This window comes from Aquarana catesbeiana, linkage group LG06 (genome assembly GCF_042186555.1).
Source record: "Aquarana catesbeiana isolate 2022-GZ linkage group LG06, ASM4218655v1, whole genome shotgun sequence".
In the NCBI taxonomy this organism is placed as follows: Eukaryota; Metazoa; Chordata; class Amphibia; order Anura; family Ranidae; genus Aquarana; species Aquarana catesbeiana.
The window spans coordinates 258,389,220-258,658,850 of record NC_133329.1 but is presented as its reverse complement, the minus strand read 5'-3'; the positions used below and the strand labels follow the sequence as shown (position 1 = coordinate 258,658,850).

General features: G+C 43.6%; 1 protein-coding gene across 3 annotated transcripts; it reads left to right on the top strand.

Moving 5' to 3' along the window:
- Positions 1-27,740: 27,740 nt before the first annotated feature.
- Positions 27,741-173,242, top strand: CFAP410 (cilia and flagella associated protein 410). 3 transcript variants are annotated; one of them, XM_073633221.1, is made up of 8 exons: positions 27,741-27,765; positions 56,321-56,423; positions 58,594-58,612; positions 94,866-94,912; positions 102,666-102,895; positions 134,225-134,402; positions 159,476-159,572; positions 172,630-173,242. In XM_073633221.1, exons 2-8 carry the CDS (start codon positions 56,347-56,349, stop codon positions 172,756-172,758), a joined length of 777 nt encoding a protein of 258 aa, XP_073489322.1. In that variant the 5' UTR covers positions 27,741-27,765; positions 56,321-56,346; the 3' UTR covers positions 172,759-173,242. The 3 variants fall into 3 exon arrangements, with proteins under 3 accessions (XP_073489322.1, XP_073489323.1, XP_073489324.1); XM_073633222.1 differs by lacking the exon at positions 27,741-27,765 and adding an exon at positions 38,042-38,200; XM_073633223.1 differs by lacking the exons at positions 27,741-27,765; positions 56,321-56,423 and adding an exon at positions 38,059-38,200.
- Positions 173,243-269,631: the final 96,389 nt, after the last annotated feature.

Sequence of the window (269,631 nt, the reverse complement as noted above, 5' to 3'; positions counted from 1 at the left end):
TTAGTCTGCACGGCTGTAGTCAGCCAATGCTATTTTGTAGTCTATGGTTTGTTCAGCTTCCCCTAAGTTCAACCTGGCTGTCATTTCTCTATCCAGTTGTGCATTATGGGAAAGGGCATAAATATTCAGGGCTGGCTGATGCAAGCTCTTCCTCCCTGTCTGTGGCCGGAGGGGGTTGGGGCTACATGTAATAGGGCTGCGGTTTTAGGCCTACCTAGCCTGAAGGGGGCCTAAGAAGTAATGAGCCCTGGAGTGGAGGCCTGGAGCTGCTGATTTTTCTTTGGATGCAGGATCGAGTCCCATGGAGGCTGGTTGAGTCTCCTGAGAAACAAAAAATAGGGGGTATTCCCACGCTGCCTAGATATATATAAGGACAAGAACACTAGTTGCAGCAAACACCAGATAGGTCAACCTTAACCCAAAGTGAAATGGTATAAAAAAAACAATGAGTGGTGTTGCACTCTAGGTAGTAATAAAATAGTGATAGTATGTACACAGCTAAATGCATATGGAATCAATCCTAAATGCTAATAACTCAGTACTCAGAAAAATATATATAACCACTAAAAACGGATTATGATATATAAAGTGCAAGTGATAAAGGTGACAATAGTGAAATTAGATCTTCAAATATAGTAATATTAAAGTGCTAGTGCTAAGAAACACATAAATCCTAATGCAAATAAATCTTAAAGTGCTAATAGCAAAAATATCCATATAGAGGTGAGCTGGAGCTGTGAAGTGCTGCTCCAAATGACGCTTTGTGCAGCTCAAGTAGTATATAAAATGACTTTAGTGATTCGTTTCTTCAGTGTAATTACACCTCTGTGTAAGATGGTCCCTTACCTTACCGCTGTAAGGTAACAGCGTAAAATAATATAGAGACGGCCAGAAAGATCCGGGCTTCTACAGTAGGTAAATATAGATCTCTCTTCTTGTGTAATTCAGCGATGAAAATAGAGAAGGAGCTCCAGTTCAAATGCAGTATATAAAGGAGAGGGAAGAAAGGAGGTCCCCAATCGTGACGTATGTAAGGGCTAAAAATCATTTATTATAAAAACAGCCAATAATGTACTCACATTAGGAGTGTGTCAGGGCTGGACTCAGCCCTTCCTTCTCAGAGCTGGCCGCTCACCTGTCGGCTAATTGCCAGCTCCTATCTGTCCACAATTACTCAGCCGTTGATGATATCCTGCTCGTCAGCCCTGCCTACTTAAGCCGTCCAGCCCAAAGGATCTCTGCCTTCGCCTTAGTCAACATCACAGAGACACTCTCCTGCATTCCTGTTAAAAGATTTGCTTGGCTGACATCCCTTTTGGCTCCAGATCCTGCTTGCTGTTTTACTACGCTCATCTCCAGCTCCCTGACGTTTGGCTTGTCTGACTATCCGTTCCGGTTCTTGAACTCTGGCTATGTTTTGACTACGTTTGTTCTATTTACTTTTATTATTAAACAAGTGTGATTTAACTCTACTTCTGTCTCGGTCTGATTTCATGGTTTCTGACAGTAGGCGAATGCCATGAATTCAGAAGATACAGTCAATCCACTTGATAATATTTTTTCCAGATTGGATGAGCAAGATCACCGCATGGATCAATTTGCCATGGCTTTACAAACGTTGCACGGCTCACCTGGAATCTCCCACTGTGGCTGCTCTGGTACAATCTGTGTTGCAGGCCGCCCCTGCTGCTGTGCCAGTCTCTGTGCAGGCACCCGTCTCGAGTATTACCTCTATAAGAGGTATGTCTGGTTTCGCTCCGCTTCCCCAGCGATTTGGGGGCGATCCAGTCCAATGCAGAGGGTTTGATATACAGGCTGAGATATACTTTGAGATGCTGCCCCAGGCGTTTCCCACGGACAGAAGCAAAGTAGGTTTCGTGATATCTTTGCTTTCTGAGAGAGCTTTGGCCTGGGCAAACCCTCTATGGGAGACGCAAAAACCTGTTGTCTTGAGTTACCCTGAGATTGTGGTCTCCTTTAAAAGGGTATTTGATGTTCCCGCATGCTCCACTTCTGCTGCCAAGTGCCTCATGTCCATCAAACAGTGTACGAGAATTGAATTCCGTACTCTGGCAGAGGTTGCTTGGAACAATAAGGCCCTCGTGGCTGCTTTTTCTCATGGTCTCTCGGATTCTATCAAGGATGAGATAGCAGCCCGAGATATACCCACTGAGCCGGAGAAGTTGATCACGTTTGCCATCCTCATTGACTTCAGACTCATAGAAAGACTTTTTTAAGGAGCGCTTGCGGAAGTCTCCTGTACTTTTGCCTCCGAGCTTTGCAGTGCCACCTGTGCCTCCCATGCCTCCTGGTACGGAGTCGGTCAGTGAAGATGAACCCATGCACTTGGGCTTCACGCATCTCTCTGCGGATGAGAGAACCTTTAGGAGGAGGGAGAGATTGTGCCTTTATTGTGGCCAGGCAGGTCACTTTTTTAAGTCTTGTCCTACCCGTCCAGGGAATGCCCGAACCTTGAGGTCCTGTCACGGACAGACCTTAGGTGACTTGGTTCATCCCCAGTTATCCAGAAGGATAAGCCCCTTTTTCGGTCACCCTTTCTTAGGCTGAGCTATCCGTCGAGATGCAGGCTCTAATCGACTCCGGGGCTGCAGGCCTGTTCATTGATGCTGCCTTTGTATCCAAGCACTCGATTCCGCTGCAGTTGCGTGATACTCCACTTGCCATTGAGGCCCATGATGAAAGACCCCTACAGCCTGCCCCTGTGACTCATGAGACGGTTCCATTGTCCATGGCCGTAGGGGCTCTTCACCATGAGATAATCAAATTCCAAGGTATTTCCTCACCTAAGTTTCCGCTGGTTATTGGTTATCCTTGGTTTCAGAGGTACAATCCCTCTTTTGATTGGCTCCGTGCTGAGGTTCTCTCCTGGTCGCCACAATGCAGTAAGACATGCTTCCAGAAGGTAGCCAGGGTCCTGTGCACCTCTTCACTCTCCTCCCTGCCGGAGGAGTGCCGCGATTTTAGCAATGTCTTTGACAAAGGTCAAGCCTGTAGTTTGCCTCCACACCGGCCATATGATTGCGCAATTGACCTTCAACCTGGTGCCATACCCCCTCGTGGCCGTGTTTACCCTTTGTGGGTCTTGGAGTATAAGGCCATGGCCATGTTGCAGATGCACTTTCATCCACAAATCCTCATCCCCTGCTGGTGCTGGTTTCTTTTTCGTGAAGAAGAACAGTGGTGAACTAAGACCTTGTATTGATTATAGGGGTCTCAATGGTTTCATGACGAAGAATGCCTATCTGATTCCGTTGTTTACAGAGTTATTTTACCGCCTCAAGGGAGCAACGGTTTTCGTGAGGCTGGATTTGAAAGGGGCATACAATCTTGTGAGGATTAAGGAGGGCGATGAGTGGAAAACTGCATTTAATACCAGAACAGGCCATTATGAGTACCTCCTAATGCCTTTTGGCCTTTGTAACGCCCCGGCAGTTTTCCAGGAATTCATTAACAATGTCCTCCAAGATTTGTTGCAGTTATGTGTGGTGGTTTATCTCGATGATATCCTCATATTTTCCAAGTCCCTGGAGAGCCACCACACAGATGTCTGTCATGTGCTTCAGAAACTAACAGAGAAAAATCTCTATTGTAAATTGGAGAAGTATGAGTACCATTGTGAACAGGTTAAATTCCTGGGTTATGTCATTCCCACTGCTGGTTTTTCGATGGACCCAGAGAAACTTTCAGCAGTCCTACAGTGGCCCCGACCTGTGGGTTTACGTCCTATGCAGTGTTTCTTGGGCTTTGCCAACTATTAGCGGAAGTTTATTCGTAACTCCTCATCTCTGGTAAAGCCCCTGACTGATATGACCAGAAAGGACGGTAACCCACAGAGTGGGTCTCCGGAGTCCATTACCTACGGATCCTACATTACCTTTTATCCTTGAGGTTGATGCTTCTGAGACTGGTGTTGGTGCCCTTCTGCCTCAACGTCCTCAAGCATCCTTGTGACTACTTTTCCAAGAAATTGTCACCTGTGGAGTGCAATTACAAGATTGGTGACAGAGAGTTGTTGGCAATCATTTTAGCCCTGAAAGAATGGAGACATCTCCTTGAAGGTACCACTGTGGTGGTTCTCATTCTTACTGATCATAAGAATCTCACATTCTTGTCGGAGGCGCAATGGGCTCTTTTCTTGCCAAGTTTCAATTACATTGTCTCATTCTTACCCGGTACTAAGAATGTAAGGGCTGATGCCTTGTCATGACAATTTTCCTCTACTTCCAAGTTGGAGTCGGTTACGGTTCCTGTGATTCCTCCTGATCGTATTCTGCTTATGGTTCGCACCAGTCTCACTTCTCCCTCCTCCTTTGGGTGACAAAATTCTTGTTGCTCAGGTCCATGCTCCTCCTGACAAACCACTGCTTTGTGCCAGAGAGTCTCTGTACTGCCGTGCTCCAGACTTACCATTCTCCCAAGGCTGCTGGCCACCCTGGGAAGAATCAATTATTTTGGGCCATTTCCCAACAATTCTGGTGGCCTAGTCTACGTGCTGATATAACCTCCTTCGTAGCTGCCTGTTCCGTGTGTGCTCAGAGTAAGACTCCACGGCACCTTCCATTGGGCCTCCTACAACCCATACCCAATGGAGAGAGACCCTGGACCCACCTGTCTATGGATTTCATTGTGGAGTTACCCAACTCCCAGGGCAACATAGTTATCCTTATGGTGGTTGACCGGTTCTCAAAGATGTGTCATTGTATTTTACTAAAGAAGTTGCCCACGTCTAAGGAACTGGCTTCTATTTTTGCTCGGGAGATCTTTCGCTTACATGAGCTACCCAAGGTGATTGTCTCGGACAGGGGTAGTCAGTTAGTGTCCCGGTTCTGGCGAGCCTTTTGTGCACAGTTGGGAGTTCAACTTGCTTTCTCCTCTGCGTATCACCCGCAGTCTAATGGGGCTGCAGAACGAGCCAATCAGTCCTTGGAGCAATTCTTACGTTGCTATGTTTCTGACCATCATAACCACTGGTCAGACCTGTTACCATGGGCTGAGTTTGCTCACAACAGTGCCTTGAATTCTGCTTCCCTATTGTCCCCGTTTATGGCGAATTATGGTTTCCAACCTTCCATGTTGCCTGACTCGTTTGTTCCGCAGAGTATTCCTGCATTAGAGGAGCATCTCCGTGGTCTTCGTTCCACTTGGGTACAAGTCCTGGAGGCTTTGCGACATGCTAATGATAGGTAAAGACTCCATGCTGACCACAGTCGCCTGCCTGCGCCTTCCTACCAGGTTGGGGACAGGGTCTGGCTGTCATCTCACAACCTCCGACTTCGTGTTCCCTCACTGAAGTTCGCACCTCGGTTTTTGGGGCCTTTCCATATTCTTTGCAGGATTAACCCAGTGGCTTACGCATTAGACCTTCCTTCTAATATGCATATTTTGAATGTATTTCATGTATCCTTATTAAAACCTTTGGTCTGCGACCGCTTTACCACCTTGGTGCCAAGTCCTCACCCTATACAGGTTGAGAACCATGAGTAGTATGAAGTACAGTCCATTGTTGACTCCCGTAGGTTCCATGGGCGCATGCAGTACCTGGTGCATTGGAAGGGATCTCATCCTCGGACGTACATGCCCCTGTCCTCCTCCGTGATTTCCATAGACGTTTTCCCCTCAAGCCTGGTGGTCCTCCAAGGGGGAGGGCTTGTTGAGGAGGGGGTACTGTCAGGGCTGGGCTCAGCCCTTCCTTCTCAGAGCTGGCCGCTCACCTGTCGGCTAATTGCCAGTTCCTATCTCTCCACAGTTACTCAGCTGTTGATGATATCCTGCTCGTCAGTCCTGCCTACTTAATCCATCCAGCCCAAAGGATCTCTGCCTTCACCTTAGTCAATATCACAGAGACACTCTCCTGCATTCCTGTTAAAAGATTTGCTTGGCTGACATCCCTTCTGGCTCCAGATCCTGCTTGCTGTTTTACTATGCTCATCTCCGGCTCCCTAGCGCTTGGTTTGTCTGACTATCCGTACCGGTTCTTGAACTCTGGCTATGTTTTGACTACTTTTGTTCTATTTACTTTTATTATTAAACAGGTGTTTAACTGTACTTCTGTCTCGGTCTGATTTCATGTTTTCTGACAGAGTGTAAAACACAAACACAGCACCACGAACAGCGAGCTTGCAACCTGACGTCACTTCCGGTGCCTATCTGGTTGACTCCCCTACTCCTGCTGAGGATAGAAGCTGCTTCTGCTGGTTCTGATTGCTGGAAAATTCTTTCACAGGAATGTTGTTTCCAACTTAAAAGCTGTTTTTTCTGTGATGTGATACATGGGGTACTGAAGTCTGCAAACCCTAGCCATCTCTACCATTTGACTATGAGTAGTAATTAGTCACATTCAACCACACTGTAATGTTAATTGAAAACAATTTCTTAGCCCAGTTTGATTTGAGTGCTTAAGAAAATAAATCAAAATTGACCATAAAAAATTGTTAATAGTAGTACTAAAGCTAATGCCACGTACACACTAGCGGACTTTTCGACCGGACTGGTCAGACGATTTCGACCGTGTGTGGGCTTCATCGGACCTGCAGCGGACTTTTTCATTCATAAATCTGACAGACTTTAGATTTGGAACATGCTTCAAATCTTTCTGACGGTCGAAAAATCCGCTCCTCTGTATGCTAGTCCGACGGACAAAAACCGACACTAGGGCAGCTATTGGCTACTGGCTATCAACTTCCTTATTTTAGTCCGGTCGTATGTCATCACGTCCGACGGACTTTGGTGTGATCGTGTGTAGGCAAGTCCGGTCGTTAGAAAGTCCGTCGAAAGTCCATCGTAACTCCGTCGAAAGTCCGTCGGAAAGAGCGTCGGACCTTTGTTGTCGAAAAGTCCGACTGTGTGTACGCGGCATAAAACTTTTTGCCACAAAATGGAAGGAAAGGCTCCTTAGAAAAGGCTGTCTGATCGCTCTTCTGCACATGAAATTGTACCCTGTTTTAGTTCTGTTTTGGTACACACTTTTTTAAATGCATTGTAGTATGGATTACCAATTTTTAGATTTTTTCCTAAATACATTTTGTCTTCTATATTTCTCATTATTAACTCTTTGGGACCTAAAACTGCACAGTAGCACAAGCAAAACTTCAAATTTCTTTACAAAAATTCACTGTGCTAAAGCACTACCTAAGTTGTCTTCATTTCATTTTCAAGAGTGCTTTGGTTTTCCTGTGCTGCAAGCATCTGCTAACTTGCAGGATATCACACCAACCCTATCAACGAAGGGAGAAGGGTGCAGAAGTTGAAATGCACAGATAATATTACTAAAATTAATATGAACCTAAGTATAACGATACCTATTTTCAAAAATGTGTTCATTGAGATTCAAAACAAAAACTTAAAAAGTCTAACTTTCCATTTTCAAAGCAATATGTCATCATATGTGTCATATCATGTGAATAGCTGTATCTATTTTTAATAAGAACAATATGTCTTAATAGTGTTTGCACTCTATTACTCTAATAGACCAAATGTTTGAATTTTAAAGATTGCCAGACGCTGCCCTTTGCATATCCAGTAAAACATTTTCCAAGAATGATAATGACCTCTAATACAACTATTTTAGGCACTAAAAATCATTTGAAAATAGTGTGATAAAGCATTATACTTTGCACCAAGCCATCACTGTATGTCCACAAAGTGTTCATTGTGGTTTCTGACAAATTAGGCAGTATAATTATCATTTTTCCCTTAATAATACATGAGAGAACTGAAATTGTACCATGCAATTAGGAACCATATTCAGAAATCTTTTAAATTTAATAATTTACTATACCGAGTACAAGTACTTATTACCTATACCAAATCAAAAAGTAAAGTTTTTTGGGGGGGGGTATAAAGGCAAATACATTATACAAAAAAATATTTTTTTTTCTTGTTAAGACTTCTGTATGTATGATGACATATCCATGTATTGTGTTAGGATGCAGAAATGTGTGTTTGATAATGCAGAACTTCGAATGTTTGAGTTTAGCAATAGGGGTATATCTACACAGGCTAAAATCAAATTGTTCAAGACGTTCAATCCTCTAGCAGCAGACCATGTAGTGTTTGCAGTTTAGTAATACTGATTTGTTACTTTGTAATCTTTGTGAAAGTAGTCTGTTTACCCTTTTTTAACCAATACCCTCTTAAAGTGGTACTAAACCCACAACAGTAAAATCTGTCTGTATATGAACCATAGCATGCTTGTTATACTCACTGTGGAACTTAAGGGGTTAATCCTCTGCATTGTGTAAAAAGGCTGTTTTATCCTGTATGCACAGATCCTCCCCCTCCTGCACGTCTATCTGGGGAAGGCCAGCTAACGCAGGCAGAGTAGCCAACCTGCACATGCTCAGTTGTGTCTTTTATGCTGGAGAGAATAATTACTTGTTCTCAGAGGTCACATGATATTGACATCACACATGTGGGTGAGTATACAGAATGTAGTGGAAATCTCCTCCTTCCTGAACTCTTAGCAATGGAGAAACTGTGCAGTTTATCACTGACCGTGTTATATAGATCAGCCAAAAAGGTATATATTGGCAATATTTTACGTTCAATAAGTTTTTATTGTGTTAGTACATTTTAAACATGAAGGAACAAGAACTGGACCAGACACCAAACAGAAGGTGTACAGGTTCAATATGATTGAAATCTGTGAACATCAATATAATGAATTCCATTACATATATATAAATGACTAGAAAAGGTATAAGTGATATGATGATTTTTACATATATTGCTGAAATTCGGGTAACCGTCTACTCCATCGGCCTGGGACGCCCCTTTGGGAGCCTGCTGCGTCCAGAAGCCAAGGAGGCAGATGTGTCTAAAGTTGCCATTATTATATGTCAGAACCCAGGTTCAGCGTGCTTATAAATGTCCTGACTATCTGTGGTAATCACAGAGGGCCAAGAGCATATGAGGTCATATGGAATGTCTATCTTCAACTAGAGGTATAAGAGATAAGAAAGAAAAGAAGTATTGGAAGAATAGGAAGATCAGAAGGGAAAAGAGAGTATTGAAGATTGAAAGAAGAGAAGGGGGGGAGGGGGGAGGCTAGACAGCGGGCCTCACTCCTTTACGGGTAAATCGGTTATAGATATACCAGTGTAAATTAGGGAAATTTCTGTAGCTCAAGGAGTATTTATTGATGAAAGTCTGTTCTTCAATTTATTCGAAGTAGAGTAATGCCTCCAAATACTCCAGATGAAAGAAAACTTTGCTTCTTTTTCTATAGATTTAGCCTGCATCTCCTCCATAAGCATGATGTCATTTATCTCGGCCACCCACTCGATGAGGGATTGGGGGGGAAGTAGTTTTCCAGTGTCTGGGAATTTAAAGTCTCCCCACACTGAGGAAAAATTTGAGGAGGCTATGTTTTTGGGATTTAATAGTACCGGACATTATAGAAAGAAGTGCTACAACAGGGGAAGGCGTGAGTGGTTTATCATATATTTCAGTATATATTTGGAAAATTTGTGTCCAAAATGGACGGATCACATTGCATTCCCACCAGATGTGCTTATACGTACCCTTCGCAGCATTACATCTCCAACAGATATCCGTAGCCGATGGGAACATGATCCTGAGATTGGTTGGGACTCGATACCACCTTGATACCAGCTTATAATTTTTTTCCTGAATATAACTTGAGATGGATGATTTTTGGGCAAAGATAAAAGCCTTACTCCATTCTGCCTCTGTTATCTCCCTCCCGAGCTCCTCTGACCATACAGCAGTGTATTTAGGAAGGGTGTCAGTAGTGCGATCTAGGATCATCTTGTAAATCAGTGATAGGGTATGACCTGGGGTTTCTGTGAGAGTGCATAGTTGTTCAAATCCAGTCAAGGGTCTGTGAATTTGTTTAGATTTGTGAAGTTTCTTGCAATACGAGGTCAAATGTAAACGAGTAAGCCATGTAACCTTAGAGGTCACTGTGCTGAGGTAAGTCACAAAAGTACCACTGTCAGTATCAACAAATTGTTGAGCTATGGGCCAGGAATCTCTATTGTAGCTGTCTAAAGCAAGTGTTGATCTACCTTCCGGTCATCCGAGGTCATCCGAGGAAAGGTCCTGTTCCACCAAGGTTGAGACTTTGATCAGAGGGCGGGGGAACCACTCCCCTTTAGAGCTGGGGGAGCATAAAAGTTTATGTTTCAGTCTGGGGTGGCTCCCCCTCCATACAAACTGAATTGCCATGGAGCAAAGGGCATGGAAGAATGCAGATGGGAGAGCTATCGGGAGTGCTTGGAATAAATACAATAATTTGGGAAGTATGTCCATTTTTAATGTGCTCATGCGACCAAACCATGACAACAGTAGTTCTTTCCGGTCCTCGGAGAGGCGTCTCAGTTTCGTTAGGAGTGGGCTATAATTCAGGGCATAGATCTCCGATGCACATTTTGGGATGGCTGTACCTAGATAAGAGATGGAGTTCGTCTGCCATTGAAATGAGAAGTTGGTTTTGAGGGAGGCCAGGGTATGTTGTGCCAATGAAAGGTTCAGTGCCTCAGTTTTAGAAATGTTTAGCTTGTAGTTACTGAAGTGGCCAAACCTGTCAATCTCAGCGAGAATTGATGGGATGCTAATATGGGGTTGGGTCACGTAAAGAAGTAGATCGTCCGCGTATAGGGAAAGTTTATATTGGGAGGAGGTGGTCTGAATGCCATGTATATTTGTGTTTGACCTGATAGCTTGGGCTAAATGTTCAATCACTAGGGCAAACAAAAGTGGGGATAGTGGACAGCCTTGTCTGGTGCCATTTGAAATCGTAAATTTATCTGATTGTGTACCATTTACCAATATGGTGGCTGTTGGTTTAGAGTAGAGGGACATAATGCGTGATAGCATTCTAGGGCCTAATCCTATCTGTGAGAGGGTGGAGTGTAGGAAGGACCAACTAACCCTATCAAAAGCCTTCTCTGCGTCACAGGAGAGAAGACAGGTTGGGGTATTGGTACGTTGGGCATATGCTATTAGGTGTATGGTTTTGGTGGTGTTGTCCCTGGCTTCATGTCCAGGGACAAACCCCACCTGATCTCTATATATGATCTTGGGTAGGAAGGGTGAGAGGCGATTTGCGAGAATCTTGGCAAACAGTTTGAGATCTATATTTAATAGGGATATCGGTCTATAGTTGGGGCATAATGAAGGGTCTTTACCTGGTTTTGGAATAACTACAATTTGGGCTTGGAGTAGGGTTGAAGCAGGTGATATCGTCTCATCTATAGCAGTAAAAGCTTTCCCTCGAAGAGGTGACAATACCCTGTTTCCCCGAAAATAAGACCTAGCGTGATTGTCGGTGATGGCTGCAATATAAGCCCTACCCCCCAAATAAGCCCTAGTTAAAGTCCTTGTAGGTCTTATTTTCAGGGTAGGGCTTATTTTCGGGGAAACAGGGTAGGGCTTATTTGGGGGGTAGGGCTTATATTGCAGCCATCACCAACAATCACGCTAGGTCTTATTTTCGGGGAAACAGGGTAGTAGTGGAAATGTTTTATAAAAGCGTGGGGAAAACCCATCTGGGCCTGGGCTCTTGCCATTTTTAAGGTGCTTTATGGCCTGTATAAAGTCAGTATCAGACAGGGCGGACTCCATATCCTCCAAGTCGGAAGGTGGGATGGTGGGGAGAGCAGTTTCCTCAATGTACGAAGAAAGGTCTTGCGGGGAGATACCTGAGTGGGGTTTGGGTGGTGATGTCTGTGGGGATAAGTTGTATAGGGTCGCATAATATTGGCGGAATTCTTGAGTTATGGCCGAATTATTCAATATTTTCCCTTTAGTAGAGGAATTAATAAAGGGGATAGGACTCCTAAGTTGACGAGGGTGTAACGTATTTGCTAAGTGTCTGCCACATTTATTAGCTTGGGCGTAGTGGACGAATCTCCCTTTGTTTCTTGCCACTAAAGAGCGCCCCGCAAAAATTTGCAAGAGATCTTTCCTGGCATTAATCAGTTCTAGTTGTATGGACGTGTCAGGATTTTGTTTGTGTGAATCTTCCAAAGCAGCTGTGGTGGCGAGGAGGCGTGTAATATCCACCGTGCGTTCCCGTTTTAGTCTAGAGCCATGTTGGATGAATTTACCTCTAAGAACGCATTTAAGCGCTTCCCATTTCGTTAGTGGGTTTGTATCGTCATGTGCATGGTCGGTGACAAAATGTTTGATGGTCTGTATGATGTCCTGGTTACAAACTGAGTCAAATAACAAATTGTCGTTCAGTCTCCATGAGGTTCTAGTTTTGCACGTCGGGATCCTCCCTAAGCTCAAGTGGATAGGAGCATGATCTGACCAAAGAGTGAGGCCTATGGTGGTGTCTGGTTTGTAGTCTAGTAACGATTGGTAAATGAAAATGTAATCCAGTCTGCTATAGGACGAATGTGCGGTGGAGTAGTATGTGTAGTCCTTAGTAGTGAGGTGTAGGACTCTCCATACGTCTACCAAGGACAGTTCAGAGAGGAGTGTTCGCATTTTGGTCAGAGAGGCTGGGAAGAGTGAGGACTTACCTTGTCTCGACACCTCAACTGGTATCAAGGCGGCATTAAGGTCTCCTCCCAGGATCATGTTGGTCGTGCTGAAGCATTTCAGACGCGACATCACCGTGGAGAGAAATTGTTGCTGGTCCTGGTTTGGAGAATATATATTAATAACAGTATAAATCATACTCATATATGACAATTTAAGGAAAACATATCTCCCTTGTGGGTCTACGTAGGAATCTAACACATCTGGTGTAAATGTAGCGTGGAATGCAATGGAAACCCCCTTGGATTTGGCAGATGGGTTAGTGCTGTGGAACTAGGTAGGGTATTGCCTATGGAGGAATTGCGGGATGGTGTCGGACCTAAAGTGGGTTTCCTGTAGAAGGAGAATTTGCGTGCGAAGTTTATGGAAATGATACAATATTTGCCTTCTTTTCTCAGGGGTATTAAAGCCCCTACAGTTTAAAGAGGAGACCTTCAAGGAGGGTTGCGTTGCCATAAGAGGGATAGAGTGAGAGGGATATTATAATGGATATGGGTGAGGCCCGCTGTCTCAAGAGAGGGGAGGGAGGAGGGGGGTATTAGAAGGCTGAATCGCCATCTAGTGGTGAACATCAATAAGATAAATACTGGGAATGAGAAGGTGAGAGGAAAGAAAGAAAAGAAAAAAGAACCAAGGCCTTAAGGGCCATACTAGAGTGTTGTAATCAACAAGTCAGCTAATACCAATATGGAAGCTGAAAATCCTAAGGGGGGGTACGTGATCAGCGCACAGAGGAGCCCGCACACACCGGGCAATAACAATAAACTTTTTATAGTAACATTATAGCTCAAGGCCCTTCACAACAGAGTAGACTTTATATAACTATATTTTCGTAGGCTACCAGAGGGTAAAACCCCAGGAATACCTACATCTTAACAGCAAGAAGGGTCTTTTATCTGGCTTCAAGATAAGACTGAGTACAATCAAATATTATAAAGGGTGGGATGGGAGGGAGGAGGAGGGGGGATTCAGGGAGGGGTGAGGCAAGTGAGCACCAACAGGTATAAATTTCAGATATAAAAATAACACATATCTAAGGGAAATATCAAAACCTGCAAGTAAAACTATAAAGTGTAAAAGTGATATAGCAGCTCAGAATTCCAACATAACTAAGCACTGGGGTGGCTTCACGGGTCGAAGTCCTATGAAGAAAAAAAAAGGGTAGCTGGCCAAAAAATGGGCCCAGCAGAGTCATCCAGCCGTCGACTTGGAGGCTTCTGATTTGGAACGTTTGTTCTTCTTGGATTGTTTTCTCCAGCCAGTAGAGGTCTGGAATCCAGGAGTTGCTGCATGAAGTGGCCAGTCCGGCAAAGGAATCTGTGGAAGCTCAAAAGTTCCTAGGAACTTTGGGAGATCACCCAATGTGCGGAAGGACGCTGACTTCCCTTCATGGGATGCAGATAGATTGAATGGAAATCCCCAGCTATATTGATGTGTTTTGCTTGTAGGGCTCCTGTAAGGGGTTTCAGGGCACGATGTATGTCGAGGATCAGCTTAGAGGTATCCGGGAGCAGGGATATTTGAGTGCCGTTAACGTAGATGGCTTCTTGCCATGCAGCTTGCATTATGGCATCTTTGATCGCGTAGAAGTGTACTCTGCATACAACGTCCCTAGGATGTTCCAGATTTGGGTTTTTGGGGTCCAGAGCTCTGTGCACCCGATCCAACTCCAGAGGGGCGTCTTTGTCTTTCTGTATCAGATCGTTGAAAATGGCAATGACTGCAGGAGCCAGATCCTTGGTCTCAACTGACTCTGGGAGGCCGTGGATGCGTATATTATTACGTCTGGCCCTGTTTTCTTGGTCATCTTGGTGGTATATTAATTGTTGTATCTGCAGAGTATGCTCATGTAGGATGGCTTCATGAGTTTGCAAAGTGGTGACAGTCTCTTCTACATTATGCTCCACTTCCTCCAATCGGTTAGTAACATCTTTGAGCAGCTCTGCCATCTCCTGTTTATATGAACGCTCCAGCCTCTGCACACAGGCCTCAAAGTCATGTTTATTTGGGAGGGCCTTGATGTAAGCCTCCATGTCCCAGCTAGTAAATGACCTGTGTGATTCTGGGGAATGGCAAGCTGACCGGACTGACTCATTTTCAGAGTCTGCTGGGGATCTGGTGCGTTGCCTGGTTCTCACATTCGGTGTGGAGCGCTGTGAGGCGGCCCCCTGTGAGGCGCCATCTTGGATGAGGGGGGGCCGCGGTGATTTGGCCCTAAACGGATGAAGAATCTGTCGTTTTCCCCCTCTTTTTGTGAATCTGGAGTGTGCTGGGAGTCTCTGCCACCCCTCCTCCCCATTACAGACCTCTAATCTGGCTCTGTGAAGCGCTGCAAGCCGCAGAATGTCCGGCGTGTGCGGGAGCTCCAGGGAGACACGTCCGCTCACAACGTGCGCTAAGCCACGCCCCATTGGCAATATTTTAATGTAAAAAGATTTATAAGCTGTGGGCACTGTGGGGGGCAGATGAACTATTTTCATATTACTGGGTTCAGTGACACTTTAACCTTAAAGCTGAACCTAATCCTCCTATCCTCCTAGCACAATCACTTTTATAAGCAATCATAGTATACAGTCAGGTCCATAAATATTGGGACATCGACACAATTCTAATCTTTTTGGCTCTATACACCACCACAATGAATTTGAAATGAAACAAACAAGATGTGCTTTAACTGCAGACTTTCAGCTTTAATTTGAGGGTATTTACATCCAAATCAGGTGAACGGTGTAGGAATTAAAACAGTTTGTATATGTGCCTCCCACTTTTTAAAGGGACCCAAAGTAATGGGACAGATTACCAATCATCCATCAAACTTTCACTTTTTAATACTTGGTTGCAAATCCTTTGCAGTCAGTTACAGCCTGAAGTCTGAAATGCATAGACATCACCAGACGCTGGGTTTCATCCCTGGTGATGCTCTGCCAGGCCTCTACTGCAACTGTCTTCAGTTCCTGCTTGTTCTTGGGACATTTTCCCTTCAGTTTTGTCTTCAGCAAGTGAAATGCATGCTCAATCGGATTCAGGTCAGGTGATTGACTTGGCCATTGCATAACATTCCACTTCTTTCCCTTAAAAGTCTCTTTGGTTGCTTTTGCTGTATGCTTCGGGTCATTGTCCATCTGTACTGTGAAGCGCCGTCCAATGAGTTCTGAAGCATTTTATTGAATATGAGCAGGTAATATTGCCCGAAACACTTCATAATTCATTCTGCTGCTTTTGTCAGCAGTCACATCATCAATAAATACAAGAGAACCAGTTCCATTGGCAACCATACATGCCTATGCCATGACACTACCACCACCATGCTTCACTGATGAGGTGGTATGCTTTGGATCATGAGCAGTTCCTTTCCTTCTCCATATTCTTCTCTTCCCATCACTCTGTTACAAGTTGATCTTGGTCTCATCTGTCCATAGGATGTTGTTCCAGAACTGTGAAGGCTTATTTAGATGTTGTTTGGCAAACTCTAATCTGGCCTTCCTGTTTTTGAGGCTGACCAATGGTTTACATCTTGTGGTGAACCCTCAAGTCTTCTCTTGATTGTTGACTTTGACACACATACACCTACCTCCTGGAGAGTGTTTTTGATCTGGCCAACTGTTGTGAAGGGTGTTTTCTTCACCAGGGAAAGAATTCTTCGGTCATCCACCACAGTTGTTTTCCGTGGTCTTTCGGGTCTTTTGGTGTTGCTGAGCTCACCGGTGCGTTCTTTCTTTTTAAGGATGTTCCAAACAGTTGTTTTTTCAGCCTAATGATGGCTTGCTTTCAGCCTAATGATGGCTTGCTGATAGTGACAGCAACAGATTCCAAATGCAAATAGCACACTTCAAATAAACTCTGGACCTTTTATCTGCTCCTTGTAAATGGGATACTGAGGGAATAACACACACATGGCCATGGGCTGAGCAGCCAAGTGTCCCATTACTATTGGTCCCTTAAAAAGTGGGAGGCACATATACAAACTGTTTTAATTCCTACACCGTTCACCTGATTTGGACTTAAATACCCTCAAATTAAAGCTGAAAGTCTGCAGTATTGTGTTAGTTTCATTTAAAATCCACTGTGGTAGTGTATAGAGCCAAAAAGATTAGAATTGTGTTGATGTCCCAATATTTATGGACCTGACTGTATATATATATATATATATATATATATATATATATATATATATATATATATATATATATATATATATATATATATATATATATATATATATATATAAAGAAAATTCCTGATCTATAATATGATAACACTGTATTGCTCTGGTCACAGTAGGTAAAAAAAAACAAATTGTAAAAAATAAAAAATGTAATAGAAAAAATACTTTTTTTACATCCCTGATCACCCCCACACCAGTTATATGATGATGCTGTACTGCACTGGTGACAGTATATAAAAATGTAGAAAAAAAAATGTGAACATTTTTTTTTTTTTTAATTTGTTAATTTTCCAAAAAAGTGACAAAAAATTACAACTTCAAGAAACGAATGCCTCTTACTAAATACTTTGGGCTGTCTACTTTCCAAAACGGGTCATTTGGGAGATATTTGTACTTCCCTGGCATTTTTGGGTCTGAAGAAATGAAATAGGCCATCAATACATGAGGATTGATAGATTTTCAGATATATACACCATAGTTTGTGAACGCTATAACTTTCCTACAGACTAAAGAATATACACTGATTTAATCAAAGAAATTTAGCAGTATATACTATCTTGGCCTAAATTTATAAAGAAAGATTATTTACTGTATTTGCAAAACGTTATAATAGAAAAAAAGAAAAACTATTTTTTTCACAATTTTCTGTCTTTTTTCGTTTATTTAGCAAAAAAACAAAAAAACCCAGCAGGGATAAAAGTGGTTGTACAGGCAGAAGGTTTTTAATCTTAATGCATGGGATGCATTATTATAAAAAACCTTCAGTGTGCAGCAGCTCCCTTCAGCCCCCTAATACTTACCTGAACCCATCTCGATCCAGCGATGTTGCATGAGAGACTCGGCTGTTCGAGACCCAGTGAGCCAATGAGGAGAGAGGGGGTGGGGCTGAGCAACTGCTCCGTGTCTGAATGGACATACAAAGCTGCGGCTTGGCTTGTGTGTAGGGCACTCGGCAGCAGGGAGGGGGCAGGAGCGCTGAGGAGGGACCCGAGAAGGGGAGGATCGGGGGTTGCTCTGTGCAAAACCATTGCACAAAGCAGGTAAGTATAACATGTTTTTTTATTTTTAAACAAAAGAAACTGATACTTTAGTATCACTTTAAATACCACTAAAAGAAAGGTCTATTTGTATGAAAAAAATGATTAGAAAAATTGCATATGGGTACAGTGTTGCATGACCACACAATTGTCATTCAAAGTGTGAAAATTAGTCACTCTGGAATTGTGGCTGACTATTCAAGATGGCTGCCATGCTTTTTCTGAGGTAATGGTGGCTGTGAGTGAAAACTAACAGTTTCTCTGAGATGTTGCTGACTGTTAAAGATGGCTTCCCCTTCTCCTGGTCAATCACAGAGCGCTTTGTGTTATGTGAACCCATTCACCAAATACAAAGGCTCCTGTGAATGGGCAGAAGAGGGTGGGGGGTGGGTAGAGATGCTGTTTGTGAGAAGGTAGCATCTCACCTGTCAGCTTTGTAAGTGAATTCCTGGAGTTCAACTTTAGGATGAAATGGGCTGCCTCCAAGCATACCTGCCTTTATTGTATCCATTGATATATATTGTATGTGCCAACACAGAGGCTTTTATAGACTAGTAAGCCTAAAAAAATCACTATACACAAGAGCCTTGATAAGGCAGTGTAGCTTCCACGTGTATATGTAAATGTTGTGTAACTAAAGCCTCTGTTTTTAGAGCAAATTGTTTGTATAGTTTATTATTCTTCCTTTAGCTCATAAATATGCTGGGAAATACATGTATTTGTGTGCAGTTGACATCAGTCTGTTCTGATGTGATTTCTCAATAGCCCTCAAGTCATCGTGATTGACAATAACAATGTTTTGCTTCTATACTGAAACCAGAGTGCTGGAATGAGTATGGCAGCTTCCATGTTTTTCCAGGAAAAGTTTCCTTTAATTTTTTTTAATAAAAAAATCTCATATATACTCAAGGTGCTCTAAGGCACTTAGCACACTTGTGAGCCTGTTAGCAACAGGATTGAGATGCAAGACAGGGCAGAGAAATACCCATTTCTACTAGTCACTTCCATGCCGAACTTGAAGTACAGCTTTCTCACTGGAGCATGACATTCTGCAGTCAGAAAGGAAGCAATACCTTTCTCGTCCAGCCATGACAGAGCAATCTATGAAATAAGGTGAATATTTTTGCTGCATGTTTTAGCAATCTGGTCACTGGTTAGTTACATAGTAGGTGAGCTTGAAAAAAGACACAAGTTCATCAAGTCCAACCTATGTGTGTGATTATATGTCAGTATTACATTGTATATCCCTGTATTTTTGTGGTCATTCAGGTGCTTATCTAATAGTTTTTTTGAAACTATCGATGCTCCCCGCTGAGACCACCGCCTGTGAAAGGGAATTCCACATCCTTGCCGCTCTTACAGTAAAGAACCCTCTAGGTAGTTTAGTCTTGTTAAACTCCCTTTTGCAAAATTTTTTTATCCCTATTGTAGGGTCACCAGTAGGGATGGGCTTTATGTTCGGGTCGAACATGAGTTTGACTCCAACATTGGCTGTTCGCCCGTTCGCCGAACAGCAAACAATTTGGGGTGTTCGCAAATTTGAAAGCCGCGGAACACCCTTTAAAAGTCTATGGGAGAAATCAAAAGTGCTAATTTTAAAGGCTTATATGCATGGTATTGTCATAAAAAGTGTTTGGGGACCTGGGTCCTGCCCCAGGGGACATGTATCAATGCAAAAAAAAGTTTTAAAAACGTCAGTTTTTTTCGGGAGCAGTGATTTTATTAATGCTCAAAGTGAAACAATAAAAGTGTAATATTCCTTTAAATTTCGTACCTGGGGGGTGTCTATAGTATGCCTGTAGACGGGCGCATGTTTCCCGTGTTTAGAACAGTCTGGCAGCAAAATGACATTTCTAAAAGAAAAAAAGTCATGTGAAACTAGCACCGGCTATACGGCTATAATGAATTGTCGTTCCAGTAATACACATAAAAGTTCATTGATAAAAATGGCATGGAATTTCCCCACAGGGGAACCCCACGCCACAATTAAAAAAAAAAAATTAAAAAAAAATGGTATGGGGGTCCCCCTCAAAATCCATACCAGACCCTTCAGGTCTGGTATGGATTTTAAGGGGAACTCCACGCCAAAATTTAAAAAAATGGCATTGGGTCCCCCCAAAAATCCATACCAGACCCTTATCCAAGCACGCAACCTGTCAGGCCGCAGGAAAAGTGGGGGGACAAGAGAGCGCTCCCCTCCTGAACCGTACCAGGCCACATGCCCTCAACATTGGGCGGGTGTTTTGGAGTAGCCCCCCGTTTACGTAACCGGGTGACCCCGCCCCCCTCTGACAACATGGGGAAAGCCACAGGGAAGTCCCCGTGAAGTCCCCTGTGCGTCAGAGGAGGGCGGGGTCACCGGGTGGCCCCGCCCTTCGTTATATAAGAAGTTTACCTGTCAGAAGATCTGGAACACAGACATCCCTCCAGGTCATCCGGGTTTTTCGTGTTGAATGGCGACATGAGGATAACCTAAGGGAGCCTGGAGATTTACCCCCCATAGGAACACCGGGAGCGTCAGCAAGCTAAAAGGCCTTGGCTAGGCTAAAGCCACTTGCCCTTTTATGCTTGCCATCTGGTAAGCAGGCTCTACTACTAGGGTGGATTGTCACTACTGCTTAGAAGTGCACGGTGGTGGTGTTTTCACTTTGAAATAAGGACTTGGAGAAATCCCCTTGATGTCATTTATATGAACTTTTAATAATTTTAGCGCAGCTTTTTACAGGACTCTAGATTTTGGTGTGATCGCACTATATGCTGCTGCTTATATGTTTTTGTGTTAGCGCGGTTCTTCCTATTTTACATGTTATATAAGAAGTGTCAGAAGAACGGAAGTGTCACACGGTAGAAGACTCCCACTGAGGCAGATCGTGTGGACGGAGCGGAGAAGAAGCCAGAGCAAGATGCGTGACAAGAAGAGCAAAGGAAGAAGAAGATGGAGAAGAAAAAGATGAAGGAAAAAGAACACCGAAGGAAGAACTGAAGAAAGAAGATGAAAGAAGAAGAAATTAATAAAGGACTTGTCAAAAAACGTCTCTTGTGGTTTTTAACCTTTTTGACACTTTTTTTGTGAAATGGTAGGGGTACATGTGTACCCCATTATCAATTCACACGGGGGGGCCGGGATCTGGGGGTACCCTTGTTAAAGGGGGCTTCCAGATTCCGATAAGTCCCCCCCGCCCGCAGACCCCCACAACCACCGGCCAAGGGTTGTGGGGATGAGGCCCTTCTCCCCATCAACATGGGGACAAGGTGCTTTGGGGGGGCTACCCCAAAGCACCCTTCCAATGTTGAGGGCATGTGGCCTGGTACGGTTCAGGAGGGGGCACTCTCTCACCCCTCCTCTTTTCTTGCGGCCTGCCAGGTTGCGTGCTAGGATAAGGGTCTGGTATGGATTTTTGGGGGGACCCCACGCCATTTTTTTTTAAATTTTGGCGCGGGGTTCCCCTTAAAATCCATATCAGACCTGAGAGGTCTGGTATGGATTTTGAGGGGGACCCCTACGCCATTTTTTAAAAAAATTTGGCACGGGGTTCCCCTTAATATAATAATAATAATAATAAATGGAATTTAGGGGGACCTCCACGCATTTTTTTTTTAAAGTTTCGGTTCGGGGCTCCCCTGTGGGGAAATTCCATGCCGTTTTTATCAATTAAATTTTATGTGTATTGCAGGACCGACAATTCATTATAGCCGGCGCTAGCGATAGTAGTTTTACATGACCTTTTTTTCCTTTAGAAATATCATTTTGCTGTCAGACTGTTCTAAACACGGGAAACATACGCCCATTTACAGGCATACTATAGACACCCCCCAGGTATGAAATTTAAAGGAATATTACACTTTTATTGTTTCACTTTAAGCACTATTAAAATCACTGCTCCCGAAAAAACGTCCGTTTTTAAAACTTCTTTTTTGCATTGATACATGTCCCCTGGGGCAGGACCCAGGTCCCCACTTTTTATGACAATAACTTGCATATAAGCCTTTAAAATGAGCACTTTTGATTATGCATGTTCGAGTCCCATAGACTTTAACGGTGTTCGCGTGTTCAAACAAATTTTTTGCCTGTTCGCATGTTCTGGATGCGAACTGAACCGGGGGGGGTGTTCTGCTCATCCCTAGTCACCAGTACGGTATTTATAAATTTAAATCATATCCCCTCTCATGCATCTCTTCTCCAGAGAGAATAAGTTCAGTGCTCGCAACCTTTCCTCATAACTAATATCCTCCAGACCCTTTATTAGCTTAGTTGTCCTTCTTTGTACTCGCTCCATTTCCAGTACATCCTTCCTAAGGACTGGTGCCCAGAACTGGACAGCATACTCTAGGTGCGGCCGGACCGGAGAATTATTGTTTTATCTCTGTAGTTGATCCCCTTTTTAACGCATGCCAATATTATGTTTGCTTTGTTAGCAGCAGCTTGGCATTGCATGCCATTGCTGAGCCTATCATCTACTAGCAACCCCAGGTCCTTTTCCATCCTAGATTCCCCCAGAGGTTCTCCCCCCAGTGTGTAGATTGCATTTATATTTTTGCCACCCAAATGCATTATTTCACATTTTTCTACATTAAACCTCATTTGCCATGTAGTTGCCCACCCCATTAATTTGTTCAGATCTTTTTGCAAGGTTTCCACATCCTGCGGAGAAGTTATTGCTCTGCTTAGTTTAGTATCGTCCACACATACAGAGATTGAACTCTTTACCCCATCCTTCAGGTCGTTTATGAACAAAATAAATAGGATTGGTCCCAGCACAGAACCCCGGGGGACCCCACTACCTACCACTGACCATTACGAGTACTCCCTATATATCACCACCCTCTGAACTCGCCCTTGTAGCCAGTTTTCAATCCACGTACTCACCCTATGGTCCATACCAACGGACCTTATTTTGTACAGTAAATGTTTATGTTGAACTGCGTCAAATGTTTTTGCAAAATCCAGATACACCATGTCTACGGGCATTCCTTTATCTAGATGGCAACTCACCTCCTCATAGAAGGTTAATGGATTGGTTTGGCAAGAACGATTTTTCATGAATCCATGCTGATTACTGCTAATGATACCATTCTCGTTACGAAAATCTTATATATAGTCCCTTATTATCCCCTCCAAGAGCTTGCATACTATTGATGTTAGGCTAACTGGTCTGTAATTCCCAGGGATGTATTTTGGGCCCTTTTTAAATATTAGTGCTACATTGGCTTTACTCCAATCACCTGGTACCATTCCAGTCAGTAGACTGTCACCAGCAACAGGATTGCAAGTCTGAAATGGGCCTAAAAGTGATGTAATGGGTCTAAAAGATCCTTCGTTTTTTGTATTGGTTAAAATGTCATAAAAACATACTTTAAATGAAACCAAAAAGTATAAGTTTTACCAAATCAAGCTGTATTTTTTAGGAAAAAAAATACCATGTCGTGTGTAAAAAAAAATGCTGCACTGCGCAAATCCATGTCACTTACTCTACATTCACACCTATGCGTTTTTTAGTGCATTTTGCAGTTTGCAGAAACGCACTACTTTCCATTTAACATGGTTTCCTTTGGTACTAGTTCACATCTATGCGTTTTGTGGCCGGGGCGTTTATGGAAAGGGTCAGTGGTTTTTTTTCCCGCAATTTGCGGCCAATAGATTTCAATGGAGCTGCACCAGAAACGCAAGTGGTGCATTTGTGAGGCGATTTTTTATGTGTTTTGCATTCTTATTTTACCACTGTATATAGCTGATTGCTAAGCAGGGGGCTGGGAAGATGGCCGCTCCTTAGCAACCAAGGAGTCATCAGCTGTCAGCAGGGTTCCCCGCTGAAAGTAAACAGAAAATTTGCTGGCAAAATTTGCCGGCGTAGCCCCCAGGTACATACCAGGCCCTTCGGGTCTAGTATGGATTTGAAGGGAACCCCCACGCCCCAAAAAAACAAAAAAACAGCAAAGGTTCCCCTGCAAAATCCATAACTCCCTTTCCTGACCTGCCAGGCTGCATGCTCGGATAAGGGTCTAGATTTTGGTAAAAGACCCTACGCCGTTTTTTTTGGCGTTGCGGTTCTCTCCAAATTGATACTAGACCCAAAGGGCCTGGTATGGACATGGGGGGGAACCCCACGCCGTTTTTTAGCAAATTTTTTTGCCAGCAATTTTTTTTTAAATTCAGCTTTCAGCTGATGACTCAGTGGTTGTGAGTGACGCAGCAGCCGGCTTCCCGGCAACCAGCTTTATACAGTGTGTTTTACAGTGCATTTAAAGAGAAAAAAACGTAAAATGCAAAATGCATGAAAACTGCATGAAAAAACGCTGGTTTAAAAACGCAAAATGCACTGAAAAACGTGCCTGAAAAACACATTAAACACAGCCACAGGTGTTAACCTAGACTTACAGCCTATGTAAGGATGATATAATTTCTGGCTAACAGGTGCATTATGATTGGTTAAAATCAATAAAGCCTGTAGACATTTAATTTTTGTTTAAACAGACAGGCTTTACCAATACAAAAAAGGAAAATCACCAGGAAACAAATCACATTTATGTATTAAGTTTCTCAGCTCCCTGTATAACTGAAAACTATACAGCACATACTGTAAAAACAATATTTCAATATTTTTAAACATTTTTTAAATACGATTCTTTACATTTAGCTGATCTAAATGTGTTCATGTGTATCTAAATCTTTAAAAAGTCTTATTTAAAGCCCTATTAAAAGCACTACTGTGGCTGTTGGGGCTTGTTCACACAGGTGACAGCCAATTCTCTGATCTGTTTTTAGAAACCAGCAAACAGGTGGCTGAATGCCTGTTTTTTTGGCAGCCAAATGGGGGTTTATATCTAAATACAGTACTTGGTCACAACTGTGAGCTATTATTTGACTGGCAGTTGTGGTACGGACCCTTACAATTTTTTTCTGCAGTACAAACCACTGGGGCCAAAACTTGCATACAACCCAGTCCAGCCAATCATTGCAACCACTGCAATGCTTCAGGCTCCTTCAGAAAAAAATTTAAAGTCAGCAGCTACAAATACTGTAGCTGCTGACTTTTAATATAAGGACACTTATCTGTCCAGGGATCTCATGATGTTCTCACCCTACTGATTCTTCAATCGGCTTCAGATGCATGTACTGGCATCTCTAGTAAGTGAAACAGGAAGTGAAGCCTTGTGGCTTCACTTCCTGTTTACTATTGTGCATGCCCGAGTCGCACTGCACCTTGTGAATGGTCCCCTAGTCTTCTGGGACCTGTGCAGAAGAAGGAGGGGAGGGACGAACTTCTGGCTCAGTTCGCCGCAGCGATCCAAGCCAGAAGTGGGAGTGGGTACCTATCAAAACCAGGTACCCACCCCCCCCCCAACAAAAAAGTGCCTAATGTGGCAAAGCTTCCCCTTTTGGGTGAAGCTCTGTTTTAAGGGGTGCAGTCATGGGACAGAAAAATCATGGCTCACCTATTTATAATGCCCTCTTGCTGCCCATGTGAAGGAGTCCTTGCTATTGTTTTGAAATACCTGGATCTGACTCTTGAAATTATTATTGTACCTTGCCAATTCTATGATAAAGAGGTCTGCAACTCATAAAACAAAACTTGTTTTATAGCAAAGATTTATGCCGCGTACACACGATCGGAAATTCGGCCAGCAAAAGACCGATTAGAGCTTTTAGTCGGAAAATGTGACCATGTGTATGCTCCATCGAACTTTTGCTGGCGGAATTCCCGCCAGCAAAAGATTGAGAGCAGGTTCTCAATTTTTCGGTCGGAAAAAGTTCATATCCGAAAATGCGATCGTCTGTATAAATTCCGACGCCCAAAATTCCTACGTATGCTCGGAAACAATTCGACGCATGCTCGGAAGCATTGAACTTCATTTTCTCAGCTCGTCGTAATGTTGTACGTCACCGTGTTCTTGACGGTCGAAAGTTCAGAGAACTTTTGTGCGACCGTGTGTATGCAAGGCAAGCTTGAGCAGAATTCCGTCGGAAAAACCATCCAAGCTTTTTCCGATGGAAAATCCGCTCGTGTGTACGCGGCATTATAAACTTGTTCTCCATAAAGTCAGTCACTTGCTTGCTCATATAGAAATAATCTTAGAACATATTTTTAAAACTTCTCACAGTTTATTCAGTTTTTATATTAAGCATCAGGGTAAAAAAATAAATAATAAATATTCCGCAGTAGCGCACCAAAACAATATGAATGTAAAAATGTGAATGAAAAAACAAATCCATATAGGTATAAGTCCAAAGAATTTGATAAAGATGGTGTATCACTATAATAAATACACCGTATGTCCTCCACCAGTGTTAGTGTAGGTTCCACTCACCAAATGGTATTGCCATTCACTCTTGTGACTGGCACATAGCGCTTATGTCGATATAAAGCCGCCGAGAAACTCCAATCATTATCCAGATCCAGATGAAATTATCCACTGTGATTTGGTAACTTTGGTTTTCTCTTCTGTAACCTCCCTGATATGCCAGTATGATTGTTTCTTTCTTTTGTTTTGTATTGTACTGTTTTTTTCTCCAGCAAATACCCCTACAGGTCAAATGGGACTTTGTTTTTCCATTCACATTTTTTTTTTTCATTCACATTGTTTTGATGTACAGTAATTTGATTTGAATTGGTGTGCTACTGTGGAATGTTTAATTTTTCGTTTTGTTCACCTTGATGCTTGATTTTGTTTGTACTAAGTAGCAGCACATTGAGATTGAGGATATTTATGGAATATAGTACCTAGTACCAGCTAGAATAGCTAAATTTGTCCCCACATATTCACCTAATTGCTTTAGAGGATGTGACACATCTGGTACACATTTTCACATTTGGTGGGAATGTCCAGTTGTCCAAGCATTCTGGAAGAACATATTTTTTATGGCCTCTAAAGCTCTGGAAATTGCAATTCCTCCAGACCCTGCTATGGCACTTCTCAACCTTAAACCTACTACACTCACCCACAACCAATTTCAATTGTTTATTCAACTTAGTACTGCAGCTAAACAAATGATTGCCAAGGCATGGAAGTCTCCATCTCTAATTATACCCGAAACTAAACACAGAATGAATAAAGCTCTCATATACACACAGATGACAGCTATTGAAGACAATAAGATCAATAAATTTCGCAAGATCTGGCAACCATGGGTTAAACACTACTTCCCCACTGACTTCGACCAATCTTTGTTCCTACCACACTAGGTTATACAGTATATTCGCCTATTATATATCCATATCTACCATGAGCCAGGACACCACCCTGGGCAATTACTTCCTTCTATCTTTTCGTTCTTCCTCCTCTGTTACTTACTTTTGTATATTCATTATATAAATAGGGATACTTATTCTTTACCCTTCTTACTTACATCGCTTACCTTCTAACTAGACAATTCTATTCAGTCTGAATATTTGTTTCTCATTTTTATCCTTATGCCTTTTATTTATAACGTTCATAAAGTAAACTAGTTATAAGATGGTTTTATATATATACCACTTTATTGTAAAGTATTTTGAATGTATAATATGTGTCCCTACATTATATTCTTTTATTTTTCTTTATGAAAACTCAATAAATACATTTAACAAGGATATTTATGGAATATTTTAGGAGCGCAGTGCATGTATTCATATACAGTTTTTATATTGGTTCTAAATTTCTTGTACACATTTCAGTTATTCATATGCACACTAGAGGGTGCAATTGAACTTTCGTACTTCTACTGTAGAGCCTCATTAGAAACTAAAACATACATTTATAGTCACACAGAAACTCATATATTTTGGCCAATATCAAAATATCATTTTTATTTTTTTGTATTTTGCAATTTGCATTGAGAAATAAAACAATTAAAATAGCTATAGACATACAATTTGGCAGCGCTGCAGCCAGAATCCAGGGGATTCCCGTGACTGGATGTACAGATGGATTTTGAAGACAGTTGCGGCTGCTGAGCCCATACAAAGCAACAACCGGCTGACTGCAGATTCGGATGTAATCGCACAGCCAGCAAATACCTATGGCTAATGACAGATGCCCACTTCAGGACATACAGTAAGCTGTTTGCACCAAATCCTCCCTTTTCAAAATGCATTGCAGTGATTACAATTGACTCTTGTTTTGTGTTTTGGCTTTTGGCTATATGTCTCATAAACAAGAGAGCTGAGAAGGGTAGCTGTGGACAGAAGACTTGTGTGATGCTGAGGCAGAGGACAGATCATCTGGCACAGGTGATTGGCTGAGATGCTGATGTGCATTGCGACTGATAGGTTAGGGACAACCTGTGGCTATCACCCAATACTAGATCCCACTAGCATGATACACACTCTCACCTGTTCTGTAAATGCATTTCCCTCATTACAATTGCCTCTTATTGTCTATTGTAGGGTTTTGGCAACCTTTCTTATAATGAAGAGAGCTGACAAGGGTGGCTATGGATGGAGGACTTGAGTGGTGATGGAGAAGAATGCAGGTGGTGATTCAAAATAATAGGTTAGCGACAATCTGTGAATATCATCCAATACCGTCTTCTCCTAGCAAACCCCCACACACAGATAAATGGCCTTCCTAACACACCAAAACAGAAAACAGAATTGTGATGGTTGTGACATTGTGGGCTGCTACTGGGATCTTCAGGGCCCGGTGAGGACCCCACCGATGGATGACCAATGGTAAGTGTCAACACTGTTAGGGCTCATTTACACTTACTTCAAAATGTGGCATTGGAAACGCTTTTTAAAGTGCTCTAGATGCCAATCAAAGTCCCTGTCACAAACAAAATAAAATGTAAGCTTACAGTTGTTTTGTTTGCATCGCTTCAAAAACTATACCCTATGTCGCTTTCTTGATGTTTCAAAACATCTCCAAAACCCCCATAGAAGTCTATGACAAAGATCGCTCGCAGCACCTGCAGCTTTTGAGAGGCTTTTATTCAGCGTTAACTTTGCTTTGTTTTGGCGGTATTGCAGGTATGAGATATCCCAGGAAGCACTGGGAAACCAACAAGTGAATGGGAAAGATGTCATCAGCAGTCACTTCCGGTTCATGTGTATATATTCTGGAAGTGTCTGGTGCTGATGTCACATCTGGTGTGCAGCGAAGAGCAGCAGGAATGTGAGCGGGGTCTGGACCGGAGCGGAACAACTGGCAGACAGCACATATGGTGTGCAACATGGGAATGCTATAGTGGAAGGTGAGCATGGATCAGAGAGGTAGGAATGAGGAGCAGAGGTACAGCAGAGCTGGGGGACCAGAGTGGGGTTAATTAGCGATATCACAAGTGGTGTGCAATATAGTGGGAAGTAAGCATGGACCAAAGAGAGAGGAGGATCAGCAAACCAGAGGATCGGCAGAGCTGGGGGTTACTACTGAGTGGGAGATCCACAGAGATGGGGATTACTACTGAGCAGGGGATCAGCCGAGCCCAGGGAAATTACTGAGTGGGAGATCCACAGAGATGGGGGTTACTACTGAGCGGGGGATGAGCAGAGCTGGGGATACTACTGTGTGGGGCATCAGCAGAGCTGGGAGTACTACTGAGCAGGGAATCAGCTGAACGTGGGTACTAATAAGCTGGGGATCTGCTGAATGAGGATCTGCTGAACAGGGGTACTAATGAGCTGAGAATCTGCTGAGTGGGGGTACTACTGGGTCCTTTTAAAACAAATCAAAAATCAACATACACAGGGCATTTACCAGGCTTAATTAAAGTTTCAAAAAAGCATCACCAAAGCATTATAAAAGCGTGTTGAAGCAGTGGGTGCTTTAATGTGTGTTAAAGTCAAAGCAAGTGTAAATAAGCACTTAGGGTACCCAAACAACCAACCTGCTCTAGTGTATATTTAACAGAAGACCAGGAACACATTGTGTTATTTGATTGGGAATTCAGGCAGGAAAAGAGGGCTTAGGGCTTGTTTACACTTGCTTCAAAATGTGGCTTTGGGCACACTTTTTTAAAGAGCTCTGAATGCCAATCAAAGATCCTGTCACTAAATAAAATGGTTAGCGTACAGTCCTGTTTACACGTTGCTTTTGGCTTTGCTTCAAAAATCATACCCCAAGTCGCTTTCTTGGTGCTTCAAAGTGTCTCCGAAGCTTCCATAAAAGTCTATGACAAAGCTCACTTGAAGCATCTGCAGCTTTTGAGAGGCTTTTATTCAGCTTAAGCTTCGCTTTGTTTTGGAGGTATTGCAAGTATGAGATATCCCAGGAAGCACCGGGAAACCAAAAAGCAAACCTTTCTATCCAGATTTAAAGCTAATAGAGCCATTGATGGACTTTTAATTTCAAAATATGTGTAGTCCTGAGGAAAATAATAATATACAGGGTATGTGAGTGGGGTCTAGCCCAGAACAGAGTAGATGGCACACATGATGTGCAACATGGGAATGATAGAGCAGAAGGTGCGCGGGGACTGGAGAGAGAGGACTGAGCGGCAGAGGATCAGAAGAGCTGGGGAAATGTAGTAGAAGAAACTAGCAATGTCACACATGCTGCACAGTGTGGGAGCAATATAGCAGGAGATGAGCGGGGAACAGAGAAATTAGAGGAACAGAAAACCAGAGAATCAGCAGAGCTGGGGGTTACTACTGAGTGGGGGATCAGTAGAGCTGGAGGTTACTACTGAACATGGGATCAGCAGAGCTGGGGGTTACCACCGAGCGGGGGATCAGCAGAGCTAGGGGTTACTACTGAGTGGGGCATCAGCAGAGCTGGGAATATTATTGAGCAGGTGAACTACTGAACAAGGGTAATAATAAGCCCCTAAACCCCTGTTTTTAACGCAAACTATTTGAAAAGGATAATTCGGTTTGTAGCAGATTGGCTGGCCAGTTGAGCTGGGAATTTTCTTTGGTTTTGTTTTGCATGCGTTGCCCTTCCATGTGTGGTCCTTGATGTGAAGGCCAGTTATAGATAAGGGCAGTGGTCAGTTGTTTGTTACTGATGTAATACTGCTGAAGGGACACACTGGACACCTTTGCTGTTATTGTGCTGTGTGTTGGGTGTGTCCAGTGTGCCCTCTGCCTTTAAGGAGGACTGGGCTACCTCCAGGCTCATCTGCCTTCTATCTATCTATTAGAATGCATGTGCTTCCACTGTAGAGACTCTCATAAATTTACAAGAGTTAGGACGGCAGAAATGTTGGGGTGCCTTGGAGCGGCTCTGCAGCTTATGTATGTATTTGCAAATATGTGCTAACTAAACCCGTTTTTAATGCAAACTGTTGGGATAATCTGGTTGGTAGCATTGGCTGGCGAGTTGAGCTGGGAATTTTCTTTGGTTTTGATTTACTAATAAGCTGTGGATCTGCTGAATGAGGACACTAATGAGCCGGGGATCTGCTGACTGGGGGTACTTCTAAGCTGGGGTTCTACTGTCTGGGCCCCTTTAAAACAAATAGAAAATCAACACACACACAGGGCATTTGCCAAGCTTCATTAAAGCATGTTGAAGCGGTAGGCGCTTTAACCCCTTCCTGCCCGGCCTATAGTAGAATGACCGCCGGGCGGGGCTCCATTGTCCTGACTGGATGACATATGATGTCTTTCAGAACATGCTGCTGTGCGCACCCCCCGGGGCACGCAGTGTGGCAATTTGTGGTCTCTTATCACGGTAAAAAAGCCTATAATGTGGGCTTTACCACAGTATCAGCTGTGTCCAATCACAGTGTAAATAGGAGGTGCCGGTTACCGGCATTCCTCTACTCGCTCTGACAGGGTGTGAGTAGAGGAGAGCTGATCAGTAGCTGTCCTGACAGGTGGGTCTGCGCTGATAATCAGTGCATTGATTATCAGTGCAACCCCATCAGCGATGCCTGACAGTGCCCCCCCCCCCCGTGAATGCCCACCTGTGTCCACCAGTGGTGCCAATCAGTGCCCATCATTGATGCCAATGAGTGTCCATCAGTGCTGCCTGTCAGTGCCTCCTCATTAGTGCCGCTTATCAGTTCTCATTAGTGCTGCATATCAGTGCCACCTATCAGTGCCCATTGGTGCTGCATATTAGTGCCTTCTCATCAGTGCCCATCAGTGCAGCCTATCAGTGTCCGTCAGTGCAGCCTCATCTGTGAAGGAGGAAAATTTCTTATTTACAAAATTTTGTAACAGAAATGAATTTTTTTTTTTATTTAGGTCTTTTTTCATTTGTTTAGCAAAATACAAAAATACTCAGTGGTGATTAAATACCACACAAAAAAAAGCTCCATCTGTCTCCAAAAAAATGATAAAAATTTTGTTTGCGTACAGCATGGCATGACTGCGCAATTGTCATTCAAAGTGCAACAGTGGTAAAAGCTGAAAATTGGCCTGGGCAGGAAGGGGGTAAAGGTGCCCGGTATTGAATTGGTTAATGTGTGTTGAAGTCGACGTGTAAATGAGCCTTAAGGGTATTTCTTAATAGGAAAAAATGATTCAGGAAGAAGGCAGGCAATGTAAAGTTTATTCAGCTTTAAAGTGCACCGCTCATTTAGTTCAAAGCTACAGGTTCATTAGAATTGCAAACCACCACAGACATTCTACTTGTCTTCCCCACATGGAGTGAAAGGACAGCCCTGGGTGAGCTCCAAGTCACTGGAGTCATAACTCACACATGGAATCCACACTGCGGTCAAGCCAGTCGTGGTATGAAAATACACGGTCTAGCCAGCCGCCAAGAAAAAAGTGTGTGTGCCTATTACGATGAGTACGGTAATGACAGAACACACATCACACACTGAGAGCCTGCCCGCCCCGAGGTAGTGGCTTTGCAGGGGGCTGGTGCGAGGCCAGTCGGCACAACAATCCCCTTCTCTGGTCGCGGCTCTGATCAGTCTCAGCAGCGGCTGTCACAGCCGAGCAGAGTGAAGCCGCCTCCTCCTCCTCCTTTATGTCTACACAGTGCTGTGCATGCAGGAGGGGGAGGAGGCTTCACTCTGCTCGGCTGTGACAGCCGCTACCAGAGCTGTGACCACAGAGAGAAGGGGATCGGTGTGCCGTCTGGCTCGGGTGTGAAGCCACAACCTAAGGCTCTGTGTGTGTTCTGAAAGGGGGGTCTCTGTATTGTAGGGGGGCTGTATTGTGTTAGGGGGGTCTGTACTGTAGCGGGGGTCTGTACTGTAGTGGGGGGTCTGTACTACAGGGGGGGTCTGCACTGTAGCAGGGATCTGTACTGTAGAAGGGGGTCTGTAGTGGGGGGTCTGTACTGTAGTGGGGGTTCTGCACTGTAGCGGGGGGTCTGTACTGCAGAAGGGGGTCTGTACTGTAGTGGGGGTTCTGCACTGTAGTGGGGGTTCTGCACTGTAGTGGGGGGTCTGCACTGTAGCGGGGGTCTGCACTGTAGTGGGGGGGTCTGTACTGTAGTGGGGGCCTGCACTGTAGCGGGGGTCTGTACTGTAGTGGGGGGTCTGCACTGTAGCGGGGGTCAGTACTGTAGCGGGGGTCTGTACTGTAGTGGGGGGTCTGCACTGCAGCGGGGGTCAGTACTGTAGCGGGAGTCTGTACTGTAGTGGGGGGTCTGCACTGTAGCGGGGGTCTGTACTGTAGTGGGGGGTCTGTTCTGTAGTGGGGGGGTCTGCACTGTATCGGGGGTCTGTACTGTAGTGGGGGTCTGCACTGTAGTGGGGGGTCTGTACTGTAGTGGGGGGTCTGCACTGTTGTGGGGGGTCTGCACTGTAGTGGGGGGGGTCTGCGCACTGTAGGGGGGTCTGCACTTTAGGGGGTCTGTACTGTAGGGAGAGGGTCTGCCCTGTAGGGGGTCTGTGTAACATGCAGGGGGTCCAGAACTGTTAGGGGGGTGTCTGTGTAACATACAGGCATCCAGAGCTGTGGGGGCTGTGTAATGTAAAGGGGTCCAGAGGTGCAGGGTGCCGCATAATGTAAACGGGTCCAGAGGTACAAGGGCTGTGTAATGTAAAGGGATCCATAGGTGCAGGGTTCTGTGTAATGTGAAGGGGTCCAGAGGTGCAGTTGTGGAGAGGGGATACATAGTAGTGACAAAAAGATATTTAAGGATGCAGGGGGCACAATGTGATGTTTTTACATTTCAAGGTGGGGGGGGGTGCCAGATATAGGATCTGCCCCGGGTGCCAAATGCTCTAGGTACGCCCCTGCGGTAATTTCAGTAACAGCAGAGAGAGAACGCGCTTTCAGAGCGCTCAAGTTGCCCATATCTATCTATCTATCTATCTTTATTTCTCTCTCGCTCTCTCTTGAATACTTAATTATTCTTATTATTTCTCTCGCGCTCTCATTCTTTATTTTTTTCTTCTCTCTTTCTTTCTCTCACTCTCTCTTTCTCTCTCACTCTCTTATTCTTTATTTATCTCTTTCTTTCTCTCACTCTATCTTTCTTTTTCTCTCTCTCTTTCATTCTTTATTTATCTCTTTCTCTCTCGCTCTCTCTTACTTTTTCTTTCTCTTTTTCATTCTTTATTAATGTAATTATTTATCTCTTTCTTCTCTCTCATTCTTTCTCTCACTCTTTGTTTTTTTCTCTTTCTCTCTCGCTCTCTTTCTTTCGGTCTTCCTTTCTCTCTCACGCTCTCTCTCTCTCTTTCAATCTTTATTTATATATCTCTCTTTCATTGTTTTATGAAAACGTTTACAGCACAAGCGTTTATTTATTTATTATCTTTTTCTCTCTCTTTCATTGTTTGTTTCTTTCATCGTTTTATGAAAAGCTTTACAGCACAAGCATTTATTTGTTTATCTCTTTCTTTATCACTCTCTCTTTCATTATTTATTTATCTCTCTTTCTCTTTTCTAGGTCACATCTCAATACATTGTTTTATGTAAATGTTTACAGCACAAGCTGACAAAATAAAGTGTCTCTTTCTAAATACATTTACTAAATATTTTTTGTTCTCTTGCATTCAGTGTTCCATACATTATACACACCCCATGTGATATAGGACATTTTTTACTTCAGAGGCCCTTAAAGACCTCATTTAAATTATGTAGAAAAAAGAATGGTTAGTTACAGGATGTCCCATACACTAAGCACACCTAATTTGAAAGGATTTTAGAGGCCTATAACAACCTCATTTCTAATAAGTAGAAATAAATAACGGTCAGTTCTAGTACAGGACATCCCATACCCTATGAAGACCTCATTTGAAACCATTTCACTGTAGCGTTTTGAAGATATGTCACATTATTCGACTTTAGAGGTGTATAAATAACTCATTTCCCATAAGTAGAAAAAAAAATGGTCAGTTATAATACAGGACGTCCCATACACTAAGCACACCTCATTTGAAACCATTTTACTGTAACATTTTGGAGATATGTCACGTTATTAGACTTTGGAGGCCTATAACAACCTCATTTCTAATAAGTAGAAAAAAAGAATGGTCAGTTCTAGTACAGGACTCCCATACCCTATGCACACTTAATTTGAAACCATTTTACTGTAGCATTTTTGAAATATGTCACGTTATTCGACTTTGGAGATGTATAAATAACTCATTTCCAATAAGTAGAAAAAAAGTATGGTCAGTTCTAGTACAGGACGTCCCATACCCTATGCACACCTCACTTGAAACCATTTTACTGTATAGTTTTGGAGATATGTCACGTTATTCGAATTTGGAGGCCTATAACAATCTCATTTCTAATAGGTAGAAAAAAAGAATGGTCAGTTCTAGTACAGGACGTCACATACCCTATGCACACTTAATTTGAAACCATTTTACTGTAGCTTTTTAGAAATATGTCACGTTATTCGACTTTGGAGGTGTATAAATAACTCATTTCCAATAAGTAGAAAAAAAGAATGGTCAGTTCTAGTACAGGACGTCCCACACCCTATGCACATCTCATTTGAAACCAGAGGTGCAGAGTGCCATATAATGTAAAGGGGTCCAGAGGTGCAGTTGTGGAGAGGGGGTACACAGTAGTGACAAAAAGATATTTAAGGATGCAGGGGGCACAATGTGATTTTTTTACATTTCAAGGTGGGGGGGGTGCCAGATATAGGATCCGCCCCGGGTGCCAAATGCTCTAGCTACGCCCCTGCGGTAATTTCAGTAACAGCAGAGAGAGAACGCACTGGTAGGTGACACCGATAGCACTGTTGTGCAATGGCAGGTGGCACAGAAGAGCATTGACTTGCTGATCACGGAGCGCGTTGCGCACGCCCTGCATTTCTAATAAGTAGAAATAAATAACGGTCAGTTCTAGTACAGGACATCCCATACCCTATGAAGACCTCATTTGAAACCATTTCACTGTAGCGTTTTGAAGATATGTCACATTATTCGACTTTAGAGGTGTATAAATAACTAATTTCCCATAAGTAGAAAAAGACAATGGTCAGTTATAATAAAGGACGTCCCATACACTAAGCACACCTCATTTGAAACAATTTTACTGTAACATTTTGGAGATATGTCACGTTATTCGACTTTGGAGGCCTATAACAACCTCATTTCTAATAAGTAGAAAAAAAGAATGGTCAGTTCTAGTACAGGACGACACATACCCTATGCACACTTAATTTGAAACCATTTTACTGTAGCTTTTTAAAAATATGTCACGTTATTCGACTTTGGAGGCCTATAATGACCTAATTTCTAATAAGTAGAAAAAAAGAATGGTCAGTTCTAGTACAGGACATCACATATCTCCAAAACGCTACAGTAAAATGGTTTCAAATTAGGTGTGCATAGGGTATGGGACGTCCTGTACTAGAACTGACCATTCTTTTTTTCTACTTATTAGAAATGAGGTTGTTGTAGGCCTCCAAAATCGAATAACATGACATATCTCCAAAATGCTACAGTAAAATGGTTTCAAATTAAGTGTGCATAGGGTATAGAACATCCTGTACTAGAACTGACCATTCTTTTTTTCTACTTATTAGAAATGAGGTTGTTATAGGCCTCCAAAGTGGAATAACATGACAATATCTCCATAACGCTACTGTAAAATGGTTTAAAATGAGCTGTGCATAGTGTATGGGACGTCCTGAATCAGAACTGACCATTCTTTTTTTCTACTTATTTCAAATGAGATCTTTAAGGGCTTCTGGAGTTGAAAATGTCCTATATCACATGGGGTGTGTATAATGTATGGGACACTGAATGCAAGAGAACAAAAAACATATTTAGTAAATGTATTTAGAAAGAGACACTTTATTTTGTCAACTTGTGCTGTAAACATTTACATAAAACAATGTATTGAGATGTGACCTATAAAGATAAAACATTAGTCAAAGACAATTGGAGTTTTAAAAAAGGATAAAGATAGAAAAGAGAAAGAGAGATAAATAAATAATGAAAGAGAGAGAGTGATAGAAAGATAAATAAATAAATGCATGTGCTGTAAAGCTTAGAAAGAGAGAAAGAAAGAAAGAAAGAAAGAAAGAAAGAAAGAAAGAAAGAAAGAAAGAAAGAAAGAAAGAAAGAAAGAAAGAAAGAAAGAAAGAAAGAAAGAAAGAAAGAAAGAAAGAAAGGCTTGTGCTGTAAACCTTTTAATAAAACAATGAAAGAGAGATAAATAAATAAAATTGAAGAGTGAGACAGAAAGAGAGAGAGAGAGAGACAGACAGAAAAAGAGAGAGAGAGAGAGGAAGGGAAAGAAAGAAAGAAAGAGATAAATAAATAAATGCTTGTGCTGTAAACCTTTTCATAAAACGATGTATTGAGATGTGAACTATAGAGGAAAAAAAAAAGTTAGTCACAGACAATGTGAGTTTAAAAAAGGATAAAGATAAAAAGAGAGATAATTAAATAAAGAATGAAAGGTAGAGAGAGAGAGAAAAAGATAGAAAGAGAGAGAAAGAAAAAGAACGAGAGTGACAGAAAGAAAGATAAATAAAGAATGAAAGAGAGAGAGTGAGAGAATGAGAAAGAGAGAGAAAGAAACAAAAAGAGTGAGGGAAAGAAAGTGAGAAATAAATAAAGAATAAGAGAGAGAGAAAAAATAAAGAATGAAAGCACAAGAGAAATAATAAGAATAGTTAAGAATTCAAGAGAGAGCGAGAGAGAAATAAAGACAGACAGATAGATAGACAGACAGATATGGGCAACTCAAGGTGTTCTCTCTTTGCTGTTACTAAAATTACCGTAGTCATTGTAATAGGCGCACAGATTTGTCTTTTTGGTGGCTGGCTAGACCGTGTATTTTCAAACCAAGGCTGGCTTGATCGCAGTGACTCCACTACTAAAACAAAGGACAAGGGCTGTCCCCAAATTAGCTTAGCTGTGCTTTTCACTTCACAGTGAGGGAAGACCCGTTCCACAATGCTTATCCTCTACCTCAGAGATATAGAACACAGAGTGCTTTATTGCAGGAAAGCTCGTGTGTACCCCGTACTAACACATCCTGTGAATGGAAGTGCCGGAACTTTTCTTTCAGTGACGTAGTACACTGGGGACCGCTTTGGAGAGTGCACACAGCCTCACCAATCCACAAGCAGGAGATGCTGGAACTTGTTACCTGGCAACTAGAAGAAATAGTGCGCGATCGTTGTGTTATATCAGGGAGCTCTGAATATTCTTCCCCCTAGACAGGTGAGTCAGAGAAGATGATGACTGGAGGCTGACTTCCCATCTATGGGCACCAGTGCCAGGTTCAGCCATGTGTGTTTACAGTGGGTAGTCCATCCACCTCTCTCACTCAGGAATAGGCACTGAGGAATTTTCTTTTCTCTGTTTTTGCTTATTGAAGTGGTGGGCTCCCATGAAAAGTTTTTAGTACTAAACTAGTATCTCTGTGTACATGTCTTTTTTCTTTTATTTGGTTTGTGTATAATCTGTGCAGTGGTTTCCTTAATGTGGTACTAAACCCAAAAACAAAAGATGAATATATTGCAGTTTACCAATTCTTCAAGCTTAAAGTGATTGTAAAGTCTCATTTTTTTCTATTAAAATAACAAACATGTCATACTTATCTGCTCTGGGTTGTGGTTTTGCACAGAGCAGCCCAGATCCTTCTCTTCTCGGGTCCCTTGCTGGAGCTCCTGGCCCCTCCCCCCTGTTGAGTCCCCCTACAGCAAGCAGCTTGCTATGGGGGCACCCGAGCCAAACTGCAGCTCCATGTATCAATTCATGGAGCTATGGTTCTGCCCCACCCCCTCTCTCTCTCCTGATTGGTTAACTGATTGTGATTGACAGCAGCAGGAGCCAATGGCACAGCTGCTGTGTCTCAGCCAATCAGGAGGGGGGGTCCCGGATGGCCAAGGCACTCGTGGACATCGCTGGATAGAGATGGGGCTCAGGTAAGTATTAGGCGGGCTGAGGGGGGCTGCTGCACAAAGAGTTTTTATCTCAAGGCATAGAATACATTAACCACTTAAGGACCAGCCTCGTTTTGGATTTTAGGTGTTTAATGTTAAAAAAAGTTTTTTTTGCTAGAAAATTACTTAGAACCCCCAAACATTATATATGTTTTTATTTCTAACACCCTAGAGAATAAAATGACGGTCGTTGCAATACTTTTTTTCGCACCGTATTTGCGCAGCGGTCTTATAAGCGCACTTTTTTTGGAAAAAACTTTTTGAATAAAAAATTAAAACAACAGTAAAATTAGCCCAATTTTTTTATATTGTGAAATATAATGTTACGCCAAGTAAATTGATACCCTACATGTCACGCTTCAAAATTGCGCCCGCTCGTGGAATGGCGTCAAACTTTTACCCTCAAAAATCTCCATAGGCGAGGTTTAAAAAATTCTACAGGTTGCATGTTTTGCGTTACAGAGGAGGTCTAGGGCTAGAATGATTGCTCTCGCTCTACAGGTCATGGCGATACCTCACATGTGTGATTTGACCACTTTTTTCACTCGCGTATGGGTTCGCTTCTGCGCGTGAGCTCGTCGGGACGGGGGGTTTTTAAAACATTTTTTTTATTTTTATTATTTATTTTACATTATTTTATTTATTTTTACACTGTTTAAAAAAAAAAAAAAATGTGTGTCACTTTTATTCCTATTACAAGGAATGTAAACATCCCTTGTAATAGAAAAAAGCATGACAGGTCCTCTTAAATATGAGATCTGGGGTCAAAAAGACCTCAGATCTCATATTTACACTAAAATGCAATAAAAAAAAAAAAGAAAAAAAAAAAAAGTCATTTAAAAAAATGACATTGAAAAAAATATGCCTTTTAAGAGGCGTGGACGGAAGTGACGCTTTGACGTCGCTTCCGCCCAGCAGTGTCATGGAGATGAGTGGGCGCCATCTTAGCCTCACTCGTCTCCAGGCACAGGAGAGAGATGGACGCGATTGCCTCCACCGCTACCGACGGCTCCGGTAAGCGGCGGAGGGCACCGGATCGCGGCGGGAGGGGGGCCCCTCTCCCGCCACCGATAAAAGTGATCTCGCGGCGAATCTGCTGCAGGGACCACTTTTATCAGAAAGCGGACCACCACACGAAAATGGGGATACCGGGGTTATGGCAGCTAGCTGCTGCCATAGCAACGATATCCCCCTTCAAAGTTTGGACGTACATCGGTGTGCGGCGGTCCGGGAGTGGTTAAGATAAAAAACCTTCTGCCATTACAACCACTTTTAAGCGATATTAAAGCCTTTTTTAACCACTTCACGCCCGGCCTATAGCAGAATGACGGCTGAGTGGTGGTTCAGTTATCTTGACTGGGCGTCATATGATGCCCTGCAGGATAAAAGCCGCTGTACGCCCGTGGAGGCGTGCATCGTGGCGTTCAGTGGCGCGGTGTGTCAGCCTGACACACCAATCTCGTGTCCAATCACGGCCGATCACGATGTTGACAGGAAGAGCCGTTGATTGGCTTTTCCTCACTCGCGTCTGACAGACGCGAGTAGAGGAGAGACGATCGGCGGCTCTCCTGACAGGGGGGGGGGTCAGCGCAGCCCCCCCTCAAATGCCCACACTAGACCACCAGGGAAGCCCCCAGGACCACCAGGGAAGCCCCCAGCATGTGGATGACCAGGTACATCCCCCATGGCCATCCACATGTAAAAAATATGCCAATCAGTGCCCACAAATGGGCACTGACTGGCACGTCTGTGGCAATTTACAAAACAGGGATGTCCATCAGTGCCACCTATCAGTGCCCATCCGTGCCACCTATCAGTGCCGCCAATGAGTGCCCATCAGTGCCACCTATCAGTACCCGTCAGTGCCACCTCATTGGTGCCCGTCAGTGCAGCCATATCAGTGGCCATCATTGAAAACGTACTTATTTACAAAAAAAAGTAACAGAAACAAAGAAAAACTTGTTTTTTTTTTTTCAAAATTTTCGGTCTTTTTTTATTTGTTGCGCAAAAAATAAAAATTGCATAGGTGATCAAATACCACCAAAAGAAAGCTCTATTTGTGGGAACAAAATGATAAAAAACTTGTTTGGGTACAGTGTAGCATGACCGCGCAATTGTCATTCAAATTGCGACAGCGCTGAAAATTGGCCTGGGCAGGAAGGTGTCTAAGTGCCTGGTATTGAAGTGGTTAAAAATCACAAACATGTTATGCTTCCCTGTTCTGTGTAGGGGTTTTGCACAGAGCCCAGATCCCCCTCTTCTGGGGTCCCACGTTGGTGCTCCTGGCTCCTGCCGGGTGCCCCCACAGCAAGCAGCTTGCTCTGGTGGCACCCAAACAGGTGCGCTTCCAAGCCACGGCTCTGTGTGTCCATTCACACAGGAAGCTGCAGCTCGGGCCCCGCCCCCTCAATCTCCTGATTGGCTCACTGGCTTTGACTGCCAAAAGCCAATCAGGAGTACGAGTCCCCATAGAGGCAAGGCTCTTATGGACATCACTGGACGGAGAGGGGGCTCAGGTAAGTACCAGGGGGTGATGGGGGGCTGCTGCACACAGAAAGTTTTTTTTTTTTTTTACCTTCATGCATAGAATCATAGAAATCATGAAGGTAAAACCTTGTGCCTTTACAACCACTTTAAAACAGAAATAAAGTCTTGCTGCAACTCAGTGTAAGCAGGCTGGCATTTATTGCAGAAAAGACATGAAATGTGTCTTTTACAATAAACTATACCTAACCTGATCACAGCGATCCCTGGAATGTAAGCTGAGCTGTGCAAGCCTACAGCGGCCAGCCTGATCCTGTGTGCCAGGATGACTAACTCCAGCGCATGCGCAGTAGTGATGTAATCCCATGCTCGCCAATGAAGAAGCCTGAAAAAAGCCTGGCACACAGGAGACGATACCAGCACCAGAGGGACCGTTGGAAATGTGAGAATCTCTTCCTTTAGTTCTGCTTTAATTTATATTTTTTTCTAAATCAGCTCAAGGGACAGTACATATACTGAATGAGACATGTCCTGTATACTGCTCTCTTTGGTTAGATCCTCAAGTGATTGTAAATGCAGTTTTCTGTGCAATGATATTGCTCCTGGCTCCCCCCCCCCCGGCCGAGTACCCCCATAGCAAGCCGCTTGCTAGGGAGGCGCTCATGCATGCTCACTTCCGAGCCCCATTCCGTGTGTCCATTGGTGGGGAGCTGCTTGCAGAATGTTGCAGGTTGCTGCTTGCAGAAGGTTTTTTACCCTAATGCAGAAAATGCATTTAGGTATAAACCTTTCTGCCTTTAGAACCACTTTAAGTCCTCCGCCCCCCCACCTCATACCCCCCACCTCATACCCCCCCACACCGGTAATCTCCTGGTGCTGTGGTAGTTATATGAGCCGCTGATCTTATCATAGACACTCATGCAAAGTTTGAGCTCTCAGGGATGCTGGTTGCTAAGGAGTCGGCACCCATTGGCAACCTAACATCCAGTGACTCATCCCTGCCTTCTGATCCTGCTGTCAGCTAGGGATAAAAGAAAAGGAGCAGGGATGTTAAACTGCCACCCCCAACATAATAAGTCATGGGGGTTTCCCCACAACTCATACAAGGCCATTTGGGTCTGGTATGAATTTTAATGGAGACCTAGGCTGCATGATCGAAAGAGGTTCTGGTATGAGCTTTAGGGGCAACTCACGCCTTTTTTTTTTTTAATTTGTTTTTGTGGTATTTGGTTCTCCTTAAAACTCATGCAAGACCCGAAGGGCCTGGTATAGATTGTGAAGGAACTCCCACAAGGTTCTTTTTTAGTTTTTAAACATCCCTGCTCCTTTGTTTACATTTGCATGTTCACCAGGAATCTACAATTGACAGCTGGGAAATCAGGGCAGGAATGAGTCACTGGTTGTTAAAAGGCCGGCGGGTGCCGGCGCCTTAACAACCTGTACAAAACTCTGCTAAAAACTTATGTACATGCATTTTTGGTGGTTTCTATTGAAGCCTGTGGGTTCAAAATCGTGACAGCACCAAAGTAGTACTAGTACCTTTTGCAAAACCACGCTGCAATTGTGCCACATTCATGTGAATGGGCACCATTAAAAATAATGTTATTTTGATTGTAGTGCAATGCTGTACGATAGCAGTTGCATCTGAAATCTCACTTTAGTAACCTATTGGTTTTCGATAAGAGACTAGCATGCAAATAAAAAAGGAAAATCGTTCGTCCGATATTCTTGATTCTCGCGACGTAATTTTTTTTTTTAGGAGAGAGAGAGATTGATAGAGAAAGATTGATAGATTGAGAGAGCGATTGATTGATTGAGAGAGAGAGAGAGAATAAAAAGCATTTGCTGATTCTTAAAAAAAACAAAAGCAGTATAGCTTGTGCTGGTGGGCTGTCCCCGAGACCTCTGGGAAGAAGATACATACTTACCGACCAATCACATTCTTTGCTGACGTCAGACGTTTCACGCTGGCTCCGACGGCTTCCCCTCCGCACCGAAACAGGCAACATCCCAGGGACACCATCAATTGCTGTGCGGCGCGCGCTTTTAAACTGACACTTTGCTGAATGGTCAGAAATGTTCAAATCCGGAGTTGCAATCGTGGCGGGCGGAGAATCGTGATAACGATTCTCCGCGATTAATCGTGCATTTCTCAATCAAACTGTCAAACCTTCCAATGGCTGGTGTCATAACTGATCACATGTGCAGCATCATGGCAGTTGAAGATTAAACAGAGACCTAAATGGCAGCTTTCTTGGCTGAAAACGATAGGAAAGTTTACTTCCACTTTAAGCCCCGGTTCACACTGGGACGACTTGTCAGGCGACCTAGTCGCCTGACAAGTCGCGTCCCGTTCTGTGCAATGGAACCGTTCTAATGGGAGCGACGCAAGTCGCTCCGACTTAGAAAAAGGTTCCTGTACGACTTTTAGGGCGACTTGCATTGACTTCTATACAGAAGTCGTCTTGCAAGTCGCCGCTGAGTCGTGTCCTGTGTCGCCTGAGGCAGTCGCGCCTCAGCGTGAACCGACAGTAAGGCTTGGAACAACTTTTGATTTGTTCATTTGAAATGTAGTTATCCCATTTGAATTGAAAGTTCAGTTGAGCCTTAAAGCAGAACTAAATCCTTCTATTCTTTACATCCTTTATCATTCAAGGCACGCGTTGAACATAAGGGCCAGTTTACACCATAGAAAAGCAGTCCGGATGCATTCCAGGTGCTTTTCTGCATGCACGTTTTTGATGCTTTTTTGGTGCGTTTTTAATGCAGTCCAGTGCTCCCCCCCTTTTTTTTCTTAACCTTAGATAAGGACAAGTGTGTTGCAGTTCGTTTTTGGTGCATTTAGGTGCGTTCCAGTGTGTTTTTGATGCATTTTACAGCGTTCCAGTACAGACCAGTGCAGAAAAAACGCAGCATGTTCTACTTTTTTTTTCTGCAACTGGAATGCACTGGAACTGCAAGCACTGGTGTAAACTATGCCATTGAAAACCATATAACCTACTTTCCATGTGTTTTTGATGCAGAAAAAAACGCACTGGACTGCATGTGGTGTGAACTGTTTTCGTAAATAGTTAAATCAAATGGTTTTAGTTCTACTTTGCAGAACTGAAGGTAAGCTGTAACAGACAGATAGCAGACAGACTTTTATTGCAGAAGAGACATGCAATGTCTTGTCTGCAAGAAAGCGGCACCTACCTGGCTGCTCACTGTCTTCTATGGCGCTGCAAACTGAGATGTGCAGCTCAGCTTACAGCGCCGGGCCAGTCTCTGAGTGAAGCCTCCTGTGCATGTGCAGCAGCGACCTCATCCCATGCCTGCCAATAAAGAAGACCAACAGTCAAAAGACGATGCCAGCGCTGGCGAGGGACAATTGGACAGGTGAGTGTTAACACTTCAGTTCCGCTTCAATGTGTGTGTTGTTAGAGTTAGATTGTACTTTATACCAGCTCCAGCCCCTCCCCCCATGTAAGTTTGTGCAGTGCACTCTTCATTCAATCCTATGGAGAGTTTGTACTCCATACTCCAGCACAGGATTGCATAAAGAGTGGAATGTACATGAGTGGGCTCTGCTTATAAGGTTTTGACAAGCAGCTCAGGTGCTATCTCGCTGGATCAGGGACAGGTAAGACTTGAATGCAGTGCTAGATTCAGGATACAGTACAATATAAGTGTAACCAGTAGGGCTGGGAGATTTTCTTAAAAAAAAAAAAAAAAATCTTGGATTCTCTTAAAAAAAAACTCTATTCACGATCGAATCGAGTTTTTTTTTTTCTTTGGAAACCGCGCCGATCCTGAGGCGCTGCGGGCATGAGCTTTTAGGCGAGGCCGCGGCTTCGGCCTAGTCCGCGGCGTCCGGCCGAAGCTGCGGGCTAGCCCGAAGCTGTGGCCTCGCCTAAAAACTCATGCCCGCAGCGCCTCAGGACCGGCGCGGTGAAAAAAAAAAAATCTAAAAAAATCGATTTGTTTAAATTTTGAATCGATTTGACCTCTCAGCTCGATTCAAGATTTAAATCGATTTTTTCCCCAGCCCTAGTAACCAGCACCAAAGTAGATGTGAACACTAACTGAATGACAGTTAGTTTGCTAAAGCACTATGGGGGTTGATTTACTAAAACTGGAGAGTGCAACATCTGGTACAGCTCTGCATAGAAACCAATCAGTTTTCAGGTTTTTTTTTTTTTTTTAGTCAAAGCTTAAAGTGATTGTAAAGGTTCGTTATGTTTGTTATTTTGAGAAAAAAAAAAAAGTTATACTTACCTGCTCTGTGCAAGGGTTTTGCACAGAGAGGCCCCGATCCTCCTCCTCATCGAGTGCCAACCTGAAGAGACTCTTTCCATGGGGGCACTCGTGCAGGCGCCCTCCCAAGTCCTGCTGCATACAGACAGCAGGACTCGGGTCTGCCCCCCACTCCCGTGTCACTGGATTTGATTGACAGCAACGGAAGCCAATGGCTTCTGCTGCTATCAGTCTATCCAATGAGGACCCGAGACAGCGGCTGGAGCTGCTGGGCTTTTCTTCGTCGCTGGAATGATTGGGTTTAGGTAAGAAAAAGGGGGGCTCTGGGGAGCTGCTGCAGCACAGAAGTTTTTTCACCTTAATGAATAGAATGCATTAAGGTGAAGAACCTTGATACATATTTTGAAATATTAAAAAGTTACATTTGAAACGACATTAACATTTTAACCACTTAAGGACCGGAAAGATTTGCCCCCTTAATAACTAGGCCATTTTTTGCGATACGGCACTGCGTCGCTTTGACTGAAAATTGCGCGGTCATGCGACGTTGTATCCAAACAAAATTGACATCCTTTTTCCCCACAAAAAGAGCTTTCTTTTGGTGGTATTTGATTACATCTGCGATTTTTATTTTTTGCGCTATAAAAAAACAAAGAGCGACAATTTTGAACAAAAAAATATATTATTTACTTTTTGCTATAATAAATATCCCCCCCAAAAATATAAAAAAACAAATGTATTCATAAGTTTAGGCCGATATATATTCTTCTACATATTTTTGGTAAAAATAATTGCAATATTGATTAGTTTGTGCAAAAGTTATCGCGTCTACAAACTACGGAATAGATTTAGGGACTTTTTTATTGTTTCTACTGGTTATGGCGGCGATCTGCGACATTGCGGTGGACAAATCTGACCCCAAATGACACTTTTTGGGGACCAGTGACATTATTACATTGATCAGTAAAAATGCACTGATCAATGTAACAATGACACTGGCAGGGAAGAGGTTAACACTAGGGGGCGATCAAGGAGTTAACTGTGTTCCCTAGGTGTGTTCTAACTGTAGGGGGGATGGGCTGCCTGGGACATGACAGAGATCACCGTTCCCAAACACTGGGAACAGTAGATCTCTGTCAAGTTTCCTGTCAGAATGGGGATCTGCCTTGTTTTATAAAGGCAGATCCCCATTTTGCCTCTGTACTAGGTGATCGCAGGTCGACGGCAGACACCAAGTCCGTCTGACTCACGGGCACGCCCCCGCGGCTTGTAGCGGGCGCGAGAGCGTGCCGCCAGCCTGCGAACCCGCTCGCAACTGCGCCTACACGTACAATGACGGCAATTCGCGCAGGAGAGCCAACTTGCCGCAGTACAACTGCGTCGGACGGTCGTTAACTGGTTAAAGTACATATGAGATTTTGATGACTGGGTTTATATATACTGTATGCTGTAACAGTGCAAAGCCCTACCACTGTGAAAATGGATAAAAGGAGTGACACAGGGGGGTTGATTTACTAAAACTGGTGCATTCAGAATCTGGTGCAGCTGTTCATGGTAGCCAATCAGCTTCTAACTTCAGATTGTTCAATTAAGCTTTGGCAATAAAACCTGGAAGCTGATTGGTTTCTCTGCAGAAGTGAGCCTAATTTTGCACTCTCCAGCTTTAGTAAATAAACCCCAGGGCTCGCAGTAATACAGAGTGTGGGGCTCTGAGGTGTTTATTGCTTTCTCCTGGTTTTGTAATCCTGGATTGGGGCCTGCAGCTTGAAGGCTTAAATATGTTGTGGATGGGACAGTCTTGCTTGCTTGACCTGCAGACAATGTGAGTGCATAGTGCATATGTGTACAAGTCAGACGAGACTCCATGTTGAAAAGATTCCCTACCCGTAGGATTGGGAGAGTTGGGACAGCCAAGCGAGGCCGTAGGACTGAGGCAACTAGTGAGTCCAGGGAACTGGAGGGATTCTTGAAAAATTGAGAGAGCCTGGGGTGTGAGGAGAACCTGGTAACTTATTGAGAATTACAAGCCGTCAGCCACAATGGCCATTCAGAGAACTCTGAATGAATGATGCAGCTGGGTGGGTGGAACCATTCACAGCTGCTTTTTTTTTTTTTTTTTTTTTTCTTTAAAATGTGACATCGGGCACACCGCTGTCACAACAGGGACTCATGGTGGGTGGGCTGCTCAGTTAGTACCATTTTACATCCTAAATATAGGTGTAACATGTTACTAAAGGTGAACTTATCCTTTAACCACTTGCCGACCAGCCACCGTCATTATACTGTGGCAGGTCGACACGATCCCGCGAAACGCCGGCCCCTTTAAGCGGGATAGCAGGCGCGCTACATATCGGCCTAAACTGAGGAAAAAAATTGTTGTTTTTTTTTTTTTTTTCATTTGGGGATATTTATTATAGGAAAAAGTAAAAGATATTGTGTTTTTTTCAAAATTGTCGCTCTTTTTTTGTTTATAGCGCAAAAAATAAAAACGGCAGAGGTGATCAAATACCACCAAAAGAAAGCTCTATTTGTGGGGAAAAAAGGACGTCAATTTTGTTTGGGTACAACGTCGCACTACCAGGCAATTGTCAGTTAAAGCGACGTAGTGCTGTATCGCAAAAAATGGCCTGGTCATTGAGCAGCCAAATCTTCCAGGGCTGAAGTGGTTAAACCACAGTTCAGACTGATGTGAACTCATTAAAAACACTCACCACCACTGAGCTTCATCACCCCTTATTATAATGTTACACTGAATACTCACCTATGCAAAAAAATGTATCAGTAATGCCCCGTACACACGGTCGGATTTTCCGATGGACAATGTCCGATCGGAGCGTGTTGTCGGAAATTCCGACCGTGTGTGGGCTCCATCGGACATTTTCCATCGGATTTTCCGACACACAAAGTTGGAGAACAGGAGATAAAATTTTCCGACAACAAAATCTGTTGTCGGAAACTCCGATCGTGTGTACACAAATCCGACGGACAAAGTGCCACGCATGCTCAGAATAAATAAAGAGATGAAAGCTATTGGCCACTGCCCCGTTTATAGTCCCGACGTACGTGTTTTACGTCATCGCGTTTCGAACGATCGGATTTTCCGACAACTTTGTGCGACCGTGTGTAGACAAAACAAGTTTGAGCCAACATCCGTCGGAAAAAATCCTAGGATTTTGTTGTCGGAATGTCCGAACAAAGTCCGACCGTGTGTACGCCCTATAAGGCTGAGTTCACACTGGCTTAAGAACAGGTGTTTGAGCGGCGTTAAAAACGCCCCTCAAGCGCCTATGCACAAGATTCAATAGACAGCACATTGTGCTGTTCACATTACAAAGACATGAAGCGTTAGCGTTGCTTCGCAAAATTGAAGCATCATGTCGAGTCAGGAGGCGTTGAAGCTTTTCAACGCCTCCCATTCAAGTCTATGGTAAAGCTCCGCAAATGCTTCGCAGGCAGCGTTAAAACCTGTCACATTCCATTGTGAAGCAGTTTTTTTTTTTTTTTTTTTTTAATATTTTTTTATTAATGACAGGAAGTCCAATACAAAGAAATACCCATCACATGCTTGGGCATACAAAACATACATAAAATGTTATAAGTTCCAGGATATACTAGGACAAAATATAAAGATATTTATGCAAGGCATGGGTGATCATAAAGCATTAAGGCATATAATCTGTAACAGGACCTAATCCCGACATGTTTTTCGCTTATAAAGACATCTAAACATTAAAAGTAAAATGGAAAAATAGAAAGAAGAGGAAAAGCACAGAGATGAAGCAAGAGAGAATGGGGGGGGGGGGGGGGGGATGAGAGAGGGGGGGGGGGTAGGGGGGATGGGAAGGGTGTCTGCCTCAGCCAGAGCATTGCATTTTAATATACGAGCACATTACGTGTTCGAAGCCATAATTTCCGCGTACGCCGCGGAATACTTGAAGGCGAACCACCGGGACCATATTTTCCTCCCTAAGTCTGATTTGTTTCTGAGGGAGAAGGTTAAATCCTCCATATAGTACGTGTGGTCTACCTCACACAGCCATTGGCGTAGGGAAGGTATCTTAGGAGTTTTCCAGACCCTAGGTATGAGAGCTTTGGCAGCGTTTAATAGATGTGGTGTGATGGATTTTTTATATGATCCCGCTGGTTCGTCTGTACAATGCAATAATACCTGCCAGGGGTCATTAGATATCTCCGAACCCTGGATTTCCTTTATCCAATGGAGAATGGTAAGCCAAAAGGGTCTGATAAGTGGGCAGAACCACCAGATATGGGCATGCGTCCCTCTCTCCCCACATCCCCTCCAACAGAGAGGTGAGACCCGAGGAAAGAGCTTGTGGAGTACAGCAGGAGTGTAGTGCCACCTGGTCAAAAGTTTATAATTAACTTCGGCTGTTTTCGAGGACATAGATGATGCGTGGGAGAGTTGAAGGATAGAAGACTTCTGGGTCTCCGTTAGGGTCTTATGGAGATCCTTCTCCCAGTTACAGAGGAAACTAGGATATCCTGCAGTAGCCAATGATCGTAGAGATTTATAAAAATAAGAAAGAGGTTTCTCCACTGGGTGGTCATCTACAAAGGCTGTTTCTATCACCGTTAAGTTAGACACATTGCGCAGTGGCTTAGGGAGGGTTTTAATGAAATCTGATAATTGCCAATATCTCCATTGATCCATAAGCGATGGGTTCGGAACCGTTGTGAGCTTGGATATAGGCAAAATGTCAGAGTCTTTAGTGACTTGATGTAGTAAGACTGAGTTCCCAAGGTTCCAGGAGTGTAATCTGGGGTCAATGTTCCCGGGGGGAAAATACATGTGACCAGTTATTGGCATGAGGGGGGAGTTGCATTGCCAGGCGTGCCTTTTACAAAGTAGGTCCCAGACCCGTAGGGTATAGCATGTGAGAGGAGATGCATCCCCAGATAGGTGCCTGGTTTTCTTCGGAATCCAAATTAAGGGATAAAGGTCAGAGCCCCCCAATGCCACCTCCAGCGACACCCAAAGTTTCGAATCTTTGTGATATTTCCAGTCTGAGATTCTGGATAAAATGACTGCCAGGAAATATTGTTTGATGTCCGGGAGAGCCAGACCTCCCTCCGCCTTTGACCTAGTAAGAAGCGACCTGGTCAACCTGGGGCGACGTCTACCCCAGACATATCTACAAATCATAGTTGTTATACGTGTAAAGTACTCCGCGGGAATTTGAAACGGTATCATTTGGAACAAAAATAGCAACCTGGGCAGTACGTTCATCTTTACCACTCCTATCCTCCCCAGCCACGAGTGTGCAAGTTGAGACCATTTTTGAAGATCAGATTTGACAGAGTTTAATATAGGCATAAAATTGGTTTGGAATAGAGAGGACAATGAGGGTGTAAGGAATATACCTAGATATTTCATGGCTTTTTTTGCCAACTAAATGGAAAAGATTCCTGTAGGTGGATCGCGGTTTCTCTGGGGACTGAGATATTCAGAATTTCAGATTTTGTCATATTAATTTTGAAATTTGAGATTTGGTTAAAGGTCGAGAAGGCCTGCATTAGATTAGGAAGAGTAATTCTAGGCTGTTGAATATAAAACAAAATATCGTCCGCATATGCGGCATATTTATGTTCAAAAGAGCCCACAATAATGCCGTGTATGTTCGGGTTATGTCTTATTGTTGATAAGAAGGGTTCTAGCGAGAGGGCGAATAAAATTGGTGAAAGGGGGCATCCCTGACGAGTACCGTTATGTAGTACGAAAGAATCACTTAAAGTGCCGTTAATTCTGAGTTGGGCTGTTGGATAATTATAGAGGGCTGCTATTTGGTTCAGGAAAGAGGGGCCCAGTCCCAGATGAGCCAGGGTCGCCATTAGGAACTCCCAGTCCACCCGGTCAAACGCCTTTTCAGCGTCCGTTGACAAAAGCAGGGTGGGCTGGGAGGACCCACGCACATGTGCAATCAGGGAGAGGGTACGCAGAGAGTTGTCGCGTGCCTCTCTTCCGGGAATGAAGCCTGTTTGTTCGTTTGAAACCCATTTTGGGACTAGAGGAAGAAGTCTATTAGCTATTAGTTTAGCGTACAATTTAGTGTCTATATTCAAAAGGGAGATGGGGCGATAACTACCGCAACAACTAGGGTCCTTCCCTGCTTTTGGGATAATAGTGATATGTGCGTGAAGAGTTTCTGGTCTAAGGGGGTCTCCAGAGGGAATTGAGTTAGCGTAGTTAGCTAGTCGTGGGAGCAGAATGTCCGCAAAGGAGCGATAATATGAGACCGTAAGCCCATCCGGGCCCGGAGCCTTGCCTGATGCCATGGCTTTAAGAGCTCTACGCAGCTCTTCCGTGGTGAATGCACCATCTAGGGTTGCCAATAAATCGTCTGCTAATCTTGGAAGTTTGGCCTGGGCAAGATAGTCATGTATAGCCTGTTTGCGGGATACTTGGTCGGGTATATTATGTTGAACGTGGTATAATTGTTGATAAAACATTCTAAACTCAGCCGCTATTGCAGGGGTGTGGTGTACTAACTCATCTGTTCTAGATTTAATTTTAGCAATGAAAGTTGCAGCTTTTTTTTGTTGCAGAGAGCGAGCCAGCAATCTAACGGGTTTATTGCCCCATTCGTACGTACGTTGAGCTATGATGCGGAATTGCTGTTTTTGTTCGATGTGAAAGAGATTCTTCAAATCTTCTCTCTTTTTAGTCAGGGCCTCAAGCACCGGTTTTGCGAGGCCCGCTTTGTGCTGTCGCTCAAGGGCGCCTATGTCCCGGAGAAGCTCTGCTTGCTGTGTCGCTCTCTCTTTTTTTTTTTCTGGCCCCTAGTTCAATGAATTTTCCACGTATGAAGGCCTTATGAGCCTCCCAAAGTACTCCCGGGGAAATCTCCGGGCAGGCATTGTCCCTGAAGTAATGTACCAGCTCGTTGCTAATAGCAGCAGTGTCAATGTCTTCCGTGAGTAACTGATCATTCAGTTTCCAGTTTACATTCTTAATTGGGATAGATGGGATTTTTATCTGAAGGATAATTGGTGCGTGATCTGATAGTGTGGAGGTTTCTATCTTTGAATCTATGATAAGGGGGAGATGATGATGATCAATGAAAAGGTAATCAATGCGCGAATAGGAGTGATGTAAGTGTGAGAAATGAGTATAATCTCTCGCCTTAGGATTGAGGATTCTCCAGATGTCCAGTAACTGGGCGTCGTGTAGACGCCTACGTATGAGTGTTAAGCGTCTATGCGTAATACACGATGTGCCTGTGGACGTGTCAATAGGGGGCTCCAAGGGGGTGTTAAAGTCCCCTGACAGTAGGATACAGCCCTGGGCAAAATCTGTCAGTTTAGTAAGTGTGGTGGCCAAGAAGCCAGTTTGGTCTCGGTTGGCAGCGTATAACGTAGCGATAGTGCATGACATACTGCCCAGTTTGCCTCTAATAAACAGAAAACGCCCCGAAGGGTCGCTTACCATAGACTCGAACGTGAACGAGGTACCCCTGCGGAAGCCAATGGCCACACCTTTTGACTTGTGAATATCTGAAAGGCTGTAATACCACGTGGGGTACATTGGGGAAAAAAGTTTAACTGTTGTTGTGTGTGTCAAGTGGGTCTCCTGCAGGCAGACAATGTCAGCCCGCAGGCGATCCAGCTCTCTAAATAAATTGTGTCGTTTACCTGGAGCGTGTAGTCCTCAGACGTTGAGTGAGAGTAAGTTGAGCTTAGCCATTGACTCCGTCAGGGGGAACCCGCACCATCCGTTCTACGAGCCCATCGGACCTGAAGCAGACACCAATAGAAAGGATAGGGAGGGAGTAAGACGGGACAAGGGAACACCAGGAGAGGAGAGAGAAGGGAGTAGAAAGAGCGAAAGAAGATAAGAAAAAAGGAGGTAGATTACCAAATTGCATCGTCACAATTACCACCCAATCTGTTTTTAGGTGGCAATCTGCACGCAGAACACTGCAGTGCATGATAGGGGTAAATCGCGAGCCCCGCACACACGGGACCCCGACCCCTTGGGGGACGGGCCCACGAGTGCACGGGACCCCCCGACACCCCTGGGGGGGTGGGTCCGCCGCCCGGCACGACAAACAGAGAGCGCTCAATGTGGCGCTTGTCTGTCCCAGAGCCCCGGAGCCAGCACAAACAAAATGTTGTTATACAAAACCCGAGAAGCATTTTCTATACACTTCAAACTTAACCTTATAAAACAGTAAGCCAAGTAAACCCGTTAGAGTTACTGTCCCGGTAGCCTTCAACTATGTTTCTCTGAACGAGGGAGCCAAAGAGGTTTCATAACATCAAAAATGCACGAAAAATTAAGAGAAAAAAAAAAAAAAAAAAAGAAGAGTTTTTTAGTAGGCAAGCACCAGAAAAACACTTCTTTATACGAATCAATAAAGGTAAACACAGATGAGGACAAGATCCGTTATAACGGATCAAATAGCTTAATACTTGCGGCTACCACAAAGGACATGATGTTGCAGGCCAGAGCCAGGATCATTTTGCATCAAAATGGGAGTCACCCCATTTGTGGAGGGGGTGATCCTGAAGAGCCCGATCTACGCTTGTGGTCCACCTTCTGCCACCGAGGTTCTGCTGAGGAGGTAGGGGAGGGGATGAGATCTTGCCATCCTGGAAGCTCTGGTGTGGGTATGTTGAGATCCGAACAGAACTTTTCCAGGTCCTCTGGGAAACGAAGTGTCACTGTCTTGCCCTCCTTATGTGCAATGAGTGATGCGGGGAACCCCCAGCGATAGTTAATCGATGCTGCACGGAGCTGTTCAGTTAGGGGACGCAGAGCCCTGCGTCGGTCCAACGTTTCCCTGGCTAGGTCTGGGAAGAATAAGAGGGAGGCCCCGTCAAAGTCCAGTGGTGATTTTTCTCGGGCCTTCTTCATGATTATCTCCTTCTCCTCAAAGTAATGCAGCCTGCATATGACATCGCGCGGGACCTCTGATGACATGTTGCGGGGTCAGAGGGCCCTGTGAGCCCGATCTATTTTCAAAGGAAAGTCCGCCACCTGACCAAGTAGACCATTAAATATACCCCGCAGGGAGGGGAGGAGGTCGTCATCTCCCGTGGCCTCTGGCAACCCTCTTATCCTAATGTTATTCCGCCTGTTGCGGTTCTCTTGGTCCTCGATCTTGTAGAGGGCCATTCTGTGTGCAATAGAGAGGGTGCGGGTGGTGTTCTGTAAGGCCCTAATGGCGGCCGTGTGACGATCCAGCCGTAGCTCTGTCTCCTCTACCCGCTCTAACACATGCGCGAGATCCGACCTCACCGCGGAGAGCTCCTTTTTAATCGAGCGCTCCAGCCCCGCGAACAAGGAGGCTAGCTCCGTCTTGGTGGGGAGATCACTCACGAGGGCCGCAACCCTGGGATACTTGGAGGCTTCCTCTTCTCCTTCTGAGCAGGCCGAAGTGGCTGGGGAGTGTCTCCCGGGCTCAGGTCTATGGCGGGAGGCGGGGCACGAGCCGCGAGGAGAGCGGCCTAGTCCATCCATATCGAGGGAGTCCTCTGGATCGGCGGCCAGGTAGCGTTTAATGGATCCCGAAGGGGTTCCTTTTTAGGCAGGGACTTGCCTGATCTCTTCCGCATGGCGTGGAGGTTTGGATCGGGTGGAAATCTCGGGTTAAGCCGATAAATAGTAGTGCCAGCGCCGGAGCTCAAGGAAGACACGTCTTTACCGCTGCATGCCGAAACCACGCCCCCCGTGAAGCAGTTTTAACACTCATCAAATGCTACGAAACCGCGCATAGGGTGTTTAGGGAGCGTTTTAAAACTTGTAAAACGCCCTATTCTAAAGCTCATTGATGCCTGCCTGACACCCATACTAACTCTTTACAAACGCTATAGGAGCGTTTGTTGAGCTCCAGTGATTTAGAAAGTGTGAACAAGCCCCTACACAACTGTAGAAAAGATTGTTTTCAGTGGTGCTTGTTGAGATCTCTGCACTGTGTTGCACGCCATTCTCTAAAAAGTTTGTGTACATTTTTTGACATAACAACACTTGCTACAGGCTCATTGAAATGAAGGAATGCATGACAGTGTACATCACAGGGGCATATTTATTAGGCAGTGAATGTGATTTTCACCAAATATTTACTGGTGGTGAATCAATCACTGTAATTTAAAACACACACAGACCAGGAAAATTCATCTGCAGTGAATGTTTGGTAAGTTTCAGATTAACTGCATTATAAATATATCCTATACAGGCATACCCCTCTTTTAAGTACGCAATGGGGTTTATTTACTAAAGCTTGAAAGTGCAAAATCAAGCTCACTTCTGCATAGAAACCAACGAGCTTCTAGGTTTTATTACCGAAACTTAATTGAACAAGCCGAGGTTAGAAGCTTATTGGCTTCTATGCAGAAGTGAGCCTGATTTTGCACTTTTCAGCTTTAGTAAATAAACCCCATTGTGTACTTAAAAGTGGGGTATGCCTGTAGTGTTAATATGCCGTTAATGTTTCTTCATAGATAATACTCATATTTTAGGACTAACTGAGTCCACCTTTTGTCTTTGTGAATGATTTTTTTTTTTTGTTATAGAGAGATTTGGGTGTCTGATTTGGGTGAGGGTAATTGATAGAAAATGTAAATATTTAATTTATTTCTTTACCGTATTCTATGACCTATTTTGTTTACATGTACATATTGTCTGGATTATTGCTTATAAGCTTGTCTTTAACAGGGATATTTACAGACTGTGAAACAGTAATGAAGTTAACGCGAAAACAAGTTCTATCCAGGGCAAAAGCTTCCGAGTTAGACAGTGTGAGGAAACTGAACTGCTGGTGAGTATGGACTGCGTGGTTCTGTTGATGATAAAACATGTCTACATAGAGTACTTGTGACTTTTATTTGCAAAACATTTTCACATCATGCCGTTCTTTCATGTAAAAAGCCATCTTGCTGGAAATCAGAAATGGATACAGGAAAATCTGCTAGCAAAAATGTTTGTGATCTCTTATTATCTTGTTTATTTTTAGTTAGCATACTGTATGTGGGCAGATTTAAAGGGATTGTAAAGTCAGAAGATTTTTTTTTATCCTAATGCATTCTATTCATTAAGATAAAAAGCCTTCTGTGTGCAGCAGCCCCCTAATACGTACCTGATCCCCCTCCTATCCAGCGATGTCCACGAGTGCCTCGGCCATCTGGCCTCTCCCTTCTGATTGGCTAAGACACAGCAGCGGCGCCATTGGCTCCGGCTGCTGTCAATCAAAGTCAGTTAGCCAGTCAGGGGAGAGAGGGGGGTGGGACCGAACTGCAGCTCTGTGTCTGGATGGACACAGGGAGCTGTGACTTGGGTGCCCCCTTTGTAAGCTGCTTGCTATGGGGGCACTCAAAGGGATGGAAGGGCCAGGAGAGCCGAAGAGGCACCCGAGAAGAGGAGGATTGGGGCTACCCTGTGCAAAACCACTGCACAGAGCAGGTAAGTATAACATGTTTGTTATTTTTATAGAAAAAAAAACGGAGACTTTACAATCACTTTAATTGGTACAGGGGTATGAGCATAGCTTAATGTTTTTTTTTTTTTTTTTTTTTTTTTATTTATCCTATAACCACATTAATTGAAAAATCTGGGCAGGCATCTACTTGCTGACAGGATAAACTTGATATCGCATATGACACAGAAGCGTAGTATAAATACAAGCTTTATTCCCCATTAAATGTTTTGTTGGCTGTATTACCGTTAGTAATGAATTATCTAGATAGATTCCTGTTCTATTACTCCCATGATATGCCTATAGTAATCTTCTGTTGAACTCTTAAGTAAACTTATCGAAACAAAAAATCTGGGCAGTTGCTAACGTCTGTACCTATCTCTGAACTCCAGGTAAAATCAAAAGTTACCCCTGCTTTGGGGCTCTCCCTGCACTGCAAGGGAGAGCATAAACAGTATTTTTACTTATCTTAGACCTTGTTTCTTCAGGCTACTTCTAATTTTCATGACTGATCCCCACAAGCTGCTTCTCCTTGCTGCTTCTTTTAGTTGCAAGCACTCTGATGTCATCACGCACAATGCAGGACCAGCAGTCCTGTATTGTTAGTGAGGATGTCGAGGGCCTGCTCACAACCTGGAGTGTCGGAGAGAAGAGGAGTGTGCTGGCTGCCAGACTAGAGGGGTAAGGTATACAAAAATTCTGTTTAAATTACCCTAGGACCAAAATGAGCAGTTACCTTTGCAGTGTGGGGGAAACAAGACAGCAAGGGTTACTTTTAATTTTAACCTAGAATTCATCTTTAAGGCAGCAAAGATGCAGTATGATGGTTGATATAGGCTAACTAAATATGCCTATAATCACCACTGTGTGGGTTGAAAAAACAGCTAATGCCTAATGAGCAGAATGGAAAATCAAGTTTGTGTAAAAACACTTCTGCTGCCTTCACATATTGTGCATATCGGTTTAGTTATACATATGCATGGCTAAATCTATTAGCCTCTTGAGTCCTGTGTGTCATTTGAAGAGGGAACTAGTACATCTGTGTATCCCAGAAGCAATTTAAAGTGGTGTTCAATACTAGTGATTCCAGTGGGCAGGTGTAAATTTTGGCACCCCCTGGCTTTCAGTGACAGCTACAACCCAGCACTAAGCCAAGGAGCTGAATCAATCCCTTCCTAGTTTTGAACATGCTACAAATAATCAGTAAAAGTATAGAGTAGTGCAAGACTATTCTGTCGTTTTTATTTAAAGATCATGGTTGGTTAAAAGAACTATCCAGTTCCCTACTTCAACTTCACCCCACCTATGTAATTATTTTCCTCTTCTGCATGGTTGTGGCCTGCTCCAATGTTTACAGCATCTTTTCCGAAATCTTGTCTTACACTGCTTGCACGGTAACCCCCTATAGCCTGGATTGGGCTTGTACCTGTACTGTTGGAGTATTGTGCTTTTTTTTTTTTTCCTCTCCCATGAAACAAATGTGGTTTGATTTTTCTTTTTTTCTTTTTTGTTTTAGGGGAAGCCGCCTTACAGATGTAAGTAATGTCTGAAAAAAGACTTGTATCCCGATTTTTGTCTAGATATCAGTAAAATATAGTGCAGATCTTTAGTTTAAGCAATTCATTTCTTTATCGTACATCACGGGACACAGAGCACCGTAATAATGACTATGTGGGTTATACGCTTACCTTTAGGTGATTGGACACTGGCAACCAATAGTAAGACGGTTCCTCCCATATAACCCCTCCCACACCGGAAGGACCTCAGTTTTTTCGCCAGTGTCTTAAGGTGATGGTCACGGATATTGAAGCTCTTCAGTTTCTTCAAAGAATGTCCCACTGAGGACGTTATAATCAGATCCATTCAGATGGCTTACTAAAGCTAAAGTGGATGGTACCCGAACCTCGGCTCAAGAACGAGGTGTTGCTTGTAATGTGTCCTATTTAGGCGCTGGACCCTTGTTAAAGGTTGGTATTCCTGGTCTACTTTGCACAAGGAAACCACAAAGGGTGCTTTACAGGTCCAGGGGTGTGGACCCCAATATATGGGGGACCCGGTCCCTGAAGGTCCTTAGAGGCGCTACCTGCTGCATGGGATGGTGAGTACTCCCCTTTGGGGTTCATATATATATATATATATATATATATATATATATATATATATATATATATATATATATATATATATATATATATATATATATACAGATATGTATTTCCCCTTTTGTTTTTGAAAAAAAAAATTTTTTTGCCAGAGTAGCCTTGATTCAGTGTCCAGGGTTACAGAGGCCGGTTGGCGCGCATTTTTAAAATTGGCGTGCACGGGCCACGTGTCCACCGCGCGCGCCGCCGGCATGTGAGTGCGCCGCTGGTGTGCTTGTGCGTCGCTGCGGTCCACGTCACGGCGCCGCGTGCGTCAGGACAGCGCAGGCGCCGTGCCGTGGGTGGGTCGCCGGCCACTGATCCGCGCGCTCGCTTCCATGCTAGGGCTTTTTAAGCATGGAGCTCCTGGCGTGCGCGTGGAGGAGGCAGAGCGAATGGTGGGCACGTGAGTCGGATGGTCTTGGACACTACGGTGACAGGTTAAAGACTGGTTGTAAATTGTGGGGAGTACTCCTTGGTTATTTCTCGTGTGTAAGCTAAGTCTTCCAAAAAAATGAGGAACAGGGAACAAGGCAAGCCCAGGGGTAAGAGTCCCTCCACAAAAAGCAGGAGACCAACCCCATATTGATGCAGCCTCAGTTTCTACTGAAGGACCTGTGGTTTCTGACCTGCCTGAGCCATTGCACTTGTCAGGCATAGTAGCCACTACCAATGTACCTGCCTCGACTTATGTTACAAAGGATGATTTGGCTTCTGCCTTAGCGGGTCCTCAGCTGGCATGATCGCCTCTGTAACACGGGGGGAAGGAAGCGTAATAGATCTTCCCCCGAGCCTGGACCAAGCAGTGAGTCACTAGAGCCCCAGGACTCTTATAGCTAGATGGGTCCAGGTAACCTGGAACCAGAATGGGCAGAGGATCCAGAGGAAGTGGTCATGAAGGACCAGGAGGTAGGAGAGGCTGAAGATTCCTCGGCTGAGGACTCCGGCTCTAAAGAGCAAATTTCAGCCTCCCATTGTCAGAAATTATTTATCCAATCTCTAATGGAGATGGTACGAATTGGGTTTAAATTACCCCCGGTTCAGGAGTCTGCACTCTCCTGTTCCACTCTGGGATCTTTGCGGCATAAACAAATTTCCCAAGCCTTTCCCTTGCATCCGTTACTGGAGCAGGTGATTTATGCGAATTGGGAGCATCCTGACAGAATATACTTACCTCCAAAAAGGTTTTCTATTTTATACCCTATGGAGGAAAAGTTCAGGAAGAAATTAAGCACACCTTTGGTAGACGCTGCCATATCTTCAGTAAATAAAAATTTAACCTGTCCAGTGGATAATGCCCAGGTTTTCAAGGATCCGGCTGATAAGAAGCTAGAGTCCTTATTAAAGGCCTCCTTCACGGTTGCCAGTGCAGCAGTTCAGCCTACTGTTGCAGCCATTGGGATTTGTCAATCCCTAAAGGATCGCTTTAAGAGGTTAGTGAAGAACCTACCTTGCCAGGAGGAACTATCAGAGATCCCTCATGCCTTGTGTTTTGCGGTTGACGCTTTAAAGGACTCAATCCAACAGATGTCTCGTTTTGCGTTGCTATCAGTTCATATGAGCAGAGTATTGTGGCTAAAGAACTGGTCTGCTGAGACACCATGTAAAAGGCTACTTGCTGCGTTTCCATTTTATGGAGAGCGCCTGTTTGGCAAAGATCTGGATAAATATATCCAGAAGATCTCTGGAGGGAAGAGCGCTCTGCTTCCTATTAAAAAGAAGGGGAAGCAGCCTTCTTACAAAATTCCTAATCCCCCAGGGCCCGGTGCCTCTTCCCCTAAGCGGTATAGACGGCCTTAGCCGTCTGGGTTTAAAAGACCTCAGGGTCAGAAAAAACCCTGGACCCAAAAGCCATCCAAGCCCAACTCCAAGTCTACCTTGTGAAAGGGCGGCCCCGCTCTCACGAGTGGGGGGCAGGCTTCGGCTGTTTAGGGAGGCCTGGGAAGAACTGGTTCAAGACAGATGAGTCATTTCCACTGTAAAATACGGTTACAAAATAGAGTTCCGGGATTTTCCCCCAAACCACTTTCTACACTCAAGGGTTCCGGCGGATCCAGAGAAAAGAAGATGCCTACTCCTAGCTTTACACCATCTGCTGTTGCAGGGAGTAATTGTGGAGGTCCCGCACGAGGAAAGATTCAAAGGGTTTTACTCAGACCTATTCACCGTGCCGAAACCAAATGGGGAAGTAAGGCCCATTTTGTATCTCAAGGCTCTCAACTTCTTTATAGACATTCGATCCTTCCGTATGGAATCGGTTCATTCAGTAATAAGGTCCCTGAGAAAAGGGGACTATCTGGCGTCCATAGATATCAAGGACGCGTACCTTCATGTGACGATCTTCGGTCCTCACCAAAGGTTCTTACGCTTCGCTATAGAGGGCAGTCATTTCCAGTTTGTGGCACTGCCCTTCGGTCTTGCCACGGCTCCCAGAGTCTTCACAAAGATTCTGGCCCCAGTGTTGGCTTCCCTAAGATCTCTAGGGGTTTCCATAATAGGATATCTGGACAATCTACTTCTAAGGGAATGCTTTCGCCCTATGCTAGTTCAAAACGTATGAAGAACAGTACGGGTTTTACAATGCCTAGGTTGGGTACTGAATTTGGACAAGACAGCTCTTTGTCCGACCCAAGCCTTGGTATATCTGGGTCTGGTCTTGGACACTGTTCAAGAAAGAGTGTTTCTTCCGCCCTTAAAGGTCGCCTCCATAGTGGAGCTTGTACAGAAGGTGAAGAAAGATCCAACACCTTCTGTTCGACTGTGCATGAGGTTATTGGGCAAGATGGTGTCGGCTTTCAGCGCAGTGCCATATGCACAGTTCCACTCCAGAATGTTTCAGAACAGTATCCTGAAGGCATGGCACAAGTCTGCTCGAACCTTGGATCGGCCTATGGTTCTATCTCCACAGGTTCTATGGAGCCTATCTTGGTGGTTAAGAACCAGCAACTTAAGAAAGGGGAAGTCTTTCCCACCAGTGGCCTGGAAAGTGGTGACCACGGACGCCAGTCTTCTCAGCTGGGGAGCAGTCCTAGAGGAAGCATCCGTTCAGGGGGTATGGTCCCAGACAGAGAGGAATCTGCCCATCAGTCTCTTGGAGATCCGGGCAGCTCGTCTGGCCCTGCGATTCTGGACGTCCAGGTTGCGGGGTTTTCCTGTCAGGATTCAGTCCGACAACTCCACAGTAGTGGCATATATCAACCACGAGGGAGGTACCAGGAGTCGGGCAGCCCAAACAGAAGTAAATCATATACTGACCTGGGCAGAAGAACATGTGCCGTTTCTGTCGGCAGGGTTTATCCCGGGGGTGGACAATTGGCAGGCGGATTTCCTAAGTCGCCAGAAATTGTTACCAGGGGAATGGTCCCTGCATCCCGAGGTTTTTCTACAGATTTGCCAATACTGGGGGACTTCAGATGTGGATCTGTTGGCATCCAGATTCAATGCCAAACTAGACAGGTTTGTATCCAGGACCAAGGATCCGCTTGCTGTCGGGACAGACGCGTTAGTGGTTCCTTGGGATCAGTATTCCCTGATATATGCCTCTCCTCCGATCCAGATTCTGCTGCACTTACTGCGCAGGATACGGGAGGAACGGAAGCCGGTGATCGTAGTGGCCCCAGCGTGGCCCAGGAGGTCGTGGTACTCGGAGATTGTGAAGTTGGCAGTAGGGGACCTGTTAGTCCTTCCTTGCCGCCCAGACCTGTTGTCTTAAGGGCCCATATTCCATCCTTCTTTACGGTTGCTGAATTTGATGGCCTGGCTATTGAGACCAGACTATTGAAAGACCGTGGTATTATGGGTCCAGTCTTGTCCACTTTGATAAATGCAAGAAAGTCAATTTCTAGAGCTATCTATTACAGAGTATGGAAGTCATACATTTCTTGGTGTGAGAAAAGGAAATGGAACCCTCGTAGGTATACGATTGGAAGAGTTCTCGCTTTTCTTCAAACAGGAGTAGACTTGCAGCTCGCGTTAGGGACAATTAAGGGGCAGATTTCGGCCTTATCATTTTTTTTCCAGATACCAATTGCATCCCATTCTTTGGTGCGAACCTTTGTGAAGGGAGTAACGCACCTGAGGCCACCGCTTAAACCACCTTTGTGTCCTTGGGACCTAAATTTGGTGCTTTCAGCCTTACAGAATCAGCCCTTTGAACCTATTAGGCATACTGTATTCCTTTTGTCCTGTTGACCAGGAAGTTAGTTTTTTTAATAGCTATAACATCAGCTAGAAGGGTGTCAGAATTGGCCGCCCTCTCTTGCAAGGAACCTTTTATGGTTCTTCATCAGGACAGGGTGGTCATGCGTCCTCATCCAGATTTTCTACCAAAGGTAGTTTCCAAATTTCATTTGAATCAGGATATCATTTTACCTTCCTTTTTTCCTAACCCTAAAACTAGGGAGGAAGGGTCGCTTCACTCACTGGATGTGGTGAGAGCGATAAAGGTTTACTTGGAAATGTCAGCTCCCTTTCGGAAAACTGACTGTTTTTTTGTCTTGCCTGAGGGTCCTAAAAGAGGACAGCTGGCAACAAGTTCATCTATATCCAGGTGGATTCACCAGACTATTGTCCAGGCGTATGGATTAAAAAGCAGGGTTCCACCCCGGGATTTAAGAGCACACTCTACTAGAGGGGTTAGTGCATCATGGGCAGTACGCCAGCAGGTGTCTATGGCTCAGGTTTGCAAAGCAGCCGTTTGGTCTTCAGTTCATACGTTCACCAGGTTTTACCAGGTGGATGTGAGATCTCAAAATGAGACTGGTTTTGGCCACAGCGTGTTGCAGGCTGCTTTATAATCTTGGATCCGTTGGGTCTAGGGATGATGTGTCCCCCCCTCCTCAGATGCATTGCTTTAGGACATCCCACATAGTCATTATTATGGTGCTCTGTGTCCCGTGATGTACGATAAAGAAAAATGGATTTTGAAAACAGCTTACCTGTAAAATCCCTTTCTTGGAGTACATCACGGGACACAGAGGTCCCTCCCCTCTTTCTGGGATCATCATTGCTTGCTACAAAACTGAGGTCCTTCCGGTGTGGGAGGGGTTATATGGGAGGAACCGTCTTACTATTGGTTGCCAGTGTCCAATCACCTAAAGGCAAAGCAGCACAAGGTGCCAAGCAGTTGGGCTACAGTTCAAGGAGCATGGTAAAAGGATGGCAGTCAGAGTGATAGAGAGATGAGCGTATCTGTTTGATGCTTCTCTTTTCACTGTCCAGTGACAGGGTGGGTATAGAGAGCAGTTACTGAACTTCAGCAGAGAAAATAACTGGTCAAATTCTTTGCCAGCAGGGTTGGACTGGGGCAGAGCTCTGTAAATCTCTAGGCTAAATTGATAGAAAAACAGATAATTTGACAGGTTCTACAGCTCTCATATGTGTATTTAATATGTATAGTTGGCTGTTTGCCTGGAGTTCAGATTTAAAGCCCAACACCGAGAAACTTGAAAATAGTCCCTTGCTTTGAGTCTGCTCATTTAGGTCTAGGGTACAGAAAAAAGTACATTTACTTGATCCTCTACTCCTCTGCACTGCTACATTAGTCCTGGTTTCCTGGTTATTTTGTATATCAGTTTTTAGGTTGTGTGTGTGTATATATAAACAAATGTGAATATACATTTAATACATAACAAATGATTCCCAGAGTACATTGGATTAGCTAAAGCGTCAGCTCAAAGAAGGCCCCTGTAAGGCTCGATTAACATCTATGCATGTTGCTTTTGAGCGTTTCTGCAATGCTTTTTGCGGTGCTTGCCGCATTTTTGGACACGTGTTTTTACCGCGATTTGCGTTTTGTTTTTTTTTTTTACACTGTATATAGCTGGTTGCTAAGGAGGGGGCTGAGAAGCCAGCCACTGAGTCCTAAACCACTTTAATACAGGGCACTTATACATCTTCCTGCCCAGACCAATTTTCAGCTTTCAGCGCTGTTGCACTTTGAATGACAATTGCCCGGTCATGTAACACTACCCAAACTAAATTTTTATCATTTTGTTCCCACAAATAGAGCTTTCTTTTGGTGGTATTTGATCACCTCTGGGATTTTTATTTTCTGCTAAACAAATAAAAAAAGAACAAAAATTTAAAAAAAAAATTTTTTTTGTTTCAATTACAAAATTGTAAATAAGTAAGTTTTCTCCTTCACTGATGGGCACTGATGGAGCTGCACCGACAGGCACTGATAAAGCGGCACTGATGGGCACCGATGAGGTGGCATTGATGGGCACTGATGGGGCACTGATATGCGGCACGGATAGGCGGCACGATGGGCACTGATAGGTGGCACAGATGGGCATGGATGGGCACTGATAGGTGGCACTGATGTACTGTTATGTATAGTACTGATGGATGCCAATCAGTGCCAAACAATAATGCCTGCCAATCAGTGATGCCCATTGTGCACTGATTGGCATCCATTGATCAGTGATGCCCATTGTGATACCTGGTGGTGACATCCCTGGTGGTCCTAGTTGCGTCCCTGGTGGTCCAGTGTGGGCATGCTCTGGGGGCTGCGCTGATAATCAATCAGCACAGACCCCCCCCCCCGTCAGAGGAGCAGCCGATCGGCTCTCCTCTACTTGCGTCTGACAGACGCGAGTGAGGAAAAGCCGATCACTGGCTTTTCCCGTTTACATCGTGATCAGCTGTGATTGGACACAGCTGATCACGTGGTATAGAGTCTCCGTCAGAGACTTTTTACCTAGATCATAGTTGCGGTGTGTCAGACTGACACACCGCAAAAACGATCGTCACGATGCGTGCCCCTGGGGGCGCGCAGCGGCTTAATATCCTGAAGATGTCATATGACTTCCAGTCAGGATATTGAAAGCACTTTGCCGCTGTCATTTTGCTATATGGCGGGTGGCAAGTGGTTAAAAACCATACAAGGCCCTTGGGTCTAGTATGGATTTGGAGGGGACTCCCCCATGCCAAAATTTTTTAAAAAATGGCTTGTGGTTCCCCCCCAAAATCCATACCAGACACTTATCCGAACATGCAGCCTGGCAGGTCAGGAAAGGGAGGGGAAAAGTGAGTGACTCCCCCCCTCCTGAACCACACCAGGCCGCATGCCCTCAACATGGGGGGGGGTGGGTGCTTTGGGGCGGGGGGGCTCTGCACCCCGCCACCCCAAAGCAACTTGCCCCATGTTGATGGGGACAAGGGCCTCCTCCTGACAACCCTTGCCCGATGGTTGTCGGGGTTTGCGGGCAGGGGGCTTATCGGAATCTGGACGCCTGGATCCTGGCCCCCCCCCCATGTGATTGAGTATGGGGTACATTGTACCCCTACCCATAGTCCAAAAAAAAAAGTAGTGTAGTGTGAAAAAATACAGTAAACAGTTTTTGACAAGTCTTTTATTAAAAATATCTTCTTCTTCCCCGCTTCCTCCACCGGTCTTCCTCCATCTTCTCCTGCATCTTCCTCCTCCTGGGCTTCTCCTTCTTCCGCTGCTTCTTCCGCTCTTCTTTCTTCTGTCTTCTTTGTCCGGTGTTCTCCTTCCTCTCCCGCCGCCGACCCTCCTCCGATGCTGCGTCCCGCTGATCTGTCTGCGCCGATGTCAAGCATGTCCTAGATAACGATGGGGGCGTGACGCCATCCGCCCTATTGTGACGTCACGGACCCATCATGCCCTGGGTGGTGACGTCACAAGGGGGCGGAGTCTCTGCATGACGTCATGTGATAGCCACGCACCTATTGTTATCTAGGACATGCTTGACACCGGTGGGGACAGAGCAATGGGAAGCAGTATCGGAGGAGGGTCATTGGTGGCAGAGGAAGGAGAACATAGGAGAAAGAAGCAGCAGGACAATGAGAAGCCCGGAGGAGGAAGATGTGGGAGAAGATGGAGGAAGAAGCGGGGAAGAAGAAGATATTTTTAATTAAAGACTTGTCAAAAACTGTCTACTGTATTTTTTTCACATTACACTACACTACTTTTTTTTTTTTTTTTTTGGTGAGTGGGTAGGGATACAATGTACCCCATACTCGTTCACATAGAAGGGGAGACCGGGATCTGGGGTCCCCCTTGTTAAAGGGGGTGTCCCGATTCCGATAAGCCCCCCGCCCGCAGACCCCGACAACCATCGGGCAAGGGTTGTCGGGAAGAGGCCCTTGTCCCCAAAGCACCCAACCCCCCATGTTGAGGGCATGTGGCCTGGTATAGTTCAGGAGGGGAGGGGGCACTCACTCATCCCCTTCCTTTCCTGACCTGCCGAGCTGCATGCTCGGATAAGGGTCTGGGAGGGATTTTGGGAGGGACCCCACGCCATTTTTAAAAAAAATGTTGGCGCGGGGGAGTACCCTCCGAACCCATACTAGACCCAAGGGCCTGGTATGGACCTGGGGGGGACCCCACGCTGTTTTTTTTTTTCACAGTTTTTTTTTTTTTTTCAGCTGCCAATTCTTTTTTAGGCCCACTGACAGCTGATGACTCATCGGTTGTTAAGGACGCAGTGGTTGGTTTCCCGGCCCCCCCTTTAGCAACCAGTTATATAAAGTGAATGTACAGCTCAAAACGCTGCATTTTGCGGGTAAAAAAGTCCCTGACCCTTTCCAAAAACGCAGAGGGCCAAAAATGCATTGAACATGTTCCATAGGAACCCATGTTAAAAAATGTCCCTGCATTTCTGCAAAATGCTTCAAAAAATGCATTAATGGGAATCGAGCCTAAGGCTATCCCCATGTAATTGAAACCTCAAACTCAAACTGTTCAATTAGGAATAAGGCACTCTTATGACACTTGCCTTTGTAAATTTTATTTTGAACTGTTATTTCTGTAATGAGACTTTTGCCAACATCATGGTAAGGTTAAAATGTAAATGGAAAGCATGTAAAAAAGATCCTATAGTTCATTCTGCTAGCTAGATAAAAGACTACCTAAAATGTATGTAATGTTTTATGTTTTTGTGACTAAAAATAAGATATTTTTAAATTATTTACATTTGTAGTTGTAGGGCTACCCCTGTAGGGGCTGCTTGTATTAGCTTGTTCTTCCTTGATAATACAGAGACTGCCCTCCACCACAAGCACCAGTCCACACACTTCAGCTTCAATAACCCAGTCTAGTTGATGTCTTTTTGAAGTTTAATGCTTGAAGAACTTTTAAACAGGAGAAGGGTTAGGGCATGGAATACTTCAAAACACTGCACAGTAACAAAGGACACTCTTCCCTAGGCTCGCACTTCAGGATTCTGCTGAGCACAGGGGAATGACCTGAGACCTTATGAGAGCTGTCTCAGTCCAAGCTATCTCCGGCACTTATATCCCAAAAGCACACACAGTCATCAGGAATCACAATTTACGTTCAGTACTCACAAATCCCCAGGACAGCTGCACACCTTTCAGCTTCCTCCGGACAGGGTCCAGTGAGGAAGACAATCCTACTCTCATTCTCTAGACCCAATCCCCATGGTAAAGTCCCGGAGCCAGCTCCTCAGAGTTCACTCCAGGCCCTCAGCCCTGACACCGCTGAGGCCTCAAAAACAGCTCTACAGTCCACAGGCTACCTCAGAGGGGTGGCACCTGGCACCCCCCCCCCCCAGGCTTGGAAAGAATAATCTCAACAGTGCAGTTATCATCTCCCGCCCACATGCTGGACACTCCTCTCCAGGGATTAAAAGGAGTATGATAAATATTTATTTAGACTGGTTATGTGTATCTCCCACCCTAAACTCTGACATTTTCTTCCAGAGGCAGGGAGAAGCAATCAAACTCCCAGCCTGTGAAGCCCTAATCACCGCTCCCTTGACTACAGAAGGAGTCAAACCTAAATTTGCCTATCATCTTATCTTAGAAGGTTGCTACATTGTCATTAGCATATTAAAAACAGACAAACCCCATGCAGTTACATGACCAGAGAATGTTGCTGATGTATAACTTATGTATGCATTGCTTATACATCTTCAGTAATGTATGATTTTCCTTCCAGAATACATATAAATAGTTAGCATTGGACGTTTCCCATTAGTAGCTGAAGGTGGGAATGTAATTTATATATAAGGAAAGCTTTTATGGGAGAAACATAGAGGCCACTATTGTTCAGTGAAAGACAAAAGTAATCAATGAAGACGGAGAAGGTTAAAGGATAAAAAAAAAATAGTGTAGTAAGAAGCATAAATCTGTCTGCTCTGTATGATGACAGGATGCCCGATTCTTTTACCAAGACTGAAGAAAGAATTATTAGATAATATAATGTACTGTATTAGCTGTTTGTTAAACCACATGTGCTGACTTCTTCAAGTGGAACTAGAGAAAGCACCTAGTTTAGCAACATCAACATGAGAAACCTACGACATAGATGATGCAGATAACAAATGCTGTAGCAATAGCTCCGATATATACTCTGAGGAAGAGGTAAAGGATGATGATTATCTGTTTCATTTGGAAAATATTGATCACTTGCTTCGGTGACAACTACTGTTGGTATAGAAGAGAAAAAGCACAGGAGAGTAAGATAAAATGTTCTATGAATATGTGATACAAAACTAAGGTTTTCCTGACCATTAGGCAATATCAAAAATTGGAAGCAATTAAAACATTCAGATAAGAAATAGCTTGTGTCTAGATCTATCACAGTTGTTCCCTAGTAATTTGTTACAGGTCTTTTTTTTCAATAGCAAAACCTGTAACTAGCAGAATTTGTGGGTTTGGGCTATACATTTTTAAATCTTTGGTTACATTTTTATCATCTGTAATGCAAAGTTTGAGGGTCCATTTTTGGAAGTCCACATTTCCTGGGTGACATGGACACTTCCCATTGGCAGTCCAGCTGCAAGGCCTCTCAGACTCATGAAGACTGCAGTGACAATAATTTTAAAGCAGTAGTAAACCGCGGCTGGCAAATGGAAAAAAAAAAATCCCCTGCAAAGGCAATGGCATATTGTGCTAGTATTCATCATGTACTAGCACATTATGAAATACTTACCTTAGAACAAAGCCCTCCAGCAGCACACTGTCACTGCTGACAGGGTTTCCATCCTCCCCAAAGGCCTTATTATAGGCTTACCTGTAGGTACAAGTCAAAACTTTACTACCACTTTCAAAAAATATACAACATCATTTTTACATTCCTTTTGATTTAACAAAATGTTTGAGCTTGTAATGGTTAAATCTTTTAAGAATCACATTAAATAGTTATTAGGCTACAGAAATGTGGACATCTATTTAATTCAGACCATTGCACTGAAAGTGTATAAATAAGAATTGTTTCCCAGCCACAACAAAAATAATTTTAGCTGTTTTGCAATTATTATGGGTAGAATAACTAGAATTAGTCAGAGGGTAGCCAGATCCAGTGAAATTAAAATAATGTATTTAAAATAAAAATAAAAAAGAGGAGAGTGAAAATTAATGGATATGCTACAGTAATTTGATTGGCATGTACAAGTCCTTGGCCTCTTCCTGAAGATTGAATATTACGTAAACTCAAGTTAACAGTATTTATTGGTGATACTAACAAGCTGGGAGAGTTGTGATGGAACATAATTAGGACAAGATAATTAGACAAGATAATCACAAATATAATTAATATACACTATCAGTGTATAACATGCACCTTAATTTTAACCACTTGAGCCCCGGACCATTATGCTGCCTAAGGACCAGAGGTCTTTTTCCAATTTGGCACTGCGTCGCTTTAACTGCTAATTGTGCGGTCATGCAATGCTGTACCCAAACGAAATTTGCGTCCTTTTCTTCCCACAAATAGAGCTTTCTTTTGATGGTATTTGATCACCTCTGCGGTTTTTATTTTTTGCGCTATAAACGGAAAAAGACCGAAAATTTTGAAAAAAAATGATATTTTTAAACTCAATTTTAGTCATACATTTAGGCCAAAATGTATTCGGCCACATGTCTTTGGTAAAAAAAATGTCAATAAGCGTATATTTATTGGTTTACGCAAAAGTTATAGCGTCTACAAACTAGGGTACATTTTCTGTAATTTACACAGCTTTTAGTTTATGACTGCCTATGTCATTTCTTGAGGTGCTAAAATGGCAGGGCAGTACAAAACCCCCCCAAGTGACCCCATTTTGGAAAGTAGACACCCCAAGGAAATTGCTGAGAGGCATGTTGAACCCATTGAATATTTATTTTTTTTGTCCCAAGTGATTGAATAATGACAAAAAAAAAAAAAAAAAAAATATTTACAAAAAGTTGTCACTAAATGATATATTGCTCACACAGGCCATGGGCCTATGTGGAATTGCACCCCAAAATACATTCAGCTGCTTCTCCTGAGTATGGGGATACCACATGTGTGGGACTTTTTGGGAGCCTAGCCGCGTACGGGGCCCCGAAAACCAATCACCACCTTCAGGATTTCTAAGGGTGTAAATTTTTGATTTTACTCCTCACTACCTATCACAGTTTCGGAGGCCATGGAATGCCCAGGTGGCACAAAACCCCCCAAAATGACCCCATTTTGGAAAGTAGACACCCCAAGCTATTTGCTGAGAGGCATATTGAGTCCATGGAATATTTTATATTTTGACACAAGTTGTGGGAAAGTGACACTTTTTTTTTTTTTTTTTTGCATAAAGTTGTCACTAAATGATATATTGCTCACACAGGCCATGGGCATATGTGGAATTGCACCCCAAAATACATTTAGCTGCTTCTCCTGAGTATGGGGATACCACATGTGTGGGACTTTTTGGGAGCCTAGCCGCGTACGGGACCCCGAAAACCAATCACCGCCTTCAGGATTTCTAAGGGTGAAAATTTTTGATTTCACTCTTCACTGCCTATCACAGTTTCGGAGGCCATGGAATGCCAAGATGGCACAAAACCCCCCCAAATGACCCCATTTTGGAAAGTAGACACCCCAAGCTATTTGCTGAGCGGCATGGTGAGTATTTTGCAGCTCTCATTTGTTTTTGAAAATGAAGAAAGACAAGAAAAAACATTTTTTTTTTTCTTTTTTCAATTTTCAAAACTTTGTGACAAAAAGTGAGGTCTGCAAAATACTCACTATACCTCTCAGCAAATAGCTTTGGGTGTCTACTTTCCAAAATGGGGTCATTTGGGGGGGGTTTGTGCCACCTGGGCATTCCATGGCCTCCGAAACTGTGATAGGCAGTGAAGAGTGAAATCAAAAATTCACGCCCTTAGAAAGCCTGAAGGCGGTGCTTGGTTTTCGGGGTCCCGTACGTGGCTAGGCTCCCAAAAAGTCTCACACATGTGGTATCCCCGTACTCAGGAGAAGCAGCAGAATGTATTTTGGGGTGTAATTTCACATATTCCCATGGCATGTTTGAGCAATATAACATTTAGTGACAACTTTGTGCAAAAAAAAAAAAAAAAAAAAAAAAAAAAATGTGTCTCTTTCCCGCAACTTGTGTCGCAATATAAAATATTCCATGGACTCGACATGCCTTTCAGCAAATAGCTTGGGGTGTCTACTTTCCAAAATGGGGTCATTTGGGGGGGTTTTGAACTGTCCTGGCATTTTATGCACAACATTTAGAAGCTTATGTCACACATCACCCACTCTTCTAACCACTTGAAGACAAAGCCCTTTCTGACACTTATTGTTTACATGAAAAAGTTATTTTTTTTTTGCAAAAAAATTACTTTGAACCCCCAAACATTATATATTTTTTTAAAGCAAATGCCCTACAGATTAAAATGGTGGGTGTTTCATTTTTTTTTTTTTCACACAGTATTTGCGCAGCGATTTTTCAAACGCATTTTTTGGGGAAAAAACACACTTTTTTAAATTTTAATGCACTAAAACACACTATATTGCCCAAATGTTTGATGAAATAAAAAAGATGATCTTAGGCCGAGTACATGGATACCAAACATGACATGCTTTAAAATTGCGCACAAACGTGCAGTGGCAACAAAATAAATACATTTTTAAAAGCCTTTAAAAGCCTTTACAGGTTACCACTTTAGATCTACAGAGGAGGTCTACTGCAAAAATTACTGCCCTCGATCTGACCTTCGCGGTGATACCTCACATGCATGGTGCAATTGCTGTTTACGTTTGACGACAGACCGCCGATTGCGTTCGCCTTAGCGCGAGAGCAGGGGGCGACAGGGGTGCTTTTTTTTTTTTTTTTTTTTTCCTTTATTATTTTTCTGCTTTTTTTATCTTATTTTTAAACTGTTCCTTTCATATTTTTTTTTTTTAATCATTTTTATTGTTATCTCGGGGAATGTAAATATCCCCTATGATAGCAATAGGTAGTGACAGGTACTCTTTTTTGAAGAAATTGGGGTCTATTAGACCCTAGATCTCTCCTCTGCCCTCAAAGCATCTGACCACACCAAGATCGGTGTGATAAAATGCTTCCCCAATTTCCCAATGGCGCTATTTACATCCGGCGAAATCTAAGTCATAAAATGCTCGTAGCTTCCGGTTTCTTAGGCCATAGAGATGTTTGGAGCCACTCTGGTCTATGGTCAGCTGGCTGAATCACCGGCTGCATTCTCAGGTTCCCTGTTGAGACAGGAGAGCCAGAGAAAAACACGGAAGACGGTGGGGGGGGGGGGGGCATTCCCTCCCACGGCTTGTAAAAGCAGTCTAGAGGCTAATTAGCCGCTAGGATTGCTTTTACATGAAAGCCGACCGCTGGCTGAAAAGAATGATACCAAGATGATACCTAAACCTGCAGGCATCATTCTGGTATAACCACTCAAAGTCGTGAATGGCGTACCTGAAGACAAAAAAATGGTTAACAATAAAGCACAGTAAACGGTAAAGTATAAAAAATTGCATACCTGAAAAGCAAACATGATAAAACATAACAACAATAAAACATTGCAGAATAGAATACAGTAAAAAAGAGCAGAACAATAGAGAGAGAGAGATCAATAAAACGACAACTATTTTTTTTTATTTTATATATATATATTTTTTTTTTGACACTTTTTTTGTAACTAACTTTTATAACGGTAACCGGTTCCAGGTTCGGGTCTCTCAAAATGCGATGGCATCTTGGGAGACCCTGTGAAAGTGTGCCTAGTCTGTGCAATGCTGTACCCTACGCTAATACTCAACTAGTGAATGGTAGCGTTCAAAACATTCTCCAATGCAAAGACCAGGATTGTCAGGACAGGAGGGACAATAATAGCGGGTGTCACGCCTATATCCGCGCTTCCTGCAGACACAACATCTTTTTTGGGGGGGTTCGTTGGGTAGGGGTACTCGGGAGGACATAAAGAAAATGCCTCTCATGCAGCCGACTGCATTTGATTGGGGATGTGAATGGGGGAAGTACGGGCGCTGCAGAAGCGGTGGGTTCCCAATTAGGATTGGCGAATGCAGCAGGAAGGGCACTATGGGCACGACGGGCCTGTGTTTGTCTTCTTGGTGGCAGCGGGACACTACTTGTGCTTGCCACCTCACCAGCTTGAACTGCACTTATGGGACTGGCCACGTCACCAAGTGTTGCTGCAGTGCTGGTTTGACTACGACCGGGGTGTACTAGGCCGCTGGTGCTTGCCAGTTCACCAAAACGCTACCAAAAAAACTGTTAGCGATCGCAGGGATCAGGCCTGACTCTGCGAACGCTGCAGTTATGTGTTTAGTGTTTTGTAAGTGTCAGTGATCGATCGATACTGCACTTGGGTGGGCTGGGCTGGGCTGGGCTGGGCCGGGCTGGGCCGGGCGGAGGGGCAAAACACAGGTGCTAGCAGGTATCTGGGCTGATCCCGCTAACACTGCGTTTTTGGGAACCCTAAACTGCTGGGGACGCTAGTATAGATCTGATCGGATCAGATATTGATCCGTTCAGATACTATACCACTAAGGGAGGTTATGCTGCGTGCGTGGGTGTTAGCGGTACTGGCGCTAACCTGACGCTGCCTGGGGCTGGTGCTTGCCAGTTCACCAAAACGCTACCAAAAAAACTGTTAGCGATCGCAGGGATCAGGCCTGACTCTGCGAACGCTGCAGTTATGTGTTTAGTGTTTTGTAAGGGACAGTGATCGATCGATACTGCACTTGGGTGGGCCGGGCGGAGGGGCAAAACGCAGGTGCTAGCAGGTATCTGGGCTGATCCCGCTAACACTGCGTTTTTGGGAACCCTAAACTGCTGGGGACGCTAGTATAGATCTGATCGGATCAGATATTGATCCGATCAGATACTATACCACTAAGGGAGGTGTACGGTGCGTGCGTGGGTGTTAGCGCTACTGGCGCTAACCTGACGCTGCCTGGGGCTTGCTTGCCAGTTCACCAAAATGCTACCAAAAAAACTGTTAGCGATCGCAGGGATCAGGCCTGACTCTGCGAACGCTGCAGTTATGCGTTTAGTGTTTTGTAAGTGACAGCGATCGATCGATACTGCACTTGGGTGGGCCGGGCGGAGGGGCAAAACGCAGGTGCTAGCGGGTATCTGGGCTGATCCCGCTAACACTGCGTTTTTGGGAACCCTAAACTGCTGGGGACGCTAGTATAGATCTGATCGGATCAGATATTGATCCGTACAGATACTATACCACTAAGGGAGGCATATGCTGCGTGCGTGGGTGTTAGCGGTACTGGCGCTAATCTGACGCTGCCTGGGGCGACGCATATCACCGCCGGGCGATCAGGGGGCTAAACCTTTATTCGGTAATAAACGGCGGGTGCCCTGACACTATAAAAAATAAACGAACTAACCAGCGTCAACCGTAACGTTTATACGGTGATCAGTGGTGAAAGGGTTAACTAGGGGGCAATCAAGGGGTTAAAACATTTATTAGATAGTATATGGGGGTCCCTGACGCTATAAAACGCTGACGGCGAACCTAAATATTTACGTCCCTAACTAGCGTCACCAGTGACACTAATACAGCGATCAGAAAAATGATCGCTTAGCAACACTGGTGACAGGGGGTGATCAAGGGGTTAAAACTTTATTAGGGGGGGTTAGGGGGGTATCCTAGACCTAAAGGGGGGTAATATTCACTGTCCCAACACTGTAACTGTCACAAACTGACACCATGCAGTAATCAGAAAAAAAAAAAACCTGCTGGTGTCAGTTTGTGACGGGGGGGGGGGGGGGTGATTGGGGGGGGATCGGGGGGCGATCGGGGGGGGGATCGGGGTGTTTTGTATGCCTGGCATGTTCTACTGTGTGTGTAGTGTGTTGTGCACTTACATTGATGTCTTCTCCCCTCGGCGCTGGAACGGAATACCGAGCTGAGGGGAGATGACATCATTTCCTTTGCTGCTGTTTAGCATACAGCAGCAAAGGAATGTTCCCATTGGCCGGCGGCGATCGCGAGGGGGGGGCCACGAACGGATGGCCTCCCCCTCATCTCGGATCGCCGGGGAACAGAACGGGACCGCCTCGGGCGGCGGGGGGGGTCCGATCGGACCCCCCACCCACGGAAGGCAAATCACGTACATGTACGTGATTTTGCCTGCCCGTGCCGCTTTGCCGACGTAAATCGGCGTTAGGCGGTCCTTAAGTGGTTAAGAGGAAAGTTTCAGAAAAAAAAAAATGTAAATAAAAAATTTTGAAGCAAAATAAGGGACAGTTCCATTAATGCAGCCTCACCAGTGCCCATCAATGCAGCTTCACCATTGCCAATCAGTGCAGTTTGATCAGAGCCCATCTGCAGCCTCATCACTGCCCATCAATGCAGCCTGAGTAGTGCCCATCTGCAGCCTCGCCATTGCCCACCAATGCAGCCTGATCAGTGCCCATCTGCAGCCTCACCATTGCAGCCTGATCAGTGCCTATCTGCAGCCTCGCCTTTGCCCATCAATGCAGCTTCATCAGTGCAGATTACACAGAGCCGGAATCTCCTGTGTACTCGGCGCTCGCAGTCAAACACAGTCCCACCTCCTGGCCCGGCTCCTATGATAGACAGAACACCAGTCCAAAGCCGGGACATGTGACATCTATGCTAGGAGCAGGGCCATGAAGCAGGACTCGCCCTTTCCTTCCCCTCCGAGGCAGCCAGGCGTATAACACACATACATGATTTGCCCCCTATTTTCAGGGGGATAAAGTGCGTGTTATACGCCGATGAATACAGTAGCTAAGTAAAGTTTATGTGTGGGTAAAATCTAAAACAATTGTCTTCAGCACATCTCTCTGTAATATATTTCTTCTTGTTATGCCTCCTTAAAAACTGCAAGTACTGAAAAATACCTGGTAATCCCACCAGAAATGCTGCAGATGCTGTAGTGATAGCTATAAATCATATATCCTTTGAGGAAGAGGTAAGGGATGAAGACTGTTTTAATTTGGGAAATATTGATAATTTAGTGTAGTTAAAATGTCAGATGTAGTGGTACCCCTGCAGAATTCACTAATATTGGGTCCTCTGTTCTTATCTTCCCTCTGAAAAAGGCCACAACACCTGACACCTCAGGTTATACCACTTCAGACAACGTGGGTTTGGAGATTTCAGTGCCTTAGGGTCACCCTGAAATCAAACGTGAGGCTATATTGAAGATAGCAATGTGTATTATCTCAGAGGGTATAGCAGTACAGTATATACTGACACAAGCACCCCACTGGCAGTGTGCACAAATAGGAAGAACTGAACTTTGAACCAAGCAGTGTACCCTGTAGCTTTCCCCACTAGGGTACGGAAGCAGGCAACAGATGGTTGACAAAGATCAACTTATTAGAACAGACAATTAAAGAACATCAATCATCAGCAAGTATACAGGCCTAGATAATTTATATAAATTCGACAGAGCAACCTCCCACCAGTGTCTAGATGGGGTGAGGTTGTTCTGTCCAAAAGCTATTGAATTAGGGACTTGGTATCCTAGTAGCTTCTAACTTCCTGCATTGGGCTGGCAACCCTGGCACTGCTAAACTGAAATTCCAGACAGCGTTGCCCTGGTTGAAGACTCTTCTTTTGCTGGACTACATACAGTACAGTGGGAAAAATAATTTTTTAATTATTTGATCCCCTGCAGATTCTGTAAGTTTGCCCACTTACAAAGAAATGAAGGGTCTATCATTTTTATCATCGGTGTATTTTAATTGATAGATACAGGATATCAACCAAAAATCCAGAAAAAAACATGTTACAGATGTTATAAATTGAGTTGCAGTTCAGTGAGTAAAATAAGTATTTGATCCCCAAGCAAAACATGACTTGGTACTTAGTGGAGAAACCTTTGTTGGCAAGCACAGAGGTAAGAAGTTTCTTGTAGTTAGTGACCAGATTTGCACACATCTCAGGAGAAATTTTGGTCCACTCTTTACAGATCTTCTCTAACTCCTTAAGGTTTCTTGGCTGTCACTTAGCAACTTGAAGTTTCAGCTCCCTCCATAAATTTTCTATAGGATTAAAGTCTGGAGACTGTCTAGGCCACGCCATGACCCTAATGTGCTTTTTCTTGAGCCACTCCTTTTGTTGCCTTGGCAGTATATTCTGGGTCATTGTCATGCTGGAAGACCCACCCACGATCTATCTTCAGTGTTCTGGCTGAAGGAAGAAGGTTCTCATCCAAGATTTTACAATATATGGCCCCATCCTCTGGCCCCTCAATGCAGCAAAGTCGGCCTATTTCTTTAGCAGGACAACAGCCCCAAAGCATCATGTTTCCACCTCCGTGCTTGACTGTAGGGATGGTGTTCTTAGCTTTATAGTCAGCGTTTTTCTTCCTCCAAACACGAGTCGAGTTAACGCCAAAGAGCTCAATTTTGGTCTCATCTGACCTCAGCACTTTCTCCCAATCCTTCTCTGAATCATTTAGATGTTCATTGGCAAACGTCAGGCGTGCCTGTACATGTGCCTTCTTGAGGTGGGGGACCTTGCGGGCATTGCAGAATTTCAATCCATGGCAGCGTATTGTGTTACCAATGGTTTGTTCGGTGACTGTGGCCCCACCTGCCTTGAGATTGTTCACAAGCTCCTCCCGTGTAGTTCTGGCCTGATCCCTCACTTTTCTCATGATCATCCTTACCCCATGAGGCGAAATCTTGCATGAAACTCCGGACTGGGGGTGATTGATGGTTATTTTGTATTTCTTCCATTTGCGAATAATCGCAAATAATAATTGTCTCCTTCTCACCAAGCTTCTTGCTGATGGTGTTTATGGCCCATTCTGGCCTTGTGTAGGTCTACAATCTTGTCCCTGATGTCTTTTGACAGCTCTTTGGTCTTGCCCATGATAGTGAGGTTTGAATGGAAGAAAGAGTTTCTGTGGACAGGTGTCTTTTATACACATAACGAGTTGTTGTTAAGAGCACTTTCTTAGATTAACAGGACTAATCTGTGTACCACATGAGCACATACTGTAGCCAGGCTGTGGGAGCCAGAATTATTGTTGAAAACAAGGAAAAAAGCCTGGACGGCCGCACTTCCGTGAAGAGAAAATTTTTTTTTTTCTTTTTAGTTCAGTTGATTTCCTACCAGTATTTTGCATTTTCTGGGCTTGTGAAGGTTAAATGTGCAATGGGGTTGGTGTTTTTCTCTCCTTTTTTATCTTTCTTCACTTACTGCCAGGTGTTTCACATGGTTTTTAATCACCTACCTGCTACATGTACATGTTGTGACAACTTTCAATTTAGTTACGAGTAAGCATCAGTTGATGTGAAACGCGTTAGCGGTTGTCCTGCATCATCTACTTTTTTATGTGACCTGTTTGTCAATTTTTGTTATAATAAAGGTGCTTTTTTTCTTCACAGAGGTGCGGCCGTCCAGGCTTTTTTCCTTGTTTTCTACATTTTGTGCAGAGCCAGCACCTGTGAGGCTGAGTGAGGGCGTTAACCACTATCCAGGAGTGGTAGTCCTGTGAGCGGCTTTCCCTTCTAACCAGAATTATTGTTGGTTGGTAAGGGATCACATACTTATTTTACTCACTACACTGCAACTCTATTTATAACATTTGTATCATGTTTTGTTTTTTTTTTATTTTTGGTTGATATTCTGCCTCTATCATTTAAAATACACCTATGATAACAATTAGGTTGCTTTCACACCGAGAGGCACTTTACAGGCGCTATAGCGCCAAAAATAGCGCCTGCAAAGCGCCTCTCCTCTCACTCCAGTGTGAAAGCCCGAGTGCTTTCACACTGGAGCGGTGCGCTGGCAGGATGGTAAAAAAAAGTCCTGCAAGCAGCATCTTTAAGTCGCTGTAGGAGCGGTGTATACACCGCTCCTAAAGCGCCCCTGCCCATTGAAATCGATGGGCAGCGCCGGCAAAGCGCTGCTGCAGCGGCACTTCTTGGGCGCTTTTAACCCTTTTTTGGCCCTTAGCGGGGGTTAAAAGTGCCCTGCTAGTGGCCGAAAAGCGCCACAAAAACGACAGTAAAGAGCCCCCAAAAATAGCTGCACTTTACTGCCGATGTCTCCCCCAGTGTGAAAGTGCTCTTATAGACCCTTTATTTCTTTTGTAAGTGGACAAACTTACAAAATCTGCAGGGGATCAAATAATTATTTCCCCCACTGTAAGCGCATTCCATTTTCTTCATCTCTATAACACTCAGCACCCTCTGCAGTTAATCTTTAATTTGCATCTTTGTAATGAAAAAATAGACCTAAATATGTCCTACAGTATTGTCTAGTTTTTCATAGGTTAAAATTAGGTTTTCCTTATGTCATAGTTTATCAGAAGAGCATCAGGACCACACATTAGACTTGAACTGAAAAAGAGGAATGTATGAATATCATTTCAGGAAATGAAAGAAAAAATGCACACTTCTTTTCTGAAACATGGAAAAACAAGTTTTGAAAACACATTCATTGAAAAATGTATATATTTTTTATGAGGGATCTGTGCACAACCACTCTTCATCCCTAGCCTGGCTTATTTCATGTTTGATAGATTTATCCAAGTGGAACTAGTTTACCATGTCTTTGATAGATTCCTTGAAGTAGAACTATTTTAGCAGATGTGCCAGCTATCCTAAGCTGAAAATATACATTATTTGTTAAAAAAACCAAAACAAACACCAATACTTAAAGTGGTTGTATACCTTTTTTGTTAACTTTTACCTACAGGTAAGCCTATAATAAGGCTTACCTGTAGGTAAAAAAAATATCTCCTAAACCTGTACGGTTTAGGAGATGTTCCCCTCGCAATGAGCCGCTGAATGCAGCGGCGCATGCGCACACGGGATTCTCAGCCGACAGCCCGGCAAACTCCGGAGCTTGCCGGACTGAAGTCTCCCGCGCGCACGCGCGGGAGTGACGTCATCGCGGCTCCGGCCACTCACAGCGCCGGAGCCGCGATACCCGGAAGACACGCCGAGGGGAGATGTCAGCTCCCTCAGCGTGGACAGGATGAGATGCCGGCGCCTCGTTCTAAGGTAAGTATCTCATAATGAGCTAGTATGCGGGTATACAACCGCTTTAAAATATATGTATCAGTCTGTGTGAGTACATGGCTAATGTAACAATATACAGCCAAAGTATAGTTATAAATAAATAAACATATTTTATTGTTACAAAGCAGTCCTTGGTTTCCATTCAAATGATTTGAAAATAATCTGGGAGAATAATGTCATCATTTGGCTGCGAGAAGGAAGAAGCACTTCCTTAATTCTCTCTGCCACAGGGATCACTCTGACTGTAACAATATAACTTTGTATATAAAGAATACGTGCAGCGCTAAAATGTGAGTGAATCAAAACCTAAATACACAAAATAGGTGATACAAATAAGAAATGATGTTGTTCTACACATTAAACACTGGTGAGGTGTATATAAATGTCCAAACAAAATGTGTTAAATATGAAAATGTCCAGTAGCAGTATGTTGAACTCCACAGACTGCAGTCAAAAACTGGAGTCAATGCATGGAAGGAGTCTTCTCAGACAGAGGGGGTGCTTGGACCCATGATGTTGACTGGAGACTGGAAGGCACATCAATCATGGGCAACACGACATAAACATCTAGAGTAAGGTACTCTTACGAGATCAAGTGGGACGTATCAGCCATATAGCAGTACGTCTATCAGAGCTTGTGGAAGTAGCCTCCCGTGCACTCTCCCCAAAGATTCTCCCTGCGATCACGATCTCCGATCGGCGAGGTTGTCACTTGGGTCACGGTCACCGATAGCCAAGACAGTCAACGTTGGAGGTGGACAGCTCTCTCACACGCTCTCAGGTTTCAGGCAGGTTCAAAGGGACCAATCATGGATAAAAACATGGAGAAAAAAGAAAAAAGGGGCTCCACATGGCGTAGGTCAAAAATAAAGGGATTTATTGAATACAAAACCTTACATAATAAGAAGTGATCACTAGATAAAAATTGGTGGCAATGTGGAAAGCTGAACGCCCTTTGTAGCAAGTCACAATCTAACAGTAAGCTAGAGAACTCATTTCTGTAAGACAACAGAACAGAGAATTGTGCCGGCACCATTATTTCAATGACTGACATCTCAAAGCTAGCATTTCAGTCCAGGATGTGGCTACTAACGCTGAAAAAAATCCTGACCAAAGATGGTGCCAGTCTTTTGGAAATAATGTTAAAGACATTAAACAAAACCTACCAAACATAACCTGTTTTATGTTTGGAAGATTTTGTTTATTGTCAGTATTCCTTTAAAGTGGCTGCTTTAATCATTTATATTGGGTTTCTCTATAGTGCAGTGATAAGATCTAGGGTTGTGGCATGTTGTGAGAACTTATTTTGTATTATTCTTTTAAAGACATACCTGTCAGTGATTCACTTGCACATTATTTACTAGTTAAAGGTACACATGTCAGGACTGTCATCCTTATAGTGATATTAAATCCTGCTTTTTTTTTAAATAAAAACAATAAGCATGTCATACTTGCCTGCTCTGTGCAATGCTTTTGCACAGAATAGCTCCAATCCCACTCTTCTTGGGTCCCCTGCCAGCGCTTCTTGTTCTCCCTCCCAGAGTGCCCCCATAGAAAGCCACTTTCTGTGGGGGTGCTTTGGCAGGCTAAGTGACAAACGGGAGCCAATGGCTTCTGCTGCTATCAATCTGCCCAGTGAGGAGGGACAGACCCCCCTGTTCTCGTGCACATCACTGGATCGAGATAAGGTAAGTGTAAAGGGGGGGGGGGCTATCTTTTCCAGCAGAAGGTTTTTTACCTTAATGAATAGAATGCCTTAAGGTAAAAAAATAAAACCTTAAAGCGTAACTCCACTTTTGTTGAGAAAGAAACCTCCCCCCGAGTGTGATCTATGTACATTACAAGGATTTTCACAAACATTGTTGCAGATCCCTACTTTTTGTTATTCTGAAGAAATCCCTGTTTGTTCCTTTGTGTCCCTGTGCAAAGTGAGTCTAATGGGAGTGGTTTCATAATTATTAACCAGCTGTGTAACTGCAGCTGCTGGGCCTGCATCCCTTTATCTGTGAATGCCTGAAATCTGACTTGTATCTTAGTGCAGACTTCTGGGAAAATTGGTGAGCCAATCACACAAGCAGGAAATTATGTTTCTGGGGATCGTTCTGTACACATTATGTGTACAGAACACCTCCAGGTAGCCATATTGCATTGCATTTTCAGAAAAATTCCAGAGCTGCAGATAGGAAAGGTAATTTTTAATAACCTTCAATTACAATATGACTTGTGTTGCAATTGTATACGCTATATTATTTTTTCTTTGTTTGCTATCCCCCCCCCGAAAGTGGAGTTACCCTTTAAGGCTTTAGAACCACTGTAACCTTCCATCACTATAGCTTTGGGTTAGTTACTCATCAATTAGTGAGGGAAGCATGGGAATGACAGCCCAGAAGCTTTCACCTACACAACAAATCAATAATAATCCTGACCATTTTAGCTGTTTGCGCAAAAGTTCTTTACTGTCATCAGTGCCTCGTGGCTGGTGTAGAAATGTACAGGAAAAGTGTATGAAATGTCTTTTCTGGAGTTCATTTATGATCTAGACCAGTGATGGCGAACCTATGGCACGCGTGCCACAGCTGGCACGTAGAGCCATCTCTGCGGGCACGCAAGAGGGTCCAGGTTCACGGCGGGAAGAACACGGCAGCAAGCAGCGGCGAGGTGCAGGAAATTATCTGCATGAGTGAGTGGGCGGCTCCGCAGCCTCCATGTGGAATGCTACAGGCCTAACAGCAGCGAGGTGCAGGAAACTGTGTGCACAAGTGAGTGGGTGGCACCGCATCCTCCGCGTGGTAGGTTACAGGCCTGACAGCGCGGGAGGGAGAGAAGAGAAGAGCTTCACCGCTTAATTTTATGGCCGAAGAGGGTCATTCCTGGTGCCTTCCGGAGCCTGGACTCCTCAAACCTCCAACAGCGAGGCCCGGAGAACAGACTGACTGTGGGCCTGGAAGACAAGGACAGGCGGAGAGGCGCAGGCTGTGAGGGAGCCGATGGATGGGACAGAGCAGAGGGCTCTCCCAGATCAAGGATGGAGACAGGTACTGGGCACAATTTTACACTGAATACCTGCATGCAAAGACTGGGGCATGGAGGCTGACCAGGGATTACAGATAGGGACAGAGCTATAGGTCTCCCTTTCTCTCAGCTCCACTCTTTTTCAGTCCCCCCTCCGTGTCCCCCTCTTTCTGCTCCACCTCGCTGCCCCCCCTCTCTCTCTCTGTGTCCCTCCTCTCTCTCTGTGTGTCCCCCCTCTCTGTGTGTGTGTTTCCCCCCTCTGTGTGTGTGTGTGTCCCCCCTCTGTGTGTGTGTGTGTCCCCCCTCTCTGTGTGTGTGTCCCCTCTGTGTGTGTGTGTCCCCCCTCTGTGTGTGTGTGTCCCCCCCCCTCTGTGTGTGTGTCCCCTCTCTGTGTGTGTGTGTCCCCCCTCTGTGTGTGTGTGTGTGTGTGTGTGTCCCCTCTGTGTGTGTGTGTCCCCTCTCTGTGTGTGTGTGTGTGTGTGTGTGTGTGTGTGTGTGTGTGTGTGTGTCCCCTCTCTGTGTGTGTGTCCCCCCTCTGTGTGTGTGTGTGTGTCCCCTCTGTGTGTGTGTGTGTGTGTGTGTCCCCTCTCTGTGTGTCTCCCCCTCTGTGTGTGTGTGTGTCCCCTCTGTGTGTGTGTGTGTGTCCCCTCTGTGTGTGTGTGTCCCCCCTCTGTGTGTGTGTCCCCTCTGTGTGTGTGTGTCCCCCCTCTCTCTCTCTCTCTGTGTCCCCCCTCTGTGTGTGTGTGTGTCCCCTCTCTCTCTCTCTGTCCCCCCTCTCTCTCTGTGTCCCCCCTCTCTCTGTGTCCCCCCTCTCTCTCTCTGTGTCCCCCCCCCTCTCTCTCTCTGTCCCCCCCTCTCTCTCTCTCTCTGTCCCCCCTCTCTCTCTCTCTCTCTCTGTCCCCCCTCTCTCTCTCTCTCTGTCCCCCCCTCTCTCTCTGTCCCCCCCTCTCTCTCTCTGTCCCCCCCTCTCTCTCTCTCTGTGTCCCCCCCTCTCTCTCTCTCTCTCTGTGTCCCCCCCTCTCTCTCTCTCTCTGCCCCCCCTCTCTCTCTCTGCGCCCCCCCTCTCTCTCTCTCTGTGCCCCCCCTCTCTCTCTCTGTCCCCCCTCTGTGTGTGTGTCCCCTCTCTGTGTGTGTCCCCCTCCCCCCCTCTCTGTGTGTGTCCCCCCTCTCAGCATCTCACATCCCTCTCTCTCTCTGTCTCCCCTCTCTCTGTGTCTCTCTCTCTCTGTCCCCTCTCTCTCTCTGTCCCCCCCTCTCTCTCTGTGTCCCCTCCCTCTCTCACACACACACAACCTCTCTCTCTCACAACCGCCTCTCTCTCTCTCTCTCTCTTTTACACACACCCCCATCTCTCTCACACACCCCCCTCTTTCGCTCAGCACCCCTCTCTCGCGAATTGCCGTGTTGGCACTTTGCAACACAAAACCAACTTATTTATTTCAGTTTGGGCACTCAGGCTCAAAAAGGTTTGCCATCACTGATCTAGACAATCCCTACAGTACAGGGCTTGGCAAACGTGCTTTGAATCTAGGAGCCAGCTAAAAAAGTTAGGAGCCATTTTTTAACTAACAAATTATATGGTGGAACATGTAACATGTTCCCGAAGGTAAACTTATCCTTTAAGCCTTTCACAGCCAGAGCCGTTTTTTGCATGTTTTTTTACACAAGTTTAAAAAATAATTTTAGGCCTGAAGATTACATAAAACCTCCAAACACTATATATGTTCTAATACCAGACACCCTAGTGAATAAAATAGCAGTAGTTCCAATTTTTTATGTCATACGAAATCACTGCAAAATTTCAGTAAAAAAAACACATTAAAAGTTAAGATTAGGTGGCACAAGAATGCAATAAATTACCCAATTTTTGGGTAAAATATAAAAGCCAAGTAAATAGATGCCAACATGTTAAACCTTAAACATGTCAATACCCTATATTTTCCATAGAGGACGCTTTAAAAGCCCCCCTTCGGTCATCAGTTTAGCGTTACTAAAATGAATGCTCTCATTAATGCTCTCGTATTCGTGCGGAGATACGTAACGTGTATTGCAATCAATGTTTTCAGGCATAGGCGGCCCGCCGTGTGCGCCTCCATTTTTTTAAAATTTTATTTAGCTTTTTTTCCCCCCATCACATAGGGGGAAGAAAAGTCCCCTATGTGGTGATTTTTTGGTGTCAGGTTCTCTTTAATGAGACATGCAGGGTCTCCTGTGCTCCAATAAATGTAATGCAGTGCTCATAGCACTGCATTACATTCATTTCTGGCCTTGATGGCCATGGAAACTTAACAGGGACCCAGAAGTGACGTCACACGCTCTCCTCCCTTCCTTCTACCTGGTGGCACCCACTATGCTTGTCCTGGGCCTGCAGATGGGTAAACGGAGCTCAGGATACATAGTGGGGGGGCACAGGTGGGGTGTGGGGAGAATTTGGGCGGCACCCCAGGTGCCAGCACAAAACCTCTGGTCGCCATGGTGACCTGGCGCCTGGGGTTTGTCGAGCCCTGCTACAGTAGATCATTGTCCCGGTGTAACTGTGACATCTACTCTGGGGTTGGTTTACTAAAGGATTAGAGACTGTTAACTTTAGCAAAGTGTGTATTCAATTGGCAAGGTGAGTGCTAGTAAATGAGATAAACCTATGTTTACTTTTAATACCTGGTCTTGTGCAAGGAAAATTAAAAGAACAAGTGTTTTGCAAGGACATGTTTGGATATTCAAAGTGCATTCAGTTTGTCAAGAAAACAGCCTCTACTGCTTTGGTATATCTACCCCAAATTATAGATTCTTCAGAAACTTTCCTGCTTAAAAAGACATAAAAAGTTGCAACACCATTTTATTCCCTAGGGTCTCTGCTAAAAAAACATATACATAATGTTTGGGGGTTCTGAGTAATTTTCTAGCAAAAAAATATGATTTTTACATGTGGTGGGAGGCAAGTGGTTAAAGTGTTAAGTGTTTGTAAACCTCTACAAAGAAAACTGAATAGATGTAAATCAGTGTAGCGCTGGACATAAAATATAATAAATAATTATAAAATAGTGATAAAAATACTGTGAAGAAATATCTACCCTCAAAAATTGTTAAAACAAATTAGTGAATAAGGTTAAAGTTAAAGAAACAAAATATCCGTGATAAGGGTCCTGTTGCTAAACTATAACCCAGACAGGAGGCAAATTAGCATAGACAATAAATATGAATCGATAATTGCACCAACCAATGATAACAAAAATTATTCTTGTTATAAAAGTGTATAGGTGATAATGTGCCCATAGATTAATGTGAACAAACCAAAAATACTCAACCATCAATAAAAAATAATTAGTGGAAAATATGTGTTCAAGACACCTAAAATAAATTAGGAAGAATGTTCAATTGTGATAATAAAGTCCAAGAAAGTCCCAAAGAAAAATTGTGGAGTAAAAGATGTGAACTCCAAGATTCAGCAATCCACTTGCATGTGACGCCCACCACCAAAGGGGAGAAATGGAGGCTTACCAGAGAGCCTGCAACCGCCCTTATTCAGGGGGGTCAAAACAGGCTTAGTAGGTCACCGTAGAAGTCCTGCAGGGATAAGATCTATGGCTCCTCCAACTTCCCTTCACGATGGCTCATGGATGATGGCCAAGAGCTCTCCAGAGATTTAAGTGACTGGATGATACGCTCATCAAACACTTCAGCATGGGAATGTCATGTAAAAAGAAAAAGGAACTTCCATAGTGCAGATGATCAAGTTCCATTTATTCCAAAAAGGCAGTTACAATAGCAGGTACACTGCATTAAAAAGGCATATACAATGCCCAAGCTGAAAACAATATAAAAACCTATAATAAGGCTATGAAAATGGCTCCACCGTTGTTTAGATAAAAACCGCGCATGCGCATTCAACGTTGTGACCCTATGGCCGTTTCGTCACAATTGACGTCATCAGGTGTACGTGACCGCGCACGCGCATGCGCATTATATAGCCGAACAGCGCTACGGAAAGCAGCGTTATTGGCTAGCTCAGTCCGAGCTGAATATCCAGATTGGTTTAACTGAGAATCCTAATTTGGAGACACAATAGGGAAACACTCAGCGCACAGATAATAAACAGCTGGGACACTTGCTGGATAAACATAAGATAAATACAAGCTATCTAAAAACTATGCCATCTAGTGGACATTTACAAAATCCCTAAGAAAATAAATAAACTATAAAGAAGGAATTCTTCAATGTAATCCTTTGGCATCAAAAAATATTGCCAGACTCGTGAACACTAACAAGTCCACCCAATACGTGCTATTTATTGTACTGCAGATAATATTAATAAAAATATAAAAGTATATAAAAGGGGGTAAAGTTAAGCCAGAGGAAGAAAAATAAATTGAAATAGGAAACCTATTTAGCTCCAGGATGCATAAGAATTAATACAACCCAAATCTTAACAAGAATGGGCAATATGATAAATACCATCCCTACCAATCACAAAGAGCCCCTCCAGTAAAAACATCATAAGGATAATTCCATTTAAATGCACATAATCCTAAGTGGGAATCACAAAGAATATGTATATATCCCTTGATGTCAAAAGTAATGAAAAGCAACTAAAGGGAAAAAAGGAGGTCTCGTGATTGAAGAGGGACAAAATACTACAAATGGGACATCAACTGTTATTAATAAAACAGTTGATGTCCCATTCTATATTCAAGCCACCAGGGGCATGGGAGCCCAATCTATAGATCCAATTAGTCTCGGATCTAGAGATAGACCTTTTACCATTGCTACCCCACCAATGGGGGACATATTTCTCTATACCAATAAAGGTAGTGCCCGTTGGGTCACGGTTATGCACAAGGTCATAGTGTCTAGAGACACTGTGCTTATCAAAGCCTTGTTTAATGTTGGTGATATGTTCACCCAACCTCACGTGTAACTTCTTTGACAGTGCGTCCCAAATACTCCAACCCGCAAGGGCACCTTAACAGGTATACAACGCATTTGGTGGTACATGTGATCAGTGATTTAATAGGATATGTTAGACCCGTATTGACTGAAGTGAACTCGGTCTATCTCCTGTTGTTTAATGTATTGACCCTACATACTTTACATCTTCTACATGGGGAAAACCCTTTAAGATCACCAAAAAAGCTCAGACGCACAGGTGGATCTGGAACATTGGATGCCAGAATGTGCCTGAAGCTGGTGGCTCCCCTGAACAAAACCCGAGGTTTGTCCGACAATAAGGGCCCAAGGATCCGATCATTTTTAATAACTGGCCAATGTTTTTTTATGATCCTTTTTATGGCCCAATGTTGGCTTGAATAGGTGGTGATGAAAGCAAGTCCAAAGTCCTCTCTATCATCAGTTCGAGGAGGTTTATCCATCAGTAGGTCCTTGCAGTCCCTATTTCCTACCTCGCAAATCAAGGAATCAAGAGTCATTGAATCATAGCCCTTATTTAGAAATCTGGATCTTAAAGTGGAGGCTTCCCTATAAAATTGTTCTACATTTGAACAATTCCGCCTTAAACGCAGAAATTGTCCTTTGGGGACAGCTGTTAACCAGGAACGGTGGTGACAGGAGTCAAGAGGGATGAAGCTATTCCTGTCTGTTGGTTTGAAGAAGGTGGAGGTGGTAATCCTACCATTAACAATATTGATAACCAGATCCAAAAAATGGATCTGAGTCGGGCTAGCTTCATACGTGAACACTATACCCCTGTTGTTATTATTAAGAACTGACAGGTAAGAAGCAACAGATTCTGCATCACCGTCCCATATAAATAGGACATCATCTATAAATCTTTTCCACATGACAAGCTGGACAGGCTTGTCATGCAGAACTTCATCTTCCTCCCATTTGGCCATGAAGAGGTTGGCCATGCTGTGGGCAAATTTAGCCCCCTTGGCCACCCCCTTCACCTGTAGATAGTGTGCACCATTATGCCAAAAATGGTTGTGCTCCATCAAGAAATCCAATAGCTCCATCACAAAATTACATTGTGTGACGGGGATATTGGAGTCTCGATAGAGGAAATGTCGCACCGCCTCATGTCCCAATTGATGAGAGATCGATGTATAGAGTGATGCGACATCGGCTGTCACCAACATATATGTAGCCTTCCATTCCACCTCACTCAACAGGTTAAGGACATGTTTCGTGTCCTTGAGAAATGAAGGGGTACCCATCACCAGTGGTTGAAGATAAAAATCAGTATATTTATATCAATATATATTTACCAACACGTGAAGTGATAGAATCAATACCACTGATGATGGGCCTTCCCGGGGGATTCAATAGAGTTTTGTGGACTTTTGGCAAAATATAAATGACCGGTAGGCGAGGGGCTAGGGGAACCAAATGTTCTTTTTCTTTTTTATTTAGAATCCCCATATCATACCCTTTTTCTATTAGTGCACTCAATTCGCGCTTATACGCGGCTGTTGGATCTGATGATAAAGGACAATAGGTGTCAACATCAGAAAGGATTCTCTCCATTTCGTTAGTATAGGAATCCTTATCCAGGATAACAATAGCCCCGCCCTTATCTGAGGGGTGTACAATTATCTCTTTTCTATTGCACAAAGTCTCTAATCCTACTTTAATGTTCTGCTGAGCCTGCACCGATCTCAATTTCAACTTGGTTAAATCGCTCAGCACCAAGTCACGAAAAATGCTGACATTAGGTGCTACACTGCCTGGCAGATTAAACAGTGAAGCATTAGACAACCCAGAATGGACCACAACAGATGCTTCCCTAGTTAGTTGTCTGGATGAATTACTCATAATATACCTTTTGATATTAAGTTTGCGTGTATACTTTTGCACGTCAATAAACGTCTGAAACCTGTCAAGATTCCGGGGTGGGACAAATTTCAAGCCTTTATTGAGAGTGGCGAGCGCCTTTTTTGAGAGTTCTTTAGTGCTCAAATTTATAATCCCATTAGTGTCTAGATCCTCCTCCTTTTTGGGTTGAAGTTTCCTCCCCCCTCTGCACCCTCTCTTGCGTCGCCATTCCTTTTGTTTCTTCCCCTGCCAGCCAACTGAAAATCCCATCTGACACGGCTTTCTCCTATATGTTGGTTTGGAGGGGGACAAGGAGTGTTATTGTGACTACCACCCAGGTCCATTGCGTTATCCTCAGTGGTATTCAACAAGGGTGAAAATCTATTTCTAATATTAATATTGGCCTCATACCGTTCACGTTCGTCATTATAATCATAACGGCGGCGTTCAGCCCTGGGGTTCTGTTGATCAAAATGGTGATAACCCCTATTTCGAACTTGGTAGTTCACCCGGCCCTCCTGTCTCCAAGGTGGAGGTGAGTGCTGGTATGGACGGGGGAGAGAATTGTTCCCCCCTCTCATGTTCCTTGATTGGCTAAAATGTTTTTGTGGTTTCCTACCTCTAGAGGGTTGGGAATAATCGTGATGTGTATGTGCTACATTAGATATAGGGACCGCCCTAGTATCATGAGTCACTACCGGAAGCTGTGAACCCTGACTAGCAGAGATGATAGGGGGATCAATGGGGGGGAGGAATTTGCCATTTAAAGCGGGGGTCCACCTATCTATCCTTTTTTTTTTTTTTTTTTTTTTTTTGAGTTCATTCACAAACTTTTCTTCTTAAACTTATATTATTCGCTGCAGGCGGTTTCCATCTTCATTGTGGGCATTTGAAGCCCACAAGCATTTATTTCCTGGATGTGGTGAATGCTGTGCTCCCAGCATTCACTGCTCGTTCCCGCACATGCTCAGTGGCATACTGGGAAGCCTGAGACTAGCTCCCAGGAGTCTGGGAGAGGCTAGAAACACGCCTACTCCCACGGGAGGAGAACCAGGAAGTGCAAAGAAGAATAGAAAAATAAAAGGTAATTACGGCGATTTAAATTTTTTTAAACGGCATGTCAGCATCTAGGCAAGGAAGAGAATACATACAGATATTGTTCAAAATTTGGGTGGAACTCCGTAAAGACCAAGTTGTCCTTATAGTCCTTAGCATCCCTATTATACTTCCTCCTTTTATTTTGTTTTTGCTCAGTTTCTTCCTTGATCAGTATGGTTTTTAAAGCCTCAGATCTACGTGAATACTCCTGGTCCTCCTTAAAGGGGGTGAGTTTAGTTCTAATACCATTGATTTCTAAATCAAGCATAGTTAGTCTGCGTTTCTTTTTAGCCACCAAAAATTGTAGAAAACCCACTCCTGCCTTATTAAAGTACTTAAACCACTCAGCTAGTTCATTGTCTTCTTTCTGGGGATTGACCTCCCATCTAAGACTCCTGGGAACCATGTTTTCCTTTATGTACTCCTCTAAATACGCAATACCCCATCTTAAATGTACTTCCGTGATGGTGAGGTTTTTTAATCTGAGGAAACATCCTGCCAGATCATCCCTCAGATCCTCCCTTCCATCAAAAACAACCGTAGTGTCTGTGACTACCTGGGACCTGTACTCAAAAATATCCATTTTAAGGGAAAAAAAACACAAGCTGCAGATCTGGATATCAGAAATTAAAAACTAAAAATAAATTAAGAACTGCACTACATGCATAAACAGTGAAAATTACAATAATGAACAAATTATTGTGATAAGGGTCCTGCTGCTAAACACTATAACCCCGATATAAGGCAAAATTAGTATAGATGTAAATCAGTGTAGCGCTGGACATAAAATATAATAAATAATTATAAAATAGTGATAAAAATACTGTGAAGAAATATCTACCCTCAAAAATTGTTAAAACAAATTAGTGAATAAGGTTAAAGTTTAAAGAAACAAAATATCCGTGATAAGGGTCCTGTTGCTAAACTATAACCCAGACAGGAGGCAAATTAGCATAGACAATAAATATGAATCGATAATTGCACCAACCAATGATAACAAAAATTATTCTTGTTTTAAAAGTGTATAGGTGATAATGTGCCCATAGATTAATGTGAACAAGAAGAAAACTGAATAAAGCATATGCTCATATAGTGTGTTCTTGCCTTAATCCACAGCACTTCGACCTGAGACTGAGACAGTTTTCAGTGTTTTAGCGCTAGAAATAGCCTATAAATAGCGCCTGAACGCCAACTCCCATTCATTTCAGTGTGTCTTTTCACACTGGGGCGGTGCGCTTGTGGGACGTTAGGAAAAGTCCTGCAAGCAGCATCTTTGGCACGGTTTGGAAGCGCTGTATTTAGCGCTCCCAAAACGCCCTGCCCATTGAAATGAATAGGCAGCGCTTCCAAAGCCTGAAAAGTGATTTGAAAGCGCTGCAACAATTGCGTTTCTAACCCCTTCTTTGAAGTTAAAAGCACCCCCCTAGTGGCCAAAAAGTGTCGCCTAAACAGAGCTAGAGCACTGCTAAAATGAGCGGTGCTGTAGCACTAACATGGCCGCAGCCCCAGTGTAAAAGGGGCTTTGTGGGAATCCTTGCTGCTCTATCCTTCCTCTGCAACCTGATCTGTTACTTCTGACAGTTTCCCCTAATGCCAGACAATCCATGGTGTTGACCCCTCTCTCCAAGCACACAGCAGATGTTTGATAGCCTCAGATCTGCATGTTTCTCAATGAGACTGCTGGGGGGGGGTCGATTCCCTTCACTCAGTTGTCAGATTACACTTGGCTCATTGCTCCTTTGCTGTGCAGTGTGTGACACCAGATTTCTGCCTCCTGAAAGCTAAGAATTTACTATCTGATCTTTGTACTTTAGAAGGCTGCAGAGGAAAGATGGTTGCAAGTAAACAGGTACAGCTTATGAAGGAAGATTTGCTTAATCACTGTGTATCACCTAGGGCTACTCACTTCAGGGGGTATATGTAGGAGTTTATTATTATTTTAGGTTTTCTGTTAACTGTTGGATACAAAGGTTATTATTGTTCCTTATGTTTCTGGTGATCTAACAAACCAGAAGAATGTTAATTTTCTGTAAATCCTCCAAAATAAGGAACACCATGTAGCATTCTAGTGTAAATAATCCTGTTGCTATTAATTATGTGGAGACATTTCTGTGGTCTTCCTATGCCACTTATTTACACATATACTGCAGCTATAGATGTTCCATTCCTCTCCAGCCTCATCTCTGTTTGCCAAGCTATCCCACAAATGGCTGGCACACTCTCTCCAATTTACTAGGGCAGAAACATATATTAATAACTTATTGTCCAATGAAAAGTGTTGCAGAATATGACAAAAATGTGGTCATAAATATTCACATAAAGATTTTATAAATATAGGCCATATTCTAATTAGGTTAGTCTGAACAGTCACTAGAAATAAAACACACTGGAGTTGGGGATGGTCATTTTTGCATAGACCAGTCAGCTTTAGGGATAATTTAGAGATGAAACGGTAAAGGGAGGTTTAAAAAGAGTAACAAAAACAACTTAGTATTTTCATTACTGTTAGTAAATGTTTTTTATTCCAGATTTCAATATGTCACGAGCTTCCAAACATTGAAGTTATGACTTTGAGGTAAGTCACTTTCCTTATAACCTCCATTTGATATACAAGTAAACAGAAGAATAAATCATTGATATATTATATTTAATGCTATACTCTTTTTTTTTTTTTTTTTTTTTTTTTTTTTATGTATTTTTCTTCTTTCCAAGTCATAGGAAACCTTTGTGATTCATAGAATATTTATAAGCATTAAGATCTATTCATTGTATTCCTTTCAGGGATATTTTAGTACATTTTTCCAAAGTCAAATATCTCTTGTTCCTGAGTAATTCCGCTATGTATTTGTTCATAGCATGGCATAACCCCTTCTGTTATAGGAAAACATAGATTTATGTGCACCCAGATGCTAATCAGACCTTGCCAGTAGTGATGTATACTGTGTTCTTTATCTTACATCTGTGCTGCAACTGTATTGCAGATAATGTGTGATTTGTTTATTTATTTTTTATAAGATAGAATGTTGGATTTGCAGTACTCTCCCCAGCACCAGAGAGAGTCAGGAATTTCACTTTAAACTATAAATGGTGCATTTGCTGTGCTAATGGTTGATAAAGAAAAAAATACTGCATTCAGAATTTGTTGTGATGTTGCTTTGCACTGAAGTAATGAAGGATTTTCAAAAATTAGTTAGATCTTCAACAAGCTTGTTAGCCTTTTTAAAGCTCTTGCACAGAAGCACCTGAGCTTGTGCAATGTAAATTCCAGCATATTTTCCCTGCCTGGAAAACCCAGGTGGTGTGTACAGCTGCCCATAGACTTGAATGGCTGTGCACAGCTGTACACATGTACACTATATTGTGAAAACTATTGGGACGCCTGCCTTTACACACGCATGAACTTAAATCACATCCCAGTCTTAGTCTGTAGTGTTCATTAGTGAGTTGGCCCACCCTTTGCAGCTATAACAGCTTCAACTCTTCTGGCAAGGCTGTCCACAAGTTTTAGGAGTGTGTCTATGGGAATATTTGACCATTCTTCCAGAAGCGCATTTGCGAGGTCAGGCACTGATGATGGAAGAGAATGCCTGGCTTGTAATCTACTCCAATTCATCCCAACTGGGAACAGTTTGGAGATGGCCCCTTCCTGTTCCAACATGACTGCGCACCAGTGCACAAAGCAAGGTCCATAAAGACATGGATGAGTGAGTTTGGGGTGGAGGAACTTGACTGGCCTGGACAGAGTCCTGATCTTAACCCGATAGAACACCTTTGGGATGAATTAGAGTGGAGACTGCGAGCCAGGCGTTCTCTTCCAACATCAGTGCCTGATCTCACAAATGCGCTTCTGAAAGAATGTACAAACATTCCAACAATCCTAAACCTTGTAGACAGCCTCCCCAGAAGAATTGAAGCTGTTATAGCTGCAAAGGATGGGCCAACGCAATATTGAACTCTATGGACTAAGACTGGGATGTCATTAAAGTTCATGTGTGGGTGTAAAGGCAGGCGTCCCAATACTTTTGACAATACAGTGTATATCCTGGCACTTGGGTATATACCAGTGTATACCCAAGTACAGCCATTTAAGTCTGTGGATGGCTGTAGGCAGCACCTAGGCTTTTCAGGAGTGGAACACATGCCACAATTTACATTGTGTGGGCTCAGATATCTGTGTCCAAGAGCCCTTATTGTTTCTAACCTAAGCCTTTTCCAAGAGTATGTACCAGAAAGTGTACCCTACTAGATATTAGTGTCCTGGATAAGCCCTCAGATACCCTCTGTCACTTAAACCTGGACTTCTTTGACTTGAGTGAAAAGCCCTGCCTCTACAGTAGAACTAAGGCCTCTTTCACACTACCGCTACCCCAAAGTTGCGCGATTTCGCCGCGATTTCAGGGAATGCCTGTGTAACGCGCATCAAATTCGGACCAAAGTAATACAGGGACTACTTTGAAGTCAGTGCGACTTGAAGTCGCACAGATATGAATGCTACTCATTGGAAATCGAGGGGTACCACTTGTCATGCGACTTTGCAGTCCCAAGTCGCAGAAGTCGCAGAAGTGTGAAAGGGGCCTATGCCTTTTAAATGTTTCTTCCCACTATCCAGTAAGAATGTCATTATGATCTATTGAGGTGCTCTTATTGCTTTTCGAAGCACAAATGATGGATCTAAAACTAGATAGTTGTGCAAATATTAGCAGTCTACTGACCGCCATCAGAAGGCAAGAAAATATAGTTCTATATTCTAGAGCAGTGGTTCCTAATATTTACCTCGTTATTTTTAGTACACTTCATGAAACCCAGAATGAATTGTAGTTATTTGATTTACAGTTTAAACCTTGTATATATAAAGTCCCTCTGACATTTATTTAATGAATGTTTTTCTGTTTTTCATAATGCCTTCTAATATATCATCTTTAGTCCATCTACCTGTAGTGTCTCACTGTTGTTCTTAAACAGATATGAGCAATATAATTGTATTAAATAAACATTGCATACATTTTACCATATTTCCTTATAGCTCTGATTTGAAGCCAGGACTTTTTCCCCAGGGCCATCTTTAGGGCGATTTATTTGAATCTCTCCAGCAGCAAAATTGAAAGTTGGACATATTTACGGTTATCACAGGAAATAGCTAGTGTAAGTCATTGACACAAGTGCCTTATGCACATTCATTGCTAAAATAATTTTAAACTCTCAGATTTTTTTAAAAGCATTTTCAGCAACTGATTGAATTGATTACTGAGTATGCAGCTTCTTTACCTTTTAATCCTTGTTCCAATTTAAATACCAAAATATGATGTAGCTCAACTCTCAAAGGAATAAACACAATATATAAACACAAAAATATGTGCAATAAATGTTGTATAAAAATATAGTCCAATGAATATCCAAACATATAAAAAAAAAAAAAAAATCAAGAAAAAAACCATATCCAACTTGAATCCACTTCAATCACCCCTGTGACATGTTATACGGAAAGTGAATCCCCCACCCTTGTAGATGAGCCTCTCACCTCACTGCCATGACTCCTGCATTGTCAGTAGGTCTCACCAAACATTTTTCCCTCTCTGGGAATGAAGAAAACAGCTACTGTCTCCAATGCCTCTTATTCGGATGGATGGGTTGATAGATTTCCAATCCCCACAGCATGCATGCAGGAAGAAAAAGCACACAGACCTAGTGCTCTCCGTTTAAACTTCATATTTAATAAAATAATAATATTAAACTTACAAAAATGGCACTATAGGCAGTGCTAACCGTGGATCGCTTGTCTCTCATACACAATCACAGAGCCGCTAGATGCCGAGATGGCCGGGGGATGATGAGGTTTCACGTGTATGCCGTCATCCCGCAGCCGTCTCTGCATCTAGCCCCTCCCCCGTGGAGCTATTGTGTTCTCCCGGTGGGGGGGGGGGCTAAATGCAGAGAGGCCGTGAGGACGCAATGATTATTGCTAGCAGCTATAGACGCTGGCAATAATCGCATGCTAGAAATCCGACATGCTAGTTGTACCCAGGTTAATCAATATATTAATTTGAGTATAATCAGCCTGCCCAGAGATGGTTTGAATCCCGGTCGGCCCTGCTGAACCAGCCAAGATTCGAACCATCTATGGCCAGTTTAACTCTTTTCAGTAAAGAACAGAAGTTAAGAAAAATAGCACTGAGCGAGCAGGAGCCAGCAGCATTGAAGGTTGTAAACTGCAAGTGCAGAGGTAAGAACTTTAACAAATAATTGGTGAATGTTTGATTGTGCTTTATGTGTTAAGCTAAAAAATGCTGAGGGTTAATACTACTTTAATATTCATGAAGCTCATATAATAGGTGGCAATGGCTGAAAAGGATAGCTACAAGTTTTAAAATCCATTTATAAAATTGACAGGTATTAAAAATAAAAGAAAATGCAATTGGTCTTACTGCAATGTTGAAAAAAGGAGGGGTGTGGAGGCGCCAACTGTGGTAGCTTGTTTATGCAAAAATAAAAGTTAGTGTAACAATTACACTTACTGGTTCGCAGGGTGGAGGTGTTTCTTTGAGATGGAAAGTGTCCTGGGATGTGCTGTTATCTTGTTTCTGGCTCGGATTTCAATCCTTCAGGCGTCTGGGTGTGGAGTCTGTACACAGGCTGAACCGCTGCATCCAGTGCATGGAAAGCTCCACGCTGACCACTCTGGAGCGCGGAAGAGGAAATTACATCACTGATGCACGGCAAACGTCCAGGCTGGTGTTGGGGATGATGCAGGGATAGTACAGGCTACGCGCTCAGGGCTCACAGCTCCTTCTATTGGCCTTTTTGCTTCCTGGAGGAGAGCAGCTTGAATATATAGTGGAGGCAATTAGGTTAATTAGGTTAAAGTGTATGGGCTGGAGGTCTGTGGCTGTGGAACCACAACAGCCAGCAGACCCACAAAGCACAAAAAAGGTGAAAGTAAAGTGTGAAGAATTAAAAATATGATGAATTGGGGGTAAGTTTAATAAATATAAGGATAATAATAGTAAGTGGAATTAGAGTTAAAACATTTATTTAGAAGATGAAAAAAATGTGGAAAATGAAAAATGAAATAAAAATATAAACTAAAAAAAAAAAAAATATATATATAAATGGGAAAAAACAATGCAAAATAGAAATAAAAATAAGTATAAAAATAAATGTGAAATTAGAATAAAAATAAAAATAAGAAATAAAGATGAAAATGAAACCTAAAAATTAAAGATAAAAATAGAAATAGAAAATGGGAGACAAAAAAAAGAAAAAAAGAATTAAAAAATGAGATTAAAAAGCACTGGGATACACATTATGAGAATGAGCTCAAGGGGGGACATAAGGGGGGGGGGGTGAAGTTGTTATATAGAATGGTGGAGTTGCTATCTGGGTCCATGAGGGGACAGCGGTCCCTCAGGTGACTGGATGATACGACAGCAAAGGACCATGGGGGTATTTTTATGTTGTAAGAAACTTCTGCATGGTTTGTATAGTGATGGGCAAGATTATATATATATATATATATATATATATATATATATATATATATATATATATATATATATATATATATATTAAGAAAGTGAAGAATGAATGTATGATTGGAGAGGGGAAGGGGGGGGGGAGTAAACTACAACAAAGAATGTGTTTCTAATTCTTCATTGAGTCCCCCTGTCGAGAGAGTACCCAATGAATATATCCAGTAGACCTCCTGCTGACACAGGCGTTTGAAACGTTCCGCAGCAGGAAGACCTCTGGACATGGCCTCGATGACCCAGACTCTGAGGCCCATGGTAGATTTTTGGTGTTTCATCAAAAAATGAAGAGGGACACTGTGTTTGTCCCAGCCCTTTTCTATGAAACGCCTGTGTTCGCCAAAACCTTGGCGTAGGGGGCGTATGGTCCTGCCCACATAAAAGAGACCACATGGGCAGGTCAGGCAGTACACCACGTATTCACTGGAGCAATTATAAAAGTCTTTTATGGTGTATGTTTTGTCTTTAACAGTGAAGTTTTTTTGTCCATGGTCAACAAATTTGCACGTTAGGCATAATTATTTCCAGCATTGGTACATTCCCACTAATGGAATTAGGGGGATGTGTGAGGCTGGAGTGGGTGGGACTTTACGGATTTTACTGGGTGCTATCCTACTTTTAATATTTTTTGCTCTACGATATGAAACCTTGGGTAGTTGGGTGAGGGAAGAACCTAGAAAGGGGTCTCCAAGCAAGATGCACCAATGCTTGGCTAAGATGTTCTCCATCTTCTTGTGGCAATCATGAAACTGGGTAGTGAAACGTGTTGGTTGTGGATTATCTGAAGTTTTGGGTTTGGGTGGAGGTTTCTTTGCCTGTTGGGGGAAGGCCTTTTGTACCAGATGTGGTGGGTATCCTTTGTCCTGAAATTTATTTGAAAGAAGTTTACCCTGTATGTGGTAATCTTCATCCTTGGTGCAATTCTGCCGAATTCTATGGAATTGGCTCTTCGGTATGTTGTTGATCCATGTTGGATGGTGACAGCTCTGGTAGTGAATATAGGAATTCCCAGTGGTGGGTTTGACAAAGTTTGTAGCATGTATTTCAGATTCACTATGAAAAAGTTCTAAGTTCAAGAAGATTAGTTTTTCAGGGTCTATGACATGGGTGAAGGATAGCCCTAGGGAGTTGCAGTTGCAATGCTTGACAAAGGACTCTATACTCTTTGATGTGCCCTCCCGGATCAGAATGATATCATCGATGTAGCGCCCATAATATATGATATGGGTGGCAAAAGGGTTGTTATGTGAGACGTATTGTAGTTCCCAGTAGCCCATAGTCAGGTTGGCGTAGCTTGGGGCAAAATTGGCACCCATGGCAGTGCCTTGAGTTTGTAGATAGAAGGTGTGGTCAAACTCAAAGTAGTTCATTGGGTACTCTCTCACCAGGGGGACTCAATGAAGAATTAGAAACACATTCTTTGTTGTAGTTTACTCCCCCCCTTCCCCTCTCCAATCATACATTCATTCTTCACTTTCTTATTATATATATATATACACCTTGCCCATCACTATACAAACCATGTAGAAGTTTCTTACAACATAAAAATACACCCATGGTCCTTTGCTGTCGTATCATCCAGTCACCTGAGGGACCGCTGTCCCCTCATGGACCCAGATAGCAACTCCACCGTTCTATATAACAACTTCACCCCCTCCCCCCCCCCCCCCTTCCCTTGAGCTCATTCTCATAATGTGTATCCCAGTGCTTTTTAATCTCATTTTTTAATTCTTTTTTTTTTTTTTTTTTTTTGTCTCCCATTTTCTATTTCTATTTTTATCTTTAATTTTTATGTTTCATTTTCATCTTTTTATTCTAATTTTACATTTATTTTTATACTTATTTTTATTTTTATTTCTATTTTTCATTGTTTTTTTCCCATTTTTATTTTTGATTTTATTTTTTATTTTTTAGTTTATATTTATTTTTATTTCATTTTTCATTTTCCACATTTTTTTCATCTTCTAAATAAATGTTTTAACTCTAATTCCACTTACTATTGTTATCCTTATATTTATTAAACTTACCCCCAATTCATCATATTTTTAATTCTTCACACTTTACTTTCACCTTTTTGTGCTTTGTGGGTCTGCTGGATGTTGTGGTTCCACAGCCACAGACCTCCAGCCCATACACTTTAACCTAATTAACCTAATTGCCTCCACTATATATTCAAGCTGCTCTCCTCCAGGGAGAAAAAAGGCCAGTAGAAGGAGCTGTGAGCCCCGAGCGCGTAGCCTGTACTATCCCTGCATCATCCCCAACACCAGCCTGGATATTTGCCGTGCATCAGTGACGTCATTTCCTCTTCCGCGCTCCAGAGTGGTCAGCGTGGAGCTTTCCATGCACTGGATGCAGAGGTTCAGCCTGTGTACAGACTCCACACCCAGACACCTAAAGGATTGAAATCCGAGCCGGAAATAAGCTAACAGCACATCCCAGGACACTTTCCATCTCAAAGAAACACCTCCACCCTGCGAACCAGTAAGTGTAATTGTTACACTAACTTTTATTTTTGCATAAACAAGCTACCACAGTTGGCGCCTCCACACCCCTCCTTTTTTCAACATTGATTATCAACAGAGGTAATGGACACCCTCTGATGGCTGCCTCCTCATTCTAGAATTTACCTGCCTTATTTTAATGTGCTATTATAGCTACCATTGTACTATTTACCTTAGACATCACATGTTGCGGAGCGCCGGAACCCCCCCCCCCCCCCTTTTTGTCTTACTGCAATGCTCTGTTTTCTGTTATGCAACAGAGACCTAAAAATTTTAATTCTTGATTTATGACTTTTTACAGTGTAAACAGCATTTCCACCCTTGAACCAATAAGCCATTGTCAAAATCTGACTGAGTTGTATTTAAGAAAAAATGATATCTCCAACTTGGGCGAACTTTACTACCTTAAGTTGCTACCAAGACTGAAAATACTGTGGTTATCAGAGAACCCATGCTGTAGCCAAGATCCTTACAGATACAGAATGACAGTACTGAGAAACCTGCCCAACCTTCAAAAGCTTGACAATCAAGGTAATGTCCAAGTGTAATCTACTTTAACTTTTACGCTAAACTTTATATCACTTTAGGGACATGCTTTATCTGCTTGAAAAACTTTTCACAATTATGTCAGTGCCACTGAACACACTAAAAATAGCATTTAAAAAAAAGAAAAACCCTAGAGAAATACTGGAGATGCCATGCTTTATAGAACATCAGCTATTAGTATTCTCTCCTTAGACAGCCTGTTTAAGGGGAGTGTATGATACAGCAAGCGAACTGTAGTAAGTTTAAAGATGAACTCCTGGTAAAACAAAAATGGATCCATGCAATAGGGCTTATCCTACACTGCAAGGGTTAAATGCTCATTTTTATCTGGGGGTACAGAAAAAGTTGTTTTACCTGCCTGATCCCTCACTTACCCAGCAGTGGGCGCTCTTCTGTACATTCCAACATGCAGGGCTGTGATTGGGCCATTGATATTTCCCCTGCTGGTTTGGCATTAAGCATGAATAGGTCGGAGTACCTGCGATCCATGAAGCAGTGAAGAGAAGTGATTCTAAGGGTCTGGTGGTGCAGTTAAAAGGAAGAGCAAGCGATAAGGTAAGTGTAACGGCTTTTTCCGCCCCCCCCCCCCCCCGACTGCTACGGTTAACTTTATCTTTTACTGGAAATGTAAAGTTCCAAACTATGTATTTTTTTGTGTACCTTCTTGGGTCTAATGAACACTGATCCATCAATTATAAAAATGTATTGTTTTTATTCAAAGTGTTACATCATTTTTTTTAAAAGGTTTGTTTTAAAAACAAATTCTCAAACTAGTTGTCCAGGATGATGTTGTCCTGGCCTTGAGATCCGATTTTTAAAGCCAACGCATTTTGCAAGCTCACTCTCTTCATTGGGGCCTCAGATCCTGTTAAATACTGTATAGTATTGCATAGTAGTTGGTGATAGCCTGGTTAGCCCATGGGGAATTTCTCCAAACCTTCAAAGACTTGCCCACATCCGACAATGGGCAATACCACAAATCCTATACATTTTATAAAATGTAGATTATTTAGCCAGGTATCCAATAGATGAAAGGAAGGAGTAAAAAGTCTTGATTGGTACAGGTGTGGCTTCGGTGATATTTCTCTATCCTATAGATTTGTGGTATTGTTCATTGTCAGATGTGGACAAGTCTTTGAAGGTTTGGAGAACGTGTTGGCTTTAAAAATCAAGTCTCAAGGCCAGGACAACTAGTTTGAGAATTTTTTTTAAATCAAACCTTTTTTTTTAAAATTGTGTAACATTTTGAATAAAGATGGTTAATTTTTATAATTGATGGACCAGTGTTTATTAGACCCAAGGAGGTGCACTTATATAGAAATATAGTAGGTGAGGTTGAAAAAAGACACAAGTCCATCAAGTCCAACCTATAAAGTCCCAAACAACAACGTATTTTTATATTTTATACTAATGGTACCTCGTTAGGGTAAGAATTGGGTACACTCTACCCCCACAAACAACACTTTGACTATTTATCTTTTACTGGAGTTTAGGGATGAGCCGAACACCCCCCTGTTCGGTTCGCACCAGAACATGCGAACAGGAAAAAAGTTTGTTCGAACACGCGAACACCATTAAAGTCTATGGGACACGAACATGAATAATCAAAAGTGCTAATTTTAAAGGCTAATATGCAAGTTATTGTCATAAAAAGTGTTTGGGGACCTGGGTCCTGCCCCAGGGGACATGGATCAATGCAAAAAAAAGTTTTAAAAACGGCCATTTTTCTGGAGCAGTGATTTTAATAATGCTTAAAGTCAAACAATAAAAGTGTAATATCCCTTTAAATTTCGTACCTGGGGGGTGTCTATAGTATGCCCGTAAAGGGGCGCATGTTTTCTGTGTTTAGAACAGTCTGACAGCAAAATGACATTTTGAAGGAAAAAACTCATTTAAAACTACCCGCGGCTATTGCATTGCCGACAATACACATAGAAGTTCATTGATAAAAACGGCATGGGAATTCCCCAAAGGGGAACCCCGAACCAAAATTAAAAAAAAAAAATGACGTGGGAGTCCCCCTAAATTCCATACCAGGCCCTTCAGGTCTGGTATGGATATTAAGGGGAACCCCGGCCAAAATTTAAAAAAAAAATGACGTGGGGTTCCCCCTAAATTCCATACCAGACCCATACCAGACCCTTATCCGAGCACGCAACCTGGCAGGCCGCAGGAAAAGAGGGGGGGACGAGAGTGCGGCCCCCCCCCTCCTGAACCGTACCAGGCCACATGCCCTCAACATTGGGAGGGTGCTTTGGGGTAGCCCCCCAAAACACCTTGTCCCCATGTTGATGAGGACAAGGGCCTCATCCCCACAACCCTGGCCGGTGGTTGTGGGGGTCTGCGGGCGGGGGGCTTATCAGAATCTGGAAGCCCCCTTTAACAAGGGGACCCCCAGATCCCGCCCCCCCCTGTGTGAAATGGTAAGGGGGTGCAAAAGTACCCCTACCATTTCACTAAAAAACTGTCAAAAATGTTAAAAATGACAAGAGACAGTTTTTGACAATTCCTTTATTTAAATACTTCTTCTTTCTTCTATCTTCCTTCATCTTCTGGTTCTTCTGGTTCTTCTGGCTCTTCTGGTTCTTCCTCCGGCGTTCTCGTCCAGCATCTCCTCCGCGGCGTCTTCTATCTTCTTCTCCTCGGGCCGCTCCGCACCCATGGCATGGGGGGAGGCTCCCGCTCTTCTCTTCATCTTCTTCTCTTCTTCTCTTCTTCTCTTCTTCATTTTCTTCTCCGGGCCGCTCCGCACCCATGCTGGCATGGAGGGAGGCTCCCGCTGTGTGACGGCGCTCCTCGTCTGACAGTTCTTAAATAACGGGGGGGCGGGGCCACCCGGTGACCCCGCCCCCCTCTGACGCACGGGACATGACGGGACTTCCCTGTGGCATTCCCCGTGACGTCACAGGGAAGTCCCGTCAAGTCACCGTGCGTCAGAGGGGGGGCGGGGTCACCGGGTGGCCCCGCCCCCCGTTATTTAAGAACTGTCAGACGAGGAGCGCCGTCACACAGCGGGAGCCTCCCTCCATGCCAGCATGGGTGCGGAGCGGCCCAGAGAAGAAAAGAAGAAGAGAAGAAGATGAAGAAGAAGAGAAGAGCGGGAGCCTCCCCCCATGCCATGGGTGCGGAGCGGCCCGAGGAGAAGAAGATAGAAGACGCCGCGGAGGAGATGCTGGACGAGAACGCCGGAGGAAGAACCAGAAGAGCCAGAAGAACCAGAAGATGAAGGAAGATAGAAGAAAGAAGAAGTATTTAAATAAAGGAATTGTCAAAAACTGTCTCTTGTCATTTTTAACATTTTTGACAGTTTTTTAGTGAAATGGTAGGCCCTTACCATTTCACACAGGGGGGGGGGCGGGATCTGGGGGTCCCCTTGTTAAAGGGGGCTTCCAGATTCCGATAAGCCCCCCGCCCGCAGACCCCCACAACCACCGGCCAGGGTTGTGGGGATGAGGCCCTTGTCCTCATCAACATGGGGACAAGGTGTTTTGGGGGGCTACCCCAAAGCACCCTCCCAATGTTGAGGGCATGTGGCCTGGTACGGTTCAGGAGGGGGGGGCGCACTCTCGTCCCCCCCTCTTTTCCTGCGGCCTGCCAGGTTGCGTGCTCGGATAAGGGTCTGGTATGGAATTTAGGGGGAACCCCACGTCATTTTTTTTTTTTTAATTTTGGCCGGGGTTCCCCTTAATATCCATATCAGACTTGAAGGGCCTGGTATGGAATTTAGGGGGACTCCCACGTCATTTTTTTTTTTTTTAATTTTGGTTCGGGGTTCCCCTTTGGGGAATTCCCATGCCGTTTTTATCAATGAACTTCTATGTGTATTGTCGGCAATGCAATAGCCGCGGGTAGTTTTAAATAAGTTTTTTCCTTCAAAATGTCATTTTGCTGTCAGACTGTTCTAAACACAGGAAACATGCGCCCCTTTACAGGCATACTATAGACACCCCCCAGGTACGAAATTTAAAGGGATATTACACTTTTATTGTTTGACTTTAAGCATTATTAAAATCACTGCTCCTGAAAAAACGGTTGTTTTTAAAACTTTTTTTTGCATTGATCCATGTCCTCTGGGGCAGGACCTGGGTCCCCAAACACTTTTTATGACAATAACTTGCATATTAGCCTTTAAAATTAGCACTTTTGATTTCTCCCATAGACTTTTAAAGGGTGTTCCGCGGCATTCGAATTTGCCGCGAACACCCCAAATTGTTCGCTGTTCGGTGAACTTGCGAACAGCCAATGTTCGAGTCGAACATGAGTTCGACTCGAACTCGAAGCTCATCCCTACTGGAGTTCAGCTTCAAAGTGTATTTTAACTGTTCAACAAATATATGTTCTGTTATGTGATACACGTATTAACGGTATATTTTGGTCAAAATTAAAATGCATATGGGGACCACAGCCCATGTTATTAGTAATTTTCAATCCAATCATTGCTGAAAATTACTAGTTCAACCCACTGCCTTTTGTTGGCAATCTGGTGATTCTGATTCTAAGGCAGGAACACTGTTGCCTACTACTGCAGATTTATAAACATACACCAATCAGCCATAACATTATGACTACCCATCGATGTATGGACTCCATTAGACGTCAGAAGGTATGCTGTGGTATCCAGCTCCAAGCCATCAGTAGCAGACCCCTTTTCTAGCACTATGGGATTGAGATCTGGAGAATTTGGAGTAGAGGTCGACCGATATGGGTTTTTCTCTGGCCGATGCCAAAGCCGATATTTAGAAATCGCGGTGGCCGATGGCCGATATATTAGGCCGATTTCTTTTTTTTTTTTCCCTTCATCGCATAAAATCTAACAGTTAGACCCCTTTCACACTGGGGCGTTTTTCAGGCGCTTTTGGGCTAAAAATAGCGCCTGTAAAACGGCTCCCCTGCAGTCTATGTGAAAGCTCGAGTGCTTTCACACTGAGGCGATGCGCTGGCAGGATGTTAAAAAAAAGTCCTGCAAGCGGCATCTTTGGAGCGGTGTATACCGCTCCTTCACCACTCCTGCCCATTGAAATGAATGCGCACCGCTGCCGAAGCGCCTGCAAAGCGTTTCGGCAGCAGCGCTTCAGGGGAGCATTTAACCCCTTTTTCGGCCGCTAGCTGGGTTATAAGCGCCCCGCTAGCAGCCGAATAGCGCCGCTAAAATGACGGTAAAGCGCCGCTAAAACTAACAGCGTTTTACCGTCAACGCATGCCCGCTCCAGTGTGAAAGCAGCCTTAAGTAATAAGTGATACAGAAAATTTTTTATATTTAAACATTTATTAAACAAAACAAACCTCCAATCAGTTCACTTGTATGTATAATTTAGATTAAAAAAAAAATAACTATCTTAAATATTAAATACACAAAAACAGGTAATCAAAACTTTTGGACGAAAAAAAATGGGCTAACTTTACTGCTTTTTTTTTTTTTATTTCATTAGTGTATTTTTTCAAAAAAAATTGCGTTTGAAAGACCGCTGCGCAAATACCGTGTGACAATAAATATTGCAACAACCGCTATTTTATTCCCTAGGGTCTCTGCTAGAAAAAATATATATAATGTTTGGGGGTTCTAAGTGATTTTCTAGCAGAAAATACAGGATTTTTACTTGTAAGCAACAAGTGTCAGAAAAGATTTAGTCTTTAAATGGTTAAATTGAGAACTTCTCCACCAGTTCAGTCTATTGATAAAAGAACCTGAAAGAGATACAAATGTATCTTCTTATCAGACTTGGCAGGCTGCCCAGAGGAGGAGAGAAGAAAACTTCAGAAAACTTGCATTGACTTCTATTACAAAAGTCATTTGCAAGTCCCGCTGAAGGTATAATCGGCTTTTTTTATCAGCACAATCGGCCGATGCCGATTAAGTAAAAAAAGCCAAATATCGGCTGATATATCGGCCGGCCGATATATCGGTCGACCTCTAATTTGGAGGCCAAGTCAACACCTTAAAATCAATGTTGTGTTAAATTGAATGTTGTTATCTTTAATTCAACTGACCATCCATTGCTCCGTGGTCCAATTCTGATGCTCACGTGCCAATTGTAGGCACTTTTGGCTCTGGACACAGGTCAGCATGGGCACCTTTACCGGACTGCCGCTATGCAGCCCAATATGCAACAAACTGAGATACACTGTGTGTGCTGACACCTTTTTATCAGAACTAGCATTAACTCTTTCAGTCACTTGAGCTACAGTAGCTCATCTATTGTATCGGACTGCAGTACATGGGCCACCTTCGCTCCCCACCGTGCATCAGTGAGCCTAAGCCGCCCATGACCCTGTTGCCGATTTGCCGTCTTTCCTTCTTTGGACCACTTTTGGAAGGTCATGACTACTGCAGACTTGGAACATCCCACAAGAGCTGCAGTTTTGGAGATGCTCTGACCTGGTTGTGTAGCCCTTTACAATTTAGCCCTTATAAAATTCACTCAAATCCTTACGCTTATTCATTTTTTATGCTTTAAACACATCAGCTTCGGGGATAATATGTTAATTTACTGCTTAATATATCCCACCCACTTTCAGATGCCATTGTAACAAGATTAGCAATGTTATTCCCTTTACCTGTCAGTGGTGATAATGGTATGACTGATTGGTGTAGCAAAAGTTTGTCAGGAGGGATCATGTGATGTATATATCACACAAACATTTATTTTTATTTTTTCATATTTACCATTTGTAGTCTAAAAGGGAAAACAGCTTGTGGTAAAGGTTAGCTAGCGGCAATTGTGAGAGAGTCGAGGTCAGATGATTGTAGCAAGGGTCAGTTGAGGGCAAGGTAGTAGTACTTAGTGGCTGGTAGGGATCAAATAGTGGTGGTCAGTGGAGGGAGACAGTCCACTAGTGGTAGTCAGAGGTGCGTGTTGGTCAGCTGGTTGTAGTGAAGGTCAGCTGGTAGTAACCAGGGGCAGTTGAGGGTGTCAGGAATCAGCAGCAGGGAAACCAGATATCTATAGCTACACCAAGAAACTGGGACCAGACCATGTATGTATATTTTTAACCACTTCAGCCCCGGAAGGATTTACCCCCTTAATGACCAGGCCATTTTTTGCGATACGGCACTGCGTCGATTTAACTAACAATTGAGCGTGCATGCGATGTTGTACCCAAACAAAACTGATGTCCTGTTTTTCCCACAAATAGAGCTTTCTTTTGGTGGTAATTGATTGCCTCTGCGGTTTTTATTTTTTGTGCTATAAACAATAAAGAGCGACAGTTTTTAAAAAAAAATTTTTTTTTTTCTTTCTGCTATAATACACATCCACAAAAGATCCCCGTTCTGCCTCTCTGTGCCACGATCGCGGGTGACCCGCTCGTGCACTCCCCCGGCATGCAGCCCACAGTATCACATACACGAACCAACGTACAGGTACGTCGGTTTGTGCAGCCGAGCCGCCTTGCCACAGTAAATCTGCAGAAGGCGGTTGGCAAGTGGTTAAAGTGAGATTTTTTTACGGTGAATGAAAGATAATCACACACCAACAAACAATAAACATGATAACGCATGAAAAGCAAAACTAAATAACCAAATGCCTAACCAGCAATAATAACCAAACTAAACGCTCTATCTATCTAATATATATATATTATTATTATTATTATTATACAGGATTTATATAGCGCTGACAGTTTACACAGCGCTTTACAACATTAGGGCAGACAACACAAGTACAATAAAATTCAATACAGGAGGAATCAGAGGGCCCTGCTCTTTAGAGCTTACAATCTAGGAGGGAGGGTCAAGTTATACAAAAGGGTAATAGCTGTGGGGGATGAGCTAATGGAGAAAATAGTGCAATTATTATATGGAGGCAGGATAGGCTTCTCTGAAGAGGAAAGTTTTCAGGGATCACCTAAAAGTGGATAAATTTGGAGACAGTCTGACAGATTGGGGTAGGGAATTCCAGAGGATGGGCGAGGCTCGGGAGAAGTCCCGGAGGCGGATATGGGAGGAGGTGATGAGGGAGCTAGAGAGCAGGAGGTCTTGGGAGGAACGGAGATAGCGATTAGGTTGGTATTTTGAGACAAGGTTAGTGATGTAGCTGGGGGCAGAGTTGTGGATGGCTTTGTAACTTATTGTTAGTATTTTGAATTTAATTCGTTGGGCAGCCAATGGAGGGATTGGCAGAGAGGGATAGCAGACACTGAGCGGTTTGTAAGGTGGATAAGTCTGGCAGCAGCATTCATGATGGACTGCAGGGGGGATAGTCTGTTTAAAGGTAAGCCAATGAGGAGTGAGTTGCAGTAGTCAAGGCGAGAGATAACCAGGGAGTGAATCAGGAGCTTTGTGGTTTCATTGGTTAGAAAGAGACGTAGTTTAGAGATGTTGCGGAGGTTGAGGCGGCAAGCTTTGGAGTGTGATTGGATGTGGGGCCGAAAGGAGAGTTCAGAATTCAGGATAACACCTAGCACCCTGACATGTGGGGACGGGTGGATGGTTGTGCCATTGCTCTTGACAGAGAAGTCAAGGGAAGAGGCACGTGGGGGAGGAAATATTATAAGCTCAGTTTTGGACAAGTTGAGTTTGAGGAAGTGGTGTGACATCCATACAGATATGTCGGTTAGTAAGTTAGTGATGCGTGAAGAGACTGATGGAGTGAGTTGAGGGGTGGAGAGATAGATTTGCGTGTCATCAGCATAGAGATGATATTGAAAGCCATAAGAGGCTATCAGCTGACCCAGGGTAGAGGTGTAGATTGAAAATAAAAGAGGTCCAAGAACAGAACCTTGGGGGACCCCGACAGAGAAGGGAAGAGGAGTGGATGAAGTAGAATTGTAAGTGACACTGAAGGTGCGTTGGGATAGGTAGGATGAGAGCCACTGAAGAGCGCAGTCACGGAGACCGAGGGAGTAAAGTTTTTTGAGGAGGAGGGGGTGGTCAACCGTGTCAAAGGTAGCTGAAAGATCCAGCAGTAGGAGTACAGAATAGTGTCCATTGGTTTTTGCAGTTAGTAGGTCATTTGTGAGTTTTAAAAGAGCAGTTTCTGTGGAGTGTTGAGGGCGGAATCCAGATTGAAGGGGATCAAGAAGGTTGTTTTTAATGAGGTGGTCACTCAGTTGGTTGTAAACCAGGCGTTCAAGGAGTTTAGAGGAAAAGGGGAGCAAGGAGATAGGGCGTAGGTTGTTAAGATTGGTAGGGTCCAAGGACAGCTTTTTGAGTATGGGGGTGACCAGTGCATGTTTTAGAGCGTCGGGGAAGATGCCAGAGGTGAGGGAGATTGAAGATGTGGGTTAGAGATTGTAGGATGGGGTCAGAGGGTGACCGTAGCGTTTGAGAGGGAATAGGGTCCAGGGGACAGGTGGTTAGGTGGGCGATAGAAAGGAGTTTAGCAACTTCATCTGTAGTAGCAGATTTGAATAGGGGGAGTGTCAGTTGTACCTGTTGACATGGGGTCTTAGCTGGGGGAGATACCTGTAGAATGGAGATTTCATCATGGATTGTATCAATCTTGTTTTTGAAGTGATTAGCAATCTCCTGGGCAGTGAGTGAGTCAGTGGGTGGAGGCGGTGGAGGACAAAGTAGAGAGTTAAAGGTAGAGAAGTGTTTACGGGGATTGGATGAGAAGGTGTTAATAAGAGTTGTAAAATAGGTTTGCTTGGCAGTGTGGAGGAAAGAATAGTATTTTTGGAGGGCACATTTGTATTGATTGAAGTCTTTGAGAGACTTAGTCTTGTGCCACAGACGCTCAAGAGCACGACTACGTTTTTTGAGACTTTTGGTGTCATCTGTTTGCCAGGGTTGTAGGGGTCGAGGCCTGATTCTGCGTGTAGTGAGGGGAGCGAGCTTGTCCAGGGTGGTGGACAGAGATTTATTGTAGATGGATGTGGCTTGGTTGGGGCAGGACAGGGGAGAGATTTTGTCATAGAGGTGGTCAGTAGCAGAATAGAGGAGAGAGGAGTTGAAGTTTCGAAAGTTTCTACGGGTGATGGTTAGGCGATTGGAGGGAAAGGTGGTGGAAGACAGGGGGAGAGAGAAACTAATAAGATGGTGGTCGGAGAGAGGAAAAGGATTGTTTGAGAAGTTGCATGGAGTGCATAGGTAGGAGAATACAAGGTCAAAGGTATTGCCATCAGAGTGAGTAGAAGCCTGTACCCATTGCTTCAGGTCAAATGAAGAGGTTAGACTAAGAAGTTTAGAAGTAGCAGGAGTGTTTGTATTAGCAGGGATGTTGAAATCGCCAAGAAGGATTGTTGGAATATCCGAAGAGAGAAAGTAGGGTAGCCAGGCAGAAAACTCATCAAGGAAAGTTGATAATGGTCCAGGGGGCCGGTAAATCACAGCAATTCTTAGGGAAGTAGGAGAGAATAGACGTATACAGTGGGCTTCGAATGATGAGAGGGAAAAAGAGGGAGGAGGGTGAATAACCTGGAAGGTGCTCTGGGGGGATAGGAGAAATCCCACTCCACCTCCCTTGCGTCCATTAGGCCTAGGGGAGTGATTCCAGTGAAGGCCACCCTGGGAGAGGGAAGCAAGAGAAGGGGTGTCATATTCGTGGAGCCAGGTTTCCGTGAGAGCAAGTAGATTGAATGAATTAGTGACAAAGAGGTCATGAACAGCAGTGAGTTTGTTGCAGACAGAGCGGGCGTTCCAGAGGGCGCAGGAGAGAGGGAGGCTGGTGTTGGGAAGAAGAGGAATGGAGACTAAATTGTGTAGATTGCGACTACTGCCAGAGGGTGTAGGGTGATGGTGATGGGTGTGTTGGGTACAGTTAAATAAGGGAGGCCCAGGGTTTGGGGAAATATCTCCAGCGATTAGGAGAAGCAGAAGAGTGAGGGAGGTAATATGAGAATATGATTTGTATGAGGGGACATGCTTCAGTATCCTGGGGGTTATGTTAGCAAGTGGGCTTAGAGTTAGAAAGAGGTGACGAGTGCAGTAATAGGGGGAGGGGAGAAGTGAGGGTGATATGTACAGATTGTGTGGTGGAGCAGAGGGATGTAGAAAAGAGAGCTGAGGAGAGAGGCTGCAATTGTGAAGAGGAGGAGAGGTAAAGAGTGCATGTTTCAGAGAAGGAGAGATAATATGAAAATGAGATCACCTGCAATCTGCTATGGTTAGCTTTGTGCAAATCGCTGAAGTGCAGGAGCAGAAGTGCCACTTATTTTAAGAACGCCACTTCTTTGGAAGAACCCCTGTATGTGCAGCCCCCTGTATGTGCTCCCCCGTAAAGAAAGCCTTGTTATATACTGTGTTGGGTGTGGATGGAATCTGGCAATTAATCAATTAGGAGGGCATATTAGGAACACAGCATATATATATATATATATATATATATATATATATATATATATATATATATATATATGCAGTATCTCACAAAAGTAAGTGCACTCCTCACATTTTTGTAAATATTTTATTTTTTTTTTTCATGTGACAACACTGAAGAAATGACACTTTGCTACAATGTAATGTAGCACTTACCCCCCGAAGGAGCTGCTGGTATTTGATTGGGCCTTACCGTTCCTCTACTGTCTCACCATATACATCTTAGGGGTCCCATTGATGATTTTCTTTCTCTAGTAACTTTAGCTCTGACACAGTCTTTTTCTTCAATGTTTTATTCAAGAACAAACTACTTGCAACAGAGGGGTGGAAGGTTTAGGGGAATTTAGGTACCTTGAATTTGCAGATCAGGAATACTCTCTTTTATCCAGAGGACAACAGCTCCATAACTGGATTTAGCAACCACCGGATAGGTCTCTCTCACTGACCTAGCAGCCGATGTGATGCTCAGTCATAGTTTCTGCCACAGACTTTAAGATTCGTGTGTAACTGTTACACAATCTTCTGCCACGGGATTGAACAATCAACAACTTGTTGCAATATCAAGGTTTGAACACACAGTACCAGTTCCCTTGCTTCGAACTTACGGCACTGTATGGTAGATGATCTGGGATGCATCCTTTAACTGAGTCTCCAGGCTCTTCTAGAGGCACCTGCCTTATTGCGCAGTCCTCCCCTGGATCCTCCAGTCGTTCTGCTTCTCCCCGCAGGCAAGACAGCACAGGACCACCCCTGGATCGGTAGGCCTCCCAAGACTTTTGGGGCCTACCTTCAGTAACAACGCCTCGGTCCAGCCGGCCCCGAGACAATTTGACGGCAGCGATACACCTTAGGCCAGGAGGGCCATCAGGTTAGAAGACACCCCGTGTCACAGGGTCTGTCCCTTAAGAACCCCCTCCCAGAATGCACAGCAGGCACACCACACCCACTGATTGTTTCCCGTCAAAGAGGCGCTCAAAACACCTAGCTTGTTGTAATTTCCAACCTTAGCCTGATTAATAGAGCGCCAACCCCAGGCCAAAGGGAAAACCACACAACCAGCCAAGCTGAGACAGAGCCAGAAATTACAATAATTGTAATATGAGCTAATGACAGCTGCAGGCAACTAAATTTATACTTATAGCGTCTGTATTGAAAATACCAGCGCTACATACTCCCCCTACTGCATTAGACGATGTCCTCATCATCTGAAAAAGAAAAAGGAAAAAAAACTCTCACTCCTGAGAGCCAAGTACCTAAATTCAAATTTGGATGAGGAAGGGAAGGAGAAGGGTAAAACGATAACAACTATATTTTTAACAGTAATACACACAAAAGAAATTACAGTAAACACAGTTCCCCAGATCTGACTATCTAAACCACCCACTCTCCAGGCTTGATAGAAGATCCAGTTGAACCTGATACAAAACACACATATCAATGTATCACAAAGGAAGCAGAACTCCATCTCCTAGAAGATGAACCTGTCTTTCCCAGACATTTTCTCTTCTCTTTTTTTTCCAAAGATCTGACTGTAGTTGAGCAAACTCCTACCACCTAGTGGCCAAAACTATCATAACAAGTCCGTGATGCAAATGTTATAGCAGGTAGAATATCTTGACTCGCAGATGACATTTAGCTAACGTTACCTAACTATGATCCCCACAGTCTTTTAGTATAAAGATCCTTCTTTTTTTTTTTCAAAAAACCAGCATCAGTGAAGCAGTCACTGTAGCAAATCACCAATAAAAGCAATGTTAAAGCTTTTCCTTGTGCATCCACAGTGGTGATAAAGTATAAAACATTGTCCTTGCCTGGCCTGCAAATGACCACTTTATCCGCGTGAATGTGCCTCCCATTGCTCCAATGCAGAAGACATACATTAACCACTTGACATCCGGAGGACGTCATATGACGTCCTCGACTTTCGGGGCTTATATCTGAATGATGTCTGAGGCTACAGACATCATTCAGATACCGGCATTTTCAGCCGGCGATTCCGTACACCATAAGAACGATCATAGCGGCTGTTCCGCCGCTTGATCGTTCTTACGGGCGGCGGGAGGGGACGTCCCCCCCTCCCGCCGCCCTCCGGTGCTACTACCGACTCACCTCAGCGATCGGTGAGTCGGATAGCGGATCCGCCGGCGCCGGATGTTCACCATAGAGATTTCCGGCGGACCAGATGGTCGCCGGAGTCTCTATGATCGTTCGGAGGCCGGGCGCGATGTTATGACGTCACGCCCGGCCTCTGCATTAAAAAAAACGGCGCCGCTTCAGCTGTGAAGCGGCGATCGTTTTATTTTTTTTTTTGATTTTAGGCTTCCCAGCCTAGAGGTGAGATGTGGGGTCTTATTGACCCCATATCTCACTGTAAAGAGGACTGATCGTCTCATATTCCTATTACAAGGGATGTTTACATTCCTTGTAATAGGAATAAAAGTGATCAAAAAAAAAAAAAATTTTTTAAAGTGTAAAAATAAAAATTTTTAAGTAAAATTAACAATAAAAAAAAAAAAAAAAATTTTTAAAGCGCCCCTGTCCCCGTGAGCTCGCACGCAGAAGCGAACGCATACGTAAGTCCCGCCCACATATGAAAACGGTGTTCAAACCACACATGTGAGGTATCGCAGCGAACGTTAGAGCGAGAGCAATAATTTTGGCCCTAGACCTCCTCTGTAACTCAAAACATGTAACCAGTAAAAAATGTTAAAGCGTCGCCTATGGGGATTTTTAAGTACCAAAGTTTGGCGCCATTCCACGAGCGTGTGCAATTTTGAAGCGTGACATGTTAGGTATCTATTTACTCGGCGTAACTTCATCTTTCACACAATGCAAAAAAATTTGGCTAACTTTGCTGTTTTGTTTTTTTTTAAAGCATGAAACTGTTTTTTTTTAAAAAAAAACGCGTTTGAAAAATTGCTGCGCAAATACCGTGCAAGATAAAAAGTTGCAATGACCGCCATTGTATTCTCTAGGGTCTCTGCTAAAAAAACATATATAATGTTTGGGGGTTCTATCTAATTTTATAGCAAAGAAATGATGATTTTTGACATGTAGGAGCGAAGTGTCAGAAATGGCCTGGATGTGAAGTGGTTAAAACGGTCATCCATGTTTGAAGAACAACCTGGTTTTCTGAAAGGCTTCGGTACTTTTAGATAGTCCCAAACATCTTCTTGGTACCAGCTCTCTCTCTTTTCCTTGATCTCCCTCATGATCTCTCTGGAAACATAGGGGAATTCTAATCCATACTCAGTGGCTACTCGTTTGTTCAGCAACCGTTGCGATCGGGCAAGCCTCGGCAGAGATCAAGTGCTTTCCAACCCAGAAGGTACACAGGAAACTGGCGATTTGTGCACCATACTCACAGCCAGTTTCTTTGGCCCAGACAAACTAATATTTTCAGTGACAGTCTCGCTAACAATTGCAGGGGTTTCCACTCTGGGTGATGTACTCCCTGAGTCCATTGTTATCCAATCAGATAAATTAAAGGCTGAAGCAACATCATCAACATTTGCCCATAGCATCTCCTGAGACATGGTTTCAAACAGGTCATCGTCTCCGGAGACATCCAACAGAGAGTCTATCTCAGAGTCCCATAACTCCTCTGCGGGCACATACTTGCAAACAGTCCCTTTATGTACATTCCCCTGAGATCTCTCACCCATTCCTATCACAGATTCCTCAGGAATTACTTCTTTCTCTGGATCTGGTTCGGGTAATCTCTGGGGTAGGCCTCATCCACGGCCACAGGAGGCCTTCACATATCCCACCTTCTTTTGAACAGGTGCAGCAAAGATGGGTAGTTGTGGAGGTGACAGCGGTAGTAGTATCCACTGTTAGTTCTCGGATAGCAGTAACAGCGCCATCCCCATCCTCCCCAGGAACGCTTGGGGTAGCAGATTTGGGAAATATAGGCCCAGCCGTAGGAGCGAACGTAGCGGTCTCCTCGCAGGCAATGCCCGTGGCCCAGTCCATCCGGTAGGCATGGGGTGGCATGGTAGGTTGTTCCACTGCAAACAGGTACTCCCTGCAATGTAGACACCGGACAAATAGACTGGGATTTGCAACCAGTCCTTCACACCTGTTGCATTACATACCCAAAGCCTCGACATCTCCCGTTGTGTAGAGTATGAAACGCCCATGTGGCTTCAGGCGAATACCAGTGTCCGTCAGCAATGTTCCAGGCAGCCTGACACTTGTAGTGGTACCCCCAGGGAACATACTGGGTCCCGTAGCAGACTGCATTCCTGACATTCGGAACATGGCTTACAACAATCAGATCTTCCCTCTGAAAGTTCAGACACACACATGCGGTGTCTCACGCAGCAGGTAAAGGGAAGGCTCCTCCCACTGGTTCTTCTGGTCACGTAGCTCCCGGGCTCTCTTGACTCCGCCCATAGCTCACACGACCAGACAATGGCTTTGAAATTAACCCCTTTTTAGATAATGGCACAGTTCAGAACCCTCTGTTACACAAATTCCCAGTGGATAGTTTCTTTTAACTGCGAGAGGTAACGTTAAATCCCAGACTTGAGCCCCCACATGTAGCACTTACCCCCGAAGGAGCTGCTTTGATTGGGCCTTACCGTTTCTCTACTGTCTCACCATATACATCTAAGGGGTCCCATTGATGATTTTCTTTCTCTAGTAACTTTAGCTCCGACACACAGTCTTTTTCTTCAATGTTTTATTCAAGAACAAACTACTTGCAACAGAGGGGTGGAAGGTTTAGGGGAATTCAGGTACCTTGAATTTGCAGATCAGGAACACTCTCTTTTATCCAGAGGACAACAGCTCCATAACTGGATTTAGCAACCACCGGATAGGCCTCTCTCACTGACCTAGCAGCCGATGTGATGCTTGGTCATAGTCTCTGCCACAGACTTTAAGATTTGGTGTAACTGTTACACAATCCTCTGCCACAGGATTGAGCAATCAACAACTTGTTGCAATATCAAGGTTTGAACACACAGTACCAGTTCCCTTGCTTCGAACTTATGGCACTGTATGGTAGATGATCTGGGATGCATCCTCCAACTGAGTCTCCAGGATCTTCTAGAGGCACCGGCCTTATTGCGCAGTCCTCTCCTGAAAAGTCCTCCCCTGGATCCTCCAGTCGCTCGGCTTCTCCCCGCAGGCAAGACAGCACAGCACCACCCCTGGATCGGTAGGCCTCCCAAGACTTTTGGGGCCTACCTTCAGTAACAATGCCTTGGGCCAGCCGGCCCCGAGACAATTTGACGGCAGCGAAACACCTTAGGCCAGGAGGGCCATCAGGTTAGAAGACACCCCGTGTCACGGGGTCTGTCCCTTAAGTACCGCCTCCCAGAAAGCACAGCAGGCACACCACACCCACTGACTGTTTCCGGGCAAAGAGGCGCTCAAAACACCTAGCTTGTTGTAATTTCCAACCTTAGCCTGATTTAATAGAGCGCCAACCCCAGGCCAAAGGGAAAACCACACAACCAGCCAAGCTGAGACAGAGCCAGAACTTACAATAATTGTAATCTGAGCTAATTACAGCTGTAGACAACTAAATTTATACTTGTAGCGTCTGTATTGAAAATACCAGTGCTACAGTAAGTAGTAAGTGTACAGCTTGTATAACAGTGTAAATTTGCTGTCCCTTCAAAATAACTCACACAGCCATTAATGTCTAAACCGCTGGCAACAAAAGTGAGTATACCCCTAAGTGAAAAATGTCAAAATTGGGCCCAATTAGCCAAATTCCCTCCCCGGTGTCATGTGACTCCTTATGCCGGGTACAGACGATTGGACATTCCGACAACAAAAACCTGGATTTATTTCCGACGGATGTTGGCTCAAACTTGTCTTGCATACACGCGGTCGCACAAATGTTGTTGGAAATTCCAATCGCCAAGAACGCGGTGACATACAACACATATGATGAGCCGAGAAAAATATAGTTCAATAGCCAGTGTGTCTCTTCTGCTTGATTCCGAGCATGCGTGGAATTTTGTGCGTCGGAATTGTGTACACACGATCGGAATTTATGACAACGGATTTTGTTGTCGGAAAATTTGAGATCCAGCTCTCAAATTTTTGTTGTGCAAATGTCCGATAGAGCCTACACACGGTTGGAATTTCCGACAACAAGCTCACATCGAACATTTGAACAATTCCGACCGTGTGTACGCGGCATTAGTGTTATAAGCTCTCAGGTGTGAATGGGGAGCAGGTGTGTTAAATTTGGTGTTATCGCTCTCACTCTCTCATACTGGTCACTGGAAGTTCAACATGACACCTCATGGCTAAGAACTCTGGGGATCTGAAAAAAAGAATTGTTGCTCTACATAAAGATGGCCTAGGCTATAAGAAGAATGCCAAGACCCTGAAACTGAGTTGCAGCGTGGTGGCCAAGACCATACCACGGTTTAACAGGGCAGGTTCTACTCAGAACAGGCTCCGCTCAGAACAGGCCTCGCCATGGTTGACCAAAGAAGTTGAGTGCACGTGTGCAGCGTCATATCCAGAGGTTGTCTTTGGGAAATAGACGTATGCTGCCAGCATTGCTGCAGAGGTTGAAGGGGTGGGGGGTCAGCCTGTCAGTGCTCAGACCATATGCCTCACACTGCATCAAATTGGTCAGCATGGCTGTCATCCCAGAAGGAAGCCTCTTCTAAAGATGATGCACAAGAAAGCCTGCAAACAGTTTGATGAAGACAAGCAGACTAAGGACATGGATTACTGGAACCATGTTCTGTGATATGATGAGACCAAAGTAAACTTATTTGGTTCAGATGGTGTCAAGCGTGTCTGGCGGCAACCAGGTGAGGAGTACAAAGAAAAGTGTGTCTTGCCTACAGTTAAACATGGTGGTGGGAGTGTCATGGTCTGGGGCTGCATTAGTGATGCTGGCACTGGGGAGCTACAGTTCACTGAGGGAAGCATGAATGCCAACGTGTACTGTTACATACTAAAGCAAAGCATGATCTTCCTCCCTTCGCAGACTGGGCCGCAGGCCAGTATTCCAGCATAACAACCCCAAACACACCTCCAAGACGACCACTGCCTTGCTAAAGAAGCTGAGAGTAAAGGTGATGGACTGCCCAAGCATGTCTCCAGACCTAAACCCTATTGAGCATCTGTGGGACATCCTCAAACGGAAGGTGGAGAAGGTCAAGGTCTCTAACATCCACCAGCTCCGTGATGTCATCATGGAGGAGTAGAAGAGGACTCCAGTGGTAACCTGTGAATCTCTGGTAAACTCCATGTCCAAGGGGTTTAAGGCAGTGCTGGAAAATAATGGTCCTTCTCCCCTCTCCGGTCTTTCTCCCCTCTCCGGTTCGTCTTCTCTCTCCACTGTCTTGTCGTTCTTTTGCCAGGTCTTCTTCGCTGTCTTCTCGCTCTTTTGCTGGGTCTTCTCCCACTGCTCTTCTTTCAATGTTGACTCAACATGATCTCCCGGTGTAATGCTGGGTCCGCCATGTGCAATGACTTATATTGGTATGGGGCGGGGCCACCCAATGATGTAATTTGGAGGGCACGCCCCTTGTGATGCCACCACCCGGGGCATGATGGGGCAATGACGTGACAAGGGGCAAGGCATTTTGGCAGAGTTCCCCTCCAAGATTCTCAGCACACAAGTCACGGTGCGACTTCTATTCAAATCAATGGGCTCCCATAGGGATACAGCGTTAAGCCTCATTAAAACGCGTTTAACACCTTTTACCGGCGTCTGGCGTTTTTACAACTCTAGTGGCTGGAGCCTCAGAACGCGCTGGTCCTGGGTTTTTTTTTGAAGCTTAAAAACGCCAATGCCTGGTACAGCTCAAAAACGCCATGGTGTGTATGAGGCCATTGCATAACATGGAGTGGCGTTTTTAAGCTGCAAAAAAAGCTCAAAAAACGCCGCTGTAAAAACATCCGTGTGTATGAGGCCTAAAAGGTGCGCCTCTGCTACATATCAGTATACAGAAATGTGTTTTTGGATGTGGGAGTTGAACACTGTTCCACACCCAGAACAAACCTGAGTCGGGCTGAGCAGTGCTCAGCCAATCATAGGCAGCTTTGTATTCTCTAAATGCCCACCATGCTGGTTGTTTGAAACATGCCTTACTTATTTTCAGCGCTGGTTTAATTCTTTTGGCTCCTTAATCCATTCATTTGTCCTTTGTCGGGGACATTTTGTGAACATTCGTTAAAACCCTTTTCTTTTTTTTTTTTTTTTTTGGTGCTGGCTTGCTGACGCTGCTTTTTTATGCATTTTGGCTACCTTTAGCTTACAGAGTGCTGTATTGTGTGAAGTTTCTGTTGGTTGCTGTACCCTTTTGGTAGGCACCATTACGTTAGGGTCTTAAAACCATTGCACCAGTTTGGATCCACTAATGACAGTCGGCATTATTCTCCTTTCTATTTTACCTTTTACCTTTCAACATGTTGTTTGTCCCCGATGAAGACTCTTTGGAGTTAAAACGTGTCAGGACCTTCATGTTGTATAGAAACAACGGTTGTTGATTTTCATATTTAGTGCTCTGTTCCCAAAAATATATCGCTTTGTATATGTTTTTTTTTATTTGTTTTTTTTTAATGTTTTGCATCAATAAAATAAGAAAAACATATTTTAATTATTTTGTCATATTAGGTGCTTAAAAAAAATCCCATCCAAAAAAACTTTTCCAAGAATATTCTAGTAATACAAAGCTTTCACTGATTGGCTGAGGCAGAGATCCTGACATCATCTGCCCGCCCTATCCACCTTAACCAATCAGAGGAAGCGTGGTATTCATTTAGAGAAAAAAAAGTTGAAATTTTGTTCCGGGTAGAGAACGGGATGTTTACGTCTCACAGCTGGAATGCAGTTTGCTGGCCCAAACAAACTAGTAAAGCTGGAGATCACCTTTTTAAATGCAGGTCAGAAGGGATAAACTGCAGGTGAAATGCACCTCTCTAATTCAGAATGATCTCAGAAGCTATCCAAACTGATGTCAACACAAGCCCAAAACCCACCTACACAGGCCTCAAATGTGCCTCTGGTCAGGTTGCACCTGACTAGTTCTAAGTTGCTTAGATTGGTTAAAATTTTTCTGCTGGGCAGTTTAAGGACTCCTTTTTTTTTTTTTTTATATGAGTATTTTGTCAAATGCTTCCTTTTGTGTTTTGGACTCACAGGAGCATTGCCATAAAGTGCAATTATACACAGCATATTTGCACATTACAGCACTCTTACTTTGCAAAGTGCTCTACTCTAGAGATGGGATATCTGCAGTCCTTCTTGCCGCTCTGTTGTTGACACTTCCATCTTCTCCTGGTTTTCTTCAGGGTCTGAAGTCTTCAGCTGTCTTGCTTGGCTGGGATGACATACTTTCTGAGAATGTGCTGGGAGTTTCATCCTGGCACCCGAGGGCAAGATTTTAAGGCCCAAAAGCTGTATATAATTTTAATAAACCATGGTGTCTCTTCAAGTCAGTCCACGCTTGCCAGCAAGATAGGGTGTTCGCATAGCTAGTCACTGGTAAACACTGTTACAGGAAAAATTCTGTGACTAAGCACCTGAAACATGTTAGAACTCTCTGCTCCTCTTCCTTGCAATCATAGGCGTGCCCAATTCACACCCAATTCACTATGTGCAGTGCCGATTTCCCCTACTGCCCGGACCCCCCCCCCCACGTTGGCCCCCCACCCCACAGAGCTGCTTGCTTTCCTCCTCTCCTGCTGCTGCGGGGGATGTTTCAGGATGGAGAGCGGGGGGGGGGGGGGGGGGCTAGTAAATGTTCCCTTTTCTAAACAAACACAGTGAACACACTTGCCCACTATGCCCATTCATAACTGAAGCATACTAAACTGTGTTTAGTATGCTTCAGTTTGTGAATTAACAGGAAGCCACTCAGCACAGAGCATTTCCCATTTATTCACTGTCCTGTGCAGCTGAGCCTGCAGAGAATGGTATGTGTGTTTGAGCTTTGGGGTACACACCCTAATGTAATAGGCTGCGCACACCTATGCTTGCAATCGATTTTTGATCAATCAAGAAGCCACTTTGAAATATGTGTCCCACTATCAATTTTACCTGTAACAGATATATATATATATATCTGTTACAGGTAAAATTATATATATATATATATATATATATATATATATATATATATATATATATATATATATATAGTTTTTTCTACCAGAATTGTTACATTACAAGTTTAGTTCCACTTTAAACAAGGCTACTTAAGTGAATTGCAGTGAGGTACACTATACAAACTACAGAAGGCATATTTTGTCTTTGTGCATCATTGTCAACTCGAGTCATTATTTGATGTTTTTACCTGTGTGATTTCTTGTCTGGATTGTGCCTTCTATTTTTTAAGGTTTCTTCTGAACACCCTAGAGAAACATTTTTACTAAGGTTCAGCTACAGCATGTGCCATACTGATGTATGCAAACAAAATTCTATGTTGCTTGGTGTGACAAGAATTTCAATCATATATATTACACTTCAGTCTGGTATATTTTTCATGGCATGGTAGGTAGTAATCTGTTTTATTCAGTTCACAGTGTCATTCCCTGTGCGTATGCCTCTTTTATGATTTTCTTTGCCGCAGAGGTGCAATTTCATATAATGAAGTAATTTGAGCAAGCACATTTTTATGTATAGGGTCAGGTGTTAAATAGCTGAATATATTTCAGGCAGTAGGGATTAGAGAAAATTGCATGACTTGATATGTTGATTCTGCTTTCTTGGCTGTCTGCAGGTGGCAGCAGTTTATAATACTTATATACTGTGTATTTATCTTGCATTGATTTCTTCTTTTAATATCACACTATGCTAAGAGTTCAGTAAATGTTCTGACTTTGTGACATTCCTGGGGAATTAAGTAAGCTTTCCTGCTCTATGAAGGTGTCAGATGTGGTGTGCGCCACTTTAACAGAGCAGATAGACCTGTTTCTGATCTAGTGAAGTAAAATCTAGCACAGGTTGGCACCTGATTAAAGCTAGCCATACATGGATTCAAAATCGGCTGGTTCAACAGGGACCAGCCAAATTTCATTCCATGTATGGGCACTATGGTTATACAGAATAGACCTACCGATCGACTTCTGTACAGCTGTCCCGTCTGGTTTACCCTGCTCAGTCAGTGCTGCAGGCTGGCAGTGTTTTTCTGTGCATACTGATGGCGGAGAATCCTCCCCACCCACCATCAGAATACAATAGTTCAGTGGAAGGATTTCCTCATCCACCTTGAATGTGTGGATGGAGGGATTGGTCAGTTTTTTTTTGTTTTGTTCAAACTGCTGGTTGAGTGAAAAAACTGACCTGTGAGCACACACAATATGTTACTCAACTTTTTGATACAATATAAAAGATGATGCTACATCAAATAAATAGATACCAAACATGTCGCCTGTGGAATGGCGACAAACTGTGGTACATTACATTTTTTTATAGGAGACGCTTTAAATCCATTAAGGGTTATCACTTTAGAGTTAAACTGGAGGTCTGGTGCTAGAATTATTGTTCTCACTCTGATGTTTGCGATGATACCTCACCTGTATGGTGCAATCACCATTTACATATGCTGGCGAGACCTATGTGCGTGTTCACATTTGCATGTAAACACGGAGGGATGAGGGGCGGTTTACATTTTTTTTTTTATTTTGTTTGTTTTTTACACTGTTTATTGCTATCACAAGGGAAGCGCATAATCCCTTGTGATAGCAAGTCAGTGATAGGTACTCTTTATGGAGAAATCTGTGGTCTTTTAGACTACAGATCTCTCTTCTGCCCTCTAAAGCAGCCGATCAAACCCGGTTCAGTTTTACATATGAGTATCACTGACTAAAAAAAAAAAAAATGACACTAGGATCATAGCTGCCATCCAGAGTCTGGTATAACCACTTACCAAAGAGGCTGTGTGTATATATTTATGTACGGCAGTTAGGAAGTGGTTCAAGGAGAGGAATGAGTCACTGCTCTCCCCATTGTGTGTGTGTGTGATTGAGCTACTGAGCTGTGTAAATAGCAGGCTTTTCACAATAAGAGGTATGGATTCCTTGGAAAACATGAAATACAGCAGAAGGCTGGGACTAAACATGTAAAGTTACCATACGCGTGTTAATGCGAATTGTATTAAGGCGGCCCATTCAGTTTGAAATGCACCCTGGTGTAGTCAAAACCACACACCCTTTTTGGAAACGGGATACATTGCACTGAATTGCACTGCAGGTGTCTTGACTTGACTGAGTACATTTGGGTGAAATTATTACATGATTGAGAAATTGCAAACATATCTTTTTATTCGTTTTTATTTAGGCCCGGCCAAAGAAAGAAAATGTGTACAAAACCACTGCTTATAAAGACATGCAATGTATTTAATGCAATAAAATAAACCTACCTGCCTGTTTGCAAGTCTTCTGGGGCATGTAAACTGAACTGTGCACGTGCAGCTCAGCTTGCATCACTGGCACGGTCCCTGTATGCCAAGATGACTGAGCTCCTATGCATACACACCATGTCCTCAATGTACATATGCTGCAGTTGAAATGCTGTGCAGCAGAAAATTTCCCCCCAGTCATGTTCATTGGGGAGTACCACCCCAAAATATTCAAGTGAACAAGGCTATGCCTAACATTTGGCTTACGGTTGCAGAGCAGTATTCCAAAACAGGAATTCAAGGATTCAAACAGCCTGTTCGGCGGTCGAACAGATCATATATATATAAAAAACAATGTGGGTATCTGCTCTTTGGGCTTACATAGGGGGCTCCGGTCTGCAGATCACACCAAAAATGGCCGACGGAACTTCTGTCTGCAATGTCACTCACAAAATGGTGGCCATAATTAACAATACGTTATGCAAAACACCAAGCACTATAAATAGGAACTGTAGCAGGCATGCATGCTCCAGATGACGTCAGAGTGATGAAATGCGTAGGGCGGAGTCAGCATACGTCCCTGCATCACTTCCTGTCACAGAGGCTTGTGTCAACAATATATGCTTTTGTTATCCCTATCATATGTGAGTACCTTTTTATGCGTTTGCACAATAAACAAATTTTATACAGTATCACGCTATTGGGGCTCCCTCTCTCTTTTTCATAATGGAATCTCCTCATCATCAACACTAAGGACGGAATAATCCCACATTGCTACACAGTGGCACATACTGTGAAGGTGTTTGACCCCAAGAGGGGGTGAAAGATCTGGTGAGTGCAGTCACAATAGGAGCACGAATAAGGCACTCACAGAGTGTTGCTTCACTGGAAAGCTCACTAGAGCATCAAAAGGATCCCTTCACTGGCACAAGAGCACCCTATAATCCATTTTATTTATTTATTTATTTCAGGTACTTATATAGCGCCGTCAATTTACGCAGCGCTTTACATATACATTGTACATTCATATCAGTCCCTACCCTCAAGGAGCTTACAATCTAAGGTCCCTAATTCACATTCATACATACTAGGGACAATTTAGACAGGATCCAATGAACCTACCAGCATGTCTTTGGAGTGTGGGTGGAAACTGGAGTACCCGGAGGAAACCCACGCAGGCACAGGGAGAACATGCAAACTCCAGGCAGGTAGTGTCGTAGTTGGGATTTGAACCAGCGACCCTTCTTACTGCTAGGCGAGAGTGCTACACACTACCGCCCCTGTTGTGCCAAGCCCTGCCCCATCTCTCCTATTCTTGTTAGACAGACATGCCTAGACCATCCCAGCCCCCCCCCCCCCCATCCCTTCTCTCCTTCAGAGATCTCCTCCTGTCTTCATAGCCTCATTTTGGCCAACAGTCTCTCCTGCGAGAGAGAGGGGGGGAGGGCAGGCTTTGAAAGTATGTTATGTGTGTCAGAAACTGTAAGATAGATTCCAGTGCAACATGCTGCGGATTTTCTACAGTGTACAATGCATGGCACTGTGATGGGCACTGTGTGCATGGTGTGGCACATGCCCAACTGAGGGGGCTACATGTGAGTAATAAGTTTAAGGCCCTGTTCCATTAGTGCGACTTGTCATGCGACTTTGCACACATAAAGTCGCATCACAAGTCACAGCCCATTGATTTAAAAGACAAACATTCCCAGCTATGCACCTTTGAAAATCAGCGACTTTGAAAAGATGCCTACACTACTTTGACTCAACTTTTGATGCGACTTTGATCCAGAGTGTAAAGTTGGATCAAAGCTGCACTCAACGTCACACTCTAAACCACACAGCTTTGGAGTCACACTAGTGGAAACGTAGCCTAAGGCTAGAGTGTGACTTTGGAGTGTGGCTTTGATGCAACTTTGAGTAGCTTTGATCCAGCTTTACACTCTCTAGATCAAAGTCGCATCAAAAGTCGCATCAAAGCATTGTGGGTACCTTTTCAAAGTCACTGGTTTACAAAGTCGCATAGAGGGGAACGGGTACCATTAAAATGAATGGGCTGTGACTTGTCATGCAACTTTATGTGTCCAAAGGCGCATGACAAGTTGCACTAGTGGAAACAGAGCCTTAGTGTGGTTGCCTGTACTATGATCATTGCAGACGCTGAGCTGAGACCCCAGAGCAATTCCAGCTACACTGACAGTCTCTCCCCCCCCCCCCCCCCCCGTGTTCTGTGTGGATGGGGCTTTTTATTTTTTCATTTTCTCATGAATTAGGATGTACAATGAGAGAACACTGGGCAGGAACCTATCATTAGCTCCTCCCATCCTGTATACGCCCACTGGCTACACAGGAACAGTGTCCCTCCCAGGAAGTGATGTCACTAGCTTTCAGTAACCACAGCCACTGGCTGATTTTAGACTCGGAAGGAAGTAGAATTGAAGTCATGTGACAGCACTCGATTCTGCAAAATAAAGGTAGAGACATAAGGCTGAAACTTAGTTCACGTTAATGATTGCAGGGGAGAACTTAAGTGTTAGACCCCTTTCACACCGAGGGCGTTTTTCAGGCGCTATAGCGTTAAAAATAGCGCCTGCAATCCGTCCTCAAACAGCTGCAGCATTGTCTCTAGTGTGAAAGCCCGAGAGCTTTCATACCGCAGCGCTGTGCTGGCAGGACGTCAGGAAAAGTCCCGTCAGCAGCTTCTTTGGAGCGGTGAAGGAGCGGTGTGTTTACCGTTCCTCCACCGCTGTTCCCCATTGAAATCAATGGAACAGCGCTGGGATATCGCTGTCAAAATGCCGCTATTGCGGCGCATTGCGGGTGGTTTTAACCCTTTCTCGGCCGCTAGCGGAGGGTAAAAGCGCCCCGCTAGCGGCCGAAATGCGCTGCAAATCCGACGGTAAAACGTCGCTATAAATAGCGGCGTTTTACCGCCGACGCTATAGACGGCTCTGTGTGAAAGGGGTCTTAGGGTGGATTTCCACTTTGACCACTTGCCGACCAGCTGCCAAAGTTTTACTGCGGCAGAATGGCACGGCTGGGCAAAACGACTTTATGTTACGTCGTTCACCCTGTGGCCACTAGCCCGATGCAAGTGCCCGGTTAACCCCTTGATCGTCCCCTAGTGTTAACCCCCTCCCTGCCGGTGACATTTTTACAGTAATCAGTGTATTTTTATAGCACTGATCACTGTATAAATACCAATGGTCCCAAAAATGTGTCAAAAGTGGGCGATGTGTCGTAGTCCCGATAAAAATTGCAGATCGCCGCCATTACTAGTAAAAAAAAAAAAAATAATAATAAAATGCTATAAGTTTATCCCCTATTTTGTAGGTGCTATAACTTTTGCGCAAACCAATCAATATACGCTTATTGCGATTTTTTTATTACCAAAAATATGTAGAAGAATACATATTGGCCTAAACTGAGAAAAAATTAGCTTTTTTAAAAAAAAAAAAATGGGGATATTTATTATAGCAAAAAGTACAAAATATTGTGTGTTGTTTTTTTTGTTTTTGTTTTCAAAATTGTCGCTCTTTTTTTGTTTATAGCGCAAAAAATAAAAACCTGCAGAGATGATCAAATACCACCAAAAGAAAGCTGTATTTGTGGGAAAAAAAGGATGTCAATTTTGTTTGGGTGCAGCGCCGCACGACTACGCACAGTTAAAGCGACGTAGTGCCAGATCGCCAAAAAATGGCCTGGTCATTCAACAGCCAAATCTTCTGGGGCTGAAACGGTTAAGTTCACCTTTTTTTTCTAAAGTACAGCTTTCTCATATGCCAATTACCATTAATGTACCTCTGTTGCAAGAAAAAGAAAAAGCTGTCCCTGAGTTCTAGCGCCAACCTGCAGTTTTTTTTTTGGTTTGCAGTGGCCTCCTCTGCTGATGGATTACCATTATCTTTCCTTCTCCCTGGACAGAATATTTATTTGGCAGAGTGTGCACACTGAAGCAGTAAAGACAACTGAGTGATCACATAACAGCCTAAGTGCAGCAGAGCTGTAGTATTGAAAGCAGGAGAAATGTGTGCCTGCTCACCATACACTATACAATCTGATTGTGCAGATTAGATGGGTGTGTCCCCTTATTATGTAAAAATAAGCAATAGTGCAGCGCTCAGATATATGTGTACAAAAGTGAAATAAAACCATAAAAATTACCAAAAATGTGGAACCAAACAAAGTGACAAATGATCCAAAGGGATCGTGCAATAATCAATATATCAAATCTATAAGCAAATAAATAATAAATCACTCACACTAAATATACTAGTGCCTATGTGTACTTATCTTGCTGCTGCTGTTCATGACAAAGTCAAAAAATGAAAAATGCAAGCCACAGTGCAAACAAACCCAAAGGGCAATATGAATTACTAAGGTGCAAGTGCTGTAAGTGAAAAAAAAAATCAAACAAAGTCCAAAAAAACTGACAAGTATGTAGCCAGTGAAAGTCCGTGTTAAATTGTAGAAACAGTCCCAAACACAATTTTCTTCAAAAGTGCCCCTGTGCAAACAATAATCCAAAGTGCTGTAGTGCTCAAAACTCACACTTTTTGCTATAATACATATCCAGAAAATATATATATATAAAAAAACACATTTATTCATCAGTTTAGGCCAATATATATTCTTCTACATATTGTTGGTAAAAAAACACAATAGGTGAATATTGATTGGTTTGCACAAAAGTTATTGCGTTTACAAACTATTGGATAGATTTAGGGACTTTTATTTATTTTTTTATTGTTTTTACTAGTAATGGCGGAGATCTGCCATTTTTAGAGGGACTCCGACATTGCGGCGGACAAATCTGACCCCAAATGACACCTTTTGGGGACCAGTGACATTATTACATTGATTAGTTCTATAAAAATGCACTGAGCAATGTAAAAATTACACTGGCAGGGAAGGGGTTAAGTATGTTCCCTAGGTGTGTTCTAACTATAGGGGGGATGGGCCCACTGGGACATGACAGAGATCACCATTACCGATCACTGGGAACAGTAGATCTCTGACATGTCATCTGGCAGAACGGGGATCTGCTTGTTTACACTGGCAGATCCCCGTTTAGCCTCTGTACTAGGCGATCAGGGGTCGCCGGCGACAATGGAGTCCTCCCAACCCGCAGGCACACTCCGGCAGCGTGCAGCGGGAGCCACTGTACAGCTATGGCGATTCGCACAGAAGAGCCAACCTGCTGCTGTATAACAAGCTCTAGGAAGCAGCTTGGTTCTCACACAACCTCGCCTGCGTTCCACCGCTCGTTGGACATGGTATCACTGGGGAGCCGGAATCTATGTCTATGCATTTCGCCCCTCCCACAGGGAGTTATCAAAGAGACATTACTAGAAGTGGCAGCAGAGGAGTCTTACACTATGTGTGGCTGTTTGTTTCTTATACATATGCCTGGGAATTGTTTTCCTTATTGATGTCTGTCGTGCATTGAGAGCCTGCCCGTTCTAAGTGTTACCTTTCCATTCAGTTTTGGACGGGCTGATCTCCATACCTTTCATGCGATAGAGCTGGACACGGTTGAGATATCTTCTCGCAATTGCTTGACTGACTCAATACATACCAGTATATGAGTCCACTCTTTCCAGTAAGCATGCCAATTTCATTACATGGTGGTGGACCGCACAACAAGGGAAAAGTTTTCAACTCACTTTTTGTCTACTCAAGGGACTCATTTTTTTATGGTGGACTATGCCTTACTGAATGTTGATTCATTTATGAACTTTGAGTGTTATCAGTCGTAGCATGATTTTTTTCAGAGCATTATTGGTTTTGTTTATTTTTTTGCTTATAGATTTGATATTTTGATTATTGCATGATCCTTTTGGATCATTTGTCACTTTTTTATGCTTTTATTTCACTTTTCTACACATGTATCTGAGCGCTGCATTATTGTTTATTTTTAGTGTCAACTGCCATTTACAGTCTCTGAGCGCAGTTTTTATCCCCGTTATTATATAGTTTTGGTAAATTTTAAAGAAGATTGTACAAGCAGACTGTATAGTGTATGGCCACCTTTATACACCTAAAATGAACTAGTAGCACTTTTGGTGCTATTAGTTGCTAATGGTACTCCAAACACGGAAAAAAATGCGCATTTTGCTGCATGCAAAAATGCATGACAAATGCAGCAAAACAATGTAAAAAAGCGTGCATGCAACAACGTGCCAAAATGCCACACGTAGGGAAGATAATTGAAATCAAAGTGCCAAAAAAGTGTGCTCCCTCTACGCTAGGTGTGAATGGGGCATGAAAAAGAAATTAGTGTGTTTTACAGTCTCCCCCTCCCTGAGCTAGATTACAACAACAATGGGAGCTAAGTCCCCCCCCCCCATTTACTTGTATAAAGCTGGTCATGCACTATGCAGTCTGATTGTACAATCTCTGTACAAATCCTTTAGATTTACTACAACTAGGTAATAGGATAACCCACCTGCACAATTTATTCAATTTGTATCTAATCATCAAGGCTGTTGCATTACATAGTTGATGGTAGATTTGAAGGAGACTATACAATCCGATTGTACAGGGTATGGCCACCTTAAAGGAAGAAGTAAGAAAAAAAAAGGTGGTAGAGATTTGGGGGGGGGGGGGGGAGAGACGTCCAAAGAGGTAAAAACACGCTCTATTCTGTGACGCAGTAAGGCAGTGCATAATGGGATCTGACATTTCCTGGATGGTCACATGATGCTACAGGAAAACAGGGTTTAGAACGCATTTTTTTTTTTAAATTTTAAATAGAGGGTTCAAATTCAATGCTCCCATGGACTAGGAAAGTGAAAGATAAGCACGTTGGGATGGCTTGAGCAGAAAAAAAGACATTAGAAAAAGCTTCTATTTATTATGAAAAGTGAAATTCTGCCTGAAAAGGTGAACTTGGTCTTTAGGTGATAAAATAAATGTTGCTTTATTTCTAAAAGGCACCTCTTTAAAAGCCCACTTTCTTAATACATCAACTTTGATTCCACTTATTGTTTCTGGTAAAAAATGGATTTCTATTAGCTCTGCTGTAAAAAAAAAAAAAAAAAATCCTCCTAAAACAAGTTCTGTATAAATGTGCCAACATGCATTGTTACAATGACTGGGATTGTTTGGTTTTCATGGGCCTGGTGACATCATGCATATTGCACAACTGAGTTTCTTTTTGTCAATTGGATATTAGATCAAAAATGAATTGCTAGCTGCAAAGTGTATGGTGTCTGCTGCCAAATATTTCAGTTCCAGATTTCCCAGGTCTGTTATGGGTTTGTGTTGTAAAGGGAAGGAAATGCTGCATGAAAATGACCAAAGACATTGCAAGGAGGGGTTAGAGTATTTTCATATGACATTCATATGACATTAGGGGTCACCAGAGAAATGTTTGCATGTATTGAACAAATAATTAATTGTGCCTCTGCTTTTAGATTTCCTCCATGAGGAAATGACTTGCCACATTAAAAAAAAAAAAAAAATCCTGTGAAACGCAATGTAATAAGGTAGAATAACACCTTTTGTAACTGTGACATTTTTTCCCAGCTTCCTTCTTTCAAGTGATTTGTTTGATGTTCATATCTTGCGTTTATGCAGCTTTGATAATAATTTGTTACACCGTATTAGGGAAAAAATGATTTGTATGTTTGACACTCTGCTGTGAGAGCCTGAGAAAATACAACTGACTTCCAAAGTTGTGGACTGAATGGCTGAATATTAATCACTGCTTATTCTTGTGTGCAGCTGTGACAGCAGATGAGGTCTCCCAAGCCACTATGGAAGGTGAAGAGTTTATAGCTCCTCCAACTGTAATTTCCAGCACAGAAAATGGTCACTCGAGACCAACAACAGAACAGAATGGGGCTGAAGTTACAACAGAATCTGAAAGTGACTTGCTAAATTTTAGCATGGAAGAAACAAAGTAAGCCTAAAATGTAATGTATGTGTTTAAAATGATTTTTTATTTTAAATATTTCTTTTATTATTTTCATGTATACAATGCATTGACAAAGTACACAGAGCAGACTTTTTTTCTTTTTTGATGCCTGGTGACATCACAGGCACATATGTTATTGTTTCCTGTTTAGGCCAGCAGATGGCATGAGTGGAGGGGGTACAGAAACCCCCAGCTGCTCCAGTAAATGTTTACTTTCAGATTACTGATATATATCTTAAACAATATACCTATTGCAGTATTTTATACATTTGCACACACATGCTATGGACATGAACACCTGAGTACTGTCCATAATACTTTTTTTTATTTACACTAACATTGACATTTCCAGGACAAGCTTTTGAGGTGAAAACAAGAAAATGTTTAGACATTCTCTCAGTACAGGAAACAGGATTCATGTAGTCTGTTTTTTAGCATGGATAGGCTTGAGGTAATTGTAGCCGTATTGGTGCAATTGCAAAAAGAACAATTGAGCGCTGTTCGTGTTACCTTATTTTTATTTGCATTAACATCCACATTTTTTAAGGACAAGCTTTCGGGGTGTATCCCCTTTTTGTGCTTGTATTGATGGTGTTGTTATTGTAAACTGTCTTATGGAAGGAGTCTGCTAGTATTCTTAGATGCAAGCATAATACACGACCTTCAAAACCTGAAGAGAAAATCTTCTCCAATACAAATAGAAAAAAAAACAAGTAAAAACAATCTAGCACTAGAAGGGATAAGAAAGATAATCAAAGATTTGCAACCCATCATAGCAGAGAATGAAACACTGAAATAAATATTCTAACAACCCCTAGTACTCAGACATAAATCAGTGGGAAACTTTATTCTGATTATGAAGTCACAAAAAAAGCAACCAAGCCCTGCAACACAAAATGCTGCAAACTGTGCAGCCTAATCAATCTACCCAAAAGTGTTACACACACAAAAGGCCTTCCATGTAGATAAAGTTGACAACCAGGTGAGGGTGAATAAAATGTCTCTTTATTTCGTCCAAGGAGTACACATGTTCCACACAGAGCCAACCCTAAATCGTTTTAGCCTATCAAGGCCTTACTAATAGTTGGTTGGACATAACCTAACTAGACAGATATATAGCAAGCCCCCCCCCCCCCCCCCCCCCGGCTGGGATCACAATTGGTCATTTAACCATTAAGTACTCTGCTGGAAAAGGCAAGCTAATATTTAATGCTTCTGTCACCACAACAAACAATAAATATAACCTATAATAACTGATATTGAGTCAATAAAGAAATGCATATGTAGAGAGTGGGAAAAAAAGTATTTGATCCCCTGCTGATTTTGTACGTTTGTCCACTGACAAAGAAATGATCAGTCTATAATTTTAATGGTAGGTTTATTTTAACAGTGAGAGACAGAATAACAACAAAAATATCCAGAAAAACACATTTAAAAAAAAAGTTAGATTACTTAAAGGGAGTGCTCCTAATTTTAGTGTGTTACCTGTATAAAAGACACCTGTCCACAGAAGCAATCAATCAGATTCCAATTTCTCCCCCATGGCCAAGACCAAAGGATGTCAGGGTCAAGATTGTAGACCTACACAAGGCTGGAATGGGCTACAAGACCATTGCCAAGCAGCTTGTTGAGAGGGTGACATCAGTTGGTGCGAATAGAAGAAACACAAAATAACTGTCAATCTCCCTCGGTTTGGGGCTTCATGCAAGATCTCACCTTGTGGAGTTTCAATGATCCTGAGAACGGTGAGGAATCGGCCCATCACAAGAGAATGTTGTCAATGATCTCAAGGTAGCTGGGCCCATAGTCACTAAGAAAACAATTGGTAACACACTATGCCGTGAAGGACTGAAATTCTTCAGTGCCTGCAAGATCCCCTTGCTCAAGAAAGCACAAGTACAGGCCCGTCTAAAGTTTGCTAATGAACATCTGAATGATTCAGAGGAGAACTGGGTGAAAGTGTTGGGGTCACATGAGACCAAAATGGAGCTCTTTGGCATCAACTCAGCTTGCTGTGTTTGGAGGAGAAGGAATGCTGCCTATGACCCCAAGAACACCCCACTGTCAAACATGGAGGTATAAACATTATAGTTTGGGGGTGTTTTTCTGCTAAGTGGACAAGACAACTTCACCTGGACTGCAGCAATCTCCTTTTCTAAGCACCGGTATATCCCAGCAGGAGTCCGGGGCTTAAAAATACTCTCTACATCCAAGCGTCTTCTCCATAGCCGACAGGACAGGACTATGCGGCTGCTGATTGGTCGGCACTGATTAAAATGCTCCAAAACACCCCTCCTAATGAGGTACATTTTGGACATTCAGCTCGGGATTTCTAAGCCTCGGACTCTTGACACGGGTATACCGGGACTTAGAACAGGAGATTGCTGCGGTCCGGGACCGGGTGAGGAGGGGGTCCTGTGTAAGTTCAACTTACAGATTTTTCTGTAAAGGTGAAACTAGCCTATTTGCAAACCCAGAGCACCCAATAAGGAGATAGTATGTGACTGGTCTAAACTACGTGGCATGTTCACCAATGCCAGGAGTCTGGTGGACAAGATGGGAGAACTAGAGCTACTGTTGTAGCAGGAGGATTGAGATTATGTAGAAATTACAGAGACTTGGTTCGACAGCTCTCATTATTGGCTGGCAACCATTCAAGGGTATTTCCTATATCGCAGGGATAGAGAGGGTAAAAAAGGGGGAGGGGTATGCCTGTATATAAAAAATTATGTACAAGTGAATGTGAGAGATGACATCACTAAGGGAGCAAGGGAGGAGGTGGAATCCATATGGGTAGAGCTACAAAGTGAGGAAACTAAGGGGAAAGTAATACTGGGAGTATGCGATAGGTTCCTTAACCAGAGGGAGGAGGCGGAGGCGGACCTCCTATCACAATTTGGATTAGCGGCAAGAATGGGAAGTGTCATTATAATGGGGGATTTTAATTATCCAGGCATAGACTGGGTGGAAAGAACCGCGCATTCATCTAAGGCTCGCCAGTTCCTAAATGTCTTGCAGGACAATTTCATTGGTCAGATGGTAAATGTACCAACTACTGATTACCAACAATACAGACCCGATCACGGATGTGGAAATACGGGGCAATTTAGGAAACAGTGATCACAGGTCAATTTGTTTTAGTATAAATCACACAAATAGGAAACAAAAGGGGAATACAAAGACACTGAATTTCAAAAGAGACAACTTCCCTAAACTACGATCCTTGCTAGAAGATAATTATTGGGATAAAGAACAAAGAACATGGAGAAAAAATGGGTATGCTTTAAGAGCATATTAAATAAGGGCATTAGCCAGTGCATCCCAATGGGAAATAAATTTAAAAGCGCTAATAGAAGTCCTGGGTGGCTTAACTCCAACGTAAAAAGGCATATAAAAACAAAGGAGAAGGCCTTCAAAAAATACAAGGCTGAGGGATCATCATCAGCATTCCAACTTTACAAAGAATGCAAAAAGAAATGTAAGGGTGCGATCAGGACGGCTAAGATAGAACACGAATGGCACATAGCAGAGGAGAGTAAAAAAAAAATCCCAGGAAATTCTTTAAGTACATAAATAGTAAGAAAGGGAGGTCAGATCATATTGATCTCAGTCTTCACAAGGGAATTTGGGGGCTTCAGTAACCAAAACTGCAAAGTTTTTTTTTTTCCAAATAACATTTTATTATAATATTTTGCGGTACAGAAGTACAAAATATAATAAAGGTAATAAGCGACAAGAATCTGTCATACAAAAAGGAGAAACAAAGAGTACAAATATGCTAGGCTCTCTCTCTCTTTTTTCCTTTCTTTTAGCTCTTATTTTGTTTTCATCTTCTAGTTTGCTTATAACTAAGCAAGACACTGAAACACTCAAAGTAGAGTAGAAGGATAGTGAAAGAGGGGGGGGAAGAAGAAAATGAGAGGAGAAGGGAAGAGGGATGATGTTATAATTCGTTTACTTGTTCATGGTGGGTCCTCTCGAAGATGCCACAGCTCCCATACTTTATTATGTACCTCCAACCTGTCCTGTATCCGGGCTGTCATCTTCTCCATCAACTCCACATCTTTGATTCTAGTGTATAAGGCTTCGAGTGTGGGGGGGAGGGTTTTTTTCCAGTGTAGAGCAATAAGACAACGTGCTGCTGTGAGAATGTGACGTATAAGTTTTTTTTGAACTTTGGGGATCTTTAATTGTGAGATTCCTAAAAGGAAGAATTTGGGGGTCATAGGGATCTGTGTCTCCAATAAGCGAACCAGTAGTTGTTGAACCTTATCCCAGAATGGGGTTATCAGTGAACAGTCCCAATATATGTGAAGGAGGGTCCCTCTGTCTTTTTGACATCGCCAGCAGCGATCTGAACTAGACGGGTATATGGTATGAAGGGTATCCGGAGTCATGTACCAGTAGAGGAGAATTTTATAGGTATTTTCTTTGTATAGAGTGCAGAGGGAACTTTTTGCTGCCTGTGTCCATACCGCCTGCCATTGCTCCATGGGAAGTTCCTCACCAAGAGCTTTTTCCCATTTAATCATATAGTTATGTTTACCTTTGAGTTCTAATGGGTAAGCATTTAGTATTTTGTAGATATCAGAGATTAACCCTTTCTGGGCCGTGCCCGCCAGGATTAGAGTTTCAAAGGGTGATGGGGGGGAGAACTGTAGGTCAGGCGCTATGGACATGGCATAGTGGCATATTTGCATGTAGCTGTAGAAAGCTTGTCGTGGTAGGTCAAACTTAGTCTGTAGGTCAGGGTAAGATAACAATTTGCGGGATCTGGGATCTACCAGGGCTCCGTAGTGGAAGAGATTTCGTGATGTCCACGGGTATGACATCTGGTGGGTGAGGCTGTCTGGGATTTTGGGGTTACAGACGAACGATGTTAGGACTGATTTTTCTGAGGCCAGTGTATGTGAGCGGGATAGTTTGTACCATAAGCGTCGGAGCTGAGTCATAGGTCCCAATAGTCTCTCGGGGGGTACCTCTGCCCCTGCACTCCATAGCAAGCTGTTAGGGTGGGTTGGGGCTAGCCATATTTTTTCTATCTCTGTCCATCTGTTATATGATCTTTGCGTGAACCATGATGCTATTGCCCGGAGTTGGGCTGCTTGATAATATTTGGTAAGATTAGGAAAGGCAAGACCGCCGTCTGTGCGTGCTGCCATCATTACTGATTGAGGGATTCTGTGTCTCTTATAATTCCAGGTGAATTTAAGGAGATCAGATTGGAGTTTAATCAAATGCTTGGGGGGGACAGGAATTGGTAATGTTTGAAAGAGGTACAATAATTTCGGGAGGATCGTCATCTTAATAGATGCAATCCGGCCCAACAGGGAGATATGGTGTTTTTTCCAATTAGTGAGCAGGATTCTGATGGAGCGGAAAAGGGGGGGGAAGTTCTCCTGATATAGGGTGTTAAACTTTGGGGTGATATGTACTCCTAAATATTTCAAGGAGTTATCTTTCCAGTGGTTGCTAAAATTGGTCTTTAAGTGTGCTGTTTCTTCGTCCGAGATATTAATTGGGAGGGCTTCTGACTTAGATGTGTTAATTTTATAGCCTGAGAGGGCTCCATAACGATTAAGTTCTGCATGTAGGTTTGGGAGAGAAATTCTGGGCTGGGTCAAAGTGAGGATCACGTCGTCAGCGAACAGCGAGATCTTGTACTCCCGACCCCTGACTGAGATTCCCCGTATATTTTGGTTGCCTCGGATGGAAGCCGCCAGTGGTTCGACGCATAGTGCGAATAGTAACGGTGATAGTGGGCATCCCTGTCGAGTGCCGTTGGTTATCGGGAAGGTAGTTGAGATGGCAAAGGGTTTCCTGACCTGAGCAGAGGGCTTGAAATATAGGTGTTGTATGGCTCTCATAAAGGGTCCTTGGAACCCCGCATGCTGTAGTGTTGCAAATAAGAAAGGCCACCCAAGGCGGTCAAAGGCCTTTTCGGCATCTAAACTAAGCAGCAAGGATTCTGATTTCTCTCTATTTGCCACGTCTATCAGGTCAGTCACCTTTCTGGTGTTATCTCCTGCTTGCCTAAGGGGGACAAAGCCCACTTGATCCTTATGGATAAGGGATGGGAGGATCATGTTCAAGCGGATTGATAACAGCTTTGTAAAAATTTTTAGGTCCGAATTCAGTAAGGCGATGGGTCTGTAGTTGGCGCATAGGGTGGGATCCTTATCTGGTTTAGGGATCACAGTAATAAATGATCGCTGCATATCAGGGGGGATGGGAGAGTCTCGATAGAAGGCATTAAAAAGTTTGCACATATGGGGTAGTAGGATAGGAAGAAAGGCCTTATAGTATTCATAAGGCAGTCCATCCGGACCTGGGGCTTTGTGTGATGGGAGGGTTTTAATGGTCTGTTCTATTTCTTCTTCGGTAATCGGCATGTTTAAAGTTGCTAGATCCGCTGTTTGTATTTGTGGGACTCCACTCTGTGCTAGGTACTGCTGCATATGTTGGTGTAGGTCGGGGGATAGGGGTTTACTAGGTATGTTAGGATTATTGTAGAGTTCCTGATAGTAATCTGCAAAAGTATTGACAATGTCTTTGGGGTGGGACATCAGGGAGCCTTGTTTATTTTTAATCTGGTGTGGCGTGGTCATGTGTGCATTGTCTCGTAATTTTCTCGCTAGTAGGGAATGAGCTTTGTTGCCCTTGTCGTAGTACTTTTGTCTAAGCCTGATGATAGCCTGTTCCACTCGTCCCATTGCCAGATCACTCAGAATAGATCTCAAGTGTATGATTTTCTTGAGAAGGGATAGTGTAGGAGCTTTTTGCAGTTGAATTTCTAATGTTCTAAGTTCTTTTTCAGTTTGAATTTTGGTGATTTGGGCATCTTTTTTCATGGCAGATGACAATGCTATACACCTGCCTCTAAGTACTGCCTTGTGGGCTTCCCAGAGTATGGGAGTGGATACGTCAGGAGTGTTATTTTCTGTGAAATAGTGTTTCAGGGTGGTGACAAGTTCCATTTGCGATGGGGGATGCTGAAGAAGGTATGTATTTAATTTCCAATTATAAGGTCTACAGTTGGGGGATCCTATTGCCAGCTTGATTAAAATAGGCGCGTGGTCAGACCACGAAATCGGAAGTATCTGTGCCTCTCGTGTGTTTCTAAGCGTGTGGTTATTTACAAAAAAATAATCGATACGTGAATGTGTCTGGTGGGGGGCCGAGTAAAACGTGTATTGTCTATCGCCAGGGTGGAGAGCCCTCCAGGCGTCAAAGAGAGCATATCTTCTAGTGAGTTTACGAAAAAGCCTCGAGTCTCGGAGGGCTCGAGCTGTTGTCGCCCTGGGGCTCACCACCTGGCGATCCATTAGTGTGGAGTGGAGTAGGTTAAAGTCGCCCCCTATCACCAGCATCCCGTGCTCGAGTTTAAAGAGGCGAGTGAGTACTTTAGACAGAAAGTTGTGTTGTTTAACGTTGGGGGCATATAGGGCGCAAAGGGTGATTGCTTGTTGTTGCCAGTGTCCCTGTAGGATAACAAAGTGGCCGTGCGGATCACTGTACTGAGTTGTGCAGGTGAAGGGGGCCCCGTTCTTAATGAGGATTGCAACCCCTGCTCTTTTGTGCAGACCTGAGGAGTGGTATATTTGGGAATATTGTTTAGAGGCGAATGTAAATGAACCCCCTTTGTCAAAGTGTGTCTCTTGGACCAAAACGATGTCTGCCCCTGATTGTTTAAATTCTCTCAACGCCAAGCGTCTTTTTTTATTGGAGTTTAGGCCATGTACGTTTAGTGATAAGATCTTGGCCATGATACCGAATGAGTGAGGGGGTATGCCTTACCTGATGTGGAGGAGAAGTTTCGGAGGTTGTGGGTCGACGATACGCATTCTTCGAGAGGAGAACCATTCAGGCTCCACCGATTGTGGAGTACGTCATATGGTAGTGGAGGGGTGGGTGGGAGAAGAAAAGAGAAGAAAGAGGGTGAGAAGAAGAAAAGGTAATTAGTACATGCGAAACATTTATAGACTCGTATAGTTAACATGTCTCGACCTTGAGAGGCTAAAGGGCCTAGGTCGATGTGGGATTCCAGGGATCCTCCCAACAAAGGTCCCGAGGGGCCCGTCGGTCGGATGCACTGGGGCCCAAAATTGGTCATATATAACATGAACTGCAGAACAACTAACATTGCTAACATTTAACCAGGAGAGGGGTGACTAGGAGTGGGAGTTCCTATTCTCTCGAGTCTCTACTGAGACATGCCCATGTTGTAGACTAAAGTATAAGACTAGGGCGCATATACGGGGGGACTAAATTTGCTACATTGTCCAGGGCTAGATCACCCGCGGGACCGGGCGGGAAAAAACTGTTCATCAATAGATGATTTAAAGTGCGAAGACTTTCACTGGAGTCAACCATTCTTTTGCTTGGTGCTCTTGCGGGGTGCTTCTCTGTTCCGGGATCGGTTGGAAGAAGGCACCTTCTGCCATATTGTGGGCGGTGCAGGCGGGGTGGTGACCAGATCCCAGTCTGTGAGTCGAGGGACGGAGATTCCGATGGTTTCACAAAAGGTTTCTATGTCCTCCGGGTATCTTAAGACAGCAGATTTGCCTTGGGTTTTGGCTGTAAGGCTGAAGGGGAATCCCCAACAATAGTTGATGTTTTCGTCTTGCAATATACGCAGCAGTGGTTGGAGGAGCCTTCGTTTTTGCAATGTGATCCATGAAAGATCTGGATATAGTTGTACATGGGCATCTTTATAGGTCACTTTGCGGGCTAGTCGGGCTTGCCTCATGATGTCCTCCTTCAGGGATATGAATTAATCCTGCAGATAATGTCCCTCGGTTGTGAGGTGAAGCCCTTGGGGCGCAGGGCTCTATGGGCCCTATCCATTTCTATAAAGTTGGTAATGGGTTCACCTAGAAGATTATTGAACACGTCTTGTAGTGTATGTTGAATGTCCTCTGGACCTTCGACTTCTGGTATCCCCCTCACTCGTATGTTGTTTCTTCGTCCCCTATTATCTAGGTCCTCTACATGCCGCTGCATTTCTCTTAACATAGTGTGGTGGTCTGCTCCTTGGAGTTGGGTTCTGTGTACTGCCAGTTTAGTTTCTTGGATCTCTTCCTCAGCCATCTCCACTCTGTCTGCTAAGTGTTTAAGGCCTGACTGAAGTACTTGTATTTCTGAGCGACATGTGGACTTTACGTCTTCTATCAGCTGTCTGAAGTCTTCTTTAGTGGGGATCGCTTGTAAATACGTTTGCCATTGTGGGGGTACCGATTGGGTGTGAGCTGGTACCGGGTGATCCTGCTCTGAGGTTGTACGTGGTGGTAGGGGGTCTGTGAGCTGCTGTGCAGATCTGGATGGGGGATCCCACGATTCGCTCCAAAATGGAGCTTGAGCGTGCGGGGGGGCCCGTGTTTTATCCAACCTCTGGGGGTGGGGGTCTGGTGTACCCACTTTTTTAGCATAAGTGGTCTGTGGTACTGTCTTTTCTGTGGGTGAGCTGTTAGCCCATGAGGAGGTTAATTTTTGCATTTTTAAGGGTGGTGAGTCAGAGTCCCTGTGACTGGAGGGTGCTGGGCTCAGTGCGGGCTCTGGTGGGATTCGGGTGACTGGGTACATGGGGTTTGGTAGAGCTGGAAAGTCCGCAGAGAAGTCTGATGGGGTCGGTGAGTATGGCTCTGTGCTCTGCATGCAGGGATCCGATGCTGTTCTCAGTAGGCGAGGATATGCCTCTGAGCATTGTGTATATTGCTGCGGGGGGAGGTCCATCATGGCGCCCTGTGCGGCCTGTGGCACTGCCTCATGGATGGTGGGTTCGTGGTTAGGACTCACCATTCCTGACAAAGGAGGCTCAGCTGCGCTGCCCGTCTGGGCTGATTCACGGTCCGTGAGCTGCCTGTATGGTGAGTGAGGCGATGGGGGGATCCGAGCGGAGCCGCGCGTGTAGGCCGCGGATGTGTCCGGCGCCATCTTGGCTGGTCCGGTGGGAGGCATGTCCGTCGGCGGAAAGTAGGACCGGAGGTCCGTGGAAGTTCCCGGCGGGGGTAAAGATGATCCCCTGGCTGCTGTGGATCTAGTGGTCCTGGATCTGCCCATGTGCGATTAGCGAAGCGTCCCCTATGCGCTATAATAAACGTGTAAGAAAAAATGTAAAAATTGCGCCAGCTCCTAGACAGGGATAAAGCAGCCAACACAGCAATATGACCGTTGCAAGTGAAAATTGAAATAGAAAAGTGTGGCGCTAATAGGCAGTGAGACTCCTGTTATTTAAACAGGTAAAAAGAGTGGTTTGGGGGAAAATCAAAATACCTTTAGTGTGATAAGGTAAAGGTGTTTGTAGGACATATAAAAATATATATATACTAAATGGTATACACAATGCAGGTGGAAACACAGTGTGTGCTTAACAAAGAAAGACACAGTGAGAAAAAATAAGGAAAAATATGTATATAAATTGGGAGACAATCAAACATGCAGGATATGACCAATAACGGTGCAGAGTATCTAGAGGAGCTGAATGTGTTAATCCACAGAACCAGAATTCAATGGAGGTGGCAGACAGATACGAGGACATCGATATCTCTAGGGAGAAATAGGACAAACATGGGGACTCAAAAAGTCTCTAGATAACAAAATCGGATAGTCCCATTCAGTCCTACAGGTAACTGGATGTAAGCTGTCTTCTCAGGAAATGATCTGAGGATTATTGAGAAAGGTCACGACCAATGGGCTAAATCTCGGCTCAAATGGATCATTCCCACCAGGAGAGAGAGAAAAGCAAAAGAATGCCCTTACCAGATCCGGTGGACTCACAGGCCGTAGCGGTGAGTCAAACGAGCCTATACCGTTAAACGGTGTGGGGTAGAAGTTTGTAGGAGAACTTGTAAACCATCTTGTCAGCAGTCCTCATGAGAAGCACCGATTTGGAGTCCGAGGTCCCCAGGATATGATTCCGGTCACAGGATCACCGTTTCCTCAGAGCGACATCATGTGTGCAAATAAGCAAAAAAGGGGAAAAAACTCCACATAGTGTAAATCCTTTGGTTTGCAAAAAGGCATAAACGCACTTTATTTAGGGAGTATACTCCGGAAAAAATATTTTTACAGGCGGGGGGCAGTAAAAATTAGGCCCAAAAATGAATAAAAACAATCATAAAAATTATAAAAACAGGCGCAGTAGATAGTGGTGGGGTGTAATCATGGAACCCGACGCGTTTCGCCTCCTAAGGCTTCTGCTGGGGTATGAATAAGCCCCCCACACAACTGCGCTTTATATACAGAAAGAATTGCAATGTAACAGCTGATCAGCGCTGCTACACGAGACAACTTCCGGGTTCGGCGGCGTCATCTGTGACGAATCGGTCACATGACATTTTGTGGCCAATCAAAACGTAAGGGTGATGGTTAGAAGCCAAGCCTCACTCCTGACCACCTATAGGCAAAATAGCAATCCCATTCGTTATATGTGGTAGTCACATGATGAGGAAATAACGATGGGGCGCTCTAAGGTGCGTGTCAGGGAGAGGAGGAAGCCAGAGCCCAACAGATAGAGGCGTGGAACGCACAGCACAGCGGCGATCCACGCTGCTAGTATTTATTTATGTTGTACTAATGTGGTCCCGATCCCGGAAGTGTTCCCAACATATTAACATATGGGAATAAGAGTGTATTAAATATGTACAAACAAATCTTAATGGGTGCATATATAAATGCACAGGCAATATACATGTCATTTTCATGAAAATTGGAAAAGGTAATATATAGTTATAGTTACTTTTACCTTTTCCAATTTTCATGAAAATGACATGTATATTGCCTGTGCATTTATATATGCACCCATTAAGATTTGTTTGTACATATTTAATACACTCTTATTCCCATATGTTAATATGTTGGGAACACTTCCGGGATCGGGACCACATTAGTACAACATAAATAAATACTAGCAGCGTGGATCGCCGCTGTGCTGTGCGTTCCACGCCTCTATCTGTTGGGCTCTGGCTTCCTCCTCTCCCTGACACGCACCTTAGAGCGCCCCATCGTTATTTCCTCATCATGTGACTACCACATATAACGAATGGGATTGCTACTTTGCCTATAGGTGGTCAGGAGTGAGGCTTGGCTTCTAACCATCACCCTTACGTTTTGATTGGCCACAAAATGTCATGTGACCGATTCGTCACAGATGACGCCGCCGAACCCGGAAGTTGTCTCGTGTAACAGCGCTGATCAGCTGTTACATTGCAATTCTTTCTGTATATAAAGCGCAGTTGTGTGGGGGGCTTATTCATACCCCAGCAGAAGCCTTAGGAGGCGAAACGCGTCGGGTTCCATGATTACACCCCACCACTATCTACTGCGCCTGTTTTTATAATTTTTATGATTGTTTTTATTCATTTTTGGGCCTAATTTTTACTGCCCCCCGCCTGTAAAAATATTTTTTCCGGAGTATACTCCCTAAATAAAGTGCGTTTATGCCTTTTTGCAAACCAAAGGATTTACACTATGTGGAGTTTTTTCCCCTTTTTTGCTTATTTGCACACATGATGTCGCTCTGAGGAAACGGTGATCCTGTGACCGGAATCATATCCTGGGGACCTCGGACTCCAAATCGGTGCTTCTCATGAGGACTGCTGACAAGATGGTTTACAAGTTCTCCTACAAACTTCTACCCCACACCGTTTAACGGTATAGGCTCGTTTGACTCACCGCTACGGCCTGTGAGTCCACCGGATCTGGTAAGGGCATTCTTTTGCTTTTCTCTCTCTCCTGGTGGGAATTATCCATTTGAGCCGAGATTTAGCCCATTGGTCGTGACCTTTCTCAATAATCCTCAGATCATTTCCTGAGAAGACAGCTTACATCCAGTTACCTGTAGGACTGAATGGGACTATCCGATTTTGTTATCTAGAGACTTTTTGAGTCCCCATGTTTGTCCTATTTCTCCCTAGAGATATCGATGTCCTCGTATCTGTCTGCCACCTCCATTGAATTCTGGTTCTGTGGATTAACACATTCAGCTCCTCTAGATACTCTGCACCGTTATTGGTCATATCCTGCATGTTTGATTGTCTCCCAATTTATATACATATTTTTCCTTATTTTTTCTCACTGTGTCTTTCTTTGTTAAGCACACACTGTGTTTCCACCTGCATTGTGTATACCATTTAGTATATATATATTTTTATATGTCCTACAAACACCTTTACCTTATCACACTAAAGGTATTTTGATTTTCCCCCAAACCACTCTTTTTACCTGTTTAAATAACAGGAGTCTCACTGCCTATTAGCGCCACACTTTTCTATTTCAATATGCGCTATAATATCACGGGCTGGGAGAGAGCAGGAGGATTAGGCTGCCATCCAGAGCGGCTTCCGGTCACCAAAACTGCAAAGTTTATCCTCATGACATACCACAGGAAGCACCCTCATGGCTAACAGAGGACAGCATTAGAATTAGACTTGAAAAATGTAACATTAATAAGTCACCGGACCAGATGGCTTGCACCTGAGGGTCCTTAAGGAACTCAGTCAAGTAATTGCCAAACCATTGTTTCTAATATTTATGAACAGTCTGCTGACTGGAATGGTACCAGCTGATTGGGGAAAAGCCAATGTAGCACCAATATTTAAAAAAAGGCCCAAGTTGCATCCCTGGGAATTACAGACCAGTTAGCCTAACATCAATTGTATGCAAAATCTTGGAGGGTATGATAAGGGATTATATACAAGATTTTAGTAGTGACAACAATATCATTAGCAGTAATCAGCATGAATTCATGAAGTATTCTTCTTGCCAAACCAAACTATTAACCATCTATGAGGAGGTGAGCTGCCATCTAGGTAAAGGAAGGCCAATAGACGTGGTGTATCTGGATTTTGCAGAAAAATTTGATACAGTTCACCCTTAAATGTTTACTGTGCAAAGTAAGGTCCGTTGGCATGGACCACAGGGTGAGTACATGGATTGAAAACTGGCTACAGTGGCGAGTTCAGAGGGTAGTGATAAATGGGGAGTACTCGGAACGGTCCGGGGTGGAAAGTGAGGTCCCCCAGGGTTCTGTGCTGGGACCAATCCTATTTAATTTATTCATAAACGACCAGGAAGATGAGATAAACAGCCCAATCTCTGTATTTGTGGACGATACTAAGCTAAGCAGGGCAATAACTTCTCCACAGGATGTAGAAACCTTACAACAAGATCTGAACAAATTAATGGGGTGGATAACTACATGGCAAATGAGGTTTAATATAGAAAAATTTAAAATAATGCATTTGGGTGGCAAACATATGAATGCAATCTACTCACTAGGGGGAGAACCTCTGGGGGAATCTAGGATGGAAAAGGACCTGGGGGTCCTAGTAGATGACAAGCTCAGCAATGGCATGCAATGCCAAGCTGCTGCAAGCAAAGCAAACAGAATATTGGCATGCATTAAAAAGGGGATTAACTCCAGAGATAAAATAATAATTCTCCCACTCTACAGGACTCTGGTCCGGCTGCACCTGGAGTATGATGTCAAGTTCTGGGCACCAGTTCTCAGGAAGGATGTGCTGGAACTAGAGAGAGTCCAGAGAAGGGCAATAAAACTAATAAAGGGACTGGAGGATAGGTTGCGAGCACTGAACTTGTTCTCTCTGGAGAGGAGACACTTGAGAGGGGATATGATTTCAATGTACAAATACCGTACTGGTGACCCCACAATAGGGATAAAACTTTTCCGTGAAAAGGAATTTAATAAGACACGTGGCCATTCACTAAAACTAGAAAAAGAGCGGTTTAACCTTAAACTGCGTAAAAGGGTTCTTTACTATAAGAGCAGTTAGGATGTGGAATTCTCTTCCATAGGCAGTGGTTTCAGTGGGGAGCATCGGTAATTAAAAAAAAACAATTAGATATGTACCTGAACGACCACAAGATACAGGGTTATACAATGTAATACTGACAGAAAATCACACACATAAATTGGACTTGATGGACTTGTGTCTTTTTTTTTCAACCTCGCCTACTATGTAACTATGTAACCCTTTAATGACTTGTAGAGAACCTGTAAAGAGGAGTGGGACAAAATCCCTCCTGAGGTGTGAAAACCTGGTGGCCAACTACAAGAAATGTCTGACCTCTGTGATTGCCAACAAGAGTTTTGCCACCAAGTCATGTTTTGCAAGGATTCAAATACTTATTTCACTTTTAAAAATGCAAATCAATTAATAACTTTTTTTTTACTTTTTTGCAATGCATTTTACTTTATTTTTTGTTGTTCTGTCTCTCACTGTTAAAATATACATACCAATAAAATTATAGACTGATCATTTCTTTGTCGGTGGGCAAACGTACAAAATCAGCAGGGGATCAAATACTTTTTTCCCTCGCTGTACTACATTAATAGTGGAATATCAGTTGGGTCAATTAAAAATTTTTTAGCAGCAAGAACCTAATATTTTCATGGGGGGGTACAGTTGGAAAGCGTGCAGTTAGTTACCGCACAATTGGAAAATGTACAGTTTGATAACGTGCAGTTAACGTACAGTAAGATGGTGTACGGTTGAATAATGTGCAGTTAACGTACAGTAGGATAGTGTACATTTGGATAGCATGCAGTTAGTTACCGCACAATTGGATAATGTACAGTTGAATAACGTACAGTTTGATAGCTTATGAATTCAGATGTAGATCCAGGTCCTATCTTATATTTAACCTTTTGTGTGCCCGGGTTTGCAATTTCTGAATCCACCATTCCTCCTTCTGCAATATTTTATGATGTCTATCTCCCCCTCTAGGTAATGCTTGCATCCTTATCTGTTCCAAAATATCCCATTCCACCTCCATTAATTATTTTTAAATGTGAGTCATTAGATATCTGTTTGGCTTGTGGATTACTGGAGTTGCAAAAATGCTCGTCAATGTGAGTCCTCAAGGGACGTTTTGTGCACCCTACATACTGTACACGACAAGTGGTACAGCAAATTAGTACACAACATAAGTTCTGCAGTTCAAAAGTTTGATTTTAAATTGCTCACCTGTAACTCTTTGTGAACAAGTTTAAACAACAATAATTGAATGTTTTCAAACCAAAGGGGACCTTCAATATCACAGGATCATACAGCTGTACCTCTAGTAATGTTGTGTACCTCATCCAATGCAAGAAATGTGGCAGATGATCTTGTGTTGGCGAAACAGGACCGAAATTGCAAACTAGGATGAATTTACACAGACTTAGCATTAGGAAACAGAAGGAGGAGGATTTCTGCACACCTTTTGGTATATAATTTCTCACAACCAGACCACACCATGAAGGACATAAATGTTTTGTTTCCTAAAGGGAATTTCAAAACTACTCAGGAAAGGAAAACTTTTGAACTAAGAAGGACAATTCTATTTGACACAAAAGATAATGGACTAAATGTAGAGCTTTTCTAAATCATTATCCAACAGTTTTACAGCCATCCTCACCCCTGTGACTGCTACTCCCCCTCCCAGGCGATAACCTCCATGCCTTATCTCACCAATTATTAGTGCTGTGTATGTTTGTGCCTTTTTTTTTCCCCTCAGAGATTGTCTTACTTCACATTCTGCTAAAACTTTGTATATTAGTACTGCTTGGACTTTGAAGAAATTGGATGTTAGTGCAAATGAAAAAAGTATTTTAGGTATTATTCAATTATTTTTGTTGCAATTGCACTAATACGGCTACAATCACCTAAAGCTTGTCCATGCTTCAGAACAGACCACATGAATCCTGTTTACCCTTTTTTCCAAATTTCTGTACAAAGCGCATAACTAAACATTTTCTCTTCACCTAATTTATATGCTACTGAAGATGTTTTATTAGTTGGTAAAGGGTTTAATAAGGCATCATTTGCAGGGGTGTACCTATCCGTGCACTAGTGCAAATGGTTGTCTTTGTCCACATAACATACACAGGTGTTCCGTGCATTTGCATGTAGGCAGTCCCATTCATGACTATTGGGATGCAGCAGCTGTATGGACGCAGACACTGGTCCCAATTTCAGAACTGTATTAAGGGGGCTCCACAGGGACCCAGCAGTCAATCTGAAGAGTAAACAGGTACTTTCAGACACCACATGGTAAATATACTGTTATCTTGGAAATGTTTCAGACTAGGTAAGGTTCACTTTAACCACTTTCCATCCAAGCCAATTCTGACATTTCTCACATAAATGTCAACATCAGCTTTTTTCTGCTAGAAAATCACTTAGAACCTCCAAACAGTATATATTTTCTGAAAGCAAAGTCCCTAGAGAATAAAATGGTTGGTGTTGACATTTTTTAATGTTGCATGATATTTGCGTAGTGGTTTATCAAACACAAATTTTCAGTAAAAAAAAAATTACAGTTGAATGAATTTTAGTGCACACAAACACAATATAATACCCAATGTTTTGGTAAAATATAAAAAAAGAGTAAATAGATACCTAGCCTATCACGCTTAAAAATTGCATACACCTGTGGAAAGGTAACAAATTACGTTACCTAAAAAATCTCCGTAGACAGCGCATCAAAGAGTTTACAGATTGCTAGTTTAGGGTTACACAGGAGGTCTGGTGCTAGAATTATTGCTCTCACGTGTAAACGGTGATCACACTACACTGCATTTATTTATTTTTTTGACACTGTACTGCTACATTTTGTTTTGATTGAACTTTAATACTATCACAAGGGATGAACAGCTTCCCTTGTGATAGCATGGGCCACAACAGGTCCTCTTTATGTAGATATCTTGATTCATTTAGACCCCAGATCTTTCCTCTGCCCTCCGAAACAGCCAATCAAACTGAGATTGCTTTGGTTGACTGCTTTTATAAGCAGAAATCAGAAGAAATCCTTGTGTCTTCAGGTCTGATGTCACAGAAGAGGGGAAGGAGCTTCTGTTCTTTCCACTCCTCGCAGTGCATTGGATGCAACAAGACGCATCAGTCCCTTGCTTGTTGGTGGGATGGAAGAGTCCGAAAAAGGCGGTGGCGGGAGGGTGGACACCCTTCTGTCAACTGTAAAAGTGATTGGTGCAGCTGTTTGGCCAATTGATAACGCTTAAAAGGAGGAGGAGCAGCGCTTTCCTATGGTATCCTAACCCAACCTATTTACAACCACTATTAAACCTTAATATCAAAATATGATGTATAAACTGCAATCCATGAACAGTATTATATCAACATGATAAATCAATAAAGTGCAAATCTTAAATACATATAAATAGTCTGTGCTGAAAAAAGTGCTCAGTGCAAGGATAAACATTTACTTATGCAACCATAAAGTGCCCAAAAATATGAAGTATGAAATATTGAATGCATAAATAATCAAACAAAAGTCTATTCAATAATCACATGAAAACGTCCAAAAAAAGTGATAAAAGATGGATGTTCTATCCACGTGAAGTAACACCCGATGTGCTCCTTCACCATTATCGACAGGAAGGAGGGGCCAGGAGCTCCTGGCAAGGACCTGACAAGAGGAGGATCTGGGCTGCTCTGTGCAAAACCACTACACAGAGCAGGTACGTATGACATGTTTGTTATTTTATTAGAAAAAAAAAAATGAGACTTTACAATCACTTTAAGCTGCAATATAATAATTGCTTTTGGGTTTATTACAGCTTTAATAACTCTAACATGGAGTGTATAGCCTGAAAAAGTTATAGCGTGTAGAGTAGGATGCAATTTATAAATTCTATAATATAGACAGTTTTTGTTTTAAATCTGTAAATATACAAAAAGACAGCTTTAGCACTAGGGCTCAATTTCCCTTTTCTATATGTGTAATATATTTTTTTCACATCTTTATTTTTGAGCGATAAATAGCCCTGTGACATAGGTATCCATCTATTATTACATTTCTTATTTTAAAAAAAAATCTTATATTTCACAACATGTAAAGCCATAATGATGAAAAAAAAAAAAACACAACAATGTCCTGCCTGGTGTCTTTTTTTTTTTTTTTTTTAAAGGTAAATTTTTATTTGGTTTTGTGGTACAAAACAGACGTACAAACACAAATACACACATTTCGAGCAGACATTGCTCATTACAATACAGAGTGTCAGACAATGGTATATATTTGGCATACATGTTTTCATATTGTACAGCTGCATATGTCTATTCAGTTTTCATCAAACTTGGTATCATTGACTGGAGTTTCTTTATTAGCTTTATATGGTAGGTGTAATAGTGTTTTCAGAGCTAGTCCACAAACCCCATATTTTGTAAAATTTTTTAGGGCATCCTCTGGCTTCGTATGTTAACTTGTATAATGGTATAGCCTGATTAACCATGTTCAGCCAGAATGCTATTGTAGGTGGGGATTGTGATTTCCAATGAATAGTAATAGATTTTTTGGCATAAAATAATACAATTCTCAGGAAAGTTTGCTTGTTTTTAGATATACTCTCATCGTCCACATATCCTAGTAGGCATCTCAGGGGGTTGCAGATATTAGGCAATTGGGTCAGGGAACTGACAAAAGCAGTAACCCCTGACCAGAACCGCCCGATCTCGGTGCATTCCCACATCAAGTGGAAGAAGGTGGCCTCCACAATGCTGCATCTGGAGCACATTGCCGATGGTAGTTTTCTAAGTTTAAATAATAAGGATGGCGTAAAGTATGCTCTGTATAATAGTTTGGTTTGTATGACCCTACCCCTGGAGGAGATGACAGAGGGGACCTGGAGGGGAAGTATGTCCTGCCAGATATCCTCCGTCAGCTCAGGGATATCAGCTTTCCACTTAGTGAGCGTGTTACTGAGTCTGTGCGTTGTGGTGTGCAGTAGAGTTTTATAGTATGTGGAGATCAGTTTGTCATGGGAAGGATCTATTAGTAATTGCTCTAGCGGAGATAATCGGACAGTTACATTATGCAACCCAAACTGGGTGGTTGCTGTGTGGCGTATTTGCAAGTAATGAAAATAGGCTGTGCGTGGCAGCTGGTAGTCCTGGCGAAATTCCTCAAATGACCTAAACATATTATTTGAGAATAAATGCATTATGGTTTTTACCCCTTTTTTCGACCAGTATTCCCCATCTGTCCTACGGGCGAATTCCTGTAGATTTGGGTTCCCCCATAATGGAGTATTTGGAGAGTAGGTACGGTGCTCAGTATCTGGCAGCATTTTAGTTAATTTGAGAATTCGTAGAGTCATTTCAAGGATTTTAGTGCTTTCCCTCCCTCTAAGAGATAGACGGTGAACCAGATATTGTAAGGATTCGTACGAAGTGAGTATGGCTGCTTCTAGGGACGTAGCCGCATTGTTGGCTTCAGGGAAGAACCACCAATGGGCATGAACCAGTTGTGCGGCTATATAGTATGTCTGGAGACATGGTAGTGCCAATCCTCCCTCCAACACCGGCAGTTGAAGAGTATTTTTTGCAATTCTCACTGCTCCCCCCTTCCAAATGAAGGCGATAAGGATAGAATCAATCTCCTTAAATTTAGTTTTAGTGATATATACTGGTGAATTGCATAGGAGGTATAGGAAACGTGGGAGGAATATCATTTTAAAGATATTTATCCTACCTAAGATCGTTAAGGGAAGATTGGTCCATGTCTTCAGTGTGGTCTTCATTCTGTTAATAAGTGGGTCTAGATTATATTTGCTATAGGAGGACAGAGGATGTTGGATCATGACCCCCAGGTATCTGAAAGAGTCAACTATTTGTAACGGGCAGGAGGAAGGGGGTGTAAACACCGCTTCCTGATCTATTTTAAACATGAGGGATTTGTCCCAATTGACTTGAAACCCTGAGAAGAGGCTGAACTGTCGATTAATTTCCAGCAGGGTTGGGAGAGACGATTGGGGGTCCGCCAGGTATATTAACATGTCGTCAGCGTATAGAGATACTTTCTCTTCTAGGCCCCCAATCGTCAATCCCTTTATTTCCCCACTGGATCTTATCAGTGCCGCCAGAGGTTCTATCGCAATTGCAAATAGCAACGGCGACAGGGGGCAACCCTGCCTAGTACCCCTTTTAATCAGGAATGGATCGGTTACTGATGTATTTATCCGCAGCCTAGCAGTAGGCTGTGAATATAAAAGTTGAACCCACTTGATAAAGGTATTTCCAAACCCAAATTTCGCCAGGACTTCCAGCAGGTAGGGCCATTCGACCGAGTCAAATGCCTTGTGCGCATCTAAGGCCAGCACCGCTCTATTCCCTACAACATCATGAGTGGCCTGCAAGTTTGTGAACAGTCTCCGTAAATTTATGGATGTTGATCGTCCTGGAATGAATCCAGTCTGATCCGCCCCAATAATGGTGGTGATAACTGAGTTCAATCTCCGGGCGAGCACCTTGGCTAGAATCTTGACATCTGAGTTAATTAATGATATTGGTCTATATGACTCACACAATAGGTGGTCTTTATGAGGCTTGGGGATGAGGACAATCAATGCTTCTGACATAGAGTGTGGTAACTGTCCCGTTTTTATAGCAAAATTATAAACTCTCAGTAAATGGGATATCAAAAGTTCCTTGAACTGTATATACCATTCTATGGGGAAGCCATCCAGTCCCGGTGTTTTGTTTCTGGCAAAGGACTGTATGGCTTCTCCAATCTCTTCCTCCGTTAGAGGGTCATCAAGGAGTGAGGCCTGTTCTTCTTGGAGCCTTGGTAGCGTGATGCCGGCCAAGTAGTCATCTAGTTCTACAATAGTATAGTGAGCTTTGGTAGCATATAATGAGGAGTAAAATTTCACAAAAGCATCGACTATTTCCCCACTCTGTTCCACCACTGTACCTATTGTATTTTTAATTCTTGGGATACTGCACGGTTGATAATCAGGCCTAGATAAATACGCTAGTAATCTGCTATTTTTGTCTCCAAACTCAAAGATTCGCTGGTTTTGATACAGCAATTTCTTCTGAGTGCGCTCTAAAAGGACTAGATCCAGGTCTCTGGATCTATATTTAAAGGCGTTGTGTGTTGCTGGAGAAGGGGTGGTGGAGTAAGCAGCCTCGGCTGCCCTAAGATCCTTCTCCGCGTCCTTTAATTTGGACCGGGATGCCTTACGGGCCTGCCCAATCGCCGCAGCAAAAATGCCACACATGGTGGCCTTAAAGGCATCCCAGGTCAATGGGACAGAGACACTCTGACGGTTACGTAACCAATATGCTTTCATTTCCACTGTGCCCTGATCCACCACCATCTGATCTGCTAGCCACAGTGGGCTCAGTCGCCACATGCGGTATGAGGTGGGGGGGCCCAGGGCAAGATCCACCATTAAAGGGGAATGATCAGACACCGCTCTTGGGAGATATCTGGCCTCAGTCACCTTGTTCAATAGCTCAGATGAAACCAAACATAGGTCTATTCGGGACAGAGTACCATGCTTTTCAGACTGACATGAGTACTCCCTCCCGTCTGCGTGCTTCCACCTCCAGGTCTCCACCAGATCAAATTGGGCCAGAAAAGAGCACAGGGGTGTGGGGGGCAATGTAGAACACTTGAACCTTTCTATGGAATTGTCGAGTACCGTGTTGAAGTCCCCTGCTATCAAGAGAGGGCCTTCTGCTATTGCTAGGAGGGAGCTCATTACCCGTTCAAAGAACAATTTAGTGAAGGGTGGTGGGACATAGAGGCTTGTGATCGTATAGGGCTTACCCCATAATTCAAGTACCACAATAACAAAACAACCATTAGGGTCAGTTTTAATATGTTTTATGGTGATAGGGGCCGATTTTGCTATAAGGATGGACGTGCCTCTTGCATACGTGGAGTAAGTAGAATGTATTGCATAGGCAATTTTAGCTCTCTTTAAAGCCATTACTCTTGATCCCTGTAGGTGGGTTTCCTGGAGGAGGATCACGTGTGGACCATGTCTTTCCAAATAATCAAACATCAGTGACCTTTTGACCTTGGAGTTAAGCCCCCTAACATTCCATGAAACTATACGGAGCTTAGACATGCATATAAACAATTTATAACTATTCGTGTCCATTTCCCATTGCCCGCCAGAGCCCAGCCCCGGACGAGGTCCAGCGAACCCTGAGAAATAGACCCAAACATAAGTATCTTTGATATGTTACTCATCAATCTATGAATCTCACTCCTAGATTGCAGAAACTGTAGAACCAAAAAATCATTTTTAAAGTATGCATATACCATTGAACACCAGCGTCTTTTGTAGATCACCATGACGTTGTAGCAAAACCCCTCAAAGTATTCCCCAACAAATTTTCCCCCCTCCCTAACCCTCCCGGCTCTCATCCCCCAACATATGAGAGCTTTGTTCCCATAACCAAACCTATTTGGCAGGAGGGCCATGGCTCAGACCCCTAGCCAACTAATCTCAGGAGACGTGGAAAGGTCCACAGCTCTGGGTCTCCATCTGCATTTGTCCGCACAAAATAAAGAATGTGTGGTGTCTCTTGGCCTGTAAACTCATGGTGATAAAGAATAATAATAAGAATAATAGAAAAAGGAAAAATAAAAGTCAGGGAGGATGATAGGTTGCTGAGTGGTATCCGAGGGTAGCGTGGGAGATGTCTTCTTCTTCAGAGAGGTGCAGGATTTATAGTCCCGTCTCGACTGTGTGTATGGGACCCTCGGATGTCGGCCTGGATCACAGGATTTTGGCAGGATGTGTGCGGTGTGGACAGAGCTCAGGCTGATCACGTCCTCACATCCCAGGTGCTGGCCACGCCCCCCCCCTGCCTGGTGTCTTTGAGTGCACTATAGGCATTATAAACCTTCCTACTTGCAATTTGTGTTTTCACCTGCAAAAGATGTGTATTGATGATGTAGTTCACTGTATTATTTGTTGTCCTGTGCCCACAGCATATTATAGAGTAAATCTTTACATTTGAGTGTCAAGAGTTTCTGTTTGTTCAAACATGAGGCATACCACATGGTACTGCACAGGTTAATGCACTATCTCTGTCTATAGTCTAAGAACTCACACTTCCTTTGAAGAAACTACATATCTCTCAATCCCTAGGTCTCTAAGTCTTGTGCTCTTCAAGTGAGAGCTAAACAGTACTTACATGTGACCGAGACCAAGCAGGCAGAGGAATTAAAAGAGAGATCACCATGCAGTATTTCATCACATTAGCACTCCCACACTTGTGATGCAACACAGGAAATCATAAGGCATTGATTTTGACATGGAACAAGAGGATGCTTGTCCCTTTAGCAAACAGCGACAACCTGGGTGAACGAATAATAGGACATAAGGGAATCAATTGGTTATGATAGTACAAACTGCACCTATTACATGTGGGCAGAGGTCAAAGCCTTATGTACAACCTGGACCTGAGATTCAGGGGTGCTGCACAGGAATCTGTTTGAAGGCTAACACTTGAGGTACATACAGATGATAAAATTGGCTGCCTTGTAAATAGTGAAAGCAAAGTCAGATTTATTTTACAAACAAACATATCACAGAAGCGTTTTTCAAAAACAAATAACTAATCAAAGGAAATCTGTACAGAAGTCATTTGCAATCACGTATTATGTGGTGGAATAGATATTTGCCATATTATGAAGGAATAGGGGCACAGATATATGACAGAGACCAAGCAATTAACAGAGAGATCACAATGCAGTATTCCATCACGTTTTACAGGCTATAACTGCAAGGGATCACACAAATGTACATAAACCTTACTATTCTAGTAGAATTAATAATGGTAATAGTAATTTGTACTTTGTAATGGATGATTTGAAAATTATGTTTTGACAAGAGCTGCACATTGAATAGATCTTAAATACAGCATTGAAGAATTTAAGTTACTGTCATTTAGGAATAGGCTAGGTTTGTCTTTTTTTTTTTTTTTCTTTGACGTTCTTGACAATTGAAGATGTATTCAGACAAAAAAGAATCAATCTGAGTTACATTAATATCATAACGCTCCCTTTAAAGCAAAAACAGTACCATCATGTACTGTGGACATTGACTAAAAATACTTATTTGATTCCTTGTCAGGCTAGTCATTTTAAGAAAACATTTATTTTAATTGTGTTAGATTTCCAATAATTTTAAGATACTAGAATATTTTAAACTCTAATGAACATTTTTGAAACAACAAATTAGCATTATTTTGTAGCATCACAAAGCGTAACGCATAATTTTATTTCCCCAGTAAAATACGTGAACAGCTAGGCATGAAGCCTTTACCAAGAGACAAATTTTCTCCCTTTGCTTCCCCAATGGAAACTGATTCAGGAAGAAAGAAAAAGGTATGGAATTATTTGTACTATTTCATAACCTGGAAAGTTAAGCATGATAAATACTTATGTATGCATTTAGGACAAAGACCAGTGGTATGTAGTATCTTAAGAAAATAAACTATGATTTCAGCTTGCTTTTATCAATCTACACAGAGATACTCAAATTAATGTATTGTTCAATTTGGATTACTACACATCAGCGCAGTTGCACCTCGGGTGGAGATATGTTTTTCTCGTGTGGGATGGGTAGGTGTTCGTGTTATGAGTGTGTTGTTGTAGCCATAATGTCCTTCAAAGTTGTGCTGAAGCACAAGCAATAGAGACATAATCAACTCAGGCCAACTGATAATTCCACTCAGTGTTACCCTAGCATGCAGCAGCCCAACCTTCTAGCCTTCAGACATGGGCTGCAGCTCAGTGCATTACACTTAGAGAACCGAAGGGCAGCTTTTCTTCAAGTAGTCTGATGCTTTCAACTGTAAGTGTGAAGGGGGATAAGCCATAGCTGTAGCACTTTATATTATTTTTCTACTCTAATCACAGTGCTGTCCCAGAATCCTGTCAGTTTTACTATTATGGAAAAAAATGTGTATTATACTCCATATAGTGAAATGAATCAAATATGACCTACAGCTACAGTAAATGATGTGTAACATCAAACAATAATACTTTTACAATGCAAATAAATGTCCAATGTAAAGTGACCTTCATACATCAAGAAATAATGCATTAAACGTGCCTCAAAGAATTCTTATGGTGCTTTTTATGCAAAGTGCTCCAATGCAGTTCATATGTGCTTATATAAAAAGTGCCTCTGTGCAGTTTGTAAAATTTCCATGCCTCCTCCACTACTCTGTGTATTCTAACACTCGCCAGATCCTTTTGACTTTGTGCTTTTCAGCTACAAAGTCTCCATAGGCTTGTGGAGGAATCGGGCAGCTCCTCCACTTCTCCAGCTCACACCACTGTGTATTCACTCCTCAATACACATACAGGGGAAGTGAAGGGGAGCCCACATAGTATAATACCATTTATTAAAATGGATTCTCTTAAAACAACATATTTGCAGTCACTTGTACAAGGTATTAAATTCGCTACAAGACCAGTATACGCGGCGGTGGTGTGCGTTCCACTGTCCGGATATGACGTCACTGGATAGTCCCGCCTGACGTGTTTTGCCAGCCAATCACAAAGTAGATATTTTCCAGCACACCATGGATCGACACAAAGTAGCGTCCAAACGGATTATTTATTGCATGATCACAACACAAGGAGAGTGCAACGTTTCGGAGTCATTCAGGACCCCTTCATCAGGCATGTGAATATCACATGCCTGACAAAGGGGTCCTGCGTGACTTTGAAACGTTGTACTCTCCTTGTGTTGTGATCATGCAATAAATAATCCGTTTGGACGCTACTTTGTGTCGATCCATGGTGTGCTGGAAAATATCTACTTTGTGCCTTGAACCAGTATCCAGCTGGTTATTGCTGCAGCACCCAAACTTTGAGAGCTTATCCAGGAACGTGCGCGATGGGAATATATAGTATCGCCAGCCAATCAGGCTGTGGGAGAGGGCGAATGTTCGTTTGAATCACTGCAGCGATCCGACCGGAAGTGGGAGCAGGTACCTGTCAAAACCAGGTACCCGCTCTCCGCCCCACCCCCTTCAAATAGAGGCCAGTTGTTAAAGAGGAGGGGGGAGGATGCAAACAAGCGGAACTTTCGCTTTTGGGTGAAGTTCCACTTTAAAGGATACGTTAACCTTCCGTAACATGTTACAGGTTACACCCATATTCAGGGTGTAACATGTTACGAATGGACTGGTCTCCGCACTCCCCAATTCCTCGATCTGACAGCTAGCAGGGTCTTCTATCCCCTGCTAGCTGTCGCAATTAAAAAAAAAAAAAAAAAAAAACGTGCCAGTGTTCTGTGAATGGAAAACTACAAGGTCTAACAGCCTTTGTGGCTGTCAGCTTGTCGTTTCAGTGAACTACCATGGTGCTGTGGAGTGCTGTGGTAGTTCATTCTCTCGTCCTGACGGATTTTATCTGCTTGTCCGTATGGGATATACGGGCACACAGATACACTAAAAGATCTGCATGCGACCTGTATAGTAATGCTGTGGATCCAACAACAAAAAATAATAAATGCACATTTTTTTTACCTGCAAAAAAATGTGCATTTATTATTTATTGTTAAAAGATGAACTTATCCATTAAACTGTTTTTGTGTTTAGTATCACTTTACAGGCTAAATTCACCTGTCCAATTAAATACATGTTATACAGGGTCCACAGTGTGTTTAAAAACTGTGCAATTTTCAAATAGTGTCCTTGGTGTTAATGCCTTATCATTAGGCTGTAACCAATATCCCCAAATATCCCCATATACAAAAACTCCCACCAATGTGATCCGCCCCATGCTGCTCAAGTTTTGGGATGTTCAAAGGATTTGTTTGTTTGGATAGACTCTCACAATGCAGAGATTTTATTGTCAAAGATTGTGCAATCGTTTTCTTTTCCTCTACCAGAAAATCATTGGTAAACGTTGCAAAGAATCTTTTGGATACAAGAACAAGGCGCAATGTGGTCAGTTTAAAGGCAAACAGACTGTGCACTTTGCAAGTGCAGAGTTTAGTGAATGTGTTGAAGCTTCACTTTGTAAAAAATACTCAATCGGGTGCAAGGAAAATGAAAAACAAAACAGCATTTGTGCTGGCACATGATTGGATGATGGAAATCAGTAGAGCTTTACCACATTCAAAGCGCACAGTAAATCAATCCAATGATGGCCTCAGGATTAGTATATAGTTAGTATAGTAATATTGTCTGAAGGGATTATTTTTAAATTTGATAATTACTTAGAACCCTCCATTTAATAATGTCTGCTGTTTTCTACAATTTAAAATGTTTTGGATAGAGTGGAGAGTAATTAGAGCACCTGTTATTTTTTTTTTTTATTGCTGTCTGTGACCCTATTAGGGAGGTGTACCTCGCTATTTTTCCTGTTTACCCTTATCACCAAGAACAAAACTGAACAGTAAAAGAGTGGAAATCTTTTAATGGAGCCACTAGTTCTGCTGACCCTAGTGACAACCCGGGATTCTCCCACCTCCTGGTTTGGCTATGTGAAAGGGAAATCTCCTCACTAGTACATAGATGACAAAAAAAATGTAGGGGTTATAACCCCCCCTTACTCTATGCAAAATTAAAAAATAGTTTCCCTTTAGTTCTTTAATCAGCATAGTGGAATTATTTCCAATTACTCACAATAGACTTATAGTGGGAGATCTGGTGCAGCTGTACATTAAAACCAATCAGCTTCTAACTTCAGCTTGTTCAAAAAACCACTTTAGGGCTCAGTTCACACCTATGCAGTTTGCTTTTGGTCATTTCTTCAGTACTTTTTGCTGTGCGTTTTGCATTTTTGCACATGCGATTTTACTGATTTGCTTATTGCATTTTTTATGCTTTTTTTTTCTTTGTTGGCCAATTTTTTGTTGGGCAGATTAAAAACGCAAAACCACAATACATGCTTTTCTGCATTGAAGTCTATTAAACCAAAAAAGGAAAAAAAAAAAAAAAAAGCACCGTTTTGCATTGAAAAAAAATCCCTGATGCCTTTCCAGCGGCTGAATAAAGCATAGATGTGAACGTATCCCATAGGAAACCATGTTAAATGAATTGTAGTGTGTTTCTGCAAAAAGCACCAAAAAACACATTGGTGTGAACCAGGCCTAAGACCAGACCTTCTCCTGAGACTTTTTGTTTACATGTTAAAATCAGTATTTTTTGCTAGAAAATATATATATATAAGCACCAGTTAGTAAAGAGAGAATCATCTGATAAAGATTTTAATATCAGGGTTATGGCTGACTCAGCTGGCCATAGCCCCGGTAAACCGCTTCAAACCCGTAACATAAATGTACATTAGGGGGTCTTGAAGTAGTTGATCTTTAACAATAAAATCTAGAAGCTGGTTGGTTACTATGCACATGTGCACCAGTTTTTTTAGTCCCCATGGTGAGAAATATAATAATATTAGATGTCAGGAGAAGGATATGACACAGAAGACATGTAGAATCGTGGCCCTGGTACTGGGGAATCCTCCCTATTACTTAACAGATGCAGGGAGTAAATATTTATAAATCTGTAAAGAGAAGATGGGTAGGGGTAAGTGGCGCTACCTATGCCGGGGTACCTATTTGTAATTAATAAACCGTGCTAATCTGTACAGAGCGGTAAAGACCACTCATATAAACCTAAAAGGTATAAATAAACCTATTTATAATTAATAAACCGTGCTGATGTGTTCAGAGCGGTAAAACCACTCATATATACCTTAAAGGTGTAAAAAAAAACATACAAGTGTAAATAAAAATGTAAATAAAAATCCCCCACCTTTTGCATGGGGAGGGGTCTTGTTAGTAGAGATCCCCCCAGCAAGTGGTATAAGGATAATGTGGTGAACAACCTGCAAATACCAATAACTGAAATAATATAAATAAATGCTAACAGTGTCCACCAGGTGACTCAAATATATCAGATAGATCCAAAGTCCATACTAAACCACAGTCCCATCCATTCTGCAAAGTGAACGAATATGAGATATAAATCTTAGAAACAAATTAACATGTGCTGCAAAACCAATAATCAAGAACTGTGAAAATAAAGTTCCGGCATAAACAAAGTTCTTGTAAGTGGTGACTTTCGTGAGGAAAATAGCTGATATCCAGTGACTTTGCGGTGCTCCCCCTCAAGGTTCCCCACTCACCAGCTCCTTAAACCCCTGCAGGGGTAATAGGCATGTAGTACCAGGCAGTGGAATGGTGTCTTAGGATCCAGTATAGCAGTATAGTACAGTATCTTCTGTTGAACTTGCTGGAGCCCCTAGTGGCACAAGGCAATGGAGTCTTTATTGTGGTCTACCCTTTCTATAGGTAGGCCTCTGCCTAGGTGCAAGAGTAAGGGGAGGTAGTATATCATCCCTCCCATCCCATGTTTGCAATTTTTGTGGTCTATTTGTATTCTGCCTTCATATGGGTGTATGTATGATCCCCCAAACAGTGTCACTTTTGAGGAGGTCTAGGTTGCCTTTATGACCCTTATGGGTAGTGGCGCTGTGTGAGCGTCTACATACACTTATGCTAATTATGCCTTAATTCATCCGGTCCCTGTTTTTTTTCACATTTTTTTCATGTTTTTTTCATGTTTTTTTCATGTATGTTGACGCTAGCCCCTTATAGCCCAGTAATCACAGGCTCAGTTTATGACTGGGGTCCTGCACGGTAGTGGGCCTGATCTTAAGCTGACACCTATTAATTAGCGGCATTTGGTAATTACCGTATATACTTGAGTATAAGTCGTTCCAAGTATAAGTCGAGGCCCTAATTTACCACAAAAAAATGGGAAAAACTTATTGACCCGAGTATAAGACAAGGGTGAGAAATGCACAGCTACTGTAAGTGGAAAAGAGGGTCAACAATGCCCATTTGCAGCCTCACTGTGCCCATTTGCATGCCTCACTGTGCCCATTTGCAGCCATAGGTCCCCCGAACTTCAAACTCGGTAGTTAAGGGTTCCTAGATGCCCCCTAGCTGCAGCCAAAATTTGGGGTCTCTGAAACCAAAGGGTCCCAAAATGACATTGCTGCAGATGGACACAGTTGACCGAATTTGGGGCCCCGTATCTTGGGGCCACTTAGTGCTAAGAACCCCAAATTTGGTGTGCAAACCCAGTGGAACTAGCACCATAAAATATCCAAAGCTGGGGTTTCTAGCACCAAGTGGCCCCGAGATACAGGGCCCCAAAAATCGGTTCATAAAATGTCAAGCACTTTTCTGTAGCAGAGAATGACATTTTCCGAACCGGTTTTGTGGCCCCGTATCTCGGGGCCACTTAGTGCTAGGAACTCCATCTTTGGATATGTTGCATACTATAGTCTGTCACTGACACATGATGCGATAATACACTCTTATGCTACAAATATGCTCAGCATATGGAATAGTACTACCTAACATCACCACGAGGGGACTTTGCCCTATTCTTCATTTCCCCCCCCTTCCCCTTTTAACTTAAAGTCATGTTTTGGGCATACGGTATCATCTACTAACTGGTTTAGATTGCTGTATTAGAGTGATACTGGATGTATAAATATATATTTCCTGTAATAGATGGATTTATTAATGTTTATATCTGCCTCTATTGATGGTGAGCAGGGATATAATGTTCCGTTTATACACCTAACATCCTGGGATTCCCCTGCAGTTCGTACTGACACAATCCGATAGGGAGAGCCTGTGTAGTGTATATAATGGGAGGCCGCCCATGGGAGGAGCAGTAGGAGAACGTAGTATGCCCGCTTGCCTTCAAATAGCACAATACGAAGTACGCTAGCTACGCCTTTGACAACATCGATGACGAAACGCGTAAGGCGGAGCTACACACATACATCACAAACGGAACTCGGAGCGAGCATGGAACGCAGCTGAGGCGCACGCCGCTCAGCTGATGGTCTCTATCCACAAGCTCCCTCCGTGCACTATCTCCTGTATTTAGTGTGAGTATCTGGCCCCTCTTCTATAGGGAGCCCAGATTGTTTTTACTGGCTGTATATCGGCTGTTTTTTAATAAAAATAATTTTTAAACGTTTCACACTATGGGAGCCCTGTTTCTTTCCCATGAGGATGGATTAAGCTACTGACGGATACATCATACCTGGAGCAGAGGCACCTGGGGACGGCTATACTGGATCCTAAGACACCATTCCACTGCCTGGTACTACATGCCTATTATCCCTGCAGGGGTTTTAGGAGCTGGTGAGTGGGGACCCTTGAGGGGGAGCACCGCAAAGTCACTGGATATCAGCTATTTTCCTCACGAAAGTCACCACATACAAGAACTTTGTTTATGCCGGAACTTTATTTTCACAGTTCTTGATTATTGGTTTTGCAGCACATGTTAATTTGTTTCTAAGATTTATATCCCATATTCGTTCACTTTGCAGAATGGATGGGACTGTGGTTTAGTATGGACTTTGGATCTATCTGATATATTTGAGTCACCTGGTGGACGCTGTTAGCATTTATTTATATTATTTCAGTTATTGGTATTTGCAGGTTGTTCACCTATTTGCAAAAGGTGGGGGATTTTATTTACATTTTATTTACACTTGTATGTTTTTTTTACACCTTTAAGGTATATATGAGTGGTTTTACCGCTCTGAACACATCAGCACAGTTTATTAATTATAAATAGGTTTATTTACACCTTTAAGGTTTATATGAGTGGTTTTTACCGCTCTGTACACATTAGCACGGTTTATTAATTACAAATAGGTACCCCGGCATAGGTAGCGCCACTTACCCCTACCCATCTTCTCTTTACTAATATCTCTCACCCCTTTTGGGGGTGCGATTAAGGGGAGGCTGCAGGCCGGTTAGCCCGTGAGCGCGGAAACCCTTTTTAATTTATTTATAAATCTGTGCAATCCCATTTATGTGTAATTTTTAAATTTTAATTTGAAATAGCTGTTCCAGCGATAACAATAACTTAACGTATAACTAATGGCAAAACTTTCTTTTAGATCTCAATAGGGTTTAAATCAGTGGTCTCTAAACTGTGCCTCCCCCCTCGCCATAAGCAACAGTGGGGCATAGTTCTTCCCGAGTAGAGTGGAGGAGCTCCCCCTTACGGGACTTTAATGGCCCAAGTAGTAGTATGCAAGGAGTATGTAAAAAGAGTATAACAACATTTATTGAAATATAGACAATTCAAATTTAAATCAATAGGCCACTAGGGGGCGCGTGCGCGCCCCCTGCTCGCCCACGGAGCCAATGCGAGTGCCCAGCAGTCGCGATCACCGCCGGGCTCCCGCGAATGCTGGGGGCACACGGAGAACCGGGATCTGTGTGTGTTAACATACAGTTTCCGGTTCTCAGAGGGGAGAACAGACAGATCATCTGTTCATACAGAGTACGAACAGCGATCTGTCATCTCCCCTGCACAGTCTCCTCCCCCCTTCAGTTAGAACACAAACTAGGGAACACATTAACTCCTTGATTGCCCCCTAGTGGTTAACCCCTTCACTGCCAGTGACATTTTTACAGTAATCAATGCAATTTTATAGCACTGATCGCTGTAAAAAGGCCAATGGTCCCAAAAATGTGTCAAAATTGTCCGACGTGTCCACCATAATGTTGCACTCCCGATAAAAATTGCAGATCACCGCCATTACTAGTAAAAAAAAAAATTAATAACAAAAATGCCATAAAATTATTGCCTATTTTGTAGACGCTATAAGTTTTTTGCGCAAACCAATCAATATACGCTTATTGCGATTTTTTTTTTTTCTACCAAAAATATGTATAAGAATACATATCGGCCTAAACTGAGGAAAAATAGTTTTTTTATATATTTTTGGGGGATATTTATTATAGCAAAAGGTAAAAAATATTGCGTTTTTTTTCAAAATTGTCGCTCTTTTTTTGTTTATAGCACAAAAAATAAAAAGCGCAGAGGTGATCAAATACCACCAAAAGAAAGCTCTATTTGTGAGAAAAAAGGATGTCAATTTTGTTTGGGTGCAACGTCGCATGACCGTGCAATTGTCAGTTAAAGTGACGTAGTGCCGAATCGCAAAAAGTGCTCTGGTCAGGAAGGGGGTAAAATCTTCCGGGGCTGAAGCAGTTAAAAACAGACAAAGAATGATAATAAATAACATGTACAGAAAAATGTGTGTATAAACATGTATGCAGAGTATGCAACCATTAGTTATTCAAAAAGGAAAACATATCTGAGTACAGGGATATGAACAAAATATAGAGGAACACTTACACTTACATGTTGCCAAAATGAATGCAAGTACATGTCACAACCACAGAGTGAGTTTGTAAAAACCAGACAGCCATGTGCCAACAAAGATCTGATTGGTGCAGCCAGAGGCCTCCAGATGGAAATAGCAGTGAGCAACCAGGGAGACCAACACGAAGTAAAGCACAGCCACAAGGGACACACAGGTACTTGGGAGGGCTTCTTATAACACTGAGGAAATCCTCATGCTCTATTTAAACATAAGAAAAAATGAGTGTATAGAGGAGTATATATAGCAGGATTTACCAAAGAGTTTTTTTGTGTATTTTATTTTGACATATATACAGCGAGTAGGTGTATATATCGATGCATAGGAAGGGACCATAGTATATAATATATACCGTCCCTATAGATGCTGCAAACGCAAAAAAGGTGAAGTGCTGCTGGAATTAATATGCAGGGCAAATAAAACACTTGGTATTAAAGATTGAAGGGTAGATTAAGAATAGTGGGATAAAAAGATATGGCTATGGAGCATGCAGGTAGCAAGGAATGAGTAATGAGGGCAGTAAATCCCTAAATGGAAGCAAATATTACCTGATCAGGAAGGCGATGGAACAATGCAAATTAGCCCGCCAGAAGAGGGCGCACACAACATAGGTGCAGCTAGTCAAGTGGGAGATGGACGGAGTATGGAGTGCTGAAGCACTCATTTTGTAATCCACAACAGGTATGTGTGGCCAATCACTGCCACACACACCTGCCCCCACTTGCAGCTGAAAAGGATTAAAGGTGGGAGAAACCGCCAGTGAAGCCGGTCGGTGCGACGTGTGAGCCGACGTCACCTGTGGAGGCAAACGTCGGGACGTTATGACGTCATGTGGGTGCAACATGCATTTCAGGCTGGTCCCCGCCCGCCGACATGCACAGGCCCCATTGGCAGAGAAAGAAGCACAGGCCAACAGGGTTCCTAAGCAACGCCGCAAGCCACAATGCCTAAGAAAGGGGGCCCATAGAGTGGAAAACATTTACCACAAGGTACAAGGCACCAAGTGGCCTGGGCGCGCCGGGTGGTGGATTACTAGAGAATGGAGGCAGTGGGCAAGCAATCGGGACGATCGTGCAGGACATGGCGAGGCTGGAGTCAACAAGGTTCTGCGGGAAAAGAGAACAAATAAATATAACCATAATTGATCATGCAAAATATATATATATATACTAATGTTTTGCTTGCGTCTATCTAGCAAGGTTACTCTGTGGTATAAGCAAGGAAGCTGAGATTTCTGCAGTGTGTAAATGTGCTTTACTATACAAAGATGCCGTACATACAAAAACTATTACAATATTAGGAATACAATACAAAACTGACAGATATCTATAACAAGCAAAATGCCTAGCAAACTGAACAGCCTTTGGTATATAATAGTACAAATACACTTAAAGGTTACTTATCTTCTGTTACTGTATGTTCGTGATCTCCATTAGCAACAATTCTCCTGGAGCATCAGGCAAGTTTCTTCTATCATGAGTGGCGTCAGATGTTACAGCATGATGGTGTGTGTGTCCCTACTCACCCCTTTTATGTGTCAGGCTGTTTACCATAGTTACCAAACCACAGAAAACATACCTGTTTACTGTGGCTGTAGAAACAATGGACTGTTGAAAACTGTCAATTGAATACAAAAATGGTATCTACGTACCATTGTCTACTCAAACCAAGACAGTAATTTAAAAGTCATTCTTTCAGTTTGAAAGCTGAAAGAATCTCAAACAGGTAATGTCTTACTTGTTTACTGTAGCTATAGAGAAAATAGCCTGTTAATTGAACTGTCAATTGAATACAACAATGATATTTACCCCCATTGTATAAAACAGCATTTGTTTGAGAAATCTACTCAAGCCAAAAACTGACAATATCTCTATGACCAACCACTATTGTGTAATTTTATGTCCCATGTATCGTAAGTCTGATTAATAAAAGAAAAATCATATTGTAACAAACGCAACACAACTAAATAGCACAAAAGGAGCAAAATGTAAAACTGTACAGTGATTGCCAGGCAATAGGAATAGTGCCCCATCACTGACACCAGTGATGGGGGCAGTATTCCTCCCACTGACACCAGTGATGGGGCACTATTCCTCCGACTGACACAGATGATGGGGCACTATTCCTCCCACTGACACCAATGATGGGGCACTATTCCTCCCACTGACACCAGTGATGGAGCACTATTCCTCCCACTGACACCAGTGATGGAGCACTATTCCTCCCCCTGACATCAATGATGGGGCACTATTCCTCCCACTGACTCCAATGATGGGGCACTCTTCCTCCCAGTGACACCAATAATGGACAATATTACTGACACCAACAATGGAGCACTATTTCTCCCACTGACACCAATGATGGTGCACTATATCTCCCACTAAAACTAATGATGGGGCACTATTACTCCAGTTAATACCAAAGATGGGGCACTATTCCTTCCATTAATGCCAATGATAGGGCATCGTTTACTCCCAATGACGCCAGGACATCTTCGACCCCCATTGACCACAGTCCGGCCCCCTAAAAATTAAAGGACAGTAAAACAGGCCCTTTGTTTATAAAGATTGGAGACTCCTGGTTTAGATCATCATCAGGCTTTTATTGCTGTACTTGCTTCTGTTAGGGAAATTCACCTTCTTTAACCGCTTCCAGACCAGCCGCCGCAGTTATACTGCGACAGGTTGGCTCCCCTGCGCGAAACCATGTAGCTGTACGTTGGGTCCGGAAAGCAGGCATGCCCTTCCGGAGGCATGCGCCTGCTGCACAGTGGGGGTGCCGATGCTCGTGGCTGATGGTCGCAATGACCGCCGGCCACGAGCAATCGTGACCAGGAGAGACAGAACAGGGACGAGTGTGTGCAAACACACACTTCCCTGTTCTGTTCTGACAGGAGTGACAGATCGTGTGTTCCTATTAGCTAGGAACCATGATCTGTCACTTCCTCTAGTTAGTTTCCTCCCCCTTCAGTTAGAATCACCTCCCAGGGAACATAGTTAACCCCTTCACCTCCCCCTAGTGTTAACCCCTTTACTGCCAGTGACATTTTTACAGTAATCAATGCATTTTTAATCACACTGATCGCTGTATTCATGCCAATGGTTCCAAAAATGTGTCAAAATTGTCCGATGTGTCCGCCATAATGTCGCAGTCACGATAAAAATCACAGATCGCTGCCATTACTAGTAAAAAAAAAAAAAAATAATAATAAAAATGCTATAAATATATCCCCTATTTTGTAGACGCTATAACTTTTGCGCAAACCAATCAATATATGTTTATTGTGATGTAGAAGAATACATATCAGCCTAAACTGAGAAAACATTTGCTTTTTTTTTTTTTTTAAATGGTGATATTTATTATAGCAAAAAGTACAAAATATTGTTTTCTTCAAAATTGTCGCTCTTTTTTTGTTTATGGCGCAAAAAATAAAAACCGCAGAGACGATCAAATACCACCAAAAGAAAGCTCTATTTGTAGGAAAAAAAGGACGTAAATTTTGTTTGGGTATAACGTTGCACGACCGCGCAATTGTCAGTTAAAGCGACGCAGTGCCGAATCGCAAAAAACGCTCTAGTCAGGAAAGGGGTAAATTATTCCGGGGCTGAAGTGGTTAATTGTCTTGATCACTGGTGTCTGGGGACTGAAAGAGAAGTTAAATCCATTTTTTAAGTTGCACTCAACTGTAAATCTTCCCCTGGGGATGCTTATAACCATAACAACTGTGTAAGAGGCTGAATAAGGCTGGCCATACATTATACAATTTTCTTGTACAATTTTCCTTTTAGATTTACCAAAACCATATAATATGAGGTCAAACCTAAATGCTTTCAATTTGTATGCAATCAGGCAGGCCCTTGCACTACATAGTTGAAAGTAAATCTAACGGAAATTGAATAGGAAAATAGTATAATGAATGGCCAGCTTTATAGGAGATTTTGCTCATATTGGAAAGATATCTTCTCGCTTTCTGTTGCATCTAAAGGCCAAGTGGGTTCAAACCCCCACTCTATCTAAAATGTGGCGGAAAAAAGTTTTGGCTTTAAATATACTTTATTGTAAGAAATGCATTGTGTGTGGTAATCATCAGAACCTATTTTTAGCTTGCTAAAACTCTTTACATTTATACTTTTTATTAGAGCAAGGTATTACTGTTGCTACTTTTTCACTTTAAGAATCTTCTAATATTCCATTTGTGTCTTATCAGAATAACGTCCTTAATGCAATTTTGCTGCTGCTCAAGGACCTGGACACAGAAGATTTGGAAATTGTTCAGAGAACCGCAGGGAATAGGATTCATCAGCTACAGAGAAAAGAGCTCCAGCAGGAGAGATAAATGTGTCAAGGAGGCAGGTGCATGTACTGTCTGCAACTTGAGCATTCCAATGACAAACTGCAAACTAGATCATAATCCCACTATACATACATTTTTTTTTTAATGAATGTTGATGTTAAGAGAAACAAATCTAGCAAAATTAGCTTGCCAAGGCATTTTTTCTCTGCAAGATCACAGTTGAAAACTATTTATGGTACATTTTAGGAACAATTCATATTTCTCATTGTGCACCTAAACACTTCAAATAGAATAAAATGTATGTGTCTTATTTGCTAAGGTGCCGACTTTTGTTGAGAAAATAAATGTGCAAAATTTTTCAGTTTATTTGCTGAAGATGAATTCATAAATGTGCCTAGTATCTGTAATGTCCTTTGCTTATTCCTACATGCTGCCTAATGTAAAACAAAACAATTTTCTTATGCAATGAAACATATTCCCAGTTGTAATAATTAAATAAAGTAGACCAGATTGGTTAAAAAAATATGATTGTTGACTTTATTGTAAAGAAGCATCATGTTAAAAAACTGCCCTACTTCCGGTGCCCTATGGATAGGAGCTAGGAGGCTTTAGCTCCCGCCGCGCTCCTCGCTCACCCGCATCAAAAGCCGGCCAGCACCTGAGGTACTCCCTCCACCAATCAGCGCAAGGCCTTCTCATCAGTCTGTTCCTCACTATATCACAACTGAGTCAAATTCAACATCTCATATTCGGCTGTTCTACACATTCGATCGGCTACTGGAGAGCGTGTCTCTTTTACATCTCCATCGAAAGCAGAGCATTACCTTAATACCAATCAGATCACTCCCTTGCAGCAGGAGAACCTTGCCCCTTCATCTAATCCTTTCTCTTCCAGGAGATCTGCACCAACATCTTTCAAATCCGCAGAACCCACAAAAACCCCCCTACAAATGTGTACGCTTCGGCCTCCCGCACGTACATCCTGTAACTCGCTGACTCGGTACTCCTAAGCCTACACATGGTTTGCCTCTTGGCTCTTTATACTTGCACTTTTGATATGATGTTTTTTCTTGATCTTTAAATGCTAGCAATCTGGGGTGAGACCTTTCCCTGGACATCATATGGTAGAGAGAAAGGGGTTCTGGCTCACGTCCTACTGTTCAGGGCCCACATACAACTACCTCCCCTTCCTTTTTTTAATGCCTTTCCATGTGCCGCTCAGCTCGCCATGTGGACACCCAGGACATTAGAGTCTCCCCTCATTCTTCCCTCCCCCCCCCCCCTCCCCTATCCATTCTCCTCCTTCCCTTTCTCAGCGTGTCTGAATGTTACTGCCACAGAGGATGCACCTATTGGCGGTTGCACTCAGGAAGAATACTCCGTTGGGAAAAAAGAGAAGTTTCTGATGCTCTGTTTGAGGCTTGTCCTCCCTCTTTTCCTGGTTTTAATCGATAATTTCCATACCAGAACTCTTTCAAGGTTGCAGTGATCCTGTATTCGTCGGGGCGAGTCCCACTTTGGCGTTGCCCTCCTTTGGGCTTCCTTGGGTCTCTCCATCACAATGGTCATGGCTCCTCCGAATGCTGGGTGTCACCTAAAGGTAATTTCATGGAATGTTAAGGGGCTTTGTTCCCCTAATAAACGTATGCAAATCCTGAGGGATCTTAAGTGTCTGCGTGCAGATGTGGTTCTCCTTCAGGAGACTCATCTGGCAGCAGAAGATCTCTCACGCCTATGTAAACTGTGTAGGCAAAGCATATGCTCTCCAGCTGTAGGATGCAAGCCAGGGGTTGCTATTTTGATTCACAAACATCTCCAACACCACAGTTTTCTCGGTTGAGACAGACTCAGCAGGTCGTAGGATTACACTTCATCTAACAATTGCCACTCTTGATATCGTCATCTGTAGTGTTTAAGCTGTTAACTCTCCTGGGCAGGCCTTTTTTTAAGATCTTATATCCTGGGCGTTGCTGATCCCAGAAACCTCTCACATTATCGGTGGTGTTTTCAACTCTGTTGTGCATCCCTTCGAGGACCTAACCGGCGACCTTCTCAAACTACTGTTCCCCCTATGCTCACCCACACAATATCCACACTTAAACTCATGGATGCCTGGTGCACTGCACATCCTACTGACCATGAGTACACTTTCTACTCTGCTCCACATGACTCTTTTCTTTATCGTACATCAAGGGAAACAGAGCCTTAAGTAATTACTTAATGGTTATAGGCCATCTTCAGGTGATGGACACTGGTATACCCAATCCAAGAAGTTCACTCCCTATATAACCCCTCCTCCCAGGAGCACATCAGTTTTTTCGTCAGTGTCTAAGGTGTTGGTCACGAGTGAAGATGTGCTCTGAGGAGCTCCAGGAGAGATCCTGGCTGAATTTAAATAGCCTCCATATACCAGATCCATCCAAAGTGCCACTGAGGCCTAAAAGGATAGTACCTGGGGCCTCGTATCCGAAGCATGAGGTTTTGCCTGTAACGCCTCTCTTTGTAGGGCCGGACCCCAGGAACCCAGGGCTTTGGTCTTGCTACATTACCTAGCTTTCCTGGTGTGGTGCTCTACAGGTCCAAGGGAGTTGGAACCCCGATATCTAGGGTCCCGGTCCTTGAAAGTTTGTAAAACGCAGGCCGCCGTGATGGATGAAGGTTGGATTGTCTGTTAATTCAGCAAATCCTGCTGTGGGGATAAGGTAAGGGAAGAAACTTAGGTATTAAAAACATCTATGTATTCTTCCATTAGGGAATAAATGTTGTCGTGCCTTAATTCTCCACTAGAGGGAGTCTATGCACATACCTTACTCTGTTGTCTTCACTGTAAAGCTCAGTCTGTGTGTGGTCGCAGCAGCATGTGCAGGGAGATTTTTCAAGGTAAAAGAAATCTGCAAAATGTTTTCTTTCTCCCCCCTGATGGGACCAGAGGGTTAGGGGGACATCAGTGCTGTACCCCCCTTACATTGTCCCCCCCCGTTGCGGGGGTCCCGCTGGCACTGCTAATTGTTTTACTGTGGCTGATTTCTCTGTTGTTTGTCTGCCTACTGCTGGATGGGTCTCTGCCTCCCCCCCTCCTCATGTTGGGTCTGTGGACCCAAAAACGCCGTGCACAAGCGCGGGAACATTTTTAAATATAAAAAAGGGCAGAATTTTTCCTCGGAGGGGGCGGGGCCTAAACACGGTGCCGTGAACGTCCACGGCAGGCTAAAACCAATAAAGCTACAGCTGTGACAGTCTCTCCTCGGCTGATGAAGAACAGACAAGCAGCCTGCACACAGGGACACAGGAGCTGTGGGACACGTATAGGTTGCAAAACTGGGATTCCTGATACAGGAACGACACCTTTCTCCCCAGCACTAGGCTGAACTTTATAGTGGCTTGAAATGTCATGACTATTTTCAGCAATTGCAATTTGTATAGTGCCTCTGTTTTTGTACTTAGGACTATGCCTACCAAAAAAGACACCACAAAAAAAGTAAAGGTTTCACCCCCAGGCGTTAGGATCTCAAGTCGTATTTCCATGCTGTCATCCTCGCCTGAATTACCAGTTATGGCAAGCCAGGGTGAGCCATTAGAACAAATTGATGGTGCAGCTGCTTCTCACATCTCAGCCCCTGTATACGTGACTGAAGATGTCCTTTCCTCCTCCCTGCAGGGTCTGGAAGGAATATTAGCGGCTTTAATCGCATCCTCCATTCAAATGGATAGGAAGCGTGCTAGATCCCCCTCCCCTACTTCAGAACCTTTGCAAGGGGAACAGTGGGCTCAGGATGAGGTGTTACCCTCAGTCAATCAGGAGGAAAAACAAACCAATGATTCCTCTGTGGCGGAAACAACGGTAGATGAACCTTTTTCAGCATCACAATCTGAGTAATTGCTGATACAAACTCTTACGGAGATGGTACATTCCACTTTCATGCTGCCCCTGACGTAGTCTCCTGAAAGCTCGTTTTCTTCCTTTGGTTCCTTAAAACCTTCTCAGCCACTGCATGCGTTTCCTGCACATGCATTACTAGAACAACTTATTTTTGCTGAATGGGATCACCCGGTTAAGCATTTTCTCCCTCCTAAGAGATATTCAATTCTCTATCCCCTGGAGGAGAAATTCTCCAAAAGATGGAAAATACCAGCAGTTGATGCTGCAATTTCCAATGTGAATAAAGTCCTAACTTGTCCTGTAGACAATGCACAAATGCTTAAGGATCCAACAGATAAAAAGTTGGAATCGCTGTTAAAATCTTCTTTTTCCATGGCAGGTGCTGTTACTCAGCCTGCAGTCACTGCAATAGGTGCCTGTCAATCCCTATAGGACCAGTTTAAACAGGCCCTTAGAGCTTCATGCACAACAAGCTCGGGATTTGGCTGAACTACCGAAAGCATTATGCTTTGCCATAGATGCCATTATGATTCTATTCACCAGGCGTCCCCGCTTTACGCTTATGCTTGTGCATATGCGTAGAATCCTGTGGTTAAAAAATTGGTTAGCTGAAGCACCATGTAAAAACCTCCTAACTGGGTTCCCTTTTCATGGGGAACGGCTATTTGGAGAAGACTTGGACAAATATATCCAAACAATTTCTAGTGGGAAAAGTACTCTTTTGCCAGTCAAAAGAAAGTATAATGTCCTTCATTTAAACGGGCTCTTTCCCCTGCGCCAGGGGCTTCCGTCTCTAGGCAGTGGCGACGGCCTCTGCCGTCAGACTCTAGAGGAAAACCTCAGGGTCAAACCCAGGCTCAAAAGAAGTCCTGGGCTCGGAAACCTGTAAAACAGAATCCTTAAGCCTCACCATGAAGAGGCAACCCCCCTCACCAAGGTGGGGGGAAGGCTTCTGCAGTTTTCAGAAGTCTGGAAAGAGGAAATTCAGGACAGATGGATCATCTCCACGGTAATGCTGGGGTACAAGCTGGAATTTCGGGACTTTCCCCCGACTCGCTTCTTGAGGTCAAGCGTTCCCAAAGATCCAGAGAAAAGACAGTCTCTGTTTCAGGCACTAGACCGATTAATATCTCAAGGGGTGATCATACAGATCCCCACAAAAGAGCAAGGTCTGGGGTTTTATTCAAATCTTTTCATGGTACCAAAACCAAATGGAGACGTCAGACCCATTCTAGATCTAAGAAATCTAAATCAGTTCCTGAAGATCTGCTCCTTTCGCATCGAGACGATCAGGTCAGTAGTTTCTATCCTTCTAGGAGGAGAACTTCTGGCATCAATCGACATCAGGGATGCATATCTGCATGTCCCTATATTTCCCGCTCCTCAAAAGTTTCTGCGGTTCGAGTTTGAACAGCAGCATTTCCAGTTTGTAGCCCTGCCCTTCGGGCTAGCCACAGCACCCTGGGTGTTCACCAAAGTGCTGGCCCCACCTCTAGCCAGATTAAGGGCATAACAGTCGTAGTATACCTACACGATCTATTGCTAATAGATCAGTCGGTGGCTCGTTTGGAAAACAAAAAGAGTTCTGAAGCGCTAAAACTGGCAGTCATTAGAAACTTTTGTCATGTCACAACAATTATGCAAGGAATAGATGGACACCAGTGCAGCTGCAAACTTCTAGAAGAAAAGTAGACAACAAAAATAAACAAAAATGCAGCTCTCAATGGGACCAGTAGTAAATAATTATTGCTGATGGTATAATCAATAAAGTTAATTTATTGGATGCATGCTGAGATTTGAAATTAAAAACAACTGTCAATGAAAAAATGAGATGATAAAATTATTAGATTTCATAAGCACAACTCATTATCATGGTTGAAGTAATCCAAAAATTAGTATATACGATACCACCATGACTTCCAGATGACAAGGGGTTAATGTCAGCAAGTGAGCTCCGTTCCTAATTGTCAGAACCAATGGCTCAATGTGCAGGGAGAAAAATAGAGGTGGAGAGACACCGCTCTCTAAGGTGCACTTAGTGGCTGTATTCCGGATATCAAATTCGCTGTGATCCAGGAGGTGTATTGTGGATTGCGCCTCTGAACGACCTCCGTCAAGCTGGCTGATCAGGCTGGCTGGAATCTGGCATGCTGAAGGGCGCACTGGATGGTGTGCACTGAATGCGGAAGCCGGGAGGCAGGGTCAGGGCCGGAACTGGGGAGTACCAGGAAGCTAAGCGGATCGCAAGCTCAAAGTAGCCGTTGCGACCATGACTTGCATGTTTCACGCTCCTGCGCTTTATCAAAGTCAAGGGAGCCAACGGCAGCAGGCAGATATATAAGCATATAGGTGTGGAGGGGAAGGGCTATTAGCTCTTGTGATGTTAACCCCTCGTGTACACTATAACAGTGAATAAATGCATGCATATTACACAGAACAGCAATTTAGATGCAACAAAGGTAGCAATCTGAAATATTAAAATTAATGTAACGTGTTAAAATGAATGTAATGCAAAACAAATTCAACTGTAGTAAATCGCTATAATCACTGGAGGGACTATAAAGACCCTCCAGTGTCTCAATGGTAAACCACAATGGTAAACCCTCGATGGTAAACCACATTTATAACAACTATATAAAAAATGTAAAAAGCTAGTAAAATCTTTAGTAAAATCTTTACTGTATATAGAGAAAGGTTGCCATATCTCAAACATATTAAAACAGTTTAAAAGGACAGGAAATAAAATACATTATATATGTATGTATATATATATATATATATATATATATATATATATATATATATATATATATATATATATATATATATATATACACAGTCAGGTCCATAAATATTGGGAAAGCGACACAATTCTAATCTTTTTTGCTCTATACACCACCACAATGGATTTGAAATGAAACGAACAAGATGTGCTTTAAATGCAGACTTTCAGCTTTGATTTGAGAGTATTTACATCCAAATCAGGTGAACGGTGTAGGAATTACAACAGTTTGTATATGTGCCTCCCACTTTTTAAGGGACCAAAAGTAATGGGACAGATTAACAATCATCCATCAAACTTTCACTTTTTAATACTTGGTTGCAAATCCTTTTGCAGTCAATTACAGCCTGAAGTCTGGAACGCATAGACGTCACCAGACGCTGGGTTTCATCCCTGGTGATGCTCTGCCAGGCCTCTACTGCAACTGTCTTCAGTTCCTGCTTGTTCTTGAGGCATTTTCCCTTCAGTTTTGTCTTCAGCAAGTGAAATGCATGCTCAGTCGGATTCAGGTCGGGTGATTGACTCGGCCATTGCATAACATTTCACTTCTTTCCTTTAAAAAACTCTTTGGTTGCTTTCGCAGTATGCTTCGGGTCATTGTCCATCTGCACTGTGAAGTGCCGTCCAATGAGTTCTGAAGCATTTTGCTGAATATGAGCAGATAATATTGCCCGAAACACTTCAGAATTCATCCTGCTGCTTTTGTCAGCAGTCACATCATCAATAAATACAAGAGAACCAGTTCCATTGGCAGCCATACATGCCCACACCATGACACTACCACCACCATGCTTCACTGATGAGATGGTATGCTTTGGATCATGAGCAGTTCCTTTACTTCTTCACACTCTTCTCTTCTCATCACTCTGGTACAAGTTGATCTTGGTCTCATCTGTCCATAGGATGTTGTTCCAGAACTGTGAAGGCTTTTTTAGATGTTGTTTGGCAAACTCTAATCTGGCCTTCCTGTTTTTGAGGCTCACCAATCGTTTACATCTTATGGTGAACCCTCTGTATTCACTCTGGTGAAGTCTTCTCTTGATTGTTGACTTTGACACACATACACCTACCTCCTGGAGAGTGATCTTGATCTGGCCAACTGTTGTGAAGGGTGTTTTCTTCACCAGGGGAAGAATTCTTCGGTCATCCACCACAGTTGTTTTCCGTGGTCTTCCGGGTCTTTTGGTGTTGCTGAGCTCACTGGTGCGTTCTTTCTTTTTAAGGATGTTCCAAACAGTTGATTTGGCCACACCTAATGTTTTTGCTATCTCTCTGATGGGTTTGTTTTGTTTTTTCAGCCTAATGATGGCTTGCTTCACTAATAGTGACAGCTCTTTGGATCTCATATTGAGAGTTGACAGCAACAGATTCCAAATGCAAATAGCACACTTGAAATAAACTCTGGACCTTTTATCTGCTCCTTGTAAATGGGATAATGAGGGAATAACACACACCTGGCCATGGAACAGCTGAGCAGCCAATTGTCCCATTACTTTTGGTCCCTTAAAAAGCGGGAGGCACATATACAAACTGTTGTAATTCCTACACCGTTCACCTGATTTGGATGTAAATACCCTCAAATTAAAGCTGAAAGTCTGCAGTTAAAGCACATCTTGTTCGTTTCATTTCAAATCCATTGTGGTGGTGTATAGAGCCAAAAAGATTTGAATTGTGTCGATGTCCCAATATTTATGGACCTGACTGTATATGTATATGTGTATGTAAAAAGCTTTAATAATATCTGGCTTCTTAGGCAGCTATATGTTAAGTCCTATAGGGAGACCCCATGGAAAAAACATGTGGATATTGATAATATCATCCAACTGACTTGATTGCGCACATCAATGTGTTATCACAGTGTGTACGGCAGCTCTTAAATGTTTGAATAAAGTTACGACACTGGAATTAAAAGTTAAAGATTAAAAATTGCATATACAACAAAGATGAGCTATTGAATCACACTAAGGACATCAATCTCTTCGTTGAGGCCCTCAGACGAAAGGGACCCCAATAAATAAATCCAAAAAGTCTCCCTTCGACAAAGAAGGGAGAACCTTTCATTATCTGTTAGGGTGCCCCTAGGGATGGCCTCAATTGCGTGTACTTCTATTTGTCCAAAAATCTTTATTGTACACCTGGCGAAAGTGACGTGGAACACTGTTTGACACAACCCTTCTTGGTTAGTCTGCGATGCTCACCTATTCTAATACGCAAAGTGCGTATCGTGCGACCCACATGAGCAACGTGAGACATAAATGACATATTCAGTAGAGCAGGTGATAAATTGTTTGATCTTGAAAGACCTGCCTCTATTGGTAATTATCTCTGAACAGCCATGGGGGACTGACTGGCAAGTGAGACATCCTCTCTTCCGACATTGGAAAATCCCGGTCCTATTGTCAAAATAGGTTCTGATGTCAAACAGGGGTCCACTATGGGGTTTTGCTAACTTACTGGGGGCAATGATGTTTTTTACCGTACGCGAACGTCTAAAGGTTATTTGTGGTTTTGGAGGAAGAGCAGAGGCCAGGACATGGTCAAGTTTTAGAATGTCATAGTGTTTATATATTATTTTGGTAATGTCCCTATATTTAGTATTGAATGTTGATAGGAATCTGGCTGTATTAACTGTTTCCAAGGAGTTTCCATTTTTATTTTTATTTTTATTTTCAGGTGGTTGTATCTTATTCGAAAGAAAAGCATTTGTCACCAAATCCCTTGTATAACCTTTTTCTTCAAACTTTTTTTGCATATATTGTCCCTGTATCATATAATCCTCTGTTCTTGTACAGTTCCTCTGTAGTCTGTGGAACTGGCCATTGGGGATATTATTTTTCCACGTGGGATGATGGCAGCTGTTATAATGGAGGTATGAATTGCCAGATGTAGGCTTATTGTGATTACTGGTAATGATGGTTTATTTGTCGTGGGACAAAACTAGATCAAGGAATACTAATTCATTATGGTTTATCTCATATGTAAAAGACAATCCCAATGGATTATCATTACAGTAGGCCACAAAGGTGGAAAAAAGGTCTGGACCACCACACCATATCAATAGGACAACATCAATATAGCAACCAAAGAAAATATTATATTGAGAGAAAGGATTATCAACCCATATACTTAGTTCCTACCAATACCCCATGGTCAAATTTGCATATACGGGGGCAAAGTTAGCCCCCATAGCTGTGCCCTTGCATTGGAGGTAAAATTGATCTAAAAACGTAAAATAATTGTGGCGCAAACAGAAGTCTATGCTAGAAAGCAAAAAATCTGATTGGTGGCTCGTTTGGAGCAAAGCATACGCATTACAACCAATTATCTGGAAAGTTTGGGTTGGATTCTCAGTCTAGAGAAATCTTCCTTAATACCGCTAAAAAGGCTGGAGTACTTGGGTCTGATCATAGACACAGCCCAGGAAAAGGTGTTCTTGCCTCAGGCAAAGATCAATTCCATAAGAGAGCTGGTGTGGATGGCCAGGTCAAATGGCGATTCCTTCATTCACTTTTGCATGAGGTTGCTAGAAACCATGGTGGCTTCATTCGAAGCAGTTGCCTATGCCCAGTTTCATTCAAGACTGTTGCAAAACAGTATCCTGTCTACTTGGAACAAAATAATTCAAGCTTTAGACTTGCCAATGCAGCTGCCCCCAAGAGTGTCCCAAAGCCTCACTTGGTGGTTACTAACCCAGAATCTGCTGAAAGGAAAATCCTTCAGACCAGTCATCTGGAAAGTGGTAACGATAGATGCCAGCCTTTCAGGCTAGGGAGCAGTACTAGAAAAGACAACTGTCCAGGGACAGTGGTCAAGAACCGAAAGAACCTTGCCCATCAATATCCTAGAGATTTAGGCAGTACGTCTGGCTCTAAAGGCCTGGACTTTCAGGTTACAGGATTGTCCTGTCAGGATTCAATCCGACTATGCCACAGCTATGGCCTATATCAATCACCAAGGGGGCACCAAAAGTCTCTCTTAGCGCAGAGAGAGGTGAACCATATTCTAACCTGGGCAGAAACTAATGTTCTGTGCCTATCGGCAGTCTTCATTCCGGGAGTAGAGAATTGGCAGGCGGACTACTTGAGTCACCAGCAGTTATTCCCAGGGAAATGGTCTCTTCACCCCGAAATATTTTGGGCTGTTTGCCAAAGATGGGGGACTCCAGATGTAGATCTTCTAGCGTCCGGGTTTAACATGAAGTTGGTCAACTTTGTGGCCAGAACAAGGGATCCATTCGCATGCGGAACGGATGCGTTGGTGACCCCATGGGATCAGTTCTCACTGATCTATGCATTTCCCTCGACTTCTTTGCAGGATAAGCTGGAAAGAAAGCCGGTTATTCTGGTGGCACCAGTATGGTCCAGAAGGTCATGGTATGCAGAAATCGTAAAGATGGCAGTGCAGGGCCCATGGTCCCTCCCACTACGGCCAGATCTGCTCTCACAGGGACCGATATTCCATCCTTCCTTACGGTCTCTAAATTTAACGGCTTGGCTATTGAAACCCACATTCTGAAGAATTGTGGGCTTTCCGGGTCAGTTATCTCTACCCTGATTAATGCAAGGAAGCCAGCTTCCAGAACTATATATTATAGGGTCTGGAGGGCTTATGTTTCCTGGGTTGGCACCCTCGGAGATATATCATAGGCAGAATTCTTGCCTTTCTACAATTAGGGGTAGAAATTAAATTGGCCTTGAGTACTATTAAAGGCCAAGTCTCAGCTTTATCGGTCTTATTTCAAAGACCACTTGCTACTCATTCTTTAGTCTGGGGTTTTATACAAGGGGCAACGTGGCTTAATCTGCTCGTCAAACCTCCCTTGAACCCTTGGGACTTGAACTTAGTTTTGTCTGTGTTACAAAAACAGCCAGTTGAACCAATACAACATATTCCCTTTGACAAGGAAGTTGGTATTTTTGGCTGCTATATCCTCAGCAAGGTTTCAGAATTGTCTGCTCTTTCTTGTAAAGAGCCATATTTGATTTTTCATGAGGACAGAGTGGTGTTATGCCCTCATCCAGGTTTTTTACCAAAAGTGGTCTCAGGTTTTCACCTGAACCAAGATATTGTCCTGCCATAGTTTTTTTCCAAAACCAAGTTCCAGGGAAGAAAAGTCACTACATTGTCTTGATGTGCTGAGAGCAGTGAAAATCTATTTAAAGGCAACTGCTCAGATTCGTAAGACTGACGCCTTATTTATTTATTTTGCCAAAGGTTCCTAAGAAAGGACAGTCAGCGTTGAAATCCACTGTCGCGAAGTGGATTCAGCAAGTGATAATTCAAACTTATGATTTAAGGGGTAAGATTCCCCCTTTTCAAGTTAAGGCGCACTTTACCAGGTCGGTTAGTGCTTCTTGGGCAGTGCGTCATCAGGCCTCCATGGCTCAGATCTGTAAGGCTGCAACTTGGTCTTCAGTGCATACATTCACAAAATTTTATCAGCTGGATGTAAGGAGGCATGAGGATATCACCTTCGGGCGCAGTGTGCTGCAGGCAGCAGTATAGATTCTCAAGTTTGGGGGTACCCTCCGGGTGGTGTCTCCCTCTCCTCAAGTAGCATTGCTATGGGACGTCCCATTAAGTAATTACTTAAGGATCTGTGTCCCATGATGTACGATAAAGAAAATAGGATTTTTATAACAGCTTACCTGTAAAATCCTTTTCTTGGAGTACATCATGGGACACAGAGGTCCCTCCCCTCTTTTTTTTGAGATTTAAGTATATTGCTTTGCTACAAAAACTGCTGTGCTCCTGAAAGGAGGAGGGGTTATATAGGGAGTGAACTTCTTGAATTGGGTATACCAGTGTCCATCACCTGAAGGTGGCCTATAACTCTTAAGTAATTACTTAAGGCTCTGTGTCCCATGATCTACTCCAAGAAAAGGATTTTTACAGGTAAGCTGTTATAAAAATCCTATTTTTCCCATATTGACTATTTATTTTGCTCCCAGGCCTTAATCCCCTTAGTGACCATCTCCACCATAGAGGACATGGTCATCTCCGACCTTGCCCCTATTAGCCTTCAGCTGTCCGGGTTTGTATCCCCTCAATCCGCGGATGTCTGGTACTTTCCCTCTTACCTAGCTAACGATGATTTCAAACATACCCTACGCTCAGCCTGGGTGGAATTTGTTGAGACCAACAGGAGCCATCTCAGCACCCCAAATTTATTTTGGGAAACTTCTAAGAGGACACATTATTTCCTACTCTGCCCAATTTAAAAAACAAATCTGCCTCAATTACCATCAGGTAAGTCAATCCCTTCGCTATGCTTATCATGCTTTGAATCAGGATCATACCCCTGCCAACCGGAAAGCTTGGCAATCTGCTAAGTGCATCTTTGATCACTGGGCTACGCAACAGGATGCAATTAAACAATCTTACTTTGAAATCCAGATTCATAGGCATGGTAACAAGGCGGGTAGACTCTCTTAGCGAGGCTATGTTCTGGGCGTCACACCCCTACCCACATAAAGGCCCTCAGATCCCCTTCTGGGTCTGTTGTCAACCTGCCCTCTGAGGCCAACACTCTCCTTACCTCCTTTTACACGTCCCTCCACTCCCAAGATCCTATTGATGTAGATGCGGCAAACTCGTTACTTACGGGACTTCATCTCTCTACACTCTCCTCTGCTCAACTCGATTTGCTCAATGCCCCTATTGCTGTGGTAGACATTCGCCTCACGATCAAATCCTTAGCGGCAGGTAAAGCTCCAGAACCCAACGGCCTTCTCATGGAATTTTATAAGCTGACGGTGGATTTTATCCCAGACACACTACACTGCGTTTTACAAGGAGATGTGGGCTGAGGGACCATACCTTTCATCTGGTTCGCAAGCTCACATTAAGCTTATTGCCAAGAAAGGAAAGGACCCTCTACTCCCAGGCTCTTATAGACCTATAGCCCTCATTATTATATTGTTGATGATAAAATTCTCTCTAAAATCCTCGCAACCTGGCTAGCTCAGCTCCTCCCCTCTATCCTCCATCAAGCCCAGTCAGGATTCGTCCCAGAACGTTCGGCCACTCTCAATATCCACAAGGTTCTGATGGCCCTCGAACATACTAAGATCCACTCAGACCAGGATATAGCCATAATTTCACTCAATGCCGAAAAGGCTTTTGATAATATCAGCTTCTCTTGGCTATTCATGGTCATGAAAGTGTTTATCATGTCAGGTCCAAATCGTAACTTTATCCGAAAGATGTATGCCTCTCCTACAGCCCGACTTGTCACCCCGGACTTTATGTCTACCAATATTCCACTAACCAAGGGTACAAGACAAGGATGCCCTCTCTCCCCTCTTCACTTCAATCTTGCTATTGAACCACTCTATAGAATCCTGAATTCTGCATTAGGGATTAGTGGTGTCATGATTGGCAATCAAACTTTTCGCTCTGCTTTATTTGCTGGTGACATATTGCTCTTCTCCACTGACCCTTCTGATTTCTCCAAGCTCCAAGACATATTAAAGACCTTCTGTGCCTGCTCTGGGCTCAGGATTAATCTTGATAAAAGTGAAGTCTTGGCACTCAATCCATTCGTATAGGCAGGGTACCCTCTTCTTTGTATAATCTCAATTATCCTCCATTGATCACTAAGATTGTACAAGTGTTGGAAGCTTGGGCAGCCCTTCCTATCTCACTTTTTGGAAGATGTCACCTCTTCAAAATGGTATCCTTTGCGAGATTACTCTATCCTCTACAAACTCCCTATCTTACTGAAACATTCTGATGTCCTCAAAATTCATAATGCTTTACTTGCCTTTCTCTGGCATGGTAAACGGCCTTGAATTGCATTACAAAAAATGTCTTCCCAAGAGTGAAGGTGGAGCTGTGTTGCCCAACTTAAGGTTCTACAATCTGGTATGCCTTCTGAGGCAGGGTCTGAACTGGCTTTCAAGGAAATCCGCTACACCAACTATATGCTGGAGAGTGCCCTGGTGTCTCCACTCAATCTCCAAGCCATCATCCACTCTAAAACACACTCGCTCCCTGCTCATTTAAAATCTCATTTGTTAATCAGGGATACTGTCATTGCATGGAGAGAAGTCTGTCGACTCCTTGGTTTGCCCTCCAGCATCTCCCGTCACTTGCCTATACAGGGTAACCCAATGTTCCTACTCTCTACAGAGCATAAGGCATTTGCTCAATAGTCTGCTAAAGGTCTCAGGCTGGTCGCAGACATCCTGGACAGCCGTGGCTCCTTCAAATCCTTTTCAGAAAACTCCACCCACTACTCACTTCCTGCATCGCAGGCCTTTCATTATCACCAGCTAATCAGCTATTTTAAAACCTGTTTCAGTACACTTTGTAAACCTCTCCAAGACTCGTTCATCGATACACTGCTTGGTCAGAATCAATATTCTATCTCTGACATATATTCAAACCTTCTCACACACCAAGCCTCTAAATACCGCCTGCTCCCCTTCAAACCATGGATTCTGTTCTTGGCAAAAGAATGCACCGTGACCCGAGTTATCTTTGCAGGATACCAGAAGGTCTGCGCTCTAGTGATTTGTGAATCTTGGCATGAAACACAATTCAAGGTTGCACATCAAGCCTACTACCCTTTCCGTCATAACCCTGCAGATTCATCTCAATCTTCCTGTCCCTGGTGTGCCATCTCATGACTGACCCTATTCCATAGGCTATGGGAATGTCCAGCAACCGCCTCCTTCTGGGATCAAGTCCGCAACTATATTTCCCTACTCTACCAAGTATCTGCACCTAAAGATCCTCTGCTATGTCTCTTTAGCTCTGAAGATATACTCAACCAGACGACACCGGTAACTGCCAAGAGCTTTCCCCAAAGGGTACACATCTGTCTTCTGGTGGCGTGCAGGACTCCTATGCAAGTTTGGATTCAACCTACACTGTCTCAACTGCCTGCTGTGAAACAAGCACTCAGGTCTTTGTTCCTTCTGGAAAAATTAGATACTATCGCCTAAAAATTTAAGTCCATGCAACACTTTATTACCAGGTGGCGCTGCTTCATGGAGTTCACCTTCTCGCCAGAGGAAATCTTGTCGCATATGAAACCGTTCCGCTACACTGACTGGTATCTGCGAGCGGACTTAACCAACTCTTTAGGCAAGCTCAAATTCCGGGATGCCTCTGGTTCATAAGCCCCTTACATTCCTCTCCCCCCTTGTCTTATATATCTCACTTGTTCTTGTCTTGGAAGCCTGTCCTATTTAGCTGGCTACAAGTTTAACAGCTTCCACTCCTCAGGTCTTATAGGTAGAGTCCTGTTTTGATCATATCTAAAATCTGTAAAGTTGATTTCTTGTATCTTGTGACTATGTACTCTGATTGCACTGGTTAATATTTGATATGTTTTTATACTGCCCTGTGAGGGTGGTACTGCCTGTTCTTGATGCTTCCATTGACCTTTTTCTGTATCATCAAGTTTGTTCAAACTTGAATAAACATATTTAAAAAAAAAAAAAACTGCTTTAGAGCAGTACTAGTTTGAAATGTTTTGTTTCTTTGCACAACCCTAGACTATCCTAGCTGAAAGGGAATGCAAACATCTGTTCTATATTTTAGAGCTCTGCACAATTTCTTCCCAGAATTGAAAAACCTGCCAATATATACTCTAGTGTGAATTAAATTAGTGAATTAGTGTGAATTATGCTCTAGTATGTCAACCCCAACAATGTACCTTTCTTACTTGGTCCCCGTTGGACTTTTTAAAGTGGCTGTAAAGCCAGAAGGTTTTTTACCTTCATTCTATGCATGATGGTAAAAAACCCTCCGTGTGCAGCACCCCCCCCCCCCCAAAGGTGTGCCTTAGGCTTGCCACAACAAAAGGCCACACTAAAATGTTCAGTTTTACTGTATTGGGGGGGGGGGGGGTGTCGGGGGCAGTCCGAGAACCAGCCAGTATCTGGTGTGACCACCATTTGCCTCACGCAGTGCAGCACATCTCCTTCGCATAGAGTTGATCAGATTGTGGATTGTGGCCTGTGGAATGTTGGTCCATTCCTCTTCAATAGCTGTGCGAAGTTGCTGAATATTGGCAGGAACTGGAACTTGCTGTCGTATATGCTGATCTGGAGCATCCCAAACATGCTCAATGGGTGACATGTCCGGTGAGTATGCTGGCCATGCAAGAACTGGGATGTTTTCAGCTTCCAGGAATTGTGTACAGTTCCTTGCGACATGGGGCCCTGCATTATCGTGCTGCAACATGAGGTGATGGCCGTGGATGAATGGCACAACAATGGGCCTCAGGATCTCATCACGGTATCTCTATGCATTCCAAATGCCATCAATAAAATGCAGCTGTGTTCATTGTCCATAGAATATGCCTGCCCATTCTATAACCCCACCGCCAACATGGGCCACTCGATCCACAATGTTGACATCAGAAAACCACTCACCCATACACGTCTGCCATCTGTCCTGTACATTGAAAACCTGGATTCATCCGTGAAGAGAACACCTCTCCAAAGTGTCAGATGCCATCAAATGTGAGCATTTGCCCACTCAAGTCAGTTACGTCGACAAACTGCAGTCTGGTCGAGACCCCGATGAGGACGACGAACATGCAGATGAGCTTCCCTGAGATGGTTTCTGACAGTTTGTGCAGAAATTCTTTGGTTATGCAAACCGATTGTTGCAGCAGCTGTCCAGGTGGCTGGTCTCAGACAATCTTGGAGGTGAAGATGCTGGATGTGGAGGTGCTGGGCTGGTGTGGTTACACATGGTCTGCGGTTGTGAGGCCAGTTGGATGTACTGCCAAATTCTCTGAAACGTCTTTGGAGATGGCTTATGGTAGAAAAATGAACATTCAATTCAAGGGCAACATCTCTGGTGGACATTCCTGCAGTCAGCATACCAACTGCACGCTCCCTCAAAACTTGCGACATCTGTGGCATTGTGCTGTGTGATAAGACTGCACATTTTAGAGTGACCTTTTATTGTGGCCAGCCTAAGGCACACCAGTGCAATAATCAAGCTGTCTAATCAGCATCTTGATATGCCACACATGTGAGGTGGATGGATTGTCTTGGCAAAGAAGAAGTGCTCACTAACACAGATTTAGACAGATTTGTGAACAATGTTTGAGAGAAATAGACCTTATGTGTACATTGAAAAAGTCTGTAGATTTTTGTGTTCAGCTCATGATAAATTGGGGCAAACACAAAAGTGTTGCATTTATAATTTTGCTCAGTGTATCTACAAGGACTACATAACCCCTCTCATCTATGTAAAAAAGAAAGCAGAAAATGTTTGTGGAAAATCAGTGCATCTCCAAATTAGAAATAAATTATGTTCCTATAAGGGGAAGAGGCTATATTAATGAAGTGGTAAAGGCTCTGTGTATGTAAAAGATACTTTTTTTTTTTTTTTTTTTTTTTTTTTTTTTAGCACACTAGAGACAACATGATAAGTTATCCAGTCTTCATACAGTATCTCACAAAATGTGTACACCCCTCACATTTTTGTAAATATTTTATTATATCTTTTCATGTGACAACACTGAAGAAATGACACTTTGCTACAATGTAGAGTAGTGAGTGTACAGCTTGTATAACAGTGTAAATTTGCTGTCCCCTCAAAATAACTCAACACACAGCCATTGATGTCTAAACTGCTGGCAACAAAAGTGAGTACACCCCTAAGTGAAAATGTCCAAATTGGGGCCAAAGCGTCATTGTTTTGCGTAGCCACCATTTTTTCCAGCACTGCCTTAGCCCTCTTGTGCATGGAGTTCACCAGAGCTTCACAGGTTGGCACTGGAGTCCTCTTCCACTCCTCCATGATAACATCACGGAGCTGGTGGATGTTAGAGACCTTGCGCTCCTCCACCTTCCATTTGAGGATGCCCCACAGATGCTCAATAGGGTTTCGTTCTGGAGACGTGCTTTACCAGTCCATCACCTTTACCCTCAGCTTCTTTAGCAAGGCAGTGGTCATCTTGGAGGTGTGTTTGGGGTCGTTATCATGTTGGAATACTGTCCTGGGGCCCAGGCTCCAAAGAGAGGGGATCATGCCCTGCTTCAGTATGTCACAGTACATATTGGCATTCATGGAGCACTCATGCAGCCCCAGACCATGACACTCCCACCACCATGCTTGACTGTAGGCAAGACACACCTGTCTTTGTACTCCTCACCTGGTTGCCGCCACACACTCTTGACACCATCTGAACCGAATAAGTTTATCTTGGTCTCATCAGACCACAGGACATGGTTCCAGTAATCCATGTCCTTAGTCTGCTTGTCTTCAGCAAACTGTTTATGGGCTTTCTTGTGCATCATCTTTAGAAGAGGCTTCCTTCTGAGACGACAGTCATGCAGACCAATGTGATGTCTCTGAGCATGTGCACTCAACTTCTTTGGTCGACCATGGAGAGGCCTGTTCTGAGTGGAACCTGTCCTGTTAAATCGCTGTATGGTCTTGGCCACCATGCTGCAGCTCAGTTTCAGGGTCTTGGCAATCTTCTCATAGTCTAGGCCATTTTTCAGATCCTCAGAGAGTTCTTTGCCATCAGGTGCCATGTTGAACTTCCAGTGCCTAGTATGAGAGAGTGAGAGCGATAACATCAAATTTAAAACACCTGCTCCCCATTCACACCTGAGACCTTGTAACACTAACGGGTCACATGACATCAAGAAGGGAAAATAACTAATTGGGCCCAATTTGGACATTTTTACTTAGGGGTGTACTCACTTTTGTTGCCAGCGGTTTAGACATTAATGGCTGTGTGTTGAGTTAGTTGAGAGGACAGCAAATTTACAATGTTATACAAGCTGTACACTTACTACTTTACATTGTAGCAAAGTGTAATTTCTTCGGTGTTGTCACATGAAAAGATATAATAAAATAATAATCATGTTGGTGTACCTGTGGTAAAAAAAAAAGGATTAATTTATCTTGCCTTAAACAGTTTAGTTTAGTTTATTTACATTAGGCCCACGTCTAGGTAACAAGTGATAGTTGACTTCAAATGTAATCAAACTGCTCCATGTGCTCTTTGTCAATGCCTTTGTTAATGTACTGAAGGACATTACATCTTTAATCCCTAAAGGTATAGTAGCTTACAGAAAACATCTTTCTGTAATTTGTTTCAGTAATCAATGAATACATGTTTCTTGCTCATCATGGTAAATGGGCCATGAAGTCATTTTACTAATTGATCAGATAGATTAATATACTGATAAATTATCAGAAGCAAACAAGAACAGTCTGTCATGGAATTTAATGTTTTTCTTGGCTTTCAGCAGATAGCTATTTTACTGAATAACATACCATTAACATTAATAATTTATGGAGTAGGATTTTTTTTTTTTTAATAAAAATGTTATACAAGTAAAATGGCATGTTTTGTGTTCTCTGTGTCCTCAAAATAACCCAAAACACAGCCATTAATGTCTAAACTGCTGGCAACAAAAGTGAGTACACCCCTAAGTGAAAATGTCCAAACTGGGCCCAATTAGCCATTTTCCCTCCCCGGTGTCATGTGACTCGTTAGTGTTACAAGGTCTCAGGTGTGAATGGGGAGCAGGTGTGTTAAATTTGGTGTTATCGCTCTCACTCTCTCATACTGGTCACTGGAAGTTCAACATGGCACCTCATGGCAAAGAACTCTCCGAGGATCTGAAAAAAAGAATTGTTGCTCTACAAAAAGATAGCCTAGGCTATAAGAAGATTACCAAGACCCTTAAACTGAGCTGCAGCACGGTGGCCAAGACCATACAGCGGTTTACCAGAACAGGTTCCACTCGGAACAGGCCTCGCCATGGTCAACCAAAGATGTTGAGTGCACAAGCTTAGTGTCATATCCAGAGGTTGTCTTTGGGAAATAGAGGTATGAGTGCTGCCAGCATTGCTGAAGTGGTTGAAGGGGTAGGGGGTCAGCCTGTCGGTGCTCAGACCATACGCCGCACACTGCATCAAATTTGTCTGCATGGCTGTCATTCCAAAAGGAAGACTCTTCTAAAGATGGTGCACAATGAAGCCCACAGTTTGCTGAAGACAAGTAGACTAAGGACATGGATTACTGGAAGCATGTCCTGTGGTCTGATGAGACCAAGATAACCCTATTTGGTTCAGATGGTGTCAAGCGTGTGTTTCATGTCATGTGACTCGTTAGTGTTACAAGGTCTCAGGTGTGAATGGGGAGCAGGTGTGTTAAATTTGATGTTATCGCTCTCACACTCTCATACTAGGCACTGGAAGTTCAACATGGCACCTGATGGCAAAGAACTCTCTGAGGATCTGAAAAATGGCCTAGGCTATGAGAAGATTGCCAAGACCCTGAAACTGAGCTGCAGCATGGTGGCCAAGACCATACAGGGATTTAACAGGACAGGTTCCACTCAGAACAGGCCTCTCCATGGTCGACCAAAGAAGTTGAGTGTACATGCTCAGAGACATCACATTGGTATGCATGGCTGTCATCCCAGAAGGAAGCCTCTTCTAAAGATGATGCACAAGAAAGCCCATAAACAGTTTGCTGAAGACAAGCAGACTAAGGACATGGATTACTGGAACCATGTCCTGTGTTCTGATGAGACCAAGATAAACTTATTTGGTTCAGATGGTGTCAAGAGTGTGTGGCGGCAACCAGGTGAGGAGTACAAAGACAGGTGTGTCTTGCCTACAGTCAAGCATGGTGGTGGGAGTGTCATGGTCTGGAGCTGCATGAGTGCTGCCAGCACTAGGGAGCTACAGTTCATTGAAGGAATCATGAATGCCAACATGTACTGTGACATACTGAAGCAGAGCATGATCCCCTCCCTTCGGAGATTGGCCCGCAGAGCACAATTCCAACATGAGAACGACCCCAAACACACCTCCAAGATGACCACTGCCTTGCTAAAGAAGCTGAGGGTAAAGGTGATGGACTGGCCAAGCATGTCTCCAGACCTAAATCCTATTAAACATCTGTGGGGCATCCTTAAACAGAAGGTGGAGGAGCACAAGGTCTCTAACATCCACCAGCTCCATGATGTCGTCATGAAGGAGTGGAAGAGGACTCCAGTAGCAACCTGTGAACTCCATGCCCAAGGGGGTTATAGCAGTGCTGTAAAAATAAAGATGGCCACACAATATATTGACACTTTGGGCCCAATTTAGACATTTTAACTTTTGCGCGATACTATATATACATTTGTGCTCATAAGTCTACATGCCTTGGCAGAATATATGATTTCTTGGCCATTTTTCAGAGAATATGAATGACAACACAAAAACATTTCTTTCACTCATGGTTAGTGTTTGGCTGAAGCCATTTATTATCAATCAACTGTGTTTACTCTTTTTAAATCATTACAACAGAAACTACCCAAATGACCCTGATCAAAAGTTTACATACCCTGGTGATTTTGGCCTGATAACATGCACACAAGTTAACACTAATGCCGCGTACACACGGTCGTACATTCCGACAACTAAATCCTGGGATTTCCGACAGATGTTGCCTCAAGCTTGTCTTGCATAAACACGGTCGCACAAATGTTGTCGGAAATTCCGATCGTCAAGAACACGCTGACGTACAACACGTACGATGGCACTATAAAGAGGAAGTTTAATAGCCAGTGCGCCACCCTTTGGGCTCCTTTTGTTAATCTCGTGTTAGTAGAAATTTGGTGAGAGACGATTCGCGCTTTTCAACCTCGTGCTTTTCAGATCGTTACTGCTCTTCAGTTTGTGCTTGTGGGTTCATATCTGGTTTTCAGTGCGTGTAGTCAGTTCGTATCTGTTTTTCAGTGCGTATTTTTATATTACGTATTTGATCCTCAATGCGTTCTTGTCCGCTCGTTTCTGATTTTCAGTGCATTCTGTTAGTTCGTTCTGACCAACCGACCGTTTTGAAGCCATGTTGTGGGTAGGTACTCATCGTAGAGTTCGTGCTGTGCAGGGACTTGGTGTTGGGGTTCTTACTTTGATCCAAGCCCAGTCCATGAACAGGGCAAGGAGGAGTTCATAGAGGAAGAATTGGTTGCTCCAGCGTGACAAATTCTCTCATATGCCTTTGTTGCGGGAAATCCGTGAGAATAATCCTGATGATTGCAGGAATTATCTCCGGATGACGGACCCCGTTTTTCACCGTTTGTTGGCTTTGCTGTCCCCTTATATTACGAAGCAGGACACCTACATGCAGCAAGCCATCACTCCGGAACAAAGGCAAGTCGCCACATTGCTGGTCATCCTGGCTTGCCCCCCCCAAAGCGCCCTTGAGGTCCGTCTAAAATATATGGAGTACTTTGCAGGTAGGTGGGCCATTGATATGCCAGAAAATGTTTAAGAAACATTCTTTAAATAAATGTGTATTTTAAACTGAAAGAATATTTCCTTTGATTTACTGCTTGTGTTTCTTTTAAACTGTCTCCTAGGTTATCCAATGTGCTTTTCTTTTTTGACATTTTCTTCAATATATATAAAGCACTGTGTGTGTTATTTACTAAAGGAAAATCCACTTTGCACTACAAGTGCACTGCAAAAGTGCACTTGAAACTGCACTGAAACTGCACTTGTAGTGCAAAGTGGATTTGCCTTTAGTAAATAACCCCCATTGTCACTGTAAACAACCACTTAAGCAAAAAACTGCTATTGAGCATTGAAAGAAGAAGCCACACATTGTTGATTAGAAAAAATTTTACTCAGTGCACATGTGCGTTTAGAAAAGGGTTTTTTAACAAATCAACATATTTTTGGAAATTTTTTTTTTTTTTTTTGGACAGTAGAAATATCCTTTTTTGTGGTAAACAGGCATGTTTTTAAAACCATAAACAACACACAACTCAGGAACTTACAAAGTTCAACTTGAAGGCGATATAAGACATTAGTATGTGCAAACTGTGTTGATCTTGCCCTTTATCAGATGGGGTGATGTCACCCCTGTGAAAGCCAAATTTTGAAGATGCACACAAATTAATAGTCAAAAGTGGGATTTCCCTCCTGATCCCATGCATAATGTCAACATGTGCTAGCTCCCATCATGGGGGATCAATGGACGTGTTTTTGGGGGTACAACCTCTTCCTCTCATCTACTTTAGTTGCGAGGAAGGGGTTGCACCCACAAAACGCATACATTGATATCCCGTGATGGCAGATAGCACATGTTGACACACTGTGTGCATTTTCAAAATTTGGCTTTCCAAATTTTTTAGAAAAGTTAGAAAAATATAAACAATTTGAATAATTTTGGTGTGTTTTTGATTCTGCCTAAAACATCAATGATGTTTTTGAGTCTTTTTTCAACATCATTGATGTCTTCCTTGATCTTCTGTAAATCCCTATTGCACACCATGATCTCCCCGATGAGGATCTGGGCACTTGCAAAATGTGTTTCTTCTTCCACAACATCCACATCACCTAAAATAAAAAAACACACCATGTATTATAAATATGCAGGCATATATCTATTACCTGAAGCAGTGGTCTCAGACACTCACCTGTTGTGGTCACTATTTCGCCCACTTCATAAACCTCTCCTTACTCCACATCCTGAGGTTGTGGTTTTGGGATTTCCCCTTCTTTATGAGGTGGGGGGTCCCTGGTGACCTCAGACGTCCCAAGTCTTTTCTCCCCTATGTGAATCAAAAAAGGGTATACTTAGCACACAGATATTTGAGGGCAGAAATAGTAATATGAAACATTGCTTGGGAGTGTCATCCAATTGTCTGTTTTGGCAGAGTTCCAAGCTGAAGACACAATTTTTTCCCTTTCTTAAAGATGGAATAATTACCTTTTTTGGTAAAGTATCACACGTGTAGAGACCCCTAGTATCCACTGGAGCACCTGTGTGGGACACCCTAAAAGGTTTGTTCTGGTGTCTCACACTAGTGCTCCTGCGTTCAGATGTGTAAACAGCTGCTGTGTGTCCTCTCCTTACACTGAATCTAGTTTGCATTTCATTATAGTTTAAAACCCATCTAGACAACAATGTACTAAACTTCTTTTAATACAAATAGGCATGACCAAAAGTAGTTAACCTGCATCTGCAAAAAACACTGTATTAGTGAGCGAATAAACGACGTTTACTATGAACGATTATTGTGCCCATGAACCTGAAAGTTGCCATTTTAAACTGTACAACAGTAAAGAAAAGCACATGGAGCAGCATGCAAGTAATAATAATAACAGAAACACACAACAAATACTTACTTTTTTGCAGCACTCTCTTGATCCTTCTGTACTTAACCTGCTCCCTCAATTTGAGGTCTGACCATCGTTTCCTCAGTTGATCCTTGGATCGCCATACCCCAAAATTCTTTGGCAGACTTCTCACAACTTTAGTCACGATCTTGGCATTTCTCACATTTGGGTTTGGGTAAGGTCCCATACTTCCCGTCATAGTCGGCCCTCTTCAAGATGTCCACCATCTCTACAAAGGCCATATTTGAGGCCTTAAATCTCCTCCGGTATCAGGACGTTTGTGGATCCAGGCTTTCGTCGTTGCTGTCTTCATGCACTTGTTCTTTCTCCACCATGTGCTCTCCCACTGCACTGAAAGAGAAGGGGCGGGGAATATACTAGATATAAGATCAGGGGCGGGCAGAGTTTCACGCATGCGCAGTGTATATAAAGTGTAACACGCATGTGTCATACATACGATCTGTGAGCGGAGGATGGAGTAGCGGAAGCGCCGATCGTGATAATGAAGGTACAATTTTAACTTGGGCCTATACTGCTTATAGATTGGGGCCTATATTGGGACAAGATTAGGAGAGTTTAGCCTGATATTAGGGTTTTTCTTGTGTTGTGTCTTGCAGAGAAAATGGATATATTGAATGATCAGGACTTTATCCCCATACTCATTGACATGTACAGGGAGCTGCCCTGTCTCTGGCAGGTAAACCACCCCTTTTATAACAATAAAAGAAAGAGGCAGGCAGCGCTGGATCAATTGTTGGAATTGGTGAAGCCACAGATCCCCCGGCAACCATCAACTATTTGAAGGCCACAGTTGGTGGCATGAGGAGCACTTATAATAGGGAGCGCAAGAAGGTCCAGGATTCCATGAGATCAGGAGCTGCAGCAAATGACATTTATGTACCCAGGCTGTGGTACTATGACAGGCTGCATTTTCTGGCAGACCAGAGTGAACCCAGGCCAGCACTCTCCAGTCTTCCTTCAACGCTTCCTTCCTCCCCAGCTGAGGCTTCCGACATCCAACCTGGGCCTTCCAGCCAGTAAGATGTGGATGAGCCCAGCTTGAGCCAGGTATAGCATTGTTCCACATATTTCTTGGAAAAAAAATTATGATGTTATCTAGATGTTATATTGATCACTAATTTCTGATTTAACAAAGTGTTTTACATATCAATAGACAGTAGTGGCCACAAATAATTGGGACAAGAATGAAAAATGCTGGGGTCAGAATTATAGTCTTTTCTATTTGTTAACATGCAATTTGCAACAGTCATGAGCTGAAAATTGTGTGTGATGACCAAAAAACTAAAATGTCCCTTTTTCATACACAGGAAAGCCTCAGCCAGGAGAAGGCTGTGAAAAGTGGCAGCCAGAAGGTGGCTGGGCCCAGTAGCCTGACCAAATCCCAATTCCCTCCCCTCCGCCTTCCAAAAAAAAGGCCCAGGAAGGGGAGGAACCTGGAGGAGACAGCACTTGGGCTATTTCGGCAGGCTATGCCTGCATGGCAGCCTGCAAAATGGAGGAAATGGAGGAGGGCCAATGCCTCTTCTGTGAGGAAGTTATCTTACAAGCCATAAATCAGGGGTTGAGGGGCGAACTCACAAGCCAAAGCCAGGTTTGTGAGTTCGACCATCCTCCTCCTCCTCCACCTTCTGCCACAACTCCAACACCAGAGCCACAGCCTGGAAGCAAGTGTGGAAGGAAGCATGGAAGGAAGACAAGGGAGTGATGGCCTGGGTTCAGTCTGGTCTGACAAAAGACGCAGGCTGTTGTAAGACCACAGCCTGGAGACATATATGTCATCTGCTGCTGTTCCTGATCTTTCTGATTCCTGGACTGGATTGTGCTCACTATTACATGGACTCCTCATGCTACCAATTTTGGGTGTAAAATAGTTGATGTGTGCCCTGGGGTACAAAGGCTTTGCCAATCACACCAGTTTGTCCAGCGTTGCCTTACTCTTTATTTGGTTATGACCCATAATAAATGGCTGTTTTATTATCACAAATACTTGCCTATGTGTTTTACTTCAAAAAGGACAGTTTGTTTGTGAGTAGGTAGGTACATTTCAAGAAGACAATGTCAAATTAACAAGGAACACCAACACCAAACAACCTCCTTGAGGTTAAAAAATACAAGTTAATGGGGCGTGGCTAGCCGGCGCGGTGTATGGACGCTCACTGAAAGAGCTCCTCTCTGCCAAGGGCCATCAGACATCCAAACAGCGACTTACAACCTAGAAAATTTACCATAACCAAAGCGATTCAGCTGGGGGAACACTAAGGATGACTTCCAGGAAAAGAAAAGAGGATACTTACCCCAACAAACTGCCAGATTACTTCATGTGGCAGCGGCGGTCTCCTGAGCAAGATGGCGGCGGCAAGCAGGGGAAAGGCACACGAGGCTCTCATACACAGAATGGCGCTGCACAGGGGAGAAGAACAAACAGAGCTTACAACTCACCCACCGCTGAGCAGTACTCCCTGCCTCCTTCAGCCTCATCCAGCCCAGCCAAAAGCAAGCCAAAGTTGGATCACACAGAGGAGGATGATGAAGAGGTAAGCCTGCATTCATCTCAGGATGATACAAGAGAACTACAAGACTCCATAACTGACTTCCCCACCGCTAATACACCAATAATGGACACTACACTTAAAGACATGCTGATATCTCTCAGGTCCACATTGCATGCTGACATTCAATCACTAACTAGACAATTTAAATCTGAAATATCTTCAGTGAACAAGAGAATCTCACATGTCGAAACAAAGATGGGGGAATTTGCATGCACTTTTAACGATTTAGTGGATGCCCATAATGACAGAGATGACGACATGATGCAACTGAAACTAAAATTAGCAAATTTAGAAGATAGGTCCAGGAGAAACAACGTTAAAATACGAGGAATACCTGAATCAGTTAAAAATCCTGACCTGAAACCCCACTTTATACAAATGCTGAAATCTGCCCTCCCAGAAATTCCCCTTGAGGAACTAGTAGTGGATCGTATCCACAGACTGCCTAAGCCTAAACATGTAGCCGCCCACCTTCCCAGGGACACCATTGTCAGAATACACTTTTATCATGTTAAAGATCAGTTTATGGCTGCCACAAGAAACCGTGATTCCCTTCCAGAGGAGTTCCAAGAACTTTCCTTTTATGCTGACCTCTCAGCCTTCACCATGCAACAGAGGCGTCAATTAGCCTCTATCACGAAACCACTAAACAACCACCATATCACCTATCGGTGGATATACCCAGCAAAACTCATGATAACAAGAGAAGGAACCACACATGTGATCTCCAACATCAAAGATGGCCTCCAACTCCTGCGAGAATGGCAAATCATTCTCCCTGATGCAGACGACCAAGTCAATCATTGCTAGAAAGGAAGAGGTCCACAAACTAGATATACTTCTAGGCAACCTCTACTGTTATTACATCCCTGATGGCCCCGGGGATTGCCACCTTTCGTTTACCTGTTAAACACCCCTCATTTGAGCGGTTATTCCTACCGCACTAATTCTTTTAAGAATCAAGTTTTGTTTATTGTTGTTAACTATTTCTTTTCTCCAAGAAGTTTCCAAGACTGGGATCCATCCCTGTACATCCCAAGGAATCGCATACTACTCCAACTGAACGGAAACCCCACCTGCAGTAACGCATCTCAACATATCCGCAACAGCTACCACCTGAGAGTCTCCTAATCCACAAGTCCCACCTTACGGACCACCACACTGCCAGCGTCTGATCACCGCCTTCAGGACCAGAGCCGAACCACTCATCGACCTTAAGGTAACCAACATCTAAATAACTGTCAAACCATATAACTAAGACCAACAGGATCCCACACCATGCCGATCAAAATTGTATCTCTTAATGTAAAAGGCCTGAACAGCCCATACAAACGACAAATGGCCTGGAAAGAAGCTAAAAGTCTTCACTGTGATGTGATTTGTTTCCAGGAAACACACTTTGCAGCAAACAAATCGCCTAACTTTCAAAATCGCCAGTTCCCGCACATTTTCCAAGCAAACTATACCTCAAAAAAAGAGGTGTTGCCATAGCCATTAAGGATTCTGTGCAATTCCAAAGTCTAGATATTCACTTGGACAGCTCAGGCAGATTCATCATCTTAGTATGTGAGCTTAACGGCAAAAAATTCACCTTAGTGAACATCTACCTTCCAAACTCCAAACAGCTATCTTTTCTAAAAAAAATATGGAAAAAAGTCTCCTCAATGCAACAAGGTCATACCATCTTGTGTGGAGACTTTAATGCTGTCCCCAACAGAGACTTAGATGTGTCCAGCCAGACCAAGCATTCAAGAAACAGATTGACTCTGAATGATTTCATCTCATCCTCCGGTTTGTATGATGTGTGGAGGTGCCAACATTCCTCAGAAAAGGACTTTACTTTTTTTTCCAGCGTTCACCATACATATTCTCGTATAGATTTGTTTTTAGTAGATAAATTTATTTTACAACAGATTTCTAAATCTGAACTGCACTGTATTACATGGTCGGACCATGCTCCGATTTCAGTGGACGTGGGGGATCGCTGTGCCGAGACCAGGGCTAACAGATGGCGCAATGACATTTTCACATTATCTCAACCGCAAAACCTAGCGAAAATCGAAAAAGCAATTAAAGAATTCTTTGTCATCAACACCCCCTCGGTCAGCGACCCCTTCACGCTATGGAATGCACATAAAGTTTATGTAAGAGGCCTACTCATACAGATGAGCGCTAGAGCAAAAAGACAAAGATTAGAAAAACTCAATACTATACTAGCTCAAATCCAACAGTTAGAAAACTTAAACAAACAACATACCACACAAAAGATAAGAGAAGCATTGTTTATGTCCAGACAAGAATTGCGAACTCTCCTAATTTCACGCCACAACCACCAATTGAGATCACTTAAAGCTCAAACATATAGATACGGGAATAAAGCAGGAAAGTCCCTAGCCACACAATTAAAAGAAAAAACTATTAAACAAAAAATTTCCTACCTCATTAACCCTAAATCCAACAAAAAAGTTAACCCGCAAGACATAGCCGATGCATTTAGCGATTACTACGAGAAACTATATAACCTTCAAAAGGACCCAGACACTGTTCAACCCAATGACAAAGCAATTTCAGAATTTTTGGAATCAATACATCTCCCTAAAATATCTACAGAAGATTTAACGTACATAAACCAACCATTCACACTAAAAGAAACAAATGACGCCATCAAACATCTCCCCCGCAACAAAGCCCCAGGCCCAGATGGTTATTCTTCAGAATATTATCAATTATTCTCCCCCATCCTAACTCCTCACTTACTCCATGTTTTTGAAGCTGCAACTACTACAGCAAAATTTCCCCCAGAAATGCTTACAGCCACAATTATAACTCTCCCTAAACCAGGCAAAGAACCCAACCTCCCACAAAATTTTCGGCCGATATCCCTATTAAATGTAGATGTCAAATTGCATGCTAAACTGATAGCTAACAGATTATCACGTATCCTACCCAACTTGATAAACTATGATCAAGTGGGGTTTGTAATGGGTCGCCAGACCACAGACGCCACCAGAAGAATGTTAAATCTCCTTCATTTGGTAGAGGAAAACAGAGAGCCTTCTCTGCTTCTGGCCTTAGATGCAAAGAAGGCCTTTGATAGAGTGCATTGGGAGTACCTATCCAAGGTCATGGATAAGTTTGGTCTGGTCGGCCCATTGCAGAATGCTATAATGGCACTATATTCATCACCCTCAGCATTTGTTTATACTGAAGGCATGTTCTCTAAACCATTTCCCATTACAAATGGTACAAGACAAGGGTGCCCCTTATCCCCCATAATTTTTACCATGCTTATGGAACCATTAGCGGAAAAAATTAGGTCTCATCCCTCTATACATGGTATCACATCACAAGAACACCACCACAAAATCTCACTATTTGCAGACGATGTTATCTTAGCCCTATCAAACCCAAACAAATCACTACCCGCAGCACACAAAGTCCTTGCACATTTTAGTAACATATCTTATTATAAAGTTAATGCATCTAAATCCAGCATTTTAGGTATGCATATACACAAAAAACTTGAAAACCTCCTCAAACACTCCTTACCATATCCCTGGACAAACGAATCAATCAATTACCTAGGTATTAAGCTCACCTATCCAGTTTCGAAAACATATACCATTAACTATACCCCACTTCTCTCCTCCCTTCAACCAGAACTGTCTAGACTGGGGAAGCATCACTTAACGTGGCTAGGCAGATTAGCAGCGTACAAAATGCTTATTTTACCGAAACTAATATACATATTCAGAGTCCTACCTATACCAGCACCAGCATCATTTTTTAGATCAATGCAAAAACAATTATCTAACTTTGTATGGGCAGGAAAAAGACCAAGATGTTCCCCTGAAATACAAACTAAAAACAAAACGGTGGGAGGCATGGGTTTACCAATCCTGAAAGACTATCACACAGCGGCAGTTCTGGACCAACTTAAAAATTGGTTCTCCAACCCTATTATTAAACCATGGTGTCACTTGGAGATTGCACGACTAAACAAGACTTCACCATTATCATTCTTAATTGCTACTAAGGCACATAAACAGAATAGAAGACCCCTTCCACAAACAATGCAAGCGATACTACAATCTTGGGAAGAAATCAACAATACAGGGAATGTATTCTACCCCTCAACAATGATACCCATTCCCCTTGACACACTGCAATGGATAATTCCCAATATTAACCTTCGCAACTGGTATAAAGCAAATATACTAAATATAGTGGATATCATGTGTGGCGATAGGCTCCTACCGTTTAGCACAATACAACAGAAATTTAATCTCAACACTTCTGAATTCCTAACATATACCCAGATTACTTCATATCTTCAGGGGTCTAGGGCCACACATGTGTCCATAGTAGAAAAAATATGGACTTTCCTTCAATCCAAAAACCCCAATATAAAAGGAATTAAAATAATCAACAATTATCTTCACTCTAAAGATGTCTTTACAAAAAATAACAAGATTTCCAAATGGGAAAAAGAATTAGGCAAAGAGTTCACAGATCTACAATGGAAACAAGCGATTGCTAATAATCGCAAATTCTCTAGATGCGCCAATTATGAGGAACTAACACAAAAATTGATGTTAAGATGGTACTACACACCTTACATTACAGCAAAATTCTCCAAAGACAACTCAAATCTATGCTGGAGAGGATGTGGTCAGATTGGGACCCTAGCACACATGCTGTGGTCATGTCCGATAGTCAAAAAATTTTGGTGGAGGGTCTATTATATGCTTTCGAAAATAACTAATAGCACAGTGGTCCCAAACATAGAACAAGCTATTCTAGGATTAAACATGGACCAATACAAACCAGAACTTAGATGTATAGTAACACAAGTCTTACTGGCAGCAAGAATGAAATTAGTATACAGATGGAAATCTACTGAAGTACCTACTATTAAAGATATAAAAATAAAAATTAACACTATCATAGAATATGAAAAAATTATGGCTTACAGGGATGGAACCGTTTCAAAGTTTGAATCTAACTGGTCCCCATGGAAACTCCTTCTATCTTCTAATTATTTGTTTTAACTTTTTTCTTTCTTTTTCTTCGTTTCAACAATCCAACTAAGCTGTAGCTGATAAACTATGCAAAGTAATATATCTCAGTGACTCCCGAGTTATACTGTTTATGTTTGAAATGGTTACTGATTTACTAATATAATTAAAGGAGGGGGTCCCTATGTGAGCACAGTGTGTTCCCATTGGGGTGCCCGGGGATCTCCTCCACCGTTATAAAAGCATTAAATTTCCCATTACTTCTCCACTGCTACTCGTGGAATAGAGCAACCAGCATCATCTCACGATCTCTTTATAGTAGTAAAGCTACACTCTTTAAGATACCTTGGAATGATTTCAGACATACTCAATGTTTATAATAAAAACTTGTAATTACTATTTTCGTTTAATTTCTGTACAGTAAGTACGGGATTGTTTCATTATACTCCTGTATGACTGCATTTATCTGTATTTGCACTAAAAATTTTTCAATAAAAACTATTTGAACAAAAAATACAAGTTAATAATGGTGTTGTTGTAACTTGACACACAAAATGACAAAAAGTATTATGGAGATCAGTAGAAAAATAAATGTAAAAAAAGGAGATCTTGATAAAAAAAACAAAAAAAAACAAAAAAAAAGTAGATCACTATAAAAAAAGGAGATCTTCATAAAAAACACAAAACAAAAAAAATGGAGATCTTCATTAAAAAAAAAAAAATCACTCTAAAAATAAATTCAAAACATTATTATGGAGATCTGACAAAAAAAATAAAACATATTATTCATGAGATCACAAGAAATAACAAAGAAATCAGTTTGTGAGAACTCTGTGTGAATATCAGCAGCAAAACAACTTCATAATTCTAGCATTATAAAGAAGAAGAGAATGCGCTGCATTAAAGGATTCAAAAATGTACAGCATGACGAATGTGCTATCTCCATTATGAACGCTAGTTTTACCAGACCAAGCGCTTCCATCTCGTACTTGATTCAGAGCATGTGTGGAATTTTGTGTGTCGGAATTGTGTACACACGCTCGGAATTTATGACAACGGATTTTGTTGTCGGAAAATTTGAGAACCAGCTCTCAAACTTTTGTTGTCGGAAATTCCAACAAAAAATGTTCGATGGAGCCTACACTTGGTTGGAATTTCCGACAACAAGTTCCCCATCAGACATTTGTTGTTGGAAATTCCGATCGTGTGTACGCGGCAAAAGGGGTTTGAATGGCTATTAAAGGTAACCATCCTCATCTGTGATCTGTTTGCTTGTAATTAGTGTGTGTGTATAAAAGGTAAATGCGTTTCTAGACTCCTGGCAGACCCTTGCATCTTTCATCCAGTGCTGCACTGACGTTTCTGGATTTTGAGTCATGGCGAAAGAAAAAGAATTGCCAAAGGATCTGCAGGAAAAGGTAGTTGAACTGTATAAAACAGGAAAGGGATATAAACAGATATCCAAGGAATTGAGAATGCCAATCAGCAGTTTGAAAACTCTAATTAAGAAGTGGAAAATGAGGGGTTCTGTTAAAAACCAAACCACGGTCATGTAGACCAACTAAAATTTTAGCCACAACTGCCAGGAAAATTGTTCAGGATGCAAAGAAAAACCCACAAATAACTTCAGATGAAATACAAGACTCTCTGAAAACATGTGGTGTGGCTGTTTCAAGATGCACAATAAGGAGGCACTTGAAGATAGATGGGCTGCATGGTCGAGTCGCCAGAAGAAAGCCATTACTATACAAATGCTTCAAAGTATCCCGCTTACAATACGCCAAACAGCACAGAGACAAGCCTCAAACCTTCTGGCACAAAGTAATTTAGAGTGATGAGACCAAAATTGAGCTTTTTGGCCAGAACCATAAACGCTTCATTTGTAGAGGAGGCAACAAGGCTGTTGTTGATGAAAGGTACACCATTCCTACTGTGAAACATGGAGGTGGAATCCTGATGTTTTGGGGATGTGTGAGCTACAAAGGCATAGGAAATTTGGTCAAAATCGATGGCAAGAATAGTGCAGTATGTTATCAAAAAATACTAGAGGAACATTTGCATTCATTAGCCAGGAAGCTGCGCGTGGCACGTACTTTGACATTCCAACATGACAATGATTCAAAACACAAGGCCAAGTCGACCTGTCATTGGCTACAGCAGAATAAAGTGAAGGATCTGGAGTGGCCATCTCAGTCTCCTGACCTCAATATCATTGAGCCACTCTGGGGAGATCTCAAACGTGCAATTCATGCAAGACAGCCCAAGAATTTACAGGAACTGGAGGCTTTTTGCCAAGAGGAATGGGCAGCTTTACTATCTGAGAAGATAAAGAGCCTCATCCACAAATACCACAAAAGACTTCAAGCTGTCATTGATGTTACAGGGGGCAATACACGGTATTATGAATTTGGGTATGGAAACTTTTGATCAGGGTCATTTGGGTAGTTTCTGTTATGATTATGATTTTAAAAGAGTAAACACAGTTGATTGATGATAAATGGCTTCAGCCAAATACTAACCATGAGTGAAAAAAAAAAGTTTTTGTGTTATCATTCATATTCTCTGAAAAATGGCCAACAAATCATAAAATCATACATTCTGCCAGGGTATGTAAACTTATGAGCACAACTGTATATATAAGGTGCTAAGAACAGAACTTGCACACACTTGCTGTTTTTGTTTTTGTTTCTCTCAAACTTCCTCAACCATGCTGCTAGACCGCCATTATGTTAGTGTCCCCATGTCTGTGAGAACCCATGGAGTCTTAAAGGAGTCTCTGCTACATTCACACTCCTTTTTGGAAATGCAGTGTTACCTGCGGCCATTCCGAGAGTCGTTTACACAGGCAGATTGAGAAAGCAGGGCTGCTGTTAGAAGTCATGGGGCCCCATACAGCCTACTGGACAGGCCCCCCCCCAAAATATCAAAACAATATTTTTACTAAAAATACACTCATGCTTATTAGTGGACACAAGCATACTCTTACACAATTCCTGCTAAATCTAAAAGATAAAACTGTTAAGTTAATAAATAAAGTTCTGTGTGTAAATGAGGTCGTGGGGCTCATTCACATGGGTGCTGTGGCCTGTACAGTGCAGTGTGAATCAGTGTTTTTTTTTTTAATTTGACTATTGCGGTGTATAGGCAGTCTATGTTATGCTATGGGGACGCAGTAGCTATATGAACACAGCTGCAGGACACACAGTGTGCATTCAGGACCACTCCTGCAGACTTATCAAATTAGGACCTGTGGCTGTGTTCATAGAGTAACAGGTGGCTCTATCCTCAAAAAAAGGTCATTTACACTATATGGGTCAGAGAGCTCATGTGAATGAGCCCTATTTTTTTTAAATTATATTTTTACAATTTTTTTTAATGTATTTTTTATTTTTTTTAAATGTTTTTGTTTTTCAATTTTTTAAGATGATTTTTTTTTAATGTTTTGTTTTTTTACTTTCAATCTTTTTATTGAAGAGGTATAAACATAAAGCAAATACATAAAAGTATCAGAATACAAACTGATTGATAAAAGTCAGTCAGGAAGGACACAGACATAAAGAACATATTACGCTGTGGTAGGTAACAAAAGGCCTAGAGGGCTTTAACAGAAGCATAAGATCATTAACTGAACTAGAGAGGCCCTATTATGCATTTAAGAGTATAACTAACAAGGCACCTTTACCTGGAAGCTTCCCTGTCCATGGAGACCCAGTCAGGCTTGGCTTCCCTTGCGTAAATGATTGAGATCTGTGCTAGTTGGGCTGCCTGATAGCACCACTATAAATTTGGAAGGCCCAACCCCTCTTGGAGACGGGTTCTGTATAACACCTTTCTAGAAAAATGGTGGCTCGTCTTTCCCCAGATGAAGCGAATGATTGGAATTTAGTTAGGTGGGATTTCACAATAGGGATGGGAAGCGAGCAGAATAAATAGAGGCTATGGGGCAAGAGCGTCATGTTAACTGCGTTAACCCTCACTAGCCAAGAGAGATTGAGGTGGGATCAGTCTGCCTCAAATTTTTTGAAAAGGAGGGGGTAATTGATCCTATACAATGGTCAATTGATGCGGCCAAGTTGATCCCCAAGTATGGAATAGACTAATGATTCCACGTGAATGAAAAATTATCCTGGAGGTGCCCTACTAAAAAAGGGGGGGTAGACACATTAAGGGCCATGGATTTGGACATGTTAACTTGAAGACCCGATACCAAAGTTCCGCAACAAGTGGAATATATTTGGGGTCGAAGGGGTGAGGTAATAAAAAGGAGTAAGTCATCAGCGAAAAGTGTGCAATTGTGAGTAAGGGGCCCGCAGTGGACTCCATGAATAATCAAGGAAATTGGCCTGTAATTACCAACATCGCTAGAGTCTTTCCCCGGTTTCGGAATCACAGAAATATATGCTAGATTGGAGGCTGGGTCCAGGGGTTTACCATTCCGAAGAGAGTTGAAAAATCATACCTTTAAAGAAGAGAGGGTGGCAGTAAAGGTTTTACAGACCGAGAAACCATCCAGTCCCAGATTCGAACTATTTCGCGGCACCTAATAAGGTTCAAAACTTCAGTCTCTGAAATAGGAGAGTCAAGAGTGGAGCGGTGGCTATCATTTTTTTGGGGAGAGGGATCCCCTCCAGGAAGGCCTCCAAATGGGTGGGGTCTGAGGTGTTCTCGGGTCAGTTTAGTTTAGAATAATAATCATGAAAAGTCTTCATGATGTGCACAGGATTTTGGGTGATAGAACCCAAAAGGGAATGGATTTTGGGGAGGGAAACTGCGCAGAACTTCCTTCCCTTGGCTGCAAGTTTAGGTCCTATCCTATCCCTTTGGAGATAAAATCGAACTCCGGTCCAATGCAGGCATTTTTCCGCTACGGAAGTTAGGGCAAGATTTAATGCTAGTGTTGCAGAATAAATTGAAGTTAAGTAATTTGAATTCATTGTCTAGTTTCTTTAAGTCTGCCCTGCGTTCACGCTTTAGCTGTGATGCAAACTCGAGGAGTCTCCCCCTATGATTGCCTTGTGGGGAGAACACAGGAAAATATCCCCTACATCAGTGGTTTTCAACCTCAGTCCTCAATTACCCCCAACAGGCCATGTTTTGGGAATTTCTCTTAAAATAGCTGTCCAAAATACCAAGCCATTGACTCTGATTTAAAGCACCTGTGCAAGATAAAAGAAAACCTGCAAATATGGCCTTTTGGGATTACTTGAGGACTGAGGTTGAGAACCACTGCCCTACATCATTCAGTAGAAAAAACTCCTTCAGAGCACCATAGAGCACCTAACGGGATCACTCCCGTTGAGGTCCCAGGGAAAGTGGGGACCTTGCCAACCTAAGGAAAACAAAAGAATGGTCTGACCATGTTTAAAATCTCTAGTTGTCAGATTTAGTTCTCTCCAGATGTCAATTAGCCCAAGTGAATGTAGGATCCCAGCAATTCGAAGGCTATGTTTAGGAGGTATCTTGAGGCGGGGTTTCCCATTCCCTGATTTTTTGAGGAGATGATCGAAGGTGATACTGGAATCACCTCCCATAACAACCTGGCCCTTTAATGGAGAGTTTAGGCCTTGGATGTTGTGCGATGCTATTCGGAGAGAAGCGCTTGTCAAGTCAGTATCAGTCATGGGAAAGAGGGGAGAAAAATGCGAGAATAACATACCCAATGGTCCTGGGAAAATCCACAGAAAATCCGTTCTGAGAGGGCCATAGTCCCAAGCCGAATAGACACTGCCGTAGCATCCACATGGTAACTGAAAGAGAATAAAAGACATGATAAAAGGAAAGTATAGGTAGGAAGGAGAGCAAAGGGGGGAACACAGACCTACAGCTGTTCTGTGTTCCCAGTGAGCAGGACAGGGCCTGCCCAGACCTGCACGGGTAAGTATTTGAACTGCGCCCTTGACCTAGCAGGACCCTGTCCTGTTGCCCCCAGGGGTAGTGACCGCTGTGCAGGAGTAGGAGCATGGATACCATGCCGGCCTCAAAGCCTCCCAATTTAATGTGGCCCCTAACAAAAGAATAACGGTTAGACAAAGCAGTTTTGGCATTTACCAGTTCTCCTACAACCTCCAAAAACCTTCATACCAGGTGTCTCCCATGAGTGGCCCTAAGAAAAGAACCTATCGTTAAGAACTTCCCATCAAGGGGCGGCATGGCTGTCAGCCGAGGAGTATGGCTGCAGAGTGAAAGAAAATAAACATAAAACCTTGTGAGCTGTCATACTAAGCCTGAAATAACCTAAATCACCATAGAAGTAAAATAAAACTATAATAAGCTGCCCGCCCTTTCCACACTTCCCCAAAATGTGATGATAACAATATATATGACACAATGTGCAGCGCTGCACATTGTGTCATATATAATGCAGAGTGAAAGAGCGCTCTTCTACCCCGGTTTTCCAGAGTGAACTACAGCTTTCCTGAACCTCTAGACACTGCGGTTTTTGGACACAGAGATTCGGGCAACCCCTGGCAACATGTCAAGGAAGCGAAAAGACGCTGAGAAACTGACCAGAATGACGGACTTCTTTCAGCAGTCCCGCCGCCTGCATTCCCAAGATGGTGCCAGTAAGCAGAATGACAAAACACATGGCAGAAGCTCGGTGCAGAAAGACATCTCATACAATTCCCCTGCATATAAACCCAGACCTAATCAGGGACATGGCGACTGGTCTCAATCTTCCTCCTCCTCCTCCAGCCCAGTTAAAGCTAAACAGTACAACTTGCAGCAGACTAATGCCCCGTACACACAGTCGGATTTTCTGACGGAAAATGTGTGATAGGACCTTGTTGTCGGAAATTCCGACCGTGTGTAGGCTCCATCACACATTTTCCATTGGATTTTACGACACACAAAGTTTGAGAGCAGGCTATAAAATTTTCCGACAACAAAATCCATTGTCGGAATTTCCGATCGTGTGTACACAAATCTGATGCACAAAGTGCCACGCATGCTCAGAATAAATAAAGAGATGAAAGCTATTGGCTACTGCCCCGTTTATAGTTCCGACGTACGTGTTTTACGTCACCACGTTCAGAATGTGCGGATTTTCCAACAACTTTGTGTGACCGTGTGTATGCAAGACAAGTTTGAGCCAACATCCGTCGGAAAAAATCCTAGGATTTTGTTGTCGGAATGTCTGATCAATGTCCGACCGTGTGTACGGGGCATAACACTGAAGGAGTGAGAGAAGAAATTGATTCCTCACTAAATGACACCAGGGAACTGCAGGACTCCATCTTAGAGTTCCCAGCTAAAAATGAGCCTGTGATTGACACAAGATATGCTTGTCTCACTGCGCAGTAAAATCCATGCTGATATTATATAACCCCTCACAAGTCATTTCAAGTCTGAAATCAAAGAAGTTACTGGAAGAGTAACCCATATTGAAAATAAAATGGGAGAGTTTGCTGTTACGATGAATGATGTTATCAATGCCCATAATGACAGGGAAGATGAACTTCAATCGATCAAATCCAAACTGGCTGATCTCGAGAAGCGATCAAGACGAAATAATATTAAAATCCGTGGGATACCAGAAATGATTAAAACGATCGATCTACATGCACACTTCCAGGACATACTACAGGAAGTACTCCTTGATATTCCTATGGCTGAATTATCTATCGACAGGATTCATAGATTACCCAAGCTGAGACATCTGCCAGAGCACTTGCCAAGGGACACGATTGCTCTATCATTTTTTTCAAACCAAGGATAAATTCCTAATGCGCACAAGGAACACTGATACTGCCCTACCCTGCACCCAGGGCCTATCATTCTATCCTGACATATCCGCATATACAATGTAAAGATGAAGAAACATGGCCACCATCACTAAGCCATTGAGAAACCATCAGATCATATACAGATGGGCCTATCCAGCTAAACTCCAGATTACAAAAGATGGGAATTTGTTTAACATCAGCTCCATAGAAGAAGGCATAAATCTACTGCGGGAGTGGAACATCCTGGATCCACATGATAGCCCACCGGCAGCTACTACATTGCCACATCCATACTCTCCTACTTGAAGAGACATAATGGATGTTAGAAGGCTCAGGATATTAAATGTCCAACTACTCCATCACAGCCCTGTTAAGCTAATGGAACACATCCTAGCTCTATTTCCCCCCTTGTTTGATATTGCGGGATAAACTCCCTTCAGATTCAATTAGAATCGTATTTTTTTAGTGTTGATTAGGGATGAGCTTCGTGTTCGAGTCGAACCCATGTTCGACTCGAACATCGGCTGTTCGATCGTTCGCCGAATTGCGAACGTTATGGGCCGTTCGCGCTAAATTCGTGTGGCGCGTCACGGCCCATAATTCACTGCGGCATCGCAGTGCATTGCTGGCTGATGATTGGCCAAGCATGCACTATGACCCGCATGCTTGGCCAATCACAGCGCTGTCAGTAGAGAGAGCTGTAATTGGCCAAAGCCAGGGTGGCTTTGGCCAATTACGGCTCAGGGCATTTAGTACACACCCCACACTATATAAGGCCGCCTGCACGGCGGCCCTGTGTAGTGTGTGTTCCGGTGTGCTGAGAGATAGAGAGAGAGAGAGACAGTGTCATTTGATTTGAGTTAGATAGATTAGGCAGAACAGTCAGTCAGTTAGCTGCACTTACAGTGTATTGTGTATATATATGCATCCCAGGTGTTGCATATATATATATACACTGTATTCAGTTTAGCTAGATCCGTTCCTGTTATCTTCTATCTAGACTATTTACATTTAATGCAGTGCGTCCTGCTCACAGTGTTCAGCTAGATCCGTTCCTGTTAAATTCCTACTGACCGGCAGGCTTGTCTGGTTACAGTATATAAAGCTACCTGAAGAAAATTACAGGTGTTCTATTTGATCCTATTAGTACCACGGTCAGGCAGCTAGACTATTTACATTTAGTACAGTGTGTCCTGCTCACAGTGTTCAGCTAGATCCGTTCCTGTTATCTTCCTACTGACAGGCAGGCTTGTCTGGTTACAGTATATAAAGCTACCTGAAGAAAATTACAGGTGTTCTATTTGATCCTATTAGTACCACGGTCAGGCAGCTAGACTATTTACATTTAGTACAGTGTGTCCTGCTCACAGTGTTCAGCTAGATCCGTTCCTGTTATCTTCCTACTGACAGGCAGGCTTGTCTGGTTACAGTATATAAAGCTACCTGAAGAAAATTACAGGTGTTCTATTTGATCCTATTAGTACCACGGTCAGGCAGCTAGACTATTTACATTTAGTACAGTGCGTCCTGCTCACAGTGTACAGCTAGATCCGTTCCTGTTATCTTCCTACTGACAGGCAGGCTTGTCTGGTTACAGTATATAAAGCTACCTGAAGAAAATTACAGGTGTTCTATTTGATCCTATTAGTACCACGGTCAGGCAGCTAGACTATTTACATTTAGTACAGTGCGTCCTGCTCACAGTGTACAGCTAGATCCGTTCCTGTTATCTTCCTACTGACAGGCAGGCTTGTCTGGTTACAGTATATAAAGCTACCTGAAGAAAATTACAGGTGTTCTATTTGATCCTATTAGTACCACGGTCAGGCAGCTAGACTATTTACATTTAGTACAGTGCGTCCTGCTCACAGTGTTCAGCTAGATCCGTTCCTGTTATCTTCCTACTGACAGGCAGGCTTGTCTGGTTACAGTATATAAAGCTACTTGAAGAAAATTACAGGTGTTCTATCCCAGCTTAGTGCAGCTACAGGCCATTAGTATGTCTGGAAGGCCAAGAAGGAGAGGCAGACAGTCACAAGCCAATAAGAGAGGGCAAGCAGGCTCTGTGTCTAGTGCTGGTCGTGGAGACGGTGCATCCTCATCAGCACGTGGCCATGGGACACGCTTGGCCTTTTTTTCGGCAGCTGGCCATGTTGAGCCGCAACATGCGGAAGACTTGGTCGAGTGGATGACCAAGCCGTCCTCATCCTCCTCATCCTCTCTCACCCATGCCCAGGGTGCTTTGTCTGGCAAAGCAGCGGCCTCTTCCCTCAGCTCAATGTCATCAGTGACTCCTTCCCTAGCTCCACCATGTCCTCATGAGGATTCCCTCGAACTGTTTGACCACAGTGTTGGGTACATGCTCCAGGAGGATGCCCAGCGTTTGGAAGGCTCTGATGACGATACTGAGCTCGATGAAGGCAGTAACATGAGCGCGGACAGAGGGGGTGCCCAAGAAGGACAGCAATCTGGCAGTCATGCTCCCCCTGCTGCAGCATACTGCCAGGTTTGCTCCAGTGATGAGGAGGGAGGGGATGATGAGGTCACTGACTCAACGTGGGTGCCTGATAGGAGAGAGGAGGAGGAGGAGGAGGAGGAGGAGGAGGAGGAGGAGGAGGAGGAGGAGGCGGCAGCACATCACCAACGAGGCAGGATGCCCTCCAGGGGCCAGCCTAAGGGCAGCACATTGACTGCATCACACCCCAAAGCTCCACATGTGCAGGGCGCTGCAGTCTCTGCGCGTTATTCAAAAAGTTCTTTGGTGTGGGCCTTTTTTGAGACGAGTGCATCAGATCGCACCGCTGCTATTTGCAACATATGTCTCAAGCGTATCTCGCGTGGCCAAAATATCTCCCGCTTGGGTACCACATGCTTGACCAGACATATGTTGACCTGCCATGCAGTTCGTTGGCAAGCGTATCTAAAAGACCCACACCAAAGAACAAAGAGGATCTCTCCTTGCTCCTCATCAGCTGAGATTTCCAACCCCACTAGACCTTCAGTCCTCTCTGAGACCTACAGTGAGAGGAATGAAGGTGTAGAATTAGGTGTGTCACAGCCAAGTACTTGTGGGCAATCTGCTTTTGGTACACCGACGTCAGATTGTACCAGGCAAATTTCCCTGCCCCAGCTGCTGCACCGCCGAAAGAAGTTTGCTCCCAGCCATCCACATGCCCAGCGGTTGAATGCTAGCTTGGCAAAATTGCTAGCACTTCAACTGCTGCCTTTTCAGTTGGTAGACTCTGCCCCCTTCCGTGAGTTTGTGGAATGTGCGGTTCCTCAGTGGCAGGTACCCAAACGCCACTTTTTCTCACGGAAGGCGATTCCGGCTCTCTACCGGCATGTGGAAGGCAATGTCCATGCCTCGCTGGACAGGGCGGTCAGCGGTAAGGTGCATATTACCGCTGACTCATGGTCCAGCAGGCATGGACAGGGACGTTACCTAAGTTTCACGGCGCATTGGGTGACTCTGCTGGCAGCTGGGAAGGATGCAGGACAAGGTGCAGTAGTGTTGGAGGTTGTTCCGCCACCACGCCTCCAAAATGCTGATTGTGACACACCTCTCTCCTCCACCCCCTCCTCTTCTTCTTCCTCCATGGCCTCTTCCTCGGAACCAGCGGTGCTCCGTAGGCGTTCAAGGGGCTACGCAAGTACGCAGGCCAAAAGATGCCATGCGGTGCTTGAGCTGGTGTGCTTGGGGGACAGGAGCCACACTGGGGCAGAGGTTCTGTCAGCTCTGCAGGGGCAGGTTCAGAGGTGGTTGACGCCACGCCAACTTAAGGCAGGAATGGTGGTTTGCGACAATGGCACCAACCTCCTCTCTGCCCTCCGACAGGGACAAATGACCCATGTGCCCTGTTTGGCTCACGTCCTTAACTTGGTGGTGCAGCGGTTCTTGGGCAGGTACCCGGGCTTACAGGATGTCCTGAGGCAGGCCAGGAAAGTCTGTGTGCATTTCCGCCGGTCATATAATGCCAGTGCTCGGCTGACGGACCTCCAAAAGGAGTTTAACCTGCCCAAGAACCGCCTAATCTGTGACATGCCCACCAGGTGGAACTCAACGTTGGCCATGCTGCAGCGGCTGCACACGCAGCAGAGGGCCATCAATGAGTACCTGTGCGACTATGGCACCAGGACAGGGTCAGGGGAGCTTGGTTTTTTTTCCCCACGCCAGTGGGCCATGATCAGGGATGCATGCACTGTCCTGTCACCATTCGAGGAGGCCACGAGGATGGTGAGCAGTGACAGTGCATGCATCAGTGACACTGTCCCCCTTGTCCACCTGTTGGAGCACACGCTGCGTGGAATAATGGACAGGGCACTTGAGGCAGAACAGAGGCAGGAAGAGGAGGACTTCCTTAGCTCTCAAGGCCCCCTTTATCCAGACAGTGTTCCTGCGTGCCCGCCGATCACACAGGAAGAGGACGAGGAGGAAGAGGAGGAGGAGGAAGATTGTGTCAGTATGGAGGTGGAGCCTGGCACTCAGCATCAGCAGCAGTCTTTAAGGGATCAGTCCCAAGAAACACATGGACTTGTACGTGGCTGGGAGGAGGTGGCTGCGGACCATGTCGTTCTTAGTGACCCAGAGGACTCCGGACCGAATGCCTCAGCAAACCTACGCTGCATGGCCTCCCTGATCCTGCAAAGCCTGCGTAAGGATCCTCGTATTCGTGGTATCAAGGAGAAGGACCAATACTGGCTGGCAACCCTCCTTGATCCACGTTACAAGGGTAAGGTTGCGGACCTTATCTTGCCATCGCAGAGGGAGCAGAGGATGAAACATCTTCGGGAGGCCTTGCAGAAAGGTCTGTGCAACGCGTTCCCAGAGACTGGGAGGTTACAAACTCCTGTTTCTGGACAACGTGTTGCTGAGGCTTCGGTCAGTCAAAGAAGGAGCGGTGGAGAAGGTGGCCGTCTGACCGATGCGTTCAGACAATTTTTTGGTCCGCAGCCCCAAGGTATGATCGGTTCCAGCAACCATCGCCAGCGTCTGTTTTACATGGTGCAGGAATACCTAGGGGCAAGATCAGACTTGGACACCTTTCCCACCGAAAATCCTCTGGGTTACTGGGTCTTGAGGATGGATCACTGGCCAGAGCTTGCACAGTATGCAATTGAGCTACTGGCCTGTCCTGCATCCAGCGTTCTTTCGGAACGCACATTCAGTGCTGCTGGAGGCGTGGTAACCGATCACAGGGTGCGTCTGTCCACCGACTCGGTCGATCGGCTGACCTTCATAAAAATGAATGAGTCTTGGATCACCACCAGCTACCAAGCACCTGATGCTGATGTAACCGAATAATTTTTTTTGAAATCTCAGATCCCTTCAAAGACTGCCTATGCTGATGCTGAGTGACTATCCCTGAGTAATTATCCTCTTCCTCCTCAATCATCACGCTGATAGCTTGTAAGAACATTTTTGGTTCTGGGCGCCACCACCAGTGCCTAAGGCACAATTTTTCAGCCCCTGTTTAACAGGGGCGTGTAATTACAATTTTTGATGTAATACTTTGCAGCAGGGCTCGTTCCTGCATTCCAACTAGAGTGTCTGTGAGGGGTTGCAGTGTTGTGGCACCAGCACCAGTGCCTAAGGCCCAATTTTTCTGCCCCTGTCTAACAGGGGCGTGTAATTACAATTTTTGATGCAATACTTTGCAGTAGGGCTCGTTCCTGCGTTCCAACTAGAGTGTCTGTGAGGGGTTGCAGTGTTGTGGCACCAGCACCAGTGCCTAAGGCCCAATTTTTCTGCCCCTGTCTAACAGGGGCGTGTAATTACAATTTTTGAAGCAATCATTTGCAGCAGGGCTCGTTCCTGCGTTCCAACTAGAGTGTCTGTGAGGGGTTGCAGTGTTGTGGCACCAGCACCAGTGCCTAAGGCCCAATTTTTCTGCCCCTGTCTAACAGGGGCGTGTAATTACAATTTTTGAAGCAATACTTTGCAGCAGGGCTCGTTCCTGCGTTCCAACTAGAGTGTCTGTGAGGGGTTGCAGTGTTGTGGCACCAGCACCAGTGCCTAAGGCCTAATTTTTCAGCTGCTGTTCAACAGGGGCATGTAATTACAATTCTTGATCTAATATTTCACAGCAGGGCCCTGTGAGGGCTTACAGTGTTGTGGCCACAGCAACACCTAAGGCCCAAATTTCTGCTGAGTATATAGGGCAGGACCCTACTTTCAAACATCTAACTTACAAACGACTCCTACTTGCAAACGGAAGGAGACAACAGGAAGTGAGATGAAATCTACCCCTAGGAAGGGAAATTCTCTCCTGTAAGAGTTAATATGGGAAAACAAGTTCTCCTTTCCACTGATGCTTTCCAATCCTTGTTCCACAAAAAAACCCAAATTTTCAAAAAACATTTTTCATTGGGACAAAAAAGTGAGGTGAAATCTTCTGAAGAGGAGGAAAGACAGCAAAACAAATGTCACAGGGGTGATAACCCTTCCCTATGTTTTCCAAAAAGCTTAGAAAAGATTTTTTGGCTGGAGCTAAACACGTTAAAAATGTTCAAAATTACAAACAGATTCTACTTAACAACAAACCTACAGTCCCTGTCTTGTTTGCACCGCCTGTATACTGCTGTTCAGAGTATATAGGGCCTGGTGGCCCCACACCTTTCCTTATTTTAATTTGGGTGCGGGGTTCCCCTTAATATCCATACAAGACCCAAAGGGACTGGTAATGGACTGGGGGGTACCCATGCCGTTTGTCTCACTGATTTTCATCCATATTGCCATGACCCGACATGACATTAAACCCGCAAGCAGTTTTAAATGAGATTTTTTCCTTTAAAAATGACATTTGGTGCAGGGACTGTTCTAAACATGGGAAACACGCGTCACTTTACAGGCATACTATAGACACCCCCCAGGTACGATATTTAAAGGAATATTTCACTTTTTTTTTTTTACTTTAAGCATCATTAAAATCACTGCTCCCGAAAAAACGGCCGTTTTTAAAAGTTTTTTTTGCATTGATACATGTCCCCTGGGGTAGGACCCGGGTCCCCAAACCCTTTTTAGGACAATACCATGCAAATTAGCCTTTAAAATGAGCACTTTTGATTTCGAACGTTCGAGTCCCATAGACGTCAATGGGGTTCTAACGTTCGTGCGAACTTTCGGTCCGTTCGCGGGTTCTGGTGCGAACCGAACCGGGGGGTGTTCGGCTCATCCCTAGTGTTGATACACCAGAAGTTCAGAGTTTTATTTTTCTCTGGTGTATCTTATTTTATCCACTGAGGTGAATTTCTACTATTAAACTTTGTGTCGCTAAATCACTACTGAAATCAAATACTTTTTGACATATTTTACCACCACAAACTTCTACCCTTATACAGACTATCTGGGATTTGTTGAACTTTTTAACAGTGGATTCTCTGTTCACCACAGTTTATCTGCAACCTCATAAATCCATCCAACAGGAGACCTTGCCAACTAAATCGAACAATTGCTGCAGCTCAGTTTTGGAGTCTTGGTAATCTTCTTATAGCCTAGGCCATCTTTATGTAGAGCAACAATTCTTTTTTTTAGATCCTCAGAGAGTTCTTTGCCATGAGGTGCCATGTTGAACTTCCAGTAACCAGTATGAAAGTGAGAGCGATAACACCAAATTTAACACACCTACTCCCCATTCACACCTGAGACCTTGTAACACTAACAAGTCACATGACATCGGGGAGAGAAAATGGCTAATTGGGCACAATTTGCACTGTTATACAAGCTGTACACTCACTACTTTACATTGTAGCAAAGTGTCATTTCTTCAGGGTTGTCACATGAAAAGATAGAATAAAATATTTACAAAAATGTTAGGGATGTACTCACTTTTGTGAGATACTGTACCAAAATATATTGAAACCTTAGTTATTGAAAATATACGAAGCTGCTGTTTCCAAAACTTCATTCCCACCAGAAATGTTGGCCGCCACAATTGTAACGCTTCTTAAACCAGGTAAAACACCAGATTCCCCAAAAAACGTCAGACCTATTTCACTGCTAAATGTAGATTTAAACATATACGCTAAAATCATCGCAAATAGATTAGCCCAATTTTTACCTATCTTGGTGAGACAAGATCAAGTTGGCTTCATACCAGGTCCGCAAGCACCAGACACCACACGTAGAATTCTCAACCTCCTGCATGTAGCGGAGTCATCCAGAATGTCTTCTCTGCTCTTATCTTTGGACGCAGAGAAGGCATTTGACATGATACATTGAGGATACTTTCAGCACGTCCTAGATAAATTTGGCATATTGGAATCAATTAATTCAGCTATTACAGCTTTATACATTAACCCATCAGTGATGGTATTCACAGAGGGCATGTTTTCGGATAGTTTTCACATAACCAACTGAACGAGTCAGGGGTGCCCATTGTAACCACTAAAATTTGCCCTACTAATGGAGCCACTTGCTGAAAAAATAAGATCCCATCTGGATATTAGTGGTATTGCCTCCTCACACCATTCTCATTATATATCGCTTTTCACAGATGATGTGATTCTCTCTATAACAAACCCAAATAAATCCCTTCTTGTAGTGCATGACATTCTGGGTCAGTTCAACAGACCATCCTACTATAAAATTAACACTTCTAAATCTAATATATTAGCGATAGCTATAGAGGATAAATTTAAGCAAAACCTAATGTTACAATTCCCTTACCCTGGTCCATTAAGCCCATACAATACCTAGGGATATTTCTGACTACCCCAAGCCCAAATTTGTATAAAATTTACTTTCTTCCCCTCATCACATCTTTACAAGGTGAACTAAATAGAATGAAATCCTTCTTTCCTGACACAGCATGACAGCATATACGTATGGGTAGGCTCCGCAACCTGCACTATCACAGGAATGGTTATACTATAAGATTAGGTATCCCCCGTGCCTGCAGCATTCTATTTTTTTTCCTCACTGCTAACAGCCGGTTATGCTACTGCTGAGAGCAGGATTTTTATTTTTCCCTCACCTTGTCAGACACGTCTGATCAAGCCGCACAGGTTCAAGCCTCTCCTGTGTCAAAGCTCCCCGCTGTACAGGCAGACATGAACGCCTATATGGAGAGACCTCCCTCAGGATCCAGGAAGAAAGGGGGGTGAGGGCATCTGGTCTCTAGGGATTGCTTCTTTATTATGATGCCATGGATGGACATTCATTGGACTTTGGACTTGAAGCATGCAGGTGGTAAGGCACCACTTGGTGCACAAATCAATAATATTCAGTTACTGCTGTAAGTATGTTGTTAAGCTTGCATCTCTGAAAGCTTGTGGTTTGGGTCTGCAATACTGCTAATGCTGATAGCAGGTGTGCTGTGCTGGGCTGAAGCCTTCCTATTAACGGAGCAAAGCCTGGCCTTACAGGCTTGACTTATTGTCTGCAGGTATGTTAGTTTGCACTTCTGAAAAGTATATATCACACATGCAAATCTTACTGGCTGTCCATAGGGCCACTCTGTTTACTAATGTTTCACAGGTTGAAGTCTGTGTCTGCAGTATTGCTAATGCTTAGACTGAGAACAGGTGATATTGAGCCCTTTCCTATTAATGCAGGGCCTGGCCCTGCAGGCTGGGCTCACTGTGTATTGATGCTTGGTTGTGGTATGATCCTTGGTGGTACATGTGTCTAAGGTAGGTTTAACCTGCTAGTGCTAATCGTCGATGACTATTAACTTGCGCTGCTTACCTGTGATTACATTAACTCTACAGTATGAACGACTGTTATGTGTTTATTTCTATGCATTTACATGCTGACCTTGGTGCTAAAATAAAAGTCAGGATCTGCTTAGTCGCATTTCCGTAGTACTTACCTGTAGCAATATGTAAATTGCTTGTGTTCGTTGTGGTACTCCCACAGAGAGATATGTGGTTTGTAGCGGTTACTACTGATGGCAAATACTCCCAGACATGACTCCAGGCTTTCAGCTCATCTGTGGACCAGTAGCAATCAGCCTTCCTAGAGACCAGCAATTTTAACTAAGGTGAGGGCAGGTAGGTATATGCTATATCCTAAAAGAGTGCACATTATGGGCATAATGAGTGTAATCTCTCCAGCCCTCAACACCAACACCAGTCAACCTGCTTCTGCAACAAGGGACAGATCCTCTTCAGCCCTGAAGGAACCACTATGTAGTTCACTGCCAGAAGAGGCAGATCAAGAAATCTCTGCAATAATCATAGTGGTCTGGTGGTAACTGGTGTGTCGGCCAAAATGCAAAACAAGGTTGCAGGCCAGAAGCAGTGACAAATGGACAGAGACTGAGAAGGCCTACAGTCATTAATGTTTCCATACCAAGCCTAATCAAACAACTGAGGATCCAAAATTGCATAGGCCATCGTTGCAATTAATCTCTCCAGCCGTCATTAAGGCTTGGCCTCCACAAATCATAAACCATGATTTTCAAGGAGTATCGTTTATAGTGGTGCAACTCCATGTCGCAGCGACTTCAAAGTAGTCCCTACACTACTTTTGATCCCACTGTGATGTACTTGGGGTCATGGACATCAAGAATACACAGGCATCGATTCAAGTCACATAGATATCGCAGTAAAATCGCACAAATTTTAGGTCGCAATAGTGGAAACCTAGGCTAAGACTGTAGATGGTCTTTAGACCTAGCAAGTTGCATAATCGCGGTGAGGTTGAGGATAGAGACAAGTCGTTCAAGTCCAACCTATGTGTGTGATTATATGTTGGTATTACCTTGTATATCCTGTATGTTGTGGTCGTTCACAAGTGTGTGTTTGAGTGTGTGTATACTCTATACACATTTCAAGATGCCCATGTTTTGGCAAGTACCTTCACTTGGCCGTTAGAGTTCACTACAAGTTCATCGGGCAGACTGTGACCTTTCCACAAACTCCGGGCATTTCCCAGGATATTGGGTCCAGTAGCTTGCGGGAGCAAGGACTTCTGGTGAGCCTTGTTTGAGCAACAGACTGGTGCAAAGACTTCCAGGTTTTGGGAAAAGAGTCCAAGTACAGACTCTGATCGAGTCTGGAGGAGCCATCATCTAGAGACCAACTAGTCTCATTACAACAATGGCCTACCGGGAAGCAGTTCTGAATCTCTGAAAAAATACAATAAAGTTACCCTCAGAGAGAGCAACAGTATAAGTATCTCACTTGAACAAATAGCTCTTTCCCATTGGTTGCATCCCACGGTGGCAAGAGGGATAAAGTAGCCTGTAGTAACCCATGTGGTCCAAAGGGCCCAAGGGAAGGTTGACAACTGTATTAACTGGTTTTGTAGTAAGGAAAGACTTACTTCCTGCCCCAGGAACAGTGACTCCACAGAGGAGACAAGTCCCCTTTTGAGGAGGTAGCTAAGCTAACTAATCTTTCAGCGTATCAGCTATTAGGCATATCAATCATCACAAGTTGTTACTCGTCGGGTATTCATGCTGATGGAGGACAAGGTGTCCAAAAGTCAGAGTTGCAGTGGTCGCAGACTGAAGTCTTTCCGAAACGCAACAAAAGAGCCTCAACTATGCTGCAAAGACTCAGCAAAATGGGGAAGGCCTATCTTCACTGTCAAGAATGAATGCAGAACTAGTCAACTTCTGTCAGAGGTATCTCCCAGTCAGGTCTACCAGCCCATTAGGTAGGGTTTCTAGAACTTACGGCCAGACGGCGTAAGGTACAAAAGCCGTTGGATGACAAGGGATAGTCTCCAAACCAACAAGCAGGTCAAGGGATCGGCAACAAGTAAGGCTATCAAGATATTGGTCTGACAGTAACCTGGGTGGCTTCCCAGAGGTGGAAGCAGAGAAACTAATGACACCCAGCTGGGTCTGCAGATTAGCCAATATGTATATTAAACTAACCTAATAGTCTCCAGGATCCTTATTCGGATTTGGAGCCATGCAGTGGTGATAACAATAATGGCCCTGTGGCTTGCATGCCATGATATACGTGGGTACAATATCATCCTATTCTCCTTTCAGAGGTCCAACACCTCATACAGCGTGGCCAACAGTATCTTCCAAATCCATACAAGTTATATCTAGATGCTGGGGACCAAGAAGTGGAAGTCTCACCTTTAGTGTTTGAAATCCTATGGAGGTAAGAGCGCCTACTCCAGACTTCAGACTTCAAGTACATTAGATACAAGAAAAACCTACAGAATTTAAAGGATGAAGTTCTCTTTTCCCCCTCTGTAAGGATTGAATTGTATACAAGTAAGCCTAGAGACGGCATTAAAGGATACATGAAACTCAGTCTTGTCCTCACTCTCTGGGATCCAGTAACGGTTGCATATCTTGGCAATGAATTCCGAAAGACCTGGGCAGATTATTCTTTCTTCCAAATAGCATGAGACACATTGTCTCACTCTCCATCCAGAAGGATAAGACATCCTCAACATGGCCAGTAACACGGAATAAGTATTCTGTATGGCAAATAGGTCTAGAAAGATTTCAGACATCCAAGTGTCAAGCCATAAACTACCTTGTTGCTGAAATTATCAGGCAAAATGGCTCTAGTCTCTTCCAACACTATACAAAAGTTGGTGTCTTTGCAACCTGGGTTAGAACATCATCCTTTTGGCATATCCAAACTAAAGTGTTTGAAGTACCACAAACATTGAAAATAGATTCAATGTTGAAGAGAGACATAGAATTGGCCCTTCTTCAAGAAGCAAAACGATAGGCTCGTCAGGCCTAGCGACATCAGAAGACAAGCACTGTCCAATGAAGACAATCGCAGGGGTGCGGATCAAGTCAGTCAAAGGGCTTAGATGGCTAGGACAAATCTATCACATAGGGGGAGACATCGCTCTTCCAAACTGATTGCACATCCATGGCCGGAACTCCAAAGGAGTTCCTCCAGAGTTAATATGTAAACTACGACCTGGTCTACATTCAACACGCTGGGGGTCCATTCTTGTGGGCCAGCATCCTTAACTACAATACATCTCAGTCGTTAGTGGGGATAGATCTAATCCTCAACTTAAACACTTCAGCAATACCCACCCTTATCGTCTGGTGAGTTGGTACAACCTATACGTATATGCTGTTGTTCTGTGTCAGGAATGAGGAAAATTTTATACTTCCCTAACGGTAATTTTCCTTTCCTGATGCAAGCATGACAGCATAAAGGTCCCTCCCGTAACTGAAAAAGAAAGAAAGAAAGAAACAAACAAAAGGCCTCGCAGTGATACTAAATTACGAGAATGCTGCAGGCAGAGAGGAGACCTAATCTTATAGTATAACCGGTCCTGTGATAGGGCAGGTGGCGGAGCCTACCCATGCGTATATGCTGTCATGCTTGCATCAGGAAAGGAAAGTTACCGTTAAGGAAGTATAACATTTTCCTCAATCTCTCCTGGGCAGGAAGACTAACGGCCTATAAAATGCTTATCTTACCAAAAATTTTATACTATTTTAGAGCACTTCCAATATCAATTCCAGCTTCATTTTTTAAAACAATGCAAACACAACTTAGCAAGTTCATTTGGGCAGACAAGAAACCAAGATGCTCCCAATCTATTTTAATGAAGCACAAAAAAATGGGAGGAATGGGACTACCCATACTACATGATTATTTTAGAGCATGCATTTTGGAACAAACAAAATTCTGGTTCCACTCTTCTGAGCTGAAACATTGGGCTTTAATAGAAAGCAACTGGGCACACCCTAACCCCCTAAGTTCCACACTTTTAGCCAGCTCTTTCTCAAACACATCTATCAAGTTCACACACCCTATTGTACGACTAGTGGTGAATACATGGAAAGCGTTTTGCTACTCCGATAATTCAGCAGGAGCTCTGACTGATATCCCTACCCCACTTTCATCAATTAAAGTACAAATTCCGGACATCGCAATAGCTCAATGGGAACAAAAAGGGATTAAATTAATCACTGATCTTTTACACAACGAGAAGGTTACTCCATACAACATACTATCACAGAAATATTCATTACCGCTTACAGAACATTATACGTTTACCAGAATAGCCTCCTTTTTCAAAGCGCACCCTTTCAACCCTATTAGGGTACCACATAAAGCTTGGGCCTATTGGAATGACCCAAATGTGGCTACAAAAGGGATATCTTTGTTTTACAACTTTTTACAACAAAAATTCCTCCCTCTACAAAAATGGGAAGCTGACCTCTCCTCCCCCCTCACGGAGGACCAATGGAAAAAAGCTGTAAAACTCAATCAATGTTTTACCAGGTCAGCTACATACTGGTAAATAGCCCAAAAAATACTCCTTCCTTGGTATTATACACCCTACATTACAGAAAAATTCAAATACTCTAGTTCAAACAAATGCTGACAGGGATGTGGCAAGGTGGGCACATTGCTCCACATGCTCTGGGAATGCCACCATCTTATAAGTTTCTGGAAAGGAGTGTTCTGTCTAATATCCATAACTACGGGAATTATCACAAAAGGTACTGCCGAGCAAGCTATTCTGAATGTACATGTTGATCACTTTCTGCCAGCACTTAGACTGACAGTAATACACATTCTCCTAGCAGCCAGATTAATAGTGACCAGGAAATCTGATATGCCCCCAAACATTGGTGAAGTAACTAAGCAGGTAACCTACAGATATGAGCAAATTATGGCTCGCATAGAAGGAACCACAGGCCGCTTCTACAAACAGTGGGAACCTGAAAAAATGATGGTAATATGTCAAATAAGCCTCAAGAACAAGTTTTGGTAGTGAGTACCAGTCTTATGCCTTTAATTTTTGTTGGCTTTATATTTCTAAAATTACAGTCTCTTGGTTTATATATATACTAAATGTAGTAAATCGCATATACATTCATGCGGTTTCTTAACTTATTCCACATGGCATAAAGCCTTTAACTCCTTGTTATAAGTTAAGCTATGCATTACAATGCAATACCTGTACTGACAATTGTTTTATATTGTGTTCCACTGTGGATTATACTTTGAAAAATGTTCAATAAAAATTCATATTAAAAAAAAACTTCCCATCAAGGTCACAACGGAAGGGCAAAAATCTTGATGAAGGAAGAGTAAATACTACATCAAGAAAAACCAGTGATGTTTAAAATGAAAACATTAGCAAAATTGAGAGCCACAAGCAGTGTGGGGAAACTCAGTGCCACAGAGTATCCCCACTGAGGGAATGGAAAGTCATGGAATCACAACTGAAAGGAAGTGGAAAGAAGAATGCCCTTTCAATTAGTTGGGGGTCAATGGATGACCAGACTAACATCCACAGGTGAGAACCACTATCAAGGAGGATGAGAGTCTCCGGATCTCTTTGGTTTCTGTTTCTGTTTTGGTTTCTGCAAGATTGGAATGAAAGGGATGATTAGAGGAGGGCGCTAAGCAGAGCCGTGTTGTCTGTTGGAAAACAGCGATGAAGGAGCTTGAGAGATGATACACAGTTGAGAAAGCAGGTGTTCTCCCTCCTGGAAGGTTGAAAAGCTATAGGATTTGTTCCGGAAATTGAAATTGCAGGCAAAAGGGAAAAGACCACCAGTATTTCACTGCCTTTTGAGATAAGGCTGTCAGTAGTGGCTTCAGGGACTTCCGTTTTTGGATGGTTGTGGGAGAAAGGTCCGCAAAGATTTGAATGGGATGACCCTGGATGGTGAGTTGCTCAGTTTCTTGGGAGAGTTTCATAATGAGTTCCTTCACCGCATAGAAGTCTAGTTTCACCACAATGTCTCTGGGAAGACCGTCCTGACAATGGGGTTGTAGGGCTCTATGAGCTGTGTCCAGTTCCAGCCTGTGGTCTGCGATGTTCAGAATAGAATCTTTGATAAAAGATTTAACTGTCATGTGAACATCTGTAATAGAATCGGAAAGACCCCTGATGTGGAAATTATAACGTCTGCTCCTGTTTTCAAGATCGTCGATTTTTGCAGCATCAAGTTGATCTTGCAAATCCTGTATACGTGCTATATTCTGGTTAGCCCGTGCACCCAGGCTCTGTAAATCAGCTTTGATGGTAGTTGTGATTTGAGCCGCCGTTTGAACTAAGCAATTAGCTAACATTTCAGAAAATTTATCAAAGATGTGGGCCATGCCAGGCTGATGGACTGGATGTGTGGCAGAGGCTTGGTTTAATGCAACAAGGCATGCAGTGCTGTCCCCAGCAGGAGACCTCAACAGCTTCCCAAGTGTCCTGTCTAGGAGAAACTGTGGAGGCTGGCGATGGTGCACGGTGGAGAAGAGGGGATCACAATGGAGTCAGTGTGCTTCCACGCATGGCGGAGCCACGACTGCCATCTTGGATGTCTCTGGGGACGGCTCGACGAAGCTGAGATGGAGAGAATCTTGGTCGGGCCACCCGACATGTGGGAGATGCGCCTTGGCCTCCTGGGCACGGGTGTGGGCTGTGAGAAAGGGCCGCTCATGGTAGTTGTCATGAAGGCAGTTAAACAGCCAGAGCGGGTTAAAGTGCCATCTCAGGAGCCGCAACGTATGCACCTTGAAATATTTTTCCTTTTTTTTTTTCAAAATGCTCTAATGCTCTTGGGAGGGGCTTGGGTGAAATATCAGGGGGTCTGTTTAGACCTCACCTTTGAGACAGAGAAAGTAACTAAGCATGCAGATTCTTCAATTCTTTTCTCTGCAGCCTCAGCTGCACTGAAGATGAATGAACAGGAGACAGAGGCTCCTGCTCATTCATAAACTGAAGCATAGTAAACACAGCTGGCTAAAAGTGTGGAACTTATGGACACAGGAACAATTGGTACCGATGGCTTACTGTGTCCATTCAGAAAAGGAAGAGGCAAATGGGGGAATCAGATGTGGGCAGGACAGGGATTGGTAATAAATATGCCCCAGGTGTACCCAACATATTCCTTAACAAGTAGGAGGAAGAAGAGATTTTTGGAAAGCCCTGGCCACAGATATCGCTCTACAAGAGATTTATAGTTGATATTATTATTATATGGAAAGGTAGTCAGGAAGAATTAAATCAATTTATACATTTCATAAATACCAACAAATATGGAATAAAATTTATGGTGAATACACACAGGAACAGCAATTGCCTGGATTTGGAAATTTTCAAAAATGGAAATAAATTAAATACCTGTACACATTTTAAAGATACGGATAGGAATGGGTATATCCCCTACAACAGTTGCCACCACCTCCAGTGGGCTATACCCAAGGGCCAATTCATTAGAATAAAGTCAATCCGTGACTCATTAGAGACTATTGCACCCAGACTGACATATTAATTGAGAGGTTTGTCAGTAAGGGGTACAAAAGGAGTATGTTGGAACACACAAGGGATGAGATAGAAAAGAGATTGCTTAGAAACAAACCAGAAAGACAAGGGGATCAAAATGCAGTAACCTGTATAACTGAATTTAACAAAGAATATAAAACTTTGGAGAAAATCATAAAAAAGTATTGGCCAATTGTAAATAGAGACCACCACTTAAATAAAATCCTGCCACATAAACCAAAGTTTATTTACAGGAGGGCAAGAAGAATTAGAGATAGCATAGTAAAAGATGTACCACAGCCACCCAAGAAAATGACCACCTTTTTTAACCACTTCAGCCCCCTTAATGACTAGGCCATTTTTTGCAATACAGCACTGCATTGCTTTAACTGACAATTGCGTGGTCGTGCGACACTGTACCCAAACAAAATTGACATCCCTTTTTCCCCACAAATAGAGCTTTCATTTGGTGGTATTTGATCATCTCCTGGGGATTTTATTTTTTGAGCGACAATTGTGAAAAAAAAAATTTTTTTTTACTTTTTGCTATAATACATATCCCAAAAAAGCAAAAAATTAAAAAAAAAATTTAAAAAATGTATTTATCAGTTTAGGCCGATATTTATTCTTCTACATATTTTTGGTAAAAAAAAATCGCAATAGGTGTATATTGATTGGTTTGCGCAAAAGTTATCACATCTACAAACTATGGGATAGATTTAGGGACTTATTTATTTGTTATTGTTTTTACGAGTAAATACTAGTTTTTACTAGTAATGACAGTGACAAATCTGACCCCAAATTACACTTTTTAGGGACCAGTGACATTATTACATTGATTAGTGCTAAAAAAAATGCACTTACCTTTAAAAATGACACTGGCAGGGAAGGGGTTAACATTAGCTGGCAATCAAAGGGTTAAGTGTGTTCCCTAGGTGTGTTCTAACTGTAGGGGGGATGGGCTCACTGGGACATGACAGAGATCACTGTTCCCGATCACTGGGAACAGTAGATCTCTGTCATGTCTCCTGTCAGAACAGGGATCCGCCTTGTTTACACTGGCAGATCCCCATTCTGCCTCTGTACTAGGCGATCACGGGCAGTCGACGGACACTGAATCTGCCCGACCCGCGGACATGCTACCACAGCATGCAGCGAGAACGTGCCGTGGCTGCAGGCGCCCGCCGAGCGGCCGTAGCGCTGCCAACCCGCCGCGGTATATCTGCGTGAGCTGGTCGCCAAGTGGTTAATGAAAATTTTTTTTCAAATGCGGTAAATGCAAATCTTGTAAGACCACTAAAATAGGGAGTTGGGAATTTCAGTCAAACAAAACCAAGCTAATATATGATGTAAAAAAACTTCTTACATGCCATAGTACCCACGTTACCTATGTACTGAAGTGCAGTTGTGGGCTCCAGTACGTAGGTAGGACAACCAGAAAACTTTCCACCAGGATAGGAGAGCATTTTAATAACATAAAGAAAGGGTTTAGATACCATAGTGTGTCAAACCATTTCAGGCATAAACACAAAAGGGAACCACCATTTTTAAAATGTTATGCTATACATAAAGTAGATCAACACTGAAGAAATTCAAATTAAAAAGGGACGTTTCACGTAATGAAACTTACTGGATATTTAATTTAAATACTATGAAACCGCATGGATTGAACGTGGAATTAGAAACAAATTGTTTTTTTGAGATTATTGACTTATGTATATCAATCTAATGATCATTCCTGATAGTTTAAAAGTAAAATTTCTGTCTTTGCAGGTGACCCTAAGCTATGCAGTGGAATAACGTCCTTACAGGATGTTTTCAATTTACAAGCCGACCTTGTGATGCCTATTTTCCTGACAGTGCCCCCCCCAAGGGGCAGCCTTCGGATGCCTAAACATGCCCATTTTTCGGGGTGACTGCTGCGGGAGCTCTGTATAAGTCTAGGAGCGTGCACATAATTTGCAGGCTCCTAAGAGTATTCTTCTGCAGAATACCCCCTCCACCTAATTAGGAACTGAATTGTCCTACCTTTCCGACGACAGTCAAGGATAGACTCCACTTCGAATTCAGTTTCATCTCCAACCTGAACCGGAAGTGGGGGCACTTCTTCTCTCCCTGGAAAAGGACTAGAAATGACATGTTTAGGAAGTGAAACATGAACTACCGGATGGATTTTAAAAGATTCAGGCAAGGCAAGTTCAAAAGCTACAGGGTTAATTTCACGTTTGATCTCAAAAGTACCCAGGAATTTGGGTCCCAGTTTCCGAGATGGGCATGGCAACTTGAGATTTACTGATGAGAGCCACACTTTGTCCCCTATCTTAAAGGTAGAGTTAGCTCTTCTTTTCCTATCATACTGTTTCTTATACTCCTCTTGAGCCTTCTTCATGGTATCCTGGAGTATTTGGTAGTTTGCTTGGATGAAGTTCACTCTGTCCTGAACTGCCGGAACTGATGATTCAGGAATGATGTTAGGTAAGAATGAAGGGTGAAAGCCGTAATTTGCCCAGAAGGGTCATTGGTTGATAGAAGCGTGCACAGAGTTATTATATGCAAATTCCGCACAAGGTAATAATGAAATCCAGTCATCCTGAGAAAAAGAACAGAAGCATCACAGATATTGCTCCAGCGTCTGGTTGGTCCTTTCAGTTTGACCATTACTCTGTGGGTGATAGGCTGTGGACAAACATATCTCGATTGACAGTAATTTGCAGAGACCTCTCCAAAACCTAGAGGTAAATTGTACCCCTCTATCTCATACAATGTTATCTGGTATTCCGTGCAATCAGACAATTTCCTTTAGGCAGAGGGAGTACCCTTCATTGGCAACAAATGCGCCATCTTGGACAGACGGTCCACTACTACCAGGATGGTAGTAAATTCCTCTGAGGGGGACAAATCCACTATGAAGTCCATGGAAATTTTCTTCCATGGTTGTTCTGGGACTGGCAATGGTCTTAACAAACCCCAAGATCTGGCGTTGGACCCCTTGTTTCGTTGGCAGGTTGTGCAAGAGTTGACGTATTCCCTACAGTCAGATCTCAGAGTGGGCCACCATAAGGACCGCTGGACATGTTCAGTTGTTTTTCAGACCCCAAAGTGGCCAGCTAGCTGGTGGTCATGAAAGGTCTTCAACACTTGTAGCCTGGCTTGCTGTGGGAAGAAAATCTTGTCTTGGTGCCATAGAAGCCCTTCCTGGCTTCTCAGGGAAGAGACTTCTGCTTCAGTACACTGACTAGAGGCCTGCTCAATTGAGGATCTTAGATCAGGTTGGATTAATAGGAAATTTTGGGGAGACAAAATTGTACCAGGTGTAATCTCTTCAGGAGTGTCTGGAAAAATTCGGGATAAGGTATCCACTTTACCATTCTTCGACCTTGGGCGATAGGTTATATGAAAATTAAACTTTGAAAAGAATAGAGCCCATCAAGCCTGTTGGGGTCTCAAGCATTTGGCTGTGCGGAGGTACTCTAAGTTTTTATGGTCCTTAAAAATTAGGATGGGATGAGTCGCACCTTCCAGGAGGTATCTCCATTCCTCAAGAGCAGTTTTGATTGCTAAGTGTTCCTGATCCCCCACATCGTAGTTCCTCTCTGAAGGGCTCATTTTCCACGAAGAAAAGGCCACAGGGTGCAGTAATGCCTTAGAGCCCTGTCGTTGAGATAGAATCGCCCCTGTGGCTACTTCCGAAGCGTCAACTTCAAGGACATAGGGTAAAGTGGGATCAGGGTGTTGTAAGATCGGTGCGGAAGTGAAGAAGGTCTTTAGCTGGACAAAGGCAGACTGTGCTGCTAAGGACTAATGGAATTTGGTATGTTGGAGGGTAGTCTGAGTAATGGGTGCTACAATGGTGGAGAGATGGTTTATAAATCTTCTGCAAAAGTTTGCAAAGCCGATGAATCTCTGAACACCCTTCCTGTTAGAAGGAGCTGGCCAGTCAAGGATAGCCTTCACCTTTTGAGGGTCAATGGGAACCCCCCTGTTGTAATGATGAGTCCCAGGAATTGGATTGATTCCTTTTAGAAATGTCATTTCTCAGCTTTAACAAATAACCTGTGTGTTCTAAGGATGCTCAGTACTTTCTTAACATGCATTCTGTGAAGTTCCAGAGTGGCCGAAAAAATGAGAATGTGGTCGAGGTAGACGACAACAAAGTGATCTAAGTGTTCCCAGAAAATGTCATTTATAAAATGCTGAAAAGTCGCTGGGGCAATGCACAAACCAAACGGCATGACCAAATATTCAAAATGTCTGAATCTTGTTCTGAGCGCTGTTTTCCATTCGTCCCCCTCCCGATTACGAACGAGATTGTAAGCACCACCTAGGTCAAGTTTGGTGAAGATGTGTGCTGTACAGAACCTCTGAAAGAGTTCAGGAATGAGCGGAAGCGGGTAGCAGTTTTTAAGGGTGATCTTGTTTAATTCCCTGTAGTCCACACATGGTCTCAAAGTCTTATCCTTCTTCTGAACAAAGAAAATGCCAGCACCGGCAGGCAAGGAAGAAGGGCGGATAAATCCCTTTTCAAGGTTTTCGTCAATATATAGCCTCAGGGTCTCAAGCTCAGTCTCAGAAAGGGGGAATTGTCATGAACCTTGAAATACTGGATTGTCATGAAGCTTGGAATACTGAAGTATTTCTCCTTTGATTCTAATCACCCAGTGGGGGGTCGTCTGCCCTGTCTTAATGCTAACCCCCTCCAGATGGCTCCATGGTCTGGAAGGAGGGCATTGTTCTGTGTTTGACCATTTGTTTATGTACTTTAATTACCCCCTGGGGCTTCTCTGTGTCATTACACATATTAGTCCTCCTATTCAAGCTATCGGACCAATCTCTGCTGACCCTGTTTCAAGTCCTCATTTGCATGGACAAGAGGACCTGAGTGAAGACTAGTGTACTTTACAATTGACCAATAGGAAAGTGGTTGTTGGGGGCAGGGTGTTCAAACTGCTGTGTATAAAAATGTGTTGTGTGCATCAATAAAAGTGAGATTCCTGTTTGAACTTACATACAGCCTGCCTGGTGTTTGTTCTGAGCTATCACAACTGGATTAGAACGGCACATAGCTGTAGTTCAAATCCCGGAGCATCGGATGACTGAACCATCACATGTTGCTTTCTGAAATCTGATTCAATAGCCGCAGAGGAGTGTTGGGAGAGTGGAACCGAGCGAGCAGGGGCTCGTTACATTGGTTGGCAGCGGTGGGATTTGCTCTCCAGTTACTGGGACACTCCAAACCACCACAGTGAATGGCCAGCTATGCAGCCATGCTGAAAGACTTACTTGAGAGCCATGGAGGGACCGGTGGGACAAAGAACAAGGCCACCCTGATCAGTGAGCTAGCCAAGATGGATCAGAGGGATGGTGATGCGGGACCCCGGTCAGTTGAAGACTTGTTTCAGCAATGAGTTCGAGAGCGGTTGGCATTATATGGTGCCAACCCATCAGAGACCGCCATACAGAATGCCATTAGAGACATCCAGCTGCAGGATGAGTGACAAGAGAGAGAACTAGAGCGGCAACATGAGCGGAGAATGGCGGAAATACGTCAATCGGAGACAACACCTAAAGATACAGCGCCTTTCCGTAAGTTGCCCTTTCCGGCGTTCAAACTATTTAAGGAAGGAGAGGAGGAAATTGAAGTGTTACTGCAGGACTTTGAGAGACTATGCCAGATACATGATGTACTGTCCCAAGATTGGGTTGCCTTACTGGGGAGTAATTTGACTGGCAGAGCAGCCGATGCGTATCAGGCCCTGGAGGACAAGGACGCTAAAGATTAGGACCGGGTAAAAGAAGCTCTGCTAGCCCGATTTGCCATTACACCCTTAGCCAGCCGGATTAAGTTTAGAGAATCCCGGAAACAAGCCAACATAACATACATGGAGTGGGCACATCGTCTGCAGCGGAACCTTAAGGGCTGGTTCCAGGGAAGCCACGCTCATACCATAGAGGACATCACCCAGCTAGTTCTCTTAGAACAGTTCTTTAAGCACACCCCTCTGGTAGTACAGGATTGGGTGCGAGATAAGCGACCACAGACTGTACAGCAAGCGGCTACTTTGGCCGATGAATATCTGGACTCTTGAAGGTCAGGCGAAAGTGAGCGCTATCCACCATCTCTACCCAGTTTACCAGTCTCTAACCCAACTTCAGTACCTCAGTGCTCTGCCTCTAGACCCTCAGCCCGACCCAACCCTCCTACCGGACCTAAGTGCTATACCTGTAACCAAACCGGTCATCTGCAGCGATATTGCCCTACCCGATCCACGAGGTACCGAGAGACTGCTCATCCATCCAGACCAGTGGCTCATTGCTTCCAGAACGAGCCCAACCATCAAAATGTTCAGGAAGAGTGCGGCAAACTTTTTGAGGCTGATCCCGTCCAAGCTGCTGCCGAAGATAATGCAGCACCATCGTCAGGCAGTATGGGTTAATGGGCAGCCGGCCCAGGAACTCCGCGATTCCGAGGCTACGATTACCCTCATCCAGCATCACATGATTCCCCAGTCGGCCCGGACTGGCCAGACTGTTGCAGTCAGGGTAGCAGGGTTTTAAGGTGCTACGTTTATCCACCGCCCAAGTCCTCTTGGATTGGGGCTCAGGGGAGCGACAAGTGCGAGTGGGATTACTACGTGAGTTACCAGCGGAAGTACTTTTGGGGAACGATTTGGGGCATTTAACTTCCTCATATGCCCCAGAGGCCGCCATGGCCGTGACCACCCGACGTCAGAGCCAACTTCAAGGCAACTCCACTTCTATGGGGACCCAGGTAAGACCAAATCCTCCTACATTACCCCGACATGACAACCCTGTGTCCTGGGATTCTCCCTCCGACATTAAGCAAGAGACTCAGAATGACCCAACATTAGCTGGTTATTGGGACAGGGCGGGCAAGGATCCAGGGGTGTTGAGGGAAGACAGAATAGAGTGGGAGGGGGGGGTTTCTTTATCGTTACACTGAGGGAATGGGCACTGGGAAGCGACAGGGTCCCCACAAACAGCTAGTTGTACCCCAGAAATACAGACATGAGCTATTGCGGCTGACTCATGACATCCGCTTGGCCGGACATTTAGGGATAGCTAAGACCCGGAGTCGGTTGTCCCATGCGTTCTTCTGGCCCCGGTTACATGCTGAGGTGCGAGAATTCTTCCGGATCTGTGAGACTTGTCAGAAAGTAGGGAAGACAGAGGATCACCCAAAAGCCTTGCTGCAACCCCTGCCGATCATTAGAGAACCCTTTAGCCGCAGAGCGGTAGATATTATAGGCCCACTGGCCCGCCCCAGTGCCACTGGGAAGAAGTATATTCTTACAGTGGTGGATTATGCCACCCGCTACCCAGAGGCCATTCCCTTATCCAATCTCCAGGCTGATACAGTAGCAGATGCCTTACTGCGGGTATTCACTAGGGTAGGGTTTCCCCAGGAGATATTGTCCGATCAGGGTACCCAGTTCACAGCCGAGCTGACGCAGCAGCTCTGGCGTCTCTGTGGGATTAAACCCCTCCAGAGCGCCCCCTACCACCCTCAGACTAACGGGCTGTGTGAGAGATTTAACGGGACCCTGAAGCAGCTGCTTCGGGCCTTCGTGGAGAGTAGGAAGGATTGGGAGAAATATCTTCCCCATCTACTGTTTGCCTATAGAGAGGTACTCTAAGAGTCCACTGGGTTTTCCCCATTTGAGCTGTTGTATGGGCGAAGGATTAGGGGGCCCTTAGACTTAGTGAGGGCCCAGTGGGAGGGGGTAGAGGATCCAGAAGGCCTCCCCATCCTTAGTTATGTCTTGGAACTCAGGGAGCGCCTGCGGGAACTTACCGATCTAGTCCATGAGAATATGCAATCGGCCGAGAGTCAGCAAAAGGCTTGGTATGATCAGTCTGCGCGGAATCGCACATTTTATATCGGACAGAAAGTCCCGGTACTAAAATGTCTGAAGCAAATTAAATTACAGGCCTCCTGGCAGGGCCCCTATCAGGTGGTAAAACAGCTGTGCGATACCACCTACGTGGTTGCCAGTTGTGCAGACACAAAAATTAAGAGGACGTTCCACATTAATATGATGAAGGCCTATCATGAGAGGACTGAGGCAGTAGCCGCCATATGCGCTCCTGCTACCGGGGACTCTGAATATCTACCGATGCTGGAGCTTCCCAAAATCAGTAACTGTTCCAGTGGTGTGGAAGATGTATGGTTAGGAGATAGATTAGGATCTCAAGAACGAGAACAGGCCAGAGAATTACTCCAGGACCGGCAGGAGATGTTCTCGGCACTCCCTGGGTACACTCACATAGCTGTGCACAGGGTAGAGACCCCCGGGCAGAAGCCCCTGAGACAACCAGCCTATAGGATTCCCGGAGCAGTGCAAGAAGGGATGAGAGCGGAGATTAGGGAGATGCTCGAGTTAGGGGTGATCGAACCATCGGCAAGCCCCTGGGCTTCCCTTGTAGTATTAGTCCCAAAACCGGATGGCATGACCTGATTTTGTGTGGACTATAGGTGACTGAATGACTGTACTGTGACAGATGCCTACCCTATGCCCCGAGTGGACGAATTGCTGGACAAAATAGCTCAGGGACATTATCTGACGACTATTGACTTATGTAAGGGCTACTGGCAGATTCCCTTGGAAGCGGAAGCAATTCCAAAGTCGGCCTTCATCACCCTGTTCGGCCTTTACCAGTTTTGGGTAATGCCATTCGGGATGAAGAATGCTCCGGCTACCTTTCAGCGGATGATAGATGAACTCCTCGATGGTCTGCAAGATTTATCTTGACGACATCGCAATCTATAGCCAGATATGGGAGGGACATCTTAGACACTTGGGAATAGTGCTAGATAGGATCCGAGCCGCTAACCTGACCCTGAAGCTAGACAAATGTAATATCGAGATGTCTGAGGTGCAATATCTGGGACATAGAGTGGGATGTGGGAAGCAGAGGCCAGAACCTGCAAAAATCGAGGCCGTCCTTAACTGTCCGGTTCCCAGAACCAAGACCCAGGTACTTGCATTTTTAGGGACAGCAGGGTACTACAGAAAGTTTGTACCCCACTATAGTGACATAGCCAAACCCCTGACATACCTGACCAAAAAGACTCTCCCTAGACAGGTCCTGTGGCCCCCGGAGTGCGAGACAGCGTTTCATCAGTTAGAAAACCGCCCTAACGCAAGCTCCCATACTGGCGGCACCCGATCTTAACAAACGCTTTGTCATTCATACAGACACCTCCATGTTCGGACTGGGAGCCATACTAAGTCAAGTTGGTGATGACGGGAAAGAGCACCCGGTGGCGTATCTCAGCTGCAAGTTTTTACCCCGTGAAGTTGGATATGCTGCCGTGGAAAAAGAGTGTTTGGCCTTAGTCTGGGCTTTAAAGAAATTGCAGCCCTACGTGTATGGACGCTCTTTTACCGTCCTGACAGACCACAATCCCTTGATATGGCTTAACCGGCGGGAGAGAACGGCCGATTACTAAGGTGGAGCCTGGCTTTGCAACCGTACAATTTCACCATACAATATCGGCCAGGACCTCAAAACGGGAATGCGGATGGGTTATCCCGGCAGATGGACCTGGAACCTTAAGACTACTTTTCCAACATCCTCGAGTTGACCCGTTCGGGGTCCCACTGTGGCTTGAGTATTGTCATGAAGCTTGGAATACTGGATTGTCATGAAGCTTGGAATACTGAAGTATTTCTCCTTTGATTCTAATACACAGTGGGGGGTCTTGTGCCCTGTCTTAAGGCTAACCCCCTCCAGATGGCTCTATGATCTGGAAGGAGGGCATTGTTCTGTGTTTGACCATTTGTTTATGTACTTTACCCCTTGGGGCTTCTCTGTGTCATTACACATATCGATCCTTCTATTCAAGCTATCGGACCAATCTCTGCTGACCCTGTTTCAAGTCCTCATTTGCATGGACAAGAGGACCTGAGTGAAGACTAGTGTACTTTACAATTGACCAATAGGAAAGTGGTTGTTGGGGGCAGGGTGTTCAAACTGCTGTGTATAAAAGTGTGTTGTGTGTATCAATAAAAGTGAGATTCCTGTTTGAGCTTACATACAGCCTGCCTGGTGTTTGTTCTGAGCTATCACAACTGGATTAGAACGGCACATAGCTGTAGTTCGAATCCCGGAGCATCGGATGACCAAACCATCAGATGTTACGATCTGCAATCTGATTCAATAGCCGCAGAAGAGTCTTGGGAGAGTGGAACCAAGCGAGCAGGGGCTCGTTACAGGAATATACGACCAAAAGGAATTGGAGCCCCTGGTAGTAACTCGATGGGACAATCATAGGGATGATGTGGAGGTAGAGTGTACGCCTTCTTTTTATCAAAGACGTCTAGAAATTCCCGGTAAGCTGCTGGTATATTAGGATCCAGACTGGGTGTGCGTTGTACAGTCAGGCAACTAGAAAATTCCTTGGATTCAGGAGCCAGACAATGTTGCCGGCAATAAGAAGATGTAAAGAGTACCTCCTTCTTGGACCAATCAATCCGAGGATTGTGCGCCTGCAACCATGGAATTCCCAGGATGACTGGAAATAAGGGAGAGCTTAGGACATCAAATCTAAGAAACTCCCCATGACCTGAATTGGTGAAGATAAGGATAGGTACTGTTTCTTGGGTGACATATACAGAGCTAGGCATGGAGCCGTCGGCCAGATGGACTGTCAGTCCCTGTTTCTTGTGATTAAGTGGAACAGTGAGACTGTTTGCTAAAGCCAAATCCAAGAAGCAACTACATGCCCTGGAATCAAGTATTGCCTGGAGATGAATTTCTTCGTCTGCCACCAACAGTGTGACAGGAAGTGTGATATGGGCAGAAGAAGACTTGGCTATCTGAAGGTAGAACGGAGTACGGAGGGTTGGTTTTCTTGGCATATGGGGCAACTGCTTATGAAATGTCCTGTTTCCCCGCAGTAGAAGCAAAGCCTGTCAGCGATGAAGTCTCTCCTCTATGGTTAATGCTGGACGGTCCATGCCAATTTGTACGGGAGCCGATGCAGACAGGACTTGAGGCAGTGTCTTGATGGGATGGGAGGTTTGAGCGTGTTCAGACTGACGTTCCTGTAAGCGTCTGTTGAGCTGAATTGTTAGCTGGATAAGACCCTCCAGTGTTGAGGGAACCTCTATTCTGGCTAGCTCATCTTTGAGGGACTCAGACAACCCTATCCGATACTGGTATTTTAATGCTGCCTCATTCCAACCGGAGTCTGTGGACCATGTGCGGAATTCCACCGTATAAATTTCTGCAGGGCGCTGACCCTGACATAGGGAATACAGAGTTGCTTCGGCAGTAGCTACCTGTAGGGGATCATTATATAACTGTGCCATGGTTTTGAAGAACTGGTCCACAGAGTTAATAACTGGGCTGCTTTGTTCACATAGGCCATGGGCCCAGGTCTGAGGTTCACCGCTTAGTAATGAAATGGTGAAACCTACTTTGCTTCAGTGGCAAAAGTCTGTGGTTGCAAGGCAAAGTACAGGTAGCAGGAATTCTTAAAGGACCTGAATTTCCTTCGATCTCCACAAAAACGTTCTGGCGCTGGGACTCATGGCTACGGAGGGGTCATATTCACAGTAGCAGCAGCTGGAGGCGGGTCTTGACCTGAGGAAATGGGTAACTCTGGTAGGTGCTGCAGACGCCCCTTCAACCGGAGGTATTCCTCCTGAAGCTTCTGAATGACTGGGGTAAGGGCCATGATCTGTTGAAGAACGAGATGCTGGGAGGGCTCCCCTTGCTGCCGAGTGCAGCACAACCCTGAAGATGACACAGTGATGCGGTGCCCACGGAAGCACGGGTTGCCTGGTAGTGGAAGCTGATGCCAGGAACTTGGTAGAACAAGTAAAGTCACTGGAAGTAGGCGTGCTTAAGAGGTCCAGTGGAGAGGACCAATTGGAAGTTCAGTAGCAGAATCAGAAGCCAGGCCGGGGGTCTAACAGGGTGAGACAGTCCAAGATCAAAAGCAGCAAGTCCAGGTACAGGAGACAAGAATACATGGAGTCCGTAAGCCAGGCCAGGGTCAGATGCAGGAAGCATTTTTTCTTGATTTTTTTTATTTTTATTATTTATCATTTTATTATTTTTTATTTTATATATCTTTATTTTTATTTCCATTTTCATTTATTTTTATTTTCATTTTTATTTTATTTTATTTTCTACATTTATATTTTGTTCTTTGCTTTATTTATTTCATTCATTCATTTTTTCAATACATTTTTTTATATATTTTATTTTTATTTATTTCGTAGTTATATATTGTAAAATAACCCCTTTTCTAAAACAGAGAAAAAACTTAAAAAAAAGGAAAAAATGGTGTGTATTTATAAATACACAATTTTTAGAGGTTTTTAGGATTGTAAAAGCCTATCCAGCCATCCCACAGCTGTCCTAAAAAAACAGCGTGCACTGGAAACAGTTGCTACACTATGAATGAGGGCAAACAGTATAGCAGAAAGGAATAGGGTGGAGAATAGTTAGGATGGCGCCAAGCTGAGTTCTGGGTAATGGCAACAATATGGTGTCTAGTTTGTGGTGTATTACAAGCTAAGGGTAAGTGGATAAATATGGGCAAGAGATAAATGTGAAGTGTGAATATTGCCAGTAGTACAAATGGTGGAAGGTAGACTTCTGGTCCACGGGAAGGTGATTGGCTAGCTAATATTGAGTAAGGGCATAAATACCACAACCAAGATGAAGACAGTAGCTTCCTAATGACGCATAATTAATGCGAAGCGCATTGAGGCTAGTGGAGCGACACTGGCGCTACTTCCGGTTATAGACCCACACTGATACCGAGGCTTGAGATGCATGCCGGCTCTACAGGACAGAGCGGCAAGTATGCAGGCTTAGCGGATTGCTGGATAGACTTAGTGCCGGTCTAAGGGCACTTTCAAATGTGAGTGGATTCACTTTTATACATTTTTTTATGGAATAAATTGTGGATGTTACGCAATGATGGCTATTAGGGATGAGCAGAATGTTCGCCCGTTTGCCGAATATCGAACATTATGGGGCATTCGCGGGAGATTTGAGCGCCTGAATGAATGGCGAGACCATCAGTGCACTGCGAGATCGCAGTGCATTGACGGCTGCTGAATGGCCAACGCATGCACATGACCTGCTTGCTTTGGCCAATCACAGCGCGCACTGCTGTGAGAGCCATGATTTGCTAAAGGCAGGGAGCCTTTGGTCCCCTTTAACAAGGGGACCCCAGATCCCGCCCCTCCCTCTATGTGAATGGGTAAGTCCTTTATTAAAAAAATTTAAAAAGTATGCCGTGTGTAACTCCATCTTCGATGACAGCGCCAACAACCCGAGGAAAAAAATAAATGGAAAAACTCTGCCTCGATGGGAGGTATCCCACAACTGCAGGCTTTTTGGAATGACAGCTGTTATATATATGTGATGTCACATGACGTCAGAAGGGGCGGGGTCACCCGTTTATGTCACCATGTGGCACCATCCTCAGTTATATAACAGCTGTCATTGCAAAAAGCCTTCAGTCACGGGATGCCTCCCATCGAGGCAGAATTTTTCTGTTTTTGTTTTTTTTCTCTAGTCGTCGGCGCTGTCATCGAAGATGGAGTCACTTTTTTCTATCTTTTTAAGGAAAGGACTTGTCCCAAACTGTCTACTGTCATTTTTACCATTTTGACACTTTTTTTGGTGAATGTGTAGTGGTACAATGTACCCGATACCAATTCACAAAGGGGGGCCGAGATCTGGGGGTCCCCTTGTTAAAGGGGGCTTCCAGATTCCGTTAAGCCCCCCCACCCGCAGACCCCCACAACCCTTGCCCGGTGGTTGTGGGGGTCCTTGTCCCCATCAACATAGGGGCAAGGTGTTTTGGGGGACCCCAAAACATCCTCCCCATGTTGAGGGCATGTGGCCTGGTACGGTTCGGGGGGGAGGCGCTCTCTCGTTCCCCCCCCTTTTTCTGCGGCCTGCCAGGTTGCGTGCTCAGATAATGGTCTGGTATGGATCTTGGGGGGATCCCCATGGCATTTTTTTTAAATTTTGGCGCAGGGTTCCCCTTAATATCCATACCAGGCCTGGAGGGCCTGGTAATAGACTGGGGGAGAGGGGGAACCCATGCCATTTTTTTCAATGATTTTTATCTATATTGTCAGGATCAGACAATTCATTACAGCTGCGAGCAGTTTTAAATTACATTTTTTCCTTTACAAATGTCATTTTGCTGTGGTACTGTTCTAAACACGGGAAAGATTTGTTACTTTACGGGTATACTAAGAACACCCCTAGGCACAATATTTAAAGAAATATTTCATTTTTATTGTTTCACTTTAAGCATTCTTAAAATCACTGCTCCTGAAAAAATGTCAGTTTTTAAAACATTTTTTTTGCATTGATACATGTCCCCTGGGTCTTTATGGCAATAACATGCATATAAGCCTTTAAAATGAGGACTTTTGACGGTGTTCGCACAAATTTTTTGCCTGTTCGCAAGTTCTGGTGTGAACCGAACCAGAGGGAGTGTTCGGGTTCATCCCTAATGGCTATTTATATGACTACATGAATGCATGAGAGGGGAGCTTGGTGAAGTGAATATAGGACGCAGAGGAATATCGATGCACATATCTGGAGCCACAGGATAAGATCTAAACAGAACCATAGACCCACAAATTAACCAGGCTCAAACTACATTGCTATCTGGCGAGTGTGAACTTTGGAAGGTGGTGGATATAGTCATGGCTAATTTGGAATCACTATAGAAACAATTTTATGCAAGATAGCATTGTCACGGAGTAACGTTTTCTGGAAAGAACTTTGTTGCAATAGACTTTTTTACTTTTGTTATTTTGTTTAATATGAAAATGTTTGTTTCTGGCACTTATCACAGTGGTGTTGAATTATAATGTTTGGATATAATATTTAAATTTGTTTAGGATACCTGTGTCATATTTGAGCACAAACAATACATGTATTAGTTAGCGCAGGCACTAGTACTGAACAAATCTACGCCTTGACGTAACTCATATGGGGGCGGAGCCTACAAACTGATGTCACATCTCAGCCATCTTGTGGAATCTTTGATTTTATGCTTGTTCAGCTAGCACGGCTTGAAGTGCCATACTTGTGAGTGTTTTACCTATTTCTGATCTGAGAAATAAATGTTTTAAAAACGGAGAGCACTAGATTCTGCCATTCTCTTTCCTTATGTATCTTCCATTGGGAGGTATTGGGGCTCCATTGAGGTATTGGGGCTCCCCTGAGCTTATTGAATGGAGTGTGAGAGATGGAGGATTTAAAGTTTCAGCACCACGACAGAGAATTTGTCATCCCCAGAGGGGAAAACTGCTGTTTTTGACCCGCTGGTGAAACAGGGGTCAAAATGTGAGGTGAGCAGCCTATGACACTGGTGGAAGCGAGCATGAGCACTTTTTGGAATCATTGTTTGCACTTGTTTGGTAAACCAATTTACTACAATATTTATATAAATTTATGAACTTTTCACTTAATTATAAAATTTTTATGGTTATTAGGATTGTGGTTCATTTAAGCACCTGATTACAACGTTTTGAGACATTTCATTTGAGTCGTGCAGCACTGTTTGCTTGTTTTAATTTATGTATTTTAGTGGAGTGAAAGCACTTTTAGTTTTTTCAATATTTTCAGGTTTTTGTATCATAAGTAGTTTTTCACACGTGGATTGCGCTGATTGGCTTCTGGTCACTTATACAAGTAAATATATTTTTACTGTCACAACTTTTTATTTATGGGATATAGTGCTTGATGGTGATGTACACTATATTACGAAAAGTATTGGCACACCTGCCTTTACACGCACATGGGCTTTAATGACATCCCAGTTTTAGTATGTAGGCAGTGGCGGAACTACCGCCATAGCAACCCATGCAAACGCTATGGGGCCCGGTGAGGATGACAGCACCGCTGTACCCCATACAGCGTGACCTGTGCACACCGCAGCCAGGGGAAGAGAGAGGAGAGGAAGAGACGAGCTGTCCGTATCATCAGAGAGTGTGATTGCTCGCTGTAATAGCTTTCATTGGAACTTCCAGTGTTCCCAGGGGCTCACCTCACATAGCTCCACCTCTTGGCCCGGCGCCTTTGATAGACAGAACGCCGGTCCAATGCGGGACGTGTGACGTCATCAAAGGCATCAGGCCAAGAGGTGGATTATGTGTGTCACCGGCGCAAAAACCACTACTATATTAAACGTATGTGTCAGGGTTGCTGCATTCAAAAAAACCCTTCATTGAGATGAGCTAGAAATACTGGTTGGTGTGTGTGAATGCGCCACTCCCATAATACCCACCACTTGCAATATTCTCTTCCTGTTAATCCAAAAGAATCACTTTGATAAAATATAAAATCATGTGCATAATCTTATAGCTCTAAATCAAACAGAAATATGACCATAATCCATCCAGTACATGAAAAAAAGTCCTTCAAACGTGCTGCAAAAAAATCCTTTGGTAATTAATTGTGACTGGCGTGCTCCTATGTTCCTTCAGTGATCATATGTGACTGAGTGAAACACCTCCACCATTCAGATTGGCCACTCACCAGATGCTTAATTAAAGATGCGCCTTTGGTTCATTCAAGGGATAACCACTCCACCTAAGTAACACTCCTCACCGTCTAAACTTGGGCTTTAATGTTCCTCATTGGAAAGCATAAGGGACAAAAACGATCATAGCGCAATATGCTTAAACTATTTATTTAAAATTCACAGAGAAAGTATCAACTCACATTTAAAAGTGCCCTCGAGCCGGCACAAAGCTTATCCAGCAGTTATGGACGGGTACTAGGCTGTTTGCATGGTCCGCCTGGTGTTGTATTGCGGTCTCCACGCTCGGCTTGCTCTCCAAGCCTCGTTCCCGTTCACGTTTTTTCACATCAGGTGACCGGACGTTAACGGGAACGAGGCTTGGAGCGCAAGCCGAGCGTGGAGACCGCAATACAACACCAGGCGGACCATGCAAACAGCCTAGTACCCGTCCATAACTGCTGGATAAGCTTTGTGCCGGCTCGAGGGCACTTTTAAATGTGAGTTGCTACTTTCTCTGTGAATTTTAAATAAATAGTTTAAGCATATTGCGCTATGATCGTTTTTGTCCCTTATGCTTTCCAATGAGGAACATTAAAGCCCAAGTTTAGACAGTGAGAAGTGTTACTTAGGTGGAGTGGTTATCCCTTGAATGAACCAAAGGCGCATCTTTAATTAAGCATCTGGTGAGTGGCCAATCTGAATGGTGGAGGTGTTTCACTCAGTCACATATGATCACTGAAGGAACATAGGAGCACGCCAGTCACAGTTAATTACCAAAGGATTTTTTTTTGCAGCACGTTTGAAGGACTTTTTTTCATGTACTGGATGGATTATGGTCATATTTCTGTTTGATTTAGAGCTATAAGATTATGCACATGATTTTATATTTTATCAAAGTGATTCTTTTGGATTAACAGGAAGAGAATATTGCAAGTGGTGGGTATTATGGGAGTGGCGCATTCACACACACCAACCAGGCCAAGAGGTGGGGCTATGTGACGATGAGCCCCAGGAAGAAGGGAAATTCAAATGAAGGCTATTACAGCGGGCAATCCTGCTCTCTGCTGATTCAGGCGGCTTGCCTTTTCCTCTGCACAGGTCACACTGTATGGGGCACAGGCCACGCTGTATGGGGCACAGGCCACGCTGTATGGGGCACAGGCCACGCTGTATGGGGCACAGGTCATGCTGTATGGGACACAGGTCACGCTGTATGGGGCACAGGTCACGCTGCACTTGGCACAGGCCACGCTGTATGGGGTGCAGGTCACGCTGTATGGGGCGCAAGTCACGCTGTATGGGTCACAGGTCACGCTGTATGGGGCGCGGGTCACGCTGTATGGGGCACAGGTCACGCTGTATGGGGCGCGGGTCATGCTGTATGGGGCACAGGTCACGCTGTATGGGACGCAGGTCATGCTGTATGGGGCACAGGTCACGCTGTATGGGACACAGGTCATGCTGTATGGGGTGCAGGTCATGCTGCATTGGGCACAGGCCACGTTGTATGGGGCACAGGTCATGCTGTATGGGGCACAGGTCACGCTGTATGGGACGCAGGTCACGCTGTATGGGCGCAGGTCACGCTGTATGGGGCGCAGGTCACGCTGTATGGGGCGCAGGTCACGCTGTGTGGGGCGCAGGTCACGCTGTGTGGGGCGCAGGTCACGCTGTGTGGGGCGCAGGTCACGCTGTGTGGGGCGCAGGTCACGCTGTATGGGGCGCAGGTCACGCTGTATGGGACACAGGTCACGCTGTATGGGGCACAGGTCACGCTGCATTGGGCACAGGCCACGCTGTATGGGGCACAGGTCATGCTGTATGGGGCACAGGCCACGCTGTATGGGACACAGGTCACGCTGTATGGGGCACAGGTCACGCTGTATGGGACACAGGTCACGTTGTATGGGGCACAAGTCACGCTGCATTGATACTATGATACTAAGGCGGCTGTGGGGGGGGGCTGTTTGCAGGGGGGCCCCATACAACATTTTGCTATGGGGCCCTGTGATTTCTAGTTACGCCCCTGTATGTAGGGTTCAATATTGAGTTGGCCCACCCTTTGCAGCTATACTAGCTTCAACTCTTCTGGGAAGGCTGTTCACAAGGTTTAGGAGTGTCTATGGGAATGTTTGACCATTCTTCCAGAAGTGCATTTGTGAGATCAGGCACTGATATGGATGAGAAGGCCTGGCTTGCAGTGTCAGCTTTCATTCATCCCAAAGGTGTTCTATCGGGTTGAGGTCAGAATTCTGTGCAGGCCAGTCAAGTTCCTCCAACCCAAACTTGCTCATCCATGTCTTTATGTACCTTGCTTTGTGCACTGGTGCGCAGTCATGATGGAACAAGAAGGGGCCATCCCCAAACTGTTCCCACAAAGTTATGAGCATGAAATTGTCCAAAATGTCTTAGTATGCTGATGACTTAAGAGTTCCCTTCACTGCAAGTAAGGGACCAAGCCTAACCCCTGAAAAACAACCCCACACCATAATCCCCCCTCCACCAAATAATTTTATGGACCATGCTTTGTGCACTGGTCCAAGACATGGATGAGCAAGTTTGGGGTGCAGGAACTTGACTGACCTGCACAGAGTCCTGACCTCAACCTGATAGAACACCTTTTGGGATGAATTAGAGCCTGAGAGCCAGGCCTTCCTGTCCAACATCAGTGCCTGACCTCACAAGTGCACTTCTGGAAGAATGGTCTAATATTCCCATAGACACACTCCTAAACCTTGTGAACAGCCTTCCCAGAAGGTTTGAAGCTGTTATAGCTGCAAAAGTTGGGCCAACTTAATATTGAACCCTACAGACTAAGACTGGGATGTCATTAAATTTCATGTGCATGTAAAGGAAGGTGTCCCAATACTTTTGACAATATAGTGTATATATAGCGTTTAACACATTTTAAGGACTTTTTATATTTTCTCTGTCTAGTTTTCAGCGCTGAGGAAGGGGGAGTTCTGAGCCCCTGAAATACATTGGCTGTTACAAAATAAATACAAATCTTTTAAAGGACTATACAAGCTGGTGTGGCGCTCCCACCCTTTTAAAGCTTTAGTAAACACAGTAGAGTGGAACCCTCATTTTCTATGTGGAAGTAATAGTCTCTCTACAGAGGTCTGACACAACACCTGCTAAATTAGACCTATAAATCTGCAGTTAGCAGGAGGTGTGTCAGAATACTGAATACACACAGAGCAAGGATCGTTCTCTGTTTCATGGTAGCAGAAGACAGGCTTTTCTACCCAAGCTGTAGCTTCTTTAAAAAAAAGAAATAAAAAACACATTTTCACATCTTTTGTTTTGATTTACCTGGACTGTATTTAGCCAATGTAAACTGAACGTTTAAAGATGAGTTTGTCATTTATCTCCAATAATATAATCTAGTTATTTCCCAATATTTTATGGGTGAATAGTTGCTGGCAATGCTCTCTACCTTACAGACATTATTGAAAAATGTAATGATTTAAATATCTTTCTTCAAGGTAGAAATACAAATCTGTTAATCTTAACTGACAGAGTGTGGGTGTTCACTTGAAGGATTAACCAAGCAAAAGGAACCATGAGATGCTTCCAGCAGTAAAGTGTTGATAAATGATAATGAAATAGACGGTTCATTATTTACAGCTGCAAAGCTTCAGTTCCAGCTTCTCTATCCTCCATTGGGGGAAACAGCTTGGAATAAGCAACCTGGAATCTGTGAGGTCAGTTATTGCCTCTCTGAGACAAGGGAAATACTTTGAATCAGTAGAAATTCAAGATGTCTACCACCATATTCCCATTTACCTACCTCAGCACTTTCTGTGCTGTGCAGTAGGAGACAAATATTTCCAAATCGGTCATACTTCCATTTGACCCATCCTCTGCACCCAGAGTATTAACTCTACTCACCTTCTAAAGGCCTAAGTCCAGTCCAGGTTTCTTGTGACTTTAAAGTGTCATTAAACCCCTAGTCACCCTTTCACATGTATGATAAGTTAATGTAGCAATATGAGCTAATGTAATTAAGACGTTAAAAAAAAAATGTCCACATATCCTAATTTGTTCTTTATAGATGCTGGTCATGTGACCTTTATTCATTTGCTCAGCACCACAGTGTGCAATCGGCAGGCAGAGCAAGCAGTAAGCTTCTGATGTATCCTGGAGACATCACTGCAGCAAAGCTTTTCTGTGGCTGCCCAGCGCCATTGGCGCTGTTGCAGTCACACGGTTTCATTGTAAAAAAATAAAAATAAACAGTATACTACGTTTGTTAAAAAATAATTAACTGCCAATCCCGCAAGCCATTATTCATCCCAAAAATAACAGCTGTGATACAAATAATTAAATAATAGTATTTTAACTGGTGGAGGCAGAGTTGTTCTGAAGGCTATCCCCAGTCATCACGTAGGGAGGAGGAAAGTGCAAGCAAATGTCACTCAACACCTGAAGCGTCCCCATTTTACTCTTTCCATTTCCCAGAGCAGCTCGAGCTGCTTGAGTGACATTCGCTTCCTCTTTCCTCCTATGCTCTCCATGTGATTACTGGGGCTGGCATTCAGAACAAACTCCGCCTCAATCAGTTAAAATATTATTTAAATAATTGTATTACAGTTGTTATTTTTGTGATAAATAATGGCTTGCAGGGTTGAAAGTTAATTATTTCACTAGGTGAAATAAGAAAATGAATGCCCTCTCCCAACAGTCAGTAGGAAGAACATGCACAACAAGAGTGGCAATGCAGGGATCACGTGATCGCCTGAAATGATGTGGACATCAAGGGGGCAGTACATGGAAAAGGCAGGATCAACCAGTTATTTATAAAAAAAATAAACAAATAAAACAAACAAACAAACAAACAGATGAATGAAAACTTGCATATGAACAGAGGTACAAGACACAATTTTAAAAAACACACGTACAAAGAATTTTTGGAGGATTAATGATACTTTAATTAGTTTGGTTGGACCAAGCTGGTCCAAACAAACTATTAGCCTCACTAAGAGATGTGCCTGCTGTCAGTGCTGTATAAACTGTATGTATCATCAGCCACATACAGTATACAGTGCCGTGTTCCAGCAGCAGGAAAAGGACTTCCTGTCCCATTCCCAGGAACAAAATTGAGCCAGGCTGAGCATTGCCCAGCCATTCAAAGGAAGCCTTGTATTTCATTAATAAACACAATGCTTCCTCTGATTGGCTGAGTTGGAGAGGTGGGGGATTGACATCACAATCTTCACCTCAGCCAATCAGAGGAAGCCTTGTATTCATTGATGAAATATAATGCTTTCTGTGAATGGCTGAGCAGTGTTTAGGACATCAAAACATTTTTTTTCCAAAGATAACCCAAATTAATTTTCTGTTTCAGTTCCTAATGCTGTAATTTACCATGTAGCAGCTGCAATGAAGAATCAGACAGAGGCCTAACTAAAACAACAAGAAGGAAAAGAACAAAAATCAAAAAAATAACTAAAAGATAAAAACAAGGGGCAACATCTCCATAGTGTAGCATATAGTAAAAATATGCAAATTTATTAAAGATTAAAAAATGTACTAGCAAAGGTGACAACATATGGGCAGGTGGGCATAGGTCAGATAGAAACAGGAGAGCAGTAAGGCGATATCCACAAATCCCAGCTTTGGCCACCAGAATGGGATAGGACTGGACCTGGACATCTCTGGAGCCACTGCTCTAAAAGACCGCTGTAACCGCTGTTGTTAATAACTGGAACCTGGAAGTGGAGCCACAAGGCAGGAATCTCATCTGCTCAACATCATCGGTGGAGCATGCACAGTCAGACTGCAGTTCGAAGCTTACACATCTCTTCATCAGCCTGACTGCCTTGGCTACCCACAACAAATACAGTATCTGACAAAAGTGAGTACACACCTCAAAATTTTGTAAATATTTTATTATATTTTTTCATGTGACAACACTGAAGAAATGAAACTTTGCTACAATGTAAAGTAGTGGGTGTACAGCTTGTATATATTTGCTGTCCCCTCAAAATAACTCAACACATGGCCATTAATCTCTAAACCGCTGGCATTCATGGTTCCCTCAATGAACTGTAGCTCTCCAGTGCCAGCAGCACTCATGCAGCCCCAAACAATGACACTTCCACCACCATGCTTGACTGTGGGCAAGACACACTACAGCCATGTAGACCAATTCAATGCAGTGTGCGGTGTATGGTCTGAGCACTGACAGGTTGACCCCCCACTCCTTCAACCTCTGCAGCAATGCTAGCAGCACTCATACGTCTATTTCCCAAAGACAACCTCTGGATATGACGCTGAGACAGATGTTTAATAGGATTTAGGTCTGGAGACATGCTTGGCCAGTCCATCACCTTTACCCTCAGCTTCTTTAGCAAGGCAGTGGTCATCTTGGAGGTGTGTTTGGGGTCGTTCTCATGTTGGAATTCTGCTCTGCGGGCCAATATCCGAAGGGAGGGGATCGTGCTCTGCTTCAGTATGTCACAGTACATGTTGGCATTCATGATTCCTTCAATGAACTGTAGCTCCCTATTGCTGGCAGCACTCATGCAGCTCCAGACCATGACACTCCCACCACCATGCTTGACTCTAGGCAAGACACACTTGTCTTTGTACTCCTCACCTGGTTGCCGCCACACACTCTTGACACCATCTGAACCAAATAAGTTTATCTTGGTCTCATCAGACCACAGGACATGGTTCCAGTAATCCATGTCCTTAGTCTGCTTGTCTTCAGCAAACTGTTTATGGGCTTTCTTGTGCATCATCTTTAGAAGAGGCTTCCTTCTGGGATGACAGCCATGCATACCAATGTGATGTCTCTGAGCATATGCACTCAACTTCTTTGGTCGACCATGGCAAGGCCTGTTCTGAGTGGAACCTGTCCTGTTAAACTGCTGTATGGTCTTGGCCACCGTGCTGCAGCTCAGTTTCAGGGTCTTGACAATCTTCTTATAGCCTAGGCCATCTTTATGTAAAGCAACATTTTTTTTTTCAGATCCTCACAGAGTTCTTTGCCATGAGGTGCCATATTGAACTTCCAGTGAATAGTATGAGAGAAGGAGAGCGATAACACCAAATTTAACACACCTGCTCCCCATTCACATCTGAGACCTTGTAACACTAACGAGTCACATGGCACTGGGGAAGGAAAATGGCTAACTGGGCATAATTTGGACATTTTCACTTACAGTGTCTTGCAAAAGTATTCACCCCCTTGGCTTTTTACCTATTTTGTATAGTACCTTATACCTATTTTAATAGTCTAAGTTGGTGAAATAAAATTAGAAAAATATATACATAAGACTATTTTTCAGAAATAAAAAAATGATAATTGGCATGTGCATATGTATTCACCCCCTTTGTTATGTAGCCCTTAAAAAGCTCTGGTGCAACCAGTTACCTTCAGAAGTCACACAATTAGTGAAATGATGTCCACATGTGTGTAATCTAAGTGTCACATGATCTGTCATTACATATGCAAACCTATTTGAAAGGCCCCAGAGGCTGCAACACCTAAGCAAGAGGCACCACTAACCAAACACTGCCATGAAGACCAAGGAACTCTCCAAACAAGTAAGGGACAATGTTGTTGAGAAGTACAAGTCAGGATTAGGTTATAAAAAATATCCAAATCTTTGATGATCCCTAGGAGCACCATCAAATCTATCATAACCAAATGGAAAGAACATGGCACAACAGCAAACCTGCTAAAAGACGGCCTCACACCAAAACTCACAGACCGGGCAAGGAGGGCATTAATCAGAGAGGCAGCACAGAGACCTAAGGTAACCCTGGAGGAGCTGCAGAGTTCCACAACAGAGACTGGAGTATCTGTACATAGGACGACAATAAGCCATACGCTCCAGAGTTGGGCTTTATGGCAGAGTGGCCAAAAGAATTCCATTACTTTCAGCAAAAAACAAAATGGCACATTTTGAGTTTGCGAAAAGGCATGTGGGAGACTGCCAAAATGTATGGAGGAAGGTGCTCTGGTCTGATGAGACTAAAATTTAACTTTTTGGCCATCAAAGAAAACGCTTTGTCTGGTGCAAACCCAACACATCTCATCGCCCAAAGAACACCATCCCCACAGTGAAACATGGTGGTGGCAGCATCATGCTGTGGGGATGTTTTTCAGCAGTCGGGACTGGGAAACTGGTCGGAGCTGAGGGAAAGATGGATGCTGCTAAATACAGGGATATTCTTGAGCAAAACCTGTATCACTCTGTGTGATTTGAGGCTAGGACGGAGGTTCACCTTCCAGCAGGACAATGACCCCAAACACACTGCTAAAGCAACACTTGAGTGGTTTAAGGGGAAACATGAAAATGTGTTGGAATGGCCTAGTCAAAGCCTAGACCTACCTTAGATTGTAAGCTCCTTGAGGGTATAGGGACTGATGTGAATGTATAATATATATATATGTAAAGCGCTGCGTAAATTGATGGCGCTATATAAGTACCTGAAATAAATAATGAAATAAATAGACCTCAATCCAATAGAAAATCTGTGGCCAGACTTAAAGATTGCTGTACACAAGCACAAACCATCCAACTTGAAGAAGCTGGAGCTAGGAGGAATGGGCAAAAATCCCAGTGGTAAGATGTGGCAAGCTCATAGAGACTTATCCAAAGCAACTTGGAGCTGTGATAGCCGCAAAAGGTGGCTCTACAAAGTATTGACTTTAGGGGGGTGAATAGTTATGCACATTGACTTTTTCTGTTATTTTGTCCTATTTGTTTGCTTCACAATAAAAAAACATCTTCAAAGTTGTGGGCATGTTTTGTAAATTAATGATGCAAATCCTCAAACAATCCATGTTAATTCCAGGTTGTTAGGCAATAAAACACAAAAAAATACCAAGGGGGTGAATACTTGCAAGGCACTGTAGGTGTGTACTCACTTTTGTTGCCAGAAGTTTAGACATTAATGGCTGTTTATTGAGGTTTTTTGAGGGGACAGCAAATTTACACTGTTATACAAGCTGTACACTCACTACTTTACATTGTAGCAAAGTGTCATTTCTTCAGTGTTGTCAATGTGAGGGGTGTACTCACTTTTGTGAGATACTGTACCTTTAGTTTTAATTTTATTTTTAAAGTGGTTCTAAAGGCTCAAGGTTTTTTATCCCAATGCATTCTATGCATAAAGGTGAAAAACCTCGCCATGGTCGACCAAAGAAGTTGCATGCACGTGCTCAACGTCATATACAATGGTAGTCTTTGGGAAATAGACATACGAGTGCTGCAAGCATTGCTGCAGAGGTTGAAGGGGTAGGGGGTCAGCCTGTCAGTGCTCAGACCATACGCTGCAGACTGCATCAAATTGCTGTCATCCCAGAAGGAAGCCTCTTCTAAAGATGATGCACAATAAATCCCGCAAACAGTTTGCTGGAGACAAGCAAACTAAGTACATGGATTACTGGAACCATGTCCTGTGGTCTGATGAGAGCAAGATAAACTTATTTGGTTCAAATGGTGTCAAGCGTGTGTGGCGGCAACCAGGTGAGGAGTACAAATACAAGTGTGTCTTGCCTACACTCAAGCATCGTGGTGGGAGTGTCATGGTCTGGGGCTGCATGAGTGCTGCTGCCACTAGGGACAACATGTACTGTGATATACTGAAGCAGAGCATGATCCCCTCCCAGGGCCGGATTAACATAGGGGCTGGTGGAGCTGCAGCTCCAGGCCCCTCCCTCAATATAGGCCCATGGCAGTGGCTTATGAATATCTGTGTCTTCCTGAAGGAAGAGGAGCCCTCTGTGCACACATGGAGGAGACAAGAGTTAGTGCAGCCGAGTCCTGTCTCTGTGGATGCCTGACTCTTATCACAGGATCTGTTCACTCACACAGATCCTCCTCAGTGTCTGGGAGCTGTCTGGGGGAGGGGCGCTGATGTTCTAACCAGCAGGAGCCCGGGAGGAAGGACAGCTTACATGCTGTTGAGATAAGGTTAGTACATTTGTTATGGAGGTGTTTTATTTTGCTAGGGGAAAGACTGCTGCTTCCCCCCATGTAATGTACTCTCTTGTGCCCACCATGTGCTTTGCATTGCAGTGCCCCCCATGTAATGTGCAGTGCCCCCATGTAATGTGCAGTGCCCCCATGTAATGTGCTGTCCCCCCATGTCATGTGCTGTGCATTGCAGTGCCCCCATGTAATGTGATGTGCCCCCCATGTCATGTGCTGTGCATTGCAGTGCCCCATGTAATGTGCTGTGCCCACTATGTCATGTGCTTTGCATTACAGTGCCCCCCATGTAATGTGCTGTGCCCACTATGTCATGTGCTTTGCATTACAGTGCCCCCCATGTAATGTGCTGTGCCCACTATGTCATGTGCTGTGCATTACAGTGCCCCCCATGTAATGTGCTGTGCCCACCATGTCATGTGCTGTGCATTGCAGTGCCCCCATGTAATGTGCTGTGCCCCCCATGTCATGTGCTGTGCATTGCAGTGCCCCCATGTAATGTGCTGTGCCCCCCATGTCATGTGCTGTGCATTGCAGTGCCCCCATGTAATGTGATGTGCCCCCCATGTCATGTGCTGTGCATTGCAGTGCCCCATGTAATGTGCTGTGCCCACTATATCATGTGCTTTGCATTACAGTGCCCCCCATGTAATGTGCTGTGCCCACTATGTCATGTGCTGTGCATTACAGTGCCCCCCATGTAATGTGCTGTGCCCACCATGTCATGTGCTGTGCATTGCAGTGTCCCCCATGTAATGTGCTGTGCCCACCATGTCATGTGCTGTGCATTGCAGTGCCCCCCATGTAATGTGCTGTGCCCAGTATGTAATTTTATTTGCTGTGCATTGCAGTGCTCACTATGTAATATGCAGTGCCCACCATGTCATGTGCTGTACATTGCAGTGCCCACCATGTCATGTGCTGTACATTGCAGTGCCCACCATGTCATGTGCTGTGCCATGCAGTGATCCCACCAAGTAATGTACAGTGCCCACCATGTAATGTGATGTGCCATGCAGTGCCCACCATGTCATGTGCTGTGCCCACCCTGCCATGTGTTGTGCCCAGCATGTAGTGTGTTGTGCCCACTGTGTAATGTGCTGGGCTGTTCAGCAGTGCCCACCATGTCATGTGCAGTTCCTAACATGTAATGTGCAGTTGCATTGCCCACCATGAAATGTGCTATGCCATGCAGTGCCCACCATGTAATGTGTTGTGCCCACCACGTCATGTGCCATGCAGTGCCCACCATGTAATGTAATGTGCTATGCCATGCAGTGCCAACCGTGTCATGTGCAGTGCCCACCATGTAAATTACTGTGCAGTGCCCACCCTGTCGTGCTGTGTTGTGCCCACCATGTCATGTGCTGCGCCATGCAGTGCTTACCATGTAATGTGCTGTACCCAGCATGTAATGTGCTGTACATTGTCCACCATGGCATGTGCCATGCAGTACCCACAATGGAATGCGCTATGCAGGGCTCACCATGTCATGTGCTGTGTCCACCAATTAATGTGCTGTGCTCACAATGTAATGTGCTGTGCTGTGTCATGCAGTGCCCACCATATCATGAGGTGTCATGCAGTGCCCACCTTGTCATGTGCAGTGCCCACCATGCCATGTGCAGTACCCACCATATAATATGCTGTGCCCACCATATAATGTGCTGTGCAGTGCCCACCATGTAATGTGCTCAGCTGTGCCCACCATGTCATGTGCTGTGCCCACCATAAAAGGTCCTGTGCCCACCGTGTGCATGTGCTGTGCCCACCATGCAATGTGCTATGTTGTGCAGTACCAACCATGTCATGTGCTGTGCCCACATATAATGTACTGTGCCTACCTTGTAATGTGCTGTATTGGGCAGTGCCAACAGTGTAATGTGCTGGGCCCGCCATGTAATGTGCTTCGCCCACCATTAAATGTGCTGTATCCATGTATCCACCATGTAATGTGTAGTGCCAACCATGTAATGTACTGTGCTATTCCCCCCCCCGTGTAATGTACTATGCTGTGCCCCCCACAGACTCACCCCCTCACTCTCACCCCCCCTCTCTCTTTCTCTTTCACCTCTCTCTCTCTCTCTCTCTCTCTCTCTCTCTCTCTCTCTCTCTCTCTCTCTCTCTCTCTCTCTCTCTCTCTCTCTCTCTTGCCCCCTTTAACCCCCTCTTTCCTTTCACCCTCTCTCTATTCCCCTTTTTCTCACCCCCTCCCTCTCATCCCCTCCTCTCGCTATCACCCCCCCCCTCTCTCTCTCACACCCCTCTCTCTCTTTAATTTAATTCAACAAAAAATTGTTTGCGTTTTCATTTTATTTATTTTCATAAAAAGGCCCACCAAAATCCTTAGCACCAGGCCCAAGTTGCTCTTAATCTGGCCCTGCTGCGTGGGTTTCCTCCGGGTACTCCGGTTTCCTCCCACACTCCAAAGACATGCTGGTAGGTTAATTGGATCCTGTCTAAATTGGCCCTAGTATGTATGAATGTGAGTTAGGGACCTTAGATGTACGTACGTACAGTATGTACAGCTGCTGGCTTTTAATTTTTGCAGTGGTGGGCGGACCTCCGTTTTAACTTTGTTTTTGTTGATCACCCACCTGCAACCCAAAGGTGGCTCTACCCTCAACTTGTCACTATTTATTCTGCTTTACAGTAAACATGTCCTGTACTCGGAGAATAAATATTATCTATTCCTTTTGTAAATCATCCCCAAAGTGGTTTGTTTATTTATTATTTATTTATTATTTTATTTATTTAACGACAGGCTCAGGCCAGCTCTGCTCTTTTTCCCCGTGCCAATGGCTGCTCATAAAGAATGCATGCACTGTACTGTCACCATTTGAGGCCACAAGGATGGTGAGCCGTGACAAGGCATGCATCAGTGACACAATCCCTGTTGTGTTCCTGCTGGAGAAGACTCTGCGTGGCAGTATGGACAGGGCACTTGAGGCAGAGCAGCGGGACGAAGAGGAGGACTTCCTTTCCTCACTTTATGCAAAGGAGGACTTCCTTTCCCCACTTTATGCAGACACCATTGTTCCTATGCTGCAGAACACAAGAGAAGAGAGAGAGGAGGAGGAGGAGGAAGACATACGTCAAACAGTAACAGATGGTTTTCCATCCCCAGAACCCTTGGGAGTAGTACGTGGCTGGGAGGAGGCAGTTCCAGATACAGTAATCCTCAGTGACCCTGAGGAGTCTACTTCTTACGTCTCTGCAAATTTTCGGTGCATGGGCTCCCTTATGTTTCAAAGCCTGCGAAAGGACCCAACAATAAGTGGTGTAACAGAAAAAGATCACTTGTGGTTGGCAACCCTCCTTGACCACCGATGCAGGGTAAAAGACTCAGAACTCATCCCGTCCCCACAGAGAGTGCAGAAGATTAAATCTCTTGAGGAGACCTTAAAGTGGATTTTAACTAAGACTTTTCTCGACACTCTAGGTTACAGTGTCGTGGAAAATTTAGTTTTGAGGCTTCAGTTGGTCAAGAGAGGAGCTGTGGAGAAGGTGGCCGCCTAAGTGATGCATTTCTTAATTTTTTTTAGTCTTCCCCGCCCAGGGCTGTCAACTTCCATATCCCATCGGCAGCGTCTGCATCACATGGTGAATGATTATCTAGGGGTGAAAACAGAGATGGAGAGCTTTCCAGTCGATGATCCACTAGCTTACTGTGCCATGAGAATAGACCACTGGCCAGAACTGGCCCAGTATGCTATTGAGCTGCTGGGCTGCCCTGCATCCAGCGTGCTTTCCAAACAGGCATTCAGTGCTGCTGAAGGTTTTGTTACTGATCATAAAATGCGTCTGTCCACAGACTCCGTGGACTATCTGACTTTTAGCAAAATGAATCAGTCCTGGATTACCAGCAGCTATGAAGCCCTGATGCCGATGTCTGGTGTGCTCAAAGTGATGTCATCTTAAATCCATTAATATTATGTAATGATTATGACCATAAGTGCAATATTATTGTCAATGAATTATATTATAATAAGTCCAAAGAGTGAATAAATGAGTGAAAAAAATGTGAATATATAAGATAAGACTGGATCAAATGGGAAGATGTAGTCCTTTATAGCGTAAATGCTAGGATGAGTAGATGTGAAAGGCAGCCACCACCAATTGTAAGAAGGCTTAACAGAACTAATGGACTCAAATCAGCGTACGCCCAATGAGTCACCAAGGCTTATAGTGTAAACACTAATATATGGAACATCCACACGTATACTTCTAGCCATTGGCGGCTGGTGCTCAAATTTTTTTTTGGGGGAGCAAAAAAATTTTGAAAAAAAATCATCAATTGCAGCCACTGTGCCATCAAACACTGCCACTTTGCCCTCAAATGCTGCCACTTTGCCCTCAAATGCTGCCACTGTGCCCATCAAACGCTGCCACTGTGCCATCAAACGCAAACACTGTGCCCTCAATTGCAGCCACTGTGCCCATCAAATGCTGTCACTGTGCCAATTAAACGCTGCCACTGTGCCCAAACGCAGCCACTGTTCCCATCAAACGCTGCCACTATGCCCTCAAACGCAGCCACTGTGCCATCAATTGCAGCCACTGTGCCCAAACGCCGCCACTGTGCCATCAAACGCCGCCACTGTGCCATCAAACGCCGCCACTGTGCCATCAAACGCTGCCACTGTGCCATCAAATGCTGCCACTGTGCCATCAAATGCTGCCAGTGTGCCCATCATATGCTGCCAGTGTGCCCATCAAATGCTACCACTCTTCCATCAAACGCTGCCACTGTGCCCATCAAATGCTGCCACTGTGCCCATCAAATGCTGCCAGTGTGCCCATCATATGCTGCCAGTGTATCCATCAAATGCTGCCAGTATGCCCATCATATCCTGCCAGTGTGTCCATCAAATGCTGCCAGTGTGCCCATCATATGCTGCCAGTGTGCCCTTTACATGCTGCGAGTGTGTCCATCAAATGCTGCCAGTGTTCCTATCACATGCTGCCAGTCTGCCCATCATATGCTGACACCCCGTTCAAACCCCCTGAGGATGGATCACGGAACACCCCACTACCCCCCCAGATGGATCGCAGGACACACCGGCCCGCTCACACATACCCCCCCCCCTCCACGAGCCCCCCCCGTGGATGGATCGCGGGACACCACCGTGCAGGAGGCACTTACCTTGGTAAGGTGTCCTCTTCTCCAGCGTCTCCTCTCCAGTGAGCTTCCTCTGCTCTGTCCCACTTCCGCCAAAGCGCTGAGCATCCAGTTGGGACACCTGGCACTTTGGCCAATCAGGAAACAGGTCTCACTGAACTGCTTCCTGATTGACAGGGAGGCTATGCGGTGTGAAAATATCGAATATGCATTCGCTATGGTCACACAATTGGATGGGATTAGGGCGCACTCTCTGCGCCCCGAGCCCACCCTTTTTTGAAGCCTATTAGAGCCTCTGCTCTGATCAGGTGCTTCAAAAAAAATACACCCCCTCCTGCCCCCGCCATAGGAGTCCATGCGTCCGGCATCCTGAAAGAGGCCAGGAGCATGGATAGGGAGGCGGCAGCAGGGATGGGGGGGGGCGCCGGTGCGCCCACAATGCATGGGCCGCCACTGCTTCTAGCCAAGATGGAACATGTCCCTACGTCCTGTAGATGGCTCAAAACAGGCACGGCTTGAAGGCAACCGATGTCCACAAGTCCTGGTGGGTTGTGTTTTTTACCACATCTCATGCAGTGTAACCGAGAAGGAAACAAATACTCCATAGAGTGTGCACCCATAGGTATAATGGAAATGTAATAAAATTGGGAACACTCACATTTAGAAGAATAAAACAAGCGCTTGTAAAAACATCAATGTAGGCAACGCAATGGCATTAGCAGAGCTTGTCGATTAAATCTCTTGAGGACACTTAAAGAGGTGTTTATTGAACACTTTTCCCGACTCTTAAATGTTACAGTGTCATTGAAAATCTAGTTTTGAGGCTTCTGTTCGTTCCAGAGAGGAACAGTGGAGAAGGTGGCTTCCTAAGTGATGCATTTCTTAATTTTTTTAGTCCTGAGCTGTCAGCTTCCACATCCCATCGGCAGTGTCTGCATCACATGGTAGACGATTATCTAGTGGTGAAAAGAGAGAAGGAGAGCTTTCCAGTCGATGATCCACTGGCTTACTGGGTCATGGAAATAGACCACTGACCAGAGCTTGCACAGTATGCTATTGAGCTGCTGGGCTGCCCTGCATCCAGCGTGCTTTCCAAACGGGCATTCAGTGCTGTTGGAGGTTTTGTTACTGATCGTAGGACGCTATATATTCACATTTTTTTCACTCATTTTTTCACTCTATGGACTTATAAAATAATTCACAGACAATAATATTGCACTTATGGTCATAATTATTGCATAAAATTTATGGATTTAGGATGACATCATTTTGAGCACACCAGTTTTTGGTTACATATTTCCAATTCTGTAACCATACAGAGTTTTTTTCACTAGCGCTGCACATATGTTCTAATCACTTGCTTTCATTTTGTCTATTGCTGCTGTCTATTTAGGTGTCAGCACGAGATATCTTTTATAATCCTGATGCCGAATTGCCGATGTCGCTGATTAAGTGTTTTTGGGATGTGGAATCTCTGCAGGACTTCTGGGCTGCCTAGTGTTATGGGTGTTGATTTTATCTGAAAGAATGTTTTTTGGTGTAAGTTTTATGGGCACAATTAACACCCAAAGAACAATTTTTCCGCACCTGTTTGACAGGTGCATATATCATTACAATTTTTAACAGCAAGACCAATTCTTGCTTTCATCAAGAGTACCTCTATATAGTTACGGTGTGAATATGCCACCGAAACCCAAAAAACAATTTTTCCGCACCTGTTGGAGGTGTATATCATTACACTTTTTGACAGTAAGGCCAATTCTTGCTTTCATCAAGAGTACCTCTATAGAGTTACAGTGTGAAGGCGCCACCGACACCCAAAGAACAATTTTTCTGCACCTGTTTGACTGGTGCATATCATTGCAATTTTTTACAGCAAAGCAAATTCTTGCTTTCATCAAGAGTACCTCTATAGGGTTACTGTGTGAAGGCGCCACCCACACCCAAAGATCAATTTTTCCACACCCGTTACTTATCCAAAGTCTGTGGTAGAGACACCAGAATTTATCCAAAAAATCTCTAACCTTGTTCCCAGTGCACTAGATTGTGGCCTCATCATACAGACTGGCTCCCCAAGCCATTGCTTACAAATTAAAGAAAGCTTGCAGGGAAAATGTCATTTGGGCTTTATAAATGCAATTATTGCTGCAGCAGCTTCTATACACAGTAAAGAGGTAGATGTAGACTAAGGGGACCCCCCCGGCACAATATTGAAAGGAATTTTTCATTTTTGTGCTTTCACTTTAAGCATCAATAAATCACTGCTCATTTAAAAATGACGTTTGTTACAAACATTTTCTTCATTGATACATGTCCCCCAGGGCAGTACCTGGGCCCCTATAACCATTGTATGCCCAATTACTTGCATATAAGCTGTCAAAATGGGCACTTTTGATCTTTTGATTTTTTTTTTTTCACGTTCAGGTTCCATAGACTTCAATGGGGTTTGTTATTTGGTTTCGGAACCATGGTCCATACTTTCATTGAAAATGTTATTCTTAAAAACTCTATATAGACTTAAAATAACTCATGAAATTAATCAAGTCAGTGTGGTTTATGTTTAACCAAAACTTTGTGTGCCATTTTGGCATGTTGGAAGGCAGGAAACACTGTCTTATATTGATTAAATCAATAGTTAGTACTGCTGCCTTGATTAATAGTTTAGACTTCCTGACAGAACTGACACTTCCTGTGAAGAAGCTGCATATCCCACAATCCCTGAGTCTCTCAGTCTAGTACTCTGCAGATGAGAACTAAACAGTAATTAGATCTGAAACAGACACAAACAAGCAGGGCATTGAAAGGAAAAGAAATGTTTGATCACATTAGCACTTCCACGTATGTGATGCAACAGAGAGGAAATTGCAAGATGTGCACTGGACGCTGTACGACCCATAACAAGCAGCTGCTTCTCCTTATGAACAAGCTAGGTGTAGTAATACATAGGTATAATGGAATCAATCAGCCATGATACTACAAACTGCAGCTATAACATGTGAACCCATTATTAGAAGGTACTGTAAGGCAAACAAACAACTCAGGGAATATAACTACACAAATACCTAATTAAAACAATCCCTTTAGAGGAGCTGCAGGTTTTTAACATGGGATCCGTGTAATAGGGATTATTATTATTACTACTACTAATAATATTATTATTATTTAGGGATAGCCATATATTTGGCAATGTACTTCCTAAAGCCTTTACTGTGCAACTTCCTCTCTCCATTTGCATCCTCTTTCACCTTCAAACTCATTAAGGAGGCTTGAATTTTGCAGCTGTGAGCTATTTTCTTTAATTTTAATTTTATTTTTTTTCTTCTTATGCACAGCTTTCATTGCAAGTCCTTTGTATATTCAAAATAAAGATACAGTAAATCAACTAAAAACAAAAGGACATTGGATTGTGCAGGAAATATTTAATAAATATAAAATAAAGTTGTAATGCAGTTACATTTGAGTTAAGCCTGCCACAAATCCTTAGAATTGTGTTGTCCCCTGACCCCAGTTGGATAAACATGCTGTGCTTTCTTCTATTTGGCCTGAGGGGAGTGCAGTGAAGTGTGGAATTAGTCTATTTTGTTATTGAGTTTTTTTTTAAACAAATATCAATTTAAAATATTGAATACATATTTATTAAATGTTTAATATTGCATGTTTACGTAATACTTGGCCTTTTCTTGTTTTTTTTTTTTTTTTTTTTGTGTATATTGTTGTTTTTTTATGTTTATTTAGACAATAAGATTAAGAATTTAAAAAAAAAACAGAGTACAATTATCAACTTAAAATAATTGCAGTATACAATTTTCCTTTTTTTTGCCTTATATTTTAGTGTGATTTACTGTTATATATGCTAAGAAATATCAAGTAACAGTGTACAGCCTCTCTTACATTTTTTAAGATACTGATGTGGCATCCTCCTGGTTAGTGTAGGTTGCTAGTTGAATTTAGTTTAGCTCCTCTGTAATAAGTGGAGCAGGGGTTGATTGTTTTAGTCTGTTCAGCCTGGAGTTTTGGTGCCCATGTGTCAGCCTGGAATTTCGGTGCCCGTGTGTCAGCCTGGAGTTTCGGTGCCCGTGTGTCGGCCTGAAGTTTCGGTGCCCGTGTCTCAGCCTGAAGTTTCAGTGCCCATTACCCAGTCTGTTGAGCCGGTGCCCGTTACTCAGTCTGCTGGGCCGGTGCCCATTAGCCAGTCTGCTGAGCCGGTGCCCGTTAACCAGTCTGTTAAACTGGTGCCCTTTACTCAGTCTACTAAATCGGAGTCCGTCACTCGGCCTGTTAAGCCAGTACCCATTATTCGGCTTGCCGGACCAGCGCCTGGTGTCCAGCTCGCCCGTTACCCAGCCCACTGAGCCGTGCCTGTGATCTAGCCTGCCCTTATGGTGCTCGCTGTTCGGCCTAATGTTCCGGAGCCTGCTTCCGGAGCCTGGTTTGAGGCCATAAACTTTGAACAATTTCATCTAGTTGGAGCGTCCGGAGGCCGCACCTTTGAGAGGGGTTTAGCCGTTGGCGCTATCAGTCTCTTGGATCACAGTACCAGTGTCCACCATCGGGTGTCCTCCAACATCTAGGACCTGTAATAAGAGGACTGCTGGTGGTACTGTTGAATCCTTGGGCCATAGTACCAGTGTCCACCAGCGGGTGTACTCCGGCAGTGTGGAGCAGACAGCACCCTCTGCACTCAGGTGTAGCGTGAGGTCAATTACTGCAGCTTTATAAATAGCCGGCAAGCCCTCACATGCTTGCCTTGGTATCTTTCTCCCTGTGCTCTGACCTCGCTGCTTGTATCCTGACCTTGAGCCTGTTCCTGATCTGATCCGATCCCTATCTCGAACCCATCCTGGACCTGTCCCTCCTGTGCCCTGTTCTCCTTGTATCCCTGCCCTGCAGCCTATCCATCCATCCTCTCCCTGTTCTGTTGGTTTCCCATCCTTACCCATCTGCTGACCTCCCTGTGTATGACCTCGGCCTGGCTTGTTTACGATTCCGTTATCTCCAGTTATTTGTATATATTATTTGTAGTTTGTGGGTCTGTGGTTGGTTTTGCACTGTTTATATTTCACTTATTTGTCACCTATTTAATAAACACCCTTATTTTTCACTTACATGTGTTTCTGGTTTCCTCTGTGCAGTCCACACAGTCTGGTCTACTAAATTCTGTGACACAGATAAACCTTTTTTTTTACATTTATTTTATCTAAAACACAAGCTACAACAGACTACTCCCAGAAAACAAAAGACACCTAAGGAGCGTTTCTATTCTCTTAAAAGCCTTAAGAACAACGTTAGAGGATAGGTTCACCTTTCTCAACATGTTACAGCTATATTTAGGGTGTAATATGTTACATGTTGAGCATCCACCACCTCACCCCTCCCCCCATCCTCTCCCTGCCAACCTCTCCCTGCATCCACTGTCACAATTTGAAAACAGCACAGCTGTGTGGGGCTCTGCCCACACAGCCGTATCATTCATTTACAGAGTTCTGTGATTGAGTGAACTACTACTACTACCATCGCCCATTGCAGCTGACGGCTTGTAGTTCACAACAAACTGCAAAGACGCTGATGAGTGCTCTCATAGTTCATCGAGTTTTCTGAACTTCAGTAACTGCCTGCCCGTATCAGAGGTAAAGACAATGTACTGAAAGTTTGCAAGAGCCTGACATTGTCAGATCAGAGGTGCAGGCTTGCACAAGCTGTGGCCTTCCAGCTGTCGTGAAAAGCAAAAAATATTATATACACATTTTTTTTTTTTACTTGCAAAAAATGTGCATTTATTTTTTTGTTTTTTAAGGTGAACTTAGTTATTTTTTTCTGCAAGAACACTTATTTTGCCCTGTTTGCTTTAATGATGGTCTGTGGTCTGTGAGGGAATGTGGTATACTGATGGACATTATGACTGCATGGTGCCCTACAGGTGGCAAAAATTGAAAATTTATTATCAAATACTTACCGTAATTTTCCTTTCCTGACGGATTCCATGGCAGCCTACGTGTGGGTTAACCCACCTCCTCTCCAATGCTATAGGACCCCATACCCATAAATTTGAACTCACCGCTAGGGACTGCGTTCTGTAACTAGCCAACTCTTTGACCAAATGGGCGGGAACTCCGTCTGCCATGGAGTTCATCAGGAAAGGAAAATTATGGTAAGTATTTGATAATAAATTTTCAGTTTTCCTGACAGACTCCATGGCAGCCTACATGTAGGAAATAACTAGCCAGACCACACGGGTGGGTATGCTTGAACAAAAAAGATTTAATTTGCCCCATCGACCGACAGGATTCTTAACCCAAAGTTCACAGAAGATAGAGAAGCAGGCTTTATGCAGCAATGTGACATAAAAGTATTAATGGAGGCCCAAGAGGCCACTTTGCAGATGACATCTGGAGCCACAGTCCGGGCTGCTTCCCATGAAGCTGCCATACCCCTGGTGGAATGTGCTGTCACCGCCTCTGGAGAAACCAAGCCCTTAGCTCTATAAGCCTGCTGGATGGACTATCCAGGCCGCAATCCTTCTGGTTGATGCTCGCTTCCCTCTGTTACAGCCGGAGTACAGAATGAACAGGTATTCTGAGCGTCTAAAGGAGGAAGTAGCTTGTAGGTATTCCTTCAGTATTTTGCCTATATCCAGAGGATGAACTTCGGTGGACCTGGAGATCTGAATGTAGGTAGGGCGATTTCTTTGCTCTCATGGAACACTGAAGTGACTTTCGGATTTGAGCCGAGCATAGGGATGAGGACCACCCAGTCCAGAAAAAAGGTCAGGAATGGTTCTTCATGACCCAAGGAACCAATCTCAGAAACCCTTTTGGCCGAAGTGATAGCGACCAAGAATGGCGACTTTTGCAGAAAGGTCTTTGATTGAAAGCGGGGTAGACCCCGTGATACTGAGTCCAGACAATGAGTCGAGAACAAGGGGAAGATCCCATTTGGGGAATCTTGGTCTTCTTTGGGGCCTGATTCTTGACGCCCCACGGAAGAACTGCCGGATTAGAGGGTGAACAGCCCATTATGATCCGGAGAAGGCCGATAGAGTCCAAGTCTCAGCCTTAAGAGAGCTGATGGATAGAGATAGATCTAGGCCGGATTGAAGGAAGCTGAGGATATCCTGGATCTCTGGATCCCTAAATGATCTGCTCGTAGAGGATGAGAATTTGACAAATTTGGCCCATATTCTCTTATATACCTTATTTGTGTTCGCCTTTCTTGAGCTCATGAGGGTAGAAATCACTCTTGAAGCGCACCCGAGAGATTCCAGCCTCTCCCTCTCAAGAACAAGACCATCAGTTTCAGTAATGCCAGACAAGGGTGCAGGACTGCCCCCTGAGAATGAAGGTCCGGCCTAAAGGGGAAGAGGCACTGGATCCTGGAAGTTGAGCTGGGTCAGGAGGGGAAACCATGGCCTGTTCGGCCAGTAAGGCGCAATCACCACCACCTTGGCCGCTTCCACTTGAAGTCTCCGTAAGAACTTGAGGATGATCGGGAGTGGGGGAAAGGAGTATGCCCTGTTGAAGCTTGACTGATCTGTCAGGGCATACATTCCGAAGGCCTAGCTGCAACGGACTTGAGTATAGTACTTCTTGACCTTGAAGTTGCAGGGGGATGCAAATAGCCCCACTTTGGGATTGACTCCCAGGGACAGGATCCATTCGAAGGTCTGCACATGGAGAGGCCACTCGTTGTCCAACTGTATGTGGGACAGGAAGTCCACCTGGACATTCTGGACTCCAGGGATGAAGACTGCCGAAATATTGGCCAGGTTTTTCTGGGACCAAGCCATGATGGGTTCGACCTCTTGGAGCAGGGTGGAGCTCCGAGTGCCCCCTTGCCCCCTCGCATAGGAGACCACTGTGATGTTGTCCATCCTTAGTACCACTGACTCCCCTTTCAGGAGATGAGTGAAGGATTGAAGGGCGCACCAGGCCACCCGAAGTTCCAGGATGTTTGAGCCTGGATTGTGGAGACGGGCATCCCACTTGCCTTGTGCCAGTTCTGACATGCAGGGAGCTCCCCATCCAACCCCACTGGCATCGGTC

Coding starts and splice junctions, on each gene's coding strand:
- CFAP410 (XM_073633221.1), top strand. CDS start 56,347: ATGAAGTTAACGCGAAAACAAGTTCTATCCAGGGCAAAAGCTTCCGAG. Junction 102,896..134,224: donor TCAAAAGCTTGACAATCAAG/GTAATGTCCAAG, acceptor TCTTGTGTGCAG/CTGTGACAGCAGATGAGGTC. Junction 159,573..172,629: donor ATTCAGGAAGAAAGAAAAAG/GTATGGAATTAT, acceptor GTGTCTTATCAG/AATAACGTCCTTAATGCAAT.